Here is a 288,358-nt window from a genome sequence, read left to right on the forward strand (position 1 = left end):
TTTGGCCTCGAAAATCGACACCTTGGCTTGAGTCTTTGAAAGCTTCCTTTGGACGATTTTGTGTAGTGTTGATTATTGTTATTAATCTTCTGTACTAAGAATCACAGCCTTGAGCATTTTGCATAGAGGACCATAGTATTTGATTTGTTTCTTGTTTGAAGATTCAACTATTCTTCACAAATTTCTTGCTTAGAGGAACCTAAGATAGCTTTTTGTGAACTTCGTTATTTAAAGAACCAGATTTTATCAGTTCATTTCTTTAACAAAAGGAACATTTTTTCTCAGGTTTTATTTAACCGTTTCTTAAGATTAAGAAATCCTAAAGAAGCTCATTTTTTCATTCAACATTTTTTAGCTCAAGATCCAAGCTTTATTTTCCCTATTTAATGGTGGTCTCTCTCCAATCAAGCCTTCTCCGTCTGCCTAATGTTCCCGGAACAAGCTCAGAAAAGTTTTCTTCAGTATCTTCAATTTCATGTAGCCGGATTATAAAAGAGTTGACACACAAAAGGAAGAGGGAAAGAGGTTGTGAAAGAAGATATTTGAGTATCTATTGTGAACAACAAGCTGCTGTTGCTTTAGCAGAGAAGTTTGAGGACAAACAGGAACAGGCAGGTGAATATGTGAGGCAATTGAGCTGCGTGATGAAGTTTGGTGGATCGTTTTGGCCACTGCAGCTAGAATGAGGGAAGTTGCAGGCCTGATCCTCAGCTTTTCTGAGGAGAACCCTGTCATTGTTATGTCTGTAATGGGGAAGACGACTAATAAACTTCTATAAGTGCGTACGTTATTGTTTTAATTTCTTTGTTCTTAAAAGCATATGCATGAACTGCATCCATAGACTAGGCAGCAGTTTCTCTCTGTTAATTTTTCTGAATTCAATGCAACAACCAAACTTGTTGCTCATTTAGTTGTGCAGGATAGTTATGGAAAATTTGTGGAATAGAACTGGTGTGTTCTGGTCAAAATATTAAATAATTCTTGCATTCATGGCAATAAAAATGAAAAGAACCCCTGAACTTTTTTTATATTAAAGGATTTTTTTTCAATGTATTGTTGCATGTTTTTCGAAAGCCTCACTGCATTTCATCGTCCTTGGAACTCTTCTCCTTTATAAAAATTTTTCTTTCTTGGATTTCAAAAAAAAAAGCGTAAGAAAATCTTATATGTACTAAATGACAACATATCCAAAGTAGTAGGTCGATTTTGCCCACTCCTTTCAGTCGAGACTTGGTTCTTTGAACTATGCAATTTGGATATAATGTATAGGCCTGCATTAATCATTCATCTCAAGCTATAATTGTTGCCTTGATTTGCTTGGCTTAAGCCATTATAGAAATGTCTTGTAGCTTATGATCACGCTCATTTGTCATATGATTTATTCTTCCTACTTTAATTGCTAGCTGGCCTTTTATCTATTTGATGTTGTTTGAGTAAAATTAGGTTAACTTTATACACAAGATTCTTGTGCCCGTTGTTCTGGTTATTGATTGTAATTTTTCTTGTTACTGTTAGGCTGAGGAAAGGGTTGTTAGCTGCAGTGTTAATAATGTCTCTGCAATAGATCAATTGCATTTTATAAAAGAACTGCATATAAAGTAAGAATTTGTTTCCTCCTCTCACAATGTTTAGTAGTTGTATCAAGAAATTACACAACCATTCTTATGGGATCTATTCTGCTTGTGTTTCTTCAAGACTATTGATGAGCTTGGAATACCCAGATTAACAATTTCTGGTAATTATGATATTTGATGTAGTGTTGATGGAGGAATCCAGATTTAAAAGTTTAATGTTTATGGTCTTCTACTTTTGTATGCTTTCTCCCTATTTTTCAAAGGAGTGTTCCTTGGAAAAATATGATAGCTGGTATAAAAGTGTTTGACAATTCGTCAGTAAATTTCAAAATGGCACCTAACCTTCACCACGACCTTACCTACTATAAATTCAAAGGGGAAACAAGGAAAAAAGCATTGAATTTTGATTAATCAAAAGAGCTTGTCTTGTTTTTCAAGTTCTGTACTTTGGCAGTGACCGTGCAGTATTATTTTGTCTGATGAGATCACATTAGTTTATGATTACATTTGTTTATCCAGAACTGCTTGAGGAATTTGAACAACTGCTGATGGGGATTGCTTTGATAAAAGAATTGACACCTCGCACAAGGGACTATCTAGTTTCCTTTGGAGAGCGTATGTCTACACGTATTTTTGCTGCATATTTGAATAAAATTGGTGCCAAAGCCCGCCAAGTATGTTATTGTGCAGCTTAACATTTGTGTTAGCTACATATCATATATGCTTATGCAAGATTGTGGAATATAACACTTGGATTGTTTTTATTTTTTTTCCTTTGTTGATATTTCATGTATTCTTCTGGATATGTTGTAGTTATGCTACTGTAGCTACTGGATTAGTATACATAAGTCCATATTGTTTTGAATAGACCTCAATGGAAAAAGAAAGTTTTAGGTCACCATTCATGTTCGATTAATACAACTTACCATAACTTTCTGGTGATAAATGTTGATATGTAATCAAGTGAGAAGTATTTTTGTCATTTGACATCTTTAGTTGTTTTGTCCTAGAAAGCCAACTACATGTTTCATCCAACATTGACCGACTGTAACTTGTTATATGGAAGTTTCACTTTTATGTTGCAGGGCATAAATTTCTTTCCAAGTGGAGTTCATATTAGGGAATCTCATTTATCTCAAGATGTATATGTCATGATTAGCTTTGTCATAAGTTTAAAGCCTAATTTTATTTGGATGATCCTTCTTGTTCCTAAGCTGAATGGCTTAAATAACAACACGTATATGAGAAAATAAGTGAGGTTGATGGGTCATAAAATGTCTCAACCATTTCATGTATGTAAAGAATCAATAGTGGTAAATAACACTGATATAAGTTGTGATGATATTATACAGGTACATATACTTACATACATATATATACACATATACATATGGGTTTAATATTTGGTCAGGTTGCCATCATAATGGGTAGAAAGTGCCATCCTTTTGGATGTACATGGTTTGTTTAGTAGGAGATGGGTTTCGGATTGTGTGATACATGTAATGGCTTCCAACAGTCTGAAATCAATGGCTCACAATGTTAAAAAATTTAACATCAAAATATTGTGTTTCTACATCGAGAAAACATTATCCAAGGTGCATCCTAGCAAATTGACCATGATGAATGCATTCATGAGATCGAGTTTGGTCGATATTTTGTGCATCCATGATTCCCATCTTGGTTTTATTGTCAGGTTACAGTTATAAATACATGCATGCACACAAGCACATACATGTATTTATTTGTGTGGATGTACGTGCAATGACTGTTGAATATGTTAAGATTATATATATATATATTTCAGTCATTTAACTAGTAAGCTTTCTCTCGTGGTTCCTACTTTACCCCACCGCTTAGACACAATTGTTTTAATTTTTCTCGAGCTTATGTCTGGGACCCGATTTCTTATGGATCAGACCCGATTCGTTTAGATTTTTTTTTATATAATTTTGCGATGGATTAGCGACAAATAATATTCGTAGCTAATATTTAGTTTTGCGACGAAATATAATTTGTTGTTAATCTATCGCTAAAAAGGTGATAGATTAGCGACGGATTACTTTTCGCTGCAAAACCAAATGTGTGCTTGTTTAGTGATGGATTAGCAACGAATTACATTCGTCAATAATTAGTGACAGATTAGTTCTGTCGCTATTTAGCGACCAAGATTATGCGATGGACACTATCCATTGCTAAGTCATCGCTAAACACATTTAGTGACGGATTAGCGATGGATAGCATCAATCACTAATCCGCATTTTTCTTGTAGTGAGTTTGGACCAGATAGATGAAAGCATTGGGCCAGGATTTGGCTCTGATTTGGGCCTATACAATTAAACATAGGTTCCAGTATGGGCTGAATCGACTCTTCTTTAAAAAGAATTTCTGACTTATGGGGGTGTTTGCATGTGACGGAATGGGGTGATGTGGCACCCCCTCGTAGATTCCACTATAGCGGAAATGGAATCGGATGGCCTATGGGAACTGTTTTCATGAAAAACCTACCACAAGTGTGTAAAATGTCCTGCCCATCAAGGGTTTTCCGCAAAAATGCATGTTTTCAGTGTTTGTGTTGTCACTATGGGGGCCACGAAAATGCATGCCCATCGATGTGTTTTTGCTAAAAACAACTCAGTTTCCGTGACACGCCGATGAAAAGTTATGCATTGAGGAAACGTTTGTGAGTCCAAACACGGAAAGAGTCTAATGATGTTTTTAGGGTTGAGGGCACTTTTGTCTACCACGGCAGCACTTTCTGCAAAAGCCTCATCTGCAGAAACAAAGTCGGACACCACCTCCTCCCCCAAAGCAGATTATATGTTCCCCTCTCGAACATGCAGGTGCGTGTTCTCGGGTCTGAATGAGCGCCACATATGTAAGCATGTGGGGCTCATTTCCCCGTGTGTGTCAGCATCACTTAGCATCGGAGTTCGGTGTGTTTGCAAAGACTTAAGTACCCTTTCCCGCCATTAGTGTCATAAAATGATGTTTCAAGTAAAGGATAAAAAAAACCTCCCGTCAGAAAGGGATAAAATCATCATCATTTTCGCCCTAAGGAGTAAACTCCTCGGCTTTAACAATAGCTCCTCATAATATGTCCCCCTAAACATTTTGGATCACCCTTTGACAATGCACCATCTGTTGTAACAGTAGCTCTGATTGATGACACACCCTTTGTCGTCATCTACTGCCACCAGAGCACCCTTTGTCATCGTCTGCTTTCGTTGGAGCACCCTTTGCCGTTGTCTGCTGTCGCTGGAGCACCATTTGCCATTGTCTGCTGCCGCTGGAGCATCCTTTGTCATCGTTGTCGTCTATTATCATTGGAGAACCCTTTGTCGTCATTTGTTTGTGAGAAATAGTTGAACTACCAGAGAAATCAACATTCTGTCTATTGTTCATCATGATACTAGGGTGCAAGCATCGAACTGAGTAGACAGATAATAGTGATTTACAACAGAGATAATGATAACAATGTCAAACTGAGTAGAGTAGTGATTTATAATAGAAATTTGATAATAGAGTAGCGATTTACAATAGAAATCAGATAAGAGAGTAACGATTTATAGTAGAAATCAGATAAGAGAATAATGATTTACATTAGAAAACAGATCAAAGAGTAACGATTTACAGTAAAAATCAGATAAGCGAGTAGTGATTTACAATAGAAATCAAATCAGAGAGTAGCGATTTATAATAGAAATTAGATAAAAAAGTAGCGATTTACAGTAGAAATCAGATAAGAGAGAAACGATTTACAGTATAAATCAGATCAGATAGTAGCGATTTATAGTAGAAATCAGATCAGAGAGTAGCGATTTACCGTAGAAATTAGATGAGATAGTAGTGATTTACATTAGAAATTAAATCAGAGAGTAGCGATTTACACTACAAATCAGATTTTTATTGTAAATCGCTATTCTCTGATCTGATTTCTATTATAAATCGCTACTCTCTGATTTAATTTCTACTATAAATCATTACTCTCTTATCTGATTTTTATTGTAAATCGCTACTTTCTGATTTGATTTCTACTATAAATCGTTACTCTCTGATTTGATTTATACTATAAATCGCTACTCTCTTATCTAATTTCTACTGTAAATCGCTCTTTTCAGCAGAGAGAGTAAAAAAAAACCGCAGCCACCCAGAGAAATCTTATTGCTCTTTTCAACAGTTACAAGAGAGAGAGAAAAGAAAGAATTTATACAAGGCAAGGACAACAACCCTAAACCTAAACAAGTTTGGACCCGCACCGGGGGGAACCCCCGGACCCCCCCCCCTTCTGTAAGGAAAAAAACTATGAATCATGCTGCATAACTCATCAGGAATGAACGAGAAGGCGGCCATATGTTGTAACACAAGCTAAAAACAAAATCAAAATGTGCAAATCTATTTACGGGGAGCGAGAGGACATTTTCATCCAATGCATATCTATCTTATGGGAGGACATTTTCATCAAAAGCATATCTACCTTTTTTATATGTTATTTTATTATAAAGTCATTGTGGGCAACATTGGCATATGAATTATCGCGGGTCCCAAGATATTCCTTTGTACACACAGGAACACACGAATTTGTGTTCCGGGGAGAACACACACCACCCTCTCCTCCTCCCCGACCCAGCAGGAAAACCTTTAAGCGAAAATGGGGTCTTTGCATTGAAACGAGGGCCTCTTTCTTTGAGGAAAGAGATTAAGTGGAGACCGCAGAAATGCATGCGGCCTCGTTCATTTCTGCAGAAAGCCTCGATTTTTTGTGAGGACGACATTTGTGATTCAAGTCTCACGTGGTTAGAAGGCAATTTGGGAGGCAAAGACAGTGTCATCTCTCATGTTCAAAACTCCACCATGGTCATCTTCAAAGCCAAAGCAAGGAGCTCTTTATGCCCGGTTTGGACGATATGGGCTAAAACCTGGTCTTTGGTAAACTTGCTTTGTAAAAAATCAACATGCAAAGGGTTGTTTGGGTGACCCAAAACCTAGTTTTGATGGTTCTATTAAAAGAAAAAGTCTACTATTTCTCGGCTGGGAAATGGCCTGGCCGGTGTTGCCCTTGCTGGGCTACATTGACCCGGCTATTTCTCGGCTGGTGGCTGGCCAAACTGTTTTAATATATAGTTTTGATGGTTCTATTAAAAGAAAAAGTCTATTATTTCTCGGCTGGGAAATGGCCTGGCCGGTGTTGCCCTTGTTGGGCTACATTGACCCGGCTATTTCTCGGCTGGTGGCTGGCCAAACTGTTTTAATATATATATATATATATATATATATATATATATTCCGAACAGTGGCTGGGCAAAAAATTGTCAGACACATATGAGGGTAGTGAGGTTTCATGAGAAAGAAAGAGGAAGAAAAGGTAAGGGGTTGGGAAACAGGTCCCTTGTTAAACTTGGTCGAAAAAATAAGGGTGACCCAGTTTTGCTCCAAAACCTGGTGTGACACATAAAACCAAGTTTTCAACATAGTTTTGGGTGTCATCTAAATGGTACCTTAGGGTATGTTTGATGGCACGTCCCGCGCATCATGAAGGACGAAAAACCCAAAATGCACACCTTTTTTAGCAAATGTGGGATGAGGCTGATGCGCGCAACGCTGTCCGCCACATCCAATCTACATTGTTATATTGGTTTCACCCCCCTGTTATCAAACGAACAGGGCTGAGAGGAACATACAACTTAAAACAGATAGGTATGACCGCTGACACTCTCTCACACCTAACCCCGACTCCCATCTCGCCTCTCACCCCCTTCTCTGAACCTCTCTCCGGCTTCGGCCCCTCCGACGAACCTTTCTCTCTGGTCCCTCTGGCAAACCTCTCACACGTATCTCTCTCTGTTGGTTTTACTTCATTAAACCCCATTTTTTCAATTTAGGGTGAGTGATTCTAACCTCTCACAACCTATCGAGTGTATGCATGCTAGTTTTTTTTAGGGTTAAGGCTTGTGCAAGTTTAGGGTTTGGTCGTAAAACATTTTTTAGGAGTTTTGTTTACTAATCATTTGTGATGTTAAAACAGTTGACTTAGGGTTTAGAGTTAGACTTTTTATCCAGAACAGTCGGCTTAGGGTTTAGGGTTGAGTGATTCCCTCATTTCCTACAGAATGTACAGTAGATCCACTTTAAATCCAAATTTCGTAGGATCTAACCATGCATTTTCCCTCATTTTTTTTGTATACAAGCTCCAAAATATATGTACTTTGATTTGATCTCAGGCACAACATACAAAATCCACCATTTTTTGGTAGTTTGGAACATGTTTTCCTGCGAACAATAGTGTAGTAGCTCTGCAAAGCACTCTGTTTGTGTGTGACACAACTTTAATCATTTGTTAGTGATTTGGAGCTGAGATTTGGTGCACACGTAGTTTGGAATGTCTAGAATAGTTTGGACCAGGGTGTTGCGGTGAAATTTTTGCCATTTTGCAGTGTGTTTGGGTGATTTTCGGCAGACTGACCAGTTCTAGAACATAACACAATCATATTTTATGACATACTTTGTGCATGCATAGATGAGGATTGGCTTTGATTTTTTGTCAGTGTGATATCTGCAGTACATACTCAGTGTGTACAATTTTGCGTTTTTATGTACTTTTGTTGTGTCAAAGTCGGGTCCAGAATAAGTATGTGTTCTATATTTTTTATTTGTTGCTAAGTTTGTAAAGTGTGTACTAATTTGTTTTTGAGTTCGTAATTATATGGTAAATTGGCCAAGGGTGGCTATTGTGAACAAAGCTCTCTAATTGATTGAGTACAACTGGTTTTAGTGTTATAGAGAGGTGGAATCATTTGTTTTTGCTTGTAGGATGGATGACCCTGAGATTCTCTTAGCTTTTCAGGCTCACCCCCTCAATTTATATGTGTTTGTATAGTGTGTTGAATTCTTTTTGTATACATGTGACTCTGTGGGTGAAGCAGGTTATATGTTCCCCCCGGAACAGGCAGATGTGTGTTCTCGGGTCAGAATGAGTGCCACATATGTAAGCACATGGGGCTCGTTTCTCCGTGTGTGTCTGCATCACTTAGCATCAAAGTCTAGTGCATTTGCAAAGACTAAAGTATCTTTTCCTGCCATTAGCGCCATGAAATGATGTTTCGAGTAATGTACCAAAATCTCCTCCAGCAAGAAAATGGAGGATAACATTTTGTTTTCTCCCTAAGCAACACCTCTGCTTGAAGAATCTCAACCTCGAAATATGTCGCCCTCTCCATTCTGAATCACCCTTACACCTCCGGACGAGCACCCTTTGCGTTGTTTGCTGCCGTGGGAGCACCCTTTGTCATCGTTTGTTGTTGGAGCACTTTTTACCGTCGTCTGTTGTCGAACTACCTTTTACCGTCGTCTGTTGTCGGACCACCCTTTGTCGAGTAGCTGAGGATCTATCATATATTAAATAAAAAAAAGCAGATTCAAAAGTATACTTTGCAGTTGATAGCTCTATGTTCTTCTGCAGAAGTTCTGACAACAACTTTGTATCAGAGGTCAAATCCCACATATCCTTTGCAAGCAAACAAGCTCATTCGTAATGGCATCCCACTGCACCATTCAAATCGATACAGTTTCTCAGATGTTTGTTATGTTCAATATTGTTTCAATTGGTGGTTGTATATACTCATCGAAGAGAAATAATTGAAGATCTTTACAAAGAATGGGTTGACCCTGCCAAAGGAAAGCTGATTCAGTTATTTGTAATGATCTTCGAGATATTATTTACCATGCCAATAAAAGTAATGATTTATCGTATTAGCATGTTTTGAAGTGATTCATACGACAAATATCGTAATAATTGACGCTAGCAAACACATAATATCTATTTACAATGATTCATATTTTAAATAATGTGCAGCAAGTTTAATAGAAATCACTAAATGAGCAACGATTTGAACACACACATCGATGTACGTATCACATAATATACTACAAATCGATACGACATTTCAGCATAATCACTTATTCATATTACAAATCGACACGATAAACGTAAGTACTGTTATGCCCCACAAACCCTGAACAACAACAATCATGGTAACTTCATAAATCATAAATACAAATCGTGAAGCCTGATCCATCAGATATTGAATGCCACATATTTTGGTAACAAAGCCAAATCGACACGATTTATGATTTATGAGTTATGATTTATACGTTTAAAGCAGCAACGATTTATATATTTAACGCAGTAGCGATTTATGATATATAAAGTTACCCAGATTTGTACTCAAGTTTGCTAAATCGTACAACGATGTTTACTGTTGAAGCCCAAACGTTACAACGATATATACTTATGAAGAGTGTGATTTATACATCGATTTGTAAGTTTAAAGCAGCGATTTGTACGCTTAAATTAGAAACAATTTATACGTTTGATGTAATAGCGATTTATAATTATTGATGATAGTGATTCACGTGACAACTATTTAATTACATGTACGATGCTTTAAAGCGATTTTCATAGAAATCGCTAAAGGAGCAACGATTTGAACACGCAAATGGCCACCTCATGTTTCTACAATTGTTATTTCTCACGCACGGTTTTCAATTACATACTACAAGTATCTAACCATAAACCATAAACCATAAACCTAAACCCTAAATATCTTACTAAACCCTAACGACAAACACTAAAGCCTAAATATATTACTAAACCCTAAACTCTAAACCCTAAACCCTAAACCCTAACCCTAAAACCTAAACACTAACCCTAAACCATAACCTCTGAACCCTGAACCCTGAACCCTGAACCCTGAACCCTGAACCCTAAACCCTAAACCCTAAACCCTAAACCCTAAACCCTAAACCCTAAACCCTTTTCCCTTTTCCCTAAACCCTAACCCTAACCCTAAACCCTAAACACTAACCCTAAACCATAACCCTTAAACCTGAAACCTTGAACCCTAAACCCTAAACCCTAAACCATAAACCATAAACCATAAACCCTAAACCCTAAACCCTAAACCCTAAACCTCTAAACCTCTAAACCTCTAAACCATGAACCCTTAATATCTTATTAAACCTTAACGTTAAACCCTAAACCCTTAATAAATTACTAAACCCTTAACCTTAAACCCTAAACCCTTAATAAATTACTAAGCCCTTAACCTTAAACCCTAAACCCTAAAACCTAGATCATAACTCCGAACCCTGAAACCCTAAACATCGTGTCGATTTGTTCTTTAGTAAGTCTAAACATTATGTCGATTTATTTAAAGTTATTTCCATTTCGCCTTTTATGAATCAGTCATTAGGTAAATCGTGATACGACATATCGTTCACATAGAAAATGCTCATAAAAGCAAATCGGGATAGGATATCGTTCACATAGATAAAGCTGGTAAACAAAAATCGCTATAGGACAAATCGTTAACGATTTAGGTCTGTTGTTGTACAGATCTTGATAGAACACTTTTTCTATAAAACAGTGATAATGATTTGCAACTTTAACGTAATGTATGTTGTTGTACACTTCTTCTAAATAACAGTAATAGCGATTTACAACTTTTTAATAGTTATCAAGTTATAAATCGATTTGTACTTTACTAAGTCTAAACGTTGTATCAATTTGTGACACGTACTTAAAACCCTATTCTATGTAAAACCCTAATATAGATCTGTGTAAAACCCTATCATATATAAAACCCTACCCGACCCGTTGTCCATGTCTAAAACCCTAATCTATTTAACCTCTCATCCTCTTTTTTGCGACAGTACAACTTCTTCTTCTTCTTTTTCCTCCTCCGTCTTCTTCTTCTCCTTCTTCTTCTTCTCCCTTGTATTTTTCTTTCTTCTTTGTTCTTTTGTTTTCCTTCTACCCATTCTTGATAGATGGGTTTTGATGTTGATAACGTAGTTGTTTCACACCGTGAAAAAAAATCTGTATAATCTTTGATAATGATTATGGTTGTTATCTTCTGTGTATACATCGATATATTCATGACACATATGACTATGGCATATTTGTTGTGAAGTATAACGAAGCTTACACAGAATATAACGACCATAATCATCTTCAATCATTGTCGTCATACCGAAACAAGCATAAATATTCTGCATGATAGACAAGGGGTGATGTTGATGTTTATCTATTTGATCTATTCCTACTGTCGAACCCTCTATTGTTCGCAAACCATAATTCATAGTTGGAAAAATATCTACCTACCTTCGATATACTTCATGACAAATATGCACATAGAATAAGTTTCTTCAAGAGGACAGTGCGTGAGCTGATGTTTGTGAAGCATATTCTCAAGAGTGCGCTCATTTCCTACTGCAAAGTGATTCTATGTGTTGGTCGCATATATATCTCTCTAGAGCTCTTGCTAGCTGGAATATGAACTTCACGCCAAGAGTGATAATATTGGAGGATCTCTGAAAACAAAGAATGTATAACACTATGAAAGCAAAGACTGTTCAACTGAGGATATTTTTATGAGAAGCAAAGAATATGCAACACTCATATATTTTGTAAATGAATGTGGTTGTAATATATCGTTCAAGTTAACTCAATTTATAGTTTACTATGCCTAAACATCGTGTTGATTTGTTTATTGTATTTTCCTTTCCGCCTTTTATGAATCGATCATTGTATAAATCGCGGTAGCACATGTTCACTTATACAAAACTCATAAAATTAATTCGCGAAAGCATAATCAGTATCAACCAAATCGCAATAGGATATTCAATGTTTAAATCGCAATAGACAAAGCATAATATATTAATCATCGATACGGAAATTCAACATAATATCGATTTCTATCATGATTCTGTATATCAATTTAAAATATTGTTTTGATTCTAAATTTCGATTTTTAAGATATCAATGCGAATTTTCAAATCGATTTATGATATTGTTCGAAATCTTAATCTTGATTTCTATGTTGATTCTTAATAAGGATTTAAGATATTGTTTCATTCTTAATATCGATTTAAGATATTGTTTTGATTATAAATATTGATTGTCAAGATATCAATAGGAATTTGCATATCGATTAAGATGTTTTGATTCCTAATATCGATTTAAGATATTGTTCTGATTCTAAATATTGATTTGAAAGATATTAATACGAAATTTCAAATCAATTTAAGATATTGTTCTAAATCTTAATATCGATTTCTATGCTGATTCTTAATATCAATTTAAGATATTGTTTTGATTCCTAATATCATTTTAAGACATTGTTTTGATTCTAAATCTTGATTTTTAAGATATTAATAGGAATTTTCATATCAATTTAAGATGTTGTTTTGATTATTAATATTGATTTAAGATATTGACTTGATTGTAAATATCGATTTCTATCCTGATTCTGAATATCGATTTATAAGCTATCAACAGTAATTTCCATATCGATTTGTATGATATTTGATAATCTAATTGTGTTATACTATGACAATATTTTTGCAACAAAGGCAAATCTTTGTGGCCGACAACATCATTTTAAAATCTTTTATTATAATACGTGAACCACCAAAAATGTGAACTGACAAGAAATCTTTGGCGGGTCCCATAAGCATTAAACTCCTCGGCTATAAAAGGAGTTCTTCGCAATATTTCCCCCTAAACGTTTCATAAAAATTCTAACGCTTCATCTTCTTTCGCCGGAGCACCCTTTGTCGTCTCGATAAGTTTTTGTGTTATACAGGTTTCCAATGACTTACATTCCTAAGAGAAGAGACGCTTTGTCGTCAGCGGGGAAAACTCTTGACGTAATCCTTCAAGAGTATGCTTTGTATGAGCAAGTAGAAGCATACTACAGAATAATGAAGATTGAGAATGATAAAGAAAGAGAGCAATTATTGGTAAAGTATAGATCGGAGCCTAATCCATCAGATATTGAAGATGATAATCCAATAATGAAAAAGAAGAAGAAGGATGATGAAGACAAGCAAAATGAAAGGAAGGAGGAGGATAATGAAAAAAAGCAAAGGAAACCAAGGCAAAGGAAAGAGGAGGTGAAGGATAGGGGAAAGCAAAGGAATAATAAGGAGAAGGAGGAAGAGAAGCGAAGGCAAAAGGAGGAGGCGGAGGAGAGGGAAAAGCAAAGGAAGAATAAGGAGAAGGAGGAGAGGTGAAGGCAAAAGAAGGAGTAAGATGAGATGAAAAAGCAAAGGAAGGAAAAGGAGGACAAGGAAGAGAAGGAAAGACAAAGGAAGAAGCAGGAGGAGGAGGAGAGGGAAAGGCAATTGAAGGAGGAGGAAGAGAAGAAAAGGCAAAAGATGAAGGAGTTTTTAGCAAAGTGTAAGAGGATAAGGCAAATGAAGGAGGCAGGGGAGAGGAAAATGCAAAAAAAGAATGAGGAGAGGGAAAGGCAATTGAAGAAGATGGAAGAGGAAGAGAAGGAAAGCCAAATGATGAAGATGGTAGAGAAAAGGCAAAGGAAGAAGCATCAGGATGAGGAAGAGAAGGAAAGGCAAAGAAAGAAAAAGGAGAAGGAGGACGAGGAAGAGAAGGAAAGGCAAATGAAGGAGAAGGCTGATGAACAAGAGAAGGAAATGCAAAGGAAGGAGAAGGAGGACGAGCAAGAGAAGGAAAGACAAAAGAAGGAGAAGGAGGATGAGGAAGAGAAGGAAAGAGAAAGTAAGCAGCAGGACGAGGAAGAGAAGGAAAAAGAAAGGAAGAAGTAGAAGGAAGAGAAGGAAAGGAAAAGGAAAAAGCAGACGATGGACGAAAGGAAGGAAGAAGTACAAAAGTAGAGGAAGAGTGGGGATGAAGAGGAGAAAAGTGTGACCGAGGTACGTTAATCGCTACTATATGTCGTGATGCACTGTTGTAGGTATTATTATGTATAGTGATTACTATGTATAGCGATTATTACGTATAGTGATTTATTTTTAAAGCGACTATTGCGATAGCGATTAATGCGATAGCGATTACTCTGTATAGTGATTAATGTGATAGTGATTAATTTGTATAGTGATTACTCTATATAGCGATTACTAGGTGTAGCGATTAACTGTGATTTGATATTTTGTGTTACAGACATGTTAGAAGAGAAGCATAGCAGCATGTGAAAAGCTGAGAGAGCGGTATATGTGGTTTGTAGTTCTGTCGTGGTTCAGAAAGCTGAGTGAATATCAAAAGGACCGATTACGAAATATGCACTTCGGCGGCCTTCTGGACTAACATTATTTTGAAAACTGCTGGAACACCATGACCCACCTGGTCAATAAGTGGAACCATAAGACGAACATGTTTTATTATGAAGGTTTTGAGATGACCATGACCCTAGAAGATATGACACAGATTACGGGCCTTAAGTGCCATGGTAGTGTTGTCTTAACATGGGATTCAAGCTATAACCCAAAGGACAGTTGCACGGCACTTTTAGGAATGTCGATGGAGGAATGACGTGAGTGTAATTCTGGTGGAGGCAATTCCTCATCGATGAAAGTTTATTTTGTTTGTAATAAATGGGAAGGTCGGTCCGCTGCATATGCATCTGAAGCAGCTGAACAAGAGTTGTGCGGCTTCCTTCTTTATTTTTTTGGACTTACTTTATTTTTTGATTGTTCTAGATCGAGAATAAGTTAATTATGGTTGCAGTTCCAGGAAGACTTAGATGAAGTTGACAACTAGGCATGGGGTGTTGTTATGCTCGCACACTTGTACAGTCAACTTTATCGTGCGAGTAGGGGTACAAAAACCGTCGAGGGGTTTTGGCCATTTGTTCAGGTATTTGTTTATTACATATTTAGTACTTGTGGACTAAGCTCGTTGAATGTTGTAGTCTTACTAATATATTGTTTTTGTAGGCCTAGACTTGAGAGCATATTGTCATCTTGCGTCCTCAATGTGGCCCAACAATTTATGGTTTTTCCATGATCGGCGTGTGGGCTTCAATAAATGTCTAGTGCAAAAATGCTTAATTCATTTTAGATGGGCTGCAATTAAACGAGGTAAATGGTTTAAATTTGTTATAATGTTTAGCATTCTTAAGTAATCATCGCTTTATGATTTTGTCTTCCTTAGTACAAATCATTATCTTCTATGCATCTAACTTTCATTACCGTAAATTGTTATATGGTCTAGCATTCTTAAGTAATCACCGCTTTAGGATTTTGTCTTCCTTATTAAAAATCGTCATCTCATTTGCATAACTTTCATTAACATAAATTGTTGTAATGCTTATCATTCTTTAGTAATCATCGCTTTAGGATTTTGTCTTCCTTAGTACAAATTGTCATCGTCTTTGCATCTAATTTTCATTACTATAAATCGTTATAATGTTTAGCATTCTCAAGTAATCATCGCACTCAGCATTTCTTTTTCCTTAGTACAAATCGTTATTACATTTTCATCTAACTTTCATTACAGTAAATTGTTGTAATGTTTAGCATCCTCAAGTAATCATCGCATTTGGCATTTTATTTTTCTTAGTACAAATCATTATCGCATTTGCATCTAACTTTCATTACCATAAATCATTGTAATGTTTAGCATTCTCAAGTAATCATCGCATTCGGCATTTCATTTTTCTTAGTACAAATCATTATCGCATTTGCATCTAACTTTTATTACCGTAAATTGTTGTAATGTTTAGCATTCTTAACTAATAATCGCATTCAGCATTTTTTCTTCTTTAGTATAAATCGTTATCGTATTCAGCATTTTGCATGAATAATTATGTCTATATCTAAACCACAATCTCGATTGTACAGGTTGTGTGGAGACCTTATAGGGATGAGGAGGACGAGGACAACGAGGTTGCGAGACTGTTTGTATATGATATTTGGCTCTTTAGAAAATGTGAAGCCGAGATGCAGCATGGTAGTCGAGTACTCCTACAAGCTGGCTTGGGACAATCGATACCAAAATTGCATCTGGCATTGCAAAGGAAGATGAATAGTGGTAGGGCCACAAATGTGAATTTACATGAACGCTTTAGGGAACAATTGGATAACTGAAATAAAAGAGGTGTTTGTGTCATACCATATGATTATAAAGAACGACAATATGACCCCAATTATTTTAAAAAATATTGGCAACCCATGCGTGGAAATCGACAGATTGAGGAGAAGCAACTTAAAAGTGAGGTCACTCTTGTCCCCAAGCATAGATGTAACGTCCATCGTGTTCATTCGATGGATACTACATTTTCATTTATTGCAGTACACGATAAGGAGCAAACACAACTCCCAAAGGAGAAGGTATCGTCCGACCAAAGGTTTGTGATGCTGGAGAGTGATAATAAGGAGTTACAGAAGGACATGCAGAATTTGAGCAAACAAATTGGGTCGCTGGTTGAGTTGATTACCAGTGGGTTTAATAAGATCAAGGGAACGAAGAGGCCATCGAATAAAGAGACTCCATCAAGTGCAAGCAAGAGACGAGTTATAGGTCTATCTGACTCGTCAAGCGCAAGTGAATAAACATATGTGATTTGTGTATCCCGATAATTCTATATTGTAATTCTGACATTTTTTGTTGTAATTATATAATTATTTCCTTAATAAGTGTAACACATAAGTGTCACTAACTCTTTTATGATTGTACTTACGTATAGCGATTACTGGCTTTAGGTTTATTATGTATCATGATTCTTGTGATAGCAATTACTCTGTATAGCGATTAATATGTATAGTGTTTAGGAAGTTACAATGATTTGTCCTTACGTTTGCTAAATCGTATAGCGATTACTAGCTTAAAGTTTATTACTTTTAGCGTTTCTTGTGAGAGTGATTACTTATTATGTTGATTACTCAATATGTGATTATGCAGATACCATTATTTGTACTTACGTTTGCTACTCTGTATAGCGATTACTGGCTTATGGTTTATTATTTATAGTGTTTTGTGTGAGCGATTACTTAGTTTAGCGATTAATAGGTATAGCGATTTTACAGTTACCACGATTTGTACTTCCTGTGATAGCACTTATAGCGATTACTAGTTTTGAGTTTATTATGTATAGCGATTACTAGTTTTGAGTTGCAAGAAACATCGCATAACATTAGTATAGGGTTTAGGATCTGACATGCTACTAATGTTATGCTACGTGTTATTCATTTACACGTACTAACATCATGTCGATGATACTAGCAAATGAAACGTCTTTTAATTAATGTGCAATGTAATTTATTTATTTATTAATAAACTTTCATTGTGTGATTTTTGAAAACTGGTGGGATGTGAATCGTCGTGAACAATAAATGAATGAATTGTTGTGTTTCGCAAGGCACACAAGATGTTTCCTTTGATAGCATGGAACATGCGACGTTTCATTTGAAGAAGAAAAGTTGCCTTTCCTATAACCTGCTTCGTGAGCAATGAACAGAAAAACTGACGTTTCCTCTAACCTCCTTCTAAACACAAGTTGTATCGATGTCGAAGAAGGATGCTACGATTTAGTCGAACGTCCGCAAACAAGGGTACCTTCAATTTCTATAATCTGCTTCAGCCTTTTTACGTCATTTATAGTTCGCTTACTGAATATAATGCTATAGTTATTTTACTGAATATTCAGCTAATTTCAGAGCAGTATCTACAAAACAAGGTGCCAGAAAACTCAATAAAGTTCTCGAAGAGAACATCGATCGGATGCGAGATGAATTTGCAGAAGGACACACTATCAATAATTTTGTACGTATGAAACCACTCTTAGTTATACATTAACGTATGTCATGGGTATGTATATTAACAAATGCACATTTGTTCTAAACAGACTATGCACGATTTCGTCATGTATATTCAAAGCAAGGGAAGAACCATGTCGGTCTGCGTTGTCACCTCTTATTTTATGGTATATCGATTATCTAATATGTTTATTTTGTTATTTTATTTACTAATGTACCTTTATATTTTAAACCTACTATTATTACTGTTTCGTTCAACAGAGTATTGTCTGTCGAATGCCATACGCGACTGGATTTCTAGACAAAATACAATACTAGGGTGACGATGACCAAATGGAAGATTTTTTTTCAAGTGAAAAGGTTTGTGACCATATCGATTTGCAAGATGTTAAATCTATTTAAGATCCTGTTTTGATTCTTAATATCAATTTTAAGATATCAATAGAAATTTGCATATCGATTTACAATATTGTTTTGATTCTTAATATCAATTTCTTTGCTGATTCTAAATATCGATTTTTAAGACTTTGTTTAGATTCTTAATATCAATTTCTTTGTTGATTCTTAATATCAATTTAGGATATTGTTTTGATTCTCAATATTGATTTAAGATATTGATCTGAATCTTAATATCGATTTCTATGTTGATTCTTAATATTGATTTAAGATATTATTTTGATTCTTAATATTGATTTCTCTGTTGATTCTTAATATCTATTTTTAAGTTATCAATAGGAATTTTCATAGCGATTTAATATGTTTTGATTCAATGTTGATTCCTAATATCTGTAAACACCCCAAATTTTTCTCATCCATGCTCAGACAACCCTCCTCGTGCAGTGCCAACCCTGTTAGGTCAGTGTAGGAGTCAAACCCTGAGTCAGTTTCAGAAAATCACCACTTTATCCATTTTTACTAGGAAAATTACCATTTTACCCTTAGGTCATCCCGGACCCCAGTCAGTCAGAGACAACCAAGCTCATTGGTTAGTTCAGAATAGTTAGAATATTAGTCATTTCAAGCTCACCTGAGCTCACAATGAATAGATCATTTTCATTTCTGACCATCCTGCCAAAATGAGCTCATTTCTCACTCAAATCCAAGTCAATTGTCTCTAAGTCAGTCATTCCCAGTCAGTCATGTTTCTTAGAGTCTAACTTGAGCTCATCAGAAGTTCAAGTGCTCTAGTTTCAGTTCAAAACCATTTACAAGTGTCTAAGAGCCCATTTTAGCCCATTTCAGCTCTTTCAGCTGAAATTGAGCTAAGTTCAGTCAATTGAGCTAGTGTTCGAGCTTCGATTTTAGTTCATGTCAGTATTACTGACCTTTGTTTTAGCTCAAACCCAGCTCAAATTCGTAATTCACTTCACTCTAGTGACCATTTCGTACCATTTCTCTAAAATTGACAGCTTTTCTTGAAAATTTAATCGGAAAGGTCAGTTGAGTCAATGTCTATAGAATTACCGGGATACACAAATCACATATGTTTATTCACTTGCGCTTGATGACTGAGATGGACATAGAACTCATCTCTTTCTTGGACTTGGTGGAGTCTCTTTATTCGGTGGCCTCTTTGTTTCCTTGATCTTATAAAACCCACTGGTAATCATCTCAACCATCGACCCAATTTGTTTACTCAAGTTTTGCACGTCCTTTCGTAACTCCTTATTCTCACTCTACAACAACGCTAACCTTTGGTTGGATGATACCTTCTTCTTTGGGAGTTGTGTTTGCTCCTCATCGTGTACTGCAATAAATGGAATTGTAGTATCCGCCAAGTGGACACGATGGACGTTACGTCTATGCTAGAGGATGACACGCTTGGGGACAAGACTGACCTCACTTTCAGGTTGCTTCTCCTCAATCTGTCGATTTTCATGCATGGGTTGCCAATATTGTTTGAAATAATTAAGGTCATATTGTGGTTCTTTATAATCATATGGTATGACACAAATACCTCCTTTGTTCCAGCTATCCAATTATTTCCTGAAGTATTTGTGTCAATTCACATTTGTGGCCCCACCACTATTCATCTTCCTTTTTAATGCCATAGGCATTTTGGTATCGACTGTCCCAAGCCAGCTTGTAAGAGTACTCGACTATCATGTTGCATCTCAGCTCCAGATTTGCTAAAGAGTCAAATATCGCATACAGACAGTCTCACAACCTCAACAACAACCTCATTGTCCTCGTCCTTCTCATCCATATAAGGTCTCTACACAACTTGTACAATCAAAATTGTAGTTTAGATATAGACATAATTATTTATGCAAAATGTTGAATGTGATAACGATTTGTACAAAAGAAGACAAAATGTTGAATGTGATTATTAGTTAAGAATGTTAAACATTACAACGATTTACTGTAATGAAAGTTAGATGCAAATGCGATAACAATTTATACTAAAGAAAATAAAAGGTCGAATACGATGATTACTTGAGAATGCTAAACATTACAATGATTTACGATAATGAAAGTTAGATGCAAATGCGATAATGATTTGTACTAAGGAAAATGAAATATTGAATGTGATGATTACTTGAGAATGCTAAACATTATAACAATTTACGGTAATGAAAGTTAGATGCAAATGCGATAACGATTTATACTAAAGAAAACAAAATGTCGAATGCGATGATTACTTGAGAATGCTAAACATTACAATGATTTGTGGTAATAAAAGTTAGATGCAAATGCGATAATGATTTGTACTAAGGAAAACAAAATATTGAATGTGATGATTACTTGAGAATGCTAAACATTACAATGATTTACGGTAATGAAAATTAGATGCAAAGGCGATGTCAATTTTTACTAAGGAAGACAAAATCCTAAAGCGATGATTACTTAAGAATGCTAAACATTACAATGATTTACGGTGATGAAAGTTAGATGCAAATGCGATAACGATTTGTACTAAAGAAAATGAAATGCTGAATGTGATGATTACTTGAGAATGCTAAACGTTACAACGATTTACGGTAATAAAAGTTAGATGCAAATGTGATAACGATTTGTACTAAGGAAAACAAAATGTTGAATGCGATGATTACTTGAGAATGCTAAACATTATAACGATTTATGATAATAAAAATTAGATGAAAAGGCGATTACGATTTGTACTAAGGAACATTACAACGATTTATGCTAATGGAAGTTACATGCAAATGCGATAACGATTTTTAATAAGGAAGACAAAATCCTAAAGCGGTGATTACTTAAGAATGCTAAACCATATAACGTTTTACGCTAATGAAAGTTAGATGCAAAGGAGATAACGATTTGTACTAAGAAAGATAAAATCATAAAGCGATGATTACTTAAGAATGCTAAACATTACAATGATTTTAAACCATTTACCTCATTTAATTACAGCCCATCTAAAATGAATTGAGCATTTTTGCACTTGACATTTATTAAAGCCCACTTGCCGATCATGGGAAAACTACAAACCACAGGGCCACATTGAGGACACAAGGCGACAATATGCTCTCAAGTCCAGGCCTACAAAAACAATATATTAGTAAGACTACAACATTTAATGAGCTTAGTCCACAAGCACTAAATATATAATAAACAAATACCTGAATAAATGGCCAAAACCCCCTGACGGTTTTTGTACCCCTACTCGCATGGTAAAGTTGATTGTGCAAGTGTGCGAGCATAGCATCACCCCATGCCTAGTTGTTGACTTCATCTAAGTCTTTTAGAAACTGCAGCCACAAGTAACTTATTCTCGAACCAGAATAATCAAAAAATAAAGTAAGTCCAAAAAAATAAAGAAGGAAGCCGCGCAACTCTTGGTCAGCTGCTTCAGATACACATGTAGCAGACTGGCCTTCCCATTTATTACAGAAAAAATAAACTTTCATCGATGAGGAATTGTCTCCACCAGAAATACACTCACGTCATCCCTCCATCAACATTCCTAGAAGGGTCGAGCAATTGTCCCTTGGGTTATAATTTGAATTCCGTGTTAGGACAACACTTCCATGGCACTTAAGACCCGTAATCCGTGTCACATCTTTTAGGGTCATGGTCATCTCAAAACCCCCAAACTGGAACATGTTCGTCTTATGATTTCACTTATTGAGTAGGTGGGTCACGGTGTTCCAGCAATTTTCAAAATAATGCTAGTCCAGAAGGCTGCCAAAGTGCATCTTTCGTAATCGGTCATTCTTATATTCACTCAACTTTTTGAACCACGACAGAACTACAAGCCACTAACACCGCCTTCTTAACTTTTCACCTACTGCTCTGCTTCTCTTATGACCTGCCTATAACACAAAATATCAAATCACAGTTAATCGCTATACATAGTAATCGCTATTGTAGTAATCGCTATATAAAGTAATCGCTATCACAATAATCGCTATCACAATAATTGATATACAGAGTAATTGTTATACATAATAATTGGTATACAGAGTAATCACTATACATAATAATCAATATACATAGTAGTCACTATACAAAGCAATCACTATACATAATAATACCTACAACAGTACACCGCGACGTACAGTAGCAATTAACGTACCTTGGTTACACTTTTCTCCACTTCATTCCCTTCCTTCCTTTGTTTTTGTACTTCTTCCTTCCTTTTGTCCTTCGTGACCATCATATGTTTTTTTTTTCTTTTTCCTTCTCTTCCTCGTCCTCCTCCTTCCTTTGTCTTTCCTTCTCTTCCTCATCCTCCTTCTTTTTTTGTCTTTCTTTCTCTTCCTCGTCCTCCTCCTTTCTTTGTCTTTCCCTCTCTTTCTCGTCCTCCTTCTCTTCCTCATCTGTCTTCTCCTTCCTTTGCCTTTCCTTCTCTCCCTCATCCTGATGCTTCTTTTTTTGCCTTTCATCTTCCATCTTTATCATTTGGCTTTCCTTCTCTTCCTCTTCCTTCTTCTTCTTCAGTTGCCATTCCCTCTCCTCTTTATTCTTTTTTTGCCTTTCCCTCTCCTCCTTATTCTTTTTTTGCCTTTCTCACTCCTTCGCCTCCTTCATTTGCCTTATCCTCCTTTGCTTTTCAAAAAAATCCTGCTTCATTAGTTCTATTTCCTCCTCCTTCTTCTTCAACTACCTTTCCCTCTCTTCCTCCTTTTGCTTCTTCCTTTGTCTTTCCTTCTCTTCCTCATCCTCCTTCCTTTGCTTTTCCCTCTCCTCCTCCTTCTTTTGCCTTCGCTTCACCTCCTTCTCCTTATTCTTCCTTTGCTTTTCCCTCTCCTCCTCCTCCTTTTGCCTTCGCTTCTCCTCCTCGTTATTCTTCCTTTGCTTTTCTCTCTCCTCCTCCTCCTTATTTTGCCTTCGCTTCTCTTCCTTCTCCTCTTTATTATTCCTTTGCTTTCCCCTATCCTCCACCTCCTCCTTCCTTTGCCTTGGTTTTCTTTGCTTTTTTTCATTATCCTCCTCCTTCTTTTCATTTTGCTTGTCTTCGTCATTCTTCTTCTTCTTTTTCATCATTGGATTATCATCTTCAATATCTGACGGATTAGGCTCCGATCTATACTTTACTAGCAATTGCTCCATTTCTTTATCATTCTCAATCTTCATTATTCTATAGTACGCTTCTACTTGCTCATACAAAGCATACTCTTGGACGATTACGTCAAGAGTTTTTCTCGCTGACGATAAAGCATTTCTTCTCTTAGGAATGTAAGCCATTGAAAACCTGCACAACACAAAAACATACCGAGACGATAAAGGGTGCTCCGACGAAAGAAGATGAAGCGTTAGAATTTTTGTGAAACGTTTAGGGGGAAATATTACGAAGAACTCCTTTTATAACTGAGGAGTTTAATGCTTATGGGACCCACCAAAGATTTTTTTTGTCGGTTCACATTTTTGGCGGTTCATGTCTTATAATAAAAGATTTTATAATGGTGTCGTTGTCGGCCACAAAGATCTGTCTTTGTTGCGAAAATATTGTCATAGTATAACACAATCGGATATTCAAATATCATACAAATCGATATGAAAATTACTGTTGATAGCTTATAAATTGATATTAAGAATAAAACAATATCTTAAATACATATTAAGAATCAGCATAGAAATCGATATTAAAATTCAGAACAATATCTTAAATCGATTTGAAAATTCGTGTTGATATCTTAAACATCGATATTTAGAATCAAAACAATATCTTAAATCGATATTAATAATCAAAACAATATCTTAATTCGATATATAAAATCATGATAGAAATCGATATTACGAATCAAAACAATATCTTAAATCGATATTAAGAATATTATGTTGAATTGTCGTATCGATGATTAATATATTACACAATATGTATATCAATGTATAAGATATTAGGTATTTTCTAGTATCGATTTTTAAGATGTTATACTATGTATTGTCATATCGCGACCTACACAATGACGTCTATGTCTGCCACAACTGGATGGAAATCGCTATTGGCATGAGTATAAATCATGATACAATTGCACGAACAAATCGTTATCTCATGTAGCCTTCAAATTTATACCTCGTTTAGGGTTTATGTATAATGTTTAGGATTTAGGTTTAGAGCTTAGTGTTAGGGTTTAGTAAGATATGACACAATTTGTAAATCCCTTTCTTTATCATTCTCAGTCATTATTATATAAATCATAAACCATTGTTGCTTTAAATATATAAATCATAAATCGTTGTTGCTTTAAATGTATAAATGATTTGTACATATAAAGACTATGAACTATCGTGATTGATATTAAGAACTTTGTCTAAGCGAACAATACGTTTCATCGCGATTTATAAAATGACTGATTCATAAATGACGGAAAGAAAACTAAACAAATCTCGATTTGCTTTTACGAGCAATGTCTATGTGAACGCTATGTCCTACCATGATTTACACATGACTGACTCATAAAAGAAGGAAAAGAAAAACAATAAAAAAATCAATACGATGTTTATACTTAATAAACTACAAATCTTAACTTAGTAGCAAATCGATATCACTGTACGATAATTGATATAGCAATTTGCTGGATACCGATTGTCCTTTCGCGAATTAATTTTATGAGGTTTGTATATGTGAACAACATGTCCTACCGCGACTTATACAATGACTGATTCATAAAAGGCAGAAAAAAATACAATAAACAAATCGACACAATGTTTAGGCATAGTAAACTATAAATCGAGTTAACTTCAACGATACATTACAACCACATTCATTAAAAATATATGAGTGCTGCACATTCTTTGTTTCTCATGCAAATGTCCTTAGCTAAACATTATTTGCTTTCAGAGTGTTGCACATTCTTTGTTTTCAGAGATCGTCCAATGTTATCACTTCTGGAACAGAGTTTATATTCCAGCTAGCAAGAGCTCTAGAGAGATATATATTCAATCGTCACATAGAATCGCTTTGCAACAGAAAATGAGCACACTCTTGAGAATATGCTTCACAAACTTCAGCTCAGGCACTCACCGTTAGAAGGAACTGATTCTATGTGCATATTTGTCATGAAGTATATCGAAGGTAGGCAGATATTTTTCCAACTACGGATTATGGTTTGTGAACAATGGAGGGTCTGGCAGTAGGAATAGATCAAATAGATGAACATCAACATCACCCATTGTCTATCATGCAAAATATTTGTGCTTGCTCCGGTATGGCGGCAACGATTGAAGATGATTATGGTCATTATATTCTGCGTAAGCGTTGATATACTTCACGATAAATACGCCATAGTCGTATGTGTCATGAATATATCGATGTATACACAGAAGATAACAACCATAATCATCATCGAAGATTATACAGATCTTTCCTCATGGCGTGAAACAACTACGTTATCAGCATTAAAACCCATCTATCAAGCACAGGTAGAAGGAACACAGAAGAACAAAGAAGAAAGAAAAATACAAGAGAGAAGAAGAAGAAGGAGAAGAAGAAGAAGGCGGAGGAGAAAAAATAAGAAGAAGAAGTTATGCTGCCACAGAAAAGAGGATAAATAAATTAAGGTTTTAGACATGGACAACAGGTCAGGTAGGGTCGGGTAGGGTTTTACATAGATTAGGGTTTTACACAGATCTATATTAGGGTTTTATATAGAATAGGGTTTTACGCACGTGTACACAAATCAATACAATGTTTAGACTTAGTAAAGTATAAATCGATTTACAACTTGATAACTATTAAAAAGTTGCAAATCACTATCACTGTTATATGAAAGAAGTGTTCTATCACGATTTATACAACAACAAACATTAAGTTAAAGTTGTAAATCATTATCAATGTTTTATAGAAGAAGCGTTCTATCAAGATCTGTATAGCAACAAACCTAAATCGGAAACGATTTGTCCTATCACAATTTACATTTACGAGCTTTGTCTATGTGAATGATATCCTATAGCAATTTGATTTTATGAGCATTTTCTACATGAATGATATGTCGTATCATGATGTACCTAATGACTGATTCATAAAAGGTGGAAAGGAAATAGCTGTAAATAAATCGACATAATGCTTATACTTACTAAAGAACAAATCAACACGATGTTTAGGGTTTAGGATTTAGGGTTTAGGGTTTTGGGGTTCAGAGTTATGGTCTAGGTTTTAGGGTTTAGGGTTTAAGGTTTAAGGATAAGGGTTTAGTAATTTATTAAGGGTTTAGGGTTTAGCGTTAGGGTTTAGTAAGATATTAAGGGTTCAGAGTTTAGGATTTAGGGCTAGGGTTTGGGGTTTGGGGTTTGGGATTTAGGTTTAGGTTTAGTAACAAATCGACATGACGTTTAGACTTAGTAAAGTACAAATCGATTTACAACTTTATAACTATCATGATTTGCTTTTACGAGCACTTTCTACGTGAACGATATATCGTATAGTGATTTACTTGATACCGATTCATAAAAGGCGGAAAGAAAAATAATAAACAAATCAACATAATGTTTAGACTTACTAAAGAACAAATTGACACGATATTTAGGGTTTGGGGTTTAGGATCTAGAGTTTAGGATCTAGGATTTCAGGTTTCGGGTTTCAGGTTTCGGGTTTTGGGTTTCGGGTTTTGGGTTTCAGGTTTTGGGTTTCAGGTTTAGGGTTTATGTTGTAGGGATTGGGGTTTAGGGTTTATGATTTAGGGTTTATGATTTACGGTTTAGGGTTTTGGGTTTTGGGTTTAGGGTTTATGGCTTAGGGTTTAGGTTTTAGGGTTTGAGATTTAGGGTTTAGGGTTTAGGGTTCAAGGTTTCAGGTTTAGGAGTTAGTGTTTAGGGTTAGTGTTTAGGGTTTAGGGTTTAAGGCATAGGATTTAGTAATATATTAAGAGTTTAGTGTTTGCCGTTAGAGTTTAGTAAGATATTTAGGGTTTAGGGTTTAGGGTTTAGGGTTAGGGTTTAGTTTTAGGGTTTAGGGTTTACGGTTTACGTTGAGGGTATAGGGTTTAGGCTTAGGGTTAGATATTTGTAGTATATAATTAAAACTTGTGCGTGAGGAATAACAATTGTAGCGACATGAGGTGGCCATTTGCGTGTTCAAATCGTTGCTCATTTAGGGTTAATTAGTATAAATCGCTATTGTATCAAACGTATAAATCGTTTCTACTTTAAACGTATAAATCATTGCTTCAAACTTACAAATCGATGTAGAAATCACACCCTTCATAAGTACATATCGTTGTAACATTTGGGCTTCAACAGTAAACCTCGTTGTACGATTTAGCAAACTTATAAATCTTGGTAACTTTATATATCATAAATCACTACTGCTTTAAATGTATAAATCGTTGCTGCTTTAAATGTATAAATCATAAATCGTGTCGATTTAGCTTTGTTACAAAAATATGTGTCATTCATTTATAAAAGAAACATCATTTCACATCCCGCTCATTGTAAAAAATCGATATGCCTTATGAGACCTGTATTCCGGTTGACGATTTATGAGATTTATGCAATGACGTCTATGTCGGCCACAATGATTTGCCTTTGTATAAAAAATATTGAAATAGTATAACGCAAATCGTGGTTGTAGTAATATACTATCGATTTAAGAGATATTATTTTTTTGTTAATATCGATTTGTAAGCTATTAACTCCGCCTGTGTAGTTATACACTGCCGGTCCCAAGCCCGGATAAAGGAGGAGGGTTGCGGTAGGCCTGTGACAGCCAGCATAAAAACTTTGTCATATCCTATGAAAATGAACCAATATGAGAATTTCGTTGGGGTGTTCCCTACTGAGCGACGCGTTGTACTCTCTAGGCCCGGAGGCAGTGATAAATGTGCAAGGGTTGCTAGGTCGTCGCCCAGAAGCGACGCGTCACACCGGCGCCCGGGTGTGGTGTCAAATAGGCAAGGGTTCCCTCACTTTGTTGGACGGGTGGGGGTAAAGAAGTTAGTCCAAGACCATAAAATTAGGTTAGCCACTTGGAACATAGGGTCTTTAACTGGTAAGTTGGTAGAGTTAGTAGATGTTATGTGTAGGAGAAAGATTGATATTTTATGTCTTCAAGAGACCAAATGGGTAGGTGAGAAAGCTAAAGTGATAGAACCTTGGGGATATAAGATTTGGTATACAGGAATAAATAGGAATGGGAATGGAGTAGGGATTGTTATGAGTCGTCAGTTTATAGATAATGTAGTTGAGGTCCGTAGGAAGGGTGATAGAATTTTACTTATTAAATTAGTATTAGGTACGGATATTATTAATATTATTAGTGTTTATGCACCTCAAGTAGGTTTAGATGATTCCATTAAGCATCAATTTTGGGAAGATTTAGATGGAGTAGTACAAGAGACATCTTATGGAGAAAAGCTTTTCATCGGCGGTGACCTTAATGGACATGTAGGCATTAGTAGGGATGGATTTGAGAATATCCATGGAGGCTATGGTATAGGAGAAAGAAATGAAAGTGGAGAAAGGATTTTAGATTTTTGTTTGTCCTATGACATGATCTTAGCAAACACTTGGTTTAGGAAGAGGGAGTCTCACCTAGTAACATTTAAAAGTGGGGTTAATACGAGTCAGATAGATTTTTTCCTACTTAGAAAGAGAGATAGGGGTTGTTGCATCGATTGTAAGGTTATACCAGGAGAAAGTGTAGCTACACAACATAGAGTCTTAATTTTAGATCTTAGAATTAGACAATGCCGCAAAAGGGATAGACATAGGATAGATCCTAGAATTAAGTGGTGGGCACTGAAAGGAGCTAAACAAGGAATGTTTGTAGAGCAGGTAGTTAAGGAAGTTGATTGGTGTCTCGAGGAGGATTCAAAATCAATGTGGAATAAGATAGCGGGTGGTATGAGAAAAGTAGCTAAGGAGGTATTGGGTGAGTCTAAAGGCGGTGCACCACTAGGTAAGGATACATCATGGTGGAACGAGGATGTCAAATTAGCTAGTAAGGTTAAAAGAGAGTGTTATAGAAATCTAAGTAAGAGTCGTGATAATGAGAATTTGGAGAAGTATATGATAGCAAAGAAGGAAGCTAAAAAAGTTGTTCGAAACGCGAGGGCTAAGGTATATAAGGAGGTTTATGACAAGTTGGATACCAAAGAAGGCGAGAAGGATATTTATAGGCTTGCAAAGATGAGAGATAGGAAATCGAAGGATTTGGGTATGGTTAGATGTATCAAAGATGAAACGCAAAGGATTTTAGTCAAAGATGAGGAGATTAAGGAGAGATGGAAAGATTATTTTGATAAGCTATTTAATGATAGTCATGCTCAAGATCTTGGAGACTTCTCCATTCCTTTTCATGAGATAAATCGTGACTTCATGCGTAAGATTCAAAAGAAAGAAATTGCAGAGGCTTTGAAGAAAATGAAATCTAGAAGGGCAGTTGGCCCAGATGGTATACCTATCGAGGCTTGGAAATGCTTGGGAGAGAAAGGTTTAGAATGGTTGACAAATTTTTTTAACTTGATTTGGCGTACAAATAAGATGCCTAATGAGTGGAGGAAGAGTACTTTGGTGCCTTTATATAAGAATAAGGGTGATATACAAGATTGCACAAACTATCGTGGTATAAAACTCATGAGTCATACTATGAAACTTTGGGAGAGGGTGATTGAGTCTAGGTTGAGGAAGGTTGTCATGATATCGGAGAATCAATTTGGTTTTATGCCTGGAAGATCAACTATGGAAGCTATACATCTTTTTAGACAACTTATTGAAAGTTATAGAGAGAGGAACAAAGATTTGCATATGGTTTTTATTGATTTAGAGAAGGCATACGATAGAGTACCTAGGGACGTTCTCTGGTGGACAATGATGAAGAAAGGTGTTTCTCTCAAGTACATTAGTATAATTAAAGATATGTATGAAGGAGTAGTAACCAATGTCCGCACTTGTGGAGGGGTGACAACCAATTTTCCGATAACGGTTGGGTTACATCAAGGATCTGCTTTAAGCCCTTTCCTATTTGCGATAGTGATGGATGAGCTTACAAGATCAATTCAAGAAAATGTACCGTGGTGTATGTTGTTTGCTGATGATATTGTTTTGATTGATGAGTCTAGAGCTGGGGTTAATGCTAAGTTAGAATTATGGAGACAGACATTGGAAGCTAGAGGTTTTAAGTTGAGTAAGAGTAAAACTGAATATATGGAATGTCGGTTTAGTAAGCAACGAAGTAGTGATGGGAGTGTAGTGAAGCTTGGTGAGCAAGATATACCGGTGAATGATTATTTCAAATATTTGGGATCTATCATTCAAAAGTATGGAGAAATTGATGGAGATGTAAATCATAGGATAAAGGTTGGGTGGATGAAATGGAAAAGTGCTACTGGAGTGTTGTGCGATCGTAGAATGCCATTGCGGTTGAAGGGAAAGTTTTATAGGACGACTATTAGACCCGCTTTACTATATGGTACGGAATGTTGGGCTGCCAAGAGACATCATATTCAAAAAATGAGTGTAGCTGAGATGCGGATGCTTAGATGGATGTGTGGAAATACAATAAAAGATAAGATTCAGAACGAAGAGATACGTAAGAAGGTAGGTGTTGCACCCATTGAAAATAAGATGCGAGAGAATCGTTTACGGTGGTTTGGACATATTCGGCGAAGGCCTAATGATGCTCCAGTTAGAAGGTTGGAGAAATGGGAAAATATATTAGTTAAAAGAGGTCAGGGTAGGCCTAGGAAGACTTGGATGGAGATGATAGGAAAGGATATGAATGCTTTGAACCTCACCGAGGACATGGCGTTGGATAGAAATGATTGGAGGAAAAGGATTCATGTGGAAGACCCAAAATGAATTTCTTTTTTGGTTCATATCGCTGACCCCAATTGTTTTGGGATGAAGGCGTAGTTGTTGTTGTTGTTGTTGTATCGATTTGTAAGCTATTATGCTTATGTTTATTGTATCAATTTGTAATATAAATAAGCAATTATGCTGAATTGTCGTAATGGATTTGTAATATATTATGCGATATGTACATCGATTTGTGTGTTCAAATCGTTGCTCATTTAGTGTTTTCTATTAAAATCGTTGCATATTATTTGAAGTATGAATCATTGTAAATAGATATTATGTGTTTGCTAATGTCAATTATTACGATATTTGTCGTATGAATCGTGTCAAAACGTTCTAATACTATAAATCATTAGTTTTATTGGCATGATAAATAATAACTCGAAGATCATTACAAATAACTAATTGGCATTGAATGTTGAACAAAGTTTACAAAGTTTACAAAGTTTGTATACTAAGTTAATAAACTCCAATTTATTACACTCCTCATGAGTGATACCTTATCATGCTTCCAACTACCTTATCATACTTTGTTATACTTTCAACCACCTTTTCTTTGGCAGGGTTAACCCATTCTTTATAAAGATCTTCAAGTATTTATCTTCGATGAGTATATACTGTAATGCCTCAACTTTTTATAGTAAAAATTTTGGAGTAAAAATTTTTTATTTCTTATAAACACACGTTTTTATTTCATTGAAAATTCCTTAAAATTCATGGGTTTTACATATACAACCATTACGAATGTGCTTGTTTGCTTGCAAAGGATATGTGAGATTTGACCCCTAATATAGAGTTGTCAGAACTTCTGCAGAAGAACATAGAGCTACCAGCTGCAGAGTATACTTTTGAATCTGCTCTTGTTGATTTAATATCTGATAGATCCTCAGTTGCACGACAAAGGGTGGTCTGACAACAGACAGCGGTAAAAGGTGCTCCAGTAACAGACGACGACAAAAGGTGCTCCTGCAGAAGCAAACGACGACAAAGGGTGCTCCTCCAGAGGTGTAAGGGTGATCCAGAATGGAGATGGCGACATATTTTAAGGTTGAGACTCTTCAAGCAGATGTGTTTACTGCTTAGTACGAAAACAACAGGTTATCCTCTATTTTCTAGATGGAGGACATTTTGATACATTATTCGAAACATCGTTTCATGATGTTAATGGCGGGAAAAGATACTTAAGTTTTTGCAAATGCATCATACTTTGATGCTAAGTGATGCAGGAACACACGAAGAAATAAGCCCCACGTGCTTACATACGTGGCACTCATTCAGACCCGAGAATACGAACCTGCGTGTTGGGGGGGGGGGGAGGGGAACATATAACCTGCTTTGTGTTTTGATGTTTATTTCATTGATAGTGAGAAAGGATTACATTAGGTTGCTAATTCAACATTCTCATGTAAGTTGCATGAAACAAAAGATGACTTAAAATTTCCACAGGCTAGAACATGAAATGATGCTGACTTCACGGTAAGTTTTGTCTTGATCATTGCACGACTGTTTCCAAGGTTGAATCTGCTAGGAAGATCCCTTATCACTGATATTTTGAATTTATCACAAGATATTTACATACCTTGGATTGCTAACAAAATCACAAGATCTTGATCTTTCTAATATTTTTTTCTATTAAAACTAACTTTTCAATTTACCATGATCCTTCGAAATGTGAATATGACTTGATCAATAAATTTACTATCTTATCCAAGCAGCGCACTTCTAAAAAGTGAAAAAGGGAAGAGAAAAAGAATCTTAGGGAACTTTTGATGGTGCTTCCGGTGAGTGTCACGGGACGAAAATCACAAAAAATACACTTTTTGTAACAAACGTTGAGAGGGTGGTGTATGTTCACCCCCGATGATTCACTGAATCCCACGTTTGTGTTCGGGGGTCCCAAAAAGCACCACGTATATAAGCACATGGGGATCATATTTCCGTGTATGTTGACATCACTCAGCATTGGAGTCTGGTTCGGTTACAAAGACTTAAGTACCCTTTCTTGCTATTCTTGCCATAAAACGATGGTTTGAGAAAATGACAAAAATGTCCTTTATTTAAAAAAGGAAAACAAACGGTTCAAAAAAAGGATAAACATGTCCTTCATCCAGAAAGTCGAGAATGATGTTGACTCTTCAAAGTCTACATAGTGAAACAAACCTTAGCCAACGATCTGATGGTGATCCGGCGAAACGATGGTGAGCCGACGATCCAATAGTCATCCGGCGAAACGAACCTGAACCATCAAAAATGTCTATTTGAACTTTTCATCGTCATCTTCTTCTTCTTACTTCTCTGTAAAACACTGTAAAACCCTCTCTTTCTCTCTCTAGAGAAGAAATCAAGGGAGGCAAAGAGTTCTTCCTAGAGAAGGCCATGAACATCAACCCTCTCACTCTCTCTCCCTTCTCTTTCTACTTCTGTGCACATCCAACAGACGATCCTACATTGCGCCATCAAACACCGACTGACCTGCACACTGACTGTAGCATCGTTCAACTTGATTCGTTGTGGAGCTTGATTTAGAGTTTTTGCCCTTACAAGAGGGGGGTTGAGGGCTCTTCCCAGCGTGGGTAGCATCGTTCAACTTGATTCATTGTGGAGCCTGATTTAGAGTTTTTGCTCTTACAGGAGGGGGGTTTGGGGGCTTCTCCCAGCGTGGGTAGCATCGTTCAACTTGATTCGTTGTGGAGCCTGATTTAGAATTTTTGCCCTTACAGAAGGGGGTCCGGGGGTTCCCCCCCGACGCGGGTCCTAGGGGGGCCACCTCTAGCAGGGGGCTCGGGAGCAGCGCCCTCCGGACCAAATTTTTTTGGGGCCTTGTATAATTTTTTTATTTTCTTTCCCTCTTTTAACTATTGAAAAAGAGCAATAAAGCGTTTTGTTTAATCGTGGGGCTCATGTTTCCTTCGGTTGTTTCTTGCTCGAGGTTTTCGTAACACCCCTTCCCACGAATTTTCTATTTTTCTTTTTCAGTTTCTTTCCCATGATTTTTTCAATGACTCCCCTACAGTGATTTTTAGTGTTGTCGGGTCTCCAACGAGCCCCATAACGATTTATAGTGTTGTCCGGTCTTCCAACAACGATTTATAGTATTGTCGGGTCTTTCTACAATGATTAATAGTGTTTTTGGGTCTCAAACGAGTCCCACAACGATTTATAGTGTTATTAGACCTTCCAACAATGATTTGTAGTATTGTTGGACTTTTCTACAACGATTTATAGTATTTTCGGGTCTCTAACGAGCTCTACAACGATTTATAGTGTTATCCGGCCTTTCAACAACGATTTGTAGTGTATTCCGCAAATCACTATAGCGATTTATAGTGTTTTTGGGTCTCCAACGAGCTCCACAACAATTTATAGTGTTGTTGGATCTCACTATAGTGATTTGTAGTGTCTTCTGCAAATCACTATAGCGATTTGTAGTGTTATTCAGTAAGCAAATCGCTGTAAATCGCTACCAGAATTAGGACCAACTTGTTAGGTCCATATCTCCCTAACCAGAGGTCATATTCTAAATCCGTAAAAAATGGTGTCTTCGTTATTGTGTCTAGTTTATTCTTGTAAATTTTCAGCAATTTCTATTGTCATTTCATTCCCCATTTTAACTAAAAACTAGACCCCTATTATTCTGTGTCATTTGAGTCGCACAACACCATTCTCACTTGCATCCACATCTTGATTCTGACATGCTCCTTGTTGGATTTTCCATTGATTTCTTCCGACCTTGCTTGAAACAAACATATGTCAAATAACAAAGAATAATAGGTGTCTAGTTTTTAGTTAAAATGGGAAATGAAATGACAATAAAAATCGCTGAAAATTTACAGGAATAAACTAGACACAATAACGAAGACACCACTTTTTACGGATTTAGAATATGACCTCCGGTTAGGGAGATATGTGCCTGACAAGTTGTTCCTAATTCGGGTAGCGATTTACAGCGATTTGCTTACTCAATAACACTACAAATCGCTATAGTGATTTGTGGAAGACACTACAAATCGCTATAGTGAGATCCAACAATACTATAAATTGCTGTGGGGCTCGTTGGAGACCCCAAAACACTATAAATCGCTATAGTGATTTGCGAAATACACTACAAATCACTGTTGAAAGACCGAATAATACTATAAATCGTTGTGGGGCTCGTTGGAGACCCGAAAATACTACAAATCGCTGTAGAAAAGCTCAACAATACTACAAATCGCTATTGGAAGGCTGGATAACACTATAAATCATTATGGGGCTCGTTGGAGACCCGAAAACACTATAAATCATTATAGGAAGGTTCGACAATACTATAAATCACTGTTGAAAGACCGAACAACACTATAAATCGCTGTGGGGCTCGTTGGAGACTCGACAACACTAAAAATCATTGCAGGGGAGTCATCATAAAAATCGTGGGAAAGAAACAGAAAAAGAAAAATAGAAAAATCGTGGGAAGGGGTGTTACGAAAACCTCGAGCAAGAAACAACCGAAAGAAACATGAGCCCCACGATTAAACAAAATGCTTTATTGCTCTTTTTCGATAGTTAAAAGAGGGGAAAAAACTAAAAAAATTATACAAGGCCCCAAAAAAATTTGGTCCGGAGGGCGCTGCCATCCGAGCTCTGCTAGGGGCGCCCCCCCTGGACATGCGCTAGGGGGGAGCCCCCGGACCCCCCTCCTGTAAGGGCAAAAACTCTAAATCAGACTCCACAATGAATCAAGTTGAACGATGCTACCCACGCTGAGAGAAGCCTCCAAACCCCCGTCCTGTAAGGGCAAAAACTCTGAATCAGGCTCCATAACGAATCAAGTTGAACGATGCTATCCACACTGGGAGGAGCCCCCGAACCCTCCTCCTATAAGTGCAAAAACTCGGAATCAAGCTCCACAACTCATCAAGTTGAATGATGCTACCCACGCTGGGAGGAGCCCTCAGACCCCCCTTCTGTATGGGTAAAAACTCTGAATCAGGCTCCACAACTCTTCAAGTTGAATGATGCTACCCACGTTGGGAGGAGCCCCCAGACCCTTCTCCTGTAAGGGTAAAAACTCTGAATGAGGATCCACAACTCATTTAGTTGAATGATGTTACCCACACTGGGAGGAGCGCCCAAACCCTCTTTCTGTAAGGGTAAAAACTCTGAATCAGACTCCACAACAATCAATGTACAGGTCAGTCGGTGCTTGATAGAGCAATGTAAGATCTTCTGCTGGATGTGCACAAAAGCAAAAAGAGAAGGGAGAGAGAGAGTGAGAGTGTTGATGTTCATGGCCTCCTCCATGAGAAATTTCTTTCTCAAATAATCCTGTAGTGCAGAGACTCAGTCTTAAATAATCATCTTTAGGGCACTTAAGTCTTTACAATCACTCTTTTTCTTGAATCGTTATTTTTTTTGGCACCAATGGAGGAGAGGGTACTTAAGTCTTTGCAATCACATCAAACTCCAATGCTAATTAAGGCTGACAAACATGGGGATACGAGACACACATGCTTAAATACATGGTGTTTTTTGGGACCCCTGAGCATGAGATGCCTATTTGGGGGGGGGGGGGGACATATAACCTGCTTCGACAAACGTTGGATGGGGGGAACATGCATCGATGGGCGTGCCCGACCATGCATCTCTCTCTCTCTCCTGTGCAGCGACGATCAACCAGAGGAAAAGGGAGTCTGTCCAAGTGCAGAGGATGGGTGGTGTGGACGGAGTGGGAGCCGGCGGCGCCGGCCAGCCGGTCCGGGTGCATCTCTTCTAACAACCCCTCCTCTTGGGTGAGTCTAAGATAAAGTATTTTTTTTCATCATTTTGAGGGTTTTGATTTGTGTAGATCGAAGTCAAACTAGTATGAGAACACATCGTTGATCCAGATTGGAGGGGTTAACACGAAGGAGGAAGTCCCCTGGTGCTGCGGGAAGAGGTTGACTTGCATCCACAAGGCCTGATACTTGCCGTCTCGATCCATGGTAGTGTCACCACTCACATTTTCGGTTCGTTGTTGGGTTTTGATATTAGGCTTCTTCCTTCTTCTGCCAATTCTCTTTCTTTGGGGGATTTGATTTTCTGTTCATGTTTTTTATTTGATATTTGCAGGAAAATAAGGTTAGAGTTTTCATGTACCCGAGCAACATTTGAGGTATGTTGACATTCTTTGTTAATTCACTATGCTTTAGTTGTCTGCTGTATCCTATCTTGTATTAGTTAATTATGCTCGGATGCGTTTTCTGTAGATTTTGTTAATTTTCAGTTTTTGCACTCTGCTCATTCGTTTCAGTTGTTTGGATTAATGGGGTCTTTTTTTTTTGGGTTTCTTTGATGTTCCAGGTAGGCTACTATCTGTTGCTCAAGGACCGACTCCATCGTCAATCGCACTGACTGTGAGTAGCTGAACGACCTCCCAGACATGCCTAACTACTCGAACACCACTTACAACAACGAGATTTCGATGTCTGTCCAAGTTGTCCGCACATCGTCATCAAACAACAGATATTTGAAACACAACATCCCAGTACAATCCAAGCAAATGTTGACCTTGATACAGTTGTTACAGAACGAACATAACCAATGTTCTGTTCTGTATTTTTTTGTTTATTTCGTCTAATCCTGGACAAACCAACAAACATACCCTTAGGTTTCAATATGAAAGTGGAAAGTTTAGAAAAAAAAACCACTTGTTTCATTATAATTTCAATATGAAATTCAAATTTGGTAAAGCAAATATAATTCAATTGATAATAGGATACAAATTTTGTAGGAAGATCTTCATTCAAATTTGAGTATGATGGATAATCCAACCAGATTACTTAATAAAATATATCTGATTAGTTAATTGCATCTAAGTTCCCTATTACTGATTAAATTAGATTCAATTAAGTCAGATTCAGTAATGCCTAGATCCGAATTGGGTCTGACCCGTTTATTTCCATACTCCTGAAAAAGGGGTGAACTACAGATAACCCTGACATTCTGCCCTTTATCCTCCTCTTCTCATGCAGACAGCCCAATCACTCTCCCTTCTGCGCGCCTTGCAAGAAGTACAGCTGAATCAGATTCGATTAAGATCTGAGCATATATATATATATCTCTGACAGAAACTGAATCCAAAAAAGTTAGATTGGATTGATCTGAACCTGATCTGATTGTACAATGAGTAGTGATGTAAACGTGTCGGGCTTCAGAATCGAATGGGATCAAACAAGACTGAATCTGGATCTGACTAGCTCAAAATCCAACAATTACACATGATCGTATTCGTACTCATATTTGAATGCAAAACACCGGATCCGGATCTGTTTATTAATCGGATCCAATTTTGGCTGTTGAATTTATCTGACTGATCAGATTCGGGTCCGATGTCGGATTACATCCGATTACATCCAACCCGTTGACATCATTCAAGTTCAGATTCAGATCAATAATCCGAACGAATCCGATCCATTTGCATCTATTCATGTGTCCCCTTCTTTCTTAATTGTAGAGGCACCCACCGAAAGGATGAGATCCTTCCGTACACTAAGAAACCCCGGAGAAAGCATTCATACGTTCATGGCATCGTCGACGAACGCCCGCTCGATGTGAAAGCGAGGGAAACCATACAGATAAAAGCGAGAAAATCCCGTAATTTCCCGGAATCCAAAGGCTCCATCCTCCTGATTCAGTGCCCTTATCCTCGAATTTGAAAGATCCCGTTTTCCCCAATCCCTGCATCCGAAAAAGTTGCGATCTTCCGCATCTATCGATCCAATTTCTTCAGCTTCTTTCCCTTCTTTGTTTCTCTGTTTAGGGTTAGGGTTTTGTTCGTCTGGTTTTGAGGTGGAAGAGAGAGACCTAGGGACGGTTGGTGAGGAGGGCGAAGGGGGCCGGAGATGGACCCCGAGCAGACGTTCCTCCGCGTCCACGCTCGGCTGTCCGGGATGCTGTCCCAGTTGCTCACGCCGCGAATCCGGACCGCGTTGGAGTACGCCCACCTCGTCGTCGCCATCGCCTTGTTCTGCTTGTTGGTGGTCATGCACACCAATTTCGTCGGGCAGGTCGGGGATTCTCCTCTTCTTATTGTTCTCTTCTTTTTCGTTTTTTCAATCGTTAAGGAATTGGTGGAACTGTGTTGGTTTCTTTTCGTTTCCGAGGCAATTAAGTCGTTCCGTTTCGTTTTTCTCGTTTTGAATTTTGGTTTTGTAGGGATTTCAGTTCATTATTTGGTTGTGGGCGTGACGAATTGTTCGATTTTTTTTCTGTTTTGCTATGTGGATTGTGGGTTGATGGTGTTATCAAAGGGGAATTTTGATGCATTTTCAGTACGGTTATGTTAAAATTGGAGTTAGTGGGTGGCTTAGTAATCTTCGTTTTGATGATTCTAATTGTTGGCTCGCTTCTTCTTATGTGTTGATTAAGCTGTTACTTGGTCCTTGATTATGTGGTTATGATTTTTGAGCTCATGGAACCTGTCGTGAATGTGATTTTGGGGTTCTTGCGTTTCATTTTGTTCTATGTTATGCTGCTATGCATTTCATCATTAATTAACGTGTTGTGGCTTGTGTTCTTTTTCTTTAATACTTAAAAATTATGTCTTTAAGAAAAAATGTTGTTGCATAGACTTGCCTAGTCCATATCTGGGGAACTTAGATTCTTACCTACTGCATCTTACAACTATTTTAGTATGTGAAGTGCACAACCCAACTTTTTCGCTTCAAGTGGTCCATTGTCCCGGGAGGAGAATTTAGCATGGAGCTAATGATAACCAGCGCCGGCTGGCTTCTTTGAGATTTGAGGCCACCGCCTAGGGCCTCAAATGAAAATAAAATATAACCCTTATATTTCACATGCTGAGGGCCTCCAATGAAACATGGCACACGCTGAGGGCCTCCAATGAAAAAAAAAAATATGGAGAAATATGGGCCTCCAATAAAATATGCCTAGGGCCTCAACTTCTCTTGAGCCTCCCCTGATGCTATACAGTTTCTAACTATCACCCCTTTCCTGCATGAAGAAGTTGGTCTAACATTTCATTGTATGCAGATAAGTCAAGATTTTACTACTGCACAATTTTAATGATGAATAACATCAAAAGATCTGAAATAAAGGAGCTGCTCTCTCTCCTTTGCATTGATGATATCTCTGTTGTTGCCATTCATAAAAATGGGAGTCTTTTTACCGCCACTAAAATGCATGCAAGGCCACAAAAAACATCCATTCCTCTTGGTCTGCAGGCTGAATCCTTTGCAGACGACTTAAATACGCGATGGGGTATTGTAAGTGGCAGAGTGGCCTTGCTGCCATGATCCACTGAGATTCAGCTTCTTGTCGCATCGATTCGTCCCTCCCCTCTTTTTTCACCACACGAAACAAACTTCTCTCTAGTGCTAAGGGAGGTTTTCTAGCACTTAATGACTGCCTTTGGTTGGGGCATAACAGCTGCTAAAGTCCCCTCAATGCGAAGGGAGGTTCTCGGGTAATATGATCCGGCCCACTTGGTGTTAGCTGTAACACTTTGTATTTCACATGGTGGTGAAACTTGTATCTTCTTAAATATTTTAGGATCTGCCTGATTGTGTTATCTGTGGCTTATCCTCGTATCATCAGTTGCTTGATAATGAGTTACAAGTCATGCAATATGCTAATTACTATGGCTGCATCACCCTTTATCCATAATTTTCTATCAAAATTCTCTCTTCATGGAGGGATGTGGTTCTTGAAAAGCATTCTGTTTCTGTTCCGATCACATTGTTCAATTTTCTACTTTACAACTTTTATTTTCCTTTCACAAATTGTTTTTTTTCTCTTGTGAAGCCGGGATGCTCAAGTGAATTCTCAGGAAGTGATATAACTGAAGCACACCTTGTTCAGATTAAGGTGAGTTAATTGATATCTGGTGTATCATTTCTAAATTGCTATCAATAATGTTCCTTCATGTGCATTTTTAGATGAACTTGATTGCGTTCCACATGGCTGGCTTATCCCTTGCGTATCTCTCTCTCTCTGACAGACTTGGTTTTGTTACCAACTTTTTATTTAATTGTAGAATCTCACAAAGTGGAAATATTCATGGCTTTGTTGTCAATGATTCCAAATAGTATATCTCATTAATATATTATGAAGAGACAATTTCAAGGGGAAGGATAAGTTTTTGAATGAAATTTGTTTCACCTCATCAATACACACAAGAAAAATGTGTGGTACATGCCTCTGTTGTCTAGGAGCAGCAGATGGCTTTGCCAAGTGTGTACTTTTCACCATAGTGACAAACACTTTTTTGGCAAAATCTCATTTTTCAAAAACTTGCGAGAAATTAAAAAAATTTCATAAATCTTGCATTTTTTTGCAAAATCTTGGCAATAAAAAACTAATTAAAAAATATAATTTTTTTATAATAAAATATTAATAAAAATTATTTAAAAATAAAAATACATGGTTTTTTCATGATAAATAGCCATTTAAAATGTAAATATCGTGTTTAAATTGCGGTATTTATGTTTTTTTCATAAATCTCACGATATTTTGAAAATCTCGCGAGAAATTGCCGTTTTAAACTTTCAGACAATTTCCCGCGATATTATCATGAGATTTTCATAAATCTCGCAATATTTGTCACTATGCTTTTCACTACTCTTCCCCTAGAAAGAACTACTATACAATGATGTTGCAAGTGTTCACCCAGCCCTCACTTATGAGAATCTGTCTTTTGGCACTCCCCACTGAAATTTCGGAAATCCTACTGCTATTACACCACCCCAACAACCTCCACCTCCTCCTCCACCACCACCACCACCACCACCACCACCTATTCCGCTTACCCTTTACAACCACCACCATCAGCAGCTATTGCCCCCAGACTGTCCAACCCCTCAATCACTGTCAATAAGAGGCTCAAATTCCCTTTCTGGTTGTTTTGGCTGATTGTTTTGAAATACTTCCTTTTTTTTCTCTACTTCATCCTGGTAAGAAACTGAATCCTTTTTCTCTCTTAAAAATTGCTTAGATCCACGTGACCTCTCTCTTTCTTAAACTGAAGATGAATAAAGATCTGCCAGTACTAAATATGTAAAAATTTGCTGTCTCGGAAGCCAACATTCAAGCAAAATACAAATTGAGAGAATGATTGCAGAAGAAAGAAAAAGAAAACAAAAATGAGTTGTATTGCAACGGTAAAGTTAAATGAGATTATGTCATTGATGATGCTTTGCAAGTGTGTGTTAAGCGCGATCTTTTTCACTTACAAAAAAATGTTTTTGCTTCTTAATTACCAAAATTGTGAACTGTGACATATGTTGAGACTGAGAAGTTTCTCGACAAAATAAATGAATCCTCCTTATGTTGATTTTTATAAATATTCATTGGATATAATGCATCTCAGATTTTGATGACTCATTCTCAACCATAGGGCTTACTGAATTGGAAATTGGGCTGAAAACAGATTTGATCTGTTGTTTGGGCGTATCATGACTGATGATTTGGCTTAAGTTGTTAGTATGTATCAAGAAATAGCATGAAGAAGAAGAGAGAACATGAGGAGGAGAAGCTTAAAAGAAACTTCAATAGTTTTGAGAATGAGAAGGTACAACTAGAAATAGGGGACAACCCCTCTATGGCACTACAAGACAAAAACAGTTGACTCTACTTTCTACCACTAAGGCTAAAATACAAAAGTTGACTATACTCTTGGTGAACACATTCATAATCTGATTTGACACTCATCGTCCTATAGTGCATGATGTCCCTCACATATCTAACAGCACAGAGTACTGCAACAAGATGAACTATCCTGAACTGACAGATCAGGTGAACAACATAAGTGATATCTGGCCTAGATATAGTTAAATATGTCAGGCTCTCGACTTGTAATGAAATAGTGAAAGTGATAAAAACAATGCCACTAAGGGCTTACAAGATGGCAATCACAAAAAGTGCTCAAGCACAAGCCAATGCCACTAAGGGCTAAACAAAATCACACTCACAATGTGCACAAGCACAAGCAGTGTGACAAATATCGCGAGATTTATGAAAATATCGCGCTAATATCACGATAATATCGCAAGATTTATGAAATTCTCGCGATAATATCGCGAGATTTATGAAATTCTCGCGATAATATCACGAGAAATTGCCTGAAAGTTTAAAACGGCAATTTCTCGCTAGATTTACAAAATATTGCGAGATTTATGAAAAAACATAAATACCGCGATTTAAACACGATATTTATGTTTTAAACGGCTATTTATCATGAAAAAATCATGTATTTTTATTTTTAAATAATTTTTATTAATATTTGCTTATAAAAAATAATTTATATATTTTTTAATTATTTTTTTATTGCCAAGATTTTGCCAAAAAAACATGAGATTTATGGATTTTTTTCAATTTCTCGCGAGTTTTTTAAAAATGAGAAATTGCCGATAAAAACGTTTATCACTATGAGCACAAGTCCATGGTGCAACTTTTCTTAAAAGTATTTTCAAAATATATTTTCAATGAATTTTTTTTGTATAAATCGTGCACCAAATTATAAATAACCACCTCACACTAGTGGTTAAGTCCGGGTCGAACTCAAGGAACGGATTAAAACTTTGTATTTCAAACAAAACACACTCCTTATTACCTCAAAAATAAATAAACGCTCAATTAATCCTATTATAAATGTTTGAGCAAAAATAAATAATCGGCCTAATGCCCAAAAAAGAAAATAAAAATAGCAGGTCTTCGTCTGCTCGCGAACTAGCTCCTGTTGTCCTCGTATGTACGACCTTGATATGTCTACCGCTGCCGCGTTCCACCTAAAATAAATAAGCACATGACCCACCCGCAAAACTCAAAACCAACATAAAAACAAAGGCAAACTAGACTATCTATTCTAGTTAAGATTAGTCCCACTAGAACAATAATTGAAATGAATCTAAATATAACAGATTGCTATGACTAAATTTAAGAAAAGAATGACTTTAATTGGGAAAATAATAGGTCGCGGTTTTGCAAAAAAATCGGATTTCATAGAGCACGTGAAACTCTGTTTCGGTGTTATGAAATATGCACAAACCAGATTTTTAATATCAAATTTGCATGAATTTTTTGCAAAAACATTATCCTAACATGCGTATCGCTAATTAAAATGCTAACCTAATATATATAAAAAAATAACAAAACTAACAATCGATCCCTACAACTAACTAAAAAAAATCACGCAAACGGGTCTGGCCGACCGTTTGTGACTGCACGGGTATGGCCGGTAGCTTGGGTTGGGCCGACCGACTGCCCTAGCTGCTGGTTTTTTAAAAACAACAGATTTTTACAAAAGTAAAATTCAAACTTTAATGCTGAAATAAATTCTAAAAAAAAAAAACTAATCTGTATGCATGCAAATCTAAACTAAAGAAAGAAGGGAGAAGAGACTCACCGCGCGGTTTGCCTCTGACGGATTGAGGAGAAGAAGAGCGGCCTTTCCTCTATGTTGTGGCTTGTCACACACCTCCAAAGTTGATCTTCAATCATGAGAACCCAAACCAGCTGGCCGGTAGAGGGAGAAGGGAAGAGATGGAAGAAGAAGAAGAAGAAGAAGAAGAAGAAGAAGAAAGAAGAAAGAAGAAAGAAGAAAGAAGAAAGAGGGCGGTGAGGGGGACGGCTGGGAGGAAGAGAAGAGGCAAGGGGAGAGGGGGGTGTGAATCCCAAGAAGGAAAAACATCCCTCTCTCCTCTTAAACTCCTTTTTATAATGGGAGCTTAGGGTTAGAAGAGAACTTTTAGAAATTTTCTAAAAAAAACTCCTAATTTCAATATTTTTCAAAATGCCTCAACTAAAACATTATTTCTAAAACCCATGTTAGAAACTAAACAATTTCTAAAACATAGGTGGGTCAAATCTGGAGTTTAAAATTTTACCCGATTCATTTTTCGGGATTCGATCCAAAAGCCATCACATTGCTCCAAATTGCTCATTTTAACTCCGATTTCGATAAAATTCAAAACGAAGCTTTCCTGCATGAAAACACATCAAAATCAACTAAACATGGGCATTTAAACATTGAATATGTATAAGATCATGCATAAAAGTATATAAAAATATGAGTAAAATATGCATGCTCAGTCCACTAAGGGACAGCACAAATAGCCAACAAAGGGCAAACACAAGAGTAAAAAATATAGGATCTTATTGAGTATGTGCTTTAGCAAAAGCCTTAAAGAATAGGGGGATCACACCCCTATTTATACAAGTGAAAAGGAGAGAATAGAGAGACCATTGGGGGCTTTCAATAGAGTCGTTGGGAGCCCCCAATGACTCTATGGTTAAAAGACCATAGAGCCCCTAATGGCTCCTCTAATTACAAAAAAATAAAAATAAAAATAAAAAATAAAAAATAAAAATAAAAAATAAAAAACTATTTTAATAAACAATTTTATTACAAATAAAAATGACTAAAATGCCCCTATAGGGCATTTAACTATTACAAGATTAATAACTATATATATATATACATACATGTATACATATATTTTAACACTCTCCCTCAAACTTACGGAGAAATAACCAAAAGTTTGTTAAGAAAAAAAATAAAACAAGGTGCAGAAAGAGCTTTGGTGAAGAAATTCGCAAGTTGATATTTTGATGTGACATACGACTATGTAATAGTTACTCTCAAATGTTCATCTCTGACATAATGGCAATCCATCTCAATCTGTTTGGTACGCTCATGGAAGGTGTACTTGTTTGCAATGGAGATTGCACTTTTGTTATCACAACACAACTTCAAAGAAGAAGAGATGATTATGTCCATATCTTTGAAAAGACTTCGTAATCATACAAGTTTCATTGTTGTTGTAGCCATTGCTCGATATTCAGCTTTGGTTGAGGACAAGAATACCTTTTGTTGCTTCTCGCATCTCCACGAAATTAGAGAATCTCTTAAAAACACACAAAAAGTTGTAGTTGAGATTCTATTATTGGGATTTCCTCCTCAATCAGCATCAGTATAAGCAAATAAATTCAGAGAAGAAGAGGATAAGAAAAACCCTTTAGTGATGGTATTCTTGATGTATTTGATAATTCTTAACACAATACTCATGTGCACAATATTCGGAGTATGCTGAAACTAACTAACAGAATGAATTGCATGAGCTATATTTGGTCTGGTGATGGATAAGTAAGTGAGTGCCGTAATCAGTTGAGGATGGGGTGTAGGATGTTCAAGGAGAGTCCCATCTTCAAGCCTCAACTTAGCATTGATCACTTGCGAGGTTTCTACTTTCTTGTCATATGAAATTCTAGACTTGGTGCAAATGTCAGCAGTAAGATTCATTTGAGACAGAATGTACTCTCTAGGAGAGTATACAACTTCAATGTCTACAAAATATCTCAAATAGCCCAAGTCAGGCATGTCAAAAATTTCTTTTAAAATATTTTTAATATCACTAACTCCTTTTTGGTCACTCCCAGTGATTATCATATCATCTATGTAAAGTAGAAATATGACTACTTGGTACCTTTACTTTTAATAAAAGAACAGTGTCGGTATAACATGAATGAAAACCTAAAGAAAACATGACACTACTAAATCTATCATACCAGGCCCCAAAGGCCTGTTTAAGGCTCTATAAGGCTTTTTTTAGTTTAAGAAATTTACCATTTTCAATACTAACTCCCAGTGGAGGGTTCATATAAATCTCCTCACTTAATTCCCCTTTAAGAAAAGCATTTTTAACATCCAGTTGATATATGAGTCATTTTTTGATTGAAGCAACTGCTATGATGGTCCTAACTGTAATGAAGTGGATTGAATCTGATACACATGTAAGAACATGCAAGAACACACTTTCAATCAAGTGGAATGCTTGATTGAATCACCGAACCACCCACACAAGGGTCTAACAAATTAATATTGCATATATTCACTCAAGAGAGTGTGTTGAAATACAAGGCATTTAAGGCCAATTTATAGAACAAGAGAGGGGGCTTTTGGGGCAGCCCAATGTGACTGTTAGGTTGGGAGCAGCTCCAATAGTCCCAATAACCCAAAACCCAATAAAAATAAAGAGGACAAAAAGGCAGAAAAATAAATAAAAATAAAAGGAAAATCAAAAGGGTTGTCAGCCCCTATTGGGCTGATGCCTATTACAGTGAAAGTACCGAAATACCCTTGATGGGTATTTCGGGTTTACAACATATATTTAAACATACATTTACATATATGTATACATATATACATATACATATATGTATATGCATACCATAACATCTCTTAACACCCCCCTCAAACTCATGGTACAACCACCAAGAGTTTGCCAAGTAGGAAGTGAAATCTGGGTGATGGTAGCGCTTTGGTGAAGAAGTCTGCAAGTTGGTATTCTGATGGAGCATAAGGTAATGTGATGGTCTTTCATAGGAACTCTTCACGAACGTAGTGGCAATCCATCTCAATGTGTTTCGTTCTCTCATGAAATGTATGATTGCTTGCAATGTAAACAACGCTCATGTTGTCATAATATAATTTTGAAGGTCCTGCAGTATAAACCCTCAAGTCTTCGAGAAGTTGCTTCAACCAAACTAATTCCGACGTAGTGGTTGCCATTGTAAAAGTATCTTCAACAAGATACTTTAGTCGACAACACAACAACCTTAAGAATAAATGTGTGAACATACACACCCAAGAACACTTGTGCACAACAAACACAACACACCGAATTACAAATGTGCACTTGCACCCATAAGTTTCATAAACACTAAAGAGGTTGGGCTATAATCCCAAATCCCTTGAAGAAATACAAGAGGAGCTGCCCATATATATAGGGCTTTGGAGGAGGCCTTGGGAGGGGCTCCACATAGTCGTTGGAGCCCCTCCAACGGTCACAAATGTGACCGTTGGAGGGGTCCAACGACTAGTGGGTTGGGCCCCTCCCAATGCATGTGCAATGCATTAAATGAAAAAGCAAAAATAAATAAAGAAAAAAGAAAAAAAGAAAAAACAAAAAAACATATTCTTGAAAAAGAATGTGTAAAATTCCTAAACTACCCTTACTATGACTATATATATTTTATATATATAATTGGTAAATACATATACATATATTATATATATGTATATGTATTACCTTATATATATAAAATATATATACGAAATTACAAGTTTGATTACATAATTTAACACCCCCCCTCAAACTTAGGGCAAGATGACCGATAGTTTGCCAAGAAGGAAGTTGAACCGCGGAGCGCACAAGGCTTTAGTAAAGAAATCTGCCAACTGATATTCGGACGTGACATAAGGAAGATCGATAACTCCTCGGAGATATGCTTCACGAACATAGTGACAGTCCATTTCGATGTGTTTTGTCCGTTCATGAAAGGTGTGGTTCTTTGCAATGTAGATTACACTTTTGTTGTCGCAACATAGCTTGGTGGGTCCTTCAATTTTGATCCCCATGTCTTCTAGCAGTTGGTGAATCCAAACAATTTCCATAGTAGTAGTGGCCATGGCACGATATTCAGCTTCAGTTGAGGAGAGCGACACCTTTTGTTGCTTCTTGCATCTCCACGAAATTAGTGAGTCTCCTAAGAACACACAAAAACCAGTGGTGGAGTGACGGTTATTTGGATCACCTCCCAAATCAGAGTCAGTATAAGCAATCAATTTTAAGTCAGAGGAAGAGGACAGAAAAACTCCCTTATTTAGAGTACCCTTTATGTATCTTACGACCCGTAAGATGGCACTCATGTGAACGGATGTAGGCGCATGCTGAAACTGACTTGCAGTATGGACTGCATGGGATATATCTGGTCTGGTAATACTCAGATACATCAGAGATCCTACAAGCTGTCTGTAGGGTGTAGGATCCAACAGGGGAACTCCATCATCAATTTTCATCTTTGCTCCTACAACCGCAGGAGTTTCACACAGCTTCTCATCTGTAATACCTGACCTGTCAATGATCTCAGAAGCAAGCTTAGTTTGAGATAAGAAATATCCTCTAAGAGAGTATGCCACTTCAATTCCCAAAAAATAAGTTAAAAAACCCAAGTCAGACATTTCAAATTTATCTTTTAAGATAGATTTTATACTTTTAACCCCGTTAGAATCACTCCCAGTGATGAGCATGTCATCAACATACAGAAGTAAAATTACAATCCCTGCATTGGATTTTCTAACAAATAGAGCAGTGTCAGTAAAACAAGAGGAAAAACCATTCTCAATCATAACAGAGTTAAATCTATCATACCAAGCCTTGGGAGCTTGTTTTAGGCCATAGAGTGCTTTCTGAAGACGAAGCACCTTTCCCTTAGGAGTCTCCATTCCAGGAGGAGCATCCATGTAGACTTCTTCGCTTAAATCGCCATTTAAAAAGGCATTTTTCACATCCATTTGATAGATGTTCCATTTGTTGATAGAGGCAACGGTTATAAGACATCGAATAGTGACCATACGAGCTACAGGAGCAAAAGTTTCTTCATAGTCAATACCATATTCTTGACTATATCCTTTTGCAACCAAGCGAGCTTTATACCTTTCAAGGGATCCATCACTTTTAGTTTTTACTTTGAAAACCCATCTGCACCCTATTGTTTTCTTGCCTTTAGGAAGATTTTGGAATTCCCAGGTTTTGGCTCTTCTCAGAGCCTCAAGTTCATTGTTCATGGCATTAATCCATTCAGGGCATTTACGTGCTTCTTCAAAATTTCTAGGTTCTATATAAGAGTGGATGGCACTAAGGCAGGCTCTATATCTTGGGGAGAAAGAGTCATAGGAAATGAACCTAGAAGGAGGCCTTCTACTTCTCTCAGTTCTACGAGGGATCACTTCATTCTGAGAGGCACTGGGACTGGCATCATTATATCTGTCAAGAGCACTCCTAAAGTTGTTTTGATCTCTATGGGAGTAGGTGATAGGGTTTCTAGGTAATTCAATAGGTTGATGTGACGAAGGAGACAAGGAGATGTTTTCCTCGGTTTCAAGTTCATTTGGGTTACTTTGATCTGACTCATTATCACTAGTATCATCGTCCTTATTCAATAAATCAAATAAAAAAGAATAATCCATATTTTCATTATGGGGGTCACAACGTTCAAATCCACTAACATTTTCCAAAAAAACTCACGTTCCTGAAAACATACAATTTATCACTTTTGATATCATAACAACGAAACCCCTTTTGGGTTTCAGAATAGCCAAGAAAGGCACAAGGAATGGCTTTTGGAGAAAGTTTGTCATTCTTATCAGTAAGAACAAAACACTTACACCCAAAGACCCTTAACCTGCTATAATCAGGTTCCTTATCATACAGTTTTTCAAAGGGAGAAATTTGTTTAAATTTTTCGATGGAAGTCGGTTTATGAGATAGACAGAGGTAAGGGCTGCCTCAGCGCAAAGATTTTTTGGAATGTTTTGAGAAATGAGCAAAGTCCTAGTTGTTTCAATGATGTGCCGGTGTTTTCGTTCGGCTAACCCATTTTGTTGAGGGGTTTTCGGACATGATTTTTGGTGAAGAATTCCAAAATTTTCAAGATAACTCTTAAATTCATTTGAGAGGTATTCTCCTCCAGAGTCAGACCTAAAGATTTTTAAACATCCATTGAATTGATTTGAAATCATCATGTGAAAACTTTTAAAGGTTGAAAAAACTTCATGTTTATGTTTAAGGAAATAGATCCAACAAAACCTAGTATAGTCATCCACAAAGATCACATAATATGAAAAACCTCCTTTTGACATTACCGGAGCCGGTCCCCATACATCGGAATGGACAATTTCAAATGGTTTTGTCGTAAACATGGATCTTTGAGGAAAAGGCAAACATTTCATTTTCCCAAGAATGCATTCATTACACAAAAAGTCACTTTTACAAAGATGTTTAACAAAAGGCAAATACGAGATTTTAACAATATTGGGATGACCCAATCTCTTATGCCATACATGAATGTCTTTGTTTTGGACAACGTTGCAAAATTGACTCTTGGGAACTTGAAGAAAATCTACGTAGTAGAGGTCTCCTCTTCTAGAGCCTTCCCCAATCAATCTCCCGGACTGGCGATCCTGTATCCAACATTTATTAGAAGAAAATTTTATATCGCAACCATGGTCCGAGAGTTGGGAAACGGAAAGAAGATTTAGGTTAAGGTTTGGGATAAAACGATTTTTTGGAACAAAGAAGTTTTGTTTTTCAAAATTACCTATTCCTTTAATCTCAAGAGATGTACCGTCCGCGGTTGATACAAAGGATGGAAAACCACTTTTAGAAAAATTTGAAAGAGTGCAATAACTAGGGGTCATGTGAAAGGATGCCCCGGAATCTAAAAGCCAAGATGTCTTACCGGGGGAAGAGGATGACATAGCGGCTCCGGAAGTACCTCCCTTGAGAAGAGGTTGTAGGGCTTCCACGATTTGTTGAAGAGAAAGAGACTCACTTGATAAAGGGGGTCGTTCTTCAACTTGAGATGCCATAGCCGTTGCAATCAATTTCTTCCATTTAGGACACAAGGGTTTGATATGTCCGGGTTCTTTACAATGATAGCAAGTTACTTTGCTATAGTCTCTTTTGCCATACCGATCATTTCCTCCTTGACCTTGATTCTTGAAATGAGGAGGTCTATAGGTCCTCATGTTATTTCCCGGTCTTGACACGGCATTAGCCATTTCACCATCTTCTTGAGTAGAAGAAGTAACAAGAATGCTAGGGTTATTTTTGCCAATTCCCATACGGGTTTCTTCACCACTTAGCTTGGTGATAACATCTTCGAGTGAGGGGGATGTGAAGGCGGAGAGAAGAGAGGACCGAACTTGTTCAAATTCGGGTCTAAGGCCATTTAAAAAATTGAAGAACCGGTCTTCTTCAAGTTGTTTGTGCCTTAATTCGATAGCCTCACCACTCCATTTAGGTTCAAGAATTGCGAGCTCGTCCCAAATAGAGGATAATTCGGCAAAGTACTCCCGAATGGTCATGTCATTTTGTTGGAGAGTCAAAGCCTCTTTTGAAGAAAGTACTTGTGGGATAGATCTCTTGAGGTGTACATTTTCTCAAGATATACCCAAGTTTCGGAAGCCCTTTTAAATTTGATGATGTTGGCATTTATCTTGGTCTCAACGGATGAGAAAATCCAAGATAATATCTTGAAGTTCTTCATTTCCCAATCATCATGTTTCTTAGAATACTCTTCAAGGGCCTTTTGTCTTTCATCCCCTTCAAGAATCTTAATATCACCTCCTTCAACAATGGTAATTTTGGGTTCCGGTTCCGGTATGGATCCATAAACGTAACCCCAAAGCCCCTTTCCTTTAATATGGGCTTCCATATTACCGGCCCAAACATGATAGTTTGAGCCATTAAGCTTAAACCCAAGAGAGAAATAGGAGTCTTTTTCGCCCATTAGAGAGGAAAGAATGCAAGAGATAGTATGTACCTTAATTACTTTTTGCGTCTTTCTTGACAAAAGGAGCTCCTAAAATATTGCTCGAAGAAGATGATCCTCTTTGATTTCAAAAAACTTGAAGGCACGCTTCCCGAGGAATGCAAAAGAAGGCGAGTCGCAATTCTTCTTCTTCAACGAGGCTCTGATACCATGTAAAAGTATCTTCAACAAGATACTTTAGTCGATAACACAACAACCTTAAGAATAAATGTGTGAACATACACACCCAAGAACACTTGTGCACAACAAACACAACACACCGAATTACAAATGTGCACTTGCACCCATAAGTTTCATAAACACTAAAGAGGTTGGGCTATAATCCCAAATCCCTTGAAGAAATACAAGAGGAGCTGCCCATATATATAGGGCTTTGGAGGAGGCCTTGGGAGGGGCTCCACATAGTCGTTGGAGCCCCTCCAACGGTCACAAATGTGACCGTTGGAGGGGTCCAACGACTAGTGGGTTGGGCCCCTCCCAATGCATGTACAATGCATTAAATGAAAAAGCAAAAATAAATAAAGAAAAAAGAAAAAAAGAAAATACAAAAAAACATATTCTTGAAAAAGAATATGTGTAAAATTCCTAAACTACCCTTACTATGACTATATATATTTTATATATATAATTGGTAAATACATATACATATATTATATATATGTATATGTATTACCTTATATATATAAAATATATATACGAAATTACAAGTTTGATTACATAATTTAACAGCCATGACCCGATACTCAGCTTCAGTCGAGGAGAGTGACACCTTCTGCTGCTTTTTGCATCGCCATGAGATTAGAGAATCACCTAGAAAAACACATAAATTAATGGTTGAACGTCTATCATTGACATCCCCTCCCCAATCAGAGTCGGAATATGCAATGACTTCTAGAGAGGAAGAGGATGCTAAAAACAAGCCAAGGTTAATAGATTTTTTAATATATCTAACAATTCTCGTTACAACACTCATATGTACTGTAGTGGGAGCATGTTGAAATTGACTAGCAGAATGAATAGCATGTGATATATCTGGACGGGTAATAGAGAGATAAGACAAAACCCCAATCATCTGTCTGTAGGGCATTGGATCTTGCAAGGGCTCTCCATCATCTATCGTCATTTTGACATTTATGACTTCCAAAGTGTCGACCAATTTCTCATCCGAGAGTCCTGATCTTTTAATGATCTTCGCTGCATATTTAGTCTGTGACAAAAAGTAACTACGATTTGAGTAAACAACTTCTATTATGAGAAAATATCATAAAAAACCAAGATCTGTCATATCAAAGTTAGCTTTAAGAACATCTTTGATATGATTAACTCCCTGCTTATCATTTCCAGTGATTATCATATCTTCTACGTACAGTAGTAGAATCATCATTCCTGCATTAGAAGATTTAACAAACAATGCAGTATCACTAAAACAAGATTTAAAATGAAGTTGAGTCATCACATCACTGAACTTATCATACTAAGCTTTTGGAGCTTGCTTTAGGCTATACTAGGCCTTATATAGTCGGAGAGTTTTTCCATGTGCTAAAGACAAACCAGGAGGAAGATCCATGTATATTTTTTCATGTAGGTTGACATTTAAAAAGACATTCTTAACATCCATTTAAAATATGAGTTATTTCCTAATTGATGCTATAGCACTGAGAGTTCTAACAGTAGTCATGCGAGCAACTTGAGCAAATGTCTCATCATAGTCAATCTCATATTCTTGATTGTATCCCTTGGCTACTAACCTAGCCTTATATCTTTCTAATGTTCTGTCGTACTTGGTTTTTACCTTGTAAACCCATCAACATCCTATAGTTTTTCTTCCTTTAGGTAATGTTTGGATCTCCCAAGTTTTTGCCTTTTTTAATGCTTCCAACTCGTCATTCATGGTTTTAATCCATTCATGTTGGTGTTTAGCCTCATGATATGATTGATGTTCAGAATACGAGTGAATGACCATTAGGCAAGATACAATACGAATCTATTAGGAGCTTTCAAAATTCTTATGGATTTTCTAAGGTTAGAAGAATCTTCTTCTTGGCATTTGGAGTATCTTTCTAAAGCACTTTGTGGGTGATATTCAGTACAACGAGCATATGTTTGTAAATTATAGTGAGGTAGTTCCATATTGTCAAGACTCCTACTCATATTCTCATTTGCCTCATGAATGTTTTGACTCTCAAGAATATATTCACTTTTGTCATTAACAAGGTCAAAGAGGAACAAATAATCACAACTTTCTTGGCTATTATCTTTCGTAAACCCTCTTTCACTTTCAAGAAACGTAACATTTCTAGAAACATATAACTTGTTTCTTTCAATGTCATAAAAACTATATCCTTTTTGGTTTTTGGCATAGCTTAAAAACACACAAGGAATGACTTTAGGGGAGAGTTTATCATTTTTGTTGGTAAGAACAAAGCATTTGCTCCCGAAAACCCTCAATCTTTTATAATCGGGAGATATTTTACAAAGTTTTTCAATAGGAGAAATGCTTTCAATATTTTTTGAAGGCATTCTATTAATCAAGTAGACTGCCGGCTTCAGCCCAAATTTTTTTTGGAACATTTTCAGACACTAGAAGAGTTCTAGTGGTTTCAATAATGTGCCTATGCTTTCCTTCTGCAAGACCATTTTGTTGAGGAGTATAAGGACATGATTTTTGATGTACAATTCCATTTGAGTCAAGATAATTTTTAAATTCTTTTGATACAAATTCTTCCCCAAAATCAGTTCTAAAAATTTGGATATTGGTTTTAAATTGATTTTGTATATAACTATGATTTTTTTTAAAACAATCAAATACTTCAGATTTGTGTTTTAAAAAAAATATCCGAGAGTGTCTGCCATAATCGTCCACAAACATAACATAATAATAAATGCCTCCTTTGGATATGACTGGTGCAGGTCCCATGGTGCAGGTCCCCGTACATCTGAATGCACAAGTTCAAATGGATTCTTAGTTATAAAATGTCTTGTTCCAAAAGATAAAGACTTCATTTTGCCAAGAATGCAATCTTCACATACAAAATTTTCTCTTTTACAATTTCAAAGAAATAGAAACAATTGTAATTTGGTCACACTAGGATGTCCTAGCCTTTTGTGCCAAATTCCTATATCTTTCTTTTTCACAAAATTACAAAAAGTTGTTTTGGCAATTCAAGATTGTCCATGACATAGAGGTCTCCTCTTCTACGACCTTGCCCAATCGGATTTTCGGACTATAGATCCTGTATTAGACAATCATTAGATGAGAAAACTATTTTTCAACCATAGTTCACAATTTAAGAAACCGATAGGAGGTTTAAATTTAATTTTGGTACTACTCTAATATTTGGTATATGAAATATAGGTGTTTTTTGATAAATACCAAAACTTTTGATTTTCAAAGAAGTGCCATCGGCAGTGGAAACATAAGAATCATTTGAATTAATCTTGCATTCAGACAATATGGACTCATTAGGGGTTATATGAAATGAAACACTGGAATCTAAGATCCAAGCGGTCTTACCATAATTGTTGCTTGTCAATACGGCAGCTCCCGAATAAGAAAGAAACTGAGCTTTAAACATAAGTTGCAATGCCTCCATCAATTGAGCTAAGGAGAGTGAATCACTGCATTTGGAGTCGTCCATTTCATTTCTTTCAATCGAAGCCACTTTTTTGTCTTCTTTATAATCCTCCTTCTTTCTTTTGGGATAAAAAGGTTTGATGTGTCCCAGTTCATAGCAATGGTAACAAATAATTTTTTCACCTTGCTTTGACTCATGATCACCCCTTTTTTCATTGTTGTTGAGGTTTCTTTCATTCTCATTTTTTACAAACTGAGGTGGTTTATAACTCTTCGTATGGTTTTCGGGCTTTGACATAGCAAACACAAATTCTTCATCCTTAGAAGTGGATGGCCTTTTCAACCTATTCTTTTTCGTTAATTCTTCAAGTGTCTCAACTATGGAAGGAACCCCTCCTCTATGAAGTAAAGCAAACTTAGTTTCTTCAAATTCGGGCCTAAGCCCATTTATGAATTAATAAAAATGCTCCGCTTTGATTTGATTTTCGCGGAGCTCAACATCTTGTGGGCAATGCCACTTTGGCTCAAGAAGAACCAATTCATCCCATAGGAGAGAGAGTGCATTATAGTACTCCTTTATGTTCATCTCCCATTGGGTCATCGTCCTTATTTTATTTTGGACATTACATATATGCACAATATCCTTAAGACTACATGTTTTTAAGATATTTTCAAGCATCACTAGCGAAGTCAAACTTCGCCAAACTAGAACATTCGTAAATGTCCACACTATTGATGAGCCATCCAATTATTTTGGAATGACCTATCCTCCATTATTTTCATCTTTTCTTATATTTGGAAACGGCTTTAGCCATTTCCTCTCCTTGAAGCACAATTTCTTTTCCATTTTCCAACTTTGTAAGGATGAACTTAGGCTCCTTATCTGTGCCGTCAACCAACCCCCAAAGCCTTTTTTCTCATATCTTATGTTTTACTATGGATACCCACATCACATAATTGGTGTCATTTAGGTGTATGGGAATGGAGACAATTACCTCCCTTTCATTCTCCATTTACAACAAGTGAAAATAAAAACAAGAAAAGATGAGAAAGAGTGGAAGAAAGAAGAACAAAGTGATACAAGGCCTTTTTGGAGATGGTCCACTTCCTGATGCAATGATCAGAATTTTCCCAAGTTCAAGATCCTCCTTTTGATCACGACCTTCTTTCTAATAAACGTCCTTTGAAACACCAAAGCTATGATACCATGTAATGAAGTGGATTGAATTCGATACACATGTAAGAACATGCTTTCAATCAAGTGGAATGCTTAATTGAATCACCGAACCACCCACACAAGGGTCTAACAAATTAATATTGCATATATTCACTCAAGAGTGTGTGTTGAAATACAAGGCCTTCAAGGCCAATTTATAGAACAAGAGAGGGGGCTGTTGGGGCAACCCAATGTGACTATTGGGCTGCTCTCAACGGTCAGAATTCTGATCGTTGGGAGCAGCTCCAACAGTCATATTGGAGTTGCTCCCAATAACCCAAAACCCAATAAAAATAAAAAGGACAAAAAGGCAGAAAAAGAAATAAAAATAAAAGGAAAATAAAAAGGGTTGTCAGCCCCTATTGGGCTGACGCCTATTACAATGAAAGTACCAAAATACCTTTGATGAGTATTTCAGGTTTACAACATATATTTAAACATACGTGTACATATATGTATATGTATACATATATACATATACATATATGTATATGCATACCATAACATCTCTTAACACTAACACTAACACTTGTCATTCTAGCTACTGGGGCAAAGGTTTCTTCATAGTCAATTCCCTATTCTTGAGAATATCTTTTGGCAACTAACATAGCTTTATATCTTTCTAGGGTCCCATTACTCTTGGTTTTAATCTTGAAAACTCAGCTACATCCTATAGCTTTCTTTCCTAAGGGTAATGAGGTTACTTAAGTATTAGCCCTTTTAAGAGCATCCAATTCTACATTAATTGCTTCAACCCAATGTAAAACATTTTTAGTAGGAATGTAAGACTATTAAGCATGCTGTATAATTTGGTGTCAAAGTATCATATGATACAAACCTACTAGGTGCAATAAAAATATGATTGGATCTTCTAAGTGTTGTTTCTTTTATAGAGGAATCATATATATATTTTTCTGAGGCACTTGGCGGATTCTTTTGCTCACGTCGAGTATACACTTGTATTGGTTTATCAATAATATTATCATTACTCGATTTGGTATTTTCAACATTAGAATGCCCATCATTATCACTATTATCACTCAAGAAATTATCATTTGAAGAAACATCACTAGAGGTTAATTCTTCTTGCGGCAAGAAATCAAATAAAAAGTTATAATCTACTTTCTCTTTTTTCTTATTTATCTCAAATTCATTTTTATTTTCTAAAAAAGTTACATCCTTGGAAACATAAAGTTTGTTATTCTTAAAGTCAAAGCATCTAAAACCTTTTTTATGTTCTCCATAACCTAATTGTCTCTCTTATGCAAAATGACAAAACATTTGCAACAAAAAATTCTCAAACGTTTATAATGAGTTCTTTCAAATAATTTTTTATATGGAGAAATATTTTGAAGGGATGATGAGAGCATTCTATTTATCAATTAAGTTGATGTTAGAAGGCCCTGTCCTAAAAACTCTTTAGAACATTTTTAGAGATAAGGCCCTAGCGGTTTTCATAATGTCTATGTTTTCTTTCGGCTAGTCCGTTTTGTTGAGAAGATCCTGGACAAGATTTTTGATGACAAATCTCATTTTGTTTTAAATAATTTTGGAATTCATTTGATTGGTATTCTCCACCCGAGTTGGATCTAAGGATGAAAATATTGCTTTGAAATTGTTTTTTAATAATCATGTGAAATTCTTTAAAACAAGAAAATACATTGGATTTGAGTTTAAGAAAGTAAATCCACACATATCTAGTGAAATAATCAATAAATGTAATATAATATGAATAACCTTCTTTTGATATGACTGGGGAGGGTCCCTAAACATCAGAATGCACTAATTCAAAAGGTTTTTTAGAGACAAACGTTCTATTTAAAAATAAAATAACTTTCATTTTTCTAAAAATTCAATCCTTGCAAATTAATTCTTTCTTGTTATAAAAGTTTTCTTAAAAGGGAAAATATATATCTTTGAATAGCTTGGATGTCTAAGTCTTTTATGCCAAGTTTTAATGTCTTTATCTTGGACATAGTTATAAAATTATTTACAAAATAATTTTTAAGGAAGATTTAAATATTCCATGTAGTATAGATCTAATCTCCTTTGGCCTTGTCCAATCCGTTTTCTGGACGAAGATTTTGTACCAAAAAACCCTTAGATGAGAAGGAGATTTCACATTTATGATCAGATATTTGAGAAACCGAAAAAAGATTTAAATTTAATTTTGGAATAACTCTAATTTTTGAGGCACAAAAAATTTGACAAGATTCTAAGGTTCCAATACTTTTAATTTGCAAGAATGTTCCATCGACAGTGGAAACATAAAAACTTTTTGAATTAGTGCAAACATTAGATAAACTATTTTCGTGTGGAGTCATATAAAAAGAAGCTCCCAAGTCAAGGATCCAAGAACACATACCTGGATGAGAGGAAGATGCTATTGCGGCCCCTGAAGTTGATGGAGATTTAAATAGTTGTTGGAGCGCCTTTGATAGTTGAGTAAGTGAAAAAGTGTCTCCTCCTCTTCTAATGAATTCTTCTTTCTTTGGTGTAATTTCATTAATGGAAGCTACTTTATTTTTGGAGGTATCATTAAGTTTGGGACAATTTGGCCTTGTGTCCTGGTTCATGACAATGGTGACAAATAACTTTCTTATACCCACCGTTATAGTTATTTTGCCTCCTAAAGTGTGAAGGCTTATAAGATTTAACATGATTGTCGGGTTTAGAGATGACCAATACTTCATCTCCCCTTTTAACCATACAAATATGAGTTTCTTCTTGGTAAACTTCTGCAACCGCATCTTCCAACGGAAGAGCCTTAGTTTTATGGAGGAAATAAGATCTTACTTGCTCAAACTCGGGCCTAAGCCCATGCAAAAATTGAAAAAATGTTCTTTTTCCATTTGTTCTCTCCTTAGCTCTATATCTTCACTAGCAACCCACTTGGGTTCAAGAAGAGATCTTTCGTCTCAAAGTGGGCCAAGAGAGCTAAAATAATCACGAATGCCCATTTCACCTTGTTTGATTGTTCGTATTGTTAAGATATGATATACATATACGTATATGTATATATATATATATACACATATACGTATATATGTATATATTTCACTGTAAACCGAAATACCCAACAGGGGTATTTTGGTCCTTTTACCTAATAGGCATCAGCCCCTAACGGGCTGGCATTTTTATCTTTTTTGTGTACTTTATTTCTGCTTTTTACAATCTTTTATTTCTGCACTGTATTTATGCTTTTTACACATTCTTTCTTGACTGACCCTGAAAGGGACAACTCCATGTAGCTGTTGGAGCTGCCCCAACAGTCATATGGAGCTGCACCCTATAGCTTCTCAATGTATTATAAATAGGCCTTATCAGCCCTTGTAAACTCAACTCATTTTTATGAGTATATACATGCAATAACAATTCTTTAGACCCTTGTGTGGGTGGATCGGTGACTCAATCAAGTATTCTATTTGATTGAAAGTGTATTCTTGCATGTGTATTGGATTCTATCCATTTGATTACACGGTATCAGAGCTTTGGTGTTCCAAAGGGCATTTGTTAAAAAAGAAATCGTGATCAAGAGGAGGATCGTGGACTTGGTGGCACAACACATCAAAAACTCGATTATTGCATCGGGAAGCAGACCATCTCCAAAAAAAGTCTTGTATTTTTCTCTCTTTCTCCTTTCTCTTTCGTTTTCACTCATTATACATGGAGAATAAGATGAAAGTGATAGTCTCCTTTCCCGTACGCCTAAATGACACTAACTATGTGATGTGGTCCTCCATAGTTAAACATAAAATATGAGAAAAGGGACTTTGGGGGTTGGTTGACGGCACCGAAAAGGAGCCTAAACTCGTTCTTACCAAATTGAAAAATGGAAAAGAAGTTGCACTTTAAGGAGAGGAAATGGCTAAAACCGTTTCCGAATATGAGAAAAGATGAAAGGAATGGAGGATGGGTCATTTCAAAATTATTGGATGACTCATCAATAGTGTGAACATTTATAAATGTTCTAGTTTAGCGAAGTTTGATTTCGCTAGTGATGCATGAAAATACCTTAAAGCCATGTATATTTTTAAGAATATTGCGCATATATGTAATGTTCAAAATAAAGTAAGGATGATGACTTAAGGGGAGATGAGCATAAGGGAGTACTATAATGCACTCTCTCTTCTATGAGATGAATTGGCTCTTCTTGAGCCAAAGTGACATTGTTCACAAGATGTTGAGCTCCGCGAAAATCAAATCAAAGCGGAGCATTTTTATCAATTCATAAATGGGCTTAGGCCCGAATTTGAATGAACTAAATCCGCTCTTCTTCATAAAAGAGGGGTTCCTTCCATAGTTGAAACCCTTGAAGAATTAACTATGAAAGAAAATAGATTGAAAAAACCATCCACTTCTAAGGATGAAGAATTCGTGCTTGCTATGTCAAAGCCCGAAAATCATACGAAGAGTTATCAACCACCTCATTTTGTAAGAAATGAGAATGGTAGAAACCCCAACTATGAAAAGAGGGGTGATCATGATTCAAAAAAAGGTGAAAAAATTATTTGCTACCATTGCTATGAACCCGGACACATCAATCCTTTTTTTCTTAAAAGAAAGAAGGAGGACTATAAAGAAGATAAAAGAGTGGCTTCAGTTGAAATGAGTGAAGTGGACAACTCCAAGTGCATCGGTTCGCTCTCCTTAGCTCAATTAATAGAGGCATTGCAATCTATGCTTAAAGCTCAATATTCTTCATATTCGGGAGCGGCCATATCAACAAGTGACAACCATGGTAAGACCTCTTGGATCCTAGACTCCGGTGCTTCATTTCATATAACTCCTAATGAGTCCATATTAACCGAATGCAAGTTTAACTTAAATGATTCTTGTGTTTCAACTGCCGATGGCACATCTTTGAAAATCAAAAGTTTTGGCATTTATCAAAAAACACCTATCTTTTACATACCAAATATTAGAGTAGTACCAAAATTAAATTTAAACCTCTTATCGGTTTCTCAAATTGTGGACTATGGTTGCAAAATAGTTTTCTCATTTAATGATTGTCTAATACAGGATCTCCAGTTAGGGAAGCCGATTGGGTAAGGCCATAGAAGAGGAGACCTCTATGTTATGGACAATCTACAATTGCCAAAACAATGTTTTTGTAATTTTGTGGAAAAGAAAGATATAGAAATTTGGCACAAAAGTCTAGGACATGTAACCAAATTAAACTGTTTTCATTTCTTTCAAACTGTAAAAGGAAAAATTTTGTATGTGAAGATTGCATTCTTGGCAAAATTAAGTCTTTACCTTTTGAAACAAGACATCTTATAACTAAGAATCCATTTGAATTACTGCATTCGGATGTATGGGGACCTGCACCGGTCATATCCAAATGAGGCGTTTCTTATTATGTTGTATTTGTGGATGATTATAGTAGACACTCTTGGATATTCTTTTTAAAACATAAATCAGGAGTATTTGATTGTTTTAAAAAATTTCATAATTATATAAAAAATCAATTTAAAACCTATATTCAAATCTTTAGAACCGACTCTGGGAGAGAATTTGTGTCAAAAGAATTTGAAAACTATCTTGGCTTGAATGAGATTATACACCAAAAATCATGTCCATACATCTCTCAACAAAATGGTCTTGCCGAAAGAAAGCATAGACACATTGAAACCACTAGAACACTTCTAGTATCTAAAAATGTTTCAAAAGATTTTTGGGCCGAAGCCGCCCTTACGACGGTCTATTTAATAAATAGAATGACTTCAAATAATATTGAAAACATTTCTCCTATTGAAAAACTTTGGAAAACGTCTCCCGATTACAAAAGGTTGAGGATTTTTTGGTGCAAATGCTTTGTTCTTACCAACAAAAATGATAAACTTTCCCCTAAATTCATTCCTTGTGTGTTTTTGGGTTATGCCGAAAATAAAAAAGGATATAAGTGTTATGACATTCAAAGAAATAAATTATATGTTTCTAGAAATATTACGTTTTTTGAAAATGAAAACGGGTTTATCAAAGATAATATCCAAGAAAGTTGTGATTATTCGTTCCTCTTTGACCTAGTCAATGATAATAGTGAAAATATTTATGAGATCCAAGACATACATGAGGCAAATGAAAATGTGAGTAGGAGTCCTGATAGTGTAGACCTATCTCACAATAATTTACAAACCTATGTTCGACGTACTGAAGGTCACCCACCATGTCCACTAGAAAGATACTCCCAAAACCAAGAAGAAGATCCTTCTATCCTTAGAAAATTCATAAGAATTTCAAAAGCTCCTAGTAGATTTGTATCATATGATTCTTTTGAACCAAGGTATAGAACTTGCCTAATGGCCATTCACTCGTATTCTGAACCTCAATCATATCATGAGGCTAAACATCATCATGAATGGATTAAGGCCATGAATAACGAGTTGGAAGTATTAGAAAGAGCAAAAACTTGGGAGATTCAAACATTACCTAAAGGAAGAAAAACTATAGGATGCAGATGGGTTTACAAGGTAAAAACCAAGTACGATGGAATATTAGAAAGATATAAGACTAGATTAGTGGCCAAGGGATATAGTCAAGAATATGTGATTGACTATGATAAGACATTTGCCCCTCTTGCTCGCATGACTACGGTTAGAACCCTCATTGCTATAGCATCGATTAGAAAATGATATATATTTCAAATGGACGTTAAGAATGTGATGCAGCGAGGATCGGTGCATCGATCAATATACGTTGATTCACTTATTGAAAATGGAGATACAATGACGAAAGGAATTAAAGAGAAACAGAAATAACGACGGCAGTGAAACAAGTGCAGACAAAAAAGAAAGAAAACAATAAAAAAATAACGACTCCTCAATATTCTTCCACTTCACGTAACCCTAGGACAGGGCATTTAATAGGCTGCGCATCGGATCTCGGATCCGAAACCCGGGACCGAGACTCGATGCTCTCAACTCTTGCTGGGGCTGTTGACGCACACTGCACTGTCTCCATTCTTCGCTCGTCGAGAGTATATGTATGCAGGGGTGTATCCCTGCATCATGGCACCATGAACGAGGTCGGATCCAATACTTGGGTCCGATCGTGGATCCCATTGTACAGGTCCGGTCCCGCGCCTGGGTCGCACTGTGAAGGTCCGGCTCAGTTCTGCTCTGCATCATTCTCCCCTGGTTGGGAAGAAGTCGGCTCTGACGACTTGTTGTCACCGCAGTAAGCATATAGATCAGACACATTGAAGATAGACGAAATGCGCCAATCTTCGGGCAATTCAAGGAGGTAGGCATTCAGACCCAATCGCCGGAGGATCTTGAAAGGGCCATGTGTCTTAGTGCTCAACTTACCATAAGTGCCTACTGGGAAACGTTCAGGACGCAGGTAAACCCATAACTGACCTACTTGAAACTGGACATCGCGACGACCTTGGTCCACAAAAGCTTTGTAAGCTTCGTAACTTTTAACAAGTTTGGCTCGGACTTGTCTATGAATATCACACATGTACTCAACGACATCAAATGCGTCTAGGGCTGGGTCTGGGAGACTAGACACATGTGCTGGATCTACTACATGGATTGGTGAACAACCATAAACCACTTGAAAATGAGACTTTCCCGTGGACCGGTTGATGGAACTATTGTAGGCGAACTCGGCTTGCGGCAAGACCAGGTCCCATGTTTTGACATTCTCCCCAACTAGACTCCTGAGTAGGTTCCCTAAGGTGCGGTTCACGACTTCGGTTTAGCCATCGGTCTGTCTGTGGGTGGTATGCACTGCTGAATTGGAGTTTGGTTTTCAATAAGGCCATAATGATTTCCATAAATGACTCATGAAACGAGTGTCACGATTTAAGGTGATCGTGTGAGGCAATCCATGAAAGCGGGCCACATCCTTGAAATAGTGCGAGGCTACTAACGAGGCGTCAGTGGTTCGCTTACATGGGACAAAGATAGCCATTTTAGAAAATCGGTCAACCACAACTAAGATGAAATCAAAACGATGCGAGGTTCTGGGAAGACCCACAATAAAATCCATGGAAATGTGTTTCCAAGGCCTCTCAGGGATGGGCAAAGGAGTATACAAACCACTATTCTGACGTCGACCCTTGGACACTTGAAATACCCAACAACTTTGGACAAACTTGACGACATCTTTGCGTATTTTGGGCCAAAAGTAGCGTTCATCTCATAATGCGAACGTCTTATCATGTCAAAAAAGCCTAGCTAGTCCCCCTTCATGCAACTCAGAAATCAATTCTAGCCTAAGAGAGAACGCAGGCACACATAACTTATTACCTTGGAAGAGGTAACCATGATGTATAGTGAATCGTGGGTCTGCCGTGCTGGTAGAGGAGAGGCACCTTTCCCAGACCTGCTGAAAATCAGGGTTCGTCGGGTACAACTCCTTGCACTGCTCAAACCCAATGACTTGCACGAACATAGTCATTAAAAGACTATTTTTCCTGCTAAGTGCGTCAGCTACCTTGTTCAAAGTGCCAGATTGATGGCGAATTATGAAAGTGTACTCTTGCAAGAAACTGACCCACTTGGCATATCTAGCACTCAACTTCTTTTGGCTATTTAAATACTTCAACGCCTCATGATCCGTGTACAAGACGAACTCCTTATAAATGAGATAATGCCTCCAATAACGAAGGGCTTGCACAACGGCATAGAACTCGACATCATAAGTGGAGTACTGACATCTTGCTTGAGTCAGATTTTCACTAAAGAAAGCAATGAGCTTGCGGTTCTAACTCAAGACGGCACCAATTCCCACTTTAGAGGCGTCACACTCAACCTAAAAGACTGCGCTAAAATCAAGAAGGACTAGGACGGGGGCACTAGTCATTTTCTCTTTGATGAGTGCGAAAGCTTTGCCCGCGGCCGAAGTCCAATGGAAACTAGTACCCTTTAGGCATTTCGTGATAGGGGTCATGAGGGTGCTAAACTTTCTCACAAAACAACGGTAGAAAGTGGCTAGCCTGTAGAAACTACAGACCTCTCCTATAGTCCTTGGGGTCAGCCATTCTACAATCGCACGGAATTTGGCGGGATCCACCTTAACTCCATTAGACGACACAATAAAACCCAAAAATACCACACTTGACGTCATAAGCTCATACCTTTTGGCATTGACATACAACTTCTCCTTCCTTAAAATCTCTAGGACTTGACGCAAATGACTCAAATGATCAGACAACGAAGAATTATAAACCAAAATATCATCAAAATATACAACGACAAACTTCCCTATACAAGGATGCAACACTTGGGTCATCATGTTCATGAACGTACTCGAGGCATTTGATAACCCAAATGGCATGACTAACCACTCATACAATCCATCACGTGTCTTAAAATATACAATGATGATTTGGTGGTACCCACTTTTTAAATCAATTTTGGAAAAAATAAAGGCACCGGCTAACATATCGAACATGTCATCCAACCGGGGAATGGGAAAACGGTATTTGACAGTGATGCGATTGATCGCTCTACTGTCGACTCACATGCGCATGGATCCATCTTTCTTAGGAGTGAGCAGGGCGCGCACTGCGCAAGGGCTCAAACTCTCACGAATAAAACCCTTTTGCAGTAACTCTTGAACCTGTCTCAACAGCTCGGCATGCTTAGATGGATTCATGCGATACGCGGGGAGGTTAGGTAGACTCGAACCCGGGATAAAATCAATGGCGTGCTGCACCACCCTCATCGAAGGCAGATCATTAGGAAGGTCGTCTGGCATAATGTCGCGAAACTCCTCAACAAGGGGCGCGATGTCCGCGGAAACGGGCAACGACGTAATCATAGACGGCTTAGCCACCAGGGCATAACAATAACCGTCCTCCCTACAATGGTTCAAGAAGGCCAGTATGATAGGCCCGCGAGCTGGGGAACTCGCTCAGGCTTATCCACAGTGGGAAAACCGGTCTCCTTGATAGGGAGAAGGATTATTTTGTGACCCTTAAAAATAAATGAGTACGTGTTCCTACGACCATCGTGAATGTTCTTGCGATCAAACTGCCAAGGACGTCCCAAAAGAATATGACACACACTCATAGGGGCTATATCACACCACACCTCATTGTGGTAATTCTCTCCCATTGAGAACTGAACTAGATAACGCTGGGTAATGGGAACGTCGTTCTCTCTTTTGAAGCACGCCATCTTATATGGTTGGGACAATTTTTCCGTTTTCAGATTTAGGGTGGACACGACACTCTCGGAAACCATGTTCTCGCAAGCCCCAGTGTCAATAATAACATTGCACGCATGCTCCTTACAGTTGCACCGGGTTCTAAAAATGTTGTTTCATGACCATTTTGCAGGGGCAGACTCTCGGGGTGCGGTCAAAACATGATGGATGGACAACCAATTTTCGACGTTACCGTCGAACTCTATGACTTCCCTCTCATTCTCTCCCTCAATCGACGACTCACCCTCAATCTCACTATCAGATGCTGACTCAACAATACCCTCGATGAAATGGGCGTTCTTGTTCACGGTGGGGCACTTGGATGCTACGTGTCCTAACTCCTGACACCTGAAACAACGGATTGTAAACTCACTAGGCTTGGCCTTGGATCTGGTATGGTATGCTAGTCCGGACTGGTCAGGCTTGCTAGGGTCTACTCTTGGGGTGGACTTTGAGTCTTCCTTCCTAGGGGAGCTCGCTCCCCTGGTTGGAAAACTCGACTTGGGTCGACTGGACTGGTCACTCTGGGAGACTCTATATACTCCTGCCTCCTTTTCAATTTTTCCTCCACATTGATGGTGTTAAGAAGTAGTCGTCACATATGGGTAGTTTAGTAACTACTCATATGTGACAGGGGCATTATTGTAAATAAGGAATGTCTAATCTCTCAATTTAAGTGAGAGATTAGACCTAACTATAGAATGAAATACACGATTTTTCTTCCTCTCTCTTTCTCTTCACTGTTTTTCCTTTTCTTCAGGTCTTCTCCCTAGCCGACTTTAACATGATATCAGAGCCATCCATCCTGGGTGCCTAACGTCGCCGGCGACGCTGCTCAGCCACCGCAGTGAGACGTCGCTGCCTGAAGACTTCTCTGCAACATCGCTGGGATCGCCTCTGTGCGCAGGTGACGCAAACGACTGCAGGTTCACGCCGTGAGATGTCGTTCCCTGAAGACATCTGCAGTATCGCTGGGGTCTCCTCCGTGCGCAGGTGATGCGAATGATTGCAGTATCGCTGGGGTTGCCGATGCTTCTGCCGTGACTAGATCGCTGTATGGAAGACAGGTCTGGGCTTCACAGCCAAGGTCTGAAATAAAAGAGATCGATTGATGGTGATGCAGCCAATATTCATTACGACTGAAGTTGTAGTCGATGAAGCAGGTATGTGCACGCAGCAGCAGGGAAACCCTGACCGTGTCAATGGTGCATAGCAGCAGGTATGGCTGTTGATGGTTGCGTTGATGTCGAAATTGCCCCGAAGATGCAGTTGTGGTATGCAGGTCGTCGATTTTTTTTCTGGTTGCAGCTTTTAAGGTGAATAGTTCAGATTTTATCAGGGCGATTGAAATCTGGTATTTTTTTTGTTAGTAGTTGGTGTGCACAATAGTTTTTGATCTGAACAACGTATTGCGTTTACATTTTATATATATATATATATATCAAATTTTATCAGTATGATTAAAAATCTGATAGTGTAAGACTGGTCGTTGGTGCGCACGTCAGACCTGAGTTTTCAACAGTTGGTAGTTGCGTGTGGTTGTAGTTTCATGGCTGATATGCAGCTGTCAGACATGAAGACTGAAAGTGTGTCTGATTATAAGGCCTTTGCTAATCCTTTTTCATACGGATCATCTGTAAAGTTGGATGAAACTAACTATGCTAGATGGTCGCGTACGTTCATGATGTCTGTTTCAGGGCATCGTCGAAAACATATTTTATTGGAAAATGAGCCTACCGAAAAAACTGGAAAGTATGCTACATGGGAAGAGGACAATGATATTGTTATGTCTTGGATTATGAATAGCGTGCAACCTCACATAGCCGACGGGCTTATTTATTACACCTCTGCAAAACAAATGTGGGATAATTTGCAAGATACTTATTCTCAAGAAACCAATGTTAGTCGTATTCTTCAAGTAGAACAGGAGATCTATAAATTGCAGCAAGGAGAATAAACTTTGGCCTAGTATTATGCCTCTGTGAAGGCAGCTTTTGAGAGACTAAATGCTCATAGACCATTATGTTGTGACAAACAAAAACTACACCAGGAGCATACCATGGTCGCACGGTTTTTGACTGGCTTGTCAACTGAATTCTCAGTTGCCAAAGTCTAGATGTTGACAGACTCAGTCGTTTCTACTCTTGCTGAGGCATATAATCGATTGAGCAGGCTTGCCATGTCCCTTCCCTCATCTCAATCAGACTCACAAACCTCTACTCTGTTTGTTTCCTATGGCCGAGGTCGGGGTTTTCTTCCTAATTCTCTAGGTCGTGGACGTGGTCGAGGCCCTGGAGGACGAGGCAAGCTCCAGTGTACCTACTGTGGAAGATTTGGGCATTTAGAAGATAGATGTTTTGACAAGAATGGACGACCTCCTGCATCTTCAACTAAAGTTGTTCCTACAACACAAGTGGCCAAACCCGAGTCCCCCACTGTTTCTCCTAGTGACTCGGTTACACTCACTCGTGTTGAGTATGATGATTTGTTGGCACATATTCCGTCTAGTTCTACCGTGGCTGATACGGCATGCTCTGCAGGTGATGAATTATCTTGTCAAAGTAGTAGGTGGATTATTGATTCAGGGGCATCTAGCCATCTGTGTGGAAATAAATGTGATTTCTCAAAGTTGAATAGTGTTGCTAATCATAAAAAGGTTGTTCTTGCCGATGGGAGTTCCTCTCCCATTGTTAGCCAGGGAAATATCTCTATCTCCCCTACTCTTCAGTTATCAAATGTTCTCCATGCCCCTTCATTCCCTTAAAATTTGTTATCTGTTAGTCGTGTTGCAAAAGAATTGAATTGTCGAGTAATATTTGATCCTGTCTGTTGCACTTTTCAGGACTTGCTAACGGGGAAGACGATTGGTAGAGGCCATGAGGAAGGTGGAGTCTATTATCTATACCAACCAATTGGCTCTGTTCATTCCGCAGTTGAGTCCTCTTCTAGTCCACTGCTTTGGCATCATCGTCTTGGTCATCTTCCGTTGCTTAAATTGCGTAGAGTTATTCCTCACATCTCGCCGTCCACTACTATGCTGTGTGAAGCATGTCAGCTTGGGAAGCATCATAGGAGTTCATTTTCGTCCAGTCAGAGTCCTTTGAGTCAAAATCTGTTTGATCTTCTTCATGTTGATGTTTGGGGTCCAAGTAGAATTCTTAGTCATTCTAAGTGTCGTCATTATTTAGTCATTGTAGATGATTTTTTCAGATTATCTTGGGTATTCTTGTTAAAAGATAGGGCTGAAGCCCCCATTATTCTTAAATCTTTGATTATTGAAATACAAACTAAGTTTAATTCTTGCGTCAAAGTTGTTTGCACTTACAATGCTCTTGAATTCAAATCCTTTGACTTATTACAATTTTACAAAAATCTTGGGATCCAACCTCAGACTTCTTGTCCTCATACCTTGCAACAGAATGGAGTAGCAGAGCGCAAGCATAAACACATCCTAAATATTGCCCGTTGCCTTATGATTCAGTCTAATATGCCTGCATCTTACTGGGGAGATGCAGTTCTAACTGCAGGATACCTAATAAATCGTATGCCTTCAACCTCGGTGGGGGATCGTATTCCCATTCAAATTCTCAGACCTGAAGCTCCTCTTTTCCCTATCTCTCCAAAGGTTTTTGGTTGTGTGTGCTTTGTTCATAAACTTAGTCCTAACCGAGATAAATTGTCACCTCAATTTATAAAATGTGTTTTTGTTGGGTATCCTAAGCACAAAAAAGGATATCGTTGTTATGATCCCATATCCCAGAGAGAGTATGTCAGTGCAGATGTTTCATTTTTTGAGTCTATCCCATATTTTTCAAGTATTTCTCCGAGAATACATGCTAGTCAAGGTGATTCATTCCCTCTTCCTGTTCCTCCTTTTCTATTAGAGTCTGTTCGTCTTGAGCCTCTTGTTCTCAGTCCAACTCTGTCTCGTTACAAAAATCCTCCTGTAGTGTACACACATCGAGCTCCACCCAACTCTATGCCTGTGCCATCAGTAGCTTCTCCTGAGGTGAATGTTCCTGACCCTAGTGACAATTCTCTTGTTGATGGTGATTTACCTATTGCTCTTCGGAAAGGCAAAAGGCAATGTACACTTCATCCTATTTCTCAGTTTATTTCCGAGGTCAGACTTGGGGGAAATATGAAGAATTTTGTATTAGCATTATCTGCTACCTCAGTTCCTCTCAATCACCATCACGCCCTTCTAGACCCCAAATGGGCGAAGGCCATGCAGGATGAAATGGATGCACTGCTTTCTCGAAGAACATGGGACTTAGTTGATCCTCTGCCTGAGGCTAATATTGTTGGTTGTAAATGGGTCTATACTATTAAGTATAACTCCGATGGATCGATTGAAAGGTTTAAAGCTCGCCTGGTTGCGAAAGGCTACACTCAAACTTATGAGGTGGACTTCTTTGAAACATTCTCTCATGTCGCTCGTCTTGGGACTATTCGTCTTATTTTGTCCGTCGCAGTACACCATGGTTGGTCTCTATGTCAGCTTGATGTAAAAAATGTCTTTCTCTATGGAGACCTGGAGGAGACAGTTTACATGCAGCAACCTCTGGGGTTTGAGGTTCCGGGGGAGTGTCCGAAGGTGTGCAAGTTGAACAAGGCAATCTATGGTCTCAAACAGAGACCCTTCGACGACCCCCTGGCTCAGTGGGTACGCACTGCCGATCTAGTTCGTCCCTGCTACCAGGACAGAGTTCAGAAACGGTACCATCGGTTGGATTGTTACACGACCGACATCCCTGTGCAGGCTCGCCTTGGTTCCATTCGGTTGCACAGCAGGTTGGCGGACGTTCGGTTGGACTGGTTCAAGCGCCATCGCACCCGCGAGACCTGCAACATCGCCGCACAATCCAACACTCGTTTTCAGCATGGTCGGTGCGTGCGTCTCCACCGACGATTCGAGGGCCACGATCCGACCTTCTATTCCATCCAAACGTTTTGACATTCCGGCTACATCCTTACTTACACATAGCATATTTTTCTGGACCTTCGTCGTCATGTCGATCATCCGCATCATGGGATCCTCGTTGATGGTACCCGATCCCTCACGCTCCTTCCCACTCGTAGGATTGTCCCTCGCTTCTTGCGCCATACCGTCGACAAAGGAGGAGGGGCTGTGTGCTGATAGCACTTTGATGCAGCGAGGATCGATGCACCGATCAATATACGTTGATTCACTTATTGAAAATGGAGATACAATGACGAAAGGAATTGAAGAGAAACATAAATAACAGCTGCAGTGAAACAAGTGCGGACATAAAAGAAAGAAAACAATAAAAAAAATGACTCCTCAATATTCTTCCACTTCACGTAACCCTAGGGCTGGGCATTTAATAGGATGTGCACCGGGTCTGGATCTCGAATCCAGAACCCGGGACCGAGACCCGATGCTCTCAACTCTTACTGGGGCTGTTGACGTGCGTTGCAATGTCTCTATTCTTCGCTCGCCGAGAGTATGTACGCAGGGGTGTATCCCTGCATCGTGGCACCGTGATCGAGGTCGAATCCAATACCTAGGTCCGATCGTTGATCCCATTGTATAGGTTCGGTCCTGCGCTTGGGTCGCACTGTGAAGGTCCTACTTGGTCCTGCTCTGCATCAGAATGTCTTTTTAAATGGTAATCTAGATGAAGAAGTGTACATGGATCTTTCAACTGACTTAACTTTAGCACATGGAAAAACTCTCTGATTTATGTAAGGCCTTGTATGGCCTAAAGCAAGCTCCAAAAGCTTGGTATGATAGGTTCTGTGATGTGATGACACAACTTCATTTTAAATCTTGTTTTACTGATACTGCATTGTTTGTTAAGTCTTCTGATGCAAGAATGGTGATTCTACTAGTGTACGTAGATGATATGATAATCACAGGAGATGATAAACAGGGAGTTTACCATATCAAAGATGTGCTTAAGGCCAAATTTGATATGACAGATCTTGATTTTTTACGATATTTTTTTGAAATAGAAGTTGCTTACTCACTTCGTGGTTATTTTTTGTCACAGACTAAATATGCAACATAGATCATTGAAAGATCATGATTCTCGGATGAAAAATTGGTCGATACTTCGAAAGTCATAAATGTCAAAATGAAGATAGATGATGGAGAGCCCTTGCAAGATCCACCCCTTACAGACAGATGATTGGGGCTTTGTCTTATCTTTCTATCACCCGTCCTGATATATCTCATGCTATTCATTCTGCTAGTCAATTTCAGCATGCTCCTACTATAGTGTATATGAGTGCTGTAATGAGAATAATTAGATATATTAAAAAATCTATTAATCTTGGCTTGTTTTTATCATTCTCCTCCTCGCTAGAAGTCATTGCCTATTCTGATTCTGATTGGGGAGGAGATGTCAATGATAGACGCTCAACAACTGGTTTATGTGTATTTGTAGGTGACTCGCTAATTTCATGGCGATGCAAAAAATAACAGGTGTTACTTTCTTCCACTGAAGCTGAGTATATCGTGCTATGACAACCACTACATCTAAGTTAGTATGACTGAGACAACTTCTTGAAGACTTGGGGGTTCATACCACAGAACCTTCAAAACTGTGTTGTGACAACAAGAGCGGACAACAAGAGCACTATGTACATTGCAAGCAATCATACATTTCATGAGAGGACGAAACACATTAGATGGATTGCCACTACGTTCGTGAAGAATTCCTGCGGAAGACTATTACTTTGCTTTATGTTCCATCATAATATTAACTCGTGAATTTCTTCACCAAAGCGCTACCGTCACCCAGATTTCACTTCCTACTTGGCAAACTCTGGGTGGTTGTACCATGAGTTTAAGGGGGGGTGTTAAGATATGATATACATATACATATGTATATGTATATATTCCACTGTAAACCGAAATACCCAACAAGGGTATTTCGGTCCTTTTACCTAATAGGTGTTAGCCCCTAATGGGCTGCCATTTTTATATTTTCTGTGTACTTTATTTATGCTTTTTACAGTCTTTTATTTCTGCACAGTATTTATGCTTTTTACACAATCTTTCTTGACTGACAGCTCCTACTAACCACCAGGGAGAGCTCCCGTAGGTCACTCCATACATCTGCTTCCCCCTAAGAGTTTTATCAACTGAAAGGGACAACTCCATACAGCTGTTGAGCTGCCCCAACAGTCATATTGAGCCATGGTTGCCAGTTGAGGAAGCGGGAGCGGGAAGCGATACGGGAAGCGGGAGCGGGAAGCGAGGCACTTTCAAAATTTTAGGAAGCGGGGAAGCGTGAGACCACTTAGGACCGATTCGGGAAGCGTCTCGGAAGCAACCTAGGAAGCGTCTCGGAAGCAAGGAGGAAGCGAAAAAAATAAAAATAAAAAATAAAAAATACAAAAAATTGAAAAAACAGGGGAAGCTTGGGGAAAGCGAGGGGGAAGCGTGATGGGAAGCGCGCTTCCCATTAAAGGGAAGCGCATTCCCCATTAAAGGGAAACACGTCCCCCATTAAAGGGAAGCACACTTCCCAAACAAAGGGGACGCTTCCCCCCACGCTTCGGAAGCGCGACGTTTCGCGCTTCCGAAGCGCGCTTCGGGGAAGCGCGCTTCCCCTTTTAGCTAGGCGCTTCCGGTAACCCTGTATTGAGCTGCACCCAGTAGCTCCTCAATGTATTATAAATAAGCTTTATTAGCCCTTGTAAACGCAACTCATTTTTATGAGTATATATGCAATAACAATTCTTTAGACCCTTGTGTGGGTGGATCGGTGACTCAATCAAGTATTCTATTTGATTGAAAGTGTGTTCTTGCATGTGTATTGGATTCTATCTATTTGATTACACGTGTCTTGTCTTGCAAGAAAACAAGATTTTTTTGGGTATACATACCCTTAAAAAAGCGTCAAGCTTCATTGGCTTTACAAAATTTGGCAATGTTAGCACGTATCTTGAGCTCAACATTGTTCATAAACCATGCAAAAATCTTGGCATGCTTAATTTTCGAATCCTCTACCTTAATTTGATGGTCTTGAATGACTTTCATATGTGCATCACCTTCTAAGGCTTTCTCTTGATATCCTTCATTTTTGTGAGCTTGAGTTATGGTTTCGGGATGGTGCCCATGATATAACCCCAAAGTTTCTTTTCTTTGAGATTGTTCTTCATAGCAAATGCTCATATCATGTAATTTGTGTCATTTAGCTTGAATGAGAGGTTGATTTTTTGTTCATGCTTCATTCTTGAATAGAGGGATAGTAAGAGGAGGAAGAGGAAATAATGTGCAAAAGCACCTTTGAAAAAGCTTTTCCTCACTTAATCACTACGAACACACAATGACTTTGAAGATGCATTTCCTCAATAACTCCGTGGCTCTGGTACTATATAATGAAATAGCTGAAGTGATATAAACAATGCCACTAAGGGCTTACACGATGGCAATGAGAAAAACTGTTCAAGCACAAGCCAATGCCACTAAGGGCTAAACAAAATCACACTCACAATGTGCACAAGTACAACTCTATTAAGGAATAGCACAAATAGCCAACAAAGGGCAAACACGAGCAAAAAATATTTGATCTTATTGAGTAAGTGCTTTAGTAAAAGCCTTAAAGAATAGGGGAGATCACACCCCTATTTATACAAGTGAAAAAGGAGAGAATAAAGAGACCATTGGGGGCTCCCAGGAAAATAAAAATAACTGTTTTAATAAACAATTTTATTACAAAGGAGAATAGCTAAAATGCCCCTATAGGGCATTTACTATTACAAGATTAATAATTATATATATATATATATATATATAAATATATGTATGTATACATAGGTATATACAGACATGTATACATATATTTTAACATGACTAACTGCCTGTATACCACTAGATCATCTAGTTATACTCCATTTGAAGCTCTTAGCTTAACATTAGCTTTCATAGGAGAACTAACCCTTTTTGAATCATCTGCTAATCTTGCCTTCACAACCAAATCAGTTGCATACTTATGTTGGGACAAGAAAAGTTATCTATTTGAGTATGCAATCTCTAAGCTAAGAAAGTATTTTAGATATCCCATATCCTTCATCTCAAAGATGCTGGCTAACTTCTTCTTGGTATCATTTACCTTCTGCAAATCAACTCCTATAATGATTATATCATCAACATATATGAGTAATATGCACTTCCTTTGAGAGTGATGCTACAAACAAGGTTAGATCATGATAACTCTGCTCGAAACCAAGAGATTTGAGGGTAGAATTGAGCTTTTCGAACCAGGCTCGAGGAGCTTGTTTGAGTCCATACATGCCCTCTTCAACCTGCACACTTTACCCTCTGGATCCAAATATCCTTGTGGCAACTCCATGTACACCTCCTCATCTAGGTCAACATTAAAGAAGGCGTTCTTTACATCTAGCTGCCACACGTTCTATTGTTTCAATGCAACAATTGCAAGTAAAGTTCATATGATGGTCGTATGAGCCACAAGTGCAAGGGTTTTTGCAAAGTCGATTCCAAAATATTGGCTATAACCCTTTGCCACTAATGTTGCCTTATATCTCTTGAGCCATCAGCCTTAGTCTTGATCTTATAAACCCATTTACTCCTCGCTACATTCTTGCTTGGTGGAAGCTTTACAAGATCCCATACTTGCATTCTCTCTCGAGCATTAATCTTCTCAACCATTTTCTGTTGCCACTCTTCTTTACTAGTTGCTTCTGCATAAGAATGAATCAAGGTTAAAAATGCAAGATGTCTTGGGGAGAAAGATTCATAAGATACGAAGCGAGAAAGAGGAATAGGTACTCTAGAGCTTTGATGTACCTGAGGAGAGGGTAAAGGATATGAAGACGAATTAGAAGGTGACTCCAAACTTGGATGCTCAAGGTCATTTGAAGAAGAGATCAAAACTGACCTCTATGCTTCTTGCTTCCTCAGCCTCCACTTGATCAAAGAATAGATAATCTAGAGCTTTGGCATATCTGAGTTGAGGGTGAAGGAGATGAAGACGAATAAGAAAGTGACTCCAAGCTTGGATGCTCAAGGCCAACTGAAGATGGAATGAAATCAAAACTAGCCTCTATGCTTCTTGCTTCCTCAACATCCAAGCAAGGTATCTCAACGATATTTTCATCTCGTCTAGAATAGATTTGTCTAAACCACATAGGTGTGAGTGCAGGTGCGGATAGGGGTGCGGGTGAGCGATGTGGCACTTTAAAAAAACTTGGGTGCGAGGGTGCATAGAGGGTATATATATAAATAAAATTCATAAAAATAGCTGGCTAAATTTAGAATAGAATTATAGAACCCAACCCAAATTTGGTTTTGGTTCTGCTAAACCCATGTTGTGTTTAGGTTCTGTCGAACCCAGGCTCAAGCTGGGTTCAGTTCTGCTGAACCTAGGTTCGGGTTTCGGTTCTGCTGAACCCATATTTTGGTTCAGGTACCCAGCAACCCTGGGTTCAGCAGAGCCAAACCTAGTAACCCTGGGCTACTGAACCCAGCAACCTTGGGTTTGGTTCTTCCGAACCCAGGTCTGGGTTCAGGTTCTGTCGAACCTAGGCCTGGGTTTAGTAGAGCTCAACCCAACAAGCCTGGGTTTAGCAGAGCTGAACCCAACAAGCCTAGGTTCAATTCTGCTGAACCCACATCTGGGTTTTGGTTCTGTTGAACCCAAGCCTAGGTCATTGGAGCCGAACCTAGCAACCATGGGTTCAACAAAGCCGAACCCAATAACCCCAGGTTTTGGTTCTGCTGAACCCGGGCCTAGGTTTAGCATGCCCGAACCCAACAACCTTGGGTTCGATTCTGCTGAACCTAGGAACCCAACCTAGCAGGCCTGGGTTTAGGTTCTGCTGAACCCAACAAAACTAAACCTAGGAGCCGAACCCAACCTTGGGTTCGACCCTTGTGGCAATGAGGGGAGGAGGAGGAGGAGAAGGAAGAAGAAGATAGAGAAAGAGGAGGAGGAGAAGGAAGAAGCGAGAGAGAGAGAGAGAGAGAAAGGAGGAGGTGGTGGAGGAAGAAAGTAGGAGGAAGAAGAAGAAGGAGAAGAAGAAGAAGAAAGAGAGGAGGAGGGAAAAGATAAGAAAGAAGAAGAGAGGAGGAGAGAGAAGCTTACCGGTGTCGCCGCCGCTGCTGTAGGGAGAGGAGGAGACCAGTGTCGCCAGCGCTACTATAGGAAGACGAGGAGACCAGTGTCGTCGCCGCTGCTGTAGGAAGAGGAGGAGTCAAGAAGGTGGGGTTTTTTACGCAATTGTGCCCCACCCCAAAAACACTATTTTCAGTTTTTTTTACTTGGACCGAAATGGACTCAATCATAGTTGACCGAGTCCATTTCTGGACATTTATAACCATGGGTGCGGGTTGATCGCACTCAGAGAAGTTTGACCGCACCCGGTGCAGTTGATTCTTATGGTAGCCACACTGGGCGCTGCACTCACACTTTTGTCACGTTGTGGGTGCAGCGACCCTTATGAATAGTCCATGTGACATAGGTCTCTCAAGGGGACTTTCTCCCCCTGAACCTACACATGCCTATTAACTCTCTCATTCTCATGAAATGGCACCAAGAAGGACAAATCAGTCCCCTCTTTCACCTTATCCTTAATCTGACTGAAATAAGGTGCATTTTCATGAAAGACAACGTTTCTAGATATTCAATCTTTTCTTTCAATTGGATCATTAGCACTTATATAACCTCATTCGAAAAACCCAAAAAGCAACACTTAACAATTTATCTCTATTTCTATTAGGTAAAAGCACAAAACAGGCACCCAAACACATTTATCATTTCATAATTTAGAACAATTCTATGCAATTTCTAAAAAGGGGATATACCTTTGAGAACATTTGATGCCTTATGTTTTATTTAGATAGCCATATACACAACATCCATCCAATATATTTTCGGCATACATTCACCAAAGAAAAGAGCCCTAGTTGTCTCCAAAATATTCCTCTTCTTCCTCTCAGCGACTCCATTTTGTTCAGGAGTATAAGGATGAGATTTTTGATGATTTATACCTTTTTTCTGTAAGAACCACTCAAACACATAATTGATATATTCACTACCAAAATCAGTTCTACGAGTCTTAGTCTTAACTGCAAATTGAGTTTTAATTATAGCACACAAATTCTTAAAAATCTCAAAAATTTTCTTCTATTTCTCATGAAAATTATCCAAGTATATCTTGTACAATCATCTATGAAGGTTACATGACGAACCACACTTGGACAAGATTGGTGGATCCCCGCACATGGATTTATAAGCTTAAAGGGACTCTATCTCCAGTCCCAAATGGCAAAATATGACCCTTCACCAGCCTGTAACTCTCACGTTCTTGTATATGCCTTGACACAACTAACTTCGACCCACCTAAGCTCGTAGCATATACCAAATGTTGCAATCTAGAACTAAAAATATGACCTAGTATCTAGTGCCACAAAACCGACTCATCCATAACAGCAATTTCTAGATTAACTCCAAACTTATTTTGTGAATTCATATCCAACCAAACTAAATAATACAAATCTGCTCTCTTATGGCCAATTCCAATCTTTATTCCTGACAACTTATCTTGCACAACACAATCACAGGATAAAAGGTAACATTACAGTTATACTTAGTAATTTGGCCAACAAAAATAAGATTCATTACAAAGAAACATACGTGATAAACTTGTAAAGTATTCAGTTTACTCATAGGACAAAAATTGAGAGTAATGGACCCAACTTTGGATACAGTCATGGAGGAGCCGTCTGCGGTATGAAAAATATCACTGCAAGGATGCCAATTAGCTAAAATGGGTTCATGAGCAGTCCTGTGGCATGATGCTTCTGAATCTATCAGTCATTCAAGAAGACTAACTGAAATACCTGCACAAGCAATATTAGAAGTGGGAACAAAAGAGAGCAACAGTGAATGACTGAGGTAAGAGCTACAATTGGACAATCTGTTGCTGATTTGCCGCATCAACTATGAAATCCGTAGCTAATTCCCATCATAATGCTCAAAAGAACCTCCCATAGACAAGTCAACAGACTATGTAACGACCCCAACTCATACCCTTTGAAAATGTGGAATATTTTTTTTTAACAGTGCAGAAAACTTCCCAGAGACCTGGGGTCCTCACAGTTTCACTTCCAACCGGATAGCCCAACACCACAAACGAACTTACAACCATCATCCATACGAACAAAAACAATTTCTTTATTTATGAATAAAAGTAAATTTCAGAGACCATGTTTTATTCGATTGAAAATAAAGCAACAACTGAAAAAGCAAGAAAGATTGAAACAAAAGAAAGAGTCACTCTGTCCCCTGCTGAAGCTGTCAAGCCCAAGTATGACTTTCATCCATTCCCAGTAGCCAGTCCTACCTCACTATTCACATTTCCTGTGAAAAACCAACAAAGTAGGGTGTCAGAACCGAAATTCTGAGCACAACTACTTCTAAAAAAACCAGGTGAGACAAAGAACATGGATAAGATTTCATGTAATGATTTGAGTGAGTGCAGATATAAAAATTTGCAGAATTTAAATAACCATACATGCAACCAGTTACATATGCTAAGCAGGAAGAAACAATAACACATGAACATATACAAGAACTAAGTAACAAGATCTTTTAGCATGCTTTTTAAGAAGTAAATAACATACCACCACCATATCATGTCATGATATAGAAAATAATTCAAATATGCATGATCTAATGCATAATAGGAAGATGCATGACTTCTTTTCAATGCATGAGTCCTTTTATTATCTTACCTTTAAGTTTATTTTTTTCTTTGCATATGCATGCCCTATTAAATGCACGCAACTTTAAGTTCCTCTTTTTAATTACCGTTGTCCGCGGATACACCAAACATGTACAATCTCCGAGGTCAAGTAGGTTCCTAGGGTAGCTTAGCACACAATTTGTATTTTATTACTGGGTTCCAACTTAGCCCTCAACTGAATAACCTTCGGAACATTAGACCTTCATATCCAATGTCGGGGATACAAGGGACACCCCACGTCCACAAGTGTCACTTCCTTGGTACCAAAACAAACTCACAGTTGTGACCAACACACCACTCCTGGGTAAAGTGACAGACTGTCCCTAAAACCGTGGCCAGGAGAAGGAACCTCAATATCGGGTTCAGAGGACCAAATTTCAGCACACAGAGTTTTTGTATCCTCACAGTTTTTCCAAGACCGGATCTCTAAGATTCACATACTCCATATGAGATATCCCAGAACATATATTACACTGTTCTTATTCATTATATTATTATTAAAGTCGATTCTTTAAGTTTGTAACACCATATGCAAAAGTAAAGTGAAAACCCGCATCCTCCCTTGCGGGGACCCTTACGGGACTCCAGTCCATATAAACAACTAGAACAGTGTAGTAGTGTGTCATACCAACTTATGTGGTTTAAGTGATGCAGTCAAAAACATATATGAAAGGAAACCAAACCCACGGCTCTCCAGGCCGATGATGGTCATTCATAACACTAGGCCAATAGTGCCAAAAACATGTGCACTCATGCAAACATAACCCAACCATATGCATGTCATTACTCAATCATATGCATTTTCACTATGTATGGTACCTACATCATATACGTGTATTAACCAATGCACATTTCTTTTGAGTGTGTGAGTGTACACATGCAATACAGATTCTCATCAAGCGTACATGCTCACAAAAATATCAATAACCGATCCATGATCACATTCACGATTGCACAACCAGTAGAGTGATATGCTAAGATAATATTTCACATATTCACCGGGCAGAAGTGTAAGTTTCTGCATATGCTAGAGAAGATGGTCGGGCTTACCAATCCCGAACCCCCATCCTCCTAACTAAATAGTCAATTCAGTCCAGCCGACTACATATCCACCAATCATATTGAAATTACATGGATTTACAGGAAAGAAGAATACAATATGCATAATGACAGGAGCCAATGCCACGAAAATTATTCACATTTGAAATCACAAGGATCGACTGATCATGACCTAGGGCCTACGATTTCAGGTAGCCTTCATATAAGGCTTGTGCATAACTTATATGATAAACCTGTCTAACATCTAAGAGAACCAGTAATATACATGCTACAGAGTAAAAAATAATAACCCTCAGGCATGAGCAGATAAAACAAGCTTATCAAGCATAAAATTTGCATGGTATGTAGGGCTGACCATTTCGAACATAGTTAGTCTATTGCACGCATACCATCACGCATTCAAGCTGCTCATATCCCTATTACCGCATCAGTACAACCCCTACACAACACAGTTCTATAACGGAATTTTATCCCTATGCCGCACTAACACAACCCAAAGATAAGTGGGGACCTAACCAATCCCTTCCCAGCAAAAATTTTATTAAGGCCATTCAACAAGGGAAATCGTTTTGTTTTCTAAATAGATACACCGATCTAATCTCAGCTGTAGCATTCACTTCTGAGGGTGTCAACCAAAAAAAATAGGCTTTTTGCGTTCCTAGATACCGATCTACCCAAATTTGGCTTCACCCAGTGTGAAACCTCCTTCAGGTATAGACACAGACTATAGACAGTCATTTCAGCGAGAGCTCATCCCCCGATGGAACAAAAATTTTTGTGTGAACTCCTTTTTGCGGTAAGAGAACACAACTAAAGATTCACTCCCTTGATGCAAGTCTAATTCCAGAACATGAATCCACTCCAAGAACATGTAACCGATCCAAGAAACATGATGCCCAAATTGAGACAACGAATAGCAAACCAAGATTTTAACAAGGAGAAAATCAGTTGGATTCATTAGCATGTATAACATTTTCTTTTCAACCACAAGAACAAAGAATTTGGCGAAGAAACAAGAGGGAAAAAAGACTCAGGCCATGGGAGACATTCCATGGTCGGCCATTACCCACGAAACCTCAATGGCCCAACCTGTGTTTTTCCTTGATGGAAAACAAAAACAACACAGAAAAGTATACAAAGAACACATGTATTTCTTGTGTTACGCAATAGGGTTCCCATGGACCCTCATCCCCAAAGGATTACACGAGATCGAAACCACGTTCGATCCCTCGCCTAGAATCGTTAGAAGCACCGTACCTTTTTGATGATTTTCCAACGATCGGAGGCTGGAGACACGAGTACAGAGCCGACTGAAGTCGCCCCTCACTGCTGTTGTGACAGGGATGCTCGTTGTGGCCTTCAATGGCAGTCGATGGCCCCAGTTATCCGGCGATCGCCCTCTTCTTCGATGCGCGCCCAAATCGACAGAGCGAGAGGGAGAGAGACAAAGAGAGAGACCGAGTGAAGAGAGAGAGAGAGACGAGGGAAGAGGGCGAGACCCCCTCTCCACTCCCCCTTTATCGCCCAAACCCCCCTCCCCTCTTGCCAAGAGGCGCGGGGTTGGTTACGCTCTGCGTAATCCCCCTGCCCCTCTTTCTTTCTGGTTCTTGAAAGCAAGAATCGTGCCCTAGGCACGATTCCTGTTTAACGCCCCTTTAAAAACTAAACTCGGGTCCGGGTCCGAGCCCGCGATCTGCGGCTCTGAATCCAGCATTCGCCCAGATCTGGATTGCCTGCACTTGTGGATCCACAGTTGGATCCTCGTGGGTCCAACTTCGGGTTCGACCCTGTACCAAATTTATTTTATTTTTTTTCTTATAAATACTATTAATTATTTATTTAATTAAAAATTAATATTATAAGTATAATTTAACACCCCATTGTGGGTTATTTACGGATTCTTTTATGGATCCGATAACGGTAACGAATCCGAGGCCCAAATCCCCTAAAATTCATTGATTCTCTTTTCCGGATATCGGGTCCGAACTCTGCTACTCGGGATCCAAATTCCAATTTGGATCTGGACTGGTTATAAGAATGGATCCGTCTAAAACTATTTACTGCATTCTTTATTTTATTATGATTTTATATATATATATATATATATATATTAAAATATATATACGGGTATATGGATCCGGAAGGTGGATCCCAGACCCATCTACGCACCATCGTAAATAGTTATCCCTCGAATTATTTAATTAATTAAAATTATTGCACTTATACATACATATAAGATTATACGAGGTACATTTATTCGTGAAAATCACTTTATGGGTCCTGGATCCGAAATTTGGATCCCAGACCCAAATTTAGAAAAATACCCATTATTTTCAAATAATTTGAGCAAGTAATTGCCAAAAATCGAGGTTATTACAGACTAAGTCTTTCCACTACCATCCATCTGCCCATTCTTGTCCCTAGGGCTCTCCTCCAATGGACTGAGTTGCAGAAAGGTATCCACACTCTTATTTTTCAATAGAGGGCAAGATCTCTTCTTATGCTCCATTTCTTTGCAATAGTGACATCTCGTACCACTCATGTCATATCTGAATGTTCCTAACATAGTAATCCTCTCATCACTAAATCTACCATTCTGACAAATAGATGCACGGTTCCCATCAAACTTTAATGGGTCAAGCTGAATTGATTCTCCCTTTTCCCTCACAACCACAATCCCCAACTACACAATAAATTTCCTGCACAAAACCAATAATAACAACAACAAAATAGTCAAGAACAATTCAAGACAACCAATCAACAAACCATCCAAACCACAAATCTATACAACTCCAAAAGATTTGTCCACACCATACTTCCCAACTACAAAATTTTAACTCTTGCACCAACACACAAATGCAGCTATACAAGTGCCACAATATACAGAATCAGATGCACACAGCAAAATAGTCACTGTTACCAAATATGCTTCTCAAAAATACCAATGAGATGCAGCTGATAGCACAAGCAATGTAGGAACCAGCAATACGAGCCCAAACTCATCACAATCATAACCGGGTGGTGCAATATAAACGCCCAAATCAGTTCAGCATCAAAAGCATGCACAATAACCTCAAATTCATGCAAGATGACCCACAAATACTGATCATACTATACGATTTTCACATAGGAGGTAGGATAACACAGTATGCAGTCATATTAGGGAGACTACAACAATCAATACAACAACTACGCCTTCATCCCAAAACAATTGGGGTCGGCGATATGAACCAAAAAAGAAAATCATTCTGGGTCTTCCACATGAATCCTTCTCCTCCAATCATTTCTATCCAATGCCATGTTTTCGGTGAGGTTCAAAGCATTCATATCCTTTCCTATCACCTCCATCCATGTCTTCCTAGGCCTACCCCGACCTCTTTTAACTAATATATTTTCTCATTTCTCCATCCTTCTAACTGGGGCATCATTAGGCCTTCGCTGAATATGTCCAAACCACCCTAAACGATTCTCTCTCATCTTATTTTCAATGGGTGCAACGCCTACCTTCTTACGTATTTCCTCGTTCCGAATCTTATCTTTTATTGTATTTCCACACATCCATCACAGCATACGCATCTCAGCTACACTCATTTTTTGAATATGATGTATCTTGGCAGCCCAACATTCCGTACCATATAGTAAAGCGGGCCTAATAGTCGTCCTATAAAACTTTCCCTTCAACCGCAATAGCATTCTACGATCGCACAACACTCCAGTTGCACTTTTCCATTTCATCCACCCAACCTTTATCCTATGATTTACATCTCCATCAATTTCTCCATACTTTTGAATGATAGATCCCAAATATTTGAAACAATCATCCACCGGTATTTCTTGCTCACCAAGCTTCACTACACTCCCATCACTACTTCGTTGCTTACTAAACCGACATTCCATGTATTCTGTCTTACTCTTACTCAACTTAAAACCTCTTGCTTCCAATGTCTGTCTCCATAATTCTAACTTAGCATTAACCCCAGCTCTAGACTACAACAATCAATACCGAACAAAATTCCAAAAAAGCCCCTACATGACCCTCCAAAAACTCCTCAAAACTGAGCCAAAATGAAATAATCGTTGCACAAATGACTGCTGATGACTTACTTAAAAAAGACCCAATATCGTCCAACAGACCACTAAATTCATCGATGAGGTCAGAACAATCAGATTTCTCAAATCTGAACACTGTCCACGTCACTATTCATGAAAACAAAAAAATTCATATAAAATCCCATATAGCTCCGATGGTCCTGATTTTTTATTAAACAATCATCTAAAATCATCCTCTAAAAGAGCCTTATATCAATTGAAACAAACTCAAACAGTCACCTGAAGATGCTGATGTCATTAACTCAACACATGTCCCGATGCAAGGCCTTGTCAGAGCCATAATGAAGCTTCCAGCACCTTCAACTCACACTTCAATGGCATCTCTCCGATCTAGATATGGCTCTGATACCATATCAAGCAATAGCATGAAGAAGAAGAGAACAAGAGGAGGATAAGCTTAAAAGAAACTTCATTAGTTTTGAGAATGAGAAGCTACAACCAGAAATAGGGGGCGTCCTCTCTATGGCACTACAAGACAAAAACAGTTGACTCTAATCTCTTCCACTTACTAAAGCTAAAATACAGAAGTACCCCTGAAAAGAATGAAATGTACACATAAATATAAAAAGGGGGTAGCACACTAAATGTAATACACATATAATACATAAGTCTCAACAGTACAGAACCTCGTGAAAATTGGTTAGATATGCTAAGGGTACTTTGATTGGGATGTACTTCTTGCTTGTGAAAAACAGAACAGTCTGTGTGTGATATAGACACAATCATCTCACTTATTTTGCTGGCCTTGATTGGAGTCTGGGTCCAGTAGGATCCAGCATAATGCACTGATTTCTAATTGATTTAGGAGGAAAAGCTTTTCATTTGGATGATATATATGTAAAAATATCTTCAACAAGATATTATAATCAAGACCCAAAATTCTTGATGAAAGATAAGTGCATACATGCACAACAAGAACACTAAGAACACTTGTGCACAAAAGCACAAATCAGTAAATCTCACAAATGCACACTCTAAACAATGAATATAGCCTTTATTGAACACTTGGGCTTTGACCCAAAGCCATACAAATAACAAGGGGAGAACCCCTGTTTATACACAATAGAGAGCCTTGGAGGGGCTCCACTTATAGACGTTGGAGCCCCTCCAACGGTCACAATTGTGACCGTTGGAAGGGCTCAACGTCTATAAGAGTGGGCCCTCCAAGGTATTTGACTTGGTAAAAAAGAAAAGAAATAAAAAATAAAAAATAAGAAACGAAAAAACAAAATTACAAGCATATTCGTAAGGTGAATATGCGCAAGGAAGGGAAATGACTAAACTACCCGTACGACTAACATTAAAGAAATATATATATATATATATATTATATATATATATAATTAGGTAGAGACATATACACATATATAATATATGTATATGTATCACCTTATATATATAAAATATATATGAGATTACAAGATTTGATACATAATTTAACACCCCCCCTCAAACTTAGGGCAGGATGACCGGAAGTTTGCTAAGTAGAAAATTGAATCGCGGAGCGCACAAAGCTTTGGTGAAGAAATCTGCCAACTGATGACTCATTTTAGATAGGTTTCATGAACATAGTGACAGTCCATCTCAATGTGCTTAGTCCGCTCATGGAATGTATGATTTTTGGCAATATAAATTGCACTCTTGTTATCACAACATAGCTTAGTGGGCCCTTCTATTGTGATCTCCATGTCTTCTAGCAGCTGATCCATATGATTTCCATGGTACTAGTTGTCATGACCCGATATTTAACTTCAGTTGACGATAGAGATACTTTTTGCTGCTTCTTACATCTCCATGAGATCAATGAATCTCCTAAGAACACACAAAAACCAGTGGTGGAGTGACGATTATTTGTGTCACTTCCCCAGTAAGAATCAATATAAGCAACTAACTTCAATTCAGAAGAAAAGGATAAAAATACTCCCTTATTTAATGTACCCTTTATGTATCTTACGATCCGTAGAATTGCACTCATGTGGACTGATATTGGTGCATGTTGAAACTGACTTGCAGTATGAACTGCATGAGAAATATCTGGTCTAGTAATACTCAGATACATCAATGATCCCACAAGCTGTCTGTAAGGGGTGAGATTAAAGAGAAGAACACCATCATCAATCTTCATTTTGGATCCCACTATAGCAGGAGTTTTACATACCTTGTCATTCGTAATACCTGACCTATCAATAATCTCATAAGCAAGCTTAGTTTGAGATAAAAAATACCCTCTATAAGAGTATGCTACTTCAATACCCAAAAAATAAGTTAGGAATCCCAAACCAGACATTTCAAATCTATCATTTAAAAGTAATTTTATACTTTTAACCCCTTTAGAATCACTTTCGGTTATAAGCATATCATCCACATATAAAAGCAGAATGACAATCCCTACATTGATTTTTCTAACAAATAAGGTAATGTCAGTAAAACAGGATGAGAAATCATTTTCTAACATTACAGAGTTAAATCTATCATACCAAGCCTTGGGGGCTTATTTTAAACAATAAAGTGCTTTGTGAAGGCGAAACACTTTCCCTTTGGGAATCTTCATTCCTGGTGGAGCATCCATATATACTTTTTCATTTAGATCACCATTTAGGAAGACGTTTTTAACATCTATTTGATAGATGCTCCATTTGTTGATTGAGGCAACAGTGATGAGACATCGGACAATGACCATCAGGCCATAGGGGCAAAGGTTTCTTTATAGTCAATCCCATATTCTTGACTATATCTCTTTGCAACTAATCGAGCCTTATATCTCTCAAGAGATCCATCGCTCTTAGTTTTTACCTTAAATACCCCTCTACATCATATTGCTTTCTTACCCTTAGGGAGATATTGGAACTCCCAAGTTTTGGTTCTTCTTAGAGCACCAAGTTCATTCTCTATAGCTTCTACCCATTCAGAACATTTTCGTGCTTCCTTAAAATTTTTAGGTTCTATGTAAGAATGAATGACACTAAGACATGCCCTGCACTAAGACATGCCCTGCACTAAGACATGCCCTATATTTAAATGAAACAGAGTCATATGAGATAAATCTAAAGGGAGCTTTCCTAGGTCTTTCGGTTCTTCGCTGGTTATCCTCTCTTGGAGAGACAATCCTACTGGCGTCATCATATCTTTCAAGAGCGCTTCTGAAGGTGTTTTTATCTCTATGAACATAGGTGATAGGCTCTCTAGAAGATCCCTTATCGATATGTTGATGAGGAGGAGAGAACAGAGAAGTGATAGTTTCCTCGGTTTCATTATCGCTTGAGGTATTCAGATTTGACTCATCATTACTTGTATCATCATCTTTAGCTAACATTTCAAATAGAAAGGAATAATCCACATTCTCATTATGAGATAAAAGACTTTCGAAACCACTAAGATTTTCCAAAAAACTCACATTTCTGGAAACATATAATTTGTCATTTTTTACATCATAACACCTAAAACCCTTTTGGGTTTTCGAATAACCAAGAAAGGCACAAGGAATGACCTTTGGAGAAAGCTTATCATTTTTATTCGTATGGACAAAACATTTACAACCCAAAACCCTTAATCTGCTATAGTCAGCTTCCTTCTCGTATAATTTTTTAAAAGGGAAAATTTTGTTCAAATTTTTTGATGAAAGTCTATTTATGAGATAGACCGAAGTAAGGGTTGTCTCAACCCAGAGGTTTTTGGGAATGTTTTGTGAAATAAGTAAAGTTCGAGTTGTTTCAATAATATGCCTATGCTTTAGTTCGGCTAATCCATTTTGTTGAGGGGTTTTTGGGTAAGATTTTTGATGGATAATACCACAATTTTCAAGATAACTCTTGAATTCATTTGAGAGGTATTCTCCTCCGGAGTTAGACCTAAGAATTTTTAATTTTCCATTGAATTAATTTAAAATGATCATATGAAAAGTTTTAAAAGTCAAAAAAACTTCATGTTTATGCTTGAGAAAATATATCCAACAATACCTAGTGTAATCGTCAACAAAAATCACATAATATGAGAATCCTCCTTTAGATATGTAACGCCCCAAAAATCCAGGACTTGTAACTTTTAAAATAGTTTAGAAAGCTTTGAAATCATACAATAATCAGAGTTTAAATAATACTTCAGCGGAAAATGATATTTTTAAAACCACAAGTCAATGGACCCTGAGCGCATTACATCGTAAACTTTCCTTTGTCAAATCCCGCACAACCATTGAAATCAAATGGTTTAGAAATGGAGTTTCAATAATTGAGAATTCGTTTGTTGAAACCAAGAAGAAGCTTACTAAAACAGTTTTATTAACTCACGGTTTAATAAAAGAGAATTTTTTGAAACACACTTTATACCAAATTTACCAACATGTCCTCAGGAGCAAAACGTCAGGGAAAGAGCTTTATCTTGATCTCATCACGCCATCGTGCCATCGCAGACTGTATTACCTATCCATTACCTGCCCATAAAATGGGTCAGTTTCGCTAAAAATTGGTAGGTGCACAGACATGACAATATTAAACATAATTAAGCAGAATAATTTAATGTCAAGTAGACAGGCAATTATATAGCAATTTAATTTCAACAGATTCACAGAGCAACTATCATGAACACAATGCTAAAATTTTTACACGCATTTTACTGTCACAAGCAGGCTAACCATTACAAGCAAAGCACTGCACAAGAAAGTTAACTAGCAAAATACAATGCTTCATCAACAACACACAATTCCATAAGTATTGAACCTTGTGTACCCTATAGCTTTCATATGGGCATAACTCAACAAATTGTGTGATCAGATTTAAATTATGTTTCGATATTAACTGGCCAGGCGGGTACGCGCAAGGCACGAAACATGGAAACAATCGAGACCAGTCCAGGGGTTTATTATGCTATGTGTTTTAGATAACCCGGATGGCTGACTGAGTCCGCTCGTAAGGGGATGGTCAATGACCAAGAGAGTAAATCCTCAAAGGCATAGGTGGTCTGTGGATGCATCCAACTGTAAGCTACCATTTGTAGCCCATTTCCCCTAACTCCGAGGACTGGGGAATCCGAGTCTTTTGCCCGTAACTGCCATTAAAGGACCTGTCCATCGGAGTTTTGTACCATCCGTCCTCTCTCTTGACGAACCATGTCGAATGAGCACGACGGGGGTTTCTTAACCGCCGCCCCATTCTACATGCTCTGGTCTTTCGACCTACTCGAGCATCTTGCCTGCGAAGGCGAAACCATCACCATTATGTGTGTTATACGCGCCATTGCACGTTCGAGGTAAACATGGACCCCTCATCCTACTCATCGTAATACACAACGTACATGTTCAAAAGTACAATCACGATGAGAGGGGAATGGATTTCTCATATGAAATCCCCAACACATCTGCTTTGTAAAAGTACATAGTACAATCATTCAATTTCATATTTGTCATGCTCTAGTCCTTTAGACCCTCACGAGCCTCTTGCCTGTTAGGCGATCATCAACATTACATGATTGCAATAAGGTGCCAAACACGTTTCGAGGTTACCATCTACCTCTCAATCGATCATCGTAACACCAACATGACGTACCTGTCCAAAGGTACGGCCATACCTATTAAAAGATACAACTACGATAAACGGGGGAAACAGTTTCTCAAAAGGAACCCCAACATTTATCCTTTATAAGAGAAGTGATACAATAATTATTTTGTTTCATAAGATCAAGTCTTTTAATTTATATTAACACAATGGCATGTTGTACCATACGAGATTTGCCTCGAATCACTCTTTTGAAGTGATGATACACATTGCATGCAGGAGATCGTTGAGAGTCTAGCTTCCATTCTCCAAAGACACGGCAATTTGAGAGACTTACTTGATATATATTGAAACTCCCAAAACCTTCGAGCTTGCTTTGCAAGGTTGCACCCTTGATAAGTTGTGACCCCTTTTCAGAGTTTCTGAATCATATTAAAATATCCCATTATAGTTGTAAAACATTTTATTCGAAAGTATTGCGTTGAAAAACTTAGTCGCACTTTCGCAACCTGCAAGACTTCCAATTTTCGCCTTTGCAAAACGGTGGATCTGAAAACTGGATTCGCATAAGGAATCCTTTTAAAAGGAACTGCTGTGCACAAGCGTAACTCGCATCCTTCAAAAATTAGCAAGGACCGGATATATAGAAGGCTGCATCGACTTGTATACCATAACTGCGAGCATGAGAACATTATAGTGTGATAGCAAAGTACTAAGCAATACTCGACATGCAAAATCGCACATTGAGCGAAAGAAGTATAAGCAAACCGCACGAGGTATAAATTTGTACATCGATTGAATACCTAAACAAGCAAGTAACTATGCAAACAAGGCATGAGGTATGAAACCATACATCAGTCACATATCTAAGCAAGCAAGTAAATGTGCAAATATGGAACATGGTACGAATCCATATCTCAACCAATAAGCGTGCAAGCAAGTAAATGTGCAAATATGGAACATGGTACGAATCCATATCTCAACCAATAAGCGTGCAAGCAAGTAAATACGCAAGGCAGATAAGTACAGGAAGGAAATAAAGTATGACTTAGGCATATCTAGCGTGACTGTTTTAGTTATTTCAACTTAATTCAGTTCATATACTGCCCTTTTTGCGCAACTTTCCCCTACCTTGAGGGTCTCAGGGTTGCACGCATCATTGAACATAGTAATGTACATCTCGAGCCGCGGGACGCGAGGGTGCTCCGTCGTACAAATCTGTGAAGAACAAATAAATAGCAACTCGAATAAGAAAAAGAAGGGGCTTAGTGGACTCAGTTGTGATCCTGATCCAACCCGATATTAAACAAGGGATGTCGGTCCGCTAGGGCACTTGGCGGTGACAGAAGGTGGTAGGGGCCTGACCCTCCACCCATCTTCTGACATCGCGGACAGGGGCAAAGGGCTAGGTTGTTGCCTGCCAGAAGTCAGAAAACTGCAGAGCTTAGATCCTGCGAAAAGTTGGAAGTCATAGGAGGTAGTAAGGGTTCAACCCCTATCGACCCACCGAAGGACTCAGTCGGCAGGGACTCAGCCCCTGTCGATCTGCCAGAGAGTGAGTGGCAGGGGCAAAGCCCATTGCCGAAAGGGGGTGCATAGCAGGGGTCGAGGCCCCTGCTCGCTAGAAACATCAAACGACATGGGCCGAGGCCCCTGCCTGCCTAAACAACAAACGGCAGGGATCTCGGCCCCTGCCTGCCAAAACAACAAACGGCAGGGGTCTAGGCCCCTGCCTAACGAAAGAATATAAATGGCAGGGGACGAGGCCCCTACCTCGCGGAAACAACCAACGACAGGGGTCTCGGCCCCTGTCTGCCAAAACAACAAACGGCAGGGGCCTAGGCCCCTGCCTAACGAAAGAAATAAATGGCAGGGACTTGGGTCCCTGCCTGACAATATTGGACTACAGGGGCCTCGGCCCCTGCAAAACAAAGAATGGCAGGGGCTTCAGTCCCTGCCAGACAAAACAGAACTGGCAGGGGCCTCGGCCCCTGCCTGACGAAACGAAAAAAAAAATGGCAGGGGACCCGACCCCTGCCTGACGAAAGAGCGGCGAAACAAGGGGGAAGGTGCGGAGGGGGTGTGTCAGTCCCCTGCCACCCTTCTGGTAGGCATAGAGGAAAAAAAAAAGGGCACGACACAGGCGGTATGCCGTCTGTCGGCCTCTCGGCAAGCCCTCAAGGAGAGGGAAAGAAGGGAGGAGAGGTGCCGCAGGGGTGACTGGCCCCCTGCAGGCTCACCTGCAACCTCAAGAGAGAGGGGGAGGCGACAGGGGGCCCGTAGGCCCCTTGTCGGGCCTCCGATGGGCACAGGCGAGGCAGGAGGGCGTGGCAGGGCCGTGCGCCGCCTGTCGGCCTCCCGGCGAGGTGACAGAGAGGGAGGGTGAGGAGGAGAAGAAGGAGGTGAAGAGGGAGGAAACGGCGTACCTGGAAGGGGCGGATCGCCGGCGGTGGTTGCAGCGGCGGCGGCGATCGGACCAGCAGAAGGAGGCGTCGGTAGGCTTGCCGGCGAGGTTGTCGCCTGCAGGGAACGAGAAGGGGGGTGGGGCATCGATCCTCCCCTCCCGCAATGCTCTTAAAGAGCTCGGGGAGGGGCGACAAAAGGGGAAACCCCGATGGGTTTCCCTTCACGGGTCGTTGGCGCAATGAGGGGGGGTGCGGCGCATAGGAGAAAGACCTCCTGTGTCGGGTTTTTTTTTTTAAAACGCTAACGGCGATGGGCTCGGGTCGGGTCCGGACCCGACCCGGCCCGGGTCCGTTTTTTTTTTTTTTTTTTTGTAAAATGCGGGTTTTACAAGATATCACAGGAGCCGAACCATATACGCCAGAACGAATAATTTTAAAAGGTTTTGTTGTAAACATGGATCTTTGATAAAAGGGCAAACTTTTCATTTTTCTAAGAATACATTCATTACATACAAAATTTCCTTTATAAAGGTGTTTAACAAAAGGTAAATACTAAATTTTAACAATATTGGAATGTCCAAGTCTCTTATGTCATACATGAATATCCTTATTTTGGACAACATTACAAAATTGATTCTTGGGAACTTGAAGAGAATCAACATAGTAGAGATCTCCTCTCCTAAAGCCTTCCCCAATCAACCTGTCGGACTGGCGATCCTGTATCCAACATTTATCAAAAGAGAATTTTATATTGCAACCATGGTCCGAGAGTTGAGAAACCGAAAGCAAATTCAAATTTAGTTTTGGTATGAATCTAATTTTTGGAATAAAAAAATCTTGTTTTTCAAAATTGCCTATTCCTTTAATTTCAAGAGATGTTTCATCCGCCGTTGAGACAAAAGATGAAAAAGAGTTTTTAGAGTATTCGGAAAGAGAACAAGCACTTGGGGTCATATGAAATGATGCACCAGAATCTAAAAGCCAAGATATCTTACCGGGAGGTGAAGAGGTTGTCATAGCGGCTGCGGAAGTTCCTCCCTTGAGAAGAGGTTGAAGAGCTTCTATAATTTGTTGTAGAGAAAGAGACCCATTGGAAGAGCATGATTGTTCTTCCGGTTGAGGTGTGGTAGCCATTGCAAGCAATTTCTTCCATTTTGGGCAAATAGGTTTGATATGCCCCGGTTCTTTACAAAAATGACAAGTTAGTTTTCTATAGTCTCTTTTCCATTTTGCGAATTTCCTCGTTGATTTTGATTCTTAAAATGAGGAGGTTTGTAAGTCTTCACATAGTTACCCGGTCTTAAGACAACATTCACTCCTTTACTTTCTTCTTGAATAGAGGAGGTCTCAAGGATTGCTTTTACTAATGCCCATACGGGTTTCTTCCCCACTCAATTTGGTAATAACATCTTCAATAGCGGGTGATGTGAAAGAAGAAAGAAGAAAGAAGAAAGAAGAAAGAAGAAAGAAGAAAGAAGAGATGACCGAATTTGTTCAAATTCGGGTCTAAGACCATTTAAGAAATTAAAAAAGCGATCTTCCTTAAGTTGTTTATGTCTAAGCTCGATAGCTTCACCACTCCATTTGGGTTGAAGCATAGTGCAAGACAATTCGGCAAAGTATTCCTGAATAGTCATCTCATTTTGTTGTAAGGTCAAAGCCCTCTTTTGAAGGTAGTATTTGTGGGATAAATCTCTTGAAGTATACATTTTTTCGAGGTATAGCCAAGCTTCGGAAGCCTTCTTGAATTTGATGATGTTGACATTAATCTTAGTTTTAACGGATGAGAAGAACCAAGATAATATCTTGAAATTTTTCATTTTTCATTCGTCATGTTTCTTTGAATAATCTTCAAGAGCCTTTTGCCTCTCTTCTCCTTCAAGAATCTTTATATCTCCTTTTTCCATAATGGTAATTTTTGGTTCGGGTTCCGGTATCGAACCTTGAACATACCCCCAAAGCCTCTTCCCTTTAATATGGGCTTCCATATTACCGGCCCAAACATGATAGTTTGAACCATTGAGTTTAAACTCGAGGGAGAAGTGGGAGTCCTTTTCGCCCATTAGAGATGATAGAAATAAAAAAAGAACACGTACCTCAATAGATTTTTAAGTCTTTCTTGACAAGGAAGACTTCTAAAATATTGGCCGAAGAAAATGATCCACTCCAATCTCCAATAGCTTGATGGCATATTTTTCAAGGTACCAAGAATATAGAGAAACACACGATCTTTCTTCCTTAAAACTTTCGCTCTGATACCATGTAAAAATATCTTCAACAAGATATTATAATCAAGACCCAAAATTCTTGATGAAAGATAAGTGCACACATGCACAACAAGAACACTTGTGCACAAAAGCACAAATCAATCAATCTCACAAATGCACACTCTAAACAATGAATGTAGTCTTTATTGAACACTTGGGCTTTGACCCAAAGCCATACAAATAACAAGGGGAGAACCCCTATTTATACACAATAGAGAGCCTTGGAGGGGCTCCACTTATAGACGTTGGAGCCCCTCCAACGGTCACAATTGTGACCGTTGGAAGGGCTCAACGTCTATAAGAGTGGGCCCTCCAAGGTATTTGACTTGGTCAACAAGAAAAGAAATAAAAAATAAAAAAGAAGAAACGGAAAAACAAAATTACAAGCATATTCGTAAGGTGAATATGCGTAAGGGAAATGACTAAACTACCCATACGGCTAACATTAAAGAAATATATTATATATATATATAATTAGGTAGATACATATGCATATATATAATATCTGTATATGTATCACCTTATATATATATATAATATATATGAGATTACAAGATTTGATACATAATTTAACAATCTAATCATATTGGTTGGATCTTCTTCCCAATTTGTCTCTAAATCATGTGTCCAAGATAGTCACAATCGAAAAATGTTTGAAAAGAAAACTTGTGGGAGAGTTTAGTTGCTTAATTAGGAATGGGTGGACTATGATTACCTCATCATTTTTCTGAAGATTGAATAAAATCCTTTTGTAAATAGGAAATTCCAATTGAACTCTCAACAAAGGGATAGGCAGTCAGGCAGCCATCTTTCAAAATTTATGGAGTGATATTTTGTGCAGGAATCTTGCTGCATCTCTTATTATGTAATAGTATTATAATAAGTGGCATTACTTGGGATTATGCTGCTCTTGTTATGTTACCTACTATTGCAATAAGCTGATTTTATTAGTAACTGTTATTTTTTCGTTTTAATTTTTTCTTGATTTTCTTTTCGGGAAAGGGGGTTAGGATTGTTGCAGCTATCTGCAAAGAGTTTAGATTGCTCCCGATGCATAACACTAAATAAGCATTACATAGGCCATCTAACATAAGAAAATTCTGATCTTTGTAAGCTCTGTCGAGGCTTATCAAGAGAAAGCATAGTCATATGTTTCTTCGATTCTTTATTAAGCACCAAGGTGAAAAGCCTCTATGTTTCTTGAGATTGTAAACTAGCGTGATGATCACTGTCAACAACTTTATCACATATTGATTCTTTTTTTTTTGAAGAATTTTATGAAGGCTAACTTTCCTTTTCTTTCAGTTTGTTGTTTGTTTAGTAGTTTTAATTCTAGGAGTTTTCCATTATCAGTTGAATTTGAGTTTGTGGCTGTCACCTGGGTACGGGTGATACGGGTATGGCTACGGAGGGCACAACATAGTAATTCCAAAAAATCTGGGTACAGGGACACATCTATATATATATATATATTAAATATTACTTAAATACAAAATAAATTTAAAATAAACTGAATATAATTCAAATATATATTTATATAATATCTAAAATATATATTATATACTAAAAATATAAAGTTATAAATTGAAAATATAATTATAAATTATAAATTAAATACAAACTTATATGTACGGAGGGTAAAATGGCATGTTCGGGTCTTGACGCGTGTCAACATAGGGATACGCGTGTCAACACGGGTACGAAGGGCAAAATGAAGTGTCTGGGTACCATAGGTTTGTGAACATGTCTGTTGGAAATCATGTCCTGCACAAAAAACAGACAAGAGAAGAAGAGAGAAAGCTTGAAACAGAAAAGTCGACCCACACTCTAGGGTGACGTCTTTTTATATTATAAATGTGTGTTACAACATTACCCCTTTTGCTGAATACACGTGTTCTATTATGTGGATCTGGATCTTATGTGATCCAGTATAATCTTAACATGCCCCCTCAAACTGAGCATGGTGAAGAACCATAGATAGTTTGGACTTCAAGTGCTAGTGCCGATTTACAATAAGAGCATTAGTAAAAATATCAGCTATCTGGTCCTCTCTTCGAATAAAAAGTGGTTGTATTTCTTTGGCCTCTACCTGTTCTCTGACAAAATGTTGATCAATCTCCACGTGTTTCATCTTACCATGCTGAACAAGATTAGTGGAGATGGCGACAACACTGCGATTGTCACAATATAATAAGGAACTTGAGATGAGCTGATGAAGGCTAAATAGAACTTGTTTAATCCGTGCAACTTCGGCGGTCACCACTGCCATAGCATGATATTCTGCTTTCGTACTAGAGTGGGCAACATATTTCTGCTTGTGGCTGGCCCAAGGCACAAGATGGGATCCCAAATACACTCCATAACCGGTGACAGAACGACGGGTGGTAAGATCATGAGCCCAATCTGCATCAGAGTATGCAACGATTTTAATGGATACAGGAGTGAAACCTGACATATGTCTAAAATATATATGCCCATCTGAAAGAGTACCTTTAATGTATCAGAGGATTTCGTTTCACAGCTTCCATATGCTACTTGAGGTTTATGCATAAACTGTGGGGCGAGTAAAAGTCAAGTACTGGAGAGCTCCAATAATGCTGCTATACTTTTCTGGCTCTGGAAAATCTGCATCATCGGAAGACAGAATGCCTAATTGAGAGTGAACAACCATGGGAGTATGCATTGGCTTACATTCTAACATCCCGCTGCATTGTAGAATATCTTGAGCGTACTTGTGCTGCGATAACATCAAACGATCTAGTTGTTGGTCTACCTGTACTCTCAAGAGAAAACAAAGTGATCCTAAATACTTCTTGTGAAATTGCCGATTAAGGATAGACTTTAGTTGTTCATTTTTTGCCCCATCATTCCCTATAATAATGATGTCATCCACGTACACTAAGACAATAGTAAGAACAAATTTATCATGATAAACAAAAGGCGAGTAGTCACAATGGCTTTGCTGAAAGCCAAGAGATCGAACCACCGTGCTAAATGTGTCAAACAAGGATCGAGGTGCTTGTTTAAGACAATCTTTTTCAACTGAAGCACAGTGGAGTGCGAGTCTCCCTCAAGGTAGCCAGGTGGGTGCTCTATATACACCTCTTCATAGAGATCACTATGAAGAAAAGTGTTCTTAACATCTAATTGAAATACGCTCCACCCATTTGATACAACTAGAGATAAAACAATTCAGATTGTGCCCATCCGAACCACCAGATTGAAGCTCTTGAGTGTAACCTTTCGCGACTAACTTGGCTTTAAATCGCTCAATGCTACCATCAGATTTTCTTTTAACCTTGGACACCCAACGACATCCAACTACATTTTTATTTTCATGTCTAGGCACTACTGTCCACGTGCCACATTCATGGAGTGCTTTAATTTCTTAATTAATGGCATCAATCCAACGAGTATGTTGACGAGCTTCAGAGAAGAATTCGGCTCTTGGATGTGGTCAAGAGCAACTGCATATACCTAAAAATCTAAGGAGAAGGCTTCATAGCTGACCCATATGTTAGGAGGGTGTCTGATTCGACTGGACACACGAATGGGCAACAAAGACTGTTGTAAGGGTGCATCGCGATTAATACTGACGCTGATCTGATTTGTATTATTGCCAGAATTTCACGTAATCGGATCAAGTGACTGATTATCTGTGGATGTCACATGTTGATTCATTGATGCTTTATGCGGCTGGCTGGCTCTTTTGCTATATACATTATCAAAAAACTGAAATTGATGTTGTACCTTATCAAATAGGGGCACAACTACCGGCAATGGTGATTCAGTCTCAATAGTATTGTTGGCAGCACTTTGCAATGATAGTGATGAAGGCCCAAATGACTACAGAGAGCTGTGGTTAGAAGTAGAAGACATACTTCCACATACATTCTCATGAAAGATAACATGTCGGGAAACAATAACCTTATTGACAACATGATCAAAATACCTGTATCCCATGTATTCATCATCGTAACCGATGAACTGATACATAGTTGCCTGAGGGGACAATTTATCTCATAAAGAACCAACAATATGCACAAAACAACGGCAACCATATGCCCCGTAACCAGAAATAATTGGGATGAATGCCATGCAACAAAGAATAAGAAGATTCACCTTCTAGATTAGACAAAAGCATTCTATTATTAAGTAAACTGCAGTATGAAATGCCTCGAACCATAAACCAGTTTTCACAATGTGGCGATGTTTGTATTCTGCAACTTCATTTTTTGTGGAGTCTTGGGATAACTCAATTCACACTGAATCCCATTATCATGTAAAAAATGTGTGAATTCGTTTTATATATATTCACCGCCACCATCACTTTGTAAAGCAAGGATTTTTCGAGAAAATCGAGTTTCAACATATGATTTGAATTTACGAAAAATGGGAATGGCCTAGTTCTTAGATTTAAAAAATATATCCAAGTGAAACGAGTAAAGTCATTCACAAAAGTCACATAATATCTGGATTTGGACAGAGATAACAGGGGAAAGCCTCTAAACATCGAAATAAATAAGTTCAAATTGGAAAGAAGCTCCTTTATTAGATCTGGAAAATGAAAGTTCATGACTCTTACAAATATGACAACTAACACAAAAATAAGAAATTTTTTTCCTTTGACATCAATTAAACCTTTATTACATAAGAGACTAAGAAAACTTGAATTGCAATGGCCTAATCTACGGTGCCAAACATTAACTCCGTGATGAACTGTCGAACTTGATGATGACGCAAACAATGAATGACTAGCTAACGATGACGAATACTTGGGAGCTTCATCCTAGACATAAAGGTTCCCACATCTCTTTCATTCAACGATTGTCCGATTCGTGTGAATTCCCTTTACAAAAACAGAAGACGGAGAAAAGTAGATACAAGAATTAGTATCATGACAAAGTTGTGAGACAAAAATAAGTTTTTTTTGTATATTAGGGACAAGCAAAGTATTGGACAACGAAAGAGGGCCTTTGCTAGTGGGAACAATGATTGTACCTACGTGAGTGATGAAATGGTGTTTACCATCTTCCGTAATCACACTTCCATTACCACTATAAGGTTCAATGTGAGAGAGTGTACTTGAATCTCTTGTAACATGATGCGCTACCCTCGAATCCGTAAACCATCCTTGAGGTAAAGATGTCGAAGCATGTCCTGGCAAGGAGTGCTTGTTTACAGCCTACGGATTACTAACAGGATTATGATTCTGCTGAGTATTGAGCTATCCAAAACTAGCATTGAGTGATTCCAAATCTTGGGAACTCACAACTGAAGCAGAAGAGAAATTAGATGGTGCCTGCATAAAATTCGCTGGAGACCGTGGACTAGAACCAACCAAGGGTGAAGGAGGTGCAGTTGCTAGTGCCCGAAAATGGGCTAGATTAGGCACAATAGGTGGTCGATACTTTATAACGTACCGCCAATAGCAATTAGAACAAGTGTGACCTTTCTTGCTCCACATTTGGCATATTATATTTGCTTGATTGGAAGGGGAAGAAGGTGTAGGCAAGATACCCATTCCACGTCCACCAAAATTACGTCTATGGCCACGTCCTCTTCCTCGAGAAGAGTTAAAATTCTTGGTTACGATCATAACTTCATGAGTCACCTTATCCTTCAGAGACACAGATGATATATTGAACATGGCTTCATGCTCCAACAACATGATTCTTAACTTATCGAATGGTGGACGGGGTACAATGCTTGTATAAACGGTGATGAACATGTTGTATTCTGGTCCAAGTCCTCTGACTGTTTTGGTGCATAAATCCTCATTGGACAATGATAATCCTATAGTAGCAAGCTGATCTACGAGAATCTTAACCTTGTTGAGATACTCATCGAGATTGGAATCACCCCTTTTTAGATATGCAAACTATGCTTTTAATTGAAAAACTTTTGGGGTGGGGATCTCCTCATACCACTTGTGAAGAATGCTCCACAACTTCTTCGTGAAAACTCTTGATGGAATATGTAGCAAAACCTCACGATAAAGAGTAGCTGTAATAAAGGCTACAATATACTGATCCTGTTTCTGCCATGCAACAAACTCTGGATTCCGAACCATACTGGTTGAGACTTTCTCTGAGCTCCCATCTTGCACTGTAATTGTTTGATAAACAAATTCGAAAGGCATAGGAATCGACCCATCGAGATGCCCCCTTAAATCATGGCTGCAAAGAAACAAAATAATTTGTTTCTTCCAAGTAATGAAATTGGAATAATCTAGTTTCTCAGTAACCAGATGATTGAGAAAATATGCATTAATGACGACCATTAGATTAGAGCAGGAAATTTAGAAAAGAATGTAGAAATGGAAGAAGAATGGAAGAAGAATGAAAGACGAAGGCAAGATGTTTTTAAAAGAATGTATAAGATAGACACGCTGGGTTCTTGATCAAGATTAGGTTGTCTCGGTTTCTTTTTTTTTTTTTTTGGACAATAAAGAATTAAAGTTTAGAGATCAGAGATACCCATATTCAATTGAAGTATTCAGAAATATGCATATACATATACATATGATTATGCATATATATATGTATATGAAACAATATTATAAAGAGAGAGGTTCATGTCAGATCTAGTCTGACGTGATCTGAAAATTTTTTTGTTCAGATTTGGTCAGATTAAGACGTGATCTGAAAAAAAAATTTGTTCCGATCTGGTCAGATTCAGAAATGGCTTAGATCACATCAGATATGCCCTAACGTGATCAAGAAAAGATCTGATATGAAGGATTGCTGATCAGATCTATTTGAGAGAAGAAAAAAAAGAGATGTGGGCAGATCTGATTTGGTTCAGATATGAGGAAATAACTAGGAAGAAAAGAGGTAAATCAGATCTGACCTGACACAAATATGACGTTAGATCAGATGCGATGAAAGAAAGTTTTTATTTTTTATTTTTGACCAGATTTGATTTGATTCAAATCTGACGTGATAATAAAAGAAAGTAGAACAGATTTTCAGATCTGATAATGAAGAAGACTGAGAAGAGGGAGTCTGATCTGAATTATGGATTTCAGATCTTCAAAGGATAAGAATGGAAGATTTTTTTTTGAAAGGAGTCTTTGCAGCCAACGATCAACAGGACTTACCTCTTCTGGGCTCTGATACCATGTGAAGATGTCCGTTGAAAATCGTGTCTTGCACAAAAAACAGACAAGAGGAAGAAGAAGAAGAAGAAGAGAAAGTTTGAAACAGAAAAGTTGACCCACACTCTAGGGTGACGTCTCTTTGTATTATATATATATATGTGTGTGTGTGTGTGTGTGTGTGTGTGTGACATATTACAACATTACCCCTTTTGCTTAATACATGTGTTCTATTATGTGGATCTGGATCCGGATCTTATGTGATCTAGTATAATCTTAACAAGGTTTGTGGTAGGTTTCTTTTGGGAAATTTTTCTTAGCTTCATGCAGCCAATAAGCTTTATGATTATGCTCTCTCTCTCTCTCTGTGGTACTGCAGAATTACACTTAGTTCACTCTTAGGTTTCTATTTTTTGTGTTTTTTAAATTTATGTTGAAGTGTTAATAAGGGATGTGATAACATTATTCGTTTAAGCATGAGTCAATATGCTGATCTTGCTGCTTTATTAGTTCTAAACTGTTCAACCTGTTTCTGCAGATAACAAGTGCAGGATTATGGTCAAAGAAGACAGATGTTGATACTCCAGGGGACAATATTGAGCACACTTTGACTGAGAACTTTCAGATTCCAGATGTTGACACAGATGGGTTTATGTTTTCATCGGCTAAATTTTGGCTGAGTTGGATTGGGGCAGGTGCTAGGAAGGGCAAGGGGATATTGAAATCGTGGAGGCATGATAAAGATGTTTTCGAGAATCAAGGTGAAAGTGCAACAGATAGTAGTGGCTCTAGGCCTTTATCAGATGGAGCAGAAATAAAGGTTGTTCCAGAGTCTGCCCATGTTGGTATGTCTCCAAAGGAGTCATTTAGAGCTGCTGTTATTCACTTTTGGAGGAAGTGGCATGGTCATTTCTCTTCGTCATGGAAAAAGACAAAGTACATATTTCTTAATGTTGATCAATTATGGGTGAGTTTCATCAGTGGAAGCACATTTTTACTCACTTTCAGTAAAAGTTTTTTCACTACATTAGCTAATCATTTAGGATATAATGTTATAAGATGCTCTGGGCTGGTTGCTTATTTAATAATCAAAAGTTTTATATGGTTGTGCATTGTTGGAGCAACCATATGTTGGATCTGTTTGTACCCAAGGCTAATCTGTTTTAGGACCCTTTTAATATTTCTCTGTCTTTCACAGCATTCTCTTTCATTTTATTGTCAAAGGTTATTTAGGTTGTTTTCGGTTGCTTCCCTTGTTTGGTTGTTTTCTTTTACTTCAATCCTGGTAGTTATAATTTGTTGCCTGCGTTCATCAATCACGTGTTGATTGAGTTATTTTTATATAAGTGGATCAAGTAATAATCTGCCCCTTTGAGTGGGAATTTGAGTATGTTTGAGAAGCAAATCAACACATGAAACTTACCTTTAGTTACCAGTCTACCACCACGTGAGTAGTGTAAGAAAGCATGCGGAAAGGTATAACAAGAATGGTTAATGCATTCACACGGTCCAATGAATGGACAAACTCAAACCCACAATGGGGAATATAGAAATAGTCCACTAAGGGACAACACAAGAAGCCTTCAAAGAGGCAACACATAAAAAATATATGAACTTTATTGAATGAGGGCTTGAAAAGCCATACTATACATGGGAGGAATGCCCCTCTATTTATACACAAAGGAGAGAGTGAGAAAAAGTGAGAGAGAGAAGACCTTGGGAGGCCCAAAGGGGACTCGTTGGGCCCCCAACGGTCACATTTGTGACCGTTGGGGGTCCAACGACTCCTTTGGTTGGGACCCCCAATGCAATGCATTAAATGCATTTTATAATAAATGAAAAAGAAAAAAGGAAAAAGAAAATGGAAAATAAAATACATGTAAAAAAGACTAAAATGCCCTTAATGGGCAGAATTACAAAAATACCCTTTATTGGGTATGATGATTTTATATATATATATGTTTACATATATTTTAACAAGTAGATGATTTTGAGCCATTGGAAAGCTTATTTTGAGGACCATGATCTAATGAACTGGTGGGGTCGGTTTTCCATCGGTTCCAAGTTGGGGCGCAAACGGATCAGATATAGGTTGGATAATGTCAGGTCTGGATTAAAATCCAAAACACATCTGATCAGGTAGGCTTGATCTGGATCTGAAATGCATGTTGTAAAACTGATTCAGTAAAAAAAAAGAGTAAGGATAAGCTTTTTTATGTATAAAAAATGCAATTGGAGTGGATTTTGATCTGAAGATCCAATCTAAAAGGTCAAACTGAATCCAAATATAGACTGAGTAATCAAATCCAAATCTGATCCAAATGCACATTGGGGTCCTGTTTTAAGGATCCAAATCCAAAAATAATATAGTGAATTTGGGTTGGATAGTCAAATATATCCAATCATTTGCAGTCCTAGATTCAAGCCAATTAAAGGGCATTTAGTGAGTCATTCAGGCCTGATGAACTTTGACTTACTAAATATAACGAGATTGAACTAGACTGTAGATCCAAATTGAAAGTTGATGAATTTGAGAAGCTACATCTGTACATAGGCTTGATTGATTCATAGTACAAAACTTATCATATTTTATAAGTGTATTCTCTCTTCATTAGTAGATTGTCCCATCTTAATTAAGAAAAGAAATTCCACTCTAATTAGGTAAAAGAGCATCCCATTAGTATAAAGAGGGTTCTCTATATTAAAAAGAACACACATGGAGTTAATGAAAGCAATTGAGTCCCATATTACACTTTCAAATTTTCCCAATTTCGTTGAGTTGTTGTTCTTACATATTCTTTAGTTATCATGCAAATCCTATGTAACATGGGTACTTCTACCAGGGCTCTATATGCTTGTCATACCATGTTGACATGAGTTCTGGTACTAGTGCTTCTAGGTATGAATTAATTGAGTTTTGGACCTGAACCAACCCATTTTTGTCCATTTTATGATCTGGTCAACTTCTTTTCAGCACAGATCAAAAGTGTTCAATTATAACTATGTTATTACTAATTGTTAATTAACCATATGTCTTTGACATGTTTTATATTTTTAGTTCATGATTGACAGTCTATAACCATGCATAGAGGATTTTGTAAAACATAGAATATTTGTAGCCATAACCCCTGTGCCCATCACTTTAGAGGTCTCCTTACTGTACCCTTCATACCTATGTCATATTGTGTACCTGCATTCGTACATATATGACAGTGAAATCTGAATGTGGCTGATATATATATATATATATATATATATATATATATATATATATATATATATAGCACATGATTGTATACTGAGGTGCTCCTTCCCAGTTGTTGGAATGACATGACTCTGTCAAGTGGAGCCTTTCAACTCTACAGGCTTCTTTTCAGAAAGATGAAGGGACAGAGGTTAATAATTCCCATCCCATTGGTGGTGGAAAACGAAACGACGTCTCAATGTGATACAGCCCTTTCTGTTTGATTTGACATAGAATGGCAAAGTCCATCTGAACCATCCAATGAAGAGTAAGAGGAGAGCAAAGCAATGGTGCGTGAAATGGGCTTAGCAAAAAGAAAGTGGAGAGGATAACCACCCGGAAAGGAATGAAATGCAGTTCTTTATAAGAGAATAGAGGTTGTCCTTTGCAACTTGATTCAAAGTGGTGATGGAGGAAGACTACATGCTGCCCCTTTACTGGATTGGTCAGACAAATCTCTCAAGCAAGATCTTTTTTTTAAGATAGACTGGGCAACCTTTCCCAGTCATATTATCTAGTATGTCAAGTGGAGCCTTGAGAATGTCAACTCCACGCTGATCCATCCATCTATATTATAGCTCTTCATGCAGGGCCATCTGATCTATTGGAAGGTATATTTTCAGGCTGATGTATAGAAGGCAACATGCTATCGGTGAACGCATGTATATATATATATATATATATGCACACTGTGTATATGATAAGGGCATCAAGGTCCATTGTAAGTATGATTGCTACGTGGCTAATGGCTTCAATTTTTGTGTCGGACAATCATGAATTTAGTATTTCTTCTCTAAATGCACTTTTTCAGTGTTTCCTTGTTTTTTTGGAGAATTAATATTTGATGTACAGAAAATGGCAGAATGGGAGATGCTTCTGGATATTCCACAATGGTTTTGTACATTGCACTTGAACAGACCTGATATATTAATAGGTAATGTTTGTATTCAGTTTTACATTGTAGTACCTCTTATCTTTTGGAACATGTGTGTGTTTGCATGATTGTGATGTGCACTGCATTTGCTTGAGCATTTTCCTGTTTGTGTTTGTGGACGTGCTCATATGTGTGTGTGTGTGTGTGTGTGTGTGTGTGTGTGTGTGTGTGTGTGTATGTGTGTGTGTGTGTGTGTGTGTGTGTGTGCAATGTTTATTGTGGGCAAGAACAAGTTCATTAGCTTTTAGTATCCCAAGAATTAATTTCCATGGAAGTGCATTGTCTTGTGCAACTCTTGTGAGGGTATCTTTGTAATTTCATATGAAAGTCTAATTGAACTTATTTTGTACTTTCTTTAAAGATAACTTCTTATGTATGCTAATATAAAAAACTCCATATTTATAAATTTACAGTACGCTAGTGCTGTCAAACACAAAAAGTTACCATCAAATTTTTAACAGTTTTAAGTTAACACTACGTGTATTTGTGTGCATTTATGTATTTATTTATATAATATAGATGAAAATGGACTTGATTAGGGTTAACTGAATCTACTTTTGGATAGAAATGGACCTCAGTGTGGTTGACTTCACCTAACACAAAGGAAGTTGTGTCCAAGTGTTGCACCCGCCCGGGTGCGGGTGCGGTGCCATGTTAGAAGAGTCCGTGTGACTTAGAAGATCGCAGACAGATGTATATATTTATGCTGCAAAACATAATCAAGGTTGCAGACATATATATATCTATGTTGCGATCACTAACAAGATCGCAAACGGATATATATATGTATGTTGCAAACATAAACAAGATTTTATATATATATATATATATATATATATATATATATATATATATATATATATATATATATATATATATGCTGCGATCACTGACAAGTGACAAGATTGCAGACGTATATATCTATATACTCCTAACATCATCAAGATTGCAGTCATATATATATATGTATATGACTGCAATCTTGATTATGTTGATAGCATATATACATATGTATATATATAAGCTGCGAACCAAGTCAAGAATGGAGAAAATCACAGGTTTATGCATGCAGAAAATCGTAGGCATGTTCATGATCAAGAACACAGAAGATAACAGGTTTATGCATGCAGAAAATCGCAGACATGATAAAAAACCCAGAAAATCACATGTTTATGCATGCAGAAAATCACAAACATGATCAAGAACATAGAAAATCATAGGTTTATGCATGCAAAAAATCGCAGACATGATCAAGAACACAGAAAATCACAAGTTTATGCATGCAGAAAATCATAGACATGATCAAGAATGCAGAAAATCACAGGTTTATGTATGCAGAAAATCACAAACTTATATATGTTCCATATTGCGGAAAATCGCTGACATATATATTCAAGAATGCAGGAAACACAGGTTTACACACACACACACACACACACATATATATATGCTGCATTTTCTATTCAAGGAGAGAAAAACGCAGATTCGAGTTCTCTTAACCCCATGCGATTCGACTCATGCCAAAATCCTCGTTCTATCGAAAAAAGAGAAGAACCCGTACTTTTGATCCCGACTACGAAAAAAAAGTTGAAGAAGATGGTGGAGAAGGAGAATCGTTGGAGGAGGTGATGCCCCTCTCTCTCTCTCTCTCTCTCTCTCTCTCTCTCTCTTTCTGCTCAGCCCTCTCTATCTTTTTCTCACTTAGACGTTTTTGAGAGAGGGAGAGGCTTAGCCTCTCTTTTATAAAGCAAGAGAGACTCCTCTTAGGAGGTGACACCCCTCTTGTTTGGGATAGAGTTCTATTAAAAGTAGAACTCTTCCCTAACTTATGTCTTTAAATATATATATATATATATATATATAGTTAAAGTTTTAAATTACTATTTATTTTAAAGATTTCTTATCCTATTATGGATGGACTATGGGTCTTGACTGGACCCATGACCCATGTCCAGATCCATATAGATTTCAACCCCCTATATATGTATATACATATACACATATATATAGGTCTTAGTTAATGGATCCTAGACCATGTCCAGATCCATATTGACGTCAAGCTCTATATATATATAGGTCTCAGTCAATGGATCCTGGACCATGTCCAGATCCATTTGATGTTAGACCATATATATTAATATTATATATATTATTTTAAATTTCAGACATCAGAAATTTAATTAGTTAATTAAAAATTATATTTATAAAAATTAAAAATAGAGGAAAAATTGTGAGATATTACAATCCACATCTCCGTACCCAAGTTTTTTTAAATTGCCTTGTCATAACCTCTGCACCTGCACCGGTATCCGCATCTTCACCCGCACCTATGTGACATAGGGTAGGACACATCCGTGTATGCACACACATGAATTCTACAAGCTGTTGCTGCAACATTTGAGTTACACACACACACACACATCGTTACTACATTATATCTTATTGCACACATGCCTTGTATACTTAGATCTGATAACTATATCTGGCCTTTGAAATAACATGCTCTATCTGTTATTTTGGTATATTCAATCAAATAAATAGGTCATAAGATCCAAATCTTAAGATGAAAAAGCTCAAGAGTCTATATTGCATTAATGTGATTCTCTAGAAAATAGTTCATAGCAATCTATTTGACAGTTACAATTTTCCAAATGATCAATATATCATGTTTTATCATATGCTAATATGTTGACCTAGCTTGACATGCTTAATCCAGTCAAGTTTGCATTATAAGAAATAATCAAGATACTAAGGTGACTTTCTAGAGAATAGGTCATAGCAATCTATTTGACAATCTTACATTTTCCAAGTGCCTGATACATTATGTCTTATCAAATGCTAATGTGTAGGCCTAGCTTGACATGCTCGATCCACTCAACTTTGCATTATAAGAAATCATCAAAATACTAATTTACACACATACATGTATATGTAGATGTATGTATTCAGACATTCACATAGCAGACACATGCACACGGCAGTGTGTTGGCTTATGTCTTTATGGATCACCATTACTTGATTCTACCCTTAAATGAGATTTTTTGCTTAAGGGTCAATTATTTTAGTACATCAAAGAAGTCTAGAACAGGATGCTAGTTTTTCCATATGTGATTTTCATTGTTTAGTGTAGTTTTGCTTGATTTGGCTGCTATACTTTTTGTGCAGTGCAATGGCTTGAAAATCGAAGCAAGGCATTTGAACCAACTTATCTATATTCTGTTGAAAAGGTATCTTTTCACCTTCTCCGTTGCTTCTCTTAAAACTCATGTTATGATTAGTACTGTCAGTAACAATGAGTGAATGTGTTTCATCGGGTTTTCATTGCAAAAACAGGAAAGCAAAAAAATTCAAGATGGAAAAACTTCAAAATAACATAAATTAAAGAGCAAGGCATTACACAAGCTGAGGGGTATCCTGGCTAGTAGTGTTCGCTCTTATGTTTGGCTGGATTAGCACCACATTCTGGGGCTCGCATGCCTTTATGCTAGGTGACAAGATGTGGTCTGGCCTCTGATGGGTTGCATAAGTGACCAGCTATGTCACCTGGGTACGGGTGTGGGTGCGGGTATGGGTACAGAGGGTATGACACAGCAATTCCCGAAAATATGGGTACAGGGACACAGCTATATATATACTAAATATCACATAAATACAAATTAGACTGAATATAATCTAAATATATGTGCTATATCTAAAATATATATTATATATTTATATACTGAAAATATGAAGATATAAACTGAAAATATAATTATAAATTATAAATTGAATACAAAATTGTATGTAGGGAGGGTAAAATGCCGTGTCCGGGTGTTAACCCTTGTCGAAATGGGTACAAAGGGCAAAATGATGTGTCCGGGTACCATAGGTGACCAGGTGTATTGCCTTCAGTATTATATGTTCCATATAAGCTAGATTGATGATGTAATCTTTCTCTTCCGATGATGGTTTACTGGCTTCAACTATTGAAGTGGGCATCTGGCTCTCAAAAAAAAAAAGACGAAAAACGAAAAATCGTGGCATCTGTTGGACATACACCTCATGCCCAATTATTTGTTTTTGGAGCGAAAATAAAATTTTATCAGATCATAAAGCAGTGACAAGGAGTCACCAAAATACAAGCAAAAGATCAATGGGACACAAATCAGATCCTATTTGGACCTATCAAAGATAGGTTGGTGTCCTCCGGCCATTTTTTAGAAGCACAGGCCAAGACATCCTTTTCTAGTCATACCCTTATACCCCATATTTGTAAAGTCCTTTGAATAGCTTTTACAAGAGACGGAAAAAATTTTCAGCATCCATGTGAAATTCCTTTTTTGGAAGGATTCATGTGGAAGACCCATAATGATTTTCTTTTTTGGTTCATATCGCCGACCCCAATTATTTTGGGATGAAGGCGTAGTTGTTGTTGTTGTTGTATCCATGTGAAATTCCTTGTAGCATCTGTGCTTGTTGACATCCATCAAAATGTTTCCTTATTCTATGTCTTGTCATTATATACCTGAACTTCAGAATTTGTGTTATATGCCTATCAAAAATTTCTACTTTACGAGGCCATCAACTCTTCTATTCTCTCGTATAAATTGTAGTAGTTTATCTTTTGGGCTTCACTTGTTCTTTTGTACTCTTGGTTTATCCTCATCAGATGGGATTGATTCATTTACAGATATTCAAAACATAGGATTTTTTGTAAACATAGTAGGGATCTATACAACTATATCACTACTCCATCAATATCAGGAACCCATCTTTCCTTCAATAAAGCATGTCCTTTGTTTCTTAATTTGAAATTATCCATAATGTGTTCATAATCCTGAAAAGTTCGTATACATAGTTGTTGGTTGCCACTTGTGCATTTAGCCAACTTTCTTATTTCTGTTCATATTTTTTTCATTAACATTCTGGTTATGAATCTGTGTGCAATCCTCTCAATCTATTGTCTGTTGCACAGGGGTATTTCATGCTTCCTGAGGGAGCGAAATCCAGGCACAATGTACGCACTGTCAATGTCAGCATCTCTGCACAGAATTCTTGCTTTGGGAACAGGTCTTTTGCTGGTCTTTTGAGGAAGTTGAAATATTAGCAGTGATAATTTTGGCAGAATGACTTGTATCAAGATTTTTCATGTGTTTTTGTCACATCTCAATTTCGTTCACAGATGCACACTTCCAATTGCTACTCGCTGATATATCCTGTATTGCTTGACGCTTATCCATGAACAGATTTGATATATATTTGGGTTCCCAAATATTGTTAATAATATTTATACTAGGAGATAAATGTAGAACTAATTAAATTTGAAATAAAGGTTGTGCTGATAATTTGTCTGAATGTGTGTTGAGGAAATGCCATATCTCCATCCAAGTGTAATACCCTCCAATGTAGTCTTTTGTACATATGTTGTAAATTAGGGGTATTACTGTAATTAACATTTACCCATTCTTTTTCTTCTTTTTGTCTTGTAGTGAGCTCTTTGGAAGTCGACCCTCTTTGAATATGTTGTAAACCTATTTTCCAAACTTAATGAAGTTCTCTCTTCATCTCTCTCTTCGTTTCTTTCTTCTTCTTCCTCTTGTATATTGAAGCTCCAATATGGTATCATAGCCATGAAGAAGGAGATTAGAGAAGATTTTTGAAAGACTCCATTCTGGTTCGCACTGAAGTTTGCGTAGAGGGTTGCTGACATCATCATTGTCTGTACGATCTTGCTGCTTTGTTGCATCTGAACTTTATAGTTCTTGTTTTTAGATGTTCATAGAATCAATAATCACCATCATCAGCCTTGATTTGGATTTTTGGTGTGCAACTGCACATTGTTTCTTGCTACTCCACGCTATCAAGTTCCCATCAAGAAAGGCACAATATCCAGAAACTGATCGCATGTCATCTGGATCTCCAGCCTAATCCGCATCTATGTATACATCCAGTCGATGTTGTTCCCCTTTGGACTTGGACTGATGATAAACTAGACCATCTCCAAGAGTTCCTTTTAAATATCGAAGGATTCTCTTGACAACATTCATATGCTCTGTTTGTGGGTCATGCATGAATTGAGAGACTTGATTCACTGAATATACAATATCGGATCTAGTAAAGATGAAATATTGAAGCATACCCACAAGACTCCGATATTGCTTGGAATCTTCATATACTTTCCCATCTTGAGAACCGAGTTTATGATTGAGGACACTAGGAGTGGATAGTGGTTTACAATATTTCATGCCTGCCTTGTCCAATAGGTCTAAAGTATATTTGTGTTGGGTTAGTGACAGGGCTTCATCCTGTCTATCCACCTCAACCCCCAAGAAATAATGCAAAACCCCCAACTCTTTCATTTTAAACTGGAGACTTAGCAAAATCTTGATAGCTTCGATGTGTGCATCAGAGTTCCCAGTAAGAATAATATCGTCCACATATATAAGAATCAATGTGCGTACCTGACGATCTCGAAAAATAAAAAGCGAATGATCAAGATGAGATCGAACAAACCCATGTCTCTGAACTTCAGCAGAGAAACTATCAAACCATGAGCGGGAGGCCTGTTTTAGCCCATAAATAGCTCTTCGTAGCTTGCAAACATGTGTGTTGGGGCTATGTTTTGTATAACCAAAGGGTTGCTCCATATACACCTCTTCTTTGAAATTGCCATTTAAAAATGCATTTTTGACATCAAGTTGGCTTAAAGTCCATCCATACTGAACTGATAAGGACAGAACTAATCGAATGATTCTCATCTTAATCACAAGACTGAAAGTTTCATCATAATCTTGCCTGTATTCTTGAGTGAACCCTTTCGCTACTAGCTGTTAAAAAATGTATCTCAATCTTGTAATCCAATATATATTATATATATATAAAAGGTACTACATATACATATATTATATATATGTATATGTATTTACTTTTTATATATATAAAATATGTATTTACTCATTTATTAGTTGTAGGGGTAGTTTAGGTATTTCCTATTTTTTTGCGCATATTCACATTACGAATATGTATGTAAATTTTACATTTTTTATTCCTTGTATTTTTGTCTTTTTTGTTTTTTTGACCAAACCTTGGGGGCCCAACCATATAGTTGTTGGGCCCTTCCAATCGTCACAATTGTGACCGTTGGAGGGGCTCCAACAGCTATATGTTGGCCCCTCCAAGGCCATCATATGTGTATATATAGGGGCTCTCCCCCTTTGCAAATGTAAGGCTTTGGGTCAAAGCCCAATAGTGATTTCTATGAGATTTTAATGTTCATTTGTATGCCCTTGAGCATTTGAGTGTTTTTGTATTGTGCTTTTGTGCACGAGTGTTCTACGTGTTCTTGTTATGCTTATGTGCACGTGCTTGTCATCAAGAATATTGTGATCTTGACTCCACTATCTTATTGAAGATACTTTCACATGGTATCAGAGCCTCGTTTTGAAGGAGGATCGGGCATTTCTTCACATTTTCGAGTGCCTTGAAAAACGTGCCTTCAAGGTATTGGAGTTTGAAGTAGATCATCTTCTTCGGGCAATATTTTAGAAGTCTCTTTTGTCAAGAAAGACTTGAAAAGCCTTTGAGGTACGTGTTGTTTCTCATCATCTCTCCTCTCCAATGGGTGAAAAAGACTCCCATTTCTCTCTTGGTTTCAAACTCAATGGGTCCAACTATTATGTTTGGGCCGGAAATATGGAAGCTCACATCAAAGGAAAAGGGCTTTGGGGCTATGTCCAAGGCTCGATTCCCGAACCGAAACCCAAGATACCCTTGATGGAGGAAGGAGAGATAAAAATTCTTGAAGGCAATGAAAGAACCAAGGCCCTTGAAGAATATACAAAAAAGCATGAAGAATGAGAAATGAGGAATTTTAAAATCCTCTCTTGCATTTTTGCATCCGTAGAAACGAGAATTAATGCGAATATCATCAAGTTCAAGAAAGCTTCTCAAACATGAAAATATCTTAAGAAGATGTACACCTCTAGGGACTTGTCCCATAAATACTATCTTCAAAAGAGGGCGTTAATGCTTCAACAAGGGGAGATGTCTATTAGAGAGTACTTTGCGGAGCTATCTGTTAGAAAGTGAGTTGGAATACATTGGGTTCAATAATGAACCCATACTTATGCACGTGAAGTGCAAATATACCCATTAAAGGGAAACAACACAAGCACATAATGTGCTAACCCATAAAACCCATAAAAAGGGAAAAATATGACATAAAGTCATAAGTTGCATAACATTGAAGAAACAATGGACAAGGGGTAAAAACCCCATTACAATGGAGCATAAGCTTCCTCTAGAAGTAAGAAATACAAAGGGGAGAGCCCCTATTTATAACAACAAAAAGGAGCCTTGGAGGGGCGCCACTCATAGACGTTGGAGCCCCTCCAACGGTCACAAATGTGACCGTTGGAAGGGGCCCAACGTCTATTTGAGTGGGCCCCCCAAGGTACCTTTTGGTACTTGAGAAAAACGAAATAAAAAATAAAAGAAAAAGAAAAATAAAATAAATTACAATCACATTCATAAAGTGAATGTGCGTAAAAACAGAGGAAAAGACTAAAATACCCCTACGGCTAAACAAAAGGAAAATATATATTTTATATATATAAATAGGAGGATACATATATATATACCATATATGTATATGTATCATCTTTTATATATATAAAATATATCTAATTACAACAATTGATGGATACATTTTAACACCCCCCCTCAAGCTTTGCAGGGAAACGAAAAGATTGGAAAAAAAAAGGCAAAACTCCACGAGGCTTCGGCGACTCCAAGCGGCTTTGGCAAGGATGCAATGAAAACTTGAAATAGCATTCCTCCAATTGTCTTCAAATGATGAACCCATTTCCCGAACTATCCAGGGTACTTCCCTTTGTCCTATCTCCAAGATCCTGAGAAAAGAAAACAACAAAGAACAAGTAAACAATATCTTTGCACTTTGCTCAAAAAAGGAACATTCCTAACAAGGTGCAAAATTTATGCATAATATGATAGTTACTTTAGTATGAAACGAAAAATTTAGAAAACCAAAGTTTCTAAATCATACATTATGTTAAAACAAAAATGAGCGGAAGCAAATTATGCAAAAAAATTGCAAGAATGCATAATGCATTCATAAGGTCCACCATTGGACAAATATAACCCCATAATGGGGAATAACAAAATGATCCACTAAGGGATACCACAAGAAGCCTACGAAGAGGCGTAACATACATATGCTTTTATTGAATGAGAGCCCAAAAAAAAGGCCATAAAGAGCATATGCATATACGAATCATTATATGAATTAATACTCAAAGAATTAAAACATGCTTCAAACATGTAGTGAAGTTCCAAATAAGAGAAACGAAGTCTCTAAGCATACTTTAGGCAAAATAAACCCAAGAGTTCACGAGGTTTTTAAAAACATTTATGAAAGTTACACTTAATTAAAAAAAAAACATTTTACATATAAGGGTGGCAAAAACCATAAGCACTTAATATATAGATTAAATGCTAAGAAATCAACTTGATATGCATATCAAAAGGATGATTTACTTGAAAAATACAAGTCATGAATGAAATTTTGCAAATTTCAATAATAGTTTATTCATTACAAACAACTTCCTCATTAGTCCTCCAAAACCCATAAATCAAGTGTAAAAGCTACTAGATCAAGAATATAAAGCCATTAAAGGCCAAAGACACACACAAAGGTGTGTAAACGAACCTCTTGTCTACATATAATAATACTTGAAATAAGTGCATCTACGACAAGAGCAAGAGAATACATGCCAACATGGACTAAAAAGTATCTCTTGTCTACGTAAAAATACACTTAAAACCAAGTATGTTCAGCTACTAGAACAAGATTAATAAGCCAACCATGGGCTAAAACATAATACATCTCTTGTCTACATAAGATGGCACTTGAAATGAGTGAAATAAGCCAACCATGGGCATACATCTAAGCGACTAGAACAAGAACACAAACGCCAACATGGACTAAGATCACACACGATGGTGTGAATCAACGTGTCTTGTCTACATATAAGATCACTCAAGACAAGTGTGTTCAGCTACTAGACCAAGAGAGCAAAAGCCAACAAAGGGCTAAAAACACACGAAGGTGTAATAAAATTCTTGTCTACATATGATGACACTTAGATAATGGGTATAAAAGGAAAAGACTTTTGAGGCAATAAACTTGTAATGAAAATAAACATCGAATGAAACAATATTCTTTTTTAAAAAAGAATACTTATAATAACATTTTGGAATAAATGCAAGTAAACCATATCTTCAACAAGATACTACAACCGATAAAATAATATTCTTTAGAACAAATGTGTGAACATACACACCAAGAACACTTGTGAAAAAACACAAGAACACATGTGCACAACGAGCACAACATACGGAATCACAAATGTGCAAATGCACTCATAAGATTCATAAACAAATAAAAGGTTGGGTTATAATCCCAAAACATCTTGATTTTAAATGTACCTTAAAACATTTAAGGTTTCAAATACCATATGTCCATCACATTTACATAGAAGCATCCATAATATCAATGGCACAAGAGAAAAAATGAGTGACACACTCATAATTAGAGATCAAATAACAAATCATTTTAGAGTCCCAAGGTGCCCATAACTCACCTCAACAACCATCTATAATATGGAAGGTGGACAATCTAAAAATGATACAACACGAGGTGCCCATAACTCACCTCGACAAACATCTCTAATATAACAATACTAAGGCCAAATAAATGATGCATTAAATAACATGTGATGGACAAACATAAATGCCACAAAAGGGCAATAAACACATAAGGAATCATTTTCCAAATAAAAGTTTTTACAAAGAGGACCGATTAACAAATTGAATCAAAGGTCCAATATAATCCATCAAAACAATTTTGCATAAACACGAATTATGCTTAATCTTCAAAAGAAGTCTTGTACACCAAAAAAAAAAGGCTTACTATGCAACATAACATGAAATATTAAGCAACATCATGTGTATGAACCGATTTGGAACAAACAAGCCTTAACTATGAAAGACATAAGGTGCAATTAAACGGTGAAGTTGGTGAAGTTCAAAAAATAACAAACTTAGGCCAATATAGGCATTCATAAAGATGGTGAAGTTCGAAAAACTTATGAAATCTACTATTGCAACTTAAAAATGATAAACAATCATGAAATCTTCATAAAAGAGTATATACTCACAAGAAGATTATAAGGACCGAAAGGCTCCTTAAGGAGAGTTTGAACAAAAAACATATACAACTCCCAAAGAAGGAGAAAACTCCATTAAAGTGGAAGAAATCCCAACAAAATAGATTCATTAACAAAACCTTATGATAAATAAGATTGTACTATGGCTTAAATAAAAAGTAAACATTTATTGAGGAAAAATTTAACACTCTTAAGTTTTATCAAAAATCATGACTTAATAGATTATTACCTACTCCTAATGAAATAAGGTACACAATAAACATTAGTGAAGACCATAACTTTTGTAATGAAATATGCGAAAAAGCAAAAGAGTGCATTAAGCACTTACAACATTCACTAATGAACAAACAAAAGGGCAAACACCAAAACCCGCAAGAGACAATCACAACATAAAAATATAAATGTCTCTTATTGAAAAGAGAGAGAACTCTCTAAATGTTGAAAACATCCTTAAGAGTGTAAAGATGGAAAGAAAATCACCATATTCCATAAGACCATTTTAAAACTTAATTCAACCGGTATTATATAAAAAAAAAACTTTCTTAATTAAATGTTGCTCATATAAAACGGACACATAATATGGAATTTTTCATATATGCCAAACATTTTTCAAAAAACTACATTTCACAAGCATTTTAATCTTAACATACCTTTCTTTAAAGACTAAACATTCATATAAAGGTATTTTTATAAACAAGGTTAGGTTTAAAATGTAAATTCAAAGTTCCAACGGTCATAAATTTTTACCGACCCATTAAAGCAAGTTTTGAGCAATCATATATCTAATTTTTCGCCAAACAAGTTATCATTTAAAGTTTTTCAAAGAAAAACATACGAAAACGATTCAATGGAGCAGCAAGTAACTCAAAAAAGACATAATGACAAAAAACACACATAAAGAAAAGAACATATTACATTCTTCATACAATACTCAAAGAAATAGAATGCATACCGAATAACTATAAGAAAGACAATAGAGAGAAACGAATACTTCACCATTTTTCTTTAACAAATTCTTGAATACCACGCTTCCCGATGCACCAAAGAGCAACTCGATCTCAACCTTACTCTGATACCATGTTAGAAAGTGAGTTGGAATACATTGGGTTCAATAATGAACCCATACTTATGCACGTGAAGTGCAAATATACCCATTAAAGGGAAACAACACAAGCACATAATGTGCTAACCCATAAAACCCATAAAAAGGGAAAAATATGACATAAAGTCATAAGTTGCATAACATTGAAGAAACAATGGACAAGGGGTAAAAACCCCATTACAATGGAGCATAAGCTCCCTCTAGAAGTAAGAAATACAAAGGGGAGAGCCCCTATTTATAACAACAAAAAGGAGCCTTGGAGGGGCTCCACTCATAGACGTTGGAGCCCCTCCAACGGTCACAAATGTGACCGTTGGAAGGGGCCCAACGTCTATTTGAGTGGGCCCCCCAAGGTACCTTTTGGTACTTGAGAAAAACGAAATAAAAAATAAAAGAAAAAGAAAAATAAAATAAATTACAATCACATTCATAAAGTGAATGTGCGTAAAAACAGAGGAAAAGACTAAAATACCCCTACGGCTAAACAAAAGGAAAATATATATTTTATATATATAAATAGGAGGATACATATACATATATACCATATATGTATATGTATCATCTTATATATATATAAAATATATCTAATTACAACAATTGATGGATACATTTTAACACTATCTTCTATTTAGGATGAGCTTGCTATGCTTGAACCCAAATGGAGTGGAGAAGCCATAGAGCTTCGTTACAAACAATTGGAAGAATATAGGTTTTTTAACTTCTTGAATGGGCTTAGGCCCGAATTCGAACAAATTCGGTCTTCTCTTTTATCCGCCTTCACTTCTCCTTCTCTTGAAGATGTCATAACTAAATTGAGTGGGGAAGAGACTCGGATGGGTGTATGTAAGAACAATCCAAGTGTTCTAGCTACACCATCCAATAATGAAGAAAATGAAGGTGTGAATGTTGTATCAAGACCGGGGAACAACTTAAAAACCTACAAGCCTCCTCATTTCAAAAACCAAAATCTAAGCGGACAAGGAGGAAGGAGGGACTATAGCAAGCTTAATTGCCACTTTTGTAAGGAACTGAGGCACATCATGCCTATTTGCCCAAAATGGAAGAAGCTTCTTGCCATGACTACTACATCTCAAGAGTGCCCATCATCTTCAAGTGGGGCCCTCTCTCTTCAACAAATTGTAGATGCGCTTCAACCTCTTCTAAAAGGGGCCATTTCCGGAGCCGCCATGTCAACTTCTTCTCCCCCCGGTAAGACCTCTTGACTTTTGGATTCGGGTGCTTCTTTTCATATGACCCCAAGTTTTAATTCTTTTTCCGAGTATACAAAAAATTCTTCCCCATCTTTTGTTTCAACCGCGGATGGAACATCTCTTGAAGTAAAAGGAATGGAAAATTTTGAAAAACAAGGATTCTTTATTCCAAAAATTAGATTTATACCAAAATTAAATTTAAATTTGTTTTCCGTTTCTCAACTCTCGGATCATGGATGTGATGTAAAGTTCTCATCTAACAAATGTTGGATACAGGATCGCCAGTCCGGGAAATTGATTGGGGAAGGCTCTAGGAAGGGTGATCTTTACTATGTCGATTCCCTTCAAGTACCAAAGAATCCTTTTTGTAATGTTGTTCAACAAAAAGATATTAATGTGTGGCACAAGAGACTTGGACATCCAAATATTATAAAAAATTTCCATTTGCCTTTTGTCAAAAGTTTATGTAAGTGATTTCACTTGTAATGATTGTATACTTGGGAAAATGAAAAAATTACCTTTTTTTCAAAGATCTATGTTTACAACTAGACCGTTTAAAATTATCCATTCCGATGTATGGGGTCCGGCACCCGTCTTATCCAAAGGTGACTTTGCTTATTATGTTATTTTTGTTGATGATTACACGAGATATTGTTGGATTTATTTTCTTAAACACAAATATGAAGTTTTTTCGACTTTTAAAGTCTATCATATGATGATTAAAAATCAGTTTAATGGGGATCTCAAAATGTTTAGAACTGACTCTGGTGGAGAATACCTTTCAAGTGAATTCAAAAATTATCTTGAAAGTTATGGTATTCTTCACCAAAGATCTTGCCCAAAAACCCCTCAACAAAACGGGTTAGCCGAAAGGAAACATAGACATATAATAGAGACAACTCGAACTTTGTTGGTTTATCAAAACATCCCAAAAGGTTTTTGGGCTGAAGCCGCTCTAGCATCTGTTTATCTAATAAATCGGCTACCCTCTAAAAACTTGAACAATATCTCACCCTTTGAAAAATTGTACACTAAAGAACCTGACTATAGTCGGTTGAGAATATTTGGTTGTAAATGCTTTGTTCTTACTGATAAGAACGATAAGCTTTCACCAAAAGCCATTCCCTGCGCCTTTCTTGGATATTCAGAAACCCAAAAAGGGTTTCATTGTTATGATATCAAGAATAATAAGTTATATGTTTCCAAAAATGTGAGTTTTCTGAAAAATGTTAATGGTTTTGAAAAGGGTGAATCCTTTGAAGAGAATATGAATTATTCTTTCTTATTCGAAATCTTAGCCCATAACGATGACAGTGAGGATAGTGATGACGACTTCAATGATAAAGAAGATGATTCCTCTCATTCCCCTAGCTCACAACGTAGTAATGAAGAAGCATTAAGAGAACCTATAACATATACCCATAGAGATAGAAGCAATTTTAGGAGTGCAATTGAAAGATACAGTGAATCTAGTGACTCTAATTCAACAAATGATAAAAACCTACGAAGAACTGAGAGAAGTAGAAAAATGCCTTCTAGGTTCATTTCATATGATTCATTCACTCCTAAACATAGAGCTTGCCTTAGCGCCATTTATTCCTATGAAGAACCCATAAACTTCGAAGAAGCAAAAAAAAATGATGAATGGTTAAGAGCAATAGAATGTGAGCTTTCGGCTCTCAACATGGCAAAGACTTGGGAGTTCCAAGATCTCCCTAAGGGTAAGAAAACCATAGGATGTAAGTGGGTATTTAAGGTGAAAACTAAGAGCGATGGATCTCTTGAGAGATATAAGCAGTGTTATTAAAAATGCACCTCAAGGCGCAAAAAGCGCGCCTCGCCTCAAGGCGAGGGCCTTTGTGCCTTGAGGCGCAGGTATAAAGCGCAACACCCATGAGGCGTGCACCTCATAGGCCTTGAGGCGCACGCCTTGAGGCGAGGCGCGCCTCGGACTGAGGCGTACACGCCTCTTTTTGCTGTAGTTCATGCACAGAAAATGCATTCAACGATTCTAATTTATTCTTTTTGTTTTTAGTTAGTGTGGAAAACCATAAGCCCATTAGTAAAGGTGCTGCATCGCGCAAATTTATACCCTCCCGCAACCATGCACCCCAATTTTTTTGAAGTGCTGCAACCACGCACCCACACCTATGTGACATAGATGATCAACATGGGAACCTGTGGAATTTTTGTTTAGGTCTGTCGACATGGGCTAGGTGACATGTTGACAGGCCTAAAAGAATGAGATAGCTGGATTGTAAAGTAGCACTGTCACAACAAAGAGTCTCATGCTGAAGACGTGAGAGGCTAACCCCAGCCTGCATATCATAAAAAAAAGGAAAATTAAAAAGAAAGGGCTGGCTGACATTTGCCTTCCTTCAATGGCTTTTGGATTATCAGCTTTTAACAGTGTGAAGGACTTTGTTCATTTTAGAGCCTCTGCTACTTAAGGGCATAGTCACCAATCAGTCATGATGATGATTGTGGAGTGCTACAGCTCTTCTGCTTCTGATGAGCCTTTTGACATGATTGACTGCAGTCACCTTGGTTGAGGTGCTATTGTTGATCTTGTAGCATGTTTATGCTAAACTTTAACATTTAAGTTAAGGGGATACATAACCTACTGACTAAGATATAATTTTTCAGCTAGTCATGATATCACTATCAATGTTCAGTGAGTCGATTAGATGAGATAACTCAAGCACACCTATTTTCCATGAGAAAAGCTTAGCAATTGTGGATAGAGAGAAAAAATGGAAAGGTCAGGAAACAGAATAGAAAGAGGCTGTCTTTCATGCCAAACTATGGAAAATAGAAAAAAGATAATAGATAGAAATAATATGAAATTGAGAAAAAGATGTTAAATCAGAAATCTAGGAAGAGGAAATATCACAATGTTTCATGATAATATCATTGCATGCTTCAAATTTTCATTATTTTGAAAAAATGATGACAAAATACTTTAATAATGTTTCATGAAAATACTGCTAAAATATTATGATAGTTTGAAAATATTGGAGATATGTGTGTTGTATTTTCAAGCTTATGAAGAAAAATCCTAAGGCTTAAAGTTTTATTTTTCATGAACTCACTCACTATTATTTTTTATGAACTCACTATTTTTTGAGATTTTTTATTTCCTATTGGTTGTTGCTTCATCAATAAAGATTTTTTTATTTATTTATAATTTTAGATATTTTTTTATAGTTTTTTTAAAAAAAAACTTTGAGGCTTACGCTTTACGCCTCGAGGCTTACGCCTCGCCTCAGATTTTGGTGGAGCGCCTCGCTATGCCTCAATGCTTTTCACAACACTGGATATAAGACTCGATTAGTTGTAAATGGATATAGTCAAGAATGTGGGATTGACTATGAAGAAACTTTTGCGCCTGTGGCCCGAATGGTCACTGTAACGCCCCAAAATCGTGGACTTGAAACCTTTTATGAAAAATGTTGAAAGCTTTGAAATCAATCATTTATCAGAGTTTAAAACAGAAGTTCAGCGAAAGATCAGGTTCAAAACAGGAAGTCCCTAGACCTTGGGCGCATTACAACCAAAAGCAGATTCCCCCTTACAAACCGATTTGCAGTTCAAGTATATATTTTATTGAAATGAAAAGAAGAACCACGTTTTGGTAATACAGTTTTAGAAATCCAGAGTTTAAATCAGAAGAGATGCTTTCAAGAAACTTCATACCACATCTATCAAAAGTATCCCCAGGAGCGCAACGTCAGGAAAGGGCATTGCCTTGAATGCATCGCGTTATCGTGCCATCGCAAGCTGTCTCAACCTGTTCACCATCTGCCCATGAAATGGGTCAGTCTCACAACAGACTATTAGGGGTGCAAAGGACAAGAAAGAACAAAGGCTGCAATAAGCAAGATAAACGTTAGCTCAAGCAGGAACAAGCAAGACTAGCAGATCTAACCAAAATACTATTGAGTAAGCAAAGCTCTAGTAAAGCAAACAACTACATACAAGAGCAGGAAGGATCATAGTGCTACACAAGCAACTATAGCAATCCACAGATATTATCGGTGAAGAGTAACTAACTCTATCCACCCGTCAAGCAAAACAATTGCATAAGACAAGTATTCATAACAACACTCTCGTAATACACACAAGTACTATTATATAGTTCTGTCTATCGGCAAGTAGTTACATTAATTGTGGGGCACAAGCTATTGCATCACAAACAATTCATAAGCTACACAGGATAAGCAATCAACTAGTATGAGAAGCTAGTTATTACCAAGCAAGGAACTGCGTAAGCAGTTTAACCAACAAGGGTAACGCCTCGACAGACGTACATAACTCAACGAATAGCGCACCGAACTACCGAGCTAACAAGCAAGCAAGCAATGCACGTCACAACATGCATATCTCATGATCATGTGAATAAGTTATATCTTGTCTCATTATTGAGCAGGCCGTTGTGGGTACGCACAAGGCAAAACGTAGAAATAACCGAGATCGATTCGGGGGTCCATTATGTTATGTATTTTATTATACCCCGAATGGCTGACTGAGTCCGCTTCCTAAGGGGACGACCAGTGACCAAAAGAGTAAATCCCCAAAGGCAAACAAAGGCCCAATGAATGCGCATCCGAACTTCTGCAGAAGTGGCCTGAAGGATTTCCCCTAACCTTCGATGACTGGGGAATGTCGGATCTTTGCCCGAGATTGCCATTAATGACTGTCCATCGGAGTTTTGTACCATCCATCCTCTCTCTTGATGAACCGTCCCGAATGAGCACGACGGAGGGTTTCTTAACCGTCGTCCCATTCTACATGCTCTGGTCTTTCAACCCAATCGAGCATCTTGCCTGTGAAGGCACATGATTATTATTTAAGTGAATTATACGCGCCATTGCGCGTTCGAGGCACCCACACACTTCTCATCCTACTCACCGCAGTACGCAACGTACCTATTCAAATGCACAACCATGATGAAAGGGGTCAATCCATAGTGAGGGTAGAAACATCACTCTTGTGATCTCAAACACATGCCATTGCATGTTCGAGGCAGACATAGACCTCTCATCCTACTCATCGTAGTACGCAACGTACCTGTTCAAAAGTACAACCACGATGAGAGGGCCATGGATCTCTCGCAGGAAATCTCAACACTTCTGCTTTACAGAAGCCTACAGTGAACTCATTCAAGTTCCAACTTATCGTGCTCGGGTTATTTTAGACAATCGCAAGCATTCTGCCTATTAGGCGCATATCAAAATAGCAGGATTTAGCTTAACGTGTCAATACACGCTTAGAGGTTACTATAGACCTTTCGTCTTGCTCTTCGTAGTCCAAACATATCGTACGTGACTAAGGGTACAACTACAAGAGAAGGAACATGGATCCCTTGTAAGAGATCCAACAATACCTTCACGAAGAAAGGAAGGCGCTACTATCTTGGTTGAACCAGAAAGCCTAAAAACTAGGTCTTGCATCAGAGGCAAGGTAACGTCGATCTAGCGATGGCGCAAGTACCTCGCTAGGATCCCCGCCCTACTCATGCACAGGCTTCTAAACAAGGTTATCTGAGTCGTATCAAATAGGCGAACTGGAGTTGTAACACACCTATCCCAAATACATCGATTTGGGAGATCCGGCCGCTATCGCTGCTGTACAAGCTATATATCTCGAAAATAGGTTTGCACCTAAGATTATGTCTTTGGAGAACCGAAGTGCATAAGTGTGTGTCGTGGCTTGTAAGACAAGTGAAACGAGATACACTATACACTCAGAGTTGCACTCGGGGAGTGCAAGCTGACAAGGGACAAACGCGTGCACAAACTAAAACAATGGCAAATCGAGGGGTAAGACTCGATGGGCGAAGCTGCACCGCGAGGGTAGAACGCTAGAGCTCCACACTAGGTATGGGATCATACCTCGATCATCGTAACACACAAGCAGGCAACTACGTAAGCAACTCGTGAGGTATGAGATCCTATACTGACTAAGCAAGTGTAGAGGATGACTCACGAGGTATGGGGTTGCACCTCGATTAAATGATAAGCGTAAGCAAGTAAAGAAGCATACGACAAAGATAAGAATACATGCACGAAGGGCAACAGCATGGTAAGGACGAACACATGCAAAAGGTAAGTACAAGAGCAAGCACGACAGCACAGGAAGTAAAGTACGAAGAGTAAAGCAAGAAGCAAGGCCATGGCGCATAAAGCGCGGGGCAACAAGTAAATGCAGGAAGTAAAGTGTAAAAACGTAAAGGAGGACCATGATTTGCATCCTGGAGAACAAAGCAGACATAAACAAGTAAATGTCAGGGCGCAAAGCGCGGGGCAGCAGGAAAGTAAAGTGCGAGAAAGTAAAGAGGACAAGGATCGCGAAACCGCGTCCTTGAGTTAAAAGACATGGAATGTAAAAACAGAAATGGAAAGCCTAGGCATATATAGCGCGGCAACGACAAAAAGAAAAGTGCAAGAAAGTAAAGAGGACAAGGATCGTGAAACTGCGTCCTTGAAGGTAAAGACATACGTATATATATTATACGTATACATATATCGTCCTCTTTTAGTTATCTTTCTTATTTTAGCATTTATCAGTTCATTGTCCTTTCACGCAAGAATCCACTACCTTAAGGGGTTGCGGGTCCTCGTACGCATGCAGCGTAGGCAAACAAGAGCTCGAGCCACAAGGGCGAGCTAGATCCACCGTTCAACCTGGAGAGCTTAGAATGTTAGTATATGTCGTAAAATAACCGAGAAGCAACAGATGCAGCAAGGCTATTCTGCCTGCAGAAGGCAGATGCAGGAACTCTGCATCCTGCAGACAAGGGTGCCAGAGGCAGGGGCCTCAACACTGCCTGGCAACAGCAGCAGAGGCAAGGAGTAGAAGCTCCATGTCTGCCAGAACAAAGAAAGGCATGGGAGGGAGCAAAAGCTCTCTGCCACGCCTGCCGCAACAAGGCAGGGGGGAACACCCCTTGTCAAAGCACGAGGCAGGGGCGCAGCCCCCTACCGGCAGCAAGAACAAGGCAAGGGAGTAAAGTCCCTTTCCAGAGAACAATGAAATGCAGGGGGCAAGCCCCTGCTCGAAAACAGGAAAGCAGGGGGGGCTTCGCCCCCTGCCGGCAAAACGCAAGAGGCAGTGGCACAGAACCCCCTGTCGAGAAGGGACAAGAGAGCAGGGGGGGAGGGGCTCCACCCTCTGCTGGGACAACAAGAGCAGGGGGAGCCTCGCCCCCTGCCCAAGAGCACAAAAAGGGACAGGGGAGAGGAACCCCCTGTCGAAAGGCGAATGGCAGGGGGACAGAGCCCCCTGTCGGCAAAGCGAAAGAGGCAGGGGGCCGATCCCCTTGCCGAGAAGCAACGGAGGGCAGGGGGAGCTTCTCCCCCTACCAAAAAACGATAAGAGTGCAGGGGGGCTCGCCCCCTGCTGGGAAACAATCACAAAGGTAGGGGGACCCCGCCCCCTACCGAGAAACAAGGAAAGAGTGACAGGGGGCGGAACCCCCTGTCAAGAAGAGTCAACCTGTCAGCCGACAACAAACAGGGAGGCAGGAGGGGTTTTAACCCCCTGCCAACAAGCGGTGACGACAGGGGGCTCAGCCCCCCTGTCGATCCATTCTGCACAAAGGAGAAAGAGAGGGGAGGGTTTACCTCCGAAAACAGCAGCAACAGGGGAGTCGTTGGGGACTGGAAGGTCGTCAGCAGAGGCTCCAAGGAGATCGAGGAAGACGATGGCGACGACATCAAGACCTCCTTCATCAGGCAAAAGGGGGACGAAGGAAGGAAAGGAGGTTCTCGGGGTCACCGACACACGCCCTTGGACAAGCAGAGGGAGCCGGAGAAGAGAGGAGACGAGTGGCGACCGACGGCGAGTCGCCGATGCTCGGCGACTGCAGGGAGGATCGTTGGTTGTCGTCGGCTAAGGATGCCGGCTGCGAGTCGTCGGCGGCTGAAGGGAGAAACAACAGAGAGGGGGGGTTTTGCGAAGAGGTGGCCGGCCACGAGTGGCCGACGTCGATGGCCGCAGGGAGCAGCGCTGGTCGCCGGATCTCAGAGGCCGTCGTCGGCGTCGATCAACATCCTGCAACACGAAGGACGAAGAGGGGAGTGCTGGCGCTTGCGTCGTCGGGAAACCTGCCGGACCGAGAGAAGGTGGTCGGACGGAGCTGCTTGCCGGCGTCTCCTTTTCGCCGGCGGCCGCAGCGTGAGGAGGGCGGAGCAGATGAGAGAGAAGGGGGCGAGGGGTTCTGCCTCTCGCCCGAGACGCCTGTGACTTATTAAAGTCACAGGCTTCTCGAACGATCGAGAAGTCGGGTCCGAGTTCGGGCTCGGGTCTGGGTCCAACTCGGATCCAGGTCTGACACGACGGACCGACTGTGACACATTTCCGACGCGTGCATGGCACGTGTCCGAAACAATTTTTTTTTTCACGGGCTTTACAGTCACTGTCCGATGTCTCATCATTGTTGCATCAATCAACAAATGGAACATCTATCAAATGGATGTTAAGAATGCCTTCCTGAATGGTGATTTGAATAAAGAGATATATATGGATGCTCCACCTGGAATAGTGCTCCCAAAAGGGAAAGTGCTTCGTCTTAGAAAATCACTTTATGGTTTAAAACAAGCTCCTAAGGCTTGGTATGATAGGTTTAACTCAGTAATGTTAGAAAATGGTTTTTCTTCTTTGCTTTACTGACACTGCTTTATTTGTTAGAAAAACTAATGCAGGGATTATTATCTTGCTTCTATATGTGAATGATATGCTTATAACTAGAAGCGATTCTAAAAGGGTTAAAAGCATAAAATCAATTTTAAAGGATAGGTTTGAAATGTTTGACTTGGGATTTCTAACTTATTTTTTGGGTATTGAAGTAGCATACTCTCATCGAGGGTATTTTTGTCTCAAACTAAGCTTGCATCTGAAATTATTGACAGGTCAAGTATTAAAGATGATAAGGTTTGTGAAACTCCTGCTATAGTAGAAGCCAAAATGAAAATTGATGATGGTGTTCCTCTCTCAGATCCTACTCTCTACTGACAGTTTGTAGGATCGTTGATGTACCTGAGTATTATCAGACCAGATATCTCACATGCAGTTCATACCACAAGTCAGTTTCAGCATGCACCAACTTCAGTTCACATGAGTGTCGTCTTACGGGTCGTAAGATACATAAAGGGTACTCTAAATAAGGGAGTTTTTTTGTCCTCTTCGTCTGATTTAAAATTAATTTATATACTGATTTAGACTGGGGAGGTGACCCGAATAACCGTCACTCCACCACTGGCTTCTGTATATTTTTAGGAAATTCGCTAATTTCATAGAGATGCAAGAAGCAGCAAAAAGTGTCTCTATCCTCCACTGAAGCTGAATATCGTGGCATGACAACTACTACTATGGAGATTGTGTGGATTCATCAGCTTTTGGAAGATATGAGAATTGTCATAGAAGGGCCTACCAAGTTATGCTGCGATAATAAAAACACAATTTACATTGCTAAAAATCATATTTTCCACGAGCGAACAAAGCACATTGAGATGGACTGTCACTATGTTCGAGAAACTTATCTGAAAGGAGTCATAGATCTTCTATATGTAACTTCAGAATATCAGTTGGCAGATTTCTTCACCAAAGTGTTGTGTGCTCCGCAATTCAACTTTCTTCTTAGCAAACTTTCGGTCCTCCTGCCCTAAGTTTGAGGGGGGGTGTTAAAAAATGTATCTAAATCTTGTAATCCAATATATATTTTATATATATAAAAGGTATTACATATACATATATTATATATATGTATATGCATTTACTTTTTATATATATAAAATATGTATTTCCTCATTTATTAGCTGTAGGGGTAGTTTAGGTATTTCCTATTTTTTGCGCATATTCACATTACGAATATGTATGTAAATTTTACATTTTTTATTCCTTATATTTTTATCTTTTTTGCCTTTTTTGTTTTTTTGACTTTTTGACCAAACCTTGGGGGCCCAACCATATAGCTGTTGGGCCCTTCCAACAGTCACAATTGTGACTGTTGGAGGGGCTCCAACAGCTATATGTTGGCCCCCCCAAGGCCATCATATGTGTATATATAGGGGCTCTCCCCCTTTGTAAATGTAAGGCTTTGGGTCAAAGCCCAATAGTGATTTCTTTGAGATTTTAATGTTCATTTGTATGACTTTGAGCATTTGAGTGTTTTTATATTGTGCTTTTGTGCACAAGTGTTCTACGTGTTCTTGTTGTGCTTATGTGCACAAGAATATTATGATCTTGACTCTACTATCTTATTCAAGATACTTTCACACTAGCCTCGCCTTATAGCGTTCAATGGATCCATCGGGTTTATACTTGATTTTATAGACCCATTTAGATCCTACAACATTCTTGTTTGATGGTCTAGGAACAATCTCCCAAGTTCCACACTCATGTAAAGCTTTCATTTCTAGAAGTGGTCTGATGCTAGTATTTTTCATATTGGGTGAGGTTTGTTGATCTTTTTTGAAGTCTCTCCTTGGTGGTAACTAGTTTTTCATACATTAGTTTCATTGTTTTCAGTTTTGTGCATCGATTTTAGCTGCAGATTTGTGATAGTGATCAGATATCATTATTCTCACCTATATGCAAGAAATATTTGTTGTGTTGGTTGTGAGTTTGGCTAAATTAGCTTGCATTGTTGGTGATTTGGGGCTGTTACTATAGTATATTTTAAGGGTGATGCTGCTTATTGCTTAGCATAACATATCACCTTGTTGGTGTTGTGCTATTTTGGATTGGGTAGCATTTGTTTGTTCTTTTTATTTGCAGGGACATTAAGTATTGTAGTTTAGGGATTGGGTTCAAATGGAGAAAAGTGACACTATCCAGTTGAGTTCAGTTAAGTTGGATGAAACCAACTACTTAGGTCTGATTTTATGGTAGCCACCATTGATGGCAAAGGACTAAGAGACTTTCTTGATAGGACTTCAGTGAAGCCCAAATTTGGACATGTGAACTATGAGAATGCCCTCAAAGAATGAAAGATGAACAATGTGATGGTTAAGGCATGGATTCTCAGCTATGTAGAACCAAGAATTGCTATAAACATCTCTAAGTTTGTTGAAGCTAAGAATGCTTGGGGCTATCTCAGGCAAGTATAAATGCAAGAGAGCTGGCAAGACTGTATCAGTTAATTCAAGAATTGAGAGAGTTAAGGCAGGGAGGTAAGTCAGTTGAGGAGTATCACTTTGAGATGCAGTTGCTATGAGACTCATTGGCTTTGATTGACAACAACAAGAAATGTGATAAATACAAGGATTGCAAGACCTGTATGGAAGCAGAAGCACAAACCTGAGAGACAACAAGAGTAATTGAGTTTCTTATGGGATTGCGCTTTGAGTTTGATAATGTCAAAAGTGTTGTTATTTCATAGAACAGTCTTTCCTCAGGTCATCCAGGCTCTTTCTGAGATCAGTGCTGAGGAGATTAAGATGAAATCTCTTCAATCCTACTCTTTTTGGTGATTCTATTTTGGTGGCAGCGAGATAACCTAACAGTTCTGGTGGGGCAAAGATGGGATTTCCGAAGTATGATATGAGTAATGTGCATTATTATTGTAAGAAAATGGGGCATATGAAAAAAGACATGCCTTGTATTGAAGAGGAAAGGAATGAAGATTGGAGGAAGTGCTGCAATGTCTGGAGTTAAGGGGGGGGGGGAAGAATGTGGTGAAAGAAGAAAGTCATGCCTGTAAAGACCCCAATTGACCCTTGAAAAACAGTAGAATTTTTTGTTTTTTAAAACATTTGCAGAAAACCTCCCAAGGATCCGGGGTGCATCACATATTTAACATAACCAAACCACAAACCATTCAATGTATTGAATGAACTTCAAGTAATAAAATGAACTTCATTAATTAAATCAAAAGGTCGAAATATCCAAAAACATAAAATCAACTTTGTTATAATCATGCTCTGGTTAGAACCCAAACACCAAGTCACAAGTCTCTCGTCCTCCACCCAGCCAGTCCTACATGTCACTAAGCATCTGTGCTTGTAAAACAGTTTTTAAGAAAACAGGTAAGAATCAAAGTCCTCGTATGAATTGTAATAACCCCAACTGACCTTCGTAAAAATAGTGATTTTTTTTAAAACAATTGCGAAAACTCACCCAAGGATTTGAGGCATTATAGATTTAATATACCAAACTACAAACCAAACCATGTATTGAATCAAATGAAGAATAAATCAAACTTTATTAATTTAATCAAACTCTCAAAATAGTCTAAGACCAAAAATCGTCTATATCATAAATAAGCCATCATGTCAGAAACCAGTTACAACTCTTGAAGCCTCTAGTTAGCCGGTCTGAGACATCACTGAGCATCCGTACCTGTAAAATAGTTTTAAGAAAACGGGTAAGAACCTAAGTCTTTTGTACGAATTCTTTTAAAAACCCAAACAGTAAAGGAAATAGCATAAACCAATTCATGCATAATTTCAGATAAATATCATAAGCAACAACTTACCACAACTACTTTACCATTCAAGCATTTAACCAAATATCATGCAAAAACAATTATTATGCAAAGCCAAATATGTAGAAATGTATTAACTAATGTTGAACAATAAAATATGCATGATTCAATGCACATGCATGAATAACTTATTAAGTTATTTATCAGAGTTACTTTTGCATGCATGTCTCTGTTAAATGCACACAAATTTAATTTTCACTTTTTTTTAAACTCGCAGATACTCAAAACGGGTATAAATTTCCGAAGTCGAAGTTACGTTCTCAGTTGTAGCTTAACACAAAATTTGTATTTTATTATTGGATTCTACACTTGTTCCTTGACTGATATCAGAAATCAACACCATCCATCAGAATTTTAGAAATCAACATCTAATGTCGGAACATAAAGAAAATCAACATCCACTGACGTCACTTTCTTGATATACCAATAATTATAGCTGAGTCAACAACAATACCCCCAGTCCAACCTCCAAGCAAAGTGGTTGAATATCCCTAAAACTGTGGTTGGGAAGTGAACTACCATATCGAGTTCAGGGGCACAATAACACAGAGTTTTTGTAAAACCCGAAAAAAAAAACTTGGATTCGGGTCGGATCTGAACCCGACCCAGACCCAACCTGAGGCCACCGCCTCCCTTGCGCCTTCTAAAGACAGCGAAGCAGTGGAGGGGTTTCAAATAGAAACCCCCTATCCCCTCTCGCTCTCTCGTTTCTCTCTGTACTCCCTCTCCCCTTTCACTTTGCATCGGCAACCTCACCACCACCGGTGACCTCCTCCGGCAGCCCCAGGTAACCCTAACCCCTCTGTCTCCTCTTCTCTCTCCCCCGACCCACTCTCCTTGCGGCTGTCGAGTAGCGACCACGGGCGACACTCGCACGCCGACGACCCTACCTCCGGCGACCTCCAGGTACGCACCGTCTTCTTCTCTTGTCTTCTTGCCTTTCTTTCTCGTTGAGTCAGCAAGGGAGGGGTCGAGCCCCCTCCCTACGTTTCCTTCCGGTAGGGGAGGGGTCGAGCCCTCCCTGTGCTCCCTGCGGCCAAGGGAGGGGTCAAACCCCCTTCCTTGCACCACCTTTAGCAGGGGAGGGGCCCAACCTCCCTGCTCCCTTTGACAGCAGGGAATGGTCGTTCGGTAGGTCGGCAGGGGTAAAACCCTTGCTGCCTATGAGAAGGGTCTTGGCAAGGGGTTTTGGGGCCCTTGCCTGCCCTTTTGTTTTCACCAGGGAGGGTCGACATTCCTCCTTGCCTCTTCTTTTTCACAGGGAGGGTCGAGCCCTCCCTGTCTCCTTTTTGATTGCGCAGGGGAGGGTTCGACCCTCCCTACCTCTGTTTGATTCGGAGAGAGGCTCGAGCCCTCCCTGCCTGGGGTCGAGCCCCTCCCTGCTTGTTTATTGCGCAGGGAAGGGGTCGGCTCCCTCCCTGTTTCGCTGGGGAGGGGCCGAGACCCTTTCCTCCCTTGGTTTGGGCAGGGGAGGGACTGAGCCCCCTCCCTGCACCCTCTTCTTTAGGGCAGGGGCATCACCCCTGCCATCGACAGTTTTCGGCAGGCAGGAGCGAAGCTCCCTGCCTCTGTACTTTTCGACAGGCAAGGGCGAAGCCCCTGCCTCTGTTTCTTGCACGTAAAGAAGGTTTGTCGGGGGCATGCTGCCCCTACCTCTGCTTCTTTCACGTCAGGACAGCGGCAACGCCCTTGTCCTCTCTACCTTTCTGATTGAGATAACATGTTAAAGTTTCGCTTTTGCAGCTCGTACGACGAATCCCGCTCGCGCCCCGCGGTCCGAGCCGTTCATCGCTTACACCCGCAGACGCCAGCAATCTCGCAACTCCCCAAGGTAGGGGAAGATTGCACGGAGGACTTGGACAATTGAATTGAGTTCAATTAACTAAAAAGGATAATTAAATAAATATATGTGTATATATATATATGTATATATATATGTATATATATATATATATATTTATACGAGTACACATTTAACTCAAGGACGCAATTTCGCCATCCTTGTCCTTTACTTTTTGTCATGTCTTTACTTTGTCGTCGCGCTTTGCGCCCAGATTCTTGCTTTTACAAATGTTTCGTTATTGTCTTGCCATTGCAGATGACACTCAAGTTTTCGCTCATTGCATGTTCTATAAAAGACATCCTTACCACTCTCCCTCTTGCGACAAAAGTTGAGTCGGGAACTTAATGATACATCTTCATCTAAGTTGAGGGATCCCTAGCAGGGATCCTAGCTTTTCGAGTGAGCAGTCCTGCAAAGTAGACTTGAGAATTTAGGGAGCTGCGCAAAAGCATCAAAGACTACCCAAATTGAAGTATTTGGAATGATGTGATTGGCTGGTTTTGTTCGTCTATTCGACATATCTCGGGTAACTCTGAATTGGGGCATGAGCGAACTTCTTAGCGGGGGTTCTGTTGAGAAACCCATATCTCGTTCATCGAGGCCGGTATCGAGGCATGTAGATACCATGATAGCGGATGAGATTCTAGAAAATTGCATGCCAAATGTTGGCACAAACTGTTGGTTGTTTCAAAAGATAAATAATGTCAAAAGTAAAGTTTGAGAAAAATTACATCTTTGTGAAACACTTTTGTTGAGGCTCCCATTAAGGAACTATATCCCTTTCATCCTAGAGTACTTGTAGTTGTGCACTACACGCTAGTACTGCAATGGTCGGATGAGATGGTCGTGCGACCTCGAACAGTGCTAAATTCACAATGCTGTAAACACATAAAAATGGGATCGCCTTCACAGGTAAGATGCTCATTTAGTCAAAAGACCAGAGCATATAGAATGAGTCGTCAGTTAATTTACCCCTAACGCACTCATTCGCTTCTTGTAGTCTATCAAGGGAGAGGGTACACACTGCAATGGACAGGTTGTTAATAACCACCCCAGAGGCAAAGTTTCGGCCTCCCAAGTCATTGGAATTAGGGGAATGGACTACCAGACATTATCCTAGGTGGTAGATCCCATGGACTTCTTCAGAAGTTGGATGCATCCGTTGCCAAGTACCTGCCTTTGGGAAATCCTCTCTCGGCTAAAGCCGTCCCCTTAGGAGCGGACTCAACTAACTATTTGGGTTATTGAAAATACATAGAATAACAGACGCCCGAATTAGTCTCAGTTGTTTCTACGATTTTTCTGCGCGTACCCGCAGGCCAGTAATATCGAAACATAAGTTTGTTTGCACTGGTTGATGGGTCATAAGACTTGCTAGTTGCGTGGTAGTTCACAGCTTACGATCAAATGAATCGTCATGTTGCGTTTGACAGTTGCACTGCTTACTTGCTTTGAACTGCTTACCTGTTTAACTGCTGATCTGCTTTAAACTGCTTAGCATGCTGAATTAAATGCTCTTAATTCATTTTTCTGTAGTCTCTCTTGTGCACCTACTAGTTTTTTGCAAAACTAACTCATTCTATGGGTACCGGTGATGATTAGGTACACCACGGGCGATGACGCGATTGCAAGATGGCTTCAAGATTTTCTTTTTCCTACTCTTAGCTCGCGTTCTGAACGTTTTTGAGTTTTATCACGGATTTCCTTTAGATATCCGAATTTTGTACTATTTGGGAACTTCTTTAAATGAAAGTGTCTTTTCCAAGTGTTTTGCAAGTATCATGCGTAGTGAGTTTTGGTTCTTTTAGCTAACGTGCCCAAAGTTGTCTGCTTGTCTTTCTAAATTCAACAAAAGAATTATCTTCTGCTGATTACATAAACAAACTCTGAAAGAAAAAAGATTTTCTTCTAGTCTCTTGCCTATCTTCTGAAAGGTTCGTAAGTTTGAAATTTTGAGGCGTTACAGTTTTAGTATCCTCACAGTCCCTCATAACCGCCATCCAAGATTCCCACACTGTGGAAGGAACATTAAGAAAGAGATTAGTTACACTGTCTGGCCCCTTTTACCATTTCAAATAAAATTTTTAAGTTCTTTACACAAGAACCGTTTTTGCAAATCAACATGCAAAACTAAAAAATTTTGGGCCCTGGCCCTCACAATTTAATAATACCATTAACTTTAGAAAACCAATAAATTTTCAGAAATAAATTTTGCAATGCATAAATAAAATCAACAATAGTTTGGAGTAACACATGCTCCTGACCTACACAGCACATCCGACCACCAACACAAAAAGTAATTTATGCATCTTGCAAAATTTCAGTGAACATGCAACACACGCACAGTTTCCAAACATGTTCACAATGCACATTCAAAACACACAAAATATGGATGCACATTAAACCAAGCGCATACGCATGCAAATAGATGCTTGTAGAACACACCGTTCATGATCAATTCCATGCATAATCAACCAAACATGCATATGATCACAGTCGTGCAAACATCAAATAAATTTCAGATTCATACGTATGATATGCACAATTGCAAACTTGATCAAATCAGGATCATGTTTATATATTAATTCAGAAAATACATAATCTAATCACGAACATGGACGTGTATCTGACATCACGAAACCACACATGCAGCCGGTCCGATAAACAGGCCAACAACTGGGGTTGATCAATGTACATGATTAAAATCTTGTACATGTGTCGGTTAATGCTGAAAAACACCTATTTCCATCGTGCTGGCTAATCTATGTATATGATCATAATCATGTACATGGGTCAGCCAGACCAAAATCAGACATGTACCAGCTTGTTGGCTGATCCATTAGACCAAAACACACATGTATGCAGCACACTGGCTGTTCCATGTACATGTTCTCAACTATGTACATCGGTCGGTCAGACCTGTACACACTTGGACAACGCTATGGCTGATCCATGTACATGTTCATACTCATGTACATGGGTTGGCCAGACATGTACCAATGTGTACAACATGCTGACTGATCCATGTACATGATTAAAATCATGTATATGGGTCAGCTAGACCCAAAAATATGCATATGACAGCCTGTGTCACATGCTGACTGCGTATATACATGAGTATAAAATCAACAAAACCGAAACATATAACTAGATGCAGATGCATGAGCATGTAATTCGACTAATATAAATCAAAACAATGCATTCAGATGCATAAGCATATAACTGGACAGATCTGAATCAAAATAAAACATTCACATGCATAAACGTGCCACTTGACAGATCTGAACCAAAATAATGTAGACATGTGATTCGGCATATCTGAACCAGATCTGCATGATGCATACACTCGACAGATCTGATCCAAATCAGTGTGCATATAAACTTGGCAGATCTGATCTAGATTTGCATATATATATATATATATATATATATAAAATTCTGAATCGAAACAAATATACTTTCAGGTACATGAAACTCGACAAGTCTGAATCAATAATATACTTTCAGATGCATGTTTTCAAATGCATATCAAAAAGAAATTAACAGATCTGATCATATATATATATATATGTGTGTGTGTGTATACACGGTATGCATGAACATAGGAATATATAGCAAAACTGAAACACCTATCTATTTTCAGAGACAGGCTAAAAAAATCGTTACCCATAGACTAAATGCATATAATTAGATGCATGATTAAGAGAATTGATGATCTAATTTACATGATATAAGCATGGAAAAAAATCGATAATCTATCTGCATGCATCTTCTCGTGTAAAACCATTAAATCAACAAATCTAGAATATGTTTACATATATATTTCAGATTTGTATATACAAGGAAAAATCGATAAACACAAAGAAATAAACATATATATATATATATATATATATATATATATATATATATATATATAATCATCATTATATATATATACATAAATTAGAATCAAATTTTTCTTTCCCTCTAATACTTATACATAAATCAATCTATATGTATTCTTGTCCCGTAAGAATTTAGAGAGAAACCTGTACCTTGATTTATGGTGTGGAAAAACTCAAAAAAATCGACAACAGTAATCCGATATAAAAAAAACAGGTCACCAACGCGATCAGTATTCCGAGGCGGATCTAACGATGGTCATACCTGATTTTTGCCTCCGAATTTTTGCTCAAATTTAAAGGTTAAAAAACAAAAAAATTCTCAAATTATAATTAGCTCAACTAGGTCTTGTAAGTGGGCTCTAGGCCACGCCCAGACCCAACTTAAGTCACCTATTTTTAATATATTTTCTCATGATTTTATCAATTTTAAATAAAAATATAATTACAAATTATATTTTTTGATTTTAAAAATCATGAAAAAATATACAATATTACTTAAATTCTTCTAAAAATCCAACAGTAAAGAAAATAGCATAAATTAACTCTTGCGTAAATTTAAGAGGAAATCAACATGCAATAACTTACCACAATTAACTTACCATTCAAGTATTCAACCAAATATCATGCAAAACCAAATATGCAGAGATGTATGAACTAATGCTGAACAATAAAATATGCATGATTCAATGTATATCATGAATAACTTATTAAGTTATTTATCAGAGTTGTTTTTACATACATGTCCCTATTAAATGCACAAATTTAATTTTCACTTTTCTTTAAACTCGCAAATACTCAAAACAGACAATTCCTGAGGTTTAAGTTAGGTTTTCAGTCATAGTTTTACACACAATTTGTATTTTAGTTACTAGGTTCAACACTTGTTGTTCGACCGATATCAGAAATCCTCACCTTCTATTGGAACATTAGGAATCCTCACCTAATACTGGGACATTAATAAAAATCCTCAACTATTGATGCCATTTTCTGGGTATACCAATAACTACAGTTGAGTCAACAACAACACCCCCAACCAAAGTGGTTGAAAGCTCCCTAAAACTATGGTCGAGAAGTGAACCACATATCGGGTTCTGGGGACACAATTGCACATGGAGTTTTAATATCCTCATTGTCCCCCATGACTGTCATCCAAGATTCTCACAATGTGGAAGGGACATCAAAAAATAGTATAATTACACTGTTTTGGTCTCTTTGACCATTTTCAAATCCATTTCAAGTTCTTTACATAAGAACCATTTTGCAAATCCACATGCAATAACAATTTTGAGCCCTGCCCTCACAATTTAACAGTGTAATTTGTAAAGTTCGCAATTTTTTTGGGTTTTTTAGAAATGATATGGGATTATTCCTATTACTTTTATGAGAAACTCATGGACCAGGTTTTTATCGATGAACTTTTTGATGATGTTTGCCAGGTTTCATTGCTTAGACAACACCATCAGGATCTGGATCCCGACAAGGGGATCTAATCGAGGCCCAAACTTGGTCTCACATAAGATAACTAGAGGTTTGGGTCCATTCGGACCCAACCCAACCCAACCCAACCCAACCAAGAACTCAACCAAATTGCATTAAGACTAGATGTGGATCCAAATTTGGGTCCAATCCAACCCTTAGCCCTTACAATCTACCTTAAAATAAGCTTTTTATGAGAATTTGGACCTCTGTGATTCAAATCCAAACCCACACTCACATATATATATATGTATATATATATATAGTAATATAGAGATAATTAGTAACATAGATTGAGTTGGATCCAACCCAATCCGAAAACATATATATATATATATATATATATATATATATATATATATATATATATATATATATATATATATATATATATATATTTGATTGAGTTGGGCCTAAATAGACCCAACCCAATCCCCCCTCCCCCCTTAGCCAAATAAAATGGGTCGAATCCAGGTTGGATCCAAACTAGGATGTCAACACCCCTATCAACATCCCCTCTCTCCCCCTTATTTAAACCCACCATGAGGGGGTTTCTTTTTAAAATACAGCGCGATCCTCACCCCGTCTCTCTATGCTCTCCCTCTCTCCTTATCTCTCTCCCTCTCTACATCTTCTCCTATTTGTCAGAAACCCCCCACACTGGAATCTCTTGTCGGGAGTCTCTCCTTTGTGTCTTTTGTTTGCCGGAAACCCCCCATGCCAGAATGTCTCGTCGGGAGTCTCTCTCTCCCTATAAGTCTCTGCTTTCTCTCTCTCTCAATATCTCTCTCTCTCGATTTCTTCGGCATGAGGGTGCCGCCCTACTGCTTGTTTCAATTCTTTTGGTGCCTATCTCAGTTTTTTGCCCTCCTACTTGTCTTGATTTTTTTGGCGGGAGGGCGACACCTTCCTGCCTATCTTTTTTTTTTCGGCGACGACAACAGCATCTGGCCGTTGTTATTCCTTGGACCAATCTACCTAGCTGAGCTTAGTTTGAACTAAGCCCAACTTGGTTCCCTTAATAGAAGGACCAAGCCTAGGCTCGATCCTGTCTCGTATGGGGGCCAGACTCGACTCGGCGTAATAGTCGAGCGCTCTGTCCCTCCGTCCCCTTTCTTTCTGCACTTGAACAACAACAGCTCCTAGTGCTGTTGCTGTCTAGAGCATGGTTGAGCTGAGTGAAGCTCGACTATCACCGAGCACAACTCGGGTTAGTCCAGTACCCCGGACCGACTCGTGCACACCAAATTTTAACTCGGTTTCACCAAGTCAACTGGTCAGGCTTGCCTGCACCTCCCTTTGGCCTGCTTGGTCAGGCGCTGCCGAGCTAAGCTCAGTCTGCATAGAGCCCGGCTCGGTCCGGTTGACTCGAACAAGGTTCGAGTTTAACCCCTACGACACAATCGTCGCTTATTCTGTTAAATTAAGTTTGTTATATCATTCTATTTGCAACACGATAAAAACCATTTACAACGCACCATTCGACATGACGAACAAGACTCCATATTTCCAGCATGGTTACCAAAGTACAAACAATATTATAACCTACACTCGGAATCGCCAGAGATCTAAACCATCTCTGAGGTAGGGGAAAGTTGCATGCGAGAACAATGTTGAAACACTTCTAATGTATGCGTTATATATATATAAATGTATGTGTTATATATATATATATATGCTTTTAACTCAAGGACATAGTTTTGCGTATTCTTGTCCATCTAATTTTGTATATGTAATGACCCCAACTCTTACCTCTTGAAAATGCAGATTTTTTTTTAAACCATTGCAGAAGTATTCCCAGAAACCCGGGGCCTTTACAGTTCCACTCTCAATTGGATAAAACAATCAACCACAATGGAGCTTACAATTATCATCCATACCAAACCAAACCTTTATTGAAATAATAAGTGATAAGTCTCGAGGCAATTGCATAAATGAAATTCAGAGTGCAATAACAACTAAATGAAACAAAAATGAAATAAAAGAAGAGTCACGCTGTCCATCAGTGATCTGTCTAGCAAGTGCGTGGCACCCGTAACTCCTCCAGAAGCTAGTCGCTTCACTGATCGACTGCGAAAAACCATAGAAGTAGGGTGTCAGAACCGAAATCTTGAGCAAAGGTATTTTTAATGAAACAAGTGAGTTAAAGAACACAGATAAGATTTCATGCAATAGTTCAAAGGAATACAATTATGACATTTACATTATTCAATTAAACATTCATGCAACATGGGGTATTTATTAAGCATGAAAGAACATTAATCAATAACAGGGATCTCAATTTAAGCAAGTCATTTAACATGCATTAGAAGTTAAACATCAACATCCAACAACATGTAACAATTAAGAGAACAGGTAAAATATGCATGTTCTAATGCATAGCAGGATTATACATGATTTATGTGCAATGCATGAACATTTTATTATCTTTCATTAAAGTTTTTCTTTCCATATGCATGCTTTATTAAATGCATACAATTTAAGTTTCTCTTTTTAATTATCGTTGTCCGCGGATACACCAAATGGGTACAATTTTCCGAGGTCAAGTTAGGTTCCCAGGGTAGTTTAGCATACAAGTTGTATTTTATTACTGGGTTTCAAACTTAACCCTCAACCGAATCACCTTCGGCACATTAGACCTCCACATCTGATGTTGGGACACTAAGAACCTCCACATCCAATAGTGTCACTTTCTTAGTATACCAAAACAACAGCTGTGTCGAACACCACCCTCAGGTAAAGTGACAGACTCTCCTTAAAACCGTGTCCAGGAGAAAGAACCTCAATATCGGGTTTAAGGGTAATAAGTAAAGCATACAAAGTTTTTTGTATCCTTATAGTCTCCCAAAACTGAATCCCTAAGATTTTCATTCTTTCGATCGGAGATCTCAGAACGTATATTACACTGTTCTTATTTATTATCTTTTTATTAAAAGTTAATTATTAAGTTTTGCAATTCAGTATGCAAAAACAAAGGCAAAAACTCGCATCCACCCCTGCGAGAACCATCACGGGACTCCTGCCCCTGGAAATACATAGAGAAATGCAATACAATGCAATAAAAATAAATGTGATTTTTGCGATGCATTTAAAGGTAAATAAAGAAGGATCATCCAGTGCTCAAAACTCTTCAGGTCTACGATGATCCACTTGTATCATCGATGCACAATATGCAAAAATCAAAGCAATATGCCATTTATGAGACAAAACACATCTTCCAAATGCACATTCATATATGCAAACTTTTATCATGCGTATGAAACAAAAATATTCATAAGCATGTATTTACTTAATTTATATGCAACTATGTTAAGTGCATTCTTTCATTTGCATACACGTATCCATGTCAATGCATGTTTCCTTTGAATGTACGTGCTCATGTAAGTGCATATTCTCATCAAGTTTGCATATTCATGTCAATTGCATGTTCTTATTAAATTCTGCATATTCTTAGCAATACATGTTCTCGTTAAATTCAACATAAACATGGCAATACATGTTCTCATTAAATTCAGCATAAATGTGGCAATACATGTTCTCGTTAATTTCTGCTTAAACATAGAAATGTAGGTAACTATTTTTGTGCTGTTTTTTTTTTCTTTTTGAAATGCACATCTACACCTCAATGCACATACTGTTAAAGCCCTGCTTCTCTTTTTGAAAAGAACATGTACCCATCAATGCACATACTTGTTAATGCACCGTGAAACTCAAATCACCAATTTAAACCACATAAATATAATTATCTATTCTTAATATATATATAAATTTTTTGAAAGGTTTACAGTTTACACCCAGCCGAGCTGAGGTCCCAAACAGGCCCAGCTGGCTGCCAGGCCTGTGCCAGTCCAGCCAAGAGGCTGGACCGAGCCTGGCAAGGCGCTGCCAGCCCAGCCGAGACACTCGGCTGGGTCTGGCGAACCATGCACAGGCCCGGTTTGGACCTGTGTATGTTCTGCCAGGGCTTGGCAGTCAGCCGAGCCTCCCTCGGCTGGCTGCCAGCCTGCCCAACATTACGCTTCTTTTTTTTTTATACCTATGACCCAGTCGGCTGGGTCTGGCACGCAACCAGATTCACCCAGTCGGCTGGGGCCCGACAGTTTAAAACTGTTTTTTTTTTAAACTGTACTTGGCCAACAGGCTGGGATGCTACCCCAGCCCAGCCGACTCAGTCGGCTGGGCCTGGCAGTCACCACACAGGCCCAGCCGGGCCTGTGGGCAATCTGCCAAAGCCTGGCAGTCGGCCCCTACCCAAAGAAGGGCTATTAACATAAACCTTAAACCCCTCTTTTAACAGGCTGCTATGATTTTCTTTTGAACACCAAGATATACCATATGGTTACCATTATACAGGCACGTGAATATGCATGTTCATTTTGCATGTAACTACACATGGTATATGTCAAATACATGCATCAACCCAAAAAATTTAAGCACAATTGTATATGCACATTCGAGATTAAGAACTCATGCATATTTGGATTGCTCATGATGACATGCATGCTTATACAAAATTTCTTTCTCACAAATTACACACACTCAATGGCAAATATAAAAGCATAAGCATACTAACACTCCTTGTGTTTCCAGATTTACATTATATGATTCCTTTCTTTGTGATGAATACACACATATGAAGCGATCTATCACAAGAATATGTACATGTAACTGCCTGCAACATATATCATCCATGGAACTCGATTTTTTTTTATCAAAAACCACACCATACCTTGCCTTTAAATACCAATAACAAATTCGTTTTTTTCCTAAAAATAAACATACACAATTTCTTTTTGAAAGGGTGAATAAACATGAAAAACAAATCCATGGAAGAGGATCCGTACATCCTCTTTCATATATGTTAGAGTAGGCATATGGATATACTCTTTTTTCATGGATTTCCATCTAAATCATGCATGGAAAACCCATCTACACTCCATTTCTCACTTAGATCAAAAGAAGACCCGTACCTTTGATGGGAAAAACCAGAGTTACCAGAAGCGCCTAGGCGTAAGGGGAAGCGCGCTTCCCCGATACGTGCTTCGGAAGCACGAAACGTCGTGCTTCCGAAACACGTGGGGAAGCGTCCCCTTCTTTGGGAAGCGCACTTCCCCCTCTCTTCCCTATTTTTTTCATTTTTTTCTCTTCTCTCTCGCTTCCGGTTCGCTTCCGAGACGGTTCATAATTTTCTTCTAAGTGGTCCCACGCTTCCCCGCTTCCTAAATTTTTGAAAGTGCCTCGCTTCCCGCTCCTGCTCCCGTATCGCTTCCCGCTCCCACTTCCTTGACTGGTAACTCTGGGAAAAACAAAGAAAAGCACGGTGGGAAGAGCATATGGGCCGGAGAAGAAGATCTTCTTCTTCTTCCTCTCTTTCTCTCTTTCTCTCTCTCTCCTCTTTCCCTTCTTCCTCTCTTCTCTCTCTTTTTTATTTTAAGTAATGGGTGGGAGAGGGGGTGACCCCCCCCCCCCCTTTATCTCCAGCTCTCTCTCTAAGAGTTCCCAAAAAGCGGAACTCTCTCTCATTGGTTTCCTAATTTTTTTTTTAAACTCTACCGAGTGTTGACTTTTCCATATTTGGTAGTTTTCCTAACTTTATAAAACTTTTAAAACCCTTTCTCAACCATTCATAAGCAAGAGTAAGGACTCTTTTAAGAAGTCATACGCAGCCCAAAAACAGAAACTCAGAATTAATATTATTTAAAAATTTTAATTATTAAATATTAATTAATTAAAAATATCTAAAAACTTTCAAAAATAACCAAATTAACCCTAAAGGCTTCTTAACTATAATAAAACCCAAATTAAGGATTTATACTAAATTTAAAGCTGGAAAAACGTTGGGCTTGGATTTGGATTTGGATTCAAATTCGAATCCAAGATCCAAACCCATACCCAAAACAAAAATTGGAGCAAGACTTGGAACAAATCCATATTTAAGTAGGACCTAAATAAGACCCAAATCCATAAAAATTCGGATCCAAGCCTTGGATCCAATCCGATCCAACTTCGGATCCATTTCGACAAATTGCTCAATTTTCAGAAAAAAACATGATTTTCTGGCCAACCGGAACTTGAATTGAGAAAATTAAAACACTGTTGTGCTCATAATTTTGAGACACATCCAACAATATATTACACGGATATCAAATTCTGAATTTCGCCCGAAAATAACCCGTATTTCGCTCAAATTTTGCTTGAATTTAAGGTTCAAAATTAAACTCTTTCTCACAATTCGTTTGGCTCGCCTCGACCTTGTCGATGAGACCTGGGTTAAGCCCAGTCTCAAAGGCATCAGTCTAAAAATCGAGCCTCAACGACTTTTCTCCTAGACTTAGCCAAATTTTTGACAAAAATCAAATTTAACTAAGTATGAAAATACACGATGTTACAGTATAAGGGTTCTTTTGTAGCACCTCTTTTGTATAAACTTTATTTATCAAAAACCTTGTTTTGAATCTATGTGGACTCTCTGAATGTATGGAGATACAAATCCATTGTGTAAAGGAAAGTTTGCGTGTAATGCACCCAAGGTCCGTTGACTTGTTCTTTCAAACATTGTTTTCTGCTAAACTACCATTTTAAACTCTAAAAAATGATTGATTGCAAAGTTTCAATTTTTTTCTAAAATTTACAAGTCCGGGATTTTGGGGTGTTACATAATTAATTTTGGAAAAACCAACAACAACAACTACGCCTTCATCCCAAAACAATTGGGGTCGGCGATATGAACCAAAAAAGAAAATCATTTTGGGTCTTCCACATGAATCCTTCTCCTCCAATCATTTTGCAATTGTATAAACAATTCAATAACATTGGAGCATACATAGGCCCACAGTGGTTCACAGATAACCGCTAACATATCTCAAAAAGTGATTTATGCCAATTGCAAAATTTCAGTCAACATAAGCATAACACTTTCACAATTTATGTTCACATTGCACATTCATAATACAAAAAAATGCACATTAGGCTAAGCACATACACATGCACTTAGAAAGCTTGTAGACCACAATGTTCATGATCAAATTTATGTATATGATGAACCAAACATGCATATGATCACAGTCATGCAAATATCTAATTATTTTCAGATTAATGCGTTTGATATGCAAATTGCAAATTAATTGGTTTATGATCATATTTATATACCGAGTAAGAAAAATACAGTTTTCGATCAAATTCATGTATATGACCATTTGATTGCAAACATGCATACGATCAACTTCATGAATCAGCTAAGCAAGAATAGGCACATACTTCCTGATCAGATTCATGTACATGTTCAGTTTCATGTACATGAATTGGCTAATCATAATTATACAGGTACTGATCAGATTTATTTACATGATCAACTTCATGTACATGAATCAACAATGCAGCAAATTTCAAATGTTGATCAAATTCGTGTACATGATCAGTTTGATGTACACAAATTGGCTATGCAGCAAGTTAAATGTGCTAGTCAGATTCATGTACATGATCAGATTCATATACATAGGTCGATAAATCAGAAAAATATCCATAGCTGGTCAGATTCATGTACATGTATCGACCATGCAAAAAATATTAACTACTGGTCAGATTCATGTACATGTATCGATTATGTAGGAAATATTAACTACTGGTCGGATTCATATAGATGATCAGGTTCATGTACATGTATTGACCAAATAAAAAGTATACAACTACTAGTCAGATTCATGTACATGATCAGATTCATTTACATGGATCGGCCAGTCAGAATGTATACAACAAGTGGTTAGATTCATGTACATGATCAGATTCATGTACATGAATCAGCCAGTCAAGAAATAAGCAGCTGCTGGCTAGATTCGTGTACATAGATTGGTCAACACGTAATGCGGGCCAGATTCATGTACATTATCAAATTCATGTACATGGATCAATCAACATGAAATATTAAGCTGTTAGCCAAATTCATGTACATGGATCAGCCATCACTAAATATACATGTGCAAACAGGATTCAAATTCAACCAAAAAAATAATTAGCAGGCTAAAAATTAAAAAAAACATATACATATAGCATGTTCATGAAATCTGTAATGAAATGGATTAAATCCAAAAGACGTCATTTATGGACTTGCAAGAACATACTTCAATCAAGAATAACACTTGATTGAATAAGCCACACCACCCTTGCGAGAGTCAAAGTATTCTTGTTATTGCATAGGAAAAAGCTCTCAAGAGAGTTAAGAATACAAAGGCCTATTTGTAATACATGGGGTCACAAGGGAGCAACTCAAAGTAGTTGGTGGGATGCTCCCAACCATCACATTTGTGACCGTTGGGAGTAGCTCCAACAACTAGTTGGAGCTGCCCCATCAATATAAAAAAAGGTAAAAAGTACAAAAATGAAAGAAATAAAAAAATGGAATAAAAAAGGTGGTCAACCCCTAATGGGTTGATGCCTATTACAATGAAAAGACTAAAATACCCCTGATGGGTATTTCGGTTATATATATATATATATATATATATATATATATATATATATATATACTCATGGTGGAACAATCGAGAGTTTGCCAAGTAGGAAGTGAAATCTAGGTGAAGGGAGTGCTTTGGCAAGGAAGTCTATTGGTTGATACTCAGATGGCGCAATGTGATGGTCTTCCTCAGGAATTCTTCACGAACATAGTGGCAATCCATTTCAATATGTTTTGTCCTCATGGAATATATGATTGTTTGCAATATATACAACGCTCTTGTTGTCACAATATAATCTTGAGGGTTCTGCAATGAGAACTCTCAAATCCTCTATTTGTTGTCTCAATCATACTAACTCAGACATAGTTGTTACCATGGTACGATACTCAGCTTCGATGGAAGAGAGTGATACCTTCTGTTGCTTCTTGCATCGCCATGAAATTAGGGAATTACCTAAAAAAACACAGGAACCAGTAGTTGAATGTCTATCATTCACATCCCCCTAGTCAGAATCATAATATGTAATGACTTCTAATGAGGAAGAGGATGATAAAAATAATTCATAATTGATAGAATTCTTAATATATCTAATATTTCTCATTACAACACTCATATGTACTGTAGTGGGAGCATGCTGAAATTGACTAAAAGAATGAATAACATGAGAAATATCAGGACGAGTAATAGAGAGATAAGACAAAGCTCCAATCATCTGTCTACATGGAGTTGGATCCTTCAGAGGTTCTCCATTATCTTTCTTCATTTTCGCATTTATGACCTCTGGAGTATCAACTCGTTTTTCATCTAAGAGTCCTGATCGCAAGGTTTTAAAACCTAGTGACTCGGGACTCGACTCGTTCTTTATTGACTCATGACTCGACGGGTCAACTCGGTGTCAAAATCTTCTCTAAAACCTGTGTTGAGGGAAAGAGAAAAGAATAGAGGAAGGGGAGCTGCGACAGTCACGATTTCAATATGAAATCGTGACCTAAACAATCTATTAATATATGATATACAGTCCGGGTCTGGTATAATATCCAGATCCGGAATGAAAAACCAAGGCTATATAAGAACAAGGCTATACAAATTGTACATTAACAATATGGGTCTGGGTCCGGGTCTATGAACTCGGGTCTGATGTGATAATCAGACCCTAAACACACTTTTTCACCCCCTCTCAAGTTGATCGTGGTTTTGAACCATGAACAACTTGCCTTTAAGCTTCCAAAAACGATCTTTTGTCAAGCCCTTTGTAAAAATATTTGCAACTTGTCTTTCAGTATTGACAAACTCAGGATCCATCTCTTTTTCTTCAACTTTTTGTCTCACAAAATGTTGGTTGATCTCAATATGCTTAGCGCGACTGTGATGTACTGGATTGAATGACATATTAAGAGCACTTTGATTGTCACACAGCAAGGTAGACGGAGAGATCATTTCTCCCACTTCAGTTAGTAAATGCCTGACCCAGGTGACTTCGGCAGTAGCGGCAACCATGGATCTATACTCAGCTTCAGTGCTTGATCTAGCAACAGCCTTTTGCTTTCTACTACTCCAAGAGACTAAATTTCGTCCAATAAAAACACAATATCCTGACGTAGACCTTCGCTCATCAAGATCTCCTGCCCAGTCTACATCACAATATACAGTAAGTTCACGCACATCCTTGCCAGACGATTGTGAAGAATATATCAACCCATCTCCAATGGTCCCTTTCAGGTATCCGAGTATCCTCTTAACCGCCTCCATATGTCTGGTACGTGGTGCATGCATAAATTGAGACACTTGATTAACTGAATAAACAATATCAGGTCGAGTAAATGTGAGATACTGCAACATCCCTATTAGGCTGCAGTATCTGGTGGGATGCTCACACAGGTCTCCATCATGAGTACTTAATTTTTGGTGGAGCACACTTGGAGTGGCTAAAGGTTTGCAGTCTTTCATACTTGCCCTGTTGAGAACATCTATCGTATATTTGTGCTGAGTGAGAGTCATGCCATGAGCCTGGCTATTGACTTCTACACCAAGGAAATAGCGCAAGGCTCCGAGATCCTTCATCTTAAACCTTTGACCTAATAGGTTTTTTACTTCCTTGATGTGACCTTCAGAGTTTCCTGTGATAACTATATCATCAACATAAATTAATAATAGAGTGATCACATTCTGACTTCTAAAAATGAATAATGAGTGATCCAGTAGAGAGCGTGAAAACCCATGCTTTTGAATCTCAAGTGAGAAGCTGTCAAACCAAGAACGAGAGGCTTGTTTTAGGCCATAGATAGCTCTTTTTAGCCTGCACACGTGTTTTGCAATTTTGCTCTTGATATCCAGGGGTTGTTCCATGTAGACTTCCTCCTTCAAATCCCTTCTTTACATCAAGTTTACTCAACTTCCATCCATGTTCAACGGCCAAGGAAAGAATAATTCGAATTGTTCCCATTCTTACCACTGGGCTGAAGGTTTCATCATAGTCTTGCCCTGCTTCTTGAGTAAACCCTTTTGCTACCAGTCTTGCCTTGTATCGTTCAATGGTTCCATCTGGTTTATACTTTATTTTGTAGACCCATTTGCACCCAACAACATTTTTGTCAGGTGGTCTGGGAACGATTTTCTAGGTTTCACATTCATGTAAAGCTTGCATTTCATCATTCATGGCTTCTACCCATTTGGTAGAATTGGCTGCCTGATAGTACATGATAGGTTCATCTTCTTTATTCACGACAGTTAAGAAGAGCTGAAAATCCAAGGAGAAATTGTTATAGCTGACCCACCTATCAATAGGGTGTCGTACGCGATTGGATTTTCTGACCTCAGGAGTATGAGAGGAAGTAGATGTAGCTGCCGAGGTGTGATTTGAAAGATCTTGCGTTGTCGTTCTCTGTCTAGTATAGCAAATGCCCTTGTATCTACTCGGTACGAATGGTATTTCTCCCTCATTCTGAGATTCCGATGTGTCAATAGTCGCAGAGGTTTCTTCTTCCTGCTGTCCACAATCTGGAGAACAAACTTCATTGGAACTAGCAAAAAGTTCGAAATTCAGCCAAGGATAATAAACTTCGGTGATGGTAGGGGACATATCCATTGTGCTAGCTTTGCGATCAAAATTTTGTTCATCAAAGATAACATTTCTTGAGATTCTGATACGCGTGTTGATGTGTTCATAACACCTATACCCTTTGTAGTCGTCTGCATATCCCACAAATCTACATTTCTGAGCCTTGTCCTGAAACTTGTTTCTCAGGAACGATCAATGTGCACATAACAAACACATCCGAAGACATGCAAATCATAATAACTAGGATGAGCTCCAAAAAGACAGGAATAAGGAGAATTATTTTCCAGAACAACCATGGGCAGTCTATTTATCATATATACGGCAGAATGAAAGACTTCTGTCTACAGATTGACGAGAAGGTTACTGTCATGGAGCATACTCATAGCACTTTCAACAATATGCCTATGTTTTTGCTCAGCGATCCCATTTTGTTGAGGAGTGTGTGGACATGACACCCTTCTTCCTATCCCATTATTTTGAAGAAAAGAAATAAAGTCACTAGATGAGAACTCCCCACCTCCATCACATTGGAAGAATTGGATGGATTCAGAGAATTGATTTTTAACTAAAGAAAGAAAATTTTGAAACAAAGGAAAAACTTCCGACTTATTTTTTATGAAATATATCCAGGTGTATCGAGAATAGCTATCGACAAAGATTAGGTAGTATCTGCTTCCAGATCCAGAGGCAACTGGGGCAGGTCCCCATTCATCAGAACATATTACCTCAAAAGGTTTTCAAGCTCTCTTATTAATAGAATGAAAAGGCAATACATGACTTTTGCATAAAAGACAACTGAAGCACTTCTGATTTTGCTCATCTACATTAAGACTTTCTTTTGGAATGAGATTATTAGAAACAAGTTTCTTAATAAAATGACTCCCACAATATCCTAATCGACTATGTCATAAGAAAGGCTTATTACATTCAGAAATAGTAAAAACATTTGTAGAAGAAGAGGAACACGACTCTAATGAAGTCTTCAAATCCAGGTGAGCAGGGTGGATAGAGTGATATGGATCTTCTTCAAAAACATACATATTGCCTTGTCTCTTTCTTTCAGCGAATGTTTCCCTCATGTGAAGGTCCTTGACCTGCACAGAGAAGGGAGTGAATTCGACTGAAGCATGATTATCATCAAGAAGTTAAAAAAAAAGACAATAATTTTCTTGATGTTGGGAGCATGTAGGACATCAGAAAGCTCAAGAGTAGAATGTGACATGGGAATGACAGTTTTTCCAATATGGGAAATAGGATGGTGGGATCCATCTCTAGTGACAATTTTGCTTTTGCCAAAATAAGGAATAGGATTAGAGAGTTTACCTGCATCACCAGTCACGTGAGTCGCTGCCCCTAGTCAACGAACCAAGTGCCTTGATCATTCTGCTTTAATTTCAATTCTGACAAGGCAGAGATCAACAGATCTTTAATCTCTCCACTGTTACTAATACTGGTAGACTTACTTTTGGGTTCTACCTGTGGAGCCTTTTCTTTATTTTTTGGATTGTGCCAACAATTCCCCTTGATATGCCCCCTTTTGTTACAAAGGAAGCAAGTGGGGATGGATCTTTGTCCCTGAGCATGAATTGACATATTTGGAGTGGGGAGCAATCCACGTCCTCCGTGTCCACTTCGCCCTTGTCCTCCTCGTCCTCGACCGTAAGTCACCCCTGTGGCAAAAATTGCTTGGGAATTTATATGAACGTGAGTTTCTTTAGAAAAACCTTTCAGAGTCATTTCATACTGAATTAATTTAGCTCGTAGCTCATCAAAGATAGGAAGGGCAGGCAGACACAATAGTGAAGTGATGATCATATTGTAGTCAGATCCCAATCCACCCAGAGTCTATTGCACCATATCACTGACACTCATGGCACATCCTATAACTGCAAGTTGGTCTTTTGTGATAGTCTTCTTCTTGTTTAGATATTCCATGATGGTCATGGAATCTTTTCTCAGCATCTGAAATTCCCTTTTGAGAAAAACCATTCTCGCCTGTGAAACTTGTGAATATGTCTGAACCAATTTCTCCCAAAGTTGCAGGGCTGTACAATTGTCGGGAATTGCAACAAAGACCTCTTGAGACAAGGTAGAAGTGATGTATGCAACCACTGACTGATCTTTCCTTTCCCAGTTGAGGTACTCTACATTTTTGACATACACAATTGAACTTACCCCTTTGTCATCTTTTTCTTCTCTCGTAACAAATTCTAGCGGGACTGGAGTAGTTCCATCCAGGTGACCTAAGAGACCTTGGCTCCTTATAAAAGGGATGATTTGTCTCTTCCAAATCAAAAAGTTTGAGGTGGTTAACTTTTCAGAAACAAGTTGATTGACAAAACTCGAAGAAAGATTGGATGAAGAAGAATGAAGATCCATGAAAAAAGGAATTTTAACAAGAGTATTCACGAAGAGATCAGTCTACAGCCAGAGAGATTTGTTGATCGCCTTTTTTTTTTTTAATGAATAACCTCAAAGATTGGAGACCAAAGGCTGTCAGAAAAAAAACTAAATTTTCCCTTCCACCTTTTATAAGGTTTGATATTTAAGCAATGGGATTTCTCACACAAATAGAGTTTTTTTTTTTTACTGTATTTTCAATGTGAATGCCACCTGTGGCAGCGAGAAGAAATATGTTGCGAGAGAGGGCATAGTAGGTCAATTACATAGTAGGTCACACAGTAGGTCTGGACAGTAGTCTATCGTGTGTTTATTATCACACAGTAGGTCTGGACAACAAATAATAGAAAGTTTGTCACACAGTAGGTCTGGACAGCAAAGGAGGATTAGTATCTCGGGTCTGACTAAACTTCACGGTCAGATCTGGATATCTAGTCCAAGTGAAAAGAAAAGGGATACGCAGGGGAAAATGTGCAGAGGCCACAGATTTGGTGCATCAGATTCAAAAAAAAAATGAAGAATCAGTTGGGTTATAAGTCGACCTTAGCGTTTCACGTGAAACAGGAGATTCACGTTAAACGAGTTCCCTCCCTTTTTTTTTTTATGCACAGGATTTTCGTGAACTAAGATTCACGTGAGCTCCTCACACGTGAACGACTTAGGAATTCACGTGGGGCGTGAATCCACCAAAAAGGGAACTAGGGAGAAGAAGAGGAGAAACGAGAGATGAAGATGAAGAAAGAAGAAAACTGAAGAGAAGAAAATAAGAAATGCAAGAATCCTCAAACCTTTGATATGTCGCACCTTTTGGAAGCCTCTTCAACCCCTAGATGGATCTAGGCTCTGATACCATGTCAAAATCTTCTCTAAAACCTGCGTTGAGAGAAAGAGAAAAGAATAGAGGAAGGGGAGCTGCGGCAGTCACGTGACCTAAACAATCTATTAATATATGATGTACAGTCCGGGTTTGGTATAATATCCGGATCCAAAATGAAAAACCAAGGCTATACAAGAACAAGGCTATACAAACTGTACATTAACAATATGGGTCCGGGTCCGGGTCTGTGAACTCGGGTCTGATGTGATAATCAGACCCTAAACACACTTTTTCACTCGTTGACTCGGACCGGGTTTTGTTAACTTTTGATTTTAAAAGAAAAACAATATATAAATTGTCATTTAAACATATAAAGGTTTGTAGAATGACTTAATTACTAGTTTAATTGATCATAACAAATGTCGAGAAGTCTCTGTAGCACCAAAACCTATTTCTTAAAATAACATTTGCAACACAGACAAAGACGTGTTAGGGATGATTGGTAGTCGGTACCACATACAAACAAATCCACCCCACCGAATATGGGTAGGTACTTCTCCAGACCAATGCTTTGATCTATATGATACATTCTGTATCTAGAATTGTTAATCATAATGGTTGGTATCTTCAATGCAGTGTTGGCCACAGGCATGCAGGCATACAAACACACATGCACATACACACATATGTTCAAATTCATTATCCACATTATTGGTAGCTGAAATTTGCATGCTCATAGTAGAGCATCACAAAAATTAACTATTAAAAGCACAATATCATGCAAATCACATCTCTGGATAATCGTATATGTTTGGATAAAACATCAAACAACAGAAAATATGACCTAGATCATCTTAACCATTTAGCATCTATCTAAAAAAATGCCTTCCCAGACATTGAAAATTATAGGAATATGCCCCTAATAAATCGCCAAGCCTTGCTGCATCTATATGAATTAGCCTTAAGAACATTGTCTTAACATAGATACCAGGCTGATGAAATTTGAAATTATGAATATAATTGATAGATTTTAAGAGCATAACTTTGGGTAAAAAACTAAAAAAAAAAGAATTTCAATCTTATATGATTCCAATAAAATTTTTTATTCATTCTAATGTTGTGTGCTTCTTAGCAAATATAATAAACACATCTGATAATTTTCATATGCACTAAATGTGAGATAATTTTCATATGCACTAGAAGTTTTTTCTTCAGTATGATCTAAGGCCCAGCACTCGCTCGAGTCAGGCCTGAGTCTTGGCAAACCGAGTTTGCTTTGCCAGGTTGACTCACTGGAGGGCCGAGCCGAGCTGAGTGACCGAGTTGACTCGGCGAGTTTTAAAACCTTGCCTGATCATTCTATAATCTCTGTTGCATACTTAGTCTGCGACAAAAAATAACCATGAGGTGAGTAAGCCACTTCTATTCCAAGAAAGTATCGTAAAAAAACAAGATCTGTCATGTCAAAGCTCCAATCATCTGTCTATATGGAGTTGGATCCTTCAGAGGTTCTCCATTATCTTTCTTCATTTTCGCATTTATGACCTCTGGAGTATCAACTCATTTTTCATCTAAGAGTCTTGATCGCAGTGTTTTAAAACTCGCTGAGTCAACTCGTTGACTCGGCTGACTCGGCTCGGCTCGCCCCTCCAGCGAGTCAACCCGGCAAGGCAAACTCGGTTTGCCAAAACTCGGGCTTGACTCGGCCTGACTCGGTTTGACTCGGCCTGACTCGGGCAAGTTTTGGGATGTTTGAAATTTGTTTTTTGAGTTTCAAATTACAATTTCGAAATATATAAGTACATATATTTTAACAAGGGTTACCCCCAGATTTTGTATAAAAAGGAAAATAAAAATCATTTAAAGATAAAAAAGCATTTAAATCCATAGAATAAAATCACCATGTTGTTCGAACTACTGTTCACCCTGTGTTATCAACTTATTCTAGCAAAATATTTTAAAGAAATGATTCTCACTATATATGGCGGGTCAACTGTGCCTATGGGAAGTCACATTTAGGTTTCATCATCCATTTGTTATGTGAACAAGCATTGTACATATTCAAATATTAGTAGTCTTTTTATAGTTGTGCCATTAATATATTTTCTGCATAGTTTTATACATGAAAAAATTGCTTATTTATGTTGATATTGGGCATTATGTAAACTTTCAATATGCACATATATCCCTATTTTACATTTATGGATTTGTTAGAGAGGGAATTAAAACTTTTAAAACAAGCTAGCATATATGATTGGCCATTTTAGGAACCTTAGGTAGTAGCAGACTGAACTCATGGTGACCAAATCCTCTAATTCAAGTCATGAATTAGTCAAAGTGCTTGTATAGATATCAAATTCAATTATTCAAGCAAACCTCTATAGCTCTTTGCAGTTGTTTTTATATTCTTACAGACATTTAGAGACTATGTTTACTCAAAAACATGGTTTCAGACAAATTATATATTGTTTTTCTTTTAAAATCAAAAGTTAACAAAACCCGGTCTGAGTCACCGAGTTGACCCGCTGAGTCACGAGTCAATAAAGAACGAGTCGAGTTCCGAGTCACGGGTTTTAAAACCTTGCTTGATCGTTCTATAATCTCTATTGCATACTTAGTCTGCGACAAAAAATAACCACGAGGTGAGTAAGCCATTTCTATTCCAAGAAAGTATCGTAAAAAACCAAGATCTGTCATGTCAAAGTTGTCTTTAAGTACATCTTTGATATGATTAACTCCCTTCTTGTCACCTCCTGTGATAATCATATCATCTACATAAAACTGTAATATTACCATTCCTGCATTAGAAGACTTAACAAACAACTCAATGTCAGTATATCAAGATTTAAAATGGAGATCATACCAAGTTTTTGGAGCTTCTTTTAAACCATACAAGGCTTTTCGTAATCGAAGGATTTTCCTATGTGCTAAACTTAAACCTGGTGGAGGATCTATGTAAACCTCCTTATCCATATTACTATTCAAAAAAGTTTTTTTTACATTCATTTGAAAGATTGACCATTTTTTAATTGATGCTATAGAAATAAAATTTCTAACAGTGGTCATTCGAGCGATTGGAGCAAAAGTCTCGTCATAGCTTATCCCATATTCTTGACTGTATCCCTTGACTACTAGCCTAGCTTTATATCTTTCTAATGTCACATCCCATTTAGTTTTTATCTTGTAGACTCAGCTACATCCTATAGTTTTCCTTCCTTTAGGTAATGTTTGGATTTCCCAAGGTTTTGCCTTTTTCAAGGCTTCTAATTCATCATTCATCGCCTTAATTCATTCTTGATGATTTTTAGCTTCATGGTAAGATGTTGGTTCTATATATGAGTGTATGGCCATTAGACATGATCTATACCTTAGTTTAAAAGAATCATAGGATACAAATCTACTATGGCCTTTTGAAATTCTTATGGATTTTCTAATACTAGAAGAATCTACATCTTGATTTTGGGAATATCTTTCTAAACGCACATAATGGATGGTCTTCGGTGCGTCGAGTATAAATATGTTATTATGAGATAGGTCTATATTATTAAGACCCTCATTTACGTTACCATTTGCATCATAAGTCTTTATTTTCACTCTCATGCACATCATGAATGTTTTCACACCTTTCATGTTCATTGACATGGTAAAAAAGAAATGAGTAATCACAATTCTCTTAGATTTTTTCTTTACAAAAACCATTTTCGTTTTCAAGAAAGGTAACATTTCATGAAACATATAATTTGCTTCTTTCAATGTCATAACATCTATATCCTTTTTTATTTTTGACATAGCTTAAAAAAATGCAAGGAATTGCTTTTGAGAAAAGTTTGTCATTCATATTGGTAAAGACAAAACATTTACATCCAAAGACTCTTAACCTTTTATAATCGGGGGATGTTTTAAGTAATTTTTCAATAGGAGAATCATTTTCAATATTTTTTGAAGGCATTCTGTTTATCAAATAAACTGCCGTAAGGGCGGCTTCGGCCCAAAAACCTTTTGAAACATTTCTTGATATAAGAAGTGTTCTAGTGGTCTCAATAATATGTTTATGCTTCTTTTCGGCTAGTCCATTTTATTGAGGAGTATATGGACAAGATTTTTGATGAATAATCCTATATAGAACAAAGTAATTTTTTAACTCTTTTGACACAAATTCTCCCCCGGAATCAGTTCTAAAGATTTGAATATTGGTTTTAAATTGAGTCTTTGTATAGCAATGAAATTTTTTTAAACAATCAAATACTTCTGATTTTTGTTTAAGAAAAAATATTCATGAGTGTCTACTATAGTCATCCACAAACACAACATAATAAGATACATCTCCTCATACATCTGAATGCACTAACTCAAATGGATTTTTAGATATAAAATGTCTTAGCCCAAAGGGTAAATACTTCATTTTACCAAGAATGCAATCTTCACAAACAAAATCTCTCTTTATAACTTGTAAGAAATGGAAACAAGTATAATTTGGACACAATAGGATGTCCTAGTCTTTTGTGCCAATTTTCTATATCTTTTTTTTTCATAAAATTACAAAAAGTATGTTTTGATAATCCATTACATAGAGATCTCCTCTTCTATGGCCTCGCCCAGACTGGAGATTCTGTATTAAACAATCATTAGATAAAAAAAGACTTTATATCCATGATCCATGATTTGAGAAACAGATAAAAGATTTAAATTTAACTTTGGTACTACTCTAATATTGGTTATATTAAAGATTGGTTGTTTTTTACAAATCCCAAAACTTTTGATTTTTAAAGATGTTCCGTCGGCGGTTGAAACATAAGAATTATTTGTTTTAGTATGACATTCAGATAATATTGACTCATTTGGAGTCATATGAAAAGTTGCATCGGAGTCAAGGATCCAAGAAGTCTTATCAGGGTCATCACTTGTGGATACGGCCGCTCCCGAGAAGGAAGAAACTTGAATTTTGAACATTGGTTGTACCAAAGATAGTGAGTCGATGCATTTCGAGTCGTCTACATCATTTTTTTCAAAGGATGTTCCCACCGAAGCAACCCTTTTATCATCTCTATAATCTTCTTTCTTTCTTTTGGGACAAAATGACTTGATGTGTCTCGGTTCATAACAATGATAGCATACCTTTTTGTATTCATGATCACTTCTTTTGTCGTTTCTTCCATTCTCATTCTTTACAAAAATGAGGAGGTTTATAACTCCTAGTGTGATTATCAGGCTTTGACATAGCAAGCACGGATTCTTCATCTTTTGAGGTAGTTGATTTCTTCAATCTATTTTCTTCTATAGTTAACTCTTCAAGAGTTTTGACTATGATTGGTACACCTCCTCTATGAAGAAGAGCGGACTTGATTTCTTCAAATTTGTGTCTAAGCCCGTTAACGAATTGGTAGAAATGCTCTATTTTAATTTATTTTTTTTTTAGTTTTATATCTTGGGGACAATGCATTTTGGCTCTAGAAAAGTCAATTCATCTCAAAGGAGAGAGAGTGCATTGTAATATTCCCTAATGCTCATCTCTCCTTGAGTCATAGTCCTTACTTTGTTTTGAACATTGCATACGTGAGCAATATCTTTAAGAATATACATGTCTTTAAGATATTTTCATGCATCACTAGCTATGTTACACAAACTCTTCTAACAGGGCACCGCACCCAGGCGGGTGCGACACTTGGACACAAGTTCCTTTGTGTTAGGTGAAGTCAACCACACTGAGGTCCATTTCTATCCAAAAGTAGATTTAGTTAACCCTAATCAAGTCCATTTTTATCTATATTATATATATATATATATAAATACATAAATGCACACAAGTACACGTAGTGTTAACTTAAAACTGTTAAAAATTATATATATATATATATATATACTTCCCGCACCCAAGTTTTTTTAAAGTGCCGCATCCACACCCGTACCCGCACCTATGTGACATAGATCACTAACGACATCAAATTTCGCTAAGCTAGAGCATTTGTTGATGTCCACACTATTGATGAGCCATCCAATTATCTTGGAGTAGCCCATCCTCCACTCTTTCCATTTCTTTTGATAATCGGAGACTACTTTAGACATTTCTTCTCCTTGAAGAGCAACTTCCTTTCCATTCTCAATTTTGGTAAGAATGAGTTTAGGTTCTCTTTCGGTACCATCAACCAAACCCCATAGACCCTTTTTTCATATTTTGTGCTTCACTATGGATGCCCACATCACATAGTTTGTATCATTGAGTCGCACGAGAATAGTGACGATTACTTCCCTTTCATTCTCAATTTCTTTACAATGAGAGAGAGAGAGAGAGAGAGAGACTTTGATAGTGCGCTTTCCGATGCTACGATCCACAATTCGTTGTTTCATCAAGCTCACGATCCTCCTCTTGATACTATCACGATCTTCCTCTTGATACTATCGGAATAATACTTCAAAAGCACCAAAGCTCGGATACCATCTAACGAAATAGATTAAATCCAAAAGACATCACTTATGGACTTGCAAGAACACACTTCAATCAAGAATAACACTTGATTGAATAAGCCACACCACGCTCACAAGGGTCAAAGTATTCTTGTTATTGCATAGGAAAAAGCTCTCAAGAGAGTTAAGAATACAAAGGCCTTGAAGGCCTATTTATAATACAAGGGGTCACAAGGGAGCAGCTTAAAGTAGATGTTGGGCTGAGTTTCAACAGCTAGTTGGAGCTGCCCCATCAATATAAAAAAGGTAAAAAGTACATAAATAAAAGAAATAAAAAAATGGAATAAAAAAAGGTGGTCAGCCCCTAATCCAAGGATTTAAAAATGTTAGTGTTTGGTTCGGATAAAAGAGATGCATTTGGTGTCATATGAAAGGAAGCACCCAAATCAAGAATCCAAGATGACATACTAGGAGTTGATGAAACCGCGATACCGGAAGTATAAGATGTGAAAGAGTTTTTTCTCATAAATTGTTGAAATAGTTGAGTAAGTTGAGCAATGGAGTCCTTGATGTCTCCATTCGTTTTTCGATCTTCATTTCTGTTGCTTGAGTTATCTCCAACGAAAGCTATTTTTCTTTTAAGCTTAGGACAATCGGGTCTAAGATATCCTAGTTCATTACAATGATGACACGATTTTTCTTCTACCACCATTGTTGCTATAGTTATTTTTCAAAAAATGCGGAGGTTTACATGTCCTTATATTATTGCCCGATTTAGATACTTCATGCACTTCATCAACATCCTCTTTTAGAGCCAAGCGAGTTTATTCTTGGCATAGATCGGCAAGAATTTCACTAAGAGGAGTTGAAGCCCTATGAAGTAAGAATCCTCTTAATTGTTCAAATTCGGGCCTAAGCCCATGAATGAATTGAAAGAATCTCTCTCTCTCCATTTGCTCTTGCCTTATGTCAATGACACTTCATTCCTATTGAAGCTCAAGGAGAGCAAGTTCATCCCGTAGAGAAGATAAAGTGTTATAATAATCTCTAATACTCGTATCTTCTTGCTTGGTTGCTTTCACTTTTTCTTGTAAAAGAAACTGCCTAGCAAAGTCTCTTTGAGTATACATACTTTTTATGAAGAACCATGCTTCATTTGCCTTCTTAAATTTGGTGAAATTAGGGCAAAATTTGAGATCCACATTATTCATGAACCATGCAAAAAATATTCAAATTTGGATTGGTGTTCTTCAATGGCCTTGGCTTTTTCTTCATTTCCTTCTTGGTAAGCTTTAGTTGAGGTTCCAAAATCGTGCAATATACATATCTCTAAAGTTTTTTACTTTTGAAGTTGTTTTTATAGCAGCCGCCCACATTCTATAATTAGTCCCATTCAATCTGAACGAAGGATCAATCTTTGCATCCTTGTTGGCCATTATGGAAGAAAATGATAGAAGACAAGAACTAAGTGTGCAAAATACAAGAACAACAAAAACAAAACAAGAGTCCCAAGAGTGCTCAAAAACTTAGGGCTCTGATACCATGTAATGAAACACTAGTGCAAAAAACAATGTCAGAAACAAGGTTTTAAAACCCGTGACTCGGAACTCGACTTGTTCTTTATTGACTCGTGACTCGGCGGGTCAACTCGGTGACTCAGACCGGGTTTTGTTAACTTTTGATTTTAAAAGAAAAACATTATATAATTTGTATCAAACCATGTTTTTCAGTAAACATATAATCTAAAGAGTTGACAATAAAAAATTGCAAGTTCAGAGTAGAAAAAGTACAAACTTCTTCATAACAAGGTCACATGGAAAGATCAAGTTACATGAAGAAACTTCTTCATAACAAGCATGTCTTTGGTATTCAATGAAGGCCCCATGTAACTGAGTCTAGAAACATACTTAAACTCAAATTTCTAAATAAAATGGTTTAGGAATTTCAGCTAAACTTCTCCAGAAGACACCCTAGCTTTTGTTAGCTTTCCTTTGATCCTTTCTAGTGATCTCACCTCATTGAGAACAACAACACATCATCTTGCATAAAAAGCCAGATTGAATTAGTTGCAACAAGGTAAAACAACAATAAGAGAATGAATCACCAGAAGAAATTCCAATTATGACCAAGGGAAATGCTGTCACATGGATACATGTACAAGCATACTGTACAAGATCAGCACAACTGGTATGATATGGGTGTTTCTGTCAAAAAATAAGGATGACAGGGTACAGATTGTTATGCACAGGTGTGATACAGACTTTGTACAAAAATGATACAGACTTTGTTTCATAATATGTGTTCATAAAACAACACTCAAAGGCACCCAACACCAGAACATGAAGTACAAGCACCGATACGTGTATGCTTCACTTTTTTGTTAGATCTTTGAATCATTTTTTTTGCCAATATGTTTAATCAACACATAAAGATTGATAGATTATTGTATCTTTGAACTGGTTTGTCTTGTAATTTATTGTTTATTATTAAACTGTTATTTTGAAATACCCAAAAAATCAAATTTCAAATATCCCAGAACTCGGCCGAGTCAGGCCAAGTCAAGGTCGAGTCAAGGCAAGCTGAGTTTACCCTGCTGGGTTGACTCGCTGGAGGGCCGAGCCGAGCTGAGTCAACCGAGTCACCGAGTTGACTCGGCGAGTTTTAAAACCATGGTCAGAAAAGGGACTACAATAAATGCACAAGTATACAAACAAAAAGCCACTAATGAGCAAATACAATAAGCCTCAAAGGGCTAAGTATCAAACACACACTATGAGAGAGAGCTTTAAAAGGATAAAGAATCAATATATTAAAATGCTTTGGAAAGCATTAGGGAGGAGTGGGCAAAGTTCCTTATTTATACACCTTATGGGACCAAGGGGGCTCCCATAGAGTTGTTGGGAGCTCCCCAACGGTTTGTGACCGTTGGGGAGGATCCCAATGGCTCTATGAGGGCCCCAATACAATGTTTAAAAAACAAAAAAACAAAAATAAAAAATAAAAAATAATAAAAAGAAAAACAAGTCCCTAGTGGACGTGTATTTACATAACAAAGAAAAGACTAAATTGCCCCTAGTGGGCATTACAAAGGACATAAAGAATATATATATAACCACATATTTTAACACATACAAGTTCTCTGCTTGTCTAGTATAGCTGACTTGTTAGCGTCACCAAGCTGAAGGGACATCACGGATTCAAAATCTGCAGTTGTGCATCCCTTGCTGCGAGGCTTGAACTGGGTATACTCTCTACTGGGCAGGGAGGACCGATGGTTTTTACACCAATGAGCTCACAAGTGAGAGGTGGTTTTCCCCAGTTATCCTGAAAAAAAATGAAACATTAGAGTGTGTATGTGTTTGTATCTATTCCTGTCTTTCTTTTAAATATACTCATTTTAGTCACATTTTACTTCTGAAACTGATGTTCTTAAGTATGATTCTGAAGTTTGATTTACTATTGATGCTTTTGAAGCTGTTATACATATTTTCTCTGTTCTTCCTTTACAGGTGGCAACAACTTCTCATTAACAGTTTTGTTGGCTATGACACAATTTTGATGAATAGCTTATTAAGTGCTCCTGGTCAAGGTGAGAACATATTCTGGAGGATAGGTACAGTTTACAGTGTAGTACAAGCCTGGAACAATGCTTATTAGGAATATTTATTTTATTTCTTTTTTTAAGAAAAAGAGAACTTGATATTATCTAGAATAAAACGAAGACAAGAAAACAAAGAGTTGACAAGGTTACCAAAATCTGAACCCACTCCAAGCCAATTGGTCCAGTCCATCTGTCAACCAGTCACAACATAATTTCCTATTGGATCCACCAATAAAGGGTGGAGACACCGCTCTGTGCATCTTCAAGATTCTGGAATTTCAGTCCACCAAGTAGATCATCAAGAAGAATCTAAAATCTCCAAAATAAGCTACCTTTTTGTCCTTAAAATTTTTTTATGGCACCAAAATAAGTCTTCTAATGCTTGAGTTAGTCACCATTCTACTCTATATATTACCAAGCCAACTGATACAACCTCTGGAAGAAGGGGCAGTTCCCTAAGCAAGGTGAAAAATGTTTCTGCTTGTGTACACAGAAAACAGGCATATATATTGTGAATTTTGTTGACATAACATTGATTTATGCTAGTTATGAAGAGTTTTTTACAATCACGAATTTGGTTAAAGACAATTTGCTAACATTTTTTCCCACTCTAAATAAGACATTATTCTGCTTTCAAGTTTCATGTTTTTCTTGCTTGAGCCTTGAATTGATTCTGTGTTTTACCTTGTACCATTAGGTTGTTATGGTGATGTAATTTAAAACATTATAAAACATCAACTGAACCTTATCGAAGTGCTATTTATGTAAAATAAGACTCCATGTCATGATATGTTGTTTTATTTTGTGATGAATGTCTTTCTCATTTATGCTTTCTGATGATTGTGTTATGCTTTTTTGTGCTCTTTGTGAACGGTTTCTATGCAGAGTTCCATTTCTAATGTTACACATGTAGGACTAGCATGAAGGAATCTGGTCAGCCTTATCTCTCTCTCTCTCTCTCTCTTCATGACCATCATGAATCATGAATTTTTCGTAGTTCCATCTTTGCTTATTTCCAAACTTTCAGCTGGACTGGATTCTTGTTGCTAAACCTTAGATATCTACATTGGTAAATTCATGTGCTCTATCATGCTTCTTCATGCCATTTTCTTCAACAAAACACCTTATCTATGTTATCGCAACACGGCGGTTTGGCTGCCGTACCCGTGTCGACATGGGTCAACACAGATACGGGTACCAGTCGCAGTGCGGGTATGCCAGGTACTTGAACCTCAGAAAAAAGAAAAACACCCCCACTAAACCCTCAACTCTCTCTCTTTCCCCTGTCTCGCTCTCACCCCTCCTCTGGCTCTCGTCTTCCTCCTATGTCTCCCTCTCTCTGTGTAACGACCCCAACTCATACCCCTTGAAAATGCATTTTTTTTTAAACCATTTTACAAGTGTGGAAACAATCCCAGAGACCCGGGGTCCTTATAGTTCCAATTCCAATTGGATAGCCAACCACACCACAACAAACTTACATTTATCATCCATGAGTAACCAAACTAAACCTTTTATTAATGAATCAATAAGTTTCAAAAGAAACTGATGCAGCGCGGAAGGCGAAAACCCTTCACTTAAAGGATGCCGACGTGATGATCGTAGTTGCACCGAGGGAATGGACGTTGTTTCGTTGTTGGGCTAATGTTGGGTCTGCTCTCCCAGTGCACAATCGTGCAACAACAATAACTCAATAGGAGATGTGGAAGACAAGAAATCAGATCAACTGGTTCGATCAATGGTTTATGAGAAAATGGGAAAACTACAATGAATAAAGACAAGGTAAATAGCAAGGTGAAACTAGCGGCTGGAATGAAAGAAAATAAAGGCAAAAAATGAAAATGTTGTACTGACAAACAGACAAATAACATAAATACAGCTAGCCAAAAGGCTGTTGTAGGCTGAATGTGACAGGAAAATAACAAGTAAAGAAACCTAAAGATAGGGGAAACATGCAATAGGAAAAAAAAGAAAAGCTGCTGAAGAAAAAGACGGTTGATCCAAGTTTTAATATCCTCTCATGCAACCCTAGAATAGGGTATTTAAAAGGCTGCTAACGGATCTGGATCTCGGATCCAATCCCTGGACCCGAGACAAACCCGATGCTGCTGACGTGCTGAAACGCTGTCGAGTTGAAACATTGTTGACGTGCGTGTGCATGCTTCAGACCTTTGTTTTGACGAGTCTCCACCGTCCCATTGGTGTCGACCGGGTCATTCTGTAGAGACCGGACCCGGTTCTGCTCTGCATCAGAAACAGTCTCATACTCAAACTGAGAGTAAGGTAGCAACTAGAATAAACAAAAGAGACTAAAGGAAACCAAAAAGGCGAGCCACTATGTCCATAGGTGAAGCAGTCTAAAACAAGTGTGACCCTCGTACCCTCCCAAAAGCTAGCCGACTTCACTGATCACTTGTGTCTGGGAAAAACCATAAAAGTAGGGTGTCAGAACCGAAATCCTGATCACAACTACTTCTAGTGAAACATGTGAGATAAAAAATATAGATAAGATTTCATACAATAATTTGAGAGAATGCAAATATGACAATTTACAACATTTAAGTAAGCATCCATGTAGCAGGTCACATATGCTAAGCATGAAAGAATATTAAAGCAGTAGCAGGTAGCAAAAACTAAGTAAAGAAGACCTTCAGCATGCATTAGAAAGTGAATACCATGCATTCATCATCATATAATGATTAAGGGAACAAGTAAAATATGCATGTTCTAATGCATAGTAGGAATATTTATATGTAATGCATGAACACTCTATTATCTTTCATTAAAAGTTTACATTTTCATATGCATGCCCTATTAAATGTATACAATTTAAGTTCCTTTTTTTAATTAATTACTGTTGCCTGCGGATACACTAAACGGGTACAAGCCTCGAGGTCAAGTTAGGTTCCCAGGGTGACTTAGCACACAAGTTGTATTTTTAATTACTAGGTTCCAAACTTAGTCCTCGACCGAATCACCTTCGGAACATTAGACCTTCACATCTAATGTCGGGGACACCAGAGACACTCCACGCCCACAAGTGTCACTTTCTTGGTATACCAAAACAACTACTGTGTCAAACATACCACCCCCAGGTCAAGTGGCGAATTCTCCATAAAACCGTAATCAGGAGAAAGAACCTCGATATCAGGTTTAAGGGACAAGGTAAAGCCTACAGAGTTTTTGTATTCTCACAGTCTCCCAAGATCGGACCTCTAAGATTTTCATTCTTTCGATAGGAGATACCAGAACGTATACTACACTGTTCTTAATTATTATCTTTTATTAAAAGCCAATTATTGAGGTTTGTAATCCAGTATGCAAAAGTAAAAGCAACAACTCGCATCCACCCTCGTGAGAACCATCACGATACTCCCGCCCGTGAAGACAACCAAAACAGTGCAGTAGTGTGCAATACCAACAAGTGTGATTTAAGCGATGCAATATATAAGAAAAAAAAACCAAGCTCACAACTCTCCAGGCCTATGATGGTTCATTTAGACCATCCATGCATCACATATCAAAAACCAAAGCAATGTGTTATTTATAACACCCATCTCATGTGCCAAAACCAAAGCAGTATTTATGACACAATTCTCATATTCCATATGCACATGCACACATGAAATCCTTTATCATTCATGCAAACAAACTATTCATAAGCATGTGTTTTCTTAATTCATATTCATCTATGTCATGTGCACACTTGCATCACATACATGTATCCGTGCCAATGCTTACCTCCTTTGAGTGTGTGGGTGTGCACATAAAATATATATTCCCATCAAGTACACATGTTCATGTTGGCCCAGACGGTATACCTATCGAGGCTTGAAAATGCTTGGGTGAGAAAGGTTTAGAATGGTTGACAAATCTTTTTAACAAGATTTGGCGGACAAATAAGATGCCTAATGAGTGGAGGAAAAGTACTTTGGTGCCTCCATATAAGAATAAGGGTGATATATAAGATTGCACAAACTATCGTGGTATAAAACTCATGAGTCATACTATGAAACTTTGGGAGAGGGTGATTGAGTACAGGTTGAGGAAGGTTGTCATGATATCGGAGAATCAATTTGGTTTTATGCCTGGAAGATCAACTATGAAAGCTATATATCTTCTTAGACAACTTATTGAGAGATATAAAGAGAGGAACAAAGATTTGTATATGGTTTTCATTGATTTGGAGAAGGCATACGATAGAGTACCTAGGGATGTTCTCTGGTGGACAATGATGAAGAAAGGTGTTTCTCTCAAGTACATTAGTATAATTAAAGATATGTACGAAGGAGTAGTAACCAATGTCCGCACTTGTGGAGGGGTGACAACCAATTTTCCTATAACGGTTGGGTTACATCAAGGATTTGCATTAAGCCATTTCCTATTTGCTATAAGCTTACGAGATCAATTCAAGAAAATGTGCCGTGTTGTATGTTGTTTGCTGATGATATTGTTTTGATTGATGAGTCTAGAGCTGGGGTTAATGCTAAGTTAGAACTATGGAGACAGACATTGGAAGCAAGAGGTTTTAAGTTGAGTAAGAGTAAGACAGAATATATGGAATGTCGGTTTAGTAAGCAACGAAGTAGTGATGGGAGTGTAGTGAAGCTTGGTGAGCAAGAAATACCGGTGGATGACTGTTTCAAATATTTGGGATATATCATTCAAAAGTATGGAGAAATTGATGAAGATGTAAATCATAGGATAAAGGTTGGGTGGATGAAATGGAAAAATGCAACTGGAGTGTTGTGCGATCGTAGAATGCCATTGCGGTTGAAGGGAAAGTTTTATAGGACGACAATTAGGCCCGCGTTACTATATGGTATGGAATGTTGGGCTGCCAAGAGACATCATATTCAAAAAATGAGTGTAGCTGAGATGCGTATGCTTAGATGGATGTGTGGAAATACAATAAAAGATAAGATTCGAAACGAGATACGTAAGAAGGTAGGTGTTGCATCCATTGAAAATAAGATTAGAGAGAATCGTTTATGGTGGTTTGGACATATTCGGTGAAGGCCTAATGATGCTCCAGTTAGAAGGATGGAGAAATGGGAAAATATATTAGTTAAAAGAGGACAGGGTAGGCCTAAGAAGACTTGGATGGAGATGATAGGAAAGAATATGAATGCTTTGATCCTCACCGAGGACATGGCATTGGATAAAAACGATTGGAGGAGAAGGATTCATGTGGAAGACCCAGAATGATTTTCTTTTTTGGTTCATATCGCCGACCCCAATTGTTTTGGGATGAAGGCGTAGTTGTTGTTTGTTGTTGAAAGTAACATGCCCAGTCGATCACTCGGCTGGGCCTACAGCCAATGGTGCGGCCTGTCAATCCAGCCGAACCGAGTTCGGCTGGTCTGTCAGCCGACACTTTATGGGGCATAGATCGGCTATATTTTTTTTTGAAGTAGAACGCGACCCAGCCTAGTGCTGAGCCTCACACATAATTTTTTTTTCTTAAAAAGAGAGGGAAGAGTAGACGAAAAACAAGAGATCGATCCATGGAGAACGATCCATGGTTCGCCGTCCATGTATCTTAGAAAAAACAGCCATATAGACGTTTTTCCATGGATTCTCATCCCAAAGCACTACACGGAATCAAACCGATATTTGATTCCTCACCTAGATTCAAAAGAAGACTCGTACCTTGATCAAGAAGATGAAAATGGATAGTAGAATAGGCTTGGGGCTGGAGAATAATGGCTTCTCCCTCTTCCTCTTCTTCCTCCTTATTCCTTCTCTCTCTCTCTCTCTCTCTCTCTCTCTCTCTCTCTTTCCCTCTCTCTTTCTTTCTTTTCTATCCTTTTTTTTCTTAAGTAAAGGTGAGAGAGATAGGGGGTGACGCCCCCCCCCCCCCTTTTCTCCAGCTCCCTCTCTTGAGAGAGTTCCCAAAAAAAGTGGGACTCTCTCTATAGAAGGTTTCCAATATTTTTTTTTGAAAGTCTCTTAGCTCCTTTTTAGGTAAGCATGAGGACTTATCTTTACGAAGCCCTAATCCTCCTTAACTACCATCCCGAAATTAATAAAAATTAATTAATTAAATAACTTATTTTTTTTTTTTTATTAATTCTTAAGTGTTTAAAAGCTTCCAAAATTGGTCATATTGACTAGGAAGACTTTTTATACTAAATTAACTCTATTTTAAAGCCCCCAACTGAATTTAAAGTCGTAAGTATGTTGGACATGGATTTGGATCTGGATCCGAATCCAAGATCCAAATCCAACTCCTCGAATTCAAATGAATTTTGGATAGGACCAAAACCAGATTAATATGGGTCTTGGTGAGAGTCCAGATACATATTAATTTGGGTCAAACTCATCGAATCTGATCCAATCCAAATTCGGATCCAAGATCCAAATTGCTCCCTTTTTGTAAAAATGTGATTTTTGAGCCAACCGTAGCACGAAATGAAGAAAATAAAGCACCGTTGCACTCAGAATTCCGAGATGCATCCAACGACATACAACACGCATATGAAATTCCGAATCTCGTCCGAAATTAACCCGAATTTCACTCGAATTTCATTTGTATTTAAAGGTTGAATTTAAAACTCTCTACTACGTTTTGATTGGCTCGTCTTGACCTTGTCGATTAGACCTGGGTCAAGCCTAGACTCAAAGACATCGGTCTAAAAATTGAGCCTCAAACGATTTTTCTCCCAGACTTAGCCAAATTTTTTTTTAAATCTCATAAAGTGACTAAGTACCAAAAATACGCGATCTTACATTCAGTCTCCCTCTTTCGAGATAGAGAGGGAGACAGAGAGGGGAATCAAGAGGGAGAGAGAGTAAAGGGAAACCAGAGAGATAGAGAGAAGGGGCCGTTCTCCTTTTTATAACTTGGTTAAACCAAGTTGATTTCGTTGTCAATGAAATTAAAAAAATGACCTTTAAAAAACAAGTCTCTCTCTCTCTATATATATATATATCACTGTGATTTTTAAAATCACACAATATTATTGCAAAATATTCACAAGATATAATATTTTTTAGAATAACGCGAGATTTTGAAAATCTCGCTTATTTTTAATATCACAAGTATTTCACGTTTATGTTAACAGTTAAACAACTAAAACATTAAAAAATACAAACTTTTTCTTGATTGCCTCCCCAACTTTCTTGAAAAAGAGATAAGCTTTGAATGTTCATCCTTTTTACTCTCCTACTTTCTTGAAAAAGAAAAAGTTTTTAATACCCATCATTTTAAATAAGAGTGGCATTTAATGGCCACCCAAATTAGATGAGCAGGTTTCTTTTTGAAATAGAATGGGGGGGAAGCTCTCCTTTTATAAAGTACGTGGGAGGGTTCCCTCACCCATTCTCTTCCATGTGAGACTAATCCCATACATGATGGAGCAATAATAACATAGTACTCACCCCAAAACTACAAGCTCTTTATTTTATCCTTTTTTTCTTTATCTCCAATCCAAACTAATATTTTTTCTTTCTTTCAAAATATATTTTTTAATTTGCCAAGATTTTCCTGATTTTTTCTGAGAAACACATTTTATGAAAATATCTTGAGATATTCCCTCGCCGAGAATATTTAGAGAACAAGATTTGCGACTATTATATATATATATATAGCAGTGTCCTTGTACCCTTATTTTTGAAATTGCCGTGTTGTACCCCCCGGTATCCGTACTTGTACCAAGGTGACATCAAGGCTATCAAACTAGGATGCGGAAGTAGAAAACGTTACGGAAAGCAGAAGCAAGAAGCAAGAAGCGAGGCATTTTAAAATTTATAGGAAGCAAGAAGTGAAGTATTAATTTGAAAGCAAAATAAGAATAAAAAATTAAGCATTAAGATAATTGAATAGAAATCGAAAAAGAAGAAAATAAAAACTAAAATAAAATTGATTATTCTTATATTTTGTGATTTTTCAGTAAAAGAGTTAATTTTTTGTTAAAATCTAACAATGATGGTTACCAATTTAGAGAAAGTACATGGGAAGTGAGTGAAAGCATGAGAGAAAATACTTGAAAAACATGAAAAGAAAATTGAAAAAAAACATATAGGAAGCATAGACCATGTGTGTGAGAAGCATAGAAGAAGCGTGGGGGAATTGAGATTACCATGAAGTTTCGGAAGTGAGGAGTATTGCGCTTTCGAAGCAAGTTTCCAGCAAGCGTGCTTCCCACCTACCTAAGAAGCTTTCAGTAACTCTGGGTGACATAGCACCTTATCTTTAACCAATAACACACATCCATGCTTTGCCATCATGGTTGATCCCGCATTCACAAAATTGTTGAAGCAGGAACAAAATTCTTGTTTAGCCCTTAACGGAACATCAGAAACTTCATAGTTCAAGTTTTATATTTGAAGACAATTGGTTTCTATTTGTTTATATCAAAATGAATGAGTTCTTTTTTTAAAGTTGATTACATATAGATTTCAGAAAGTTCTTCACAAACTTTTATCGAAAAAAAAAAGCCTTCTTGACGAACTGCATGTGGTTCAGTTACTATTCACTTAAGAGTTATAGTCGGGAATGTTGTTCATGAGTATATATACATGAGTCTGATTATTTTAAAATTTTCATTTATTATAAGCCTTGTATTACTGTAAATTGATGTGGCCATAACAACTATTGCTTTTTTATTTATTGCCGTATAATGAAATTCATATTTCTTTTGCAATTTGTGCTACTTAATTTGAAATTTATTAAGCATATTTCATCCCTAGCATTCTCCAATTTATGCTACTGCGCTCTTTTAGAGTTTTTGTTAATCTATTTTCTCCCATTATTGAATTGCAAGCAGGTTTTAAAAAAATACTTTTCTACACTCACCTGTTAGACTGCAGTGATACTTCTAGTTTATATGACTTTTTTTGTGCAGGTTATTTGTACAACTTCCAAACCAAGGAATTTTATGATCTCAGTTATTCTCATGATTCAGCTGAGGTTGCTGCTAAATTTGAAGGTCTCTCTCTCTCTCTCTCATGCACACTTGCATATTGAATATGGAACATTATCTTGGTCTTGATTGGAGATGCCTTTATGCTTGATTTGTTATCATATTTTAGTTATAGATTCTAGACCTGCATTAGTTCCATGCCAACTTTCCTGTATGTCCTGTCATGAAGTATGAATCATTGTTAATATTTTCTTAATGAAGCAGTAAAGTTTCTTCTCATAAGAATTTGGTTGCAAGCAAGGTTGCCATAAAGGGAAATGGGAAACATCTTGGGAAACAGGGTTTCTCAAGCGCATGTGAAGCAGGAAATGGGAAATGAACTGGGAAACAAACCGGGAAACGACTGGAAAATGCATGGGAAACATTTAAGAAAAAGTAATATAATAAATTAATAAAAAAAATGAAAAATATGTATCCCACAAAAAGGAAACGTTTGGGAAACACATAGGAAACACGTTTCCCATGATTTTTTTGGTGTTTCCCAAATGTTTCGGAAACGCCGTGTTTCCCATTTCGGAAACGGTTTCCCGGGAAACATGTTTCCCTACCTCTTATAGTGTTTCCTGTAACCCTGGTTGCAAGTTCAAATTTCACTTCCTTTTCTTGAGAAATGTCTCTTGATTATTAGGATCCTATGGAAATGTCACTTCTAGAAAAAAATCAGATCCCAGCAGGGGCACTTTAGTTATGTTACCAGTGCTTAAACCCAATATCACTATAAGCATCACTAAATAGTAAACATTTTGATGATTGTCTGTTATTTACACATACACACAAAGAAAAAAGAAAGAAGAAAATCTCAGGAGAAACTCATTTCATAAATTTGTTAGAGATCTATATAATCTTCTTTGTACTGAGGCATCCTAGAAGAAAATAGAAATACTGTGATCTGCGCAGCTATATAAACTCACATAGAGAGTAAAAGCTGTATCTTGCAGGTACGAGTTTGCGACCAAAGTTCAGGTTGGTGACTCTGTTCTGCCGTACTACAACTGATGCAGCTACATGAACTCACACAGACAGAATAGACCATACGTAGTATTATTCATTCCAATATGAGCTTGCGGCCTGAAGTCCAATTAGGCATCCCAGCCAGCATCTGATTTTATTTTGCTGGTCATGGTGAAAATAATATCAATATAAACAGTTAAATACAGCAATTCCCAAAATTCAACTGCCCAAATCTACAGAAAATTACTCAACTTAATCATACCAAAATGTAAAAGTTTAAAACCACAAAAGAAAAAAATAATCATATATATATATATATATATATATATATATATATATATATATATATATATCATTTCTCCATGAGATCTCCTTAAGGCATGCTTGACATAGCTCTTTGGGCTACCACTGATTTTTGGTCAAATGTTAAGGCTTCTTTTTCTTGATGCAATCGTGAGACTTCTTTTTCTTTATTGAAACCTTTATCTGAACTACCTGAATTCTCTCCCTGCAGATTATCTTGTTGCAAAATGTGGGGTGCTTATTATGTCACTTTTTGTTTTCTTCACAACAACAATGTCAGTATCGTTCACTCTCAGAGAAACACAGTCACGCATGCTAAAGTTTACAGGTATGCTTCTTTTATTAATAAATCTAAGTAGGTTTATGTACACTTCTTGGGGAGAAAGGTTGAAGCTGGCAAAAAAGATCTAAATATAAATAAGCAACAATTGAACATGTAGTGAAAAACATTTTTATTCTATTTGTAATTATCTTTTTCCTTTGGCAAGCGAAACTGTTAACTCTCTCCCCCCTGTCATCAGTCACTTCAAATATGAGATACTGGAGGCTAGGGCTGTAATTCATTTTATTGATTCCTTTTACAACACGATCATTTTTTTTTCTGTCATTCTATTTGGTAGTCGATTCATTTCTACTTTTCTGCTGCTGTTACCAATGAAGCTGTCTGGTGATTAAATTTTGCAGTGCAGCTCCAACATCATGCTCGTCATCGACTTCCCACATTCCAATTGATCTTCGTTCATGTCATTGAGTCTCTTGTATTTGTACCGGTGAGCAGATTTCTCTGCAACTTGTTGAAATGCAATTTCCTGCAGTGATTCATTGACTGTTTCTTGGTGGATGCAGATCATGATAGGAATCCTGTTTTTCCTCTTCGAATTTTATGATGATCAACTACTTGCTTTCATGGTCCTAACTCTTGTTTGGTTGTGTGAGTTGTTTACCATGATCAGGTTCTCTCTCTCTCTCTCTCTCTCTCTCTCTCTCTCTCTCTCTCTCTCTCTCTCTCTCTCTCTCTCTCTCTCTCTCTCTCTCCCTCTCTCTCTCTCATTTTGCATGCTTACACTAAATGTACTTTTTGCTTTTCAGTGTTCGCACACCGATATCCATGCAGTACTTTCCCCGCTTCTTCCTCCTATACTTCTTGGTGTTTCACATCTATTTCTTCTCTTACGCTTATGGTATGAATGTTTCTTTATCAAGTTAGTGAGTTTTCTTTCTGTTAACGTGTCATTTTCCACGTAATATGGATAAATTTGTGATGGTTGTACAAAACACATCTTTATTTAAGTGTCTGCAGAGACAAACAAATAAATAAACTAATGAAGAGAAAGTAGAAAGATTTAATTTTGTAGGGATTGACAGAATAACTTTGATCTAAACTACTGTGTGTCCTCTTTCAGTTCTTTAAGATAAGAACTTTTTTCTGATTCTTGCAGCAAAATGTAACTTATATTGTCATCTTCAAACTCATTTCTCCTTGCATCTTCGAGCAGGTTTTTCTTATTTGGCGTTTGCAACAACGACAGCATTTATGCAACATTTGGTTCTATACTTTTGGAATCGCTTTGAGGTAAGTTGTGGATTGGTGTATAGAGCGATTTAAAATGTTACAGTTTTTTTTGTTGTGAAAATATGTGATAGAATCATTGGAGTGATCAAACTGTTAAATATGAGATAGGACCATTTATCTATACCTCCCAACATATGGAGTGATCAGTGATGAAACTGTTAAAATGTTATACTGTGTATTGGAGAACAGATTATCACTCCTTGTCAGCTTCTGATTGAGGAATTGGAGCTCAAAGTCTACTCCTTCAATAGTTTGCAAATTGATTTTTTTTCCTCCGACCAACATTATAATTGAAAATCCATATGTGAGCTGAAACTGGACCATGGTGTGTGGAACACAATAAAAGCAGTATCCTAAACATATCTTTTATATTTAGTGGAGGATCGTGCAAAGATTCAATGTGTTCATGCAGCTGCTTTCTTAATGTACAGTGTTTATGGGATATATTGAAAATAAAACCAGACAGAATCTTAAAGTGACCATGTTCATTGGGGTCTTAGGATGATGATACTTTCCATATACATTTTTATAATCTTTGGTCCATCAAACTGGGTGTCCATAATTTTCAGTATTGGAAAAAGATGTAGCTCTTTGTTTCCCTGTTTGAGGCAGAGTTACCGAAAGTTTCTTAAATAAGTGGGAAGCAAGCTTCCTAGAAACTTGCTTCGGAAACTTGATAGGAATCTCAATTCTTCCACGCTTCTCTTATATTTCCCACATGCTTGTTTTATGCTTTTTATATGCTTCTCACACTTCTTTTCATGTTTTCTATGTGCTTCCTCTCACACATCTCATGTGCATTCTCTAAATTGGTAACCATCATTTTTAGATTTTGATAGAAATTGAATTTTTATACAAAAAAATCATGAAATTTAAGAATAGTGATTTTTATTTTAGTTTTTATTTGCTTCTCGTTCAATTCGCATATAACTTCCTTTTTAATTCCTGCTTCACTGTCAAATTGATTCATGGCTTCTCGCTTAGAAATTTTAAAATGCCTAGCTTGTCGCTTCCGCTTCCCATATTTTTTTCGTTTTTGTTTCCTAGTCTGGAAACCCTGGATTGAGGTTCTACGGATTTCACGCTATCTGGTGCATGGTTTTTGTTATTTATGCTTTTCTGGGGATCATCATTTATTTGCCTGTACATAAGGTTCAATCTGAATACCTGATGTATATTGTTCACTAATTTAGCCTGAATCATTTTTTAGGTACCAGCCTTGCAGAGGTTTCTGCGGCATCGGATGCAATTGCAACAGCAGGGAGGTGTCCAGATAACATCATCCACCATTCTCACATCCACCCTTCATATAGCTAGATTAAATACGAGAAACCCAAACCCAGCTAGTGATCTTGCATTGCAGCAAACAGGAGACCTGCAGTCTGGCACGGCTGCAGGTGCAGAAGTCACATCGGCAGCAGATCCTTCGTCCATAGAAAACCAAGTTGTAGGAGGGCCTCTCTTGCAATCACTTGGATCCAACGACCAACAAATCGAGAACGTTCCAAACACAAATTCCTTAAACTCAGTTGGTTCACTACTATTATGGGTTCTGGGTGGTGGCTCATCTGATGGTCTAGTCTCTTTCCTTTCCATGTTCAGGGATATGAGAGACCAAGGCCAGACATACGCCCAAACTCTACGAGGCCAAGGGAACAACCAACAACCCCAGAATTCATGGTGGAGAAGATTTTGAAGTCAGAGGAGCAACATTTTGGTGTTTCTTCAGTTTGGCTACATGCAGAATTTAGGTTCCTGTAACCATTCTGGAGTTATGTCAACAAGAGACAGAATTAGTTCCTGGCTAAATAGTTTGTATAAATGTATTATTTGCCAAAGGGTCATAATTCCATTTGATGTATTAAAACTATTTTCTTCGAGATGTATAAAATACGTTTCAGGAATGGCTAGTGTATTTTCTCCTTGAAGTTGCCCTTTGTCTATTGTTACAAACAAGAATGCTGGTCATATTCATGTCATCAAGCAGTTACTGTTTTCATCTCACTTGTGGCAATGGCAGCCATTACAATCCCCATTGCTTACTCTATTTAGTTTCCCATCACTGATTTCACTCATCTTCTATAGGTCTTCCTAGTTTAGGTGGGTTGCTTTTCTATTATTAACCTCCTCTCCTTTCGCAGTGGTTGTTTATTCCTGTCTGGTCTTAGTCATGTTCATGATGTCTGCTTTGGCTGTGTTCTTGTTCTGCTATCTATGTCTTGTCTTCCGTGCTTCCTGGTGCTACTTGTCTCCTTGTTTTTATGCTCACTTCCATACTAAATCTTGTCCGTGTTTTGGCCTTTTTTCCATGAGGAAGGGAGAAACCACCCTTGGAGTAAGAGACCTGGTTGTGCTGGTCAATGCCTGCCAACCTACGGTCGCTTTTTTGGTGGCGTAAAACTGTGGTGCACCCTTCACCCCCAAGGAGCTTCCTTTCTTAGGCTATAATGCAAGGGGTTGATGCCCCTGTGATTGTAACATCGACTGCCGTTAGCGGCCTAGGCCCTGTCCCGGTACCTCCAACATGTTATGAGAAGGGAAAATTTATTCTAATCATCTTTCCGCACACGTGTACCTCATGGAACTTTCATGCGGGAGAAAGATGTTTGTTTCTTGATGACCAAACAATTGGATTTTTTAGATTAGAACCACTCCTGCTTTGCCGACTATTTGGGATTTTATAATAGGTGTTTTTCATAACTATCCCCTTGATTATTCCTGGGCTGTGGATAATCAGTGAAATAGTTAAAAATAATTGATTGATACAACAAAGGAGTTTATCTTTAATTGATCTTTTTCTTTATATGAATCTAATTTTTGTAAGTATGTTATTTTTAATACTACTTTGCTGATTGACTTTATTTCTCCATTTTAGCGGTGCTAATCTAGACCATTTGGCATGGGATAAATTCTATTGATAATCACATAAATCTGATTAGCATTCCATCAAAGTAGTAGTTCATCAGGCCAGGCTAGTCGTTCTATCGAAAACTGATTGCTAAGCCATTGAGTTTCAACATCCATCAATATATGTGTGATATTCTGAATCTTCATTACTAATGGAATCAAATTTCTCTTTAGATTGTTCAGAAGATCCTTTCAATTGGCTAGAATCTGTTACTTGGTCAAAAATAGATCTTGTGGAATCATATTGAATATTTGATGGGTAGTACAACCAAGTGCATGCCTTTGCTCATCACCAGTCTTGTTGGTGAGGAAGAATGATAACACCTAGCAGTTACGTGTTGATTACCGTGCTCTCAATGCGGTAACTTCAAAAGACAAACATTTAATCACCATCATTGATGAATTATTGGATGAGTTGCATGAGACATGGGTATTTTCTAAGATTGATCTTAGAGCGGGGTACCACCAGATTCAAACGGGAAGATGATATACCAAAAATGATATTTAAAACTCATGATGGTCAGTTTGGGTTCTTCATAATGCCTTTCGGGTTAACAAATGCCCCTACCACTTTTCTGAGTCATGAACGATGTCTTCTGACTAATGCTTAAAAAGTTTGTCCTTGTGTTCTTCGATGATATAATTGTTTATAGTCAAACATGAGAAGAATATTTAGAGCATGTTAAGGTAGTCCTACGTACCTTAAAAGAGCATTAAATTGTGGGCAAATGAACAAAGTGCATCTTTGGACAACCTAGTGTCTCCTACCTTAGCCATATTGTAGATGAGCACGACGTTAACTTAAACCCAAAGAAAATTGAGGTGATGTAATCTTGGCCAAACCCCTCCTCCATCAAGGCCTTAAGAGAGTTTCTCGAACTCATCTAGTGCTATAGAAGCTTTGTGCTGAACTACGGAGTCATTGTTGTCTCATTGACTACAATGCTAAAGAAAAATGCCTTCTCTTAGACGAACGAAGCTGAACTGGCTTTCGAAAAACTCAAGTGAGCCATGTGTGATGCCCCGCTCGAGTTTTTCAAAGTCTTTATTATGGAAATTGATGTGTGTGACATTGGTATTTGAGTCATGTTAATATAAAAAGGCCACCCATTGACTTTCCTCAACAAAAAACTCGCCAACATGGCTCACTCGTGCAAAGGCTCTCTCAACATATAAAAAAAAGATGCTCATAATTATTCTGACCCTTGAGAAGTGAAGGCCCTACTTGCTCAGAAGATACTTCATGGTCTACACTGACCACAAAAGCCTTAAGTACCTCACAGAGAAACACATCTTGACCCTATTACAACATAAGTAGGTTGCTAAGATGATGAGATATGACTTTAAGCACCAATACAAGAATGAACCTATGAACCATGTCATCGATGCTTTATCCCGATGAATGAAAGAAGCAAGAAGCGCCATCGAAAGGGATCTTGCCTAGTGGACTAGGCAATTCTCATGGGAGAGGGGATGATGCAGACCCGGCTGAGGAAGACCAGAATCCAAGTTCAAAGGTCCAAATACTTGATGTGGGCCCAATTCTCGTAGATTTAGATCCAAGCTCTAAGCTCCGTTTGCTGAAGCTTATGGGACCCATGCTTGGGGCACCACCTCTTTACTTCAACATTAAAGAGCGAAGATGGTTTTTGGAGTGTGAATTTATGAATTGTGGTGGTGTTTCTAAACCTGCTCCGATATCATCTCTGTAACGACTTCAAATTCACCTAAAAAATACATGATTTTTTTTAAAGGAAGTGAATTGACTTCGAGACTAATTTATGGTTTTGCTCTAACTGTATCAAGCACTAGACGATCTGCCTGAGTGCAAGCGTGGGCATGTCAGCCTCCTAGTACCAGGTCTAGTGCAAAACTACCAAAGACAAGATCTTTTGTCAAAAATTAAATCATTATTTTATTTTTTAAATGCATAATATAACCCGAGCATCTAGAGTCCCATCACAGATTTACTTTCCAATACACTAACCATTCATATCAAAATATATTTGAAATGAAATAGTTTTAAACCATAATTAAACTTAATAAACTTTAAGTTCATAAGTTCAAAAATAAATTCATCCCAAACATTTAGAATTCAACCACCAATTTATAAACATCGTCACTCCCTAAAAGCCAGTTACATCATCACGCTGCTCAGTTAAGCTTGAGCCTCATCACTTGAAATATTAAATAATGGACGAGAACTCACAATTCTCGTACAAAATCTCACATTTTCCAAAAATAGAAAATAAAGCAGAAGTCAACCAAATATCAAGTTTAGAAAACATTTAATAACAATTTAGATAAGCATGCAACATCAACCAATTTAAACATATTTGCAATATCACAGGATACATGAATCAATACATATACCAATGCATGAATCAATGCATATCCTATGCATACACCATTGCAAAATGTATGAATAACTTTTATCTCCTTTATTAACACTTGCTTTTGAATGCATGTACATATTTAATACAAACCAATTTAAGTTCTCATCTCGACCAGTTCTCGTGAATACTAAAAAAACAATCTTGAGTTCTAAGATAGTTCTTAGCTATATCTTAATCATACCAATTGTATTTTATTATACACTAGGATCACACACATGTTTCTCGATTGACTTTGGGCACCCACACCCTCCATCAGAATATCACAACAACAACAACAACAAACAACAACAACTACGCCTTTATCCCAAAACCATCAGAATATCACAACAAATGAAATAAATTTTAAAATTTGACAATAATTGCACATATATATTAGCTATCTACAACAAAAAACCTAGGTTCATTCTCATTTCAGATAAGAAAGAAATAAATCTTTTATTAAAACTAATTTTTTATTTACAAAACAAACCTATCCGGTTTGACTTTACCGAAGAAACATCGGCCAATGAGTTTAAAGAATGAAATCAATTATGTAATTTTTATTGTAGCATAGATGTGTCTGACACAATCTTAAAAAAAAAACATCAAAATTCTTTTTCAATAGAGAATTAAAATTTAAGCACTACATTCTATTTTTGTTTTTGGATATATTATATTACAGATATTTCAAGTTTTGAAACAAACTTTCATGATTTTTAGTTCACAAGCTGTAATGAATCTTTGTACAAAATTTTTATCATGTGTTCTTCAGAATATATACTAAAAAACATAAAAACTTTTGTAACAAATTTGGAGAAATAAAATCAGCAAAACCATGTAGCCATTTCAGAATTTCTGTTAGGACAAAAAAAAATTGACTTGCAGAGGTCGTATCTCCCAATTTGGACTTCAAACGAAGCCAATTTTTTTTTAGACTACTCCATATCTAAAACATTTCTCTAAAATTCAAAAAATTTTGAATTCACTATTTTGAATAACCATAAATTTTTTTGTAATTAGTAGAAATAAAAATTACAGGACAAAACATAGTTTTCGATAAATACATCAAGAAATTCATGATTTTCATAATGAAATACCAATAACATGCATCCAACGATTTTTGATTCATCATAAGCACATCATACACATGTATATAAACATCTAAATATGATGTAAACACAAAAGTGACATATATATCATGAATCAAGCACAAGATCTAATACTTTTATGCAAGAGAATACATTTTTTTCAAAAATAATACCTAAAAAAGATTTTGGGTTTATAAAAACCTCCAAATAAATTTTTAATGAATTAAAACCATATTAAATCTAGGCATGAATATATCTAACATACTGAAAACATCAAATCTAACAAGAAATATAAATTTAAACATTAATCTGCATTGTTCTTGCATTGAAAAACAAATTAAATCAAGCATACGATTAGAAACGAATATATAAAATTGAAACTAGGGTTTTAAAATCAATATAACTTAAATTGAACTGTAAGAATACAATTTCATGTTTGATAAACCTATACTCAACCCTAAACATGTTGAATAATGGGAAACCTCGTACCTTTGATAAGTAAAGTAACAAATAACACAACGAATATGTGAACAAGTTTCGAACCATGATAAAAAACACTAAAAAATGTCGTAGAAACCCGAAAAGAGATAGTAGATCTCTTCCCTAACTCAAGTAAATGTTGTCCAAGGTCAATATATAAACCTTGTATCAGATCATATATTAAAATAACTAAAAATTATTGTGGAGAAAGGCTTACCTTGGCCTTCCTCCTCTTCTACTTTTTTTTCTCTTTCTTCCTTTCTTTCTTTTTCTTTCCCTTTTCTTTCTCTTATTTTTGTCTCTCTCTCTTCATTAGCTACCTCTCCCAAAATCGTGTGGGAGAGAGGACTTCTCCCTCTCTCCTTATATAGAGGAGAGAGAATTATTTGGATTGGAGTCTCTCTCTCTCTCTCTCTCTCTCGTGCATTGGTTGGAGTTTCTGCCTTGAGTGGGACTCCAACACCAAGTGGACTCTCCTAAGGGGATGTCTCACCCTTTCTCTTGTAGAAAACTCTACACACTAAAGTATCTATCCTAATTAATTAAGTTTTTAATTTATTAAAATAAGTAAATTATTTATTGAAATGAATAATGAAATCCTTCTTGATCCAACATGATACCCTACTCCATTTAATTAATTAAACACCATTAATTAATTAACTATTAAATAAATTAACACTAAAAATGCTATTAAAAATTTAATTATAAAAATTATAAAAAATGCTAGGCATTACACCCTTTGGATCTCGGCCTCGATGCCAAGATTCCTTCTTATGTCTATCCATGGGTTGGGACTGCAAACAAGTTATAAGCAATCACACCTTGCACACAAGTTTGAAAGCAAATAGCGGGTAGGAAAATATCTTTCAACCCCAGCAAATTTCAAAATCTCTTTTTGTATGAAAGCAAATAGAGGATTGTATAGTCTTCCCTCTTATCTCTTTGTACTCTTTCTCTTTGGGTCTAGAGACGCGCAATTTTTGTGTGTGCTCACTTTTTGAAAATTTCCTGCACTATCTTTGGGATCTTTTAATCCTTCTGCTTATACCAAAAGCATTAGCTTGGGAGTATTGGCAGTGAACCAAGGAAGTCATGTCTCTTTCCACATGTACCAGGTGTATTAACCAGGTATATCATGGTAGAGCCGAAAGGGAACCCATTTACTCTAGAACCCCAAAGAAGACTTGCAAAGAAGCCAGTACCATAACAACAGTTGATAGGTGTTTGAAACAAAGAAAAGGCATAAGAAAATGAAAATTCTAGAAATCTCAATATTTGGGATGTGAGGTCACATCACAACAATTTATATATACAAAATCTACAAGCAAAAAGGTTTTATTGATTTTTTAAAAGACATTACAAAATATTTTTCTTTGGAAAACTCGCCTTCAATTTTAGAAAAATATGAGAATCCCGTTGGTACAAGATCTAGTTGTTCCTCCAGGCTAGGATAACCCAATCAAGATTGCAATTTTCTTGAAGAATCGCTTTTACTGGCTTTTCAGCAGAGCTTCTGTAACAGAGAGAGAGAGAGAGAGAGAGAGAGAGAGAGAGAGAGAGAGAGAGAGAGAGAGAGACACACCAAGCCTAAAAAATGAGCAGGGAAGAGGAACCGATAATTACCAAATACAAACAATAAAAATTTAACTAAAAATAGGAAAAGGAGAGGATGGAGAACTTGCTCAGGGTCGGGCTTGTCCAAGCCCTAACTCGACTCATGATTTTGGAAGAGTCTCCCTGCTCCAACTACAAGCTTAGAATCCAGCAAAGTATCCCTAATCAGATTAGAGTTTCCTAATGGGAAGGGGAAATTCTCATAGAAAAATATTCTTCTATCTAAGAAAATAAATTCCTAGCCTAGAAAAATAAAACTAGCCTAAGTAGCTTATAGAAAAGGAAACTAACCTAAAAGCTAACCTTAGGCTAAGCCTAGTTTAGAAATAGGCTAGAGATTGCTTGGGGCCGCTTCCCCCGAAGAGAAGAGATTAACCTATTTGACAAGAAATTAACCTAAAAGGTAAGCTTAGAATAAGCCTAGTTTAGGAATGGGCTGGGGGCTGGGGGCTGGGGGCTGCTGACCGAAGAAAAAAAAAAGAGGAAGGTGAATGTGCGAAAGAGAGAGAGAGAGAGGAGATCCACAATGGGAGTTTTTTTCTGAAAGGCAAGCTGGGGTTAGGCAGACCCCTACGAGTTATACAAAGATACCATTGGGATTTGAACTTGCAAAGTCCCAACACAAGGTGAAGTGCACCAACTGCTCCTACTAGACAAGCCGAGCTCCCATTTGTCACAATGGGAGTTTTTGAATATGCTTGAATGCTCTAAAACGTGAGAGGTGGGCCTATTTATAGGCATTGGAGCTGGTGGGTGCTTTTGAACTTAGAGGCAGAAGTAGCATCTACCGCTAGCGGCCATGTGGTCAGCACTAGGTAGTGTGTCAACCGTAGTAGATTACATTGTAAAAGTGGTGAATAGGGGTTGTCAATGGGTTGGGTTTACCTAGACCTGACCCGGACCAAACCCTATAGAGTCTGGGTATGGTGACAAATAAGAAGACTCGATTAAGACTCGGGTCCAAACCCGGAGGTCTGGATTAATACATGAACCCGGGTATAGTTTTTGAAATTTTATACCAGACCAGGACCAGTCCCGAGTTCTGATTAAGACCCCCAATTTTTCAATGTAAAAATGATAAAAAAATATTATTTTACCAGATATAGTTTTTATCCTGTTCTGAACCGGATACTATACCCAAAAATCTGCTCCAAATCTGATTTCACGTGGTCCTAACCAAACCCTACCCGTTGACAGCCCTATCGTGTGAACGACTCTTTTGGAACAGGGTCAAAACCCAATCCGTTAAAAAACACACGAACCGGTTGAACCGTTCATTGGTGTAATGATTGCATTTTTACAAGTAGCTCCCATTTCAAATGACCTTCTAAAAAATTCTGAGGCAATTTCTTTAAAACCCATGGATTTTTCAAATAAGTCCTTAGAAATTTCCAATAATCCCTCACAATCAAGGTGCTTGTTTGAAATTTCAATAAGACCCCCTTTTATTAAAGCTTTCCAAGCAAGTACACCATAAAACTTTGACATGAAAGTGATTCAAAACTTTAAAGTTTTTCAATTAAGCACCCTGAAATATTTTTAATAAGCCCCTTAATTATAGAAAATTTCCAAATAAGCTCTACTTTTGTTTAAAATGATTTTAAATGTATTTTTATGTTTGAGAAATACTCGGTTGTGCTCAACAGGATGCACCACAAAATAATTACCTTCCTTTCAACCTAAAGTTCACACAAATGATGCAAAGTGAAACTTAAATTTTAATGAATCATTGTTAACAAATAGATAGATTTTTTTCCTTCAATTTGGCACTATCACTTGGGAATCCAATAAGCAAACTATGATAATTCACTCAACCAAAGAAGCATAATTAATAGTGCTAGCTTCTATTAGCATGGAAATCAAAAGACTAAAAATCTCATAATTAAGATACTATTAGGAGATAAACATGTACCTCTAATAGCTATGTATTCATTTAGTTGGTAGTAATATTTTTTTGTAAAAAATCTAAAACACAATTATGTGAATAGCCTACTCAAGCAATGCATGATTTCAATCGAATATGTAAAATCTTAAAAAATTTTATTGGATCCATTAACAAATGGCCTTTTATGAGAAATCATTTATAGGACATAGAGGGGAACCAGGTCTTGTGGTTCAATGGTAGGAACAAGCCATTGGAGTGATTGGGTGATCACAAATAAATATAAAGATAGAGATAATATCTATCTCATTCTTAATGCCTAGTGTTCCAAATATGTAAATTAAAGGTTAAGTTTGTTTTGAACTCTTAATGAGATCCATAGATCATATGGTTGAGGTGTTTAAACAAGTTTGTCACATTTGATGGATTCATCTATATAAGTAAGGTAGAGTTCGCCTTTTATAAAACTTAGGTTTGTCTATAGAGCACTTGTGAATCTGGGACACTGCACAATACATTTAATGTGTGGTTTTAATAAATTTGTAGTCACTTTGCTCACTTGAAGTGAAAATGTGTATTACTATGTCTAGTAAGTCATAAGATTCTTAATTCAAAGCTAATGTTATCGAGTTACTATGACTAATACTTGAAGGTTGAAACCAAAAAACACTTTCATTTATGCACTGGATTTTCATGATCAGACTATTATTTCTTGTTTCATAATTTTGATCCATATAGAAGATTTTGTTTTTGTTTTTTTGCTCAAATTATGGGGGCTTGACTAGCCTCTTTTTTCTTAAGTTGGATTTTTGAGGAAAACACACAATTTGAAAAATGCTTAATCCTATTGGCCTTGGCTACCTTTTTATCCTATTGGTTTTTTTTAGTGGCCACCTCCTATTGGCTTTGATGGGTGGCCACCTCTCATATGTATTGGCCTTGTTGGATGGACACCTCCCTTTTCTATTGGCCTTGTTAGATGGCAGTGGCTACTTCTAGTTTGGCCTTGTTGGGTGACCACCATCCACTATGCATTTATGGGCTTTATCTTAGGTGGTAGACTTGCACCTATATATACAATGAACAACACCATTTTTTTCCAACACAACTTTAATCTCTCTCTCTCTCTCTCTCTCTCTCTCTCTCTCTCTCTCTCTCTCTCATGACATAGATAATTGGTTCTGCCAGCTGGGTCTGACTTATTTTAATGTATGCTTCCTTTTATTTTTTATTAGGTCTGACCTGATCCGTGCAATAAATCTGTTAGATGTCACTTGGTTGATAAGAGCCATTTGCCGTCTCCCATAGTCTTCCACTTTTACATGGGTTTGATCCACACATTCTATGATTAGGGGCAAAATTCTTTTCCTTGATGTAAGCGTTTAAATATATGCATGATAAAGATGTTATGATAAGCTCAACCTCATCACTACAAGAAATTTGATTTTTACTGGCACAACTTTTGCATCAGTAAAAGTCTTTACTGTCGTTGCGTAAGCTTTGCCCATAAAGGTTTTACTAGCACAATTTACATTTGCCAGTGAAAAACATTTTCACTAGTGCAAAATTTTTGCCAATAAAGACTTTTCTCTGGAGCAAATTCAATGCATGCCTTTCACTGACACTGAATTTGCGCCAGTGAAAAGCCTTTCTAATCGATCTTGGCTTTTTTATTGGCATGTCAAGTCTGGCTCTCTTTACCGGAGCAATCTTTTCGCTAGTGAAGAGTTTTCACTGGCACAAATTAAGCGCCAGTGAAAATGTTTAACTTGCTTAACCTTTGCACCAATGACTAGTTTTCACTGGTGCAATCACAACGTCAGTGAAAATCCGCTTCATCATCTAAATGTCTTTACTAGTGCTAATTTAGTGCCAATAAAACTAGCAAATAGTAAAACTAATAAAAATAACATCTTGAGGTGCACCTCGCCCTGAGGCGTACACCTCATAACATACGAGGCATCCGCCTTAGGGCAAATGCGCTATTTTTATCCATAGTCATCCATCCATCAAAGTGAGCATATATTTTCTCTATCCTATATGAGAATTGGATGTTGAAATACTCTCATTGAACATGCTTCTAATCAACCACTAAAATACAGTTCATAAATGGTTAGAAACTTCTAATTATTGCACTGAACATTTTTTGTCCCACAATCTTGCCATGAAAACACTCATAAAGGGTCATCTTTGTCACATAGCACACTTTAAAGAAAACACTTCAAGAACAACAAACTACACTTTTCAATCTTACTAAATTCAATTTTCAAAATACAAAATGGGTACAGGATTTTAACAATCACATTGAATCCTGCCTACCACTATCCGCACATATTGATCAATTGTGCCTAATTTCCCCTGTACCAACAATCGTCTAAGAACTTTTATGCTTGATGTGTCTAGGATGATGACCAAAATGTTTCTTCTTTTTCCTCTTTTGTGTAAATCACTGGAATAGTTTGAGGACACCACTAATAAGTGATTACTCAGACATGATTACTGCCATATCCAGTTCCTATTTGAAAAAAATATGATACAGTCCCAAAAGAGAGCTATTAAAAGAATATATAAAAGCCAAAAGATAATTACCGAAACAGGAAATGTACTTCCAAGCTGAAGAACAACTTTTGATATAACACATTCTTTAGCCATGGAATCAACCACCTGGTGAAATGGAACAAAGCGATCAGATCAAATCAACTTGAAACTAAGCATGACCTGTTACTTAAGATGTGTCCAGAGAAGTGAAAATTTGTTAAGCAATTCCAGCATTTGTCCCACTAACTAGTCTGAAAGGATTTTTTTTTCAGTGGGATGAGAGTGTGAAGAGGAGCACCAATATATTTTACAGTTAGCTCAATTGAGTAAAAGCCAAAAGTCTGTGAAATAGCACCTATAAGACAACAAAAAATACCTACTTCATAGACTTTTTCTTATTACCTTTTGCATTGTATGAGCAGCTCCACCACCCTACACAGGAAAGGGTGATCAATATCCCTTAGAAATGAAACTTACAGACAAAAACTTTGCATCATAAATACCAAGTATGAAAGACTGCCACTAAGATCATGATGACAAATAGAATGACCCTAACCATTACTAGTTTTTTTTTTGGTGTCAACTTATCTGCTCCAAATGCAATGTCAATGTGACTAACATCATTCAAGTCAACCTGTAAATGAGATTTCCAGTTATCAATACTCATAACAATAGGCACTAAATTATTAAGCATAGAGACATCACAGTCATTAGAGCCATTGTAATGATATGAAGAATGAGAATGCTGGACCCAAACAGAGAAAGAAGAAAAGGGCCCTTTTACATGAGAACATCAGAACTCACAGTTTTTACACCAAATTGTCTAGCCAGAACTCTGGATTTGTAATTTTCTTCCACGGCAACAACATTCTTCAACTGGACAGACATGGAAATTTTCAAGTAGCAGTCATAATCCAAAATAAAAATTACTAAGAAATAAATCATTTCAAAATTGCAAAATTTAGTTGTTTCAAATATTTGCCTTTACTGAGATGAATTTTCAACTATTAACTTCTGAAAAAATTGGATCTGTCATGTTTCCCTTATTTTAATATATTGGATATTACTAAGGAATCATCATTCTCTAATGATAAAAACTATAACTGTTGTCAATAAAGCAAAAGATAAGTTGCATAACCATTCAGTGGTAAGCGACAAGTTTCTTAAATTGTGTAGGGATGGTACAACTCAAAAGGCAAGGCCTAGAATAGAAGAAAAATATAGGATCATTCAGAAACTCATTTCTTCTGCAGTCACAATATATATGCTCAACATCTTACATCTGCATGTGGCTTACATAGAAAGCTGGTTTTCTGTACACTTATCCCAAGAAAATGCACTTGCAGAAATTATCAATATTACATTGCAAAACAAAGGGATGGGTACTTCTTTGAATAGTCCACAACAAGCTTAATGGAGTAAATACAATACCCAAACCAAGAGGACATGAACCCATTCGGAAACTAAGGAAAAAGGTTTCTACGAATCAAAGTACAATCATTGTTGTTAATAGATATGGTATTCCTTGTTTAAAATTTTTGTTAAGGGAAAAATATAGATGTGGAGGAAATCATAAAGACATCAGCTAATGTCAAAGCTTGGAAGAGAGTTCAGGATGTAAAGTTACATGCACAGTATTATAGTTATTATGTCATTTGGTATGCCACTAAATCATTTACATAAAGCAATGACAATCATTATGCATGCTCTGTAAAGGTAACAAGACCCAAAGCTACAGTAACCTCAATTACCTTACATGTTTTCAGTTAATTTAAGGTTAATATCATGTTAGAAAACCTACATGTTTGTGTTATGATTTGCAAAGTGTTGTCTCAAATTGATAATCTAGATAAGATTTGTCCTGAGATGTTAGACACCGCACAAAACAACCTGGCATACTACCGGGGGGAATCTCCATAAGCTAAAAGTAAAGTTTAGAACTAGAAAGTACACTCAAAATTCTAGCATGCTCTTGCTGTATGGGACAAGAAAAATAACTATAACCTTTTTAACTCCAAACATCATTAGGATCCCATGTGAAGAAAGGGCCAAAAAATTTATATTCTAGACAAAATTAAGTTGAGAATTCTTTTGGAACATCTAACAAGCATCTCAAAATGTTCTTATTGAATCAACAAATAGACATATATTTCACGAAATCATAGTTGGCAAACTTGTGACTAAGATTCGGATCGGATAACCCTTGACTCGCGAGTCAGTAGGTTGGCTCGACACTTTTCTCGATACGCTCCCTAGGAGAGGCAAGCACTTTTCTTGATGCCCTACCCAACGCATGCACCTCAAGGCGTGAGGCAGACAACATTTTCACTGCTGGTTATGATAAACTAAATTTTAAAGCAGCATTAAGTTCACAAAAAGGCACTTAGTAAAAATGCATATTCTTGTTTGAAAAATTAAGTGACTCTAATTTCTCAAAATGTGCTCTCTATGGAATCTTCCTAGAACAACATCCTAAACAGTTCATTAGAATAGCACATTTTAACATACCAATATAAATAAGAACAAGACAATAAGAAAACAGATTAGAGGTCAACGGCTCCCCTCTTTACAAAGCATCTTAGTGTTCAAAAAAATAAAAAGAGGATAAGCAAAAGGGAGCATGTGAGCAAAGAGATACAATTCTGAATTTATAAATTAGTAAAATTTCTGCCACAAAATAGAAATTAGGACAATAATTCACAATAATTTATATGCATCAAATACACCATAAGCTTCTTCAAGAAAATGACATGTTCACTAGTGCCACTCTTGTTATGCTAAAGCAGATTAAACAATACACTACAGTTGTTCCCTTGTGACTTGCATTGTAAAGTTGCGCTTAGAGTCTGTTTTGCTTTTGTTGAGTCTGATGTAAGCTGCCTGGTTCAGATGAATCAATACCCCGAAAGGGCAGCCCGTATGCTTGAACTGTAATGGCCCTCGGGCAAAATTGTGAATGAATTAAATGCGTTGAGCTTTCTTTTGTTCACCCTCGTTGTGATTGCTTCTTGTGATTGCAATTCTTCTCCCTCTATTCTCTCTTGCTCTCTTGCACTCTGATTACAAGCTTCTGCGACTGGAAAGCGAGCTGACAAGTAGGCTTGCGGTAGTAAGGAAGGATTGTCGCGTTGTGTTGGCCTATTAAAGGAAATGGGTCTGTGACAAGTGGTATCAAAACCCGTTATCGTGTTGAGGAAGGGACTCTGAAGTCAGTGTCGACAGACACGTCGATGAACTGCGATTTATGAGCAAGACATTGTGGCACTTTATCAAAACTTGCGCAACACCAAAGGCAAGGCAGTTGCCGAAGCTGAGGAGATGGGTTCACTTCGAGGCCAAGAGGAGATGGCTGCAACTGTCAACAAACTGGTGGAAGATGTGACTTCGCACGAGGAAGTGATTTCACGCACAGTTGAATCATTCAGTGGACTGAATGATGTGGTGGCGAGCATGTAAGAGCAGATGAACTTACTGATGGGGCAGTTCACTTTGTTGACGACAACAGTGACCAACTTGCTGATTGAAGTAGGGATGCTTCAGTTGAAAAACTGCATATTGTTGCGGTCATTGACCCTAAATGGGGAAAATTGTGAGAGGCCATCAAGGATTGATGTGCCAAGACCAGCAAAGTTCAATGGTTCTTGGGACAGCAAGGTCATTGAGAACTTTTTGTTTCAAGTAGAAGACTACTTGGATATTCAAAATGTGACACTTGAAGATCTAAAGATCAAGGTTGCAGCAGCGTTACTGGATGGTGATATTATCGCTTGGTGGAGGAGGAAGCGTAGTGACATAGAGAGGGGTCAATGTGTGATAGACAGCTTTGATGACTTCAAAATAGAGTTGCGCAACTACTTCATGCCAAGGAATGCGTAGAGGCAGGCGTACCGGATGGTTCGTGAGCTTAAACATACTGGTTCATTACAAGACTATGTCAAAACTTTCTAGATGCTCATGCTAGAGGTATCTAACATGCTAGAAGACGACAAGCTCAATTGGTTCATTGTGAGACTTCAGCCATGGGCACAATCTAAAGTGAAAATAAGCAACCCCTATATTTTGGAAGATGCATATGTGGCAGCTGAGCGCTTAGTTGACACTCAGTGCAAGTCTTTCACCCCATCAACTAAGTCGGGAAGAAGCCTGACCATGAAGGCAAGAAGGGCAAATAGGCGATGACAAAGGTGAGGCGTCGACATGCCATTAATCTGTCAAGAAACAAAATTACTCAAAGTATAACAACAACAACAAGGGTGCAATTGTGACATGTTGGTTTTGTGGCGATAGGCATATCGCTAGGCAGTGCCCCAAGCACCTCATGAAGAATGATAGGCAAGCCAACGCAACGCAAGAAGAATGCAGTGATACTAAATGCAATGACACTGAGGCTATGCAACCGCGAATGAGAGTCATGCAGTCGATCAATGCAGCTAGAAGTTACGCAGTTGAGAACATGCAAGTTAGCAAAGAATTGATGTATCTCAAAGTCATTACGAATGAAAAGTCTACTTCAGGTATGGTAGATTCTGGGGACACACAACTTTATCTCGCAAAAAGAGGCAGAGCGGTTGGGCTTGAAACCTAGGCCAAAGCAGAGGATCATCAAAACGGTAAACTTTGAGGCCAAGCCCATCCTTGATGAAGCAAGAGATGTGGCTATCCAAGTGGGGAGTTGGGCCGGCAAAGCCAACTTCTTTATGGTGCCCCTAGACGATTTCAAGATAATTCAGTGTATGAAGTTTCTACGGAGCCAGAATGTTATGATGCATCCAAAGTTTAACATGTTGACGATTATGGAGCCAAACATATCCTACACAGTGCAATACCTTACGCAGAAAGGCAAGTCTTCAGTCTTATCAGTGATGCAACTGAATAAGGGTGTCAAGCATGGAGAGCAGATATTCTTAGTTGTTGTGAGTGCAGAAGAAGGGAAGATAGAAGCAGCAGTGCCGTCGACCCTAGCCCCACTGATGAAGAAGTTTCGGGGGGTGATGCCCTCTAAATTGCCAAAGCGTCTTCACCAAGATGTGAGGTCGACCACAAGATTGAGTTGACCCCGGAAGTGAAGCCTCCTGCAATGATTTCATACTGCATGGGACCAGTTGAGCTGAAGGAGCTGCACAGGCAGCTAGAGAAGAAGTTGGATGCATGCATCGTTCGTCCATCGAAAGCCCCATTTGGCACCCCAATCCTTTTTCAGATGAAACATGACGACTCCAAACAGTTATGTGTGGATTATCGTGCTTTAAACAAAGTCACGGTGAAGAACAAGTACCCATTGTCATTGATAGCAGACTTGTTCGATCCGCTAGACAGTGCCCATATCTTTTCCAAATTAGATCTGTGATCGAGTTACTAGCAGGTGAGGATTGCTGAAGGTGATGAGCCAAATACAACTTGCATCACCCGTTATAGTGCTTACGAATTCTTAGTAATGTCATTCGGGTTGACGAATGCTCCAGTCACGTTCACGACTTTAATGAACCAGATCTTTTACCCTTAGACAAGTTCGTAGTAGTTTACCTGAATGATATCATGATCTACATCAACAATATGGAGGAACATGTCGGGCACTTGTGAACAATGTTTCAGGTGCTGAAGGAAAATGACCTTTGTGTCAAACGAGAGAAGTGTCTCTTCGGGCAGAAAGAGATCAACTTCCTTGGCCACGTTGTAGGGCGTGGTGTGCTGCGCATGGATGGGCAGAAGATAAGACCTATCCAAGAATAGGTTTTGCCAAGAATAGGTTTTGCCAAGCAAAGTGTCAGAGTTGTAGTCATTCTTTAGTTTGGCAAACTACTATCGGTGTTTCATCGAAGGCTATTCCCTCATTGTTGCGCCCCTCACAGATTTGTTAAAGAAGAATCAGGTATGACTCTTGACAAGAGCGTGCCAAGATGCCTTCGATGGCTTGAAGAAAGCCTTAGTGAGAGAGCCAGCGTTATGACTGCCTGATCACTCAAAACCCTTTGAGGTCCACACAGACGCCTTAGACTTTGCCATTAGGTGAGTTATTATGCAGGAGGGTCATCCGATTTTATATGAGAGTCAGAAGCTGAAGGATGCAGAGAGGCATTACACGGTGCATGAACGTGAGATGACCGCCATCGTGTATTGCCTCAGGACCTAGTGGCACTACCTTCTGGGTGCCGAGTTCATTGTTAAGACGGACAATATGGCCACGAGCTATTTTCAGACATAAAAGAAGCTGACGCCTAAACAAGCTCGGTCGTAGATGTTTTTAACTGAGTTTGACTTTGCCTTGGAGTACAAGGTTAGAAAGACCAATGTTGTTGCGGATGCCCTTAGCCGCAGGGCTAAACTGGCAACTGCACGCATGGAGCCTTTTGAAGTACATTTGGAGGCCGCATTGTTGAGCCGCGTACGCGAAGAGACGCAACAGGATCCGATAGCACAACACCTTGTTTCTCTAGCGCAGGCAGGGAAGACTCAGCGATTTTGGCTGCAGAATGACCTCCTCGTGACAAAAGAGGGATGCATCTTCATGCCACAGTGGGGAAGCCTCCACCGAGAACTACTTAAGGAGTGCCATGATACACTATAGGCTGATCATCCTGGTGAGAAGCAGACCTTAGCACTCCTTGAGCGCGGCTACTATTGGTCGCAGATGAGGGACGATGTTGAGTGGTATATGCGGATACGCCTCATCTGCCGGCAAGATAAGGGGGCAAACTAGAAGGTTGCTGGTCTCCTTGAGCCTCTACCAATTTCAGAATGTCCTTGGGATAACATCTCTATGGACTCTATTGTTAGTATGCCAAAGGTAGAGGGCCTCAGTTCTATTTTGGTTGTGGTGGATCGTTTCTCAAAGTATGTTATCTTCATCCCAGCTTCTAAGGAGTGCCCTGTAGAGTTGTTTGTAAAGCATGTGGTGAAGCACTGGGGCATACCAAAGAGACTTGTGAATGATCACGATGCTCGCTTTACAGGCAAGTTTTAGCGTGAAGTATTTCAGCTACTTGGCTCTGATTTGCTATTTTCAACAAGCTTTCATCTGCAGACAGATGGGCAGACAGAGCGTATCAACGAGATACTTGAGCAGTACCTTAGGCACTTTGTTAGTACCAATCAGAAAAATTGGGTGAAGTTCCTTGACGTGATGCATTTTTGTTACAATCTATAGAATAGCGAGTCTTCAGGCCATAGCCCGTTTGAGATAGCCATGAGGCAGCAACCACTGACCCCGCACACTCTTGCCGCACAAGAAAAGAGAAGGTCATCATTCACCTATCAGTTTGTTCGCGACTTGCACAAGCAGAATGAGTTGGCAAAGGCATTCTTACACAAGGCGGCAAAGAGAATGAAGAAGTGGGCGGACAAGCATCGTCGGCCCGCTAGGTTCCAAGTTAGGGACCAAGTGTTGGTGAAGTTATATCCAGGGCACATAGGCATCTTTTGTGGACGGCACCGCAGACTGCTCAGAAAGTACGAAGGACTCTTCACCATCACAAAGAAGGTGGACAAGCTGGCGTATAAGCTGGAGTTGCCCCCGGACTTCAAGGTGCATCCGGTGTTCCACATGTGCAACTTCAAGCAGTTCCATCTAGAAGATAGAGACCCAAAACGCGGTGTGCCACAACACGCTCTCATCATGTAGAGGGCCCTGACAACACAATGGGCCGAGAAGCGCCTCAACATGATCCTTCATCACAAGGTCAACTACTTGGGCAAAGCGAAGAAATATCTAGTGCAGTGGGATGAAACATCGAAACCAACGTGGGAGCCTATATTCTGAATGAACAACCACTACCCGATTGAAGTCAGGGATTACCATGAAACATATGGCGCCGAGGATGACACATGATTTGAAGGGAGGAGCATGTTCCCTTGCGACTTACGTTGTAAAGTTATACTTAGAGTATGTTTTGCTTTTGTTGAGTCTGATGTAAGTTGCCCGGTTCAGGTGAATCAATACCTCGAAGGGGCAACCCGTATGCTTGAACTGTAATAGCCCTCGGGCAAAATTGTAAATGAATTAAATACATTGAGCTTTCTTTTGTTCACCCACGTTGTGATTGCATTTTATGATTGCAATTCTTCTCCCTCTATTCTCTCTTGCTCTCTGATTATAAACTTTCACGACTGGCAAGCGAGCTGACAAGTAGGCTTGCGGCGGTAAGGAAGGACCATCGTGTTGCGCTGGCCTATTGAAGGAAATAAGCCTGTGACAACAACAATACAATAATATAAAAGAAAGAGCATACGACTGCCCCTTCCTATTGCCAGAAATTTCTAGTTGCATTAAGAAGACTCAGGGCACATGCAAGTGCAACTTCTCATAATGTGAAACACATAGTCAACAAATATCCTATCCTCTCTGTCACCCACCTCGATTGCATTTCCATTACAAATTTTCTTGCATGACAAAATGAAAGAAACACAAAAAGAACAAAAAGACTAAGAAAAGGATATCGTTTTATGTTGCACCATAACAATTACTATATCTAAAACTATAGATATGAATATATATCATGCTAATACCTAAAAGAAACTACATAAAAACTCTTACAATGGTCACAACAATCAGCAAGTTGGCAGATCCAAGAGTGAATCAACTGCTCTATGCAACAGTTTCGCAGTAAAGCAGATAAGCTACTTTATAAAGGTGCTCACTGCATTGTACAAGAGATATCACTTTCTGATTTTGCTGAGTGGCCAAAATATGCCCAAGCAATGGCCTACACAGCACTTTCTCGTAGATGCCGATGATAAGAGCAGAATTACACAGCGTCTACCATACATACAGCTAAATTTGAAGAGAACACTAGCACTATCACCGCAAGCTGGAGATAGTAAGCATTCTTGTCATCCAAAAAGACAGTAACAATTCCTATGTTAATAACCATGGTATGCAGCAATATAAAATTAACTATCTAACTCATGACAGGAACAACAATATAATATGCATAAAAAGATCAAACTGGATTAATATGAAAACCGTCACCAAACACAGAAACGAAAAGGAAAGGGAAGAAATTAATAAATATTATGTTCTACATCGTATGGTATTCTCTTGGATGTAAGATGAAGAAAGGAACAAAGAACACTGATCATTTAAAACCCAGATAGAGCTATGGAAAAGCACGACATCAAGGACTAAAAAGATTAATCCAAAAAAAGGACAAGGACAACGGAAAACTTGAGGCAAAAGAAAACCTAAAAACCAAGAAGAAAACGAAGAAAACTAGAAAAAGAAACCTTAAAAAAACAACAATGGAAGAAGAAAAAACGTACCTTGGAGGAGAGAAAAAGTGGTAGGGTTGGCCGAAAGAGGAGGGCTAGGAGATGCAGTAGGTGAGAGAGAGGAGGGTGGGGTGTTTAGGGTCTAAGCGGGGCAGACGAGAGAGAGGGCAAATGGTATCCTTTTCCGTTGATCGCTTAAAATAGTGTCTTCACTGGCGCACTTTTTGGTGCGCCAACAAAAAATAATCATTACTGACGCATCTCTTGGGTTCGTTTTTTCTGGCGCACTATTTAAGTGTGCGGGAAAAACTTATTCACTGGTGCACTTTCCCAATGCACCAGAAAAAATAATTTTACTGGCGTTACTTAATCTGACAGTAAATTTCACTGGCGCGCCTCAGCTTCTCATGCATTTTCAATGTAAATCGGAATATGGGGATGGGTTTGGCATCGTACATTTATTACAAATTATATTTTTAATCTAACAATTTGAATGTGAAAAAACCTCTTTTTTTAAGTCACGTTTTGGCGCAATTTGAACCATTGATTTCTATTTTTATATGCAATATGTTTTGATATTTGAATTTATACATTCGTGGCATGTTCTCACGTAAATTAACCATGATAAATAAACCTGTATGGTCAGATTAGCTTAACAACGCATGAGAAACGAGATATCACAAATTTATGCCAAAATTATGGTGCACACACCCGCACCGAAGGCCTATCCATATATCAGAGAGAGAGAGAGAGAGCTATCAACCGCTAAATTACCAAGCACATAACATTTTTGTACTTCATAAGTTCAATGGGATACATCAATTTTTTATAGTGACCACATTTGAGATGGTTGTGTTTGCATAAACAAAAGGAGCCATGGCCGCCCTTATTGATATTTATAGATCTTATATACAAGCATGTTTAGAATGTATTTTTACTTATAAAAGAAGGAATAATGGAAAGGTGCTCTAACGTGGTATAGATAATTAGATCTTTCATTAGACCATTAAGCCTTCTTTAGTGCCTTTTGCAGGTGAACATCGGTATCGGAAGGGTTCTCATCGACTGCTGGACGTGGCGGCAAGATCCACCGACCGTCGTAGTTCCTGACCAATCCTTTGTTCTCATCTTGCCTCCAATAGGGTGGCAACTCAAGCTCCTCCTTCAAGAAATCAGAGCTCTTGTTAACAAGAGCCACGTCCCTTCCACTTGATGATGCAAAGCCTTGACCCTTCCCATGATAGCCATCAACAAGGTGAAGAAGCATCTCCAAATTGTGGAAGTTGGCTATGTCCTTTGATTCCTTTAGATATGTTGACACTGTATGGTCTAGAGCAAGCTCAACACCAACATGAGCATAACTCCATTGGAAGTGCAGGTAGTCATCCACAAACTTCTCTATTCCAACCTTCTCATTCATGACTAGGCCCGGTACCTTTGGTACCTTGTCATAAACATTGAGCACCCTAAGTACCTTCAACCCTAGGTCCATGCACCTCTCCTTGAACCTAGTGTTGCCCACTCTGGGCCCAGAAAAGGAGAACACAGTTGTAGGTATCTTGGTCCCATCAGGTCTAACATTGAGTCCCATCTCAGCTATGTCATATGCACTGAGAAGAGCTAAGGCTGCACCCAGGCTGTGCCCTGTTATTGTGATGCTCAATTCTTCATCTTTATAGAAATCTACCAATCTCTTGACCTCTGATAGTATCTGCTCCCTGGCTGAGTATTTGCAGTAACCCTCCTCTTCCTTCTCAGTATAGAGGTCCAAGAACCCTGATTCTACCTGGATGGAGTCATCTGCATTACCAAATTTGGCAGGTCGAAGGATATCCATGAGGTCCTCCATCCATTCCATGTGTGTGACTGTTCCTCGCCATGCGATCACAATGTCACGCCTTCCTAGCCGTTTGATCTCTTCCGGGTCGTCGCATACTGCAACATAGCCGATCCAATTAGCCTTAGTGCTCCATGCCCTGCTTATTTTGGATCTCCGGAAGAACTTTCCTATAGTTTGGTTGCTTGTAGCATAGAGATACCGATTGACTCGGTATCCACGATCCGAGATACCAAGTTTCTCAAAAAAGGAGGCTGCATCATAGCGGCAAGCTCCACAATACTTGGAGTACGTATCCCAATCGAAGGCATCATAGCAAGCTTGAGCGAATTCGCCGTAGCTAATTATTTCCGAGCGCAACAATGGATCTATAGGGTCCAACAATCCTTTCCAATCTTTAGAACCATGGATTTCTCTCCATACCTTCGCTATGTTCATCTTTGTTGCTCTTGTCGTCACGGGTTTTTCCATACTTTGACTGTATGGAGTCATTCTGGAGACAGCTCGGGTGATAGCAGGTCGCACCAGGCTGACAGTAGAAGTTGTGGTAGAGGAAGGGAAGGAGATGGATGTGGTTGGTGAAGGGTGAACTTGAGATAGAGAATGCGGAGGTAATGATGGGATAAAGGTGATAGCAGTGCTCGTGAGGGAGCCAAGTGATGAAAAGGACGTCATGAACGAATGATACACTGAATGAATGTCGATACTGTCACTAGCTTTCCCTTGGGTTGGTGGCTAGATGTGGCTCCTCAGTTCTCTCGTTGGTCTAAAGGCCTAGAAAAAAATATGGTTATTGATGAGGAATGCTGGTTAAGGAATGAAAGAATGAAAAAAAAAAGAGACCTTGAGACAAGTGTTGGTTAGGAACAATGGCTGTTTTCCTTGCTTTTTTTTTTTCTGCTGCTGCTGCTAATTGGTGAAGCACAAGAGGCTTAATTTATAGACGTGAGAACGTCGTCAAAACATAAAAGTGAGAAAGTTGAAAAGTGGGACATTAGTCATACAAGTTGTGCTTTACTGTTACTTTGTACGAAAGTGCATTTTGATGGTGATTGATTGCGTACAGAAGACGAATGTGGAATATTTATACGGTGGAGAGAGAGAGAGAGAGAGAGTTTTATTGCTATGATACATTGACACGTCACCTAAGGAGTTTGATTGGCGGGATTCAATGTATACGTGGTTGGTACATTGAGTCTCGTCCTGTATGGGCCGCCCAGCGAAAGGCTGAAAGCAAACAGGGGACATAGGCACACTGCCAAAAGAATACCTTGCGTCCCTGTTTTTCGTGACCAAGTACTGTCGGATCCCAAGCTGTCCACAAGTAGGGATGACAGTGGATCGAGGGAAAAGTGGGCCCCGCCTTGCCCCGTTTGGACCGGGGATGAAGGGCATGAAACGGGGATGGAGGCAGGGATGAAGGTTAAAATTCATCCCCGTGTATAGGGATGGCAGTGGACCGGGGGAAAGCGGGGCCCCGCCCCGCCTCGCCCCGTTTGGACCGGGGATGAAGGGTATGAAACGGGGATGGAGGCGGGGATGAAGGTTAAAATCCATCCCCGTCCGGGGGTGGAGGCGGGGATGGACTGGCACGTTCCCCCGCCCCGCCCCATCCCCGCCCCGGCCCCGCCCCGGCCCATCCCCGCCCCGCCCCCGGCCCATCCCCGTCCCGGCCCCGCCCCATCCCCGCCCCCAACTCAGATGAACTGTTTACTAACCCTAACTCCCTTCCCTAATTTCCTAACCCTGGAGCCGGGCGACGTTACTGTGCACGTAGGACGCCGGGTTCTCGATAGCGTACCGGACTCCGGCCTGGGCGGCGAGGTGCATCACGTGGGTGAAGGCGACGAGGTCGAAGAGCTTGGCCAGGAGCCGGGCGTCGTTGATGTCGCCGGCGATGACGAAGACGCCGTGGTCGCCGAGGATTCGACGGCGGGCCTTCTTGAGCGAGGGGTCGTAGTAGTCGTTGAAGTTGTCGAGGCCGACGACACCGTCACCGCGCTTCCGGAGGGCGAGCGAGACGTGGGTGCCGACAAAGCCAGCGGCGCCGGTGACGAGCACGCTCATCCCGCGGGGTCGGGGACGGGGGCGGGGTCGGGACGGGGCGGGGGCGGGGACGGGGACGGGGACGGGGCGGGGACGGGGACGGGGACGGGGCGGGGGTGGAGGACATGAAACGGGGATGAAGGCGGGGGTGGAGGATAAAATCCATCCCCGCCGCGGAGGCGGGGCGGGGGTGGAGGATAAAATTTTGAGGCGGGGCGGGGGTGGAAACCTTGTCCCCCGCCCCGCCCCGCCCCACTGCCATCCCTACCCGTGTAGGGATGGACTTACGTTTTTCCCATCCCCGCCCCTTCCCTGTCTCGATCCCTATCCCGCCCAGCTTCATCCCCAATCCTTCTAAGGGATGACAATAGATTGAGGGAAAAACGGGCCTTGACCTGTCTCGCCCCCGTTTGGATCAGGGATGAAAGACATCAAACGGGGATGGAGGCGGGGGTGGAGGTTAAAATCCATCCCCGTGCAGAGATGGAGGTTCGGGTTTTGAGATGGGGCGGGGGTGGAGACCTTGTCCCCCGCCCCGGTCCATTGCCATCCCTATTCACAAGTTGTTCAGTTGTCCTGAACTATGCCAAACGGCTTAGGGTATAGGAGGCCACAATCAGGCGTGGGATTTTATTATATTATTTTTAATCGTATATAATATTTTTAATAATATTTCAGAACAATGTATTGTTATGTATTAAAATATAAAAAGTATACCGTGTTGGCAATTAGGGTCCAGGATGACTTGGGTGTGTTTCCATTGAGTTCACGACAAGGCTTTGGGGTTCAAACTCTTGTGTATAGGGCACGTTTGGAAGTGAGAAAATTTCTCATAAAAAGAGAAAATACATTCTATGTGATAATTTTTCTAAAATAGATATGCATGAGAAATTTTCTCATAGGAAGCCAAGTCTGTGACCCCCTAAAACTCTCCATTCATGCTTTTCTCTGTAGGCATGAAGGAGGTGGACTACACTGGAGGTGGGTGGTCAGTGACGGTGCAGTAAATATGAACCCTCGCTGGAGGTTGGTAATGGCATACCAAATGCGCTGTGGTGATGGTGGTGGTAAGCTTGGATGGTGGTCAGGGACTGATCGGGGGGAAGAGGAGGAGCTCGAGCTCCTCTTAAAGTTTTGAAATCTTTTATTATTTTATTATAAAAATTTATATTTTATTTTATTATAATTTTTTTCTCTCCTTTGAGCAAAATATCAAAATGTATATTGCCCCACTTTATATTTTAGTTTTATATCTTATTTTATTATAAAATGTTTTTGCCCCCTTTTAAGTGAAATATAAAAAATCATATTGCCACCTTTTATATTTTAGTTTTATATTTGAGTTTATTATAAAAAATTTTGCCCCCCTTTAAGCAAAATCCTCCCTGATGGTGAGTGGTGGTGGCGGTAGTGAGATGGGTGATGGGGAGTGGACCTCACCATTTTTCTCTTGGTCCAAAACATTCCTTTCACCAAACTCTTTTAAAGAGAAATTTTGTCTCATTTAAAAGGGTCAGAAAAAGCATACAATTTTTTTCCCCGACTTTTACTACATCTTTCCTGCTTCCAAACGTGTCCACATATATTTGAAACTGTTAGACGTAACCCACCTGGTCAATGTTGAATCGACTAATTCCACAATCCCAAGAGACCTGGACAAGCTGCAGGCCAAGTAGTTTAGACCAAGGCTCTTTATCCATTTTGATCATTTTCATTTGAGAACATATATCGCCAAGTCGGTTTGAAAAAACTTGAGCCAAATTCAAATATTGACCTATCATCACCATAATTAAACTTAGCCAAGGTGTTATATTGTGTACTAAGCTTGGTGGGTTCAATTGGTTTGTGTTGGACTTGGTTGGCACAACAAAAAATCAGACCCTTACTAACATCAAAGTCTGCCTAGTGCAGTAAAGACCTTTACTAGTGCTAGGCAAAGTGCCAGTAATTGCGTCAATAAAAGTGCTATCAGTAATTGCGTCAGTAAAATATTTACTGTAATGAATGAGTTTTTACTGGCGCTAAAATAATGCTAGAAAATAAAATTTACAAAAAAAATGCTTTTTCTGATACTAAAATGGCCATGGCTAAGTCATGCCAAAAATGACCCACTTAATTTGAAGTTGGCTGGTTCGTCTGTCCAGAATTATTGTGTTCGGGTTACGGACCTTGAATCCCATTTCCCTCTCAAAAGTACCGACCCATGTAAGACTTAGCCAAGTTGGCCCGAGTTAGGAGGAATGTGCATGCTATCCAACTTAGCGGTCATACTTTCCATGTAACTTGATCACGTATCCATTTTTTATTATTGTGGTTTAATAAGGGTAGTGATGTTGGACTTGGCTGCATGGTCAAACATTTGATGTTAGATTGACGGCTAGGAAACCTCAGAGAAATAGTATGTTGTGACTTCTACCAACACCGCTTTGCCTCTTGCTTTGAACAGCATTTCATAGGGAAACTTCCCTTTTGAAGACCTACCTTCTACCTCTAGGAACTCCGTTTTTTTTATGCAGCCTGACCACCTATGTTACCCTCAACTCTGTTTGTTGAAATTTGTTATGCGGACCTACGTATCTTTGACACCTCGGGGTGTTGGGTGGGGTACGCCTGACCTGACTCGATGTCTCGAACCTATTAGACTCGACTCAACACGATTTTATTAGACCAATGGGTTTGGGTAGGTCCAAAATATAGACCCGTTGAAAAAATGGGTTAGTCTTGGGTATAGCGGATAAAGATTCAATCCCATTTACCCAAATGGTTCTAGGTAATCTATGTCTAAACCAGTCCCCAACCTAAACCCAGAATATACCTGGACACACACACATTATATATATATATATATATATATATCATTTTGCCCCGTTCTGCCCTATAGGTTTTAACTGTTTTATGATAGATCTGAACCGTTCGATGTGTTCAGCATGATCTATTTATTGAGAATCAAATCTTGGATCATGTTTTTTTGATGAAAAAAAATGATTTTATGAGCAGAGAAAAACTAATATCTTCATAGCAATTGATTTTAGATCACCAGAAAACCTATATACAGGTCAGATCCAAAAGCTAGTTCCCACTAAACAAAACCTATCGATCACATCTAAGGTGTTAAGCCTGATAAAAAATACATAAAACTATGATTTTTGAAAGAGCCTAACGAGATCTAATGAAAAAGGTGACCTAAGGAATATATAGAGAGAGAGGGAACTGAACATATTAGGCCTCATTTCTCGCTCTGCCCCATAGGTTTTAAGTATTTTATAATAGATCTGAACCGTTAGATGTGTTAACCATGCTCGATTTAGTGGGAATTGACTCTTGGATCATGTTTTTTTTTTGACAAAAAACTAGTACCTTCATAGCCATTGATTTTGGATTACCCTAAAAATCTGTAAATATGTCATATTCCGGCGATCCAAAAGTCGGTTCCCACTAAACAAAACCTATAGATCACATCTATGGTGTTAGACGTGAAAAAAAAAATACATAAAACTGCGATTTTTTGAAGGACCCTAACAAGACGTAACAAAAAAAGAGGCCTAAAGAAAGCATTACTCATACATATATAAAAAGGGGCATAAACAATGGAGCATCGGATGCGCATGTGCGATCAAGGGGCCTATCTAGCAGGCAGTGGCAAAAAGTAAAAAAACTGCAAAATATGGCAGTAGGTGATTAGGGCTTTAGGCTTTGCTTAAGCGACTCCATGGACCCCCAACAAAACCAAATCGGCTCCACCCACCCCCAAAGTTTTTCATATCTTCATACCCCTCCTTGGGATTTTATGTATTTACCTTTATTATTTTTTTCGCTTTATATTTTTGCATATTTCTTTTTATATAAGGGCATATTCTGCTAAGAATGATATTTGTGGTGTTGATTGGAACCAGACTCGAGTTAACTATTATATTAGCTCAAACTCAAAATCATCAGCAGCCATTATAGGCGACGGAATACACATAGGTTGTATTTTAAATGTTGCGGCATAATTACTAGCAGGGATCCGTGGCGCAATGGTAGCGCGTCTGACTCCAGATCAGAAGGTTGCGTGTTCGATTCACGTCGGGTTCAAACCACAATCCATAAATCTTTTTTTGGTCCTTTCAGAAAAACTTGCTAAAATGTATTTGCGGTGAGCGTGGATCGAACACGCGACCTTCAGATCTTCAGTCTGACGCTCTCCCAACTGAGCTATCCCCGCGTTACAACATAATGGTTACACATAACAATACATAACCAATATACCCAATGCATTTTGGCCTCCCAGTCATGCTGGGGCCTTGGATCGTGATCTAGGTCCATCTCCATATATGAATGGACTCGTCATGGTTGGTCTTGAATGAGAATCTCATCCAGAATGCCCTGGTCCATGTTTTCTGTAGGGCCAGATTCCATCTGAAATCTCATCTTGAAGATTAATAACAATTTAAGAACTTGTGATCTAAAGCTTGCCATGTGGCTATCCTTGACGGATTTGGATCCTATTCAGTATTTGGATCGGGTACTAAAAATCTCAAGCATACTTGCAAAATGTTAGTAATATTTTGAACCATTGCCATATTTTCAAAAGCCTATATGTTCTTAAAAGAATCATTATATTTTGATATTATCACCTTTTATCGTTATCTTATCGCGATTTTAACAATTTTTTAGTTTTTTTAGCTGCAGCAATTTATGTATTTTACAATTTTTTTAAGTGTTTGCACATGCCAATACTTTTTTTGAGGTTTTTGTGTGTTTTTTTTTAATTTATTGTGAGATTTTCCCTTGCCAAAAATTAACAGCAAAAATATTTGTGACAATATCCTCAAGGCTGCCCCCCGGTAAAGTTGAATCGAGGGGTGGACATGAGCCAAGCTGGCCCAGTAGGTCCGACATTAGCTGGACCTAATTAAGGTTGGATTTAGGCTGGGCTCTGGCTTTAAGCCTGATTAATAGTCGTCCCAGCTGGGCTTGGGCCCATTGAGATTTTAGTTGGGCTGGGCCCTATTCACGACTACTTAATAGTCGGGTTGGAGCAGTCCTGACTTTAATTGGGCCGTGTACCCAGCCTGATGTCCACCCCTAGTCGGATCTACCGAGGTCTTACCGAAGTCAATGGGCTGGACCCAACAAGGGCAGCGTAGCTTGAGATCCGGATCTACCATTGAGCTAGGGTACGAGATGTAGTTAGGGATGTCAATGAATTGGATTTTATCCGATATTTGACGGAGTTTGATTCCGTTTAGTTGCATTTGGTAATCCAAAACCATATGTGATTATAATCATTGTGGATATGGTTTTGATTTTTTGCAACTAAATCCAACAAATATTCAAATTTGACAGACTACATGTAAAAAAACGGATCTGGTATGAGCTTTTCACCATCCAAATCCGAATCAAAATTTGAATCCATTTAACCAGCATCCAATCTGAAACCGAATGGTTTGCATCCCTAGGTGTAGTTCTAGGTCTGATAAGATCTGGTTTATGCTACACCAGTCTGGGTCTCGGTTCGGATGGTGAGAACCAGAACAAGTAAAATCTCTATTTTTCAATATATTGCATCTGAAATTCTCAGATCTCATTGGAGCTCAGGTTGGACCTATTTTAGTTTATGTTCTTCAGAAACCAGGCCCGGGTCCATCTGCTATTCAGATCTCACGGCTACAACCTTATTAGCTAATCAAACCTACTAAGGTATGTCCAAAACCCAATGCCGGTGGGTCAGTATTGGGTCTGGTCCGGTAAGAACGACCCATTGACAGGTCTGCATCTAAGTTAAAATGGGCCCGATGATAACGGGTTTGGGTTTGATATCCAACCCATCCGAATCCATTTAGTCAAATTCATGAAGAGATTCGGATCTGATCAGATAGTTGGATTGGACTTTATTTTGTGATTTGACATCTAAATCCATATTCAACTTTAGATCGGACTACAACCTGCTACAGTTGCATATAAATCAAGATCCGTTTAATCAAATCCGAATCCAACACATAGTCACAAGTACTGCCGTGGTTTTGAATATCTCGTGAATTTATCGCATAAGTTTTAAAAGCCAATACAGTCCCCAAAAAATCTGATATTTTCAAAATATCGCATATTTAAAAATATCATGTTATTAACACGCTATTTATATATTTTTCTATATTGTGAAAGCTTTTTCTTATGTTTTTATGCCTTTACCGATATTTTCCCAAGATTTTCGGGGAAAACAATTTTTTTCAATTTATCGCGATATTTTTTCCTTTGCCGAAGAAATCCCGTTAATGAGATTTGTGACCACTGATTGCAACCGGTCCACACGATTTGAAGCAATGGCTTTAATGCAATTATATGTAAAAAGCGGGGCCTTTTATGAACGTAGCTGCAAAGTTCCGTCGCTCCTCAGCCTTCACGCTACCTTGCGGAAGAGGAGAATAAGAAGAAAGATGCTCCGGACCTCCCTCCGCGTTCTTGGGGAGCCCAGGATTCTCTCTCTCTCTTGCAAAACCCTTGGGTGTTCGGTTTTCATGATCGCTTCATCTCGAGTTTAGGTATTTTTTTTTCTTTCTTACATCACAATATTGTTCCTTTAATTCTTTCGTGCATCTCTTGTTGATCGATCCTTTTTTTTGCCTTTGAAAGAATGAGTACATGCATTTGTGGGGGATTTATGCCACTTTTCTTTCCTCAATTCATGATTTATTGTGAAATATATCACTTTTTCGGTGTTCTGGATCGATAATTCTTCTAGTTGTCCTCAGTTTCTTGAGCCATTCGCGTTGTTTTTGGACGGGCGTTTTGAGTGTGATGTTACTTGTCAAGTCCTTATATTCCTCAATTCGGGTGATTGGTGACTTTCTTGGGTTTCGTGTTTTCTGTGGTGAAAATGAGCATTTTGTTTCCTGTTCCTGTTACTTGGTTCACGGTCGATTGCCAATTTATCACCTTTTTAGCGTTATTAATCAGTAATCTTGTTCATATCCATGATTTCGAGTTATTCGCGTTGTTTTTGTTGAATTCATTGGATGTGCTAACGCTTTTTGCATTTTTATGTCTTCAAATTTTCGTTCGGTTTGTGCCTTTCTTGGATTGCGTTTCATGTGCGGTGAAAATTTGGTATTTTTACCGGTATTTGTTCTTTAGATTCAGATATCTTGTGTATTGGAGTATCTTTGATGAATTTCTTTTGAATATATACTTGTCCGGATTCCCTGTTTAATCCAGAGTTCTTGAACTGTTTATGTTGCTAATCGTCAATTTTTGAAGAATAACTAGATGTGCCTTTTGCCTAGCTTGTGTGTAATTCTTTTTTTTTATGTTAATAATATATTTCGTGTTTTGCCTATTGTTCTTTTTCTTGAATTTAAAATCTTAATTAACTCGTTATTTTTTGGTAGATTTCGTGAGGATAGATAGTTTTCCGTCATGTTTCTTTATTTAGATGTTCACATTTTATCTTATTTGAGCTTCTTTCGGTAAATTTAGTGAAGAAGTACTGAAGTTGGGGTTGTCTGTCATGATTCAGCCTTTGAGGAGTTCTTGAAGATGAGAAGATTTTAAGTTTTTGAGGAGTCCTCTTTTTGTTTGAGATTCTTTGGGGTGGAGAAGCTGAGGTTAATTATGATGGCGTGCGGGGACAAGATCCAAAGGGGACATCAGATGTATAGAGAGGGCAAACATTCTGAGGCATTGGGGTTTTATACAGAAGCTCTGGCTATGGCTAAGACAAAGGCACAGAGGATCGCACTGCATAGCAATAGAGCAGCTTGCTATCTGAAATTGCAAGACTTCAAAAAGGTGAAGAGCTCTTTCTCTTTCTCTCTGAGTTCATAATAATATTTCCTACAGATTGAACATGGAGGCATTTGTCCTACTCTCACTCTATATATTTTTCTGTTGATCTAATTTCTTCCATTTCTCTGAGCCAAGTGATTTAGGTTGCTCGTTGTTTTACTTGTTGGCAGTTTTCCTTGGTGAAATTATTACTGATTCATGAATCTGATAATAAAAATAAAAGAGCAGAATTATAAATTATAGCTCAGATCATATTATTAATAGCAATAGTCTTGCCAGTTTGACTCTTGGGTAAGTTTTTAACTACTTAGTCATATATGAAATGCCAAGTTGTCTAATTGCATCAAATTTGAGGCAATTATATTTATACTGTTGGTGCCAATGATGGAATTGTTACCTTTCTGTTCCAGAGTATTCTGATAGAAAAACCTTGTTTGCTGTTTTTCATGGTAATTGGAATTATGCTCCATGCGTAGGACCTTCCACATCCTCAAACAAAAAAAAAAAAATCATACAGGAGTACTGTAATCCTGCTAGGTTTGCTTGATTTCCCAGTTACTGGTTCTAGGTTTACTATGCTGAAAATGCAAACTTCTTTTGTGAATTGCAGGAAATATCCCACCAGCCATATAGTTTTATCAATTTAATATATTTTGTTCCAAACTCTAGAATGTAGTTATTATCACTCATTCACGCAAAACATGCATCTATACACACATTAGATGGACACAAATGTGAATGTACACATGGGAAAGGATTTTTGAGGTGCTCTATTCACACCATTCATCTTACATCCCATCTTGAGATCTTCAAAATAAACCAAACTATTATAAATGCAAGAATTAAATAAATGGGTGGTAGCTATTTTCTATTTTGATTTTAACATAAAATTGAAAAGAACGAATATTTTTCATACACTGAAGCCAATAATTGTGACAGATTTTTATTTTGATGATCGAGAGATGACCATAAGATATATGGTCTGAGCAGCGCTCATTGAAATTCTCTTAGTGTGCACCTTCACATTTTGTTTGTTTGTGCATGTGTGTATAGGATGAGTCTCTGTTACATATGTGCATACCTTATCAATGAAGGCAATTTCACCCACTTGTGCATCTTCCAGTGCATCAGAATGTATGGATGTGTTTAGCATGGTCCATTTAGTATATTATCATGCTTTCAACTAACAATTTGGATGAAAATGTTTTCCTTAATAGATACATTTTGGTGCAACCGGAACTGTTAACTTTTATCCTTGTTAAAATATGGTTTAATAGTTAAAGTTTATTGGTTCACATTATGACTTAAAGTTAATGAACCAAGAGAAACCCATCTATGTGGGTCAGATTTTTTGAAAGCGCATAAAGAAATTGAAAAATAATGTAAAAGAGGTGATTTCTATTCAATAATTCTGAACCTTCATTAGTACCAATACATATATGCATGAAAAAATGTGATTTCTCTATGGTTTCTGGCTTTCCACTAACCTTGTGGATAGGCCTGACCCTCATTTCTGATCAAAAGGGTTTTCAGGACTAACCATTGCAAGATCTTCAAGTTAACATGTGCATTACTGAAAAGAGGGAAGACTATGACAGTTCAGTTCATTATAACTTCATTGGCAAAACAACAATATGTGTGATGCGGATATCATGATGTACCAATATAATCTGCAAGCTATAATCTGTGTTTGTTATGCAAGTAGAAGTTGAACCTCATACGACTCCATGTGAAAACCTGTACACTATATTTGTTTTGTTGAATGAGTTGCATAGCTGCTAAGCTGTTGTACTCCCAGTTGTATTTGTATTGATTAGGTGAGCGGTCATAATTTGGGAGAGGGTGATTGAGTCTAGGTTGAGGAAGGTTGTCATGATATCGGAGAATCAATTTGGTTTTATGCCTGGAAGATCAACTATGGAAGCTATACATCTTCTTAGACAACTTATTGAAAGATATAGAGAGAGGAACAAAGATTTGCATATGGTTTTTATTGATTTAGAGAAGGCATACGATAGAGTACCTAGGGACGTTCTCTGGTGGACAATGATGAAGAAAGGTGTTTCTCTCAAGTACATTAGTATAATTAAAGATATGTATGAAGGAGTAGTAACCAATGTCCGCACTTGTGGAGGGGTGTCAACCAATTTTCCGATAACGGTTGGGTTACATCAAGGATCTGCTTTAAGCCCTTTCCTATTTGCGATAGTGATGGATGAGCTTACGAGATCAATTCAAGAAAATGTACCGTGGTGTATGTTGTTTGCTGATGATATTGTTTTGATTGATGAGTCTAGAGCTGGGGTTAATGCTAAGTTAGAATTATGGAGACAGACATTGGAAGCTAGAGGTTTTAAGTTGAGTAAGAGTAAGACTGAATATATGGAATGTCGGTTTAGTAAGCAACGAAGTAGTGATGGGAGTGTAGTGAAGCTTGGTGAGCAAGATATACCGGTGAATGATTATTTCAAATATTTGGGATCCATCATTCAAAAGTATGGAGAAATTGATGGAGATGTAAATCATAGGATAAAGGTTGGGTGGATGAAATGGAAAAGTGCTACTGGAGTGCTGTGCGATCGTAGAATGCCATTGCGGTTGAAGGGAAAGTTTTATAGGACGACTATTAGACCCGCTTTACTATATGGTACGGAATGTTGGGCTGCCAAGAGACATCATATTCAAAAAATGAGTGTAGCTGAGATGCGGATGCTTAGATGGACGTGTGGAAATACAATAAAAGATAAGATTCGGAACGAAGAGATACGTAAGAAGGTAGGTGTTGCACCCATTGAAAATAAGATGCGAGAGAATCGTTTACGGTGGTTTGGACATATTCGGCGAAGGCCTAATGATGCTCCAGTTAGAAGGTTGGAGAAATGGGAAAATATATTAGTTAAAAGAGGTCGGGGTAGGCCTAGGAAGACTTGGATGGAGATGATAGGAAAGGATATGAATGCTTTGAACCTCACCGAGGACATGGCGTTGGATAGAAATGATTGGAGGAAAAGGATTCATGTGGAAGACCCAAAATGAATTTCTTTTTTGGTTCATATCGCTGACCCCAATTGTTTTGGGATGAAGGCGTAGTTGTTGTTGTTGTTGTTGTTGTAGGTGAGCGGTCATAATTTTTCATTGGCTTTCACAAGAGAAAAATTGAAAAAAGTCTGAAGAAAAAGAGTGTTTGTGCTATTGGTTATGCATTTCATTGATTATAGTGGCCTTGTCTTCTTTCTTTTTGTCTTTGGAATGGTTGGATATTTTCATAAATTATATCATTGTAAGCTTAGTTTTTGTTTCAAATACTAGAAATTTGTGTTTTTCTGGTTATTGACAGCGCCAGAGTAGGAACAACTTTTTTTTCATGATTCGTTGTACTATTTCTCTTGGTCATTTTAGCATGGACGGAGTTGTTCTAAAAGCCATGATGGCTTAACTGCTGGGAAACTAAGCATGCTTATTGCATTTGTTAGCATATTGATTAGTTTCATGTAGATTATTACTCATTTTTTGCTTGTATTATGTGTTTATGTTTTGGTGACATGGATGCTATGTTAGGCAGCTGAAGAATGCACTTCGGTGCTGGAGCTTGATCAAAAGCATACAGGGGCATTGATGCTACGTGCTCAGACGTTGGTCACCCTGAAAGAGTACCATTCAGCTCTGTTCGATGTCAACAGGCTAATAGAGTTGAACCCATCATCTGATGCCTATCGTGATTTGGAAGCTCGATTGAAGACACAACTGGTATGCTTATGTTCCCAGACATCAAGATGTACATTGGAAGTATGTTTTATGGTCATTTACCTCATCGATGAACTGTATAGATAGCTTATAGTTTGGCTGATCATGTCGCTGATCATGTCAAGTTATTCTAGGCATGACATGCCGCTAAATTTGAATTGTAGCTGTAGAAAGTTTGTATGTAATTTTTGTTATGTATATATTAACATCACTATCCATCTGATTGTGTTATCAACATTGTTTTGATGAAGTCCCTGGCTCCGATACCTGAATCAGAGGAAGAAACTATTTTGGCTGAATCTGAGGAAGAGGAAGAACAAGAGGTGACAAGTTCTAAACTGGTAGTAGCACCACATATTAAGTCAGAAGATCACGTAGCAGAATCCACAAGCTCCAAGCCTGAGATGAATGACACTAAGATACCCAAGCCCAGTTCACATCCTGAAGGCTGGGAAGCGATCCCGAAACCAAAAGGGCACTCGCGTCTGGACTACTCTCGGTGGGACCGTGTAGAAGATGATTCAAGCGATGAAGATGACGACGATGATGATGATGAATCTCAACCACAGTACAGGTTCCGTGTCAAAACCGTAGGAGTAAGACCCGTCAGATGAAGCTAAGAATATACAATAGCACATGCTGGATTAAACTTGAAAACTGTTCCAAGTATTTGATGGGTGCACCAAGAAAAGTTACCATTAGCATGGTCATCATCATTGCAGATCAACACTCGGAGACACCATCAATGCTATAATCTCTTCCATGCCATTCTTGCCACTTCATTCCTCCCCAAAATCCTTGAAGTTAAACAATATTGAACTTGTGAAAGAGCTCATGTTTGAACGGGGATAAACAAATCTGGTTGTGTGGTGAAAAACTTGGTGGCCAGTTGCCTGGGAGACAAAGGAACATATTGATAGCAGTATCTGTAAATAGATTAGCGATCTGCTACTGCTATTGGTGGTAATAAGAATTTGGATATGTTTTGATATTTTGAAGGTCTTGTTTTGGAGCTCCAAAAGCCATGTCCTTTTTGGGACTATCTCTTATCTTGGCTGATGTGTAAATGTTTGTTTACTTCTGAATCAGTTGAGAAAATTTGTCTTTTATTTTGCAAAGGAAAAAGGTCCTCATGAATGTTTATAATTTTTGGTTAATAAGTTTTTTCATTTTAGAACAAGTCATTAACATGATTTCAAAACAATAATGAGATTTTTTGTTTTTTCATGTAAGACAGTAATTAATCAAAAACCCAAAAATATAAAATACAGAAAGATTTAAAGCATTCTTTTGTAACTTATTTTCCTTAGATCAAGAATATTTGCATTAGGTAACAAATTATTCAAATTAAATCACTAAACCATTAGAAGAAACAGCAAAGCACCCCACGTCACATTTTAACAATATCCATAATTCGCAAACTCAAAACTTACAAGAAAATCTCGGTCGATGAGTAGTCTTTAACTTTATTAAATAGATCCCGGTAGTGTAAACTTGGTGAAATAACACCCTGATCAAAATCTTCATTACAAAAAATAAACACTTAAAATCTTCAAGCAATTCCCAGGACCAAGATCTCCATCTTTGTCATGGAGAAAAAGTGCAATGAATCCCAAGCACATTCTATGGTGTTCCAATCAAAATGTTGAAAATAAAAACAATAATATTAAAAAACATGACATAAAGTAAATATTCACTCAAAGAACCATAAAATTGATCATTTCTGTTGTCAGAATGACCAACAAAGACATCAAGTTTTCCTTTCAGCAACACTATTTGATTGTCTATTAGAGGATAAAATTGGATAAAATTAGCCGTAACAAAGCTTAAATTTTAATATCTGAAACTTGCAAATATAAATTATCAATTGACTTTTATGGATGCACCAAGTATGTTAAGAATGGAAAATAATTTATTTGTATTTCATGATCCCTGTGTGCCTACTGAGGTTATCTATAAAAATTATGTGATAGGAATTCCAAACTTATAACAAAATACAAGTGGCCCCCATGCATCAATACATACCAAAGGAGGAAAAGTACTATACTCACCCAATGAGAAAGGTTGAACATTAGTCTTCCCGTTTTACAATTCTCATACATAAATTTTAATTGTCAGTGGATGAGGAATCAATTTGATAAAGGTAGGACCACCTTCTTATCTCGAGGAAGTGCAGTTGGATAATGAAGGGTGGAATAGCTATTGATACCATACCCAAACCAAGACTGCAAGTTTGACCATATTGAAGTGAATTTATGCTGAAGAAGAAGGGCAAGGATCTTGTTTAATGGTGATCCTACATCAACATCTACTTAAAGAAATCAAACCATAAGCAACACAACCTTAAACCTTAAGATAACTTAAATGTAGTTTTCTATTTCTTCATAATTCATAAGGAGTAACTTTTAATTTTGAGTAAGACAATTTAAAATATAACATGCACTAAGTAAAGCTTCTCTTCATAAATTAAAATCAAGTCCAGAACTAATAAGCATTGCATCCATCATATCAATTAAAGTTCTATTTTTACGTTCTACAACACCATTATGCTTAGAGAGTGCAAAGTACAATGTTTCGTCTGTATGTGCCAAATCATGAGATAAATATTCTCCACCTCTATCTAATATAAATGAAATAATTTTGCAATTGTGAAAGTTTTTAACTCTAGCCTTAAAAATCTTGAATTTTTTAAAAGATTTATTTTTGCTTTTCATAAGATAAACATAAGCAAATTTAGAAAAATCATCAATGAAAGTTATAAAATACATATTACCCCCATGAGTTGGAGTGATTTTCAAATCACAAACATCATGTACAAGTTCAATAATTCTAGAACTTCTTTTCACTCCATGAAAAAGTTTTTTAGAAAATATTGCTTAAATGCATACATCACATTTATTATAATGATCATACTTGCAAACAAGAATTAATCATAATTTATCTATTTTATTAATGGATCCAAAATGCACATGACCAAGTCTAACATGCCATACTTCAAGTGAGTCAAGTAAGTAAACTGAAACAAAGGCATTGGTATCAATCACATTCAGTTTGAATAAGCCATTAGAAACAAAGTCGTTTTCAATAAACACATGATTCTTCAACAATATTAAATTGTTAGATTCAAACACAAGCTTAAAACCATGTGTTGTTAGTAGGAAGGTCGATATGAGATTCTTAGTCATAGTGGGTACATGATACACATTCATGAGGGTAAGATATTTTCTAGATGTAAATTTGAGTTTCACACTTCCTTTTCCTTCAATCTTAGCAGGATGCGAATCTTCCATGTAGACTCGATTGTCTTTGCCTATGACATCGTATGTTTTAAAAATACTTTGGTCATTACAAGTGTGAATTATAGACCCTAAATCTATATACCACCCTTTGTCTATTTGAACCATAAAAATTGAGCTTACTACAATTAGGTTATCTTTGGAAGCTTCTACCTTGGTGTCTTGTCTTTTGCGGTGACAATATTCTCTCACATAATATCCTGATTTGCCACATATATAGCATAAAATAATACCTCATATTGATTTCTTAAAATATTTAAATTTCTTATTTTTAGATTTCAAACCAAGCTTGAACCTTGGCTTATGATCTATCGTATTTACTTTGGTGCCAACTTCTTTAACTTTCTCTTTTTGTATCTCTATGACAAACTTCGTTAATTTGAATATGAGAAAAAAGTTGCTTCAAAGTGAAATCTTTGTTTTTATGTTTTACCATGTTACGATAGTCTTTCCATGAATTGCATAATTTTTCAATTATCGTAGCCACTTGAAAAAACTCATCAAGGTTCATGCCTTTCATCTTAAGTTAGTGATTCAGCAATTCATTTAATCAACTTGAGGTAGAAGTTGTTTATTGTTAAAGAACTTGAAATCCATATATTTGTTAACAAGAAACTTACATTTTCATGGATCTTTTGTATTGTATTTATTATGAAGAGCTTCTAGAGCTTTTATGTAGAGTCTACTTCAGAGTAGAGATCAAATAACGGGTTAGACAAGGCATTCAGAATATGCTCTCAATATATATAGTCATCTTCTTTGCACTTGCGATGCTTTTTGTTCTCAACATTGATTTATTCTTCTTGTCTTGAAGGGCAGAGTTTAGTAAGCATATATACTACCTTGGCCATGATAAAAAGATCATGACATTGTTTTGCCAGCTTTTGAAATTGGTCCCATCGAACTGAGACAACTTTGAAATTTCATGATTTTTGACCTTCACAATTGACGCCATTTAGCTAGGATGTCACTTTTAAATTGTTGAAAATTCAAAACTTTTTTGTTCTAATCGATGGGATCGAAGCTTGAAGACACACATTGGAGTGTTTTTCAAATCACAAACATCAATGGGGTGAAAGCAATGAGAAATATAAGTTATGGTCATCTTTTACCTTTTCTTATGCATTATGAATTTTGTCACACTTTTAGAAGACTATAAGCTGCACTTTTATTTTGGTTTTGTTGATAGATTGTGTTGATATATGAGATGGGAGAAGACTTATGAAACTGACATTGAGAACAAACCACTTGTAATTTGTAGTTTTAGTTTGATTGGTGAATATGCTTTAGCAACTACAGGAAGCAAAGAAGTGCCCATGCACATGAACAACTTGTTATAAAGATTCCATATTGTCATTCTTAGAACAAAGGTTAAACTAGTTTCCAATTCATTTGACAATCATATTATATATCATATACTACTATGAATTCACTATTGTTGGCTATTAAACAGTAGAGAAAAAAAGGTCGATAGCATTGAGAGGAAAAAAATAGGTTGATGGCATTGAACTCTTAATAGCCAACCATGATGGCATCAAATTTTTTTTGTATTTTCATTAAAATCTATTATGTGATACCTAAGCACGCTGTGTTTATGAGTGATACCTAAGCATGGTGTGTGCTGTGTTTATGAGTGATACCTAAGCATGTTGTGTTTATGATATATATTTACTTGAATATCTGATGTAGCTTCGATCCAAAGTTATAAGAAATCTATCCCCACCAACTATTTTATGCAAACTATGTTGCGGAAAGCAAGAACAATGAAAAACAAGAAATAAACTAATGCATAAATTCAAGAAAAACACAAAGAGTTCAATCCATCAATTAGCTCTTCAAATCCCTATAACAAATATTTATAAGCAAAAATGGAAAACCCCAAATCCTATGTTAGATCATGGATAAGATCCGAACATGAAAAAAATCTGAAAAATAAAATCCAAGTCCAAAACACTAACGATGGATTCAATTGGATCTTCGATCCTAATTCCATCACTCTTTGCTCTTCTTCTTCTTCTTCTTCTTCTTCTTCTTCTTCTTCTTGTCCTTCCTAATTGGGTTCGTCTCTAGATCTAGGTGTGCATCAATATCTGATCTCATTTAGCTTATATGAGAATTTTATACACATTTTTAGTGTAAATATATGTTTTTTAAATATCTTTTAACACATGCCATGTTTGTCATGTCTGCGATTCATTTTCTTGATCGAAAATAACATAGGTTGCATACCTAAATCCGACAGATTTATTATATGGGCGGCTTCGGGTAAACTTTGATCGACACAAAAGTAACCACTGACAGTTTTCATGGCATATAGAAGATGTGAAAAAATTCATATGAATAAGAAAATAAATAAATAAAAGAGGGACTCTAACTACCTATACTTGAAGATCACCTGTTTCATGACATGCCCCATTCTTGCAATCCCATATGTTGGGGGACCTCACTAACGAGGCTTCACTTATCTCGTAGGAGCAGTGAGTGCATGTCACCTTGTATTGAGACATTGCAAGTTTAAATCTTAATGGTATGTGCAGTTTGACTACAATAATTTGATTATGATGTTTTCACTTTATCATTAGAGTCAATAATAGATATCATATTAAACTTGGTTACATACGGTTTGCATATGCATGGTTGTTTATTTTTCAAACATGTCTTCAATAAAGAGATATTTTATTCTTATTTTTATTAAGTTCTATTGAATGATTTATTTATTTTTGCATCCCATTGAATGGTAGAGCATGATGTATATGTTATTCCACACATTTTTGTCAAATGCTACAATTATAAAAATATTACTGACTTATGCATTAATGATAATAATTCAATAATAAACATATTTATTATTATTTTTTATTAAATTCATGTCATATGTTCTTGAATATTATACGAATGGATGACATAACATAATCAAGTTTGTGACTTGATGATCCATTATTAAAACAAAATATTTATCAACTTATTTAATTGTTGATGCAAATTATTTTGTGTTTATATCATGCATAAGATAATCTGAGATGACCCATTTGGTTGTAACTGTAGTTAGATCAATACCAATGCAAAATTTATGTAAAGTAAATTAGATATTTATTCAAGTAAAATTTTTATCCCTTAATTATGCTTTATATGTTATAATTTCTTATAAAGATACAAATTGACATGTATTTAGGTCAAACTTAATAATTGTTTATTTGTTCTTGGTTTTCTTTCTCTTTTTTAACCTTTTTAGAGGTTTTGGATTCGAAACCCTACATATCATTGAAATTAATGAGTTTTCTGTTATAAGTAACACTTGCAATTTAATCAAGATGACACCATTTTCTTATACATCATGAGAATAAATAATGAATTATTTACATTATGATTACAAATGATCTATATGTGAAATTATTTTCTCTCCCTCATTGATATTCTTGCATATGCATGATAAGATAAAAATAGATCTTGTCTTGAATAACAAATTAGTATATATTTTTTCTAAGAAATAAATAACTCAAATATTAAATATAACAAATTTACAACTTTAAAATTCTTGCATCACTAAGAATCATGTTGGTTAGTTGTAAATCATCGAAGAATTATGTTATATGAAAGTTTGATAATGCATTTTTTTTAAGAACATAATAATATAAAAAATCAAATTGTGTTATACAATAACAAGATTCTTAATTATTTATATTCTTATCATGTTTCAATGCATCTCCTTATCAAGATGGTGAGATGATTTGAATAATGTCATTTATCTCAAATTTTAAAATAATCATTTGCATATAAAAGTATTCACTAGTATTTTCTATTAAAATATAAAATAAAAAAAAAAGCTTCATGTCAAGAATTTGAGGGTTTATAAATGTCATGTTTATATTTTATTTAATCTCATTAAAAGAAAATGAGAGGTTTATAAATTCTACAAGTTTATTATGTAGAATATTATGAATTATTTGAATTTAGTTTTTAGAATAATATTTATGATTTTAAGAGGCAAAATATTTAGTTGATTGTATAAGAATCTAGACCTTATTCTAATCTATAAGTTATTTTATGATCACTGCTAGATTTAAATACAAGTCTGTTATATATGACAAGTTTATGAATTTACTTAATGACAAAGAGTTGTTGGATGTAATGAAAGATGTTTGTAACAATATAAATATAGTCATGTATGATTATTTTATTTATTAGAAAGATGTACTTTGCCTTACATGTGTTGAAACATAAAGGTAATTATTTTTTTATTTACATAAAGAAATCACCCTCAAAGTCTGAGACCTAGCACGCTGAATCTGCTTGCCATACTTATGGTTACTGTTCTGATAGTGTAAAACTTTATGGGCATACCCCTTTCCCCTAGGGAGTTTCCACACAACATAAAGGAAATTATTACATTAAAAAAATATATAAACAATTTTTTTAGTAAGCCAATGATTATGATATGACATTCTTTTGTATGCAAAGTTTATTTTGCTTCAAATTTTATTGTTCTATGATCTTAAGTGGCATTCAATGCATGTTGAAATTATTTTTTCTACGGGTGATTTTAAAAGAATATATTTATATGTCACAACTAAAAGTTGTTGAAACTATTCAATAAGTACACAAGGTATGCAACTTAATTCTTTTAGGTAAAACAAACATTGACATATGTTTCTTGTAGATCATTATATAAATCAAGTTGAATATCATATATACCACAAGGTTAGTGTGAGCAGTATCATCTATATTTATTTTTATAAAGACGAATTGTGGTTAGTCATTTGATCTCTATCAATGAAAAAAATGATTTTCTAATCATTGTTTACTTTTACAAAAACTTTGATAGAGCTTGTTGTTTTCTTGTGTTGAAATTATTGAGTTCTTTATTTTTAATCTTATAGAAACTATTTGAATGAGGATTAAATAGATTTGTCCTGACAATTTTAAAAATCTCATAATGTAATAACAATAAAGTCCTAATCCTAGTAATGAGAAAAGACTGAAAATTAGGATGAAAGATAACTATGAACATAAGTTTCATATGTCAATATTGTATGTTCACTCATGTATGTCATGTTTTCTTTTAATGAGATTGAGTGTTGTTAGCCAATTGACTCCCTTTGTAGTTGACATGACATTTATAATGGGTTTCGGTCCACTCTACCCAAGTGCCACATTCCACCTATAAGAAAAAAGAATGTCAGTGGACTAAGTCGGTTGGTTCTATACACGTGTTACACGTGAAATTTTTTCTATGAAAAAGGAGTCTGTAGATCAATCATTAATCAATATTCAAGTAAAATAAAGATAACATTCGACTGCAATCAAGTAGCAATGTATTAAAGATATCATATTAATGTTTTGTATATAAGACCTAAAATATTTTCTTGCATGATTATATAAATAATAATGGTAAAGTCATTGGGATAAGTCATTTATCATTTTGTTAATTATATATATTTTTATGGTGGATGCACATGTTCTTGCAATATAATATTATTTTATCCACTATAAGAGCAAAGAATTATGCATTCTTGAATTTATAAAAGCGTCTACTTGCATGAATTGAGAATCACATGATTGACATGAATATCTATGAGATGTATTTATTTGCATCATTCTTTTGTGATGATTCATGTGAGATTTGCTCCTAGAAGGAAAATATGTGAACATCATCAGGCTTAAAGGATGTCGCAAGTTTGAAATTCACGAGTGAATGCTTCTTGTTGTGACACTAAAGTTAGTCATACTCCATGATGGATAACATACTTATGATTTTTTCCTAATAAGCTGGTGAATGAGCAAGGTAGTACTTATGATATTTGTGATTGTGTGTCAAAACATATGATAAGATCCTATTTGTTAATTAAATTTATAAGGGGTAAGTTGTCCTACTTTCTTTTAGTGCAAAAGCAATGCTTACAGGTTTGTTCACTATAACGATTGATACATTTATTCCACATGTATGTGAAATTATATTGTCTTGAAAAAGTTATTTAAGCCAAGTGGGAGATCTTGAAAATTTTTTATGGCCTTGCATAACTTTTGATGAAATTCATGAATATTCAAATATTGTCGTGATTATCTTCACAAACTGTCATTCTGGTATTGCATGAAACTTTGACTTATGCAAGATCTTATCTTAGTTTTACCAGTTTTGGTTGCAGTATCAGTTCATCTCAAAACTTATATAAGTCGTGGCAATTTTGATACGAAAAAGAACCCAACCTCAGAACTTTGGATACACTACATTTGATGTCTCACAAATCAGGTTAGGGGTATAAGCCTGAGTAAGTTAGGGTGATGCAATATATTTTATTTTTTTCTGCAGTAGGGTATCTTGAAGATGAGGTCTTCAAGAGATAAACCTAGTCACACTGCTAGTATGGAGGACTTGGCAGAGATTGTGGAGCATGCGACACACATGCTTGTTGTAGACTCGACATTGTCTCTCTACCAATTGGGAAATTTGATATGCATGGGGGGTAGGTAGCCTTATTGAGAGGCAATGGTTAATAACCACACTCGTTAGTAGCCTTTGAGATAGGATTGTCCACGTGAACTTTGGTCTTAAAAAATTAACATATCCTATATTGGTATTGTATGTCTATATACTAGGTGAGTAAAGTTTTTCTGATGCTCCTAATAGTAACTAGCGTGAGCGCATTATATTAAGAACATATCTCTAGAACGTCTTTCAATATGGTACGAGTTAGTATAATAGTATATATGCATATAATGAATCAAAGTTATGATTTGCCAAACAAGTTTTTTTGTAAATCTTGTTTTGAGATATGCTTGTAATTATTATGTTTGTTAATTTTAGTTTTGATATTCTTAAAATCTCTATAATTTTTAGAATCTTATTTTAATTAGAAATATTACCTAATGAGGGATGATCTTGTTAATTAAGAAAGTGTGGTTGGAGGTTGACATCAACTAGGATTTCTTTTCTTAATGGGATACTGGAGTCCTCATACTCATAAATAGAGGGTCTCACCCTAAGGAGGAGCAATGAAGAAATCATTCTGGGTATCCTTGGGTCATGTAGCCAAGAGACAAGTCCAGGTCTACCCCATTCGGTGTGCTCCGAAACCTAAGGTGGGCACAAAAGTTTGAGCCTGATTCGATTTTAATGGTGGTTCAAGTTAAAGTAAGTTGATCTAGCCTTGTGTTTTTTTTTAATCGACTTGGATTTGAGAGCGTTGGCTGGTGAAATGTAAGCTTTCGCTTTCTCTCTTTATTAATGTCATTATTAATTTATGTATATTATTTATTTAAATTTGTGTTTGATCCTATACATATATTCATGTCGGATCATATCCTGAAATTGGGTAGCATGTGACATAATCAGTTTGCGAAAGCCATAACTTTGTAATCATATATCAAAATTTAGTGATTTTTAATGCGTTGAAAAGCTTATTTAATTATTCAAATTCTGTCTTTTCAAGTCAAAAGCAAATTCTTAATATTTCATGTCCAAAATTACATGACAATTAAACGGTTTTTTTTTTGCATATTCGGTTGCTCATTTAAAGAAGTTTGATCTTATTCCTGATCTTAGCTAAAATCATATTTATGATTATTGATTATAATTACATATTTTTTTATAATGGCAATTGTATTATTTAAATTTCATCCATCTAGATAAGCTTAAATATTTTAATTGATTATTTATGATTATATATACTAATTTAGAACATTGATTTAGTCATGGAGATTTCATTTATATATTTAAATTGATATCTTAAATGGAATAAATATAGAAGTGTATAGCTAATCTCATTATTATGATTACTTTAAATATAAAAAAATTTAAAAAAGAGATGTGATTGTTTTGTCATAAAAAAAAATAATAAAATTCTACACTTAATTGCAATCATATTGCATATGTCATACTCGATTGATAATATTTCTTATAGTATTTGAATTTCATAAAGTTTATAGGTTATTTTTAGAGTCTATCTTACCACATTTTTAAACATGAGAAAGACAAGCTTTAAGCTCATATTTCCCCTGTGATTCATTTTCTACAAGATGTTGAACGGGTTAAGGAGCCTTTCCCACCCAAAGAGATATACAAAACTTTCTTAGTTGAGAAATATGCAGGCGTGGAATGTCTTTCTTGAATACAAATGTTCGGAAAATTTTAAAGAGCTTTTAATTTTCCAAGTTTAGCTGACACGCTTTTAGTTGTATTTGCTAAATGAATGAGGTTTCATGTTCCTTTTCTTTCTTTTTTAATGAGCAAGCTGGGAGTAATACTGCAGGGAGGTGTGGTGGACATCAAGGCATGTATTGGTGAATTACACTAGGGCTGGCTGCGGAGCAGATCCAGTGATCGGGCTAGAGTACTTTACAAAATACTCGGTCTACACAAATCACAGAAAATCTCTGTGGGTATAGCGATTTCCTGTAAAATACAGAAAATCTCTGTAGGTATAGCGATTTCCTGTAAAATTGCTGCATGCAATAGAGAGGAGAGAGGGCGCAATCAAGTCTATGGGTGTAACTGGGTCGGGTAAAGCCAAACCGATCTGATGTCTTGAACTGACCCAATTTTGAGAAGCCAATGGGTTTGGGTCAAGTATGAAATCCAAAACTATTTCAAAAACCGGGTAGGCTAGGGGTGTGAATAGATTCAAGACTGATTAAACCCGATGCAGATTTTTATACCTGACCCTAATGGTATATACATGAACCCGAACCAATATGCACCCAAAAGCATTTCAGATCTTACCCGTTTTCATACATGACCCAAATGGCGTACATGAACTTGAACCTGTCTTGGACCTGACATCCAAGCCAACCCTAACCCGAACCTAATCTACACCGATTAGGAGAAATTTAAATATAATTATCATCAATCTAAAAGGTCTCCTTTATGATAACAACTTTCCTATATCTAAATAAAATAAAAAATCCTATAGAACTTGCATTAAAACAAACCCACCCATTTATATCAACTTAGTACATAATCAATTAAACTATACAAGCCAACAATCTTAGTAATATCTAGACCAAACCCGAATATGAATCAATTTAAGCCATGAACCATTTAGAATTGTGTTTTTTTAAGCCCTTAATCCATATGAGTTTCACCATACACAAATCCAAACCCATACCTGAGCCAACTTGGATTGGATTTGGGTCTAATTGTCAGACCCAATTAAAAAAGCTGGACTACTTAAGACCCAAACCATTTTGTCCCAACATAATTTGCATCCAAACCCGTTATCCTAAATGGGTCTTCAAGTTTAGTCATACCCAAACCCGAACTTGATTTCGAACAAAATTGGGTTGGGTCTGAGTCTAATTTTTAAATCCTATTTAAGAATGGGCATCACAAGATCCAACCTGAATCCGAAACAAACCATACCTAGTTATACCCTTAATCAAATCTAAAGTCGCCATGTTGGTAACCAATCTCTCTCTCTCTCTCTCTCTCTCTCTATATATATATATATATATATATATATATATATTGAGAGAGAGAGAGAAAAGTGGTAGCTGTGCGACCCTTAGGTGCACAACTACCAGTGGAAGCGTTTTGGTCATCCATCATGGCTTTGATAGACGGCCAACACGAAAAACTCCTTAAAAAGCGTTGTTAAAATGGTTTTTAAAAAGAACGTATGTGTCCTTTAAATGTTTTACCGACACTTCTGAGTGCCACTAAAGCCTAACAAGCTCAAAAATACTGTTTCTCAGAGTTTTTCATGTTTTTTGTGCTGGCCGTTCTTCAAGGCCGTGATGAATGGCCAATATGATTGCACTTGTAGTTTCGGACCTAAGGGTTGCACAGCTCTCTCTCTCTCTCTCTCTCTCTCTCTCTCTCTCTCTCTATATATATATATATATATATATATATATATATATATATATATATATATATATATATATATATATATATATATACTTAAGTTACATTCAAACCACAATTAATTCAGTAAATGATAATAAAATCCACAAGAGTCGCTTTATTGTGCAATATGTTGCGTGACATGGGTATTTTCTATAAAAACAAAGAAAAGTAAACAGTTTAACATTCCACCCAAAATGCTTCCTTTGTCATTTTAAAAAGTTATAATACAGCTAATTTTTGGCTCCCTAATTCCCCTCATTGCTCTTTTATAAGTAATATAGATTTTAAATCCACAATTTGTTTCACGTCATGTGATACCTGGATTAATTCGTAATATAGCAGTAAAAGCAAGGCAAGTAGGCCTAATCAGAACATTAAAGGCTTCGTTAGTTGAGCTCAATCTTTAGATTAACATGTTTTGACTGGTAAAATCAAACTAATTCAAAGTCAACTTATTGGTTATGAAGTATCATAATATTTTAAGATTTTTTTTTGAAAAATGACTGTATTGTCCTTGTAAAATGGTGCATTTTAGAAAATCTCTCATAATTTGCCAAAATCCTTCTCATATCTAAAATTTGATTCCTAATCTTTTAGACACATTTTTACCCTATGCAAATCTCCTCTTGACATTCATACATATTTATTTATTTATTTGTGAACTTCTTTTGATGTTCACATGCAAACTTCTTGATGTTTGCACAAATATGTGGTGAACCTCCTATGTTGTTAATCTTCTTGGTGATTTTAATCATATACGGAGTTTCACAATATATTTGTGCGACCATCAAGAGGTCTGCACAAATATATTTAAAAGTTCACAACATATTTATGTGATCATCGGGAGGTTCAATACATATTTGTGTGAATGTCAAAAGGTTTGTATGCAAACGTCAAGAGAGAGAGAGAGAGAGAGAGTAATGGGTCCATGCTAAACCCATTTGGTGCTAAACCGCATGCTAAATGGGTTTTTTTGGCTTCTCCAGTGCCTTTATGTTGTTCCAACCTTATAAATGTGTTGGGCATGGTCGATTTACTAAGAATCCACACCTGGATCATGTGTTTTTGATGTAAAAAATGATGTTTGGAGCCTAAAAAATTTACAAAGATTTTGTACCATTGATTTTTCAAACCCACCCATGTGTTGGAATCAAACACTTCAAGAGATGATCTTTATAAAATCAAGTACATAGATCACATCTATATGGTTAGAATTTAAAAATAAAATAAAAAAAGCCTGAAAAACTTATTTAGCATGCGGTTTAGCACAAAATGGGTTTAGCTCTGACCCATTACTCACTCTCTCTCTCTCTCTCTCTCTCTCTATATATATATATATATATATATATATATATATATATATATATATATATATATATATATATATATATATATATATATATATATATCAGGAGGAGGTTCACAAAAGGTAAAAAATGTCCTAAAATTTTTTAGAATAAGAATTTAAGAGAATTTGGATAAATTGTGAAGCATTTTTTAAAACACCATTTTACAAAGACAGTACAATCATTTTTCGTTCTTTTTTTAATCATGCTTTCTTAAGTGCTGGAGTGTTTCGCAAGTTTGCAACGTGCTTAGTTTGAGCTCTAAGATGCAACTTTGTCTATAAAGTATTTTATTTGTTATTTGTAAGCAACAAAAAAAAATCCTAAGAAAGCCTATAAGTCGGTGTATTTACAAATGGTGATTGGTGATCGATGAGTGTGCCTCATAGAGTTGAGAAACGAGATGAGCTGCTCATGACTCAGCTTGTAAAGAGCTCATAAAATACTCAGCAAGCAACAAGTGCAAGCTATGAACTGCTTGTATAGGCTCCTTAACAAAATAATAAATATATTTTGCTTATATTTGACATCATAGAGTGTATTATATTTGACATCATAGAGTGTACTGATGGAAGTGTTTGGCTTGCAAGAAATAAGTTTAAAGTTCAAACCCTATTACTTCCAGCTTTGAGACTGCATTTATTCTGTAAATGAACCAGTTTGAGCTTCATTCAGCAGGTTTAAAGTCTATTTTTTTATTCTATTTAATTTTAAAAAATATATGTTCTTGTTAACCAGCCAAATTGAACTTGGCTCATTTAACTCATGCTCCCCATGAGCTGAAGCTCGGCTCATGGATTCATTCAGCTGGTTTACAGACCCAGTGCCTGCCCATCCGGAGGTACTCCTTAGATAATTAATGTGGTGAAATATGGGATTGCAAAAAGCAAGAAGAGTGTGTGGCTTTTTAAGGTGGAGAGGCACTGTGACTATCCCATTGCATGCGACCAAAAGTACAAACATGAGCAATTTCCAATGTCACTACGTCTGTACTTATACATACACAATGGCCACCTTGGTACTTTTAAAAACATCAAAAGGCAAATTGGTTACATTGACAGTCTTGCATTAGAAGTTGCAAATTCCCAAGAGCAATAGTTGCATGACTTGGTCCATCAAACTCATGAATGCAAATGGTGTGGAAATAATTAAACTGTTTGCACCTACAAGGGATCCATCTTCCTGACATGAATACAAATGGTGTAACCCTGGTTTGTCACTTGACTTGGGGATGACCATGAACCCACAATGACTGCTCTGTGATAAGTGTGTTTTACCCTTGGCCTAGCAAACCAAATAATAATAAAATTTAATTGTTTGTGTGTATGGATTAATTTAATTTCACTTTCTGGTTGGCACATCTTCTTCAAATCATATATTATTGCATATAAGCATCATTTTGAATATTTAATATATCGAATGAGAAAAAAAGCACCCCAATATTATATTCAAAGAATAAATTATCCATCCAATAATTTTCTCCTTTTTAAAATAATCACCAGCTTTTTTAGCAAAAAAAATTATAGGGAACAACCTTGGTAGATTACTATACGCCATGATTTTTTTTTTTTTGAAAAAAAAAAAACCCATCACTGACCACACACTGGCTAGCCTCCGGTTGGTAAAATCCTTGAGGTCTCCCCTGCCCAATAGGGAGTACACCCGTCTTTAGCCCTTTCGGCAAGGGAAGTTACATGTGGGTTTGGAACTTGTGATGCCCTGTCAACTTGGCGACATTCACTAGTCGCCCCTACCAGATGAGCGGGGCCCATGATATTGCGTTTAGTACAGATGAAACTGAGAATACTGTCGTTATTTAAGCCAATAAAAGAAAAAGGAAAGAAAAATGTTGTAATACTCGACGAGATGATCAGGTAATTTTAGGATGTTAAAACACTTCAATTGTTTGAACTTCTATGCTGGTGAGATAAAAACTGTGAAGAGCGTGAAAATACCTAAACACTTTCAAACACGATGATAATTTAAAGGGAATTTTTCAGAATGGCACCTAACTTTTTAGCATAAATAAAAAATGCAACTAATTTTCAGAAAATCCCCAAAGTTTTGTTTATGCAGACCAAATACAATCTTTTTTAAAATTGATTGTGGTCATTACTAACTTATCCCGAATTAGTATGAAGTATTACCATTTTACCCTCCAGCAATTGGAATATACTCTTGGTCTTATATGCCACTAGGTTTGTGGGGATTATAAAGTTGGTAGATTTTGATTTGACATCTTCCTCCCTTAGTTTTTCATTTTTGTGTTTATGGCTCTTATCCTTAAAATGTATATTGATATTTAGATTGGCATTGCAGGGTGCCCGATGGCCCAGTCTGAATGGGTTGAGCTTGGAGCTAATTTTTGAAAGAAAACCCGACCTGAACCAAGCTTAAACCCAACCTGACAAAATCTGGGGTCAGGCTAGGCACATGTGTATATATAGAGAGAGATGATAGGTGCTACATGACTTTTTTAGGATTTTTTTTATTCTGACCATACAGATGTGATCTATGTACTTGATTTTATAGGGATCAGCTCTTGAAGTGTTCGATTCCAACATGTGGGTAGGTTTTTATAAGGTTCAAAAAATCAACGGTCCAAAATCTATGTAAATTTTCAAGGCTCTAGATATCATTTTTTTCATTGAAAACACATGATCTAGGTGTGGATTCCTCATAAATCAACCATATCCAACACATTTATGGGGTCAGAAGCAAAAAAAAACATCAAAAGGATAGAAAAAGCCATTTAGCACATATCAATTTGGCACCTAACCATCTCTCTCTCTATCTATCTATATATATATATATATATATATATATATATATATATATATATATATATATATATATATATATATATATAAAAAGAGAAGGAGGATGGTCCACCCCTATCCTGCCCTACAAATGGTGTATGTTGGATATATTTTTTGGCAAATCTGATCATATGCATGTGGTCTTCATGATTGAAAACATATAAATAGACTCTTGGATCAAACTTTTTTTTTATGTGCAGATAGGATTTTACAAGGATCCAAAAAACAACAATTCTGAAATTTGTGAAATTTTGTATGTTATAAAATCTTGTCTACCCATAAAAAAACTTTGATCCAAGAGTCTAATCATATATTTTGAACCATAAATATTACATCTATATAGTCATATTTGCCAAAAAACATATCCAACATACAAAGGAAGGAGAGGACAAGAGGTGGACCATCCCCTTCTCGTGTGTGTGTGTGTATATATATATATATATATATATATATATATATATATATATATATATATATATATATAGAGAGAGAGAGAGAGAGAGAGAGAGAGAGAGAGAGAGACGATCAAGTATATGATTCAAAAAATAGATTCATCGTGAACCCCACTTATTTTTATTTATTTATTTTAAATTTTAACTAAATAAACCTATGCATTCAAGAAAATAGATATGGAATATCATGAATATAACATGAATTGTAACCCTGCCCGGTGCCCTTGGGCCAAATGGTTAGGCCATGAGCTTTGTATTAGGCCTAAGCCTAACGCAATTGGTCAACAAGTCATGCTTAGCCAGGCCAGACTCGTCAATAGTCTTGTCAAACTCGTCTACTAACCAGGCCAGCCTAGCCTGCCTATTATCCGTAGGGCTGGTAATCGGGCTGAATGAGCCAAGCTCGAGCTGTTGGGACTTAGCTTGTTAAGGGCACACCCAAGCTCGGGCTCGGCTTGTGAGCTTGCCACAAGCCAAGCCGAGCTTGAGCTCGTTATGAGCCAAGCTTGGCAAGCCGATATCTGGAAAAAAATATTTTAAGTATTTTTTAAGCTTGATAACATATAAATTATATAATACATAATAAATATTATATATAATAAATATATATAATATGTATAATATGTATAAAATATATTATATAATATGTAAAAAGAATCTTATACGAGTTGAGCTTGTCATGTTTGTGCTTGCCTCATTTATCTAAATGAGCTGGCTCGTAGCTCAGCTCGTCGAGCTCAATTTTTGAGCTGAGCCGAACGAAGAGATTCTCGTTTCCTAACCCTAATTGTCTAGCCTTAATTTAGATCATTGTATTTCTTTTGCTGCCACAAACTAGTTCAACTTATAGAAAATATGGTGAGAAGTTTGATGGAGATCAAAAAATGATTAATAAATTTTTAAAGGTTGTTTGGCTTAAAAAAAAGAAAAAAAAATTAAGGTTAAAGTAGACTTTCACCATAAATTTAACCGATAAAGATGTAGATGGCACTAGCTTTTGGGTGTAATATCGAGATTGCTTGCGAATTAGAAAATATGACAAATCTAGCCAATTATTTCTTTTAACAATTTTGCTCTTTTGTCACCTAAAAAATTAGGTGTTTGTGGTCAAATCACTTGTTTAAGTTGTCGCTCAAAAAAAAAAAAAAAGCCATGATTTCAACCAAGGTGCTTGATTTTTGTGAAGAAAAAGTAAATTTATCATGTTTGACATATTTTCTAGTTTGCAACCAGTTATAGTAGTATTCCAAAAATTAGTATCATTTACACCATTGTCCATATGTTTAGTATTAAAGTTTTCTTGAGTTCTTTTTGTTAATTTAACGATATGAATCGGGCCTCTCGAGCTTGGGTTCGTAGACGCTGATTTTTAGAGAGAAGTTACCAAAACAACCTAAAAAACCATGCCATTTTTTTTAAATAACAAGGTCTACATAAACATCAAGTTTATTCATTTTAACATCAAAATAATCATCAAGTGTCAAAATACATATTCATAACATCAAATAAAATGCAAAAATAAAGCAAAGTACTCCAAGTACTTCTAGATCCATCAATAGCAAAGGCCAAGTCCTCCTGTTTGCAGTTGCTCCTAAATCTACAGTTGTAACCAAGCTAGGATGAGTTCATAACTCAGTAAGTTTCCATTTAAAAATAAGACACGACTGTTACAACTGTAATTAGCTCTAAGTTCTTATTTATAGTTTAGTTTGCTAATAAAGTACACATGTTGTTTATATATTTTATCTCTCTATTACTGTTTCTCTTTCCTCATTCTCAAAGACATTCTCAATATTGTACTCTACACTAATCAGTTATTCTAAAAATAGCCTCTTGGGGCGTAGCAACCCATGCAGAAAACTCCAGAGTCTACACTGTTGGTCAAACATATGAACTACTAACAATAACATAGTCCAAACTGGTCCAGACAATGGACTCACAATCATTGTAGCTTTGCTCATCAGTTGTAAGCCGAAGATCCAAAAATGCCCATAGGTAGCTAGCCGAATAACCCAGAGACTATACTTGCCCCCAAGGTGTCTAATAGGCTATATTTGCTCCCAAGGTTTGTGGTTTATTCAAAATCCTACATATGTCTAATAGGCAATATTTTTAACCCCTAAGGGTTGCCTAAGAATTCTTCAACAAATCTCGAGGCACAAGCGAGGTATACACATATCAAACAAAGCCCTAAACCATGTTCTTCCTAGTAGATTTATTTATCATTCTCTGTGTTGTTACGCTAGTTGTATTATTCATTTCCTTATATTTCTTAGCATTAGTATAATGTACAATATCAAATGCATGTTCACTAACTATGTTCAACATGTAATCTCAAATACACGCCTTAGTTCTATGGATAACAATCCATTACAAAGGTATATCATCAATTTATCATATCATGACACTTACAATACCCCTCCCAAGGTATAAGTGTGACATTCTCAGAATGAATTATATTTTGAGAACCCTGAAACTCTATTTTCCATTCTCAAAGTCAAGCATTGATTTCCATAACATACTACATGTGGCAAAACATTCTTATTTTCACAATAAGGAATATTCAAGATACAAGTCATATCATCTTATAATATTTACATAACATGATCAAGTACTGAAAATAAACATGTAATATGTATCACAATCTTTATGCATCTTACTAAAATGTTAGAAATATAGATTCCTAAGCATGTCATTCAGTTGATCTATTCAAAATATGAAATCACTAGTATACTTATAACACAAAGAATCACACAACAAGATGTATATATAAACATGCATGTATCTTATTTATTTAGGAGAAAATTTGCAAATATTCACTTACCTAAATCGCTGAAATTACAAACTAAGGAACAATCTTAGTCTTTCTGTAAATCCTGGTCTAAAATGAGCAAAAAACTTAAACAATTACTAAAAATATCCTTAAATCCCTGCTTATATAAAAATATGAAAAATACCCCTAAGCTTCCTTACCAAACTCTGAACTCAAATTAGCAGAGTTTGTCATCTTGCTCCATGATAATGGATCTTTCTCGAGAAGAGGAGTTTAGGGATCCAAAAATCACTTGAATCTGATATTGGAGTTAAGTGTTATGCCTGATTTACTAAATGACATAACAATGACAAAATAGTCTTTTCACCTTTCAACAACTCAGGATCTGGATAGCAAGACTCTCAAGAGATCCAAACTAACTTCTTAATTTGATTCTTGAATTATGGATCAAATATGATCCGGATCCGAATCCTATATATACAACTCAAAACATGTATATATTCATTTTGTTTGCACTCTTTAACCAACTAGCCCAAGTTGGCCTATTGGTAAGGATTGGTTTCTTGCTCATAAGAAGTTGGGGGTTCAAACTCCAACCCCTCCCTTTCGTGTTTTTTGTCTTTTTTATAGATTCTAGATTTATTGAACTTAGCCCAGACCTAGCTTGATTTGTGCTCTGTTACAAACTGAACCCACCTAATACTGAACCTAACCCAGACCCATCTTGGGCTGAGTTCAGTCCTATCCTAAAATAAAACCTAACCCAAACTCAGTCTAGTCTAGGTTTAACCTAAACTGGATTTTTTGGTTCAGTTCTAGATCCAAATTCAAATCCATCCTAATATGGATCTCAAACTAGACAAAGATTGATTTCTTACACTGGATTCATATACAAATCTTTTCTAGTTTAGATCTCTCACTGGACAGAGATACAGCCTTTGGTTCCCATACTAGATCCAAATCCGGTATGATAGATTCAGACTCGATTAATTCTGTGTTTGGTACAAGGTGAAACCCACACTCATTCTAGATAGAGTTTGGGTGCGAACTGAACCCAAACTTTATCCACTCAAGTTTTATCCTATAGGACCCAAACTTGATTTGATCTAGTTTAGTCAAACTGGGTCCGAACTAGATCCATTTTGGGTTTGGTCTAGTTGGATCCAAACTCAGATCCAGTTCATGATGGAAAACAGAGATATTCAGTCATATATATAGATATATATAATATATATCATATAATTTTATTATTATTATTTTATTTTTTTTCCTAAACCTTTGACCAACTCAGTTCGGGTCACACTCACACCAAGTTGGTCTACTAGAGATAGACTGGGTTGCACCCACGCTGAGCAGGTTGGTCGTTTCGGTCCGGTTCAGCCCCGAACCAAGTCGGTTCAGGTACAAACTGTCTCAACTCGATCTGGGTTACACTAAGACCGAGTTGCTTGTCTGACTCGATCTGATTTAGTCACCAAACAGAGTCGGTTCGGTCCCCCCCCCCCCCTTTATAAGACCAAGACAATGGCTTGTAAGCCCTCTCCCTCTTCCCTAACTGGTTGCCATTGACCATCCCTATCAATGGCTCCCTCTGTCTCCCTCTCGCAAGGATGACATCACTGGCAATGATGGTTGCCGATAGCGGAGACAGAGGGGGCCAACTCCCTTTGTTCCCTATCCAAGAGGGCGGCAGGGACAAGAGTGACCCCTTGTCCCCTGCACCTCTCTCTTGGCTCTCTACTGCTAGCAACCAGCAGGCTGCCAATAGTTTGGGCTGGGCAGAGACAAAGAAATACCCTTTGTCTCCTGCCCCCCTTTTTTTCATTCATGGTGGGTGGCGAGAACCGAGCCACCCTCAACCATGGTGGTTTTCAGTAACCCACCACGGTGGCTAAGACACAGGTGCCACTCTTTCTATGCAAAGCCAAAATGAAGACAATGGGGGAGGGCTTACCTGCGTCGATGAGGCACCTCAATGGCCAAATTGTGAGCATCCCTCCTCGTGCCCTCTCCCATGAGTCTTCTTCTTCCTCCTCTTTATTCTCTCTCTATTTTACTCTACCTCTCTCTCTTTCCTACTGAAAATGAGGGTTGAGAGGAAGGGGGCCCATGGCCTTTTATAGGCTCATGGGTTAGGGGTGTTTCAGCCCCCATTACTCATCTCTCATTAAGAGAGGTCCCTCCCTCTCCCTCTCCCTCCACTAATATGTGGGAGAGGAGAGGGTTTTCTCTTTAATACAATGAAGTGGGGGGCCCTTCCTCTCTCCATTATGCATTTAATGTGGGGAAGGAGAAGGGCCTCCCCTTACTTGACCCAGTCGATCAAGGTGGCTCGAGCCCACTTGGTTGGCTTGATGAGGTGTTACAATTATACTCTCCTTAAAAAAAGATTTGTTTTGAATCTTACCTAGAAACAATTGTTAGAATTAAGTACGAATGTTAGCCTCACACTCATAGGTTGCTTCATTCTTATTGTGATGCTTCCATCTGACTAGGTCCATCAGGGTGACTTTCTTTTTTAATTTATGTTTCTTAAACTCCAAAAATTTTATTGGATCTGCACGCATACTCAAGTCTTTTTTAATGTTAAGTATGTGTTCTATTATATCCAATATGTGTGAGGGATCTGAAACATATTTCAACAACTTGGATACATTAAACACATTGTGCATCTGTGATAATGATGTGAGTAATGCGAGTCTATAGGCAATAGGGCCTATCTTCTAAAGAATTTCAAAGGGTCTGATGTACTTTGGACTTAATTTTCCTTTCTTTTCAAACCTCATTACTTCTTTGAAAGGTAATATTTTCAAGAAAACATGATCACTCAGCTCAAATTCTAATTATTATCGCCTTTGATCTGCATGACTTTTTTGGTGACTCTGAGCCATTAACAGTTTCTTATGAATAAACATGACTTGTTTTTTTATCTACTGAACTAATTCTAGCCCTAACAACTTTCTTTTACCTACCTGGTCCTAGAATAGAGGTGTTCTACAATGTCTCCCGTATAGAGCCTCATAGGGAGCCATACCAATACTGGCTTGAAAACTATTGTTGTATGAGAACTCTATCAGTGATAAAATCTAGTGCCATGAATCGTAATACTCTAATGCATAAGCTTGTAACATATCTTCTAGCATTTGGATGGTTCTCTTTGACTGTCCATAGGTCGAAAGATGAAAAGTTGTGTTCATTTTCAACCACATTGCCTCTTAAAAACTTTGCCAAAACTTGAAGGTAAATTTTGAGTGTCTATCAGAGGTAATAGAGTCTAGCACTTCATGCAATCTCACTATCTCTTCAATAAAGAGACAAACCAACTCTTCAAAAGAACAAGTTGTCTTGCATGCGAGGAAATGTAGAGATTTCATTAACTCATCGACGATCAACTAGATCACATTCAATCCTTCCTTAGTCTTTGAAAATCCTGTGACGAAATCCATGATGATGTCCACCCATTTCTATACTAAGATGGGTAGTGGTTGAAATAGTCCTCCCAATCTCTAATGTTTGATCTTTACTTGTTGGCACGTGAGGCATCTATTGACAAACTCAACATCTTTCTTTGTTCCACTCTACTAAAAGTTGTCCCTTAAATCTCTGTATATTTTTGCGCTGCCAGAGTGGATGGAGTATCTGAAATAATGTGTTTCATCTAGTAGTAGTTTCCTAAGTTTCTCATCCTTAGGGATGCACACCCGATCTCAAAATTCTTTAATTGTCAACCTTGAAGTCTAGAACCTCACCCTTAGATATTGCTAATCTAATCTCTTCCAAATCTAGATCTAAGGGTTGCTTCTTCTTGATCTTGTATCAAATTTTTGACACTAAGGTCGTCTGTACAGACATCAATCAACCTGATAGGCAGTGAACCTTTGCTTTTTGTTGTACAATGCTGACAAGCAGATTTGATATAGATAGTCTTGTAATTAAGCAAGCTGAAGATAGTCCTAGAAAGGCTCCCATCAAGAAGAAGGCATATGTCACCTTCTTTAAGAACATCACTAGCAAGAGCAACAACATGAGAGGTTCTAAGCCCGACAAAAGCAGCAATGGAGGCAAAAAAGGAGATACCTTCAAGCAAGACAACAAGCCTTTCTAGTCGAGTTTTCACCAGAAATCTCAGCAGAAAGAAAAGATAAAACGTGACGGTTGGGGTAATGATCGCAAGTTCACTCCTCTAGAGCAGTCACTCGATGAAGTCCTTGAATATATGCTGACCAAGAAATTAATAAAGCTCCCAAGAGTCACGGACCCTCCCACGATCATGGGAATATTCATGAATCAGTTCTGCGAATTCCATTGGGCAGTAGGTCACGACACCAACCACTATTTTTTCTTCAAGAACATCGTTCAAGACTGCATTGACAAGAATCTCCTTGTTAAAGATAAAGAAGACACCAGTCAATTGTCCTGACCAAGTCTCAACATAAATCAAGCACTCAACAAAAGATACAGTGCGATGGTTGGAGCCAGGACCGCAAGTTTACCCCATTAGATCAAACACTCGAGAGTATTCTCACATACATGCTCTCAAAAGATATGGCCAGACTTCTGAAGGTCGTTGATCCTTTTGTTACTATGGAAAAATAGAAAGATCAATTCTGCAAGTATCACTGAGCATTGGGGCATGACATAGAACATTGCTTGGATTTCAAGAACATCGTGCATGATTGCATCAACAAAGGACTTCTTGAGGCAAATTAGAGAATCAATCAGTTATCCTGCCAACGTCGTTTCTAGATGCAAAGAGGAAGTATGATACCAATGTTATATCACTTCTTTCATTCTACTTTTGTCATTTTGAAGAGGCAATGTAGTTCTAGTTCTTTTGTTGATTTGTTATTCCTCTTCTTCAATGCATCAATAAATTTTTCTCATAGCTGGGCACCATCTTTTGTACTTCTCCTTCTTTGCAAAATGTCTGCTTACGAGGAGTGACCTCTTTCGGAGTGCCTTCCAAATCAATCAAGAAGCACATCGTCAATATTTCCTGTGTTATCTTCAGAGAATGCTCATCAAATATCTATCCTTTTATCCAACATCTTACTCCCCAGTTACACTAGAGATTTTTTTTTGAAAATTTGTTTCTACTTCAAAACGTCCTGTATGCAGGCAGGATCAAACAAAATCTTTTATCATTCATTTACATTTATTTGCATTCATTTGCCTTTATTTGCATTCATTAGCATCAGTTTATATAAAATTCAATACCCATTCAGGATAAGGGATAATTCTGAAACCCTGTCAGTTGTCCAAGTCATTGTATGGGTGAAGATTGAAAATCTCCCATCATAATCAAACAGTACTTTTCAAAACACCAGTCTTTTCAAATTCGATCTTCGGGTCGAGTCTTTTATCAAAACTATTTTTGTCGTTCATGTCAAAATTGACCTTCAGGATTAAGCCTATACCTAAATCCACTTTTCACTGGTCGAACTCTCCAAATCTAGTTTTTACTGGTCGAACCACCCAAATCCAGTTTTCACTGGTCGAACTCTCCAAATCCAGTTGTTACTAGTCGAACCACCTAAATCCAGTTTTCACGTGTCGAACTTACCTAAATCCAGTTTTCACTAGTCAAACTCTCTAGATCCAGTTTTCACTGGACGAACCACCCAAATCCAGTTCTTACTGGTCAAACTTCCTAAATCCAGTTCTTACTGGTCGAACTCTCTGAATCCAGTTTTTACTGGTCGAACTCTGCAAAATCCAGTTTTCATTGATCGAACTTCCTAAATCCAGTTTTACTGGTTGAACCACTTAAATCCAGTTTACACTGGTCAAACTATTCAAAAATTCACTCTTCGCACTGATTGAGCTTTTAAAATTCATCTTTCAAGCCAATTTTCAAATCCAACTTTCGAGTTGGTCAGTTTTTCCTTTAACGATCCGAGCCCCGTCTCAAGTTTCCGTTTAAACCCAACTTCCTAATTGGTTTAGTTTTTCCTTCGGGATTCGAGTTTCGACTTGAATTTTCTTTCCTTTAAATTCTTATTGGTTTAGTTTTTCTTTCAAAATTCGAGTTCTGACTCGAATTTTCTTTCCTTTAAAACCTCATTGGTTTAGTTTTTCCTTCGAGATTCGAGTTCCGACTCGAATTTTCTTTCTTTTAAATCCTAATTGATTTAGTTTTTCCTTTGAGATTCAAGTTTCGACTTGAATTTTCTTTCTTTTAAATCTGAATTGGTTCAATTTTCCTTTGGGATTCGAGTTTAGACTCGAAATTTCTTTTCTTAAAATCTTAATTGGTCTAGTTTTCCTTCAAAGATTTGAGTTCTGAATTGAATTTTTTAGTTTCCTTTCACAATTTGAGTTCCAACTCTAATTTCCTTTCAAATCCAAGAATTGTTCTAGCTTTCTTTTGAAGACTCGAGTTTCAACTTGAACTTTTCTTCCAAACCCAGCTTTGCGTTGGTCCTTCCACCAAAATCCAGCTTTGAATTGGTCCTTTTACAAAATCCAGCTTTGCATTGGTCCTTTCACCAAATCCAGTGTTCGTGGTGGTACTTTTTTAAAATCCAGTGTTCGTGCTAGTACTCTTTCAAAATTCAGTGTTTCTGCTGGTACTTTTTCAAAATCCAGTGTTTGTGCTGGTACTTTTTCAAAATCTAGTGTTCGTGTTGGTACTCTTTCAAAATCTTGTGTTCGTGATGGTACTTTTTCAAAATTCAATGTTCATGCTGATACTTTTTCAAAATCCAGTGTTCGTGCTGGTACTCTTTTAAAATCCAGTGTTCATGCTAGTACTCTTTCAAAGTCTAGTGTTTGTGCTGGTACTTTTTCAAAATCCAGTGTTTATGTTGGTACTTGTTTAAAACCCAGTGTTCATGCTGGTGTTTCATCAAAATCTGGTATTCGTATTAGTTGCTCTTTCAAAATTTGATTCTCAGTACTGGTCTCGCATCAGGATTAAGGTTCAATGCCAATTTTCAGACCTTTGGGTCACCAATTTTTATCAAGCAAACCTTCGGGTTATCATTTCTATCAAAGTCATTATTTTCTGACCTTCGGGTTGTATCCGCCAATCATGGTCATCCAAGATTCGACCTTTGTGTCGAACTCATTCCCAATTGACCCAAAATCAATTATCAATCATTTTTTCTTATGAGGGACCCTTTTTTCAGAGAGAGTTCGAGGGAGCTCGTTCCTTTTGCATGCAATTATTTTTTGTTCGTTGAACCCCTTTTAGGAAGAGTTTGAAGGGACTCGTGTCTTCACGAACAATTTGCAAAAAAAAAATTTATTGACACACAAGGAACCCTTCTTCTAAGGAGAGCTTCGACGAAAGCTCGTTCCCCTTGTGACCCCTCAATATTTTTTGTTAGGCCATCCCGTCATCGAGGACCCTTTTTCTAGGGAGAGTATGATGGACTCGCTCCTCTATGACAATCCATCGACCTTATTCAATCGACCACATTTCCATAAGAGAAGCCTAAGGTTAGAGAGTTTTGACGAAAACTTAATTTCTCTTTGAAAGTTTGTTTTGCAAACACCTCCTCTTCAGGGAAGAGAGGAGTATTTTTTATTACTCGTTTAGGTAAGGGTCAAGTTTGAGTATCTTCTTTGGAGAAAGGAGAGAAGAATTTAGCCACGGACATGTCAATCGGATGTCAAGCGTTCTTTTTCACTAAGGATTACAAGAATATTTGCCAATTTGCTATAAAAAAATAGTTGTTGATCTCAAAACTTTTATTATACAAAGGTTTACCTCAAATTACCTTCAGTATTCTTTCCAAAAGGACAGAGCTCTTGCGAAGAAAGAATCAAAATTCAATATTTTTCTGTTGGTCAACCAAAAGGATGAAAAAAAAATCCTCGATATGACTATCAAGGAAAACTCAATAATGTTGAAAAGTCATAAGTGAATTGATATTGATCATAGCTATGACACATTTCTAAAGACCATTCTTCTGGTAATAAGGCAATGGAAATATCCTAAGCGAAAAAGAATTCACTCAATCTCAATATCTCTTCAATCAATCAAGCTACCATCAACTATCTGCAAAAGGGATCTCTCAATCATCGTCAAGTTGAAGATTGATGGATGAGTTAGACCCCCAGAGCCAAAGAAGACTCAGATTGTCTCCAAGTTAAAGGAGCATGTGATGCGTCTTTCTAAAAAAAGTTTAAATCATCGCCAAGTTGAAGGTTGATGCGATGAACCTCCCGATAATCCCTGAAAGATATTTGATCAATGCTATCATCAAGAGATTTTCAATGAGACAATTTTATCAATATAATTCTTGGGACTAAAGAAGACTCGAATCATCTCCGAGTTGAAGGAGTATGTGACATGCCCTTCTAGAGAAAATCAGAACATTGACAAGATGAAGGCTGATGTGATGAAATTCTCGTCAAATCTCAAGAGAGCCCACTTTTCATGTCTCAAAAGAATGCAAAAGATCATCAAGAGACCTCAATAAAAGAGACAATATTATCAATATAATTCCTGAGACCAAAGAAGACTCAAATCATCTTCGAGTTGAAGGATGTGATGTGCCCTTCCAAGAAAAATCAGAACATCACCGAGTTGAAGGTTGATGCGATGAAATTCTCGCCAGATCCCAAGAAACTCAATTTCTATGTCTCAAAAGAATGCAAAAAGATCATCAGAGTAAACCCCAGATATCAAACTGCCAAAACTGCCAAGAATCTTCTTTATTTATGTGAAATTCTTTTATCAATATATTTTCATCCAATCATTTTTATGATACTTAGAGCAAATTTCTTTCTTTTCATATCAAGAAAATGGATAGCTTCCTTGAAGAAACTCGACAACAACAATTTGATTTCAATTTTAGATTCTATAGAGTTAACCCAATTGGAGGTAATACTTTGGGTAGAAGAGAGAATAATTTTTGTACAAATGTGCTTATTTTCAATCATTTTTTAATCAACTACAATTTTTATCTTATTGACAATATTTTCAAGTTATCCTGACATGAAGTGAGAGCTTGATGTCCATTCTGATATATCATGGCATTATTTGTATCCCTCTTTAGGACTTGATAATAGGAGTTTTTAAGATCCTTCCCTTTTGTTTTTAATCTGAGCGCTTGGGCTCTCAGATTCGCACACTTTCCTGTGTTTCTCACTGTCCCACCATAGATAGTTCATTTTTTTTTATTTTTGGTTCGAGGTCGAGCTAACATTTATTTTTCCAGCAAAAGGTTATTTTCAAAAGCTATTTAGTCCCAACAATGAGACGCCCAAGATCAATCCTTTTTCAAAGCCTTATAGAACCCCATTTTCTTCCTTTTGCAAACCCCTCTCAGATTTATTGTGCAAAGCTCGAAGGTTCCATCATGGTTTATTCTTTCAAGGATTCTGTTTTCCCATTCAGGTTAAGGGTCAAACCTGGATCTCATTTTTCCATAAGGTATTTTCTACATTCAGATTAAGGGTCAAGCTTGAACCTTGTTCTTCCATGAGGTATTTTCCCCGTTCAGGTTAAGGGTCAAGCCTAAACCTTGTTCTTCCATGAGGTATTTTCCCCTTTCAAGTAAAGGGTTAAACCTAATTCTTTTTCGCAAAGAGGTCATTTTTTAAAAGCTATTTAGTCTCAGTCATGAGGCGCCTAAGATCATTCCATTTTCCAAAGCTTTTAGGAAACCCCATTTTCATTGTGTTCTTTGCAGCCCCTCATTTTAGGCAGCATCTTTCATGGTTTTCTCAATCTATTCTCTAGAGGACTCCACTCAAGCCTTCCCATTTAGGTTAAGGGTCATATTTCGATTAGGTAATTTTTTTTTCTATTCTTCATTTCATATCTACCACTATCACCTGAATCAATTCTTTCATATTCAGTCAGATTCTTCTAACTGAAGCATTTTTATAGCCCAAATTTGATATATTTTTCTTTGCCACTAAGCTCGGCTTTCAACCAGCTTAGTAGCAAAGTGGAGCATTTGTAAACACCCCAAAATTTTTACCTTCAGTCATAAACCCTTTCCTCTTGCCACTGGGGCCCGCTCTCTAAATCTTTCATGGAACCAATTGGTCGACATCTGAGCCAGGGCTATTCAGAGCCCGAATTTTGCCTCAAATTCAAATATTTCAAAGTTCAATCTTCATTTTGGCTAAATTTCAGTTATCAATCTTCATCTTTGAACATGAATGTTCAATTCTTTGTTTCTGTCAGGGGTATGGGGCTTCAAATCCCTTATCCAGGGTTTTGCATTTTGCATATCCTTGCATGCCATCGCACGTCATTGCATGTCATTTCATTGCATTTCATGTCATTGCATTTCATGTCATTGCATGTCATTTCATTGCATGTCATTTCATTGCATTGCATGTCATTGCATGTCATTTTCGAGATCTAGCATTCATGTTTTTCAAAATCTTCAATCCACATTTATGTTTTAAAACCCTATTTCAAAATCAATTTCAAATATCTGGGTTTTAGATCGATATTTTGCCATTTGTCAACCCCTAGGATCTTACATTCCTTTATTTCAAAATATTTTCTTTAGAAAGCGATCTGGATTCAATTTAAAATTAATTTTAAATGATCTCAATTCTCAGATGAGACCAATCTAGGTGGTGTTGCTTCTGGATCCCTTCTTTCATCCAAATTTCTCAAATTTCAGAGTTTTAGTTGATTTAGGACTATCTTTTCACCCTTTAGACCTTTTTCAAAATTCTATTTCGGTTTTAAATCAGAGATAGCCTTATCCTTCGTTAAAATCTTTCAAAAGAAACCAAAATCTTAGAGTTTCAGTCGGACTAGGATCCTATCACAAAGTTTCAATCGGATCAGGACTCTATCTTTCATTTCTATTTTTACCCATTTTCAAGAAAAACCTTCAAAATCTTTTGAAAGAAAACAAAATTTTAGAGTTTTAGTCGGATTAGGACTTTGTTCTAGAGTTTCAGTTGGATTAGGATTCTAACCCTGACTTTATTTTTGAGAAAATTTTTCAAAAACTTCTTTATTTGTCTTTCAAAAAACCAAATTTTAAAATTCTAGAACTTTATTTTAGAGTTTCAAAATTTTAGAATTCTGCCCTAGAGTTTCAGTCGGTTCAGAACTCTACTCTGATTTCATCTTTTTATTTTTATTTTACTTATTTTTTGAAAACAGGTCTAATTCCTAGAGTTTCAAAATTTTAGGACTTTATTCTAGAGTTCCAGTTGATTAGGACTCTAACCTTGATTTCGTCTTTTTGTTTATCTTTACTAATTTTGAGATCTTTCAAAACCTCTTTGTTTGTCTTTCAAAAACCCAAATTTAAGAGTTTTAAAATTTTAGGACTCTAGTCAAGAGTTTCAGTTGGTTCAGGACTCTAATTTTCTTGAATTTATTCTTTGCTTTTATTTTCATCTATTTTAAAAACCCTTTTTTAACCTTTATTCTAACCTTTTTAAAAACTCAAATGTAGGGCCCACACAATTGGTGCCACATCTGAGAGAGTTTCAACTCGTTTAGGACTCTAGTTGATTTAAAACTTTCAATTTCAAACTCATCTTTCATTTTTAACTTCTATTAAAAAAAACTTTATTTTCAAAATTATTTTTTTGAAAAACAAGTGGAGCCCACACTAGGTGGTGTCACATTTGAAAGAGTCTAGGTTAGTTCAAGTTTAGTTAGTGTTATAATTGAATTAGAAGTTTGAAAAGATCAAAATTGATTTTAAAACATAACCTTTATTTCCACTTTTTAAAACATCATTTTTAAATATTGAAATTAGGGCTTTTAAAATCAAGTGTGGGCCCACTTAGGTGGCACCACATTTGGGGTTTTCAAAGTTGATTAGGAGTCTTAATTAGGTTAATTAAGGTTGACTAATTAGAGTCTTAGGTAGGTTAGAAGTTCCAAGCAAAATCGCCCCCATTTGGTTTATCCTAATTAATTAAGTGGAATTTCAGAAAAACTAAACTCTTTAATTAAGAGTTGAAAAAAAATTATAAATAGGGGCTATGGGATATACTTTCTCATCCTCTCTCTCTCAAATTCATGGCTCTCACTCTCCTCCAAGTTTCAGCCCCTCCTCCATTGTTGCCCAAGGTAAGTTCTTCCTTTCTTTTATTATTTTTTTTATTTTTTTATTAAAATAATTATTGTCGCCCCCCTATGCATGAGTTCTTTTCATTTTTTTTGTTCAATCTTCATGCTCTATGATTCAAGATGATGATCCACTGATCATCCATGATTATTTTTATGTTTTTGATCTATTGGATTCATTGGAAATACGATTATTATGTTAAATGCCCAAAAAAGATCGAGATCCGACCGTTCGATGGGTTGAATCCCTTTTTTAATAGCTAAATCAATTTTTTAACCGTGATTCCCTGATTTTTTTTATTATTTCATCATATCCATGTTTGTTTTACTTATTCAAGCATCAAATCAAAATTCGTTATGTTATTTATAAGTTTTTTATGGTTTTTCATGCCAAAATTAGGGTTATTCATGTGTTTTATCGGTAATATATGTACCTTGATTCTGGCAATGCAGGAAGGGTGTTATTTTATAGGGTTGAATCATACATGTGTCAGTGACTTTTAATAAAAAATTTGGATTATTTTGAGTTTTGAAACCTTGCTAAAAAAATCAGAAACCGAACTTTGGTTCCTATACCGTGAAAACATTATACAGAATCAAGGGCAACTTGTCGAGGTGATATCTCCCTCATCAGAGATCTGATTGGTGATCTGTAAAAAACAGTGAGTTTGTTAGGATGTCTAGTATATTCTGTGAAATTTTTAGATTTTCCTATAATCGTCTGCTATTTGTATTTTATCATAAATCAGAATCTATTTATCAGAGACCGTTATGTATGGTTTAAGCCCTGGGTCAACTTACGCAGACTGTATCTCCCTAACCGGAGATTGTTTTTCCAATCCGTAAGATTCCACAGAATCATAAGCATGTCTAGTTTTTTCATTGTAATTTTGATAATTTTTGAACTTTGTCTGCTATATTTATTTAAACCGAGATCAAAACTACCTTTTCTAGAGCCGTTACGCATTCACCGGAATCAAACATATATTGTTGGAACGATATCTCCTTAACTAGAGATGTCTTTTCCAATCTGTAAAAAGGACTATTTTTTTTCAAATGGCTAGTTTTTCCATGTGAAATTTCATAGTTTTTCATTACTGTTCGATGTCTGATTTGGGTCTGACACTGTGACAGGTACATACCCGCTCGCAAAATCACATATTTTTATATTTTTCATTTAATTTTCATATTTAAATAATGCCAAAAATATATATTTTAAATTTTATTTTAATTTTAGGGTTATTAGAAGTGTTTATGTTGATTTTTACAGATTTTGTAATGCATTTGGTATATTATTTGATTAAATCATGAAACAGGATGCCCGCGGAGTCCCGATTCAACTGAAACACAGGCAAAAATTGATTTTCTTATGACATTTCAAATTTTTTATGAAAAGTATTAAATTTTTAGGGTTTGATCGTGTTCATAATTATATTAGGGTGTACTCCACTTGATTTTTCATTATTTTGAATTCATTTGATCCTCGGATTAGATAAATTACCAAAATATTTTCTGAAAACCCCTAATTTCAAACCTATTTTACAATAAACGCTAATTTTCAAGGATATTTTGGCCATTTTTCTCCAAATTCTGAATCTCAAAGTTTTTTATTTTTATTATTTATTCAATTCTACATCATCCTTTATTATGTTTATTTTAGAAAAACATAGAAAAAGGCTTATATTCGGATAAATCTCTCAATTTCAGATATTGTTGGATAAATCTAGAAAAGCCGACATATCTTCACTAACAAGTTTTCTAGTTTTGCAGGGAGACTCAAGACTGTATTTTTTTTATTTTTATTTTCTTTATTTTAATTTATTATTGATATAAATTAAAAATATTTAGAATAAGAATTTACTTTTCTACTTAAATTAGGGCTATATTGCATATAATTTTTTTATTTTTTTAATAATGTCAATGTGTGATAGATGATGATTCATGCATATACAAATTCACAATGGTCTACACGAATGGAATGTGCACTCGCTTCTAAGGAGTTAATAAACTCGATTGAGTTCATATTTGTGGTCATAGTCAGAATATGAACAATATCCAGATTTATCATCTTCTTTTAAGGCACAAACGGCCTACACTCCTAGGCTATTTTTAGAAATCATAGCATATTTTTAAAACTTTTTCTAAGTATTGCCCCCTTTTAGAACCAAATGAGATATATTCAATGCATATTCATGGTCATAGTCAGAAATATGTACTGAATCTATTGCATTTAAGTTCTATAAGGCACAAAAATTCCTTTTATCAATGATTTCTCCAAAATAATTCAGAAAATATTTTCTCAAAATTACATTCATGTATCATCTAGGTTAGAGTACATCATGAAAGGAATTTCATAGGGCCACACACCCATCCTTTTGATCAATTCCAAAATCCTATCTCAGAAAAAATGATTTTCTCAAAGTCACATGAGTTTTTCTTAAAATTGATTTTCACAAAACCCTTGATTTTTCAAGAAATTTTCCATCTTTCCGATTCCAATTCATGATTCTCCAAAGTTCCAATACTTCTTAATTTCAAAATTCAAGTTTAGAGAAATCAACTTTCTCAGAGTTATTTGAATTTTTTTTCAGAAATCGATTTTCCTTTCTTCAAAAATACTTCTCAAATATGATTCACGATTTTCAAAGTATCCTTTTCCAAGTATTTGAAGCATATATCATGTTGTCTATCAAAACTTTTCTAAGTCATAGCACATGCCTGATTCTTTGTGCTTTTAGGAATAAAATACTAATTTAGACAAGTTGAGTAAAGCAAAGCACTAGGTTGATCTTTGGTTCAATTATCCCTAGTTATGGCACCAAGAACGGTTGAACCTCGTACTGACAGGAGAGTCTCATTCTACAAAATTTTCTTATATTTTAAAACAGAGGCGAGTTATTTTCAAAATCTTTTCAAAGGTCAGTTTGACTTGCAAAAGTAAAATTTTACAATGATAACAGAGTCTTACCTACCACATTGTGGATAAATCATAGTAGTTCTCTGGGTTACTGGTTTTGTGGATGAGGGTCTGTGTTAAGCCAAATATCCGACAAAACCATCAGTATCATCCTTACTCTTTCAATAAGCCTTAAGAGAATTAAATTTATTTTGATTTCTTAATTATCCCTATTGTTAATAGTGCCAATGCAAATATGTAACCACATTCAGGGTTCATATGCAACAATACTCATGGCATTCAATGCATGCATTTGATTAGTCTCTACCATAAAATCAATATGCATGTACACAGTCAAGGTAGGTTAATCATTGATATTTATGCATAATCAATTCAATCAATAATGAAATGCATTCATTCAACATGCATATCAATCCAATATCCCATTTAAGCATCAACAAACGTGCTGTAAAAAGTAAAATACAACTCAGCATTAACACCTGCTATATTGTGCAGTTCAGATCCTTGTTAACCTGATTTTGGAAAACCCACCAAAAATCATAAGTACCGAATTTAACTCTCAAACATTTACTAGGATTGTCCCATCATCTTAGGAACACAATCCAAAAATAGAATTACAAAATCCATTTTAATAAAATCAGGAAAATTTTGGTACTGAACCCTATTCAAAAAATATATCAGACAAATCCTATTAAGTATAGAAATTTAATCTGGTTTGAGAAATTTCTCAAGATTTATAGAAAAAACTTTTGACAAAATTTTTGTACAAAATCTTTTTCTACATGTTATCTTTCACCCATATTTTTTATAATTTGTTTTGATTAGGTTTTGGAGCTTTCACAATATTTGGTCAGAATAGTCCAGCTGACAGGGCAAAAAATTTGTGCTCTACTATAATGGATGTTTCGACCTTCAAACTAAATCAAACAGGATGAAACAAGATTCTAAATTCAAGCCATGGAAGTGTAGAATACTTCAGTATTTTTATTTGTATTTATTGACATTGATTTTATAGAGATATAGATTTTTATACGCAAACCAAGTCAGTTCGGGTACAAATCGACCCATCTCGATCTGGGTCAAGTCGATTCAGTCTCCCTTCCTTTTTATAAGACTAAGACAGGGTATCACGACCCCTCTTTCTCTTCCCGACTTGGTTGCCAATAGCCATCCTTGTTAGTGGATGAGACAGGAGCATTCCCCCTGCCTCCCTCATCTCGTAAGGATGGCACCGCCAAAACTGGTGGTTGCCGACAACAGCCTTTGTTCCCCATCCAAGAGGGCGACAGGGACAAGAGCGACCCCTTGTCCCCGTACCACTCTCTCACGACTGTCTGCCGCAGGCATCCAATAGGTTGTCGATGGTTCATGTTGGACGGAGATAGAGGAATACCCTCAGTCTCCCACCCTCCTTTTTTTCATTCAAGGTGGGCAATGAGAACCGAGCCACCCTCTATTCCTTGCCCTTCTCATCGCGGTTGCTGGTAACCCATCACGGTAGCTGAGATAAAGGCATCGCTTTGTAATGCGCCAAAATTTTAACCCTAAAATTTCATATAAAACTTTTTTTTTCTTTTTAAACTAGTGGAAACAACATTTTTTTCGGGTTAAACATTTTGAGCGGATTACAGTATAAGCAATTATCATAACTGAATTAAAATATGAACATTAAGCTTTAATTCAATTTCAATATTTTAAAATACATATCAGAGAAATTTGATAACAAAAATTATTTTTTTAAGACTGACTCTTGACGCTGCCTATGCACTATGCATCTGTTATGCACTTGTACATCATAATCTACCTAAAAACCCCATAAAACGGGTCAGACTTATGAAAGGATGGTAGAAAATAACATACTTGCATAAATGCATGATATCAGAATACATTCAAACATGACCTCATATATCAATCATGTAACACATATCTTAGCAGACAATAGCCATAAAATTATGATATCAACAAAATAGAAAGTTAATTTAATGCACATTTATTCATGCTAAGATTTGCAACAATACAATACATTATGCACATGCATAAACATTTATAAAATGCATAAACTTATACGATATGCATGAATTGATCATTCCAATGATGCGAGTCATTCACGCATGAATAAGTTCTTTTCTTCAATTATTATTTTCTTGCATAAATGATGCATGTCATGTTCAAACAATCGTTTCACTTGTCAATATATGTCTGGGGGTACAACACAGACTCTCTCATATGGAGGTACAACCTAGATTGTATTTTTAAATAATTGTGTCTTATTAACCTGCGTGACACCCCAATTGTGCATACTCTAGAGAGGAAATATAATTTTATAGAGAGAGTTTCAACTTCTACAATCCTATTATATTAGATTTTCCTTATGAGTCCTACCTACCATACCGTAGGTAAATCATGGCAGTTCCTCCGGTTAGTGGTTCTATAGATGGAGGACAAAAGCAACCTTTCGTAGTAAACCAAATATCCCACAGAACCGTCAGTAATATGCTTACTCTCTCATTAAGCCCCAAGAAAATTATTATTTTTTTAATTAACACTTTTTAATCATGCCAATAAAAACATACAACCACATTCAGAGTTCAAATGCAACAATATTCATGGCACTCTATGCATGTTTTTTATTAGTCTCTACCATAAAATCAATACAATAATGCAATCATTATATATTTACACAATCAAGGTAGGCTAATCATTGATATTTATGCATGCTCAATTCAATCAATAATGAAATTCATTCATTTAACATGCATATCAATCCAATATCCCATTTAAACATCAACAAATATGCTACAAAAAGTAAAATACAACTCAACATTAACACATGTTATACTATGTAGTTTGGATCCCTATTAACCCAATTTTAACAAACATGTAAAAAATCATAGGTACAAAATTTAACTCTCAAACTTTTATTGGGATTGTCCCATCATCTTATAAACACAGTCCAAGAAACAGAATTACAAAATTTATTGTAATAAAAAAAAAAACAAGGACTAAATCCTATTTAGAAAATATATCAGACAATTCATGTTAACTGAAGAAATTTAATCTGGATTGAGGAATTTTTCAAGATTTACAGAAAAATGTTTTGACAAAATCTTTTTTAGAGAGTCTTTTTATACATGTTACCTTTCACTCAGATATTTAACAACTTATATTGATCAGTTTTGATTAAGGTTTTAGAGCTTTCAAAATCTTTGGTCAGATCAGTCTTGCTGACACGGCAGAAAATTTGTGCTCTGTTATAATGGATGTTTCAACCTCCAAACTAAACCAAACAGGATGAAACAAGATTTTAAATTCAAGGCCTGGATGTGTAGAACTCTCCAGTAATTTTTTTATTGACCTCTATTTTATAGAGATATAGATTTTTTCTGAAACTAGTCAGAACAAAAAAATGAGGATTGAATAACCAAGATACAAACTCATGCAAGATCTATTAAGAAAGAAAAAGAAACATGGTGAAACTCATACAATCATTATTTTTAGATGCTTTAAACATATTTACAATATCATACAATACATCTTTGATCATATTTAGGCTAATCTTGCTAAAATATTAATAAACAAAATCCAAAAATCATAAAACCTTCATGGAATATCTCAAGTATGATTTTATTTATACAAGAATCACAAGAGACATAAAAATAACATAAAATCATGGATTATTTATTGAATAACATGTTTAATTGTGCTTTACATGTTCTAATTTATCATATATGATCAGATTAACTTCATTTATCATAAAATATCAAAACCCTAAAACATTTTTGGCAAAACCTTATTCAAAATCATTTTTGTGTATTTTTAACCAAAATCTATGCAAGAGACATATTTATAGCATCAAGATCCATGAAAAAATACTCAAAAACATTCTTTTACATTCATTATTCATAGTGAACAATTAAATGAAATACAGATCTGTTTATTCACATGATTTTTGCCTTTTAAGGTTTCAAAATGAGTCTTTCCAAAATCATTTTCTCAAAACTGATCTTCCAAAACACCGTTATGGGCTTTCAAAAATCTTTTTCATGTAAATCTAATGGCCATAAATGTTCTAGGCATAGATTACATGAAGATCCAAACCTTGAATAAAAAAGAGGGTATGTTAATGCATCCTGAAACCGAACATCATAAAAGTAGATATTCTCTACAGTAAAGACGCATCCCGCAATGACACCATCGCTTTTTCCTCTACTGGTATCTCATTTTGGGCTGGGTTAGACCTTCACTAAAGTAGTTGCAGGTCTCTAATAGAGGCTTGGACTTTCCTAATAGCTTAAAGAAAGAAGGAGATGTGAGGAAAAAGAAGGGAGAGATGCATTTCTATTATGAGAGCCTCTATTTATAGATAGTTATAAGCAAAAATCTCATCTCTAATATAAGAGATTAATATCTATTATTTTTATTTATTAATAAAATAAGTAAATAAATAATAGGTTTTAATTTATTAAATTTCGAAATTGATTAAGCTAGAGAAGAAGGGTGGGGTCTTATTACCCTGGCTTGGGCTCTAGTGATATGGTAACCTTCCAGGAGGTCTACAGACCCAAAGACTTAATAGAATTTGATGTTTAAATAGTTAATTTGATAACCCTCGAAATGTAAACCATCTTGGTGGTCTTAGATTTAATCATACACACACGAATCATTAAGAAAATTTAGTCAATATCTATAATCTAAAACACTAAAATTTGATTAATGATAAAACACTAAAATCAACAGCAATTTGGGTGTGTAAATAGTCTATTTTGATGCCTTGAAATTAAGAACATCAAAGTTGACTCCAATCTAACAAGTGATCCACCAATCAAACAAAATTTCTATCAAAACAATAATAATGTTGTTTAGAGCATCTGACCCTATGGGTCCAATCCAATGAGATTGGATCCAAATATCCTAAGTTATATCTAACCCAATTAATCCTTAATTAGACTCAAATGTCATGGGTTATATCGAACCTAATTGGGTTAAATCCAAATATCATGAGTTAAATCAACTACCTAATATAAGGTTCAAATCTATATTAGACATGAATGTTAAGATTTAGATCCAAGTCCAATATCCATAATCTAAATATATACACATCATTTATTTTCTTGTTTAGTCCATATATTTTAAATTTTATAATTATTCTTGCAATGTTCTTCATAACTTGAGACTTAATCTTATAATAATTCAAAATCAAGAAAATCAACAAATTCAAGAATTTCAAGAAAACTAAGAAATTGCACTCATGTCATAAATGAGAATAAAATTCATCATTTATTCATTTTAATTGCCAAAGAAAAAACTTGGGTTTTACAACACTTTGTCTCGCTACTCCCCTTCTTTCTCTGTAAACTCAAAACAAAGACAATGGGGGAGGGCTTACCTACGTCGATGAGGCACCTCATTGGCCAAATCACGAGCGTCTCTCCTTGCACCCTCTTTCATGAGTCTTCTTATTCCTCTGCTCTTTATTCTCTCTCTATTTTACTCTACCTCTCGCTCTTTCCTACTGAAAATAAGGGCCGAGAGAGAGGGGACCCATGGCCTTTTATAGGCTCATAGGTTAGGGGTGTCCCCCCCCCCCCCCCCCCTTCATTACTCCTCTCTCATTAAGAGAGGTCCCTCACTCTTCCTCCACTACTCATATGTGGGAGAGGAGAGTGTTTCCTCTTTAATACAATAAGGTGGGGTCCCTTACTCTCCCTACTACACATTTAACGTGGGGAAGGAGAAGGGCCTCCCATTACCTGACCCAGCAGAACCAGGTGGCTCGAGCTCACTTAGTCGACTTGATGAGGTATTACAATTAACCATAATAAACTCTTAAAATTCTTAAAATATAGGTGAATCTTTTAATCTTGTTGAAAACTTAGGTGTCAATTTGAAATTACTTACTGAATTTAAAGTAGGAAAATGAGAAAGGAATGGCAGATTATTTGGACAAATGGTGTATACATCATGCTTTATGCTTGTTATAAAGTGACATATTTTCTAATTAGAGTAATGGAGATTAGTCCTCTGCATTATGTTTCCTTCTTATATTTTCTTGTTATGGGTTCCATTATTCTCTTTTTCTTTCTTTCTTTTATTTTAATCGACTGCACATTGGTAGGCCTCTAGTTGGTAAAACCCTTGAGATCACCTTGTCCACTAAGGATCACACTCAGCTTCATCCTTGTGTCAAGGGGCACTCCCCATGACATTCAGAGTAGTGGCATCCCTTCAACTTGGTGAGGTTCACGAGTCGCCCCTATTAGATGAGTGGCCCTACAAGAAAAATCACTTTTACTAGCACGCCAGTAAAAGAGAATTTTCCCTAGCGCGTCTTTCCTGACATGCTAGTAAAAGAGCATTTTTATTGGCATTATTTTACATAGTGCCAATAAAAATGTGGGTTATATTGGGGCTAGATATACTACACCAGTATAAAAACTAGGCGCACTAATAAAAATTATTTTTCTGATGCAAAAAAGAATTATGCCAAAAAAAGAGTTTTTTCTAGCGCATATAAAAAGTGCGTCAGTAAAATAAAAATACACTTAAAAAAAATCTAACCCTTTTCACTCATTTGAGTATTCTTTTTCTCCCTTTCTCGCTCCCTATCTCTCAACCATCACTGTCAGCGTCTCCTCTCTCTTCTTGTCTGCCATATGTGTTCTCTCTCTCTACCATCACCATCGTCATCATCCCCTCTCTCTTTCTGTTTGTCTGTGTTCCCTCTCTCTACCACAGCCGCATCCGACCACGACTCTCTCTCTACCATCCTTCACTCATGGTTGCATCCTCTTCGTCGTACTCACTGAAGATATGCTAAATCAAAATTTTTTAATGTATGCTTTAGATTTTATGGGTTTTAGATTATAATCTATTTTTTATAATTTATTGAATGAATGTATGTTAAATCTGCTTTTTGTATATGTATGATTTATATTTTAGAGGTTTTGGATTATAATCCATAATTTTGTAATTTATTGAGTGAATGCATGCTATCAGGTTTTTTTAAGTATGATTTAAATTTTAGGTATTTTATATTTTAATTGTTAATTTAGAAATTTATTTAGTGAATGCACACTTAATCAAATTTTATTTTTAAGTATAATTTAGATTTTAGGTGTTTTGTATTTTAACTGCTAATTTAAAATTTTATTTATTAATTATATGCTAAATCTGATTTTTTCTGAGTATGATTTAAATTTTAAGGGTTTTGTATTTTAATTATTAATTTTATAATTTATTGATTGAATGCATGCTAAATCAATTTTTGTTCTCATGCATACTTTAGATTTTATGAGTTTTCTATTTTAATTGATAATTTTATAATTTATTTAGTGAATGCATGCTTTAACCCGATTTTATTTTCATGTATGATTTAGATTGTAATTACTATTTAAAAATTTATTTAGTGAATGTATGTTTAATCCAATTTTATTTTTAAGTATGATTTAAATTTTAAGGGTTTTGTGTTTTAATTGCTAATTTAAAATTTTATTTAGTGAATGCATGCTTAATCTGATTTTTTTTTTTAAGTATGATTTAGATTTTAAGGGTTTTGTATTTTAATTGCTAATTTAAAATTTTATTTAGTGATTACATGCTAAATCATATTTTTTTCAAGTATTTTGTAAATTTTAAGGGTTTTATATTTTAATTGCTAATTTTATAATTTATTGAGTGAATTTATGCTAAATTCAGTTATTGGGTTTTTTATATATGTATATATGTATTAATTCAATATATATATATATAATATATATATATATATATATAATATATATATATATATATATATATAACTAAATTGTCAGGGTTTCTAATTAATTCAATATATATAACTAAAAAAAGTATTTTTTCTGGTGCTATTTTAGTGTTGGAAAAGTTGTTTTATCTAATGCTATTTTAGTGCCAGAGAAGGAATTTTCCCTACGCTTTTTTAGCGCTAGTAAAAATGCCATTTCTGGCACTATGCATTGCAGACAGCACTTTTATTTGAGAAAACTATTGGAGCTGTGTTAGCGCCTGTAAAGGTCTTTACTAGCGCTAGGTAGACTTTTATTGACGCAAATTTAGTGTAGTAAAGTGTAACCCTTGCAGTCCTCTCTTTTCTTTTGTCTCGTACCAGCATACGAACACTTATACAAGTATAAGATATTGGTACGAGTATGAAGAGTTCTAGGATACAATCATTTTGGCACAGGCTTTGACAAGATAGGCTTGGCCCGTTGCATGCGTTTATTTGTGAAGGCTTACATGACCATGCTCGATATCAAGAAGATCGACGATCTCAAACTTGACTGCAAGACAAACAGAACGGGTCATAAACATAGTTAGCAATTCGTGAAATGGCAAAAATTCTTTTCAATCAAACATATGAGAAGAACGGCATAAAAAATTGAACTACACAAGACCATTAAATAATATGTAAGAGTCCAACTGGGTTTTAATTTTATAAAATGAGCTAAAAATACACATAGATATAAAGTTTGTTTTCCTTGAAAACCAAGTTAGGGCATGAAAACTCTACAGTTTCCAATACAAGATTCAATGTTATCCAAACCTGAGATTTGACAAATTGTATCGACAGTGCTTTTTTTTTTTAAATGTATTTTTGATAAAAATAAATGTTTGTGATCTATCCTATTTGTTTGATAGGCAAGATGGGGTGTTTTTTCATGTTTAGACTACTAAAGAAGCAAGGTTAGAAAGTTTTCTAGCTGTATTATTACAACTTTTGTCCACTAAACAAGCATCAATTTTGTTGAAATTCTAAAAATTTTCACTAAGAAAATGAGCTTTTTTATAGGAAAGCTGGGGTTAGGCAGACCCCGCCAGTTCTACAATACCACTGGGTTTTGAACATGCAACGTCCCAACGCAAGGTGATGTGCACTAACACCTCCTACCAAACAAGCGGTCCCAGTTGGTTAAAAAAAAACAAAAGATTGATGTTTCTTTAGTTTTCAAAGTTTTATTAAAAAATGTGTTTTAAATGAAGCTCTGTTAGACCCCAAATCAATGTTGTCAATCGCGTGATATGTATCGTATTGTCAGAAAATCGATAAGAAACTGACCTGAACCAGTTAATTTTCAAATAAAATCTGAAAAATGGTCAAAATAGTTTTTGAATATTTTTAATATTATTTTGACACATATCTTTCTGTGATTAAAAGTTGGGCTGAATCGGTATTGGTATTGCCCAATTCACCTGAATCGTTCATGGCCAGACAACATTGGCTGACAGGGAGGTCCCTCCCTATCATAAGTTCGAGTCCTCGTTTTGGCGCTCTCTTCTGCAAAGTACGGAACCTATCATGTAGGTTTCATGGAATTTTGCACCACCAGGATGGCAAACGTAGGTACATTGGTCTAGGGGTTTATCTATAATAAACCCATATATATATATATATATATATATATATATATATATATATATATATATATATATATATATATATATATATATATAGGGTTTATATTTGGTAAAATTTGAATCTCATAATGTGATAATGTGAGTTGTTTTGACAAATTCAGCATGCTTGGAATTGACTCTTGAATCATGTTTTTTTGTTTTGTGAGTTAGAAAAATCGATGCCTTCATAACCTAACCGCTGTTTTTGGATTGTTGGAAAATCCTGTTAGAAAAATCGATGCCTTCGTAATCGTTGTTTTTGGATCGTTGGAAAATCCTGTATATAGGTTGGATTCCGGTTATCTAAAAGCCAGTTCCCACTAAACAAAACCTGAGATCGCATCTAAGGTGTTAGATGTGAGGAAAAAAGCAAACAAAAGGGGTTCTACCTTATTTGCTAGGTTGTTTGCACATACAAACTTGTCTTAACCCATATATATATATATATATATATATATATATATATATATATATATATATATATATATAGAGAGAGAGAGAGAGGTGCCTGACAATTTTTTGTGCTGACTATACACTTACCGAGCTTTGGAAAGATTGCTTTTGTTTTTTTTTTAAATCTAACCTTAGAGATGTGATTTACATGCTTGATTTCGTGAGAGTTGACTTTTTCATCAACCTATTCAAACACCACGTTAGGTTTTTTATAAAAATTCAAAAATCAACAATTTACAATTTTAAAAATATTCAATGTTTAAAAAATTAATTTTTTCTAAAAAAACATCGTTCTAAGTATGATTTTCTAGCAAATCGATCATGGAGAACACATATATAAGATCAGATTTTTGAAAAAAAAAACTCAAACCCTTTATCCAAACTCGGCAGGCAAATGGTAGGCACAAAAAGTATAAGGCACCTACCTATATATATATATATATATATATATATATATATATATATATATATATATATATATATATATATATATGTGTGTGTGTGAGATTGGGCTTGGTGTGCTGCTGTACCTGATCACTTACCATCTGTTATTGGGCCTACAGCTGACAAAGATGGAGGGTGATATGGTGCAACAGTACACTAAAAGTGTAATCACAGCAATGCACCTAATCCTCCCTAACCAAAGGGTTCTTCAAAAACAATCTTAATAACACTACGTGGTAACTGAGTTGTACATAGGGGTAAGTCGAGAGAGAGAGGTTATTAGGACAAGCTCATCCACTTGGTCAACAACTTGTCACCCTCACCTAAAAAGTAAAGGGTATTTTAGTCAATTCGGACAGCATTGTTACAACAGATGGTGGTCGTGGAATGTGCTCAACGATCACGCAAATTAATCACAAGATAGTGCGGATCGGGTCAGGGGAGCCGTACCGTAAGGGTCCCTCGGTCACCGTTCATCCATCACGTGATGAAGGGTATCCAACTACCATGTTTGTATTCAGACAGGTCCCACTAAATTTTCCAGAAGCGCACGAACTCTAGATGAACGGCATCTAGATTGTCCGAAATGAGCGGCTGATAGCAAAGAAATACAGCCATTGGTGGCTTGGTGCCGTTCATTACATGGATGAACGGCATCCAACCGTGCCCCCCTCACCTGATCCGCACTCTATCATGAATCCAAGGAAAAAGAATACTGGGAAATCAAGCAGCTTTATTCCCCCTTTTTTAATATGTTAAATAATGCACACCATAACCCCCTCTCTCTCTCTCTCTCCAAATCATGGATTGTCGAGCTTCATATTTTCTCTTCTCCTAGCTCTTAATTCTGATAATCATTCATTGCCCATGAAATACCAACTGTTCATGACATGAACCGCACTCTATCATGAATCCAAGGAAAAAGAATAATGGAAAATTCAGGCAGCTTTATTCCCCTTTTTTTTAATATGTTAAATATTGCACACCATAACTCTCTCTCTCTCTCTCTCTCTCTCTCTCTAAATCATGGATTGTCGAGCTTCATATTTTCTCTTCTCCTAGCTCTTAATTCTGATAATCACTCATTGCCCATAAAATAACAATTATTCATCTCTGATATTATTAAAGAGAGAGAGAGAGAGAGAGCCCTTGAAAATTTTGATGTCATTTAATAGCCCACAAAATACCAATTATTCATCTCTGATATTATAAGAGAGAGAGAGAGGGAGACCATAATTTTGATGTCATTTAATAGCCCACAAAATACCAACTATTCATCTCTGATAATATTAAACGAGAGAGAGATCAGAGAAATTATTCATCGTACCCATGTCATCTTGCCGCCAAATCAAGAGTGCAGAGAAGCATAGCCTTTTTGTCGACGGGTGAAAAGAAAAAAGAAATGCTGGCAGCGCAGACTCGACAAGTGAACAAAACCAAACTCATTCCTCCATGCATCCATCCATTCACAGGCCAAGCAATAGCAAAAAGAAAAAGAAAGAAAGAAACGCTACCAACAAACTCACGTCTAGCTACCTGGTTTCTGCTATTCCACAAGGCTCTAGATGAAAAACACCTGCACTCCAGTCCCAAAGATAACCCAATTAGAGAAACTAGAAGAGGAAGAAGGACTATCCTGCTTCTAGGCATTAATTTGGAGCGTGGTCCAGAAGAAGGCTGTTCATGGATCGAGCCTTGACCGTGCTTGTGACTTCCTTCTTCTTCTTCTTGCTTCCCTCGGCAGCCTCAGGGTTATCATCCACATCGGATTGCTGTTTCTTTGGTGCAAGTGTATTGATGGTCTTTATCCTCCTTCCCTTGCCGAGGTGATGCTCACAAAGGGAGTATCCAACTAGCGTTGGTTTGTTGCACCTCCACCCTCTCCCGTTCATCCGAGTGCACTTCCACTTCTTCTCCACCACCTTGTCTTTCTTCTTCTTCTTCTGATTACACCCATCATCACTATCATCATCTTCAGCATGGTTGTCGTCATCATCATCATCGAATGCCCATTCGAGATTCTTCCTCTTCTTCAAAGGAAACGCGCTCCTCTCCTCATGCCATCTTCCATCTGCTGGTTCATTTCAATTGCGTTGTGCAATGTGCACCACCATCAATAAAAAGAAGAAAGCACAGAATGATTCAATCTGGGATATGGGTAACACTCTCAATTTCATATAAAGACAATACCTCTCCCCCAAGCTAACCCAAATCCCACACGCCCAAAACCCACTCACCCACCACCTCAAAAAACAAAACAAAAAACACATACCTGGTGAACAATGCTTCTCAGGTGCATCTACACTCGACCAGTTTCTGCTGCTGACCCCAAAAGAAGAACAAAATAACAACAAAAACTCATCAAACACCCATAACGCCTTTCCATCGCACACAAAATAAAAGACGCACATGGACAACCATGTAAACAAGGATAAGGCTAAGAACCACTGTCACTTAATATTGTTGGCACCACTATTTCACTATCATCATCATTACCTAACATCTCTTGCACCCTCTCTTTTCACCTCCTGCCCATCATCCTGCACACAAGCATGAACACCCATATGAAGAGCCCACACATATCCTTTTAGCCCATTTCACCATCAATAGCTTCAGCAAGAACGCTACATATGCATTTTTTTTCCATATTTGAACTAAAAAGATCAAAAGGAAAACAAAGGCCAAAAGAGTGCAACCCTCCCCATTTCCCTTGCACCACCGACCGGAACACTACAGATCTGAAGGAACAACCGAGAAATCCAGCCGAGTGAGCAAAGCAAACCATCCGTGGTGCATTCTTTGAGAGATGGGTTTTTTGGTCTTGAGTATCAGATGTGCATTTTGGACATAAGAGACTAGAGAACATAAAATGTAGGAGAAAACGAGATGGGGGTCGGCAATCTGACGCTTTCCGGCGAGGTTGGGGGAGGTGCATGCGATTATTAAGGCTAGAAAAGAGGCAAAGGTCACAAAAACGGCAGTTGGGGACTCCCCAAAAAGGAGTGTGGGAGAGGGTACCTACCTGCGCGTGAGCCTTGAACAAGGTGGTTTTGGAGTCCCTTGGGTTTCCTCCGGCGGTTTTCTGCAGGAAATGGGGTGATCCGGAGGTGAGTCGATGGGAGATGGGTAGGTGAAGGTGTGAGGCTGCACCTCCGGTCTGATCGGCGCTCTCCGTCTTCTCCTTTTGGTGTGAAGTACCATTTTGCTGCACCTTCCCCTCTTCCTTTGGTTGCACTCTTCTCTCTCCTCCATCCCTGGAGAAATGGGACAGGAGGAGAGAGAGGTGGCTCGATCTATTTCGTATCCTCATCCTCCTCTTCCTCACCTTCCCCTCTGATGGAGTGATTTTTGGGTGTAGAGACTCTGTAGAGAGAGAGAGAGAGAGAGAGAGAGAGAGAGTTAAAAAATGGAGTTTGTGGGTTGTCTTTTTTGGAGTTTTTTTTTTATTTTGCTTTATTTTATCTTTTTGCATTTACTCCCTTTATTTCGTCCCTTTCCTTGTTTCAATACTTTCTTCCCGTTCATTTTTTCTCTTCATGCTCCTTTTTTCGTTTTGTTTTTTTTTCACTTGGGAGTTTTTGCGTGATGGAACCGGTTTACCTTTGGTAGCCGGTCGACAGAGTACGGAAAGTGCCAGCCAAGGAAAAGAAGGGTAGGTTTCAGGGTGGGACCCGCTGAAGTCGAACCACACGACCCTTATGTGACGCTAAGGGGTGGGGGGTCGGCCCCACCTGGTTTTGCCGAGCCAGGCTGGCCTTGTCGGCTCGGCTTCATACGCCGGCTCACATGCGGTGTACTCCACACCCTCCCCGAGCCTCTCCAGACCCTGAGTCGTAGTGCTCTAAATTCCGAGTCTACTACACCTTTGAAACAACGGTTCGGTTGACAAGTTTTTTGACTTATTGTGGGGTCATATTTAATATCACCAAAAATTTTGTAATATTGATTTTAAACCATACACCTATGCCGGGATGATTTGGTTCATGCCATGAGGTTGAGATACAAATTGGTAAAATATTTTTAATATTTTAATGTATATAATATTTTTTTATTAAATATACCTAAAATTATTAAAAATGCTTCTCTCTATTGCCCTCCACCACTGCTTGCGACAACCATCGACATCACCTCTCTCTTCCTATTTATTTGTGTTCCCTCTCTCTCTCTTTGCCACCACCATCATTGGTGTCCTCTCTTTTTTTGTGTTCCCTCTCTTTGCTACCACTGCATCCGACCGCCTGCCACCATCGATGTCCTTCGCTCTCAGCGACATCCTCTCTAGTGTCTCTCGCTTTTGGCATACTCATCGAAGGTATGCTAAATCTATTTTTTTTATGTATACTTTAGATTTTAAGGGTTTTAGATTATAATTATTTTTTTAATTTATTGAGTGAATGCATGATAAATCTAAATTTTTTCTCACGTATGCTTTATATTTTAGTAGTTTTAGATTATAATCCATAATTTTATAATTTATTGAGTGAATGCATGTTAAATTTCATTTTTTTTCAAGTATGATTTAGATTTTAGGGGTTTTGTATTTTTATTTTAATTTAAAAATTTATTTAGTGAATGCAATGATTAGATTTTTGGGGTTTTATATTTTAATTGCTAATTTAAAAATTTATTTAGTGAATGCATACTTAATCCAATTTTATTTTCATATATGCTTTATATTTTAAGGCTTTTATATTTTAATTGCTAATTTATAAATTTATTTAGTGAATGCATGCTTAATCGGATTTTATTTTTTAGCACGATTTATATTTTAGGAGTTTTATATTTTAATTACTACTTTATAAATTTATTTAGTGAAGGCATGCTTAATCCGATTTTATTTTCAAGTATGATTTAGATTTTAGGGGTTTGTATTTTAATTTCTAATTTAAAATTTTATTTGGTGAATGCATACTAAATCTATTTTTTTTAAGTATGATTTAGATTTTAAGGGTTTTGTATTTTAATTGTTAATTTATAAATTTATTTAGTGAATGCATGCTTAATCTAATTTTATTTTCAAGTATGATTTAGATTTTAAGGGTTTTGCATTTTAATTGCTAATTTATAAATTTATTTAGTGAATGTGTGCTTAATCTAATTTTATTTTTAAGTATGATTTATATTTAAGAGTTTTGTATTTTAATTGCTAATTTAAATTTTATTTAGTGAATACATGCTCAAACCTATTTTATTTTCTAATATAATTTAGATTTTAGGGGTTTTGTATTTTAGTTGCTAATTTAGAAATTTATTTAGTGAATACATGCTAAATTTGATTTTTTTTATTATGATTTAGATTTTATGGGTTTTGCATTTTAATTGCTAATTCGAAATTTTATTTAGTGAATGCTTGCTTAATCTTATTCTATTTACAAGTATGATTTAGATTTTAAGGGTTTTATATTTTAATTACTAATTTAAAATTTTATTTAGTGAATATATGCTTAATCTGTTTTTTTTTCAAGTATGATTTAGATTTTATGGGTTTTGCATTTTAATTGATAATTTTATAATTTATTTAGTGAATGCATACTTAATCTAATTTCTTTTTCTTAGCATGATTTAGATTTTAAGGGTTTTGCATCTCATATATGACTTAGAATTTAGGGCCTTTGCATTTTAATTCATATGCTTGTAATTAATTTAATATTTATGTATCTATATATAACTAGATTGTTGGGGTTTGTAATTATTTTAATATATATATATATAGTATTTTAATATTTTTTATGTGATATCCAGTTAAGCAATACTCTTTGAAATTGTGCATATCTGAAGAAGTGTACATGCATTATAGATGATGGAAGTTAGATCCAAATTAGAAGGTAATTTTAAGTATTTTTTTTAGTTGCCTTATCTGCAAGTTAATATTTAATTTGGATGCAATAGTTGATGATGACATTTTCACGATAACCTTCATTTCATAGGAAAGACCTTGATCACTATTTGAAAGGAGTTAAGAATTTCTTAAAACTTACCTGGAACAAAAATGTAGTATACTAGAAAAATCTTAAGTGCTCATGTCGAAAGTGTGTTAACCTTTTGTGGCAAGCAATGGAGGATGTGTTCGATCATATAATGTGAAATGGATTTCTAGAAAGCTATGTCAACTGACATTTTCATGGTGAACCTATAAGACCACGTGTGAGTGATCCGTCAGCTGAAACAACTAAAGTACATCCAAAACTGCTAGCTAAAATGCAAAATGATATGAACGAGTTGATAGCAGATGAATTTGGAGTATATCTAAATCCGACGGTCGGTGATCATGTAGATGAGGTACCTGCTGGTGAAAGTCTAGAGAACAGTGTATATTTTATGTTGCTAAATGATAACAGACAAAAAATATACCTTGGATGCTTAAAGTTTACTAAACTATCTTTTCTTGTGTGTTTGTTCCATTTGAAATGCATTAACGAGTGGAGTATTAAGTCCTTTGATATGTTATTTGAACTATCGTATGAAGCTTTTTCGCTAGTGTATAATTAACTAAGGAGTATTACGAGACAAAGAAAAGCATTGGGAAACTATGATTGAGTTACGAAAAAACATATGCATGTCTCTGAAATTGCATGTTATATTGGAAAAAAGATAAAGAAAAAGAGAAATATGTACACTGTGGAATTTCAAGATAGAGAGAGTGAAGGTGATGCGACACTTCGCAAGAAAGTTACCAATGTTCCTACAAAGACCTTGCTGTATTTTTCTTTGATTCACGCTAAAGGACACGCCAAAGATGGTAGTTTAAGGCATCCTGTGCACTCATATATTTAAAAATATTTTGATCTTTCGCATTCATCGTTTGTAGTTGACAGTCATAATGTTAGACTGATATTTGCAAGTAATGGTTTCAATCCCTATAGAACTTTGAGTACCACTTAGATCATATGGTCAGTCATTGTTATTGCGTACAACTTGCCCCCATGGATGTATATGATGCAGTCTTACATGATAATGCCAATGCTTATTTTTGGGCTACAATTTTCCAAAAAATACATCGATGTATTTTTGTAAAGTTATTGAAGAGTTAAAGACATTGTGTGTAACATCCCAACTTTTTCAGACACAGTAATATGATGAATTTTAATTGAATATGTGCATTTTTTAGTTATGAATGTTTTATTTCTGATAAATATTTGTTTCTCATGGTTTTGGATCTCAAACTGGTTGAAATCCAGGTTTGGATCGGCCCCATTTGGATTTGGAAGAAAATTTTCCATTTTTGAAAATGACAACAGACTTTTTGGGCAAACGGGACATGCTCGATATTCTTGTAATAGGTTGAGGATATTTTTGTTATAGGATATAGAAAGAATTTTTAAAAAGGTGTTGGTTTTTAAGGCAATGGCAAAATGGTTAATTAGGAGCCATAAAAGGGCATTCTTGGTAGGCTGACCTACCTAGAATTGATATCCTTTTTGGGGGGCAAGGTTGTCTTTTTAGAGGGATTGCTGATGCTGAGGTGAGGCCAAGTAGCCTCACCCTCTCTCTCCTTTTGCCACGTAACCCTTGTAAAGTGGTATTAAAAGGTGGGTTAGTGATAACCCAATCTTTCTTTTCCAAATATTCATGTCCTCCTCCCTTCCATCACCTTCTCTCTCATCCCCAACACGCACAACATACTCACTCGTATCCCACTCTCTCTCTCACCTCCATCGTCTTCTCCTCTCACGCCCTTGTTGAGGCTACTGCAAGGAGGAGGGGCTACACTCATTGAATTGATTGGTGGCTGAAATTTGGTACTTTGAGAATTTCCTATGTATTAGGGCTGATTTTGAACAGTTTTTTGTTGCATTTCGGTGTCTTAACACAATCTAAGGGGCCTTACTCCCATGACCCCTAGGAAGTATGTAGCATGTAGATGAAATTTTGAGCATGTATTTTAGAAACCATGTTTAGGAAAAGAGATTTCTTGAAAACTATATGTTTCATGCTTAATCCATGACTTGTGATGTTGTTTTATCTTGACGGGTATTTCTGAGCATGTTTTCTTTGAATCTAAGTTGTTGATTTTTTAGAAAAAGCGTGTTTAAAGGTTTGAAATTCAAAGATTTTTATGTATAGCATGCTCTATCTCTAAGAATGTATGTTTTAGCATGTTTTCAAGATTTACATGCTTTAAACTGTGTAGTTTTTAATTCTTTGAGTAAAGAGCTATGTTGGAAATGATGAGTGAGTTTTGAAAACCAAATCTGTGTTTTTGGGAGTTTGAAATATGTGAATTTGGGTTGCAAAAATCATGTATCTCCTACATTTTCAAGTTAAAGTTTGTATTCATAGCTATGGTTACTGAAAATTGTTTCATACCTTGGATTTGTATGAATTTTTAGTTTTGGTTTGTTCTATCTCATCCTTAGTATCTCCTACCTTTGTTGGGCTGTTGTTTGATGGGCTAGAAACACTTTGGTGGTGTTTTGATCTCCATTTCTATGTTTTTGGCATAGCTATCTAATTTTGTGAAGTATAGGAGTTGACTTCTGCACTCAGGAGTTGACCCCTTCTGCCTTATGGGCCCTTGGGAAGACTCAAGGGTTGACTCCTATTTCTAGGGAGTCAACTCTTGTGGGGTTAGGTTGACCACTGCGCCCCAAAGAGTCGACTCCTAGTTTTGGAGAGTCGACTCTTGCATTTGGTGAGTTGACTTTTATTTCCTAAAAATCAACTCCTATATAAGAAGAGTCATCTCCTTCTGAAAGAGTTGACTCTTGTTAGTAAAAGAGTCAACTCTTGTATAACATAATGCATTTTTCTTGTGTTTTGGGCTCGGGTTAGGGCTGTTAAACCTAAGATTCAAGTGAATCATCTTGGGAACAAGCTAAGAGACCCGTGTTTGTGGTATCTTTGGGTTTGTTGCATTAATTTGTGTTAGGTGGTCCAATGAGGAACCTAGTTCATTTTCATGTTGAAATGCATGATTATGCAAGCATGCATGCATGGTGTGATGCATATGAATGTGTGCATGTTTTCCCTTTCCAGTACTGTTAATGAAAGGTTGTTGGTATGTCGTAGTGCAACTGTGGCATTACTGAATTGAGCATACATTGTTTTGCTTATGTATGGTTCGTATCTACAAGTATGGCAATACAAAACTGTTGTGCTTGTGTGGTGATGTCTATTTTTAAGAAAAATGATTTTTCAAAAGATTTTTAAATGAAAAGAAATGTGAAAACCAGACACCTAATATAAAAATCGGTTTTCACTAGTGGTAGAGACCGGGTCGAACTCAGGGAATACTTTGTGTTCAAACAAGCAATTAACTATTTTTTATTGCCAAAATTAAAAAGTACGAGAAAAGTAAAACTAATTAACTATTGTAACTAATGAATACCCTACGCAGAGGGTTTAAAATGGTTTTATTACAAACCCCAAATTTAAATGGAAATTAAAACTCCTAAACCAAAACAAAAGTCTTCTATGCTTATGCTTCCATGTCACATGTTGAATGCATGTGCAACAAGTATCACTCGCTTGCTTGCTTATGCTCCATGCTTTCCTGCACAATTCAAAAGCACACGAGCTGCAAGATGAGGAAAACAAGTACTATACTATATATTGCAGAATCACAAAATGATGCTAAGTAAATGAAAGATATGCTATATTGCAGCCCACAGATGATGATGGAAATCTATACAAGGTAAAACTATTCACAATTGCAAAAAGCATAACACACAAATGAGAACTAATCAAACTAGCTAAAATTGTGTAACACTTGAAATGAGACCCTTCATTCCATTATGTTGGAATTGGAAATGGAAGATTCAACTAATGCATCAAATGAAATAAGTGCAATAATGCAGCTCGTTATAGAGTATACTACTCTCTTATTGATTTAAGAATGCAACAATCGATCTCTGATTTGTTGCTTTGTATTCAGCATATTAACAACAGATCAAATATCAAAGTAAACAGCAGATTGCATAAAGATGCATAGCAAATAGAAAGTAATTCATACTTAACAGTGCAAGCTTTATCTGCTACACAGAAATACAACAGATCGGATCTCATTCAATCAAATTCTCTGTGAATTAATTTCAGCAACCTGACTTCAACAAGTGATTGAATCAATTCATACATGAAGATGCACAACAAAGAGACACCTGTGCATAGAAATGCACAACAGAGAAATGCTTGTTTGCTGCTCAGATATACAGCAAATAGACTTTTTAGCAAACTTATCACAGAGTGATTTTCATAAATTGATTTTTGGTAGCTAAACGATATCTCAATTTGATTTATCAAATGTTAATGTAAAGCATCAGATCAATAGATGTGATTAGGAATAACTGCATCCAACGATATTCAAGTTGAAGATATTCGAAGCAACAATTGATGTTGCAGATTGATGCACGAATTGCAAAATCAGAGCTTACGAAACAGAAGCTTCAGTTAGATTATACTTAGTAGAAATGATTAAATACCATACTCATAGCAGAGTGGTGCTAAAATTACAGTAGAGTAACGCATAGCATATCGACTTCCGCAGGTTGCCTCACAGCAGATTGATGCACAAGTTAATCGACAGGTGAACGCACAACAAACCAGGAATTTCATGGTAATTCCAGATGGAGTTTTACATAAAAACTACACTACACAAAAAAAATGCATAACAGAATGGGAAATGCACATAAGAGAATGCAGACTAAAATGAACAAATGCTATGATGAATGTAGAGAATCAGATGCAGTGAATTGAAAGAGATTGAAAACAAAACAATCACAAAATGAAAGGCTATGCAAATCGTGAGATGCTAATGCAGGGTGACTCAGATGAAGAAACGATGAAGATGATGTACAGATGCACAGAATTGGATGTTGTATGATAATGGATGTTGATGCAAGGATGAATTTCAAATCAGATGTCATGGATGCAATGGAGATTACAGTGAATGACAGCAAATGCAAGGCTAAAAACAAAACAAATATGTAGCAGACCAGAACACACAGATGATGGATATGAAATAAGGATGATCCAATGATGTGAAACATGATAGATGAACACACTGATGCAGGGTTGCAATGAAATAAAAAAAATGATGAAAAAAATTGAGCACAAACACGATAAACAGAGTATAACAGAAATCACAAAAACTGAACATGAAAACAAAATGAAATAATGCCCAAATCAAAACATAGGAAAAACATACAGAAGTTTTTTTTTTCATTTTTAATTTCAATCACACGCTAATCCTAACACACAACAGAATAAAGAAGAAGAGGAAAGAAGGAGAAGATGAGGAAGAAGAGGAATAGAGAAGGAGAAGAAAGAACGGGAGAAGAGAGACTCACCGTAGGTTTTGGAAAGGTTGAGAAAAGAGGGTGGCCTCCACCGTTTGCGCCGCTGGCGGTATACTGCTTTATCGGAGAAGAAGGGAAGGATAAAAGAAAGAAGAGAGGAACAAAAAAGAGAAGGAAGGAAGAGGAAAGAGAGAGAGAGAGACGGTTAGAGAGGAAGGGAAATGAAAGAGGGGCTTTGCAAGGGAGAAGACGCTGGACTCCTCTCCTTCATTGCATTTTTTAAAAAAAAGTTTGTTAAGTGGTTTGTTACTTGATTTTTCATAGAAGCCCTATTATTTTCCAGAAATTCTAAAAACCACCACCTTCTAGAAAAATATTATCTAAAAGCCCTACTATCTTTGCTAAAACTTTGGCTAAAACAAATTCAATATATATATATATATATATATATATATATATATATATGTATATATATTATTCTAACTTAACCTACTCAATTAATTGCAAATACTAATCTATGCACTAAATTGCAAAGTAAACCTAATTTTTCAAGCATTTTTCTTTTTTATCCTTTTTTTGCATTTTCTCTAAACTGGCATAAATTTGGGTTTTTTTAAAACATTTTCTTATGAAATCATTCATAGATTAGTGTGAATTAAACCCTAAAGTGTATGCATGATCATGTGAGCACAAAATTATGGATTTTGTATTGCTAGGATGGGCAATGTGTGACATAGAAATGATGTCAATCGAGTGTGGCTTTTGTGGGCATTGGCCTGAGGTGCCGAGAGGGTACAATATTATGCATAAATAATTAATTAAGAACAAGCTACACTAGAGGACCGATTTATGGTCGCCAGTATGTGGCTAAAGCATGCTTGTCAAATATGAACAAGCATTAGTACCAACCCTGTGGTGGAGCATTTAACGCCATTGGTCAATTATGGACCATCTCTAGCCACATGGATTAGGGGACCAAGACTCCGATACTCGAGGTAGAGGTGAAGCTATTGTAGCATGTCTTTCGTAGTGCACTACATTATTATGTGGGAGTGGAGTGGCATGCTCCTGACTCCGGTGCAAGTGTAGTGATATCCCCTAAGGTTAAAACACACAATGAAATGGATTAATGAATTCCCTAGGTGGGGTCGTAGGTGCCCAAGTGGGCCAGAAAAGTGGTGCTCCTCTAGTTAAGCAGGATTGAAATAATGAATGTGTGTGAAACACAACATGTAATGCAATAACAACTAAACGAAAAGATTTAATAAAATATTCATGCATGGGTAAGTAGTCATGGCATGAAGTCCACAAGTTGGTGTCTCGGGCACTGAGGGTCGACCCTTGAGTTGAGAGGGTCGAGTCCTGTTGTTTCAGTATGTGGTTTTGTTGCATTGAGGGTCGACCCCTTAGTTGGGCGGGTTAACTCCTCTGTGTATCAGTTGTGGTGTAATTGAGCTTAAGGTCGAACCCCAAGTTGGGTGGGTCAACTCCTCCATGTTCAGTTATGGTTCAGATAAGCTAAGAGTCAACCCTTGAATGGGGTGAGTCAACTCTTCTATGTTTCAGATTAGTGGTTCAATTGAGCTGGGAGTCAACCCTTTAGTTGGGTGAGTCGACTCCTCCATGTTTTAGTGGTGGTTTAGTTGGGCCAAGGGTTGACTCCTAAGTTAGGAGAGTTGACCCCTCTTGGCTACATGTTATGTTGAGTTGTGAGGCTCGACTTCTGAGATTGCAGGGTTGACTTTTCCTTGTTTGTTTAGAGTGTGTAAGCTTTAGTTGAAGGAACGACTCCTCTTGAGATTCGTATACTTTGTGTTCTCTTTGGTCTGTAAGTCGACTTTGGTATGGGACTAGTCGACTCTCTTTGAGTTATTCTTTTGAGAGTGAGTTAACCCGAAGGTCGACACCTATGAGAAGGGTTGACCCTTCATATTTGAGAACATTGATACTTAGGAAAATGAACTTTTTGTTTTGAATTATACTTACCTGGTGATTTTGTGAGTGGTGGGACCATACGAGACAAGTTGTGTCACATCCTTGTACTTATTCTATTTTTTAGAAACTAAAGTGAATATAGAATAGAGCGCAGTTGACACTGGAGGCTTGTGGATTGTTGACGAATGAATTCTGGGACTTTTTTTTGGGGAACCTTTTTGGATTTTGGGGTCATGATATAATTTTATAATATATGATGTAAAAACTCTCATATTTTTTGTAAATGAATAAAATATGGTAACTTTTGTCCAAATGTTGGTACTTATTCCCATTAATGATCTTGATTTGATTGAAATGGTTTAGAAAGAACCTTTAAATTGACTTTTATGTTTTTAATAAAGCTAAAAGGTATTTCACCAAGGTCTAAAAAAATGCTTGGTAAATGCTTGGGGTGTCACATTGTGGGCCGATGGTGTTCACACTTATGATGCATCAAATAGCAAGTACTTTCAGTTGCGTGCAACTTTGACATGTACTATTAGCAATTTTTTTGCATACGTAAATCTATTAAGATAGAGTAGAAAAGGAAAGTTAACATGCTTGTTATGTCATAAGGAAACATATTCTATACGGCTAAAAAACAAAAAAAAAATGTGTTATATGAGGCATCACAGATTCTTTTCCTTGGATCATAGATATTGATGGGACAAACACGCATTTGATAGAACAATTGAATTGAATACAGCTCCAGCTCCTCTTTCAGGCACAAATGTGTTGCAGGAACTTATTGATGTATATATTTCAGTCGCTAATGAACTTAAACTTTCATAAAACTGGAACAAGAAAAGCATTTTTTTGAGTTGTCTTATAGGGAACATAATTTGCTTCATCATAACTTGGATGTCGTGTATATCGAGAAGAACATATGCAACAACATCATTGGAACATTATTAAACATTGATAAGAAGTCAAAGGATCATCTCAATGCTTGGCTCGATTTGCAGGCAATGAATATAAGACATGTACTTCATCCACAAAGTTGTGCTAATTCTATTAGAGTATTCATACTTGTTGCATGGTTTTCTATGAGCAAGAAGGAGAAAACTACATTCTGTAAAGTGTTAAAGAATATAAAAGTTTCATATGGCTATTCAACAAACATGTTACAAGCACAAAAGAACATAAGATTTTTTGCCTGAAGAGTCATAACTGCCATGTGTCATTGCATTAAATTTCTTCCTTTGGCACTAAGAAGGATGTTACTCAATAAAGTCAGTGCAATGCTTATTGAGTTCTATGCATCTTTCAATGACTTATGCTCGAAGGTTGTGAACGATGATGAACTGTAGCAACCGGAAGAGTGTGTTGTTTTGATATTGTGTCACCTAGAAAAGATTTTTCTGCCCACATTTTTTTAATCCATGGTGCATTTTCCAGTTCATCTAGCATGAGAGGTTAGGTTGGGTGGGCTAATTGCATGTCGATTGATGTATCCTATCAAAATGAACATATAAGAATATAAATGCAACACTATTATGATTTTTTAACCAATCATGTATTACCAATAATTACAATTGATATGCATATATTCTAAGTACTTATGTAAGCTGAAATCATATATGCACAACATAAGTTAGCCTGAAGGCTCAATCGTTGAGGGATACCTAGCTGAAAAGTGTTTAATATTTTGCTCCAGGTATTTACATGTGGAGACAAGGTCCAATAGGCCATAAAGAAATTATGAAGAAGATGTTGGTGTTATAGCTGATAATAATTCAATATTGTGAAAGGGTCTTATGTTAGGTATAGGTAACACTTAATATCACTTCAAAGTCGGTGGTCAAGGGATGAACATGATTTGAGCTCATTCATAAGATCACATTTGCATATTAGTTTTGGGACCATATAAAAAACTATTACTTTGTCCAGTCGTGCACATTTTTAATATGCTTAATCATATTTTTAATGTAATAGATTCGTCAACTACATGATGGAGGTATCAACAATAAACTTTAGAATGAGATAATATGGCTTTCTCAGTATCCTCGAAAAATTGCAAGGCGATACACGAGATTTATCATAAATGGTTTTTGGTTTCATACGAAATGACATGAAGAAAGAAAGAAGTCCCAAAATAGTAGTGTCATTGTTAGTGCCCAAACTTCAAGTTATTCGAGTGCAAGAGTTAGAAATATGACAGTTGGTAAGGTCATCTATTATAGATACATTACTTACATTATTGAAGTTGAATGTCGTGAATATATGCAATTTGTTCTATTCAAGTGTGAATGACATAATGTCCTCAGTCTTCATGCAAAGAAGATAAAGAAAAATGAATTTGGTTTTACACTTGTCAACATGAACTTGTGTTGCATGAAGGATGAATCTTATGTGTTTTCATGTAAAGTAGAACAAATATTTTATGTGCAATGTCATACTGATGTTGATTGACAAGTTGTCATTAGAACAAAACCACAAGATTTATTTGATATGCGAAATAAAAGGTAGATAAATTGCATGACATGAATGATGATAAGCCAAAATTATATTAGGCCAGTGAACTACATGCTATTGATGTTGTTCAAAGTATAAATGACGATATTGATATAAATTGGGTCAGAACAGATATCCTTGAAATAAACATTGAAAGACCAATTAACACACCCATAGAAGAATGTCTACATGATAGTGGTAGGTTTTCATTTATTTGGTGATATGTTTGCATTTTTTTATGATATCTATATTTTTGCTAATATTGATTTAATGCATCCAAAATCAGTTTTTTAAGAATGATTTAAATTTTTAGGCTTTGCATATTAATCAATATTTTTGCAATTTCCTTAGTAAATGCATTCTAAATTTGATTTTTTTCTCATGTATGATTTAGATTTTAGGGGTTTTTCATTATAATTCATATTTTTGTAATATATTATTGAGTGAATGCTTATTTTGTCATAAATATTGTTAACTTATTGTTTAAATTTTCAATAGATGCTTCCTAGACGTGTATCATCAGAAACATCGATACAGGAACAAAAGCATAAGATTGACAGTAATAAGTATGGATAACCCATAGGATGAGATGTATAATACCTAAGTTGCTTCATAGGAACATTCACATGAGATCCTGACCACACACTTTTATATTTTTTTCCTGACATGCATTACCAGATTCTTTCAAGGAGGATGCGTGGACTTTAGTGTTGGTATGTATATTTCTTATATATGTATATAGTATATTTTTTGTTGAATTTTAACATTTATTCATTCAACTATAGGTAAGATACATATATTATTATTACAGAAAAAGTTTGGCATTCCTGAGATGATGAAAGCATGGGTATTGAAGAAATACACAAAAGTCAAGAAAAACTTCAAGTGCGAGCTTAAGAAGATCTTCATGCAGCATAGTACTCTACTCTCGATGAACGTCAAGCAACATGTCTACCTTGCATCCCTTCTCACCAGTAATTATAATTGATGTGTTATTTTGAACTATAAAACTTAAGGTTATAAAATATCAATTTCTTATTTTATGAACTATAAAACTGTTTGTATATATTTGAAACAAAACTTATTTCTTTTTTTTGTTAGTTAACATTGTGTAACATGTTAATTCATGAATTTTCTCTATTATTCTAAGTTTTTTTAGTTTAAATATAAATGTTAGAGTTATGGGGGTTGGAGTTATAAAGGGTTGAAGGAAGAAATATATATAATTGTGTGTATGTATGCTTTAAATATTATGTTCCTTGTACAACTTTAAATATTAATGTTGGAGTTATGGAGGTTGGAGTTATGGAGGTTGGAGAAAGAAATATATATAGTTGTATGTGTATGTATGTTTTAAATGTTGTGTTTCTTGTAGGGCTTCCAATGTGAATGTTGGAGTTATAAAGGTTCATTATTGAATGAATGAAATGAATGAAAAGTATGATTTAGAATGAATATATGAACTACTTCAAGTTAAATGAATGAATGAATGTATGTATAAACAAGTTCATGTTTTAATAAATGTACATATAAGCATGTCAACGCAAGAGACACATGAACTCCCGATTTAGCAAGGTATTAAAGAAGGGATGAGGGGATATCATAATATGCATCCAGGTCCGGAATAAGGATGTCAGTCACTTTGAGAGGGTGCAAAAACTACATCAGAGATTTGGACATGGGCAAATCCAAATGTTCAATAAGTGGCTTAGGGAAGGATCAAGCCAAAATGAAAAATGGCACCCATTACTCAATTGCCATAGGATGTTGTCACTAATACCTTGCAGTCCATGTAAAAGACTTTTCCACCTATGAGAGCCCTTAGAAACAAATTCAAGGAACCATATAGAAGAATTTTAAAGATATTTGCAATGAACAAGCTTCACCCATGGATTAGAATCAGCATGCAGAATTGCCTAGGCCTATTTAGCTATACATGCTAAGTTATGAACTTTCAAAGCCTTGATGCCGAGTCCTCCCTCCACCATTAGACAACACACTTTGTCACAAGCCAATAAATGAAAATGGTGTTTAGAGAGGAAATCATGCCATAGAAATTAAGACATGATTCTCTCCAAGATATGAACCACTGAGTTGAAAATAAGAAAACAAGGCATACAATATATTGAAAAAGAAGTAAGGTAATAAGAACAAGCCTACTAGCCATAGAAAGGACCCGACTACTCCATGTCTCCCTGAATTTGGCTACCAAAGGCTCACATAAAGATTTTTTAAGTTGCCCTTTAAAGAGAGGAAGTCCTAAGTATTTAATAGGGAGAGAAGCTCCTTGCCACTCACAAGAGAGGTCAATATGAAGCATATGATTGTACACAATATTAAATGAATAAAAAGTAACTTAGCATGACTCACGACAAGGCCTAATTTATGCTCAAAATCTTGAATCATACTAAAAAAATTCTTGATTGATTGTTTTTTTGTCTTGTAGGAAGAATAAGGTGCCATCATCAAAGAGGAAATGATTCCAAGTGAAGCCTCCCATCGATATGGGAGAAATAAGACATTCCTGCTCCATTTAAAGAAGCCTACGGCTTAGTCTTTTCATAATCAACAAAAAGAGAAAGAGAAAGAGTGGATCACCTTGTCTTATCCCCTGACTACTGCAAAATTCAGGTCTTTGTTCCCCATTGATGACCACTAAAAATTTAGGAGAGGAGATATATCTCATAATGAGCTGGTTCCAAGATTCTTCAAAGTTGAATCTACAAAGAGTTTCCTCCAAGAACCGCCAGTCAACTCGATCATAAAAATTAGAAAGATCTGGTTTTGTTGCATGCCATCGAATCAACTATCTTGTGTGCTAGTAAGATGCTTTTCTGGATTTTGTGCCTCTTCAAGAAAGCGCTTTGATTCTCTAAAATAACACGTTGGAGAATAGGAGTTATATGAGACACCATTATCTTTGTAATTATATTGTATAGAAAATTACACAAACTAGTGGGTTTGAATTTGGAGAAGGTATGGGCCCTTCTTCTTTAGGAATGAGGATAATATGTATAGCATTAATATTGCACAAAATCTTTCCTTTCACAAAGAAGTCATTTATAGCCACACATCTTTAGAAATAATGTGAAGAAACTACTAGAGAATCCATCAAGTCCTAGGGCACTCTCACCATCTAATTCAAAAATTGCCTTTGTGATCTTTGAAATCGAAACAAGGCAAAGAAAGTATGTCGAGGCTTCTCTAGAAATATTCTCTCTACCAACTATACTAGTACCTGTAAGGTTGATGTTCAAATAATGGTGTAAATACCTGAGTAGTGGATTCAAGGTAGTGGCTAACTTTTAGGAAAATGAGAATATGGTAGAAGTTTGTGAATGGTGGTTATTTGTTTTGAGGATAATGGGAGTAGTGGTAGAAGATAGAGAACATGGGTGTAATGCTCCTTGTTTTATGGGATTTCGGTTATTTTTTCCTCTATAAATAGAGTCAATGTAATTGCTTTTATGCGTGTGAAATGGAAGAGATTGTTTTCAATTCAAAGCTACCATAGCAGCAGTTTTTCATTGTATGTGAGATCAACTATTGTAACTAGTTGTTTTTTTTCTAACAGTCGTGGTATCAGAGCCAGGTTGCGACTTGATTGGGCATCGTGTTTGTGAAGAGGGTTTTGCGTGTGGGCTGAAGCTAGAGTGAGAAACACAAGGATAATCTTGTGAAAAATCAGTATGACGACTAACTCTAATACTCTCAATTTATCGCAGTCCTTGGTGCCAATTTTTAATGGTGAGAATTATGAGTTTTGAAGTATTAAGATGAAAACCTTTCTCATCTCACAAGATCTCTGGGATTTGGTAGAAAATGGTTATGTAGAAACCAAATCTTTCAAAAAGGAGAATGAAGGTAAAGAATGTCGCAAAAAGGATGCTAAAGCCTTGTTAGTATTGCAACAAGCAGCGGTGGACACCATTTTTCCTAAAATTACTAATGCCACCAGGTCTAAGGAGGCATGGACCATTCTCAAGCAAGAGTTTCATGGTGATAGCAAGATCACAACTATAAAGCTACAAACTTTGCATAGAGAATTTGAAATATTCTCAATGAAGGGAGGTGAGTCGGTTCAAAATTTCTTTTCAAGGCTTTCAGTTGTTGTGAATCAAATGAGATTTTTTGGTGAATTTATTTTGGATCAGAAAGTTGTTGAAAAAGTTTTAAGATGTTTGCCTTCTAAGTATTATCATTTTGTCACTGCAATAGAGGAATCCAAGGACCTTTCAGTTTATACACTTAATGAGTTAATGAGTTCTCTTTTAGCACATGAGCAACGTATGAATAGGTCATCCGAAAGCATATTGGAGCAAGCTTTTTCTTCTAAAATTGAAGTCAAAGAAAATAGTGAGCTTAAGAATGGTGGATAAGGTCGTGCACGTGGGGGTTTTTATGATGGCTATCATGGCCGAGGAAGAGGACGAGGAAGGTCCAATATGAATTACCCAAAAAAATGGCAATAGTGATAAAGGTAATCCAAATTATAAAGGCAGGAAATGCTGTTTTTGCAAAACATTTGGACACATTGAGACAAATTGTTTTGAAAAAGCTAAACAACAAGCAAATATTGTAGAAGAAGACAAAAATATTTTCCTTGTATAGATTCTAATATGAGTAAAAGTGATATATGGTTTTTGGATAGTGGATGTAGTAACCATATGACAGGAAAAAAGAGTTTTTTCCAATGTATTGATGAAACAGTGAAGTTGAAGGTTTGGCTTGGGGACAATAATCAAGTTCAAGTTGATGGCAAAGGAACAATGGTGATGAAAACAAAGTCAGGTACTGAAAAATTAATTCATGAAGTGTACTATGTTCTTGGTTTGGCACAAAATTTGCTTAGTGTGGAACAATTGATTCAAAATGGTTGCACACTTTTGTTTGATAATGATTCATGTGAGATTAAAAAGTCTAGGTGGCTTACTGCTAAAGTTCATATGGTTCAAAATATGATGTTTCCTCTTAAAATTTCTTGTTTTGATAAGTATGTGTTGGCAGCCAATGTTAATAAGCAATCGGTTCTTTGGCATCTAAGGTATGGGCACTTGCATTTTAATGGGTTGAAATTATTAAGCCAAAGGAATATGGTATCTGGATTACCTTTCATTAGTTCCTCAAAGAATGTTTGTGAAGGATGTGTTTATGAAAAACAACACCAACAATTATTTTCAGTTAGAAAAGCATGGAGAGCTAGAAAGCAATTGAAATTAGTGCATGCTGACATTTGTGGCCCAATGAGAACCATGTCAATGAATAATAATGTAAAACCCATGAATTTTAGAGAATTTTCAATGAAATAAAAATGTGTGTTTACATGAGATAATATGGTTTATGAGATATTCAATGTGATTTTGAGGCTTGCAGGCCAGTCGAGCGAACCCAATAACGAATACTGGAAAGGGTACTAGGATCCGGACTTTGACGAGATCCGATGATCCGACCCGGTTCACGAGGCTAAGTAAGGAAACCCGATGGTTTCGGGATGATAGCGTGAGATCCGAAGCACATTTAAAGTAAGCGAGTGCAAGTTTAAAACCAACGGGTGAAAAATCCACTTGAAAATGGAAGAAATCCATCAACAAGGAAAAACATTGCCTTTTTGCATGAAATCCGAAATTGAACCAACAGGGTTAAATACAATAAAATCCACACACTTTGCAACGAAAAGTAATGTAGCACAACTGGTGGGGCTCGTTACCCCTTTGGTGGAAGACCACGGTTCGAAACCCTTTGTGCGAGGAGTTCTTTTTGCACAAAACACCATGGTTTTTACCTTATTGGAAAAGGTAAAAACGTGGGCACAAATTAAACCCTACCTTTCTGGCCTCTCTCCACCAAAAACGTGAGCAACTCCTCTCACCTTACCAAAAATAGAGGAGAATCCCATGCATCAGGGGATGAGGGGTACCACAATAAGGGAAAAAAAGGGTGGAAGTTGGAAAAAATGACACATGGAGTAAAGGGCAAAATCGGAAGAGATGCTATCCCAACAAAAATCGTGGGATTTGGAGGAGTTAAATGAGAGATTTTGGGTAAAGAGTTAGACTAGACGTCTCTCTCTCTCTCTCTCTCTCTCTCTCTCTCTCTCTCTCTCTCTCTCTCTCTCTCTCTCTCTCTCTCTCTCTCTTTTGGGTGATCAGACCTCCATAGTTGGTGGTGGAGTTTTCTATTGCTGCACGACTGGACTTTCATTGGCAAACGTAGTGTGCTACTCCAACTAAGGAAGAAGCGTTGCTTCGTTCGCTTGACGCTCCAACAAGAGGTAAGGAGCATTGCTATTTGTATGTAAGTGGTTGATGCCTTGTTGCACATCTATGTTGCAATATCATGGAGTTTACGCGACAAGCACCATCTACATGTAGGTGCGTTTAGGGCCTTAAGACCGAGGTGGCATGAGCTGAAACACCTACTCGCCAATAGGTCAATATGGAGTGGTTCAGCCAATGGTTCTCACCCTTGGCCAACGTTGTGGAACTGTGGTGTTCTTAGTAAGGGCATTATGTTTCTATGTGTATGCCTGGTGATGTGTAGTACTCATATCAAAATCTATAGTTCAAATCTATGTAGGGAAATGCATATATTTTTGGTATAGGCGTTAGCCATGACGGATTCAAGATTGAAACAATATTAAGTAGGTGAATGGCGTGGAACCTTAAGTATCTCGGATTATTATTCATGAAATTATTGTTTGGTTGTATTTTCTTGTTCAATACACCTTTCATACTTTGTAGATTGAATGGTCTTAATCAAGTCTGAAGTTATGTATACGTGATTGCTATTTCACATCATGGTAAAATAAAGATATATCATTCCTATTGGGTAATTCGATTGGATTTAATGTTTTTGAGTGTGGAATGCACTCATATTTATAATTGAAAGATTCCATACATTGAGGATGAAAGGGGTGGCAAAACAGTCCATTTAGAATGATCAAAATGTTTGATAAATAAAAAGATACACCCTTTTAAAAGTTACAGAAAAACGGCAAAATTAGTCGACTAGAACAATAGTTAGTCGACTGATAATATGTTCAGTCGACTGATAAAACCTTCAGTCGACTGCTGCTAAAATTTCCAGGAAACAGACACTCTGTTCAGTCGACTGATAAAACCTTCAGTCGACTGATGCTAAAATTTTTCCAGAAAACAGACATTCTGTTCAGTCGACTGATGCTAAAATTTTTCCAGAAAACAGATATTTTGATCAGTCGACTGATAAAACCTTCAGTCGACTGATGCCAAAATTTTCCAGAAAACAGACATTCTGATCAGTCGACTGATAAACCCTTCAGTCGAGTGCTACTAAATTTTTCCAAAAAACGAACATTCTGTCCGGTCGACTGATAAAACTTTCGGTCGACTAATTTTATGATCAGTTGACTGATAAACCCTTCAGTCGACTGCTGCTAAATTTTTTAGAAAACATACATTCTGTCCGGTCGACTGATAAAACTTTTGGTCGACTAATTTTTATAAAAAATAACGTTTTTGCTTAGAAGATTTGAAGCAAAAAGGTTGGTCGACCGGTGAGTCTATTGGTCGACTAATAAACATGAAAAATTAAGTAAAGAGTTTTCTAAAATGATTTTCATGAAGGATTCTTTTAGAAAAATTCTCCTAAAAACTTTTTAGGTGAAATGCAATTGAAATATCTATGAAGGAAATAGTTTTGATGGTAAACTAAATATGTGATTCACATATGGACTTTAGGATTATGTTTAATACCTGGAACACACATGGTACAGATACTTGCACAACGAAGATCATTTCTTGTTCAAGACAATATAAGAGTTCAAAAATGAACATGTGGTTTCGCTAAATGTTGGGAGTGCCAAACAAGCACTTAAGAAATGATAAAGTTGGATAATGTCATGTTACGACATAACCAGTGGGGGTACGAAACGTACACTCGAGCTCATAAACAAAACTTAAAATGCCGATTGTATAAATACTTGATACAAAGTTGAACCAGAATTTTGAGAAATTTTGGTGGCCGCCTATTGGGCTTCTAGTGGGTAATGAGCATACACTAAGATCACCCCGAATGTGGGTTGGGATTTCAGAAAACCCCTATGGTGCAACGACTCGCACTAAGAATTTAACAAAATACAAAATATGCACTACATAACCTAAATATGGGATTCTGGGTATACCTGAAAGATGATATATGTTACTGGTTTCCCAGGGTTCTGGGTACATCTGAAAGACGATGTATGTTACTGGATCCAAACAAAACAATAATGAAAATTATGCACATATATAATAATTATGGGATTCTAGGTATACCTGAAAGACGGTATATGTTACTGGTTTCCTGGGATACTGGGTATACCTAAAAACGGTATATGTTACTGGTTTTCCAGGGTTCTGGGTTCACCTGAAAGATGGTGTATGTTACCGGACCCCTTGTAGTGCGATAGCTTGCACTTGGTTATAAAGAAAATGTAAAATGAAATATAAAACCTTCGAGACTCTGGGTATACATGAAAGACGGTATATGTTACCGGATTCTTCGGGCTCTGGGTACACCTGAAAGATGGTGTATGTTACTGGACCCATGGTCTACCTTGGAGAGGGTAGGTGGTACGAACTTCGTGGACGTTCATGTTTTTGTGAGAGCTAGGCATCTCACCGTGTGGTCTTGGTCCGCTACGAGGTCTATGCATGTGCGTACCCATAGGGTAAGAGTAAGTTAAGTATTAGATAATTTAAGTTGACTGGAAACTTATCTCTGAAGAATTATATACTGTTGATTTGGCTTTAGTGAAACTTGTGGAATCTACAGCTTGTACTAATGTAGATAAATATACCTTTAGTTCAGTCATCTTTTGCATTGTATCATGAATTAGAAATCATAATTATCTTCTTAGAATGATATAAACTTTCATACTAGTTATATCTGCAGTTGTTGCACATATTTGTACACAGGACACTGAGCACCACATATAAATACATTGATTCTTACGCAGACAGGGGAGTCTGACCCTTCTGCTTTAAATGTTTTTCAGGCAACACATAAATGGAGCATCGTGGCGTCACATTTGGAAGTAGTCAAGAGATCTCAGTTTTTCAGTGTTTTCTGTTTGAACTCTGATTAGTAGATTTACATTTTTGTAATGGGATGTAATTAATGACAGTAATGCTTTAATTAATGAATGGTATGTTTAGTACTTCTCTGTTTTACTCTGTAATGCACCCGACTTGTGTTTTCCGCACTTCCGCTATTTCAAAAAAAAAAAAAATTACCCCAAAATTTTCACTATAAAAAGTTGGGGCGTTACAGCTTTGGTATCAGAGCAGGACTGAAAAATCTGAGATCTTGGCTCTTCCAGTGACCGCGATGGCTCTATAAGTATGTAGAAATGTGGTTTTCTTAATGTAGAGATAAAAACATATAATTGCATATTATATTTTCATGGAGTTATAACTAAGGTTAGAATGACCTTTTACTTGCCAAACGAATGGCTTGGGTAAACCGTTGCAATGATTTATGAAGATGTTACATAACCTGGCCGAAGTGGTAGGCCAACAGGCTGCTGCAATGCAGCTGGTGAGTGACAATTTACATTTTGTGACCCATTAGAGGATACATAGAAGATTAGTGCCACCTAAAGTATGATATATATTTTTCTAGATAGGAAACGTGGATGCACTTGAGGGCATAGCTTCCCAAGTTAGTCTCGTGTCAACTCCTGCGAGAGTTGAAGTTCTGGAGCGAAACCCAGGGACTGCTCGTGTATTCTACCTTCTCGAAACTGATTTGGTGAATCGTAACGAATATCAAAATTATTATCCCAATCACATTGGAAACAATGATTTTGTTGATAAGAGTCATCGGATGAGGCTCTAAGTTAATGTTTTTCCTTTTTTAGTGACTCTATCATTGATGAGGGGTACCTTCCCGAATAATCTTTTGGACAGAAGGTGAAAGCCTTGTCTGTGCCCGTTAAACCTTTGAGTTCCTCGTTGGAGGATGTTGTAGATCCTCAATTGTTCTTGGTGATGAGAACGTAAATGATGTTATATGCTTAGCAAATGGCTTCTAGGTTGCCGATGATGGCAATCGACTCCTGAGAGGGTCAAAGTTGGGGACTATATAACACCAGACTTCTGGGTGTTATGGTTTTTGAAAGAGCGTTGTCGGAATTCTTGTTTCCCAACCACAGTTGAAAGGGATTGTGGTGAGTTGAGTTGACTCAGGTGGTGATTTCGGGTAATGCCAACGTTGTCATTAGGGTGGTGATGCTCTAATGATGTCATTAGAGTGGTGATTCTCTAATGAAGGTTGCTGGAGTGGTGATTCTTCAGTGATGCCGTTAGAGTAGTGATTCTCAAACGATGCCGCTAGGGTGGTGATTCCCTAACGATGCCATTAGAGTGGTGATTCTCTAATGAAGGTTGTTGGAGTGGTGATTCTCCAGCAATGCCGTTAGAGTGGTGATTCTCTAACAATGCCGCTAGGGTGGTGGTTCCTTAACGACGTCATTAGAGTGGTGATTCTCTAATGAAGGTTGTTGGAGTGGTGATTCTCCAGCAATGCCGTTAGAGTGGTGATTCCCTAACGATGTCATTAGAGTGGTGATTCTCTAATGAAGGTTGTTGGAGTGGTGATTCTCCAGCAATGCCGTTAGAGTGGTGATTCTCTAACGATGCCATTAGAGTGGCGATTCTCTAATGAAGGTTGTTGGAGTGGTGATTCTCCAGCAATGCTATTAGAGTGGTGATTCTCTAACAATGCCGCTAGGGTGGTGATTCCCTAACGATGCCATTAGAGTGGTGATTTTCTAATGAAGGTTGTTGGAGTGGTGATTCTTCAGCAATGTTGTTAGGGTGGTGATTCTTTAACGATGTCATTAGGGTGGCGATTCCCTAATGAGGTTGTTGAAGTGGTGATTCTTCAACAATATCGTTAGAGTGGTGATTCTCTAACAATGTCATTAAAATGATGATTCTCTAATGAAGTGGTGATTCTTCAACAATGCCGTTAGAATGATGATCTTCTAACGATGTCATTCGAGTGATGACTCTTTCTTTATGATATTGGAGTGGTAATTCTCCGGATAGTGTATTAGAGCGGAAGTTCTCTAATGTGAGTCATCTAAAATGGTGATTTTCTGATGATAGCGGCCTTATGCAGTGTCGCTTGAGGTCGTTCGAAGAATATATGTATAAAATGAGTTATTGCACCAATAAATTTTATTGTGGCACTGTTTGAATTGTGTATCGTACATTTGAGAACTATGAAAGATTGCTAAGGATATTACTTAGCAAGCATAATTGTGTAACCTAACGATTAACTATTATTATGCTTCTGTCCTGATAGATGGCATGGGAGGCCAGGTGCAACGACATCATGGACATTGTGAACAACCTTGCCGAGGTTGTGCAACAGCAGGTGGTTGCAATGCAATAAGTGGGTGCAAACCTTCAACAGGTGGCCCAAGATAGGCAGAATATAGGTTACTTACAAGCGCTTTATGGAAATGGATCCTCTTGTTTTTAAGGGCAAGACGGATCCTGAAGCGGCTGAGACGTGGATACGTGAGATTGAACGTATTTTTCGTGTTTTGAATGTTCCAGAGGAACAAAAGGTGAACTTCGGTACTTATCGTTTGAAGGACCACGCTGAGAAGTGGTGGGATACAATCTATGCGGTCAAGTTCCAAAATGAAAAGGTTACTTGGGACGAGTTTATTGAGGTTTTTAACTCTGCATATT

At 37.1% G+C, this 288,358-nt stretch overlaps 3 protein-coding genes, 2 non-coding genes and 2 pseudogenes across 10 annotated transcripts; 3 read left to right on the forward strand and 4 right to left on the reverse strand.

Annotated features, from left to right (window-relative positions):
- Positions 1-735, reverse strand: part of LOC149816592 (uncharacterized) — a 15,243-nt pseudogene extending 14,508 nt beyond the window's left edge.
- A 38,097-nt stretch (positions 736-38,832) lies between these two features.
- Positions 38,833-179,657, forward strand: LOC149816593 (membralin-like protein At1g60995). Of its 3 annotated transcripts, none has more exons than XM_089987099.1 (14): positions 38,833-39,370; positions 41,127-41,189; positions 104,377-104,805; positions 107,935-108,016; positions 111,182-111,243; positions 112,971-113,065; positions 165,884-165,963; positions 174,825-174,908; positions 176,368-176,484; positions 176,841-176,926; positions 177,003-177,109; positions 177,246-177,337; positions 177,596-177,729; positions 178,940-179,657. In XM_089987099.1, the coding sequence occupies exons 1-14, from the start codon at positions 39,206-39,208 to the stop codon at positions 179,423-179,425; spliced, it is 2,082 nt and encodes a 693-aa protein (XP_089843225.1). In that variant the 5' UTR covers positions 38,833-39,205; the 3' UTR covers positions 179,426-179,657. The 3 variants fall into 3 exon arrangements, with proteins under 3 accessions (XP_089843225.1, XP_089843226.1, XP_089843227.1); XM_089987100.1 differs by having other exon boundaries at positions 177,653-177,729; XM_089987101.1 differs by lacking the exons at positions 176,841-176,926; positions 177,003-177,109; positions 177,246-177,337 and having other exon boundaries at positions 177,653-177,729.
- A 20,930-nt stretch (positions 179,658-200,587) lies between these two features.
- On the reverse strand, positions 200,588-202,526 carry LOC149816594 (phospholipase A1-Igamma3, chloroplastic pseudogene; annotated as a pseudogene).
- Positions 202,527-207,702: 5,176 nt separating this feature from the next.
- On the forward strand, positions 207,703-207,774 carry TRNAW-CCA (transfer RNA tryptophan (anticodon CCA)). The gene has a single exon. It is a non-coding gene; the product is annotated as a tRNA-Trp (tRNA).
- Positions 207,775-207,831: 57 nt separating this feature from the next.
- On the reverse strand, positions 207,832-207,904 carry TRNAF-GAA (transfer RNA phenylalanine (anticodon GAA)). The gene has a single exon. It is a non-coding gene; the product is annotated as a tRNA-Phe (tRNA).
- A 2,231-nt stretch (positions 207,905-210,135) lies between these two features.
- On the forward strand, positions 210,136-216,333 carry LOC149816597 (Tetratricopeptide repeat (TPR)-like superfamily protein). Its single transcript, XM_089987217.1, has 4 exons — positions 210,136-210,221; positions 211,196-211,467; positions 215,023-215,211; positions 215,460-216,333. The coding sequence occupies exons 2-4, from the start codon at positions 211,291-211,293 to the stop codon at positions 215,820-215,822; spliced, it is 729 nt and encodes a 242-aa protein (XP_089843343.1). The 5' UTR covers positions 210,136-210,221; positions 211,196-211,290; the 3' UTR covers positions 215,823-216,333.
- A 45,863-nt stretch (positions 216,334-262,196) lies between these two features.
- LOC149816598 (uncharacterized) lies at positions 262,197-264,329 on the reverse strand. Of its 4 annotated transcripts, none has more exons than XM_089987650.1 (4): positions 263,993-264,329; positions 263,467-263,510; positions 263,243-263,286; positions 262,197-263,041 (listed from the first exon to the last, which is right to left on the reverse strand). In XM_089987650.1, exons 1-4 carry the CDS (start codon positions 264,278-264,280, stop codon positions 262,620-262,622), a joined length of 798 nt encoding a protein of 265 aa, XP_089843776.1. In that variant the 5' UTR covers positions 264,281-264,329; the 3' UTR covers positions 262,197-262,619. The 4 variants fall into 4 exon arrangements, with proteins under 4 accessions (XP_089843776.1, XP_089843774.1, XP_089843771.1 ...); XM_089987648.1 differs by having other exon boundaries at positions 263,243-263,289; XM_089987645.1 differs by having other exon boundaries at positions 262,197-263,044; positions 263,243-263,289.
- Between the last annotated feature and the right edge of the window lie 24,029 nt (positions 264,330-288,358).

Source organism: Nuphar pumila, chromosome 14, assembly GCF_984573655.1.
Source record: "Nuphar pumila chromosome 14, dmNupPumi1.hap1.1, whole genome shotgun sequence".
NCBI classification, from domain to species: domain Eukaryota; kingdom Viridiplantae; phylum Streptophyta; class Magnoliopsida; order Nymphaeales; family Nymphaeaceae; genus Nuphar; species Nuphar pumila.

Bases quoted from the DNA above. Each gene is read 5' to 3' on its own strand.
- LOC149816593 (XM_089987099.1), top strand. From the start codon at position 39,206: ATGGACCCCGAGCAGACGTTCCTCCGCGTCCACGCTCGGCTGTCCGGG. The intron at 174,909-176,367 runs GTCTCTCTCTCT...CTCTCCCTGCAG, and splicing joins GGTTGCTGCTAAATTTGAAG to ATTATCTTGTTGCAAAATGT. The intron at 177,338-177,595 runs GTATGAATGTTT...TGATTCTTGCAG, and splicing joins TTTCTTCTCTTACGCTTATG to CAAAATGTAACTTATATTGT.
- LOC149816597 (XM_089987217.1), top strand. From the start codon at position 211,291: ATGATGGCGTGCGGGGACAAGATCCAAAGGGGACATCAGATGTATAGA. The intron at 211,468-215,022 runs GTGAAGAGCTCT...ATGCTATGTTAG, and splicing joins AATTGCAAGACTTCAAAAAG to GCAGCTGAAGAATGCACTTC. The intron at 215,212-215,459 runs GTATGCTTATGT...GTTTTGATGAAG, and splicing joins CTCGATTGAAGACACAACTG to TCCCTGGCTCCGATACCTGA.
- LOC149816598 (XM_089987645.1), bottom strand. From the start codon at position 264,280: ATGAGGATACGAAATAGATCGAGCCACCTCTCTCTCCTCCTGTCCCAT. The intron at 263,511-263,992 runs GTAGGTACCCTC...GCTTGTGTGCAG, and splicing joins TGTTCAAGGCTCACGCGCAG to GATGATGGGCAGGAGGTGAA. The intron at 263,290-263,466 runs GTAATGATGATG...TGGGGTCAGCAG, and splicing joins GAGGGTGCAAGAGATGTTAG to CAGAAACTGGTCGAGTGTAG.